The 288,358-nt window shown below is 44.8% G+C and overlaps 2 protein-coding genes and 1 non-coding gene across 4 annotated transcripts; 2 read left to right on the top strand and 1 right to left on the bottom strand.

The window, feature by feature from the left end:
- The first annotated feature begins 5,907 nt into the window (after positions 1 to 5,907).
- LOC119927550 lies at positions 5,908 to 6,045 on the top strand. The gene has a single exon (XR_005450543.1). It is a non-coding gene; the product is annotated as a small nucleolar RNA SNORA7 (small nucleolar RNA).
- A 23,828-nt stretch (positions 6,046 to 29,873) lies between these two features.
- PKN2 (protein kinase N2) lies at positions 29,874 to 193,498 on the top strand. Of its 2 annotated transcripts, none has more exons than XM_038744722.1 (22): positions 29,874 to 29,948; positions 116,404 to 116,704; positions 140,898 to 141,052; positions 150,072 to 150,189; positions 152,056 to 152,201; positions 152,287 to 152,500; positions 158,354 to 158,539; positions 159,680 to 159,789; positions 163,215 to 163,358; positions 163,501 to 163,576; positions 163,893 to 164,067; positions 164,846 to 164,975; positions 165,898 to 166,031; positions 166,133 to 166,208; positions 166,289 to 166,380; positions 176,581 to 176,757; positions 179,761 to 179,823; positions 180,811 to 180,887; positions 182,334 to 182,476; positions 186,027 to 186,134; positions 186,862 to 186,942; positions 190,784 to 193,498. In XM_038744722.1, exons 1-22 carry the CDS (start codon positions 29,901 to 29,903, stop codon positions 190,985 to 190,987), a joined length of 2,958 nt encoding a protein of 985 aa, XP_038600650.1. In that variant the 5' UTR covers positions 29,874 to 29,900; the 3' UTR covers positions 190,988 to 193,498. The 2 variants fall into 2 exon arrangements, with proteins under 2 accessions (XP_038600650.1, XP_038600651.1); XM_038744723.1 differs by having other exon boundaries at positions 165,988 to 166,031.
- A 24,944-nt stretch (positions 193,499 to 218,442) lies between these two features.
- GTF2B (general transcription factor IIB) lies at positions 218,443 to 281,539 on the bottom strand. The gene is made up of 7 exons (XM_038745196.1): positions 281,470 to 281,539; positions 258,532 to 258,638; positions 232,739 to 232,872; positions 229,661 to 229,807; positions 229,385 to 229,514; positions 224,259 to 224,540; positions 218,443 to 218,908 (listed from the first exon to the last, which is right to left on the bottom strand). Exons 1-7 carry the CDS (start codon positions 281,520 to 281,522, stop codon positions 218,775 to 218,777), a joined length of 987 nt encoding a protein of 328 aa, XP_038601124.1. The 5' UTR covers positions 281,523 to 281,539; the 3' UTR covers positions 218,443 to 218,774.
- Between the last annotated feature and the right edge of the window lie 6,819 nt (positions 281,540 to 288,358).

Genomic DNA, 288,358 nt, shown 5'->3' on the forward strand with positions numbered 1-288,358 from the left:
CAGGACTGTGTCAAATCTGATTATCTTGTATCGACCCCCGTACTTGGCGCAGGGTAAGCACTTCAGACCATTAAATTTTAACAAAAATATCATTTTAAGGATAAAACGGTCATGGTGGTTTTGTAGCTCTTTGGGGAAGTCGATGGGATTCTTCATCACACAGAAATATCACATTGCCTTTAAGACTCTGGTTCGGACTTGTCTTGTCAATCAATCAGTCAATCAATCATATTTATTGAGCGCTTACTGTGTGCAGAGCACTGTACTAAGCGCTTGGGAAGTACAAGTTGGCAACATATAGAGACAGTCCCTACCCAACAGTGGGCTCACAGTCTAAAAGGGCCGTCAAGGCCCTACTGAGAGCTCACCTCCTCCAGGAGGCCTTCCCAGACTGAGCCCCCTCCTTCCTCTCCCCCTCGCCCCCCTCTCCATCCCCCGTACCTCCTTCCCTTCCCCACAGCACCTGTATATATGTATATATGTTTGCACATATTTATTACTCTATTTATTTATTCATTTATTTATTTTACTTGTACATATCTATTCTATTTATTTTATTTTGTTAATATGTTTGGTTTTGTTCTCTGTCTCCCCCTTCTAGACTGTGAGCCCACTGTTGGCTAGGGACCGTCTCTATTTGTTGCCAACTTGTACTTCCCAAGCACTTAGTACAGTGCTCTGCACACAGTAAGCGCTCAATAAATATGATTGCTTGATTGATTGATTGATCTCAGACCCATGGCGACGCCATGGCCACATCTCTCCCAGAACGCCCCACCTCCATCTGCAACCCTTCTGGTAGTGGATTCACAGAGCGCAAAATCAGCGTTTGCCTGAAAAATTTTCACAATGAACCTGTTTCTCAGCAGTTCCAATGTTTTCTGCCTAATTTTCTACCCAAAGAAAGGAGTATTTACATCTAGCGATTTTTGTTGTCGTTTATGTTGCTTTACTGAAAAACATCAGGAGGCAGTCACACAAGTGGGTTTTATTTTCCTTGAAAGTGCTTCTATTTGTATGCTCCTGATGGGCAGCCCTTGCCTGCTGGTGAGGTGCTCCATCTTATCTAGTCAAGATTTATGAAGAATTGTTCTCTGAATTTGTTGTCTGACTGCCCAGCTCACCCTTGTGAGACCAAAGAAGAAAAGCCCTATTTGCTTACTTTAGGGAAAAAGCTATTTTCTTTGCTTAAGGCAAAAGACCCCCAACTGGAGAGGGATTGTGAGCTCATTGTGGGCAGGGGTCTTGTCTACTAACTCTGTTATATTGTAGTCTCCCATCCACTTAGTACATTGCTCTGCATACCATAAGCACCCAATAAATCTGGCTGATTGACTTGGGCCGGGCCAGGGTTGGGGAGCGGTGGGGGGGTGTGAAAAAATATCTGTCACTGTCCTTCCCTTTCCCTGCCTGCAAATTTAGATGCTATTGCCTTTTTTAATAATAAAAATAATAATAATGGCATTTATTAAGCACTCACTATGTGCAAAGCACTGTTCTAAGCACTGGGGAGGTTACAAGGTGATCAGGTTGTCCCACGGGGGGCTCACAGTCTTAATCCCCATTTTACAGGTGAGGGAACTGAGGCACAGAGAAGTTAACTGACTTGCCCAAAGTCACCCAGCTGACAATTGGCAGAGCCGGGGTTTGAACCCATGACCTCTGACTCCAAAGCCTGTGCTCTTTCCACTGAACCACGCTGCTTCTTTTTTATTTTCAGTGGCATTTGTTAAGTGCTTACTTTGTGCCAGACACTGTACAAAGTGATGAGATAGATACGAGATAATCAGGCACGGCCTTTCAAAAACATTGGTTTTAGACTGTGAGCCCACTGGTGGGTAGGGACTGTCTCTATATGTTGCCAATTTGTACTTCCCAAGCGCTTAGTACAGTGCTCTGCACATAGTAAGCGCTCAATAAATACGATTGATGATGATGATTGGTTTTCTCTACTCAGGGTCTTACCCGTTACTGCTGGTGTTGAGTCTATCACTCCACTTGCCCCATAAGGATTCCGCTTCCTTTTCCACTAAGAATTATGTTATAAAAAAGTGTTTTCCTTGTGCAGACTCAGCCCCTGAGTTGTGCACCTGGACAAGGTTCCTGGCTTTTTCCACTTCCAAAATAGGAAAAAAATACTTTGAGGAAGACAGTGTTAGCTGCCGTCAACTTCCCTCGAGGCAGAAAAAGAGGAAATGGGTTCAAAAATGTGATATGAAGGTTTCAATTAATTAATAATGATAATAGTAATAGAGGCATTTGTCAAGCGCTTACTTTCTGCCAGGCACTGTACTAAGCGCTGAGGTAGATACAAGCAAATAGGGTCGGACACCATCCCAGTCCCACGTGGGGCTCACAGTCTTAATCCCATTTTAAAGATGAGGGAACTGGGGTCAGAGAAGTGAAATGACTTACCCAAGGTCACACAGCAGACAAGTGGCAAAGCAGGTCCTTCGACTCCCAGGCCTGTGCTCTATCTATCTGCTTAGTACAGTGCCTGGCACATAATGTTTAACAAATACCATAATTATAATCATTATTATTATATAAGAACTTTTGGACTTAAAGGTTGTTGGTTACTGAGATAGGTAATTCACAGTAAATCTCTAATATTAATGATGACATTTGTGCAGCGCTTACTATGTACAAAGCACTGTTCTAAGCACTGGGGAGGATACAAGATGATCAGGTTGTCCCACGTGGGGCTTACAGTCTTCATCCCCATTTTACAGATGAGGTAACTGAGGCACAGAGAAGTGAAGCGACTTGCCCAAAGCCATACAGCTGACAAGCGGCAGAGCTGGGATTCGAACCCATGACCTCTGACTCCCAAGCCCGGGCTCTTCCCACCGAGCCACGCTGCTTCTCCAATATGTTTCCCTAATATTAGGAAAGATACAGTCATATGTCTGGAATGGGATAAGTGGAATACTATCTGATAGCATTCTGGAGAAGCAGCATGGCTCAGTGGAATGAGCACGGGCTTTGGAGTCAGAGGTCATGGGTTCAAATCCTGGCTCCACCAACTGTCAGTTGTGTGACTTTGGGCAACTCACTTAACTTCTCTGTTCCTCTGTTACCTCATCTGTAAAATGGGGATGAAAACTGTGAGCCCCCCGTGGGACAACCTGATCACCTTGTAACCTCCCCAGCGCTTAGAACAGTGCTTTGCACATAGTAAGCGCTTAACAAATACCATCATCATTATTATTATAGTAGCAGAACAGACTAAATTACTCCCTGAAGCTCCATAATAGACATTAATTCTATGATTCTCATTGTGGCCACATTAAACTACTTCTATCTGCAACTTCCTCAACCAAATTTTTTAAGATTAGAATTCAAAATGAATCTGTCAGATGAATTTACAGACTTGGAGCCGCTAAAATGTGTAAAACTGGAGAGAAAAGGAGACCTGCAATGAACTGTGTCTGGAGCTGTTGGATGCCACCTTTACTCTAAATGCTTTACTTCACTTGCCCGCCTCAGGTAATTTCTAACACAAGGGGTGATGTAAGAGAGGAGGAAATCATCGAGCGCCTAATATCACATTTTGCTACTTAACGGAATCTCAAACGCTTGATCCATAAACCACTTCCATCAGCGAGAATACATCGACCGCACAGCATGTGTAGTGAGGAGTGAATGCATGAAAAATCCTGACTGGTACATTTCAAGTGCCCTCCAGAAATACTTTTAGATTTTTTTTATCAATACTTCCTTCTGACTAGGACTGTATGCATCATATAGGTACAGAAAACATGGCAAATAATCATTCTTTTGCTTTGTTTTTTCTTAAAACTTTGTTAGTTTCACTCTCCAAAAAATGAGCTAAATGAGTGAAATACAAATTCCTTACAGTCAGAAAATTAAGCTGCTTTACGTGTAAATCATATGAGAAGACCAAAACTCAGATAATAATAATAATAATGGTGGCATTTGTTAAGTGCTTACTATGTGTGAAGCACTGTTCTAAGCACTGGGGGGATACAAGGTGATTAGGCTATCCCACGTAGGGCTCACAGTCTTCATCCCCATTTTACAGATGAGGGAACTCAGGCACATGGAAGTTAAGTGACTTGTCCAAAGTCACGCAGCAGACAAGTGACTTTCTAGACTGTGAGCCCACTTCTAGACTGTGAGCCCACTGTTGGGTAGGGACCGTCTCTATAAGTTGCCAACTTGTACTTCCCAAGCGTTTAGTACAGTGCTCTGCACACAGTAAGCACTCAATAAATGCGATTGAATGAATGAAAGTGGAAGAGACAGGATTAGAACCTATGACCTCTGACTCCCAAGCCTGGGCTCTTGACACTGAGCCATGCTGCTTCTCACATATATCATTATCAATCAATCAATCAATCATATTTATTGAGTGCTTACTGTGTGCAGAGCACTGTAATAAGCACTTGGGAAGTACAATTTGGCAACATATAGAGACGGTCCCTACCCAACAGTGGGCTCACAGTCTAGAAGGGGGAGACAGACAACAAAACAAAACATATTAACAAAATAAAATAAATAGAATAGATATGTACAAGTAAAATAAATAAATAAATAGAGTAATAAATATGTACAAACATATATACATATATACAGGTGCTGTGGGGAAGGGAAGGAGGTAAGGCGGGGGGATGGAGGGGGGAGGAGGGGGAGCGGAAGGAGGGGGCTCAGTCTGGGAAGGCCTTCTGGAGGAGGTGAGCTCTCAGTAGGGCCTTGAAGGGAGGAAGAGAGCTAGCTTGGCGGATGGGCAGAGGGAGGGCATTCCAGGCCAGGGGGAGGACATGGGCTCGGGGTTGATGGCGGGACAGGTGAGAACGAGGCACGGTGATTGGTAGCCACTGGAGATTTTTGAGGAGCGGAGTAACATGCCCAGAGCGTTTCTGGACAAAGACAATCTGGGCAGCCGCGTGAAGTATGGATTGAAGTGGGGAGAGACACGAGGATGGGATATCGGCGAGGAGGCTGATACAGTAGTCCAGATGGGATAGGATGAGAGCTTGAACGAGCAGGGTAGCAGTTTGGATGGAGAGGAAAGGGCGGATCTTGGTAATGTTGTGGAGCTGAGACCAGCAGGTTTTAGTGACGGCTTGGATGTGAGGGGTGAACGAGAGAGCGGAGTCGAAGACGACACCAAGGTTGTGGGTCTGTGAGACGGGAAGGATGGTAGTGCCGTCAACAGTGATGGGAAAGTCAGGGAGAGGGCAGGGTTTGGGAGGGAAGACAAGGAGTTCAGTCTTGGACATGTTGAGTTTTAGGAGGCGGGCAGACATCCAGATGGAGGTGTCCTGAAGGCAGGAGGAGATGCGAGCCTGGAGGGAGGGGGAGAGAGCAGGGGCAGAGATGTAGATCTGGGTGTCATCAGTGTAGAGATGATAGTTGAAGCCGTGGGAGCGAATGAGATCACCAAGGGAGTGAGTGTAGATCGAGAACAGAAAGGGACCAAGAACTGAACCTTGAGGAACCCCCACAGTAAGGGGGTGGGAGGGGGAGGAGGAGCCTGCAAAAGAGACTGAGAATGAATGACCAGAGAACCAGGAGAGGACGGAGTCTGTGAAGCCAAGGTTGGATATTACAGATCACATATATCATACTCTAGCATCTAGGGCAAAAGATGGGTAACAGTTGACAAATGTGCCATCAAAAAATGGCTGTAACTGAAGATCCTTGGCCACATCAAAAGCTGAGAACAGAATAAAAGTTTTGAAAGTTGATAGTTACAGAGAGGTAGCTCAAAGGAGCAAGTCGCATGAAAGGACCTGAAATAATTCTATCCAACATTCTTCTCCAGGAGTGTTCAATCAACATGCCTTGCCTAACACATTGTTGTTTATTCATCTAAGCAATCCTTTTAATTTTTTTTTAATTTGAGAAATTGTTAAGATTTTTATAACCCTCATATCTTATGTCCTCTCAGGGTCACAACTGGAGAGTTTCCAGTCCTCTACCAGTCTCGACAGTGGGAGGGAGAGTCAAGCAGAGGCCTTCCCATTCCATTCCTAGCTTGGCCAGTGACCAGCGAGTGGAAGGTAATCGGCTACAAGTCAAAACTCACCCGTGCTGGGCAGCAGCGGCATGGAAGAGAATCGAGGGCAGAGACTCGTTTACTGTGCAGAAGGAGACAATGGTAAACCGCTTCCATATTTTTTCCAAGAAAACTCTATGGTTCAACTACCAGAACGACTGCAGGTGGAAGTGGGGCGTTCTGGGAGAGATGTGTCTATGGCGTCGCTATGGGTTGGAAACGACTTGACAGCATAAGACAACAACAACACATCTTATGCCTCCCAGCTTTTATTTTACTAATTTATTGTTGGGTATATATAGAAGCAGCGTGGCTCAGTGGAAAGAGCACTGGTTTTGGAGTCAGAGGTCATGGGTTCAAATTCCGACTCCGCTAATTGTCAGCTGTGTGACTTTGGGCAAGTCACTTCACTTCTCTGGGTCTCAGTTCCCTCATCTGTAAAATGGGGATTATGACTGTGAGCCCCACGTGGGACAACCTGATCACCTTGTAACCTCCCCAGCACTTAGAACAGTGCTTTGCACATAGTAAGCGCTTCTAGACTGTGAGCCCGCTGTTGGGTAGGGACCGTCTCTATATGTTGCCAACTTGTACTTCCCAAGTGCTTAGTACAGTGCTCTGCACACAGTAAGCGCTCAATAAATACAATTGAATGAATAAATGCCATTATTATTATTATTATTATTATTATTGTTATTATTATTATTATTATTATTGTTATTACAGATTGGGAACTCACTGTTTTAATCGCAGGCTTTACCTTTATATCAATTTTGATACAGCATTGCAGCATTGTAATACATTTGATTAACGCAGTAATAATAATAATTGTGGTATTTGTTAAGTGCTTACTATATGCCAAGCACTGTTCTAGGCACTGGGGTAGATACCAGGTAATCAGGTTAAATACAGTCTGTGTCCCTCATGGGACTCACAATCTTGATCCCCATTTTACAGACGAGGTAACTGAGGCCAGAGAAGTTAAGTGACTTGCTCAGTATGTTTCATTAGTTGACCTAATGCACAGAATTCTTTTTGACAAGTGACAATCAGGAAAGATGATTTATTTGTTAAGAGAATCGTTAATAGTCTAATTTGGGTAGCCCGTCAGAATGGAAAAGTGGGGATTATTATTATGACGCTTGTTAAACACTATGTGTCAAGCACTGTTCGAAGCACTGGGGTAGATACAAGCAAAGTCAGACACAGTGTTTCTCCCAACAGTGGCTCACAGTTTCATTTAGGTGGGAGCACAGGCGGCGAAGCCCCATTTTACAGAGGAGGAAACTGAGGCAAAGAGCAGTGAAGTGATTTACCCAAGGTCACACAGCAGGCATGTGGCACAGCCAGGAATAGAACCCCAGGTCTCTGACACCCTGGACCATGCTCTATCCACTAGGCCACACTTCTCAGCTCCACACTGTTCACTGATCAACAACAATCAGGTTGTTCCACATGGGGCTCACAGTATGAGGTAACTGAGGCCCAGAGAAGTGAAGTGACTTGCCCAAAGTCACACAGCTGACAAGTGGTGGAGCCTGGACTAGAAACCATGACATCGACTCCCAAGCCCGTGCTCTTTCCACTGAGCCATGCTGCTTCTGAATAGAATAAAAACAATAATTATTATTACAATTATTGTTTGGGAGAAATGGAAGTAATGGATATTTTTATGGAGTGAAGGGGTGTATGCTGAGCAATGCTTCAAGACGATGATCCAGATAGCAGCATGAAGTATAGATTGGAAAGGAGAGAGCCCAGAAGTAGGGAGATACAAATCAATCAATCACTCAATCAACCAATGGTATTTATTGAGTGCTTACTATGTGCAGAGCCCTGTACTAAGCACATGGGAGAGGACAATAGGATTAGCAGACACATTCCCAGCCCAAATCAAGCTTGTCCAAGACTGTCCAAGACTGAACTCCTTATCTTCCCTCCCAAACCCTGCCCTCTCCCTGACTTTCCCATCACTGTAGATGGCACTACCATCCTACCCGTCTCACAAGTCCGCAACCTTGGTGTCATCCTCGACTCTGCTCTCTCGTTCACCCCTCACATCCAAGCCGTCACCAAAACCTGCCGGTCTCACCTCCGCAACATCGCCAAGATCCGCCCTTTCCTCTCCATCCAAACCGCTACCCAGCTGGTTCAATCTCTCATCCTATCACAGCTGGATTACTGCATCAGCTTCCTCTCTGATCTCCCATCCTCCTGTCTCTCCCCACTTCAATCCATATTTCACGCTGCTGCCTGGATCATCTTTGTGCAGAAATGCTCTGGGCATGTTACTCCCCTCCTGAAAAATCTCCAGGGGCTACCAATCAACCTACACATCAGGCAAAAACTCCTCACTCTTGGCTTCAAGGCTGTCCATCACCTCGCCCCTCCCACCTCACCTCCCTTCTTTCCTTCTCCAGCCCAGTCCGCACCCTCCACTCCTCTGCTGCTAACCTCCTCACTGTGCCTCGTTCTCGCCTGTCCCACCATCGACCCCCAACCCACGTCCTCCCCCTGGCCTGGAATGCCCTCCCTCTGCACATCCACCAAGCTAGCTCTCTTCCGCTCTTCAAAGTCCTACTGAGAGCTCACCTCCTCCAGGAGGCCTTCCCATACTGAGCCCCCTCCTTCCTCTTCCCCTCCTCCCCCTCCCCATCCCCCCGCCTTACCTCCTTCCCCTCCCCACAGCACCTGTATATGTATATATATGTTTGTACATATTTATTACTCTATTTATTTATTTATTTTACTTGTACATGTTTATTCTATTTATTTTATTTTGTTAATATGTTTTGTTTTGTTGTCTGTCTCCCCCCTTCTAGACTGTGAGCCCACTGTTGGGTAGGGACCGTAGTATAGACCATAGCAGTAAGCGCTCAATAAATACTATTGAATGACTGAATGATTGAAAGCTTAGTCTAGAGGTGAGTTCTAGAAGTCTAGCTACAATATTATGAGAGCTTGCACCAGGATGGCTGAAGTTTGGTGGCTCACAAACCACATATGACATCTTCAGTCTTACTATCAACAAGGCTCAACAGCAAGACAGGCAGAGAAAAGAGAGAGCCACAGAGGAAGCTAAAAAGAGTTCCTACTCCTTAATTTCACTCATTCATTCATTCATTCAATCATATTTATTGAGCGCTTACTGTGTGGAGAGCACCATACCAAGTGTTTGGGAACAATAATGATAATGATGATGGCATTTATTAAGTGCTTACTATGTGCAAAGCACTGTTCTAAGCACCGGGGAGGTTACAAGGTGATCAGGTTGTCCCATGGGGGGCTCACTATCTTAATCCCCATTTTACAGATGAAGTAACTGGGGCACAGAGAAGTTAAGTGACTTGCCCAAAGTCACACAGCTGACAATTGGCGGAGCCGGGATTCGAACCCATGGACTCTGATTCCAAAGCCCGGGCTCTTTTCACTGAGCCACGCTTCTTCCCCCAAAGTACAAGTCGGCAACATATAGAGATGGTCCCTACCCAACAACGAGCTCACAGTCTAGAAGGAGGAGACAGACAACAAAATAAAACAAAACATGTAATTTAAAAGATAGTGAGTCAGTATTTATTGAGTGCTTACTGTGTGCAGTGCACTGTACTAAGCGCTTGGGAAAGTACATATAACAATAAACAGACACATTCCCTGCCCACAGTGAGCTTACAGTCTAGCAGGGAAGATAGACATTAACATTCATTCTCAGTCTCTTTTGCAGGCTCCTCCTCCCCCTCCCATCCCCTTACTGTGGGGGTTCATCAAGGTTCAGTTCTTGGTCCCCTTCTGTTCTCAATCTACACTCACTCCCTTGGTGACCTCATTCGCTCCCACGGCTTCAACTATCATCTCTACGCTGATGACACCCAGATCTACATCTCTGCCCCTGCTCTCTCCCCCTCTCTCCAGGCTCACATCTCCTCCTGCCTTCAGGACATCTCCATCTGGATGTCTTCCCGCCACCTAAAACTCAACATGTCCAAGACTGAACTCCTTGTCTTCCCTCTCAAACCCTGCCCTCTCCCTGACTTTCCCATCTCTGTTGATGGCACTACCATCCTTCCCGTCTCACAAGCCCGCAACCTTGGTGTCATCCTCGACTCCGCTCTCTCATTAACCCCTCACGTCAAAGCCGTCACCAAAACCTGCCCATCTTAGCTCTGCAACATTGCCAAGATCAGCCCTTTCCTCTCCATCCAAACCGCTACCCTGCTCGTTCAAGCTTTCATCCTATCCCGTCTGGACTACTGCATCAGCCTTCTCTCTGATCTCCCATCCTCGTGTCTCTCCCCACTTCAATCCATACTTCATGCTGCTGCCCGGATTGTCTTTGTCCAGAAATGCTCTGGGCATGTTACTCCCCTCCTCAAAAATCTCCAGTGGCTACCAATCAATCTGCACATCAGGCAGAAACTCCTCACCCTGGGCTTCCAGGCTGTCCATCCCCTCGCCCCCTCCTACCTCCCCTCCCTTCTCTCCTTCTCCAGCCCAGCCCACACCCTCCGCTCCTCCACCGCTAATCTCCTCACCGTACCTCGTTCTCGCCTGTCCCGCCATCGACCCCCGGCCCACGTCATCCCCCAGGCCTGGAATGCCCTCCCTCTGCCCATCCGCCAAGCTAGCTCTCTTCCTCCCTTCAAGGCCCTGCTGAGAGCTCACCTCCTCCAGGAGGCCTTCCCAAACTGAGCCCCTTCCTTCCTCTCCCCCTCGTCGCCCTCTCCATCACCCCCATCTTACCTCCTTCCCTTCCCCACAGCACCTGTATATATGTATATATGTTTGTACATATTTATTACTCTATTTACTTATTTATTTATTGTACTTGTACATATCTATTCTATTTATTTTATTTTATTAGTATGTTTGGTTTTGTTCTCTGTCTCCCCCTTTTAGACTGTGAGCCCACTGTTGGGTAGGGATTGTCTCTATATGTTGCCAACTTGTACTTCCCAAGCGCTTAGTACAGTGCTCTGCACACAGTAAGCGCTCAATAAATACAATTGAGGATGATGATGATGATGAACATTAACGAAAGGCTCCTCTGAGCTTAGCCAGCTCTCATTCCGGGAGACGTGGAGAAATGTAGTCCTTTGCCTTCTGGGAAATGTAATTCTCAGGACAATTTCCTACTTCCCCTTCAGTTCCCTGACCTCGGCCTCCAATAGAAGCCTGAATATTGTCAGAACTGGGCTCTGCCAATGGGAATGATCTAGTGCTTCCTGCGAGAAGAATGTCCAGATGAGGATACAGGCAAGGCACCCATTATTAGCTCCCTACTGAAAGCTCACCTCCTCCAGGAGGCCTTCCCAGACTAAGTCCCCCTTTTCCTCTGCTCCTCCTCCCTTTCCCATCACCCCAACTCCCTCCCTCTGCTCTACCCGCCTCCCCACCCCACAGCACTTGTGTATATATGCACATATTTATTATTCCATTTATTTTATTAATGATGTGTATATACCTATAATTCTATTTATTTATAATGATGCTATTGATGCCTGCCTAATTTTTTTGTTTTGTTTTGTTGTCTGTCTCCCAGCTTCTAGAGTGTGAGCCTGTCGTTGGGTAGGGTTTGTCTCTCTCTGTGGCTGAATTGTACTTTTCCAAGCGCTTAGTGCAGTGCTCTGCACACAGCAAGTGCTAAGTAAATACGATTGAATGAATGAATGAATTAGATCAGACGCAGAAGCTTCCCCACCAGAGCTAGGGAGGCAGGGGAAGTGGTGGATCTCATCGCCATTATTAGTTTGCAAATGAGGAAACAGAGGTACAAAAAGGTCAAATGACTTGCCCAGATTCCAGCCAGCCGGTGGTTTAGCTTCCAATTTCTTGCTCTTTCCACTAAGACATGCTTGCCTCAGTCCCATGAAATGATCTCTGACTTCAAAGTCCCCAAGTGTCAATCGATCAATCAATTGTATTTACGGAGCGCATACTATGTGCAGAGCACTGTACTAAGCACTTGGAAGAGCACAATAACAACAGAATCAGCAGACTCAGTCCCTGTCTACAGTGAGCTTCCAGTCTTGCGTACTTATTTTAATTTAAATGGATCCTACATAAAGTTGTTCAACTGCGTGGATCTCAGCAAATCCTTGTAGATAGTTTTTGTTGATGTCTGTGGGTATTGGAGTTCTGAAATGTCTATTGTTAATACTGGAAGTAAGGAAATGTCTTTCTCTGCAGCAAGTGAATCTGTTTGAAAATTTTTGAATACCTTCTCCCCTGAGTCTCAATTTCATGTCAATAGATTGTGTTCACATTGTTTGCAACTGAATGACAACTGTCCAAATTGCTTCAGAAATGTTTAGCGGGCCTCTTTATAACAGGATAACACAGTTTGAATCATAGTTTTTTGAATACATCTTGCTGAGAGAGTCTCTCATTCAAAGGCATATGAAAGATCATACATGAAGGATTGGCCTTTTTTTCTAATAAAGGATTTTCAAGAAGCTCTGTTTGTGATAGACCAAACAATAAAGCAATTGAAGTGAGGATTTTTTGTTTCTTTGGAACGTTCAATCTTCTTGTCTGGTGGAAAGATGCTTAAGGTAATATTGTATTTGTTGAACATTCAATCCTTAACCATAAGAAAAATGTACGTGAAGCATTGAAACTGCCCCTTTCCAAAATAGAAATTTTAGAAACACTTTTAAGGGTCCCTTAAAAAAGTGAGAACTTTAAATTGCCGCCTATGAGATTTTTAAAAGACAAATTTTACAATCCATTTTGGGCGATATTTAATTTTATATTGTCAGACACCAAGGGAGATTTGAATTTGAAATATCAGAAAAATTAGAGCAGGGTGCTTTAAAATTCTTTCAAAATAAGTCTGGCAGGAGGACTGTGGGAAATGTAGCCAATGTCAAAGCTACAGTGCCCATTTGGAGTGGGTTTTGCATACACTTCTCAGTGCAGCTGGGTGAAAAAAGCCCAATCTTAAAAATCAGAAAGACCTGAGTTCCAATCCTGGCTCTGCCACTTTCCTATTACCTTGGGCAAGTCATTTAACTTCTAGTGTCTCCATTTCTTGAGCTATTGGGTGGGGATTAAATTCGTGTTCTCCCTTCCCCTTAGACAATGAGCTCCATGTGGGATAGGGACGATGTCTGCCCTGATTACCTTATATCTACCCCAGGGCTTAGTACAGTGTCTAGTCCGTAGTAAATTCTTAACATATTATTACTATTATTATTATTACTATTATTATTATTATTACTATTATTATATGTTCTCTTCCAATAGTAGTAAACGTCACTCTCCTCCCATCCCAGGAGTGGGGCTGAGTCCCTGAAAAGAGAGCACAAAGAGGTATTCAGTCCATTTTGAATTTCCCATGGTGTGGGAGTCTAAGATATATTATTTTAAAGGTGGAGCAAATCATTCGGGCAAAATTCAAAACCCAATGGGCAAGTCAAGTAGAATCTGAATGTCCAATTTAAGAAAGTATGTCAAAATCTGTCTTGCTTCCAAGTATCTGAGGGTGATGTTTTGGAATAATTGGATAGATAAAGCATTTGTGATTGGTATCACGGCAACTCAGCAGCCTCAAAATGAGTACCCATTTATTTCATATAAAATTGAAATGCAGTCGTCTTGTTAAAAGTATAGGATGGCCCAGTTTTCCGTCAGGAAGGATGGATGAGCCTCCTAAGTCCTAAGACTTTAGGGAGGAGAACCTGCACAGAGGGATTGATTATAGGGATTGAGAAGCAGCGTGGCTCAGTGGAAAAGAGCACGGGCTTTGGAGTCAGAGGCCCCAGCTCTGCCAATTGGCAGCTGCGTGACTTTGGGCAAGTCACTTAACTTCTCTGGGCCTCAGTTACCTCATCTGTAAAATGGGGATTAAGACTGTGAGCCCTCCGTGGGACAACCCGATCACCTTGTAACCTCCCCAGCGCTTAGAACAGTGCTTTGCACATAGTAAGCGCTTAATAAATGCCATCATCATCATCATCATCATCATAGTGCTAATGGCTTGCACGGGGCTGCCAGTCATGTCCCCGCTGGGTCACAGGGTGCGGACAGTGAGTAGGCGGGTAAGGCGCAGCACGCTGCGAAGTGCATGTTCTGTCTTTGCCTACGTTAGCCAGCTATCAGCTGAAGCGTGCTAAGAAGCAGCGTGGCTCAGTGGAAAGAGCCCGGGCTTTGGAGTCAGAGGTCATGGGTTCAAATCCCGGCTCCGCCAATTGTCAGCTGTGTGACTTTGGGCAAGTCACGCCACGGTAGACGTGTTCTCCGGCAAGGGCTGTACAAATGGAACTGGGCTGAGAAGCTCATAAAAGGCCTGCGATTACTCTGCAAAGCTTTGTGTCCAACTTGACCGTAGTCCATCTGAACGACTCCCCACCACCATCGGAGCAAAGCAGCATTGTGTGATAGGTCTGGTTCTGTGCAGACCATGTTGGAGGATCTCATAATAAATAATAATAATAATGACACTTGTTAAGCACTCACTATGCACCAAGCATTGTTCTAAGCACTAGGGTACTTCACTTCACTTCTCTGGACTTCAGTTCCCTCACTTGTAAAATGGGGATTGAGACTGTGAGCCCCACGTGGGACAGGGACTTTGTCCATCCCAATTTGTTTGTATCCACCCCAGCATTTAGAACAGTCTGTCCCATAGTAAGCACTTAACAAATACCACAATAATCATTATTATTATTATAACAGAACCACAAGGCTTTTTCCCAGACCACAAGTAGCTAACATCATAATGGAGCAGTCACAGTCAGTAGAATTATCAAGAGTCCTAGACAGTCTTTTGTTTTTGTTTTTTATGATATTTGTTAGGTGCTTAGTACGTAAGCACTTAACGAGCTTTCCACTGTACAGCATGGCTCAGTGGAAAGAGCATGGACTTGGGAGTCCAAGGTCATGGGTTCAAATCCCTGTTCTGCCAACTGTCAGCTGTGTGCCTTTGGGCCAGTCACTTAACTTCTCTGTGCCTCAGTTACCTCATCTTTATAATGGGGATTAAGACTGTGAGCCCCACGTGGGACAACCTGATCACCTTGTATCCTTTCCAGCACTTAGACCATCATCATCATCATCATCAATCGTATTTATTGAGCGCTTACTATGTGCAGAGCACTGTACTAAGCGCTTGGGAAGTACAAATTGGCAACATATAGAGACAGTCCCTACCCAACAGTGGGCTCACAGTCTAAAAGGGGGAGACAGAGAACAAAACTAAACATACTAACAAAATAAAATAAATAGAACAGATATTTACAAGTAAAATAAATAAATAAATAAATAGAGTAATAAATATGTACAAACATATATACATATATACAGGACCTGTGGGGAAGGGAAGGAGGTAAGATGGGGGTGATGGAGAGGGCGACGAGGGGGAGAGGAAAGAAGGGGCTCAGTCTGGGAAGGCCTCCTGGAGGAGGTGAGCTCTCAGTAGGACCTTGAAGGGAGGAAGAGAGCTAGCTTGGCGGATGGGCAGAGGGAGGGCGTTCCAGGCCCGGGGGAGGACGTGGGCCGGGGGTCAATGGCGGGACAGGCGAGAACGAGGTACGGTGAGGAGATTAGCGGCGGAGGAGCGGAGGGTGTGGGCTGGGCAGTACAAAGAGAGGAGGGAGGTGAGGTAGGAGGGGGCGAGGGGATGGACAGCCTTGAAGCCCAGGGTGAGGAGTTTCTGCCTGATGCGCAGATTGATTGGTAGCCACTGGAGATTTTTGAGGAGGGGAGTAACATGCCCAGAGCGTTTCTGGACAAAGATAATCCGGGCAGCAGCATGAAGTATGGATTGAAGTGGAGAGAGACACAAGGATGGGAGATCAGAGAGAAGGCTGATGCAGTAGTCCAGACGGGATAGGATGAGAGCTTGAATGAGCAGGGTAGTGGTTGGGATGGAGAGGAAAGGGCAGATCTTGGCAATATTGCAGAGCTGAGACTGGCAGGTTTTGGTGATGGCTTGGATGTGAGGGGTGAATGAGAGAGCAGAGTCGAGGATGACACCAAGGTTGCGGGCTTGTGAGATGGGAAGGATGGTAGTGCCGTCAACGGAGATGGGAAAGTCAGGGAGAGGGCAAGGTTTGGGAGGGAAGACAAGGAGTTCAGTCTTCGACATGTTGAGCTTTAGGTGGCGGGCAGACATCCAGATGGAGATGTCCTGAAGGCAGGAGGAGATGCGAGCCTGGAGAGAGGGGGAGAGAGCAGGGGCAGGGATGGAGATCTGGGTGTCATCAGCGTAGAGATGATAGTTGAAGCCGTGGGAGCAAATGAGGTCACCAAGGGAGTGCGTGTAGATCGAGAACAGAAGGGGACCAAGCACTGAACCTTGGGGAACCCCCACAGTAAGGGGATGGGACGGGGAGGAGGAGCCTGCAAAAGAGACTGAGAATGAACGACCGGAGAGGTAAGAGGAGAACCAGGAGAGGACGGAGTCTGTGAAGCCAAGGTCAGATAGCGTGTTGAGGAGAAGGGGGTGGGCCACAGTGTCAAAGGCAGCTGAGAGGTCGAGGAGGATTAGGACAGAGTATGAGCCGTTGGGATTGGCAAGCAGGAGGTCATTGGTGACCTTTGATAAGGCAGTTTCCGTGGAATGTAGGGGACGGAAGCCAGACTGGAGGGGGTCGAGGAGAGAGTTGTTGTTGAGGAATTCTAGGCAGCGCGTGTAGACAACTCGTTCAAGGAGTTTGGAAAGGAATGGTAGGAGGGATATGGGACGATAACTAGAAGGTGACGTGGGGTCAAGAGAGGGTTTTTTTAGGATGGGAGAGACATGGGCATGTTTGAAAGCAGAGGGGAAGGAACCAGTGGAGAGTGAGTGGTTGAAGATGGAAGTTAAGGAGGGGAGAAGGGATGGAGCGAGAGATTTCAGGAGATGAGAGGGAATGGGGTCAGAAGCACAGGTGGCCGGAGTAGCACTTGAGAGGATGGAGGAGAGCTCCTCTGAGGATACTGCTGGGAAGGATGGGAGAGTAGCAGAGAGTGTTGAGAGCCGGGGGGTTGGAGAAGGGGGGGGAGGTCGGACCGGATGGATTTAATTTTGTTAATGAAGTAGGAGGCCAGATCGTTGGGGGTGAGGGAAGGAGGAGGGGGAGGAACCGGGGGCCTGAGAAGGGAGTTGAATGTACGGAAGAGCTGGTGGGGGTGATGGGCATGGGTGTCAATAAGGGAGGGGAAATAGTTTTGTCTGGCAGAAGAGAGGGCTGAGTGCTTTGCACATAGTAAAGCATAGTAAAGTAAAGTTATGTGCTTTGCACATAGAGGTCATGGGTTCAGATCCCAGCTCCACCAATTGTCAGCTGTGTGACTTTGGGCAAGTCACTTCACTTCTCTGGGCCTCAGTTACCTCATCTGTAAAATGGGGATGAAGACTGTGAGCCCCCTGTGGGACAACCTGATCTCCTTGTATACCCCCAGCGCTTAGAACAGTGCCTTGCACATAGTAAGCGCTTAATAAATGCCATTATTATTATTATTATTATTATTATTATAGTAAGCGCTTAACAAATGCCATTATTGTTATTATTATGTACCAAGCACTGTTCTAATCACCGGAGTAGATTCAAGTTAATCGGGTCAGATACAGAACCTGTCCTACTTGTAATTCAGAGTCTAAAAGTGAGAGGGAAGACAGGTATTGTATCCCTATTTTTTACAGTTGAGGAAACTGAGACACAGAGAAGTTAATTGACTTGCCTAAAGTCACAAAGCAGGCAAATGACAGAGCCAGGATTAGAACCCAGATCATCTGATCCCCACCCTGCTGTGAGTACTGTGAATACTGTTTCACAGTATTAGTCCTCATTTAACAGATGAGGTAACTGAGGCACAGAGATGTGAAGTGACTGGCCCAAGGTCACACAACAGACAAGTGGCAGGAGTCCTCTGAGAGTCAGGACTATGTTTGAAAGCAGTGGAGAAGGAGCCATTGGAAAGTGAATGGTTGAAGATAAAAGTCAGGGAGGGAAGGAGGGAGCAAGTGTCTTGATCATCATCAATCATCATCAATCGTATTTATTGAGTGCTTACTGTGTGCAGAGCACTGTACTAGGCGCTTGGGAAGTACAATTTGGCAACATATAGAGACCCAAAGGGATGGGGTCGGAGGCACAGGTTGAGGGGATGGATATTGAGAAGAGGCAGGAGACTGCCTCTTGAGATACTGCTAGGAAGGATGGGAAAGTCTCAGAGTGGGCAGAAGGAGGGGAGAGGAGAGGAGCAGGTGAGATTTTTAGGGAGATTACACCTGATGGGTTTCATTTTATCACTAAATAATAATAATAATAATAATAATAATGGCATTTGTTAAGCGCTTCCTATGTGCAAAGCACTGTTCTAAGCGCTGGGGAGGATACAAGGTGATCAGGTTGTCCCACACGGGGCTCCCAGTCTTCATCCCCATTTTACAGATGAGGTCACTGAGGCCCAGAGAAGTGAGGTGACCTGCCCAAAGTCTCACCCAGCTGACAAGTGGCGGAGCCAGGATTAGAACCCATGACCTCTGGCTCCCAAGCCCGGGCTCTAGCCACTGAGCCACGCTGCTTCTCTACTTAATCCACCGCTCTGCGTCTGGGGAGCGCTCAGTAAATCCGAGCGACTGAACGGACAGAGGAAAAGGAAGCTTACTAAAGTAGGTCACCGGGTCAATCAATCAATCAATCAATCGTATTTACTGAGCGCTTACTGTGTGCAGAGCACTGGACTAAGCGCTTGGGAAGTACAAGTTGGCAACATATAGAGACAGTCCCTACCCAACAGTGGGCTCACAGTCTAGAAGGGGGAGACAAAGAACAAAACCAAACATACTAACAAAATAAAATAAATAGAATAGATATGTATAAGTAAAATAAATAAATAAATAGAGTAATAAATATGTACGAGCATTTATACATATATACAGGTGCTGTAGGGAAGGGAAGGAGGCAAGACGGGGGGATGGAGGGGCGGACGAGGGGGAGAGGAAGGAGGGGGCTCAGTCTGGGAAGGCCTCCTGGAGGAGGTGAGCTCTCAGTAGAGCCTTGATCATCTTGTATCCCCCCAGCGCTTAGAACAGTGCTCTGCACATAGTAAACACTTAACAAATGCCCTCATTATTATTATTATTATTATTATTATTATTACCCTGGTGTTTGGATTTCTGCCATCAAAGGTCTGCAGTTCGGGCACAAGAGTGGAAGAAACGTACTGAGGAGGTGATCCACGGTTGTGAGATAAATAATAATAATAATAATAATAATAATAATGATGCCATTTATTACATACTTACTATGTGCAAAGCACTGTTCTAAGCGCTGGGGGGATACAAGGTCATGAGGTTGTCCCATGTGGGGCTCACAAAATAAAAGTAGAAGGTTGGCAGATGGACGGGAGAGCAAGGGAGTTGAATTCAGTGGAGAGAACAACGTTGAAAGCATGGATTTATTTACCAAGAGAAGGTAGGTTGGGTGTGGAGACCAAATGACTTCAGAAAATTGGATGGGCTCAAAGGTTTGGAGGTCTCTGTGGAGGAACAGGGCAGGTATGGGAGAGAAAGCGGGTGAGGAGGTTGTGGTTGGATAGGAATTTCAGAGCTGATGAGGATAGAGATTGTACAGTGCCTAGAGATGTGAAGATAATAATAATAATAATGGCATTTATTAAACAAAGTGAAGAGCTTGTCCTCTAGACTGAAAGCTCGTCCTCTAGACTGTAAGCAGCGTGGCTCAGTGGAAAGAGCCCGGGCTTGGAAGTCAGGGGTCGTGGGTTCTAATCCCAGCTCTGCCACTTGCCAGCTGTGTGACTTTGGGCAACTCAACTTCTCTGTGCCTCAGTTTCCTCATCTGTAAGAGGGGGATTAAGCCTGTGAGCCCCACGTGGGACAACCTGATTACCTGGCATCTACCCCAGCGCTTAGAACAGTGCTTGTTCATGGGTCTGAATCCCGGCTCCACCACTTGTCTGCTGTGTAACTTTGGGCAAGTCACTTCACTTCTCTGGGCCTCAGTTCCTTCATCTAGAAAATGGGGATGAAGACTGGGAGCTCCACGTGGGACAACCTCATTACCCTGTATCCCCCCCCAGCGCTTAGAACAGTGCTTCACACATAGTAAGTGCTTAACAAATGCTATTATTATTATTATTATTATAGTAACAAATACCATCATCATTATTATTATTATGTGAGAAAGGAATCGAAATGGCTCATTCATTAATTCATTCATTCAATCGTATTTATTGAGCGCTTACTGTGTGCAGAGCACTGTACTAAGTGTTTGGGAAGTACAAGATGGCAACATATAGAGACGGTCCCTACCCAACAGTGGGCTCACAGAAAGTTGTAGGAGGAATCTGGAGTCTTTATTCACATTAATGTCTGTCTTCCCCTCTAGACTGCAAGCACGTTGTGGGCAGGGAAAGTATCTGCTAATTCTGTTGTATCATGCTCCTTCATATGCTCAGTACAGTGCTGTACACATAGTAAGCGCTCATTAAATACCCGTGATTGATTTGGGAGCGAGTGGTAAATGATTGAGCCCGTCTTCTAGACTGTGAGCCCGTTGTCGGGTAGGGACCGTCTCTATATGTTGCCGACTTGTACTTCCCAAGCGCTTAGTATAGTGCTCTGCACACAGTAAGTACTCAATAAATACGATTGGATGAATGAATGAATGACTGTGCCTAGTAACTAGAAACAGCGTGGCCCAGTGGAAGAGCACAGGCTCTGGAGTCAGAAGGATCTGACTTCTAATCCCCGCCCTTCAATTGTCTGCTGTGTGACTTTAATGATAATAATAATAATAATAATAATAGCATTTGTTAAGCACTTACTATGTACAAAGCACTGTTCTAAGTGCTGGGGTAGATACAAGGTGATCAGGTTGTCCCACGTGGGGCTCATAGTCTTAATCTCCATTTTACAGATGAGGTAACTGAGGCACAGAAAAGTTAAGTGACTTGCCCAAGGTCACACAGCTGACAATTGGCAGAGCCGGGATTTGAACCCGTGACCGCTGACTCCCAAGCCCGTGCTCTTTCCATTGAGCCGCGCTGCTTCTCTGTGCCTTAACTACCTCATCTGTAAATTGGGGATTAAGACTGTGAGTCCCACGTGGGACATGGACTGTGTCCAACCTCAGCACTTAGTTCAGAGCCTGACACATAGTAAGCACAAATATCCTAAAAACAAAAAACACAACGCAACAAAAAAGCTGGAGTGATAGGTAGAGGTTAATGATTTGGGCTTCCCCCTTCTAGACTGTGAGCCCGTTGTTGGGTAGGGACCGTCTCTAGATGTTGCCGGCTTGTACTTCCCAAGCGCTTAGTACAGTGCTCTGCACACAGTAAGCGCTCAATAAATACGATTGAATGAATGAATCAATGAAAGAGAGTGATGAGGGAGGTGGCTGCAGCTACCACTTAGAGAAGCAGCGTGGCTCAGTGGAAAAAGCACGGGTTTGGAAGTCGGAGGTCATGGGTTCGAATTCTAGCTCCCCACATGTCTGCTGTGTGACCTTGGGCAGGTCACTTCACTTCTCTGTGCCTCAGTTCCCCCATCTGTAAAATGGGGCTTCAGACTGTGAGCCCCCCGTGGGACAACATGATCACCTTGTATCCCCCCCCAGCATTTAGAACATACATATACAGCATTTAGAACATACATGTACAGCATTTAGAACATACATATCTATTCTATTTATTTAATTTTGTTAGTATGTTTGGTTTTGTTCTCTGTCTCCCCCTTTTAGACTGTGAGCCCACTGTTGGGTAGGGGCTGTCTCTATATGTTGCCAACTTGTACTTCCCAAGCGCTTAGTACAGTGCTCTGCACACAGTAAGCGCTCAATAAATACGATTGATTGATTGATTGATTAGAAGAGTGCTTTGCACATAGTAAGCACTTAATAAATGCCATCATCATTATTATTATTATAGTAAGCGCTTAACAAATGCCATCATTATTATTATTATTACAGGGATTATGCTCCAATTTACCAATCTAGCCCCAAACACTCTTTCTCTGCAGTTTTCATCTCCTACTGCCTCTTGGACATCTCTAAATGGGATCTAAGCCCAGCTCTGCCTCCTGTCCGCTGTGTGACCTTAGGCAAGTCACTTCACTTCTCTGGGCCTCAGTTCCCTCATCTGCAAAAAGGGGATTGAGACCGTGAGGCCCTCGTGAGACAGGGACTCAATTGGCTTGTATCTACCCAGTGCTTAGTACAGTGCCTCGTATAGTAAGCACTTAACAAATCCCATAATTATTATTTATTATTGTGTCCTACCTTGAGTACATCTCTACATGAATGTCCTACGAGCACTTCATTCATTCAGTCATTCATTCAATCGTATTTATTGAGTGCTTACTGTGTGCAGAGGGCTGTACTAAGCGCTTGGGAAGTACAAAGCACTTAGAGAAGCAGCGTGGATCAGTGGAAAAGAGCCCGGGCTTTGGAGTCAGAGGTCATGGGTTCAAATCCCGGCTCCGCCGATTGTCAACTGTGTGACTTTGGGCAAGTCACTTCACTTCACTCAGCGCTTAGAACAGTGCTTGGCACATAGTAAGCGCTTAATAAATGCCATCATTATTATTATTATTATTCTCTGGGCCTCAGTTCCCTCACCTGTAAAATGGGGATGAAGACTGCGAGCCCCCCCCATGGGACAACCTGGTGAACCTTGTAACCTCCTCAGTGTTTAGAACAGTGCTGTGCACATGGTAGGCGCTTAATAAATGCAATTATCATTATTATTACACATCGGCAACATATAGAGACAATTCCTACCCAACAACGGGCTCACAGTCTAGAACTTCATATCAAACATGTCCAACACTGAACTCCTATTCTCTCCCAAATTTATTCATTCATTCAATCGTATTTCCTGAGAGCTTACTGTGCGCAGAGCACTGTACTAAGCACTTCAGAAGTACAGGGCTTGGACCAGTGCTTGGCAAATAATAAGTGCTTAACAAATACCATGTAATTATTTCATTCATTCAATCATGTTTATTGAGGGCTTGCTGTGTGCAGAGCATTGTACTAAGCGCTTGGGAAGTACAAGTCGAAAATGCACTTCACCATCCAATTTTCCCGTCGCAGTTGCCACCACCACCATATTCCCTGTCTCTTAAGCCCAGGGCCTTGGAATTATCCTTGACTCTCTCTCTCTCTCAACCCCCAGATTCAGTTGCTCCCAAAATCCAGTCACTTCTTCCTCTATAACATCTCCCCAGACTGAGCAACCTTTTTTAATAATAATAATAATAATAATGATGGCATTTGTTAAGCGCTTACTATGTGCAAAGCACTGTTCTAAGCACTGCGGGGGGGGATACAAGGTGATCAGGTTGTCCCACATGGGGCTCACAGTCTTCATCCCCATTTTACAGATGAGGGAACTGAGGCTCTGAGAAGCGAAGTGACTTGCCCAAGGTCACACAGCAGACATGTGGTGGAGCTGGGATTCGAACCCGTGACCTCTGACTCCAAAGCCTGGGATCTTTCCACTAGGCCATGCTACTCCAAGATTTTTTCTCTCCTCCTCCCCATCCCCCCTGCCCTACCTCCTTCCCCTCCCCACAGCCCCTGTATATATGTTTGTACAGATTTATTACTCTATTTATTTTACTTGTACGTCTTTACTATTCTATTTATTTTGTTAATAATGTGCATCTAGCTTTATTTTTATTTATTCTGATCACCTGACACCTGTCCGCATGTTTTGTTGTGTTGTCTGTCTCCCCCTTCTAGACTGTGAGCCCGTTGTTGGGTAGGGACTTGTACAGATTTATTACGCTATTGATTTTGCTTGTACATATTTACTATTCTATTTATTTGGTTAATAATGTGCATCTAGCTTCATTTTTATTTATTCTGATGGCCTGACACCTGTCCACATGTTTTGTTGCGTTGTCTGTCTCCCCCTTCTAGACTATGAGCCCGTTGTTGGGCAGGGACCGGCTCTAGATGTTGCCGACTTGTACTTCCCAAACGCTTAGTACAGTGCTCTGCACACAGTAAGCGCTCAATAAATACGATTGAATGAATGAATGAATCTTTCAAATCTACCCCTTTCTCTCCATCCAAACTGCTACCCCATCATAAAAGTCAGCACCCACCTTCTCGCCGACCTCCCTACCTCCAGTGTCTCCCCTCCCCAGTCCACATTTCCCTCTGCTACTCAGATCATGTCTATCAATCAATCAATCGTATTTATTGAGCGCTTACTATGTGCAGAGCACTGTACTAAGCGCTTGGGAAGTACAAATTGGCAACATATAGAGACAGTCCCTACCCAACAGTGGGCTCACAGTCTAAAAGGGGGAGACAGAGAACAAAACCAAACATACTAACAAAATAAAATAAATAGAATAGATATGTACAAGTAAAATAAATAAATAAATAGAGTAATAAATATGTACAAATATATATACATATATACAGACTGTCTAGACTGTGAGCCCGTAGTTGAGTAGAGACCATCTCTATCTGTTGCCGATTTGTACTTCCCAAGCGCGTAGTACAGTGCTCAGCACACGGTAAGCGCTCAATAAATACGATAGACTGAATGAATCTATAATTCTATTATTCTGATGGCATTTACACCTGTTTACTTGTTTTGTTTTGCTGTCTGTATCCCCCCTTCTAGAATAATAATAACAATAATGATGGCATTTATTAAGCGCTTACTATGTGCAAAGCACTGTTCTAAGCGCTGGGGGGTGGTTATAAGGTGATCGGGTTGTCCCACATGGGGCTCACAGTCTTCATCCCCATTTTGCAGATGAGGTAACTGAGGCCCAGAGAAGTGAAGTGAGTTGCCCAAAGTCACACAGCTGACAAGTGGCGGAGCCGGGATTTGAACCCGTGACCTCTGACCCAAAGTATGTGCTCTTTCCACTGAGCCACGCTGCTTCTCTAACGTGAGCCCGTTAGTTGGGTAGGGACTGTCTGTTGCCCAATTGTACTTCATCATCATCATCATCCTCAATCGTATTTATTGAGCGCTTACTGTGTGCAGAGCACTGTACTAAGCGCTTGGGAAGTCCAAGTTGGCAACATATACAGACAGTCCCTACCCAACAGTGGGCTCGCAGTCTAAAAGGGGGAGACAGAGAACAAAACCAAACATACTAACAAAATAAAAGAAATAGAATAGATATGTACAAGTAAAATAGAGTAACAAATATGTACAAACATATATACATATAGCGCTTAGTCCAGTGCTCTGCACAAAGTGCCCAATAAATATGAAAGAATGTGCTCAATAAATATGAATGAATTAATGTGCTCAATAAACGATGATGGAATTTGCTAAGCGCTTACTATGTGCCAAGCACTGTTCTAAGCACGGGGGGGATACAGGGTAATCAGGTTGTCCTACGTGGGGCTCACAGTCTTCACCCCCATTTTACAGACGAGGTAACTGAGGCACAGAGAAGTTAAGTGACTTGCCCAAAGTCACACAGCTGATAAATGGCAGAGCCGGGATTTGAAACCATGACCTCTGACTCTCAAGCCGGAGCTCTTTCCGCTAAGCCATGTTGCTTCTCTATGAATGAATGAATGAATGCACTCAATAAAAATGAGTGAAGGAATGAATGCGCTCAATAAATATGAATAATAATAATGGCATTTATTAAGCACTTACTATGTGCAAAGCACTGTTCTAAGTGCTGGGGAGGTTACAAGGTGATCAGGTTGTCCCACGGGGGGGGCTCACAGTCTTAATCCCCATTTTCCAGATGAGAGAACTGAGGCCCAGAGAAGTGAAGTGACTTGTCCAAAGTCACACAGCTGACAATTGGCGGAGCCGGGATTTGAACCCCTGGCCTCTGACTACCAAGCCCGGGCTCTTTCCACTGAGCCATGCTGCTTCTCTAATAAATAATAATAATAATAATAATGGCATTTATTAAGTGCTTACTACGTGCAAAGCACTGTACTAAGCTCTGGGGTGATTACAAGCTGTTCAGGTTGTCCCACGGGGGGCTCACAGTCTTCATCCCCATTTTACAGATAAGGGAACTGAGGCCCAGAAAAGTGAAGTGACTTGCCCAAAGTCACACAGCTGACAAGTGGCGGAGCTGGGATTTGAACCCATGACCTCTGACTCCAAACCCCGGGCTCTTTTCCACTGAGCGAATGAATGTACTCAAAAAACTAGGAATGAATGAGTGCGCTTAATAGACGTGAATGAATGAATGAATGTGATTAATAGACGTGAGTGAATGAATGAATGTGCTCAGTAAATATGCATGAATGCACTCAAAAAATATGAATGAATGCGCTGAATGAATGAATGAGTGAGTGAATGAATGTGCTGAATGAATGAATGCGCTGAATGAATGAATGTGTTGAATGAGTGCATTCGGTGAATGAATGAATGCGCTGAATGTGCTCAATAAATATGATGAATGAATGCACTCAAACACATGAATGAATGAGTGCTCTGAATGAAAGTGCTGAATGAATGAATGAATGCGTTGAATGAATTCATACGCTGAGTTAATGCGCTCAATACTTATGATGAATGAGTGTGCTCCAAAATATGAATGAATGAATGCCCTGAATGAATTAATGCTCTCCATAAATATGACGAACGAATGCCCTCAAACACATGAATGAATGAGTGCTCTGAATAAATGCGCTGAATGAATGAATGCGTTGAATGAATTCATACGCTGAGTGAATGCACTCAATAAATACGACGAATGAGTGCGCTCAAAAATATGAATGAATGAATGCGCTCAATAAATATGATGAACGAATGCCCTAAAAAACACATGAATGAATGAGTGCTCTGAATGAATGCGCTGAATGAATGAATGAATGCGTTGAATGAAAGCGTTGAACGAATTCATACCGCTGAACGAATGTGCTCAATAAATATGATGAATGAGTGCGCTCCAAAATATGAATGAATGAATGAATGCATTGAATGAATGCGCTGAATGAATGAATGAATGCGCTCAATAAATACGATGAACGAATGCCCTCAAACACATGAATGAATGAGTGCTCTGAATGAACAAATGAATGAATGCGTTGAATGAATTCATACGCTGAACGAATGCGCTCAATAAATACGATGAATGAGTGCGCTCCAAAATATGAATGAATGAATAAATGAGTTGAATGAATGAATGCGTTGAATGAATGAATGAATGTGCTGCAAAATATGAATGAATGAGTGCTCTGAATGAATGCGTTGAATGAATGAGTGAATGCGTTCAATGAATGCGCTGACTGAATTCATACTGCTGAATGAATGCGCTCAATAAATATGATGAATGAGTGCGCTCCCAAATATGGATGAATGAATGAATGTGTTGAATGAATGAATGCGCTGAATGAATGTGCTCCAAAATATGAATGAATGCGCTGACTGAATGAATGCGCTGAATAAATATGAATGCATTGAATGAATGAATGCGCTGAATGAATGAATGAATGCACTCAAAAATATGAATGAATGAGCTCAATAAATATGATGAATATGAATGAATGCACTGACTGAATGAATGAATGCGTTGAATGAATGCGTTGAATGAATTCATACGCTGAACGAATGCACTCAATAAATATGATGAATGAGTGCGCTCCAAAATATGAATGAATGAATGAATGAGTTGAATGAATGAATGCACTTAATACGATGAACGAATGCCCTCAAACACATGAATGAATGAGTGCTCTGAATGAATGCGCTGAATGAATGAATGAATGCGTTGAATGAATGCGTTGAACGAATTCATGCCGCTGAACGAATGTGCTCAATAAATATGATGAATGAGCGTGCTCCAAAATATGAATGAATGAATGCGTTGAATGAATGAATGCGTTGAATGAATTCATACGCTGAACGAATGCGTTGAATGAATGTGTTGAATGAATTCATATGCTGAACGAATGCATTCAATAAATATGATGAATGGGTGCGCTCCAAAATATGAATGAATGAATGAATGCGTTGAATGAATGAATGAATGCGCTGACTGAATGAAAGTGCTGAATAAATATGAATGTGTTGAATGAATGAATGCGCTGAATGAATGAATGAATGCGCTCAAAACAATGAATGAATGCGCTCAATAAATCTGATGAATATGAATGAATGCGCTGACCGAATGAATGCGCTGAATAAATATGAATGCGTTGAATGAATGAATGAATGAATGAATGAATGCTCTCAAAATATGAATGAATGCGCTGAATAAATCTGATGAATAGGAATGAATGTGCTGAATAAATATGAATGCGTTGAATGAATGAATGCGCTGAATGAATGAATGAATGAATGCTCTCAAAAATATGAATGAATGCGCTCAATAAATCTGATGAATATGAATGAATGCGCTGACTGAATGAATGCGCTGAATAAATATGAATGCGTTGAATGAATGAATGCGCTGAATGAATGAATGAATGAATGCTCTCAAAAATATGAATGAATGCGCTGAATAAATCTGATGAATAGGAATGAATGCGCTGACTGAATGAAAGCGCTGAATAAATATGGATGTGTTGAATGAATGAATGCGCTGAATGAATGAATGAATGAATGCTCTCAAAAATATGAATGAATGCGCTGAATAAATCTGATGAACATGAATGAACGCGCTGACGAATGAATGCGCTGAATAAATATGAATGCGTTGAATGAATGAATGAATATGCTCAAAACTATGAATGAATGCGCTCAATAAATCTGATGAATATGAATGGATGCGCTGAATAAATATGAATGCATTGAATGAATGAATGCTCTCAAAAATATGAATGAATGCGCTGAATAAATCTAATGAACATGAATGAACGCGCTGACCGAATGAAAGCGCTGAATAAATATGAATGCATTGAATGAATGAATGCGCTGAATGAATGAATGAATGCTCTCAAAAATATGAATGAATGCGCTGAATAAATCTAATGAACATGAATGAATGTGCTGACCGAATGAATGCGCTGAATAAATATGAATGCGTTGAATGAATGAATGCGCTGAATGAATGAATGAATACGCTCAAAACTATGAATGAATGCGCTGAATAAATCTGATGAATATGAATGAATGCGCTGACTGAATGAATGTGCTGAATAAATATGAATGCGTTGAATGAATGAATGAATACGCTCAAAACTATGAATGAATGCGCTCAATAAATCTGATGAATGAATGCTCTCAAAAATATGAATGAATGAGCTGAATAAATCTGATGAACATGAATGAATGTGCTGAATAAATATGAATGCGTTGAATGAATGAATGCGCTGAATGAATGAATGAATGCTCTCAAAAATATGAATGAATGCGCTGAATAAATCTGATGAACATGAATGAATGTGCTGAATAAATATGAATGCGTTGAATGAATGAATGCGCTGAATGAATGAATGAACGCTCTCAAAAATATGAATGAATGCGCTGAATAAATGTGATGAATACGCTGACTGAATGAATGCGCTGAATAAATCTGACGAACACGAGTGACTGAATGAGCGAGCCGGCCGCCCTCCTTGTCCCGCCCCGACGAGAAAGGGAAGGGGGAGGTCACGTGGCGCCGGGAGGGTCACGTGCGGCGGGCGGCGGCGGCGGCGGTCACGTGCGGCGGGGCGGGGCGGTCACGTGTCCGCGTGCGGCTGCGCGTCCCCTCCCCCCCCGCCCCCCCCGCGTCCGATGGTGGGTCAGGCCGAGCGGGCGGCGCGGCCGCCTCAGCGCCTCGTCAGCGCAGCGTGGGGCGCAGCGTGTGGCGCGGCGCCCATGAGGCGCGGGGCCCCGCCGCTCGCACCCCGGGCCGGACCCCCCGCTCCCGGCAGGCCCTAGCCGCACCCGCCCCCTGAGGCGGCCAGTCCGGTCCGGTCCGGTCCAGTCCGGCCCGGCCCGGCCCGGCCCGGCCCGGGAGGCGTCCAGTGCAGTCCAGGCCCGCGCCATGGCGTCCAACGCGGAGCTGGGCGACGGGCTCCTCACCGAGCTGCAGGTAACGCCCGCCCTGCTCAGAGCTCACCTCCTCCAGGAGGCCTTCCCGGACTGAGCCCCCTCCTTCCTCTCCCCCTCAATCAATCAATCAATCAATCAACCGTATTTATTGAGCGCTTACTATGTGCAGAGCACTGTACTAAGCGCTTGGGAAGTACAAATTGGCAACACATAGAGACAGTCCCTACCCAACAGTGGGCTCACAGTCTAAAAGGGGGAGACGGAGAACAGAACCAAACATACCAACGAAATAAAATAAGTAGGATAGAAATGTACAAGTAAAATAAATAAATAAATAAACAGAGTAATAAACATGTACATGTTCCCTCTCCCCCTCGTCCCCCTCTCCATCCCCCCCATCTTACCTCCTTCCCTTCCCCACAGCACCTGCATAGATGTTTGTACATATTTATTACTCTATTTATTTTACTTGTACCTATCTATTCTATTTATTTTATTTTGTCAGTAGGTTTGGTTTGGTTCTCTGTCTCCCCCTTTTAGACTGTGAGCCCACTGGTGGGTAGGGACCGTCTCTAGATGTTGCCAACTCGGACTTCCCAAGCGCTTGGTACAGTGCTCTGCACACAGTAAGTGCTCAGTAAATACGATTGATTGATTGATTGAATTTCACGAGCATTACTTTGCACATATTTATTACTCTATTCATTTTACTTGTCCATATCTAGTCTATTTATTTTATTTTGTTAGTATATTTGGTTCTGTTCTCTGTCTCCCCCTTTTAGACTGTGAGCCCACTGTTGGGTAGGGACTGTCTCTATGTGTTGCCAACTTGGACTTCCCAAGCGCTTAGTACAGTGCTCTGCACACAGTAAGCGCTCAATAAATACGATTGATTGAATTTCACGAGCATTACTTAGTACATATTTATTACTCTATTCATTTTACTTGTCCATATCTAGTCTATTTATTTTATTTTGTTAGTACGCTTGGTTCTGTTCTCTGTCTCCCCCTTTTAGACTGTGAGCCCACTGGTGGGTAGGGACCGTCTCTAGATGTTGCCAACTTGGACTTCCCAAGCGCTTGGTACAGTGCTCTGCACATAGTAAGTGCTCAATAAATACGATTGATTGATTGATTGATTGAATTTCACGAGCATTACTTTGTACATATTTATTACTCTATTCATTTTACTTGTACATATCTATTCTATTTATTTTATTTTGTTAGTATGTTTGGTTTTGTTCTCTGTCTCCCCCTTTTAGACTGTGAGCCCACTGTTGGGTAGGGACTGTCTCTATACGTTGCCAACTTGTACTTCCCAAGCGCTTGGTACAGTGCTCTGCACACAGTAAGTGCTCAATAAATACGATTGATTGATTGATTGATTGAATTTCACGAGCATTACTTTGTACATATTTATTACTCTATTTATTTATTCATTTTACTTGTACATATCTATTCTATTTATTTTATTTTGTTAGTAGGTTTGGTTTTGTTCTCTGTCTCCCCCTTCTAGCCTGTGAGCCCACTGTTGGGTAGGGACCGTCTCTATACGTTGCCAACTTGTACTTCCCAAGCGCTTGGTACAGTGCTCTGCACACAGTAAGTGCTCAATAAATACAATTGATTGATTGATTGATTGAATTTCACGAGCATTACTTTGTACATATTTATTACTCTATTTATTTATTCATTTTACTTGTCCATATCTATTCTATTTATTTTATTTTGTTAGTATGTTTGGTTTTGTTCTCTGTCTCCCCCTTTTAGACTGTGAGCCCTCTGTTGGGTAGGGACCGTCTCTATATGTTGCCAACTTGGACTTCCCAAGCGCTTGGTACAGTGCTCTGCACACAGTAAGTGCTCAATAAATACGATTGATTGATTGAATTTCACGAGCATTACTTTGTACATATTTATTGCTCTATTCATTTTACTTGTACATATCTATTCTATTTATTTTATTTTGTTAGTATGTTTGGTTCTGTTCTCTGTCTCCCCCTTTTAGACTGTGAGCCCACTGTTGGGTAGGGACTGTCTCTATACGTTGCCAACTTGTACTTCCCAAGCGCTTGGTACAGTGCTCTGCACACAGTAAGTGCTCAATAAATACGATTGATTGATTGATTGATTGAATTTCACGAGCATTACTTTGTACATATTTATTACTCTATTTATTCATTTTACTTGTACATATCTATTCTATTTATTTTATTTTGTCAGTATGTTTGGTTTTGTTCTCTGTCTCCCCCTTTTAGACTGTGAGCCCACTGTTGGGTAGGGACCGTCTCTAGATGTTGCCAACTTGGACTTCCCAAGCGCTTGGTACAGTGCTCTGCACACAGTAAGTGCTCAATAAATACGATTGATTGAATTTCACGAGCATTACTTTGTACATATTTATTACTCTATTTATTCATTCATTTTACTTGTCCATATCTATTCTATTTATTTTATTTTGTTAGTATGTTTGGTTTTGTTCTCCGTCTCCCCCTTTTAGACTGTGAGCCCACTGTTGGGTAGGGACCGTCTCTATACGTTGCCAACTTGTACTTCCCAAGCGCTTGGTACAGTGCTCTGCACACAGTAAGTGCTCAATAAATACGATTGATTGAATTTCACGAGCATTACTTTGTACATATTTATTACTCTATTCATTTTACTTGTCCATATCTAGTCTATTTATTTTATTTTGTTAGTACGCTTGGTTCTGTTCTCTGTCTCCCCCTTTTAGACTGTGAGCCCACTGGTGGGTAGGGACCGTCTCTAGATGTTGCCAACTTGGACTTCCCAAGCGCTTGGTACAGTGCTCTGCACATAGTAAGTGCTCAATAAATACGATTGATTGATTGATTGATTGAATTTCACGAGCATTACTTTGTACATATTTATTACTCTATTCATTTTACTTGTACATATCTATTCTATTTATTTTATTTTGTTAGTATGTTTGGTTTTGTTCTCTGTCTCCCCCTTTTAGACTGTGAGCCCACTGTTGGGTAGGGACCGTCTCTAGATGTTGCCAACTTGGACTTCCCAAGCGCTTGGTACAGTGCTCTGCACACAGTAAGTGCTCAATAAATACGATGGATTGAATTTCACGAGCATTACTTTGTACATATTTATTACTCTATTTATTTATTCATTTTACTTGTCCATATCTATTCTATTTATTTTATTTTGTCAGTATGTTTGGTTTTGTTCTCTGTCTCCCCCTTTTAGACTGTGAGCCCGCTGTTGGGTAGGGACCGTCTCTAGATGTTGCCAACTTGTACTTCCCAAGCGCTTGGTACAGTGCTCTGCACACAGTAAGTGCTCAATAAATACGATTGATTGATTGATTGAATTTCACGAGCATTACTTTGTACATATTTATTACTCTATTCATTTTACTTGTACATATCTATTCTATTTATTTTATTTTGTTAGTATGTTTGGTTCTGTTCTCTGTCTCCCCCTTTTAGACTGTGAGCCCACTGTTGGGTAGGGACCATCTCTAGATGTTGCCAACTTGGACTTCCCAAGCGCTTGGTACAGTGCTCTGCACACAGTAAGTGCTCAATAAATACAATTGATTGATTGAATTTCACGAGCATTACTTTGTACATATTTATTACTCTATTGATTTATTCATTTTATTTGTACATATCTATTCTATTTATTTTATTTTGTTAGTATGTTTGGTTTTGTTCTCCGTCTCCCCCTTTTAGACTGTGAGCCCACTGTTGGGTAGGGACCGTCTCTAGATGTTGCCAACTTGGACTTCCCAAGCGCTTGGTACAGTGCTCTGCACACAGTAAGTGCTCAATAAATACGATTGATTGAATTTCACGAGCATTACTTTGTACATATTTATTACTCTATTTATTTATTCATTTTACTTGTACATATCTATTCTATTTATTTTATTTTGTTAGTATGCTTGGTTCTGTTCTCTGTCTCCACCTTTTAGACTGTGAGCCCGCTGTTGGGTAGGGACCGTCTCTATATGTTGCCAACTTGGACTTCCCAAGCGCTTGGTACAGTGCTCTGCACACAGTAAGTGCTCAATAAATACGATTGATTGATTGATTGAATTTCACGAGCATTACTTTGTACATATTTATTATTCTATTCATTTTACTTGTACATATCTATTCTATTTATTTTGTTAGTAGGTTTGGTTTTGTTCTCTGTCTCCCCCTTCTAGCCTGTGAGCCCACTGTTGGGTAGGGACCGTCTCTAGATGTTGCCAACTTGTACTTCCCAAGCGCTTAGTACAGTGCTCTGCACACAGTAAGCGCTCAATAAATACGATTGATGATGATGATGACTGTCTCTGTATGTTGCCAGCTTGTACTTCACAAGCGCTTAGTACAGTGCTCTGCACATAGTAAGCGCTCAATAAATACAATTGATGATGATGATTTATTAAGCGCCTACTACGTGCCGACCACTGTACTAAGCGCCGGGGAGGTTACGAGGTGATCGGGTTGGCCCACGGGGGGCTCACGGTCTTCACCCCCATTTTACAGATGAGGTCACTGAGGCCCAGAGAGTAATCATCATCGTCAATCGTATTTATCGAGCGCTTACTAGGTGCAGAGCACTGGACTAAGCGCTTGGGAAGTGCAAATTGGCAACATATAGAGACAGTCCCTGCCCAACATTGGGCTCACAGTCTAAAAGAATAATAATAATAATAATAATAATAATAACGATGGCGTTTAATAAGCACTTACTATGTGCCAAGCACCGTTCTAAGCACTGGGGAGGCTACCAGGTGATCGGGTTGGCCCACGAGGGGCTCACAGTCTTCACCCCCATTTTACAGATGAGGGAACTGAGGCCCGGAGAATAATAATAATAACGATGGCATTTATTAAGCGCTTGCTATGTGCCAAGCACCGTTCTAAGCGCTGGGGAGGCTACCAGGTGATCGGGTTGGCCCACGAGGGGCTCACAGTCTTCACCCCCATTTTACAGATGAGGTCACTGAGGCCCGGAGAATAATAATAACAATAATGGTATCTGTTAAGCGCTTACTATGTGCAAAGCACCGTTCTAAGCGCTGGGGAGGCTGCCAGGTGATCGGGTTGGCCCATGAGGGGCTCACAGTCTTCACCCCCATTTTACAGATGAGGGAACTGAGGCCCGGAGAATAACAATAATGACGGCATCTATTAAGCGCTTACCATGTGCAAAACACTGTTCTAAGCGCCGGGGAGGTTACAAATTGATGGGGTTGGCCCACGGGGGGCTCACAGTCTCCATGCCCATTTTACAGATGAGGGAACTGAAGCCCGGAGAATAATAATAATGACGGCACTTATTAAGCGCTTACTATGTGCAAAGCAATGTTCTAAGCGCCGAGGAGGTCACAGATTGATGGGGTTGTCCCACGGGGGGCTCACAGCCTTCACCCCCATTTTACAGATGAGGGAACTGAGGCCCAGAGAATAATAATAATGACGGCAATCTGTTAAGCGCTTACTATGTGCAAAACAATGTTCTAAGTGCCGAGGAGGTCACAGATTGATGGGGTTGTCCCACGGGGGGCTCACAGTCTTCATCCCCATTTTACAGATGAGGTCACCGAAGCCCAGAGAATAATAATAATGATGGTATTTATTAAGTGCTTACTATGTGCAAAACACTGTTCTAAGCGTGGGGGAAGTTACAAGGTGATCGGGTTGTCCCACGGGGCGGCTCACAGTCTTCATCCCCATTTTACAGATGAGGGAACTGAGGACTAGAGAATAATAATAATAATAATGATGGCATTTATTAAGTGCCTACTATGTACAAAACACTGTTCTAAGCGCGGGGGAAGTTACAAGGTGATCGGGTTGACCCACAGGGGGGCTCACAGTCTTCATCCCCATTTTACAGACGAGGGAACTGAGGACTAGAGAATAATAATAATAATAATGATGATGGCATTTATTAAGCGCTTACTATGTGCAAAGCACTGTTCTAAGGGCTGGGGAGATAACAAGATGATCAGGTTGTCCCACGGGGGTTTCACAGTCTTCATCCCCATTTTACAGATGAGGTCACTGAGGCACAAAGAATAATAATAATAATAATAATGAACTATGTGCAAAGCACTGTTCTAAGCTCTGGGGAGGTTACAAATTGATCAGGTTGTCCCACGGGGGGCTCACAGTCTTCATCCCCATTTTACAGATGGGGGAACTGAGGCACAGAGAATAATAATAATAATAATGAACTATGTGCAAAGCACTGTTCCAAGTGCTGGGGAGGTTACAAGGTGATCGGGTTGTCCCACGGGGGGCTCACAGTCTTCATCCCCCTTTTACAGATGAGGGAACTGAGGCCCAGAGAATAATAATAATAATAATTATTATTATTATTATATAATAATTATTGCCATGAATAATGATAATAATAATGATGATGATGGCAATTGTTAAGTTCTCACTATGGGCCAAGCACTGTTCTAAGCGCTGGGGAGGTTACAAGGTGATCAGGTTGTCCCACCGGGGGGCTCACAGTCTTCATCCCCATTTTACAGATGAGGGAACTGAGGCCCAGAGAATAATAATAATAATTATTATTATTATTATATAATAATTATTGCCATGAATAATGATAATGATAATGATGATGATGGCAATTGTTAAGTTCTCACTATGGGCCAAGCATTGTTCTAAGCGCTGGGGAGGTTACAAGGTGATCGGGTTGTCCCACGGGGGGCTCACAGTCTTGATCCTCATTTTACAGATGAGGGAACTGAGGCCCAGAGAATAATAATAATTATTATTATAATTATAATTATTATATAATAATTATTGCCATGAATAATGATAATAATAATGATGATGATGGCAATTGTTAAGTTCTCACTATGGGCCAAGCACTGTTCTAAGCGCTGGGGAGGTTACAAGGTGATCAGGTTGTCCCACCGGGGGGGCTCACAGTCTTCATCCCCATTTTACAGATGAGGTCACTGAGAAGTGAAGTGATTTGCCCAAAGTCACACAGCAGACAAGCGGCGGAGCTGGGATTCGAACCCATGAGCTCTGACTCCCAAGCCTGGGCTCTGCCCACCGAGCCACGCTGCTTCTCTGCCTGATGGGTGTGGAGCACTGCGCTAAGCGCTTGGGAAGGACCCTTCGGCAACAGAGACGGGCCCGTTGGGGCTCACAATCAATCAATCAATCAATCAATCGTATTTATTGAGCGCTTACTATGTGCAGAGCACTGTACTAAGCGCTTGGGAAGTACAAATTGGCATCACATAGAGACAGTCCCTACCCAACAGTGGGCTCACAGTCTAAAAGTCATTCCGTCCTATTTACTGAGCGCTTACTGGGTGCAGAGCATTCACTCATTCATTCAGTCATATTCAATCAATCGTATTTATTGAGCGCTTACTGGGTGCAGAGCATTCACTCATTCATTCAACCGTATTTAATGAGCGCTTACTGTGTGCAGAGCACTGTACTAAGCGCTTGGGAAGTACAAGACGGAGATGGTCCCTACCCAACAACGGGCTCACGGTCTAGAAGGGGGAGGCAGACAACAAAACGAAACAAGTGGACAGGTGTCCAAAACGTCAGAATAAATAGAATTATAGCTAGATGCACATCATTAACAAAATAAATAGAATAGTAAATATGACGAGTAAAATAAATAGAGTAATAAAGCGGTACAAATAGATACAAGTGCTTTGGGGAGGGGAAGAAGGTAGGGAGGGGGGAAGGGGAGGAGAGGAAAAAGGGACACTGTGCTAAGCGCTTGGAAACATTAATTCGGTAGCAGGTAGAGACAATCCCTGCCCACAATGGGCTCACAGTCGTTCCGTCCTATTTATTCATTCAGTCAATCATATTTATTGAGCGCTTACTGGGTGCAGAATTTATTGAACACTTCCTGTGTGCAGAGCACTGTGCTAAGTGCTTGGAAAGGACCATTCAGCAACAGAGACCATCCCTAAACCCACAACGGGCTCACATCCTATTTAAAAACAAAATAATAATGACGGCATTTATTAAGCGCTTACTACGCGCAAAGCATTGTCCTAAGCGCTGGGGTAGGCACAGTGTTATCAGGTTGTCCCACGTGGGGCTCACAAGTTGTGGAATCGGGATTTGAACCCATGACCTCTGACTTCCAACCCCGGGCTCTCTCCACTGAGCCGCGCTGCTTCTCATTCTCATTCTTTATTCATTAATTCAGTCGTATTTGTTGAGCACTCCTATTTATTCATTCATTCCGTTGTATTTATTGAGCGCTTACCGTGTTCAGAGCTTATTGAGCGCTTACTGGGTGCAGAGCACTCTGCTAAGTGCTTGGGAAGGACAGTTTGGCAACAAAGATAGGCCTGTTGGGGCTTGCATTCCTTCCTTCCTATTTATTCATTCATTCCATCCTATTTATTGAGCGCTTACTGGGTGCGGAGCACTGTGCTAAGCGCTTGGGAAGGACAGTTCGGCAACAGAGAGAGACGGTCCCTACCCAACAACAGGCTCATATTCATTCTGTCCTATCTATGGAGCGCTCACTGGGTGCACAGCGCTGGACTGAGCACTTGGGAAAGTACAGTTCGGCAATAAACAGCGCTCAGAACAGTGCATGGCACATTCATTCATTCCATCATATTTATTGAGCGCTTACTGTATGCAGAGCACTGTGCTAAGTGCTTGAAAAGTACAATTCAGTAATAGAGACAGTCCCTGCCATCAAGAGGCTCACAGTCAGTCGATTTTATTGAGCGCTTACTGTGTGCCCAGCGCTGGTCTGAGCGCTTGGGGAAGTACAGTTCAGCAGTAAACAGCGCTTAGAACAGTGCATGGCACATTCATTCATCCACTCCATCGTATTTATTGAGCGCTTACTATGGGCAGAACACTGGGCTGAGCGCTTCAAAAGTACAATTCAGTAATAAAGAGAGATAGTCCCTGCACACAACGGGCTCTCAGTCGTTTCTTTTGAGCGCTTACTGTTTGCACGGCACTGGACTGAGCGCTTACTCTGTGCGCCGCGCTGGGCTGAGCGCTTGGGAAGGTACAATTCAGCAATAAACAGCGCTTAGAACAGTGCTTGGCACATAGTAAGCGCTTAATAAATGCCATCATTATTAGTACAGTGCATGGCACATTCATTCATTCCATCGTATTTATTGAGCGCTTATTGTGCGGAGCACTGTGCTAAGCACTTGGCAAGGACAATTCAGCAATAAAGAGCGACAATCCCCACCACCAACGGGCTCACAGTCATTCTGTCGTATTTACTGAGCGCTTACCGTGTGCACAGCGCTTGAGAAAGTACAGTTCAGCAATAAACAGCGCTTAGAGCAGTGCCTGACACATAGTAAGCGCTTGACAAATACCATCATTATCATTATTATTAGAACTGTGCATGGCACAGTCATTCATTCCATTGTATTTAATGAGCACTTACTGTGTGCGGAGCACTGTGCTAAGCACTTGGGAAGGACACTTCGGTAACAGAGACAGTTCCTGCCCACAACTCAACTCAACTCAATAGTATTTATTGAGTGTTTACTGTATGCAGAGCACTGTACTAAGCGCTTGGGAAGCAAAACTTGGCAACATGTAGAGACGGTCCCTACCCAACAGCGGGCTCACAGTCTAGAAAGGGGAGACAGAGAACAAAACAACACATGCCCACAACAATCAATCAATCATATTTACTGAGCGCTTACTGTGTGCAGAGCGCTGGACGTATTTACTGAGCGCTTACTGTGTGCAGAGCGCTGGACTGAGTGCTTGGAAAATACAATTAAAGCAGCGTGGCTCAGTGGAAAGAGCCCGGGCTTTGGAGTCAGAGATCATAGGTTTGAATCCCGGCACCGCCACATGTCTGCTGTGTGACCTTGGGTAAGTCACTTAACTTCTCTGAGCCTCAGTTACCTCGTCTGCAAAATGGGGATTAAGACTGTGAGCCCCACATGGGACAACCTCATTACCTTGTTTCCCCTCCCCAGCGCTTAGAACAGTGCTTTGCACATAGTAAGCGCTTAACAAATGCCATCATTATTATTATTATTATTATTATTATTTTTACAATTCAGCAGTAAAGAGAGGCAGTCCCTGCCCACAGCGGGCTCACGGTTTGGTGGGGGGAGACAGATATCAAGACAAGTAAACAGGCATCGAAATCCATAAATAGAATTATAGTTATAGTCATTCAGTCGTATTTACTGAACGCTTACTTTGTACAGAGCACTGTACTGTGCTTGGAAAGTACAGCACAGCAATGAACAGAGACAGTTCCTGCCCACACCGGGCTCACAGTCTAGGCCGGGGGGCGACAGACATCAAGACAAGTAAACAGGCATCGATATTCATTCAGTCAGTCGTATTTATTGAGCGCTTACTGTGTGCAGGGCACTGTACTAAGCACTTGGGAAGTACAAGTTGGCAACATATGGAGATGGTCCCTACCCAACGACAACGGGCTCACAGTCTAGAATCAATGGGCTCACAGTCTAGATATCAATAAATTGAATTATAGCTAAAATCACGCATTCACTCAGTCGTATTTATTGAGCGCTTACTGTGTGCAGAGCGCTGGACTGAGTGCTTGGAAAGTACAATTCAGCAATAAAGAGAGGCAGTCCCTGCCCATAGCAGGCTCACAGTCTGGCGGGGGGCGACAGACATCAAGACAATAAACAGGCGTCAGAATCCATAAATAAAATTATAGTTATATTCGTTCATTCAATCGTATTTACTGAGCGCTTACGGCGTGCAGAGCACTGTACTGTGCTTGGAAAGTACAGCACAACAATGAGCAGAGACAATCCCTGCCCACACTGGGCTCCCAGTCTGGGGCCGGGGGGCAGAAGACAGACATCAAGACAAGTAAACAGGCATCGATATCAATAAATAGAATTATAGCTATAGTCATGCATTCACTCAGTCGTATTTGTTGAGTGCTTACTGTGTACAGAACGCTGGACTGAGCACTTGGAAAGTACAATTCAGTAATAAAGAGGGACAGTCGCTGCCCTCAACTTGCTCCCAGTCTAGTTGGAACATTAGAGAAGCAGCGTGGCTCAGTGGAAAGAGCATGGGCTTTGGAGTCAGAGGTCATGGGTTCAAATCCCAGCTCCGCCACATGTCTGCTATGTGACCTTGGGCAAGTCCTTTAACTTCTCTGAGCCTCAGTTACCTTATCTGTAACATGGGGATTAAGACTGTGAGCCCCATGTGGGACAACCTGATCACCTTGTATCCCCCCCCAGCGCTTAGAACAGTGCTTTGCACATAGTAAGTGCTTAACAAATGCCATTATTATTATTATCAGAACAGACATCAGTACAAATAAATAAAATGACACATCTGTACATAAGTGCTGTGGGGCTGGGACAGGAAAGAGCAAAGGGAGCAAGTCGGGGCGATGCAGAAGGGAGGGGGAGAGGAGGAAAAGTGGGGCTTAGCCTGGGAAGGCCTCTTTCATTCATTCAATCGTATTGAGTGCTTACTGTGTGTGGAGCACTGTACTAAGCGCTTGGGAAGAACAAGTTGGCAAGATGGTCCCCGCTGCCCTCCCATCAGAAGCCCGCACCCTTCACTTCTCTCACGCCAACCTACTCACTGTACGTGGATCTCATCTATCTCGCCACCCACCTCTCTCCCACGTAATAATAATAATGATGGCATTTATTAAGCGCATACTATGTGCAAAGCACTCTTCTAAGCGCTGGGGAGGTTACAAGGTGATCAGGTTGTCCCACGGGAGGCTCACAGTCTTAATCCCCATTTTACAGATGAGGGAACTGAGGCCCACAGAAGTGAAGTGACTTGTCCAAAGTCACACAGCTGACAATCGGCGGAGTCGGGATTTGAACCCATGACCTCTGACTCCAAAGCCCGGGCTCTTTCCACTGAGCCACACTGTTTCTGGCGTTGGAACACCCTCCCTCCTCATATCCGATAATGACCCTCCCCACCTTCAAAGCCTTACTGAACACACATCTCCTCCGAGAGGCCTTCCCTCATTAAGCCCTCCTTTCCTCTTCTCCCTCTCCCTCCTGCATCACCCTGATTTGCTCCGTTATTTTATTTTGTCTACCAACTGTTACTCTGCACACAGTAAGTGCTCAATAAATACCACGTCTCCAGAGACGTGCCTTCAGTAAGGCTTTGAATGATAATAATAACGATGGCATTTGTTAAGGGGGGAGAGTCATTGTCTGTCGGATTTGAGGAGGGAGGGCGTTCCAGGCCAGAGGCCGGATGGGAGCCAGGGGTCAGCGGTGGTGAGACAGGTGACATCCAGGCATGGTGAGAAGGGTAGCACCGGCAGAGCGAAATGTGCCCCTCCTCCTCCTTTTCCTCCTTCTCCCCCTTCTCCTCCTCTCTCCTCCTCCTCCCTTCCTCCTCATCTCCTCCTCTTCCTCCTCCTCCTTTTCCTCCTTCTCCTTCTTCCCCTCTCCTTCTCCTCCTCCTCCTTCTCCTCCTCCTCCTTCTCCTCCTTCTCCTCCTCCTCTTCCTCCTCCTCCTCCTCTTCCTTTTCCTCCTCCTCTTCCTTTTCCCCCTCCTCTTCCTTTTCCTCCTCCCCTTCCTCCTCCTCTTCCTTTTCCTCCTCCTCTTCCTCCCTCCAGTATCGTCTCTGCTGAGAGAAGTCACCCTAATTGATCAATCATATTTACCCCATTCGGTCACATTTATTGAGCACCTACTGTGTACAGAGCACTGTACTAAGCGCTTGGGAGAGTACAATTCAACTATAAAATGAGCTGAGCGCTTACCGCGTGCAGAGCACTGTATAATAATGATGGCATTTATTAAGTGCTTACTATGTGCAAAGCACTGTTCTAAGCGCTGGGGAGGTTACAAAGAGATCAGGTTGTCCCACGGAGGGGGGGCTCACAGTCTTAATCCCCATTTTACAGATGAGGTAACTGAGGCCCAGAGAAGTGAAGTGACTTGTCGAAAGTCACACAGCTGACAAGTGGTGGAGTCAGGATTCGAATCCATGACCTCTGACTCCAAAGCCTGTGCTCTTTCCAGTGAACCACTGTACTGAGTACCAGAGAGAGTACAGGCTAACAGAGTTGGTGGACACTTTCCCTGTGCACAGCCAGCTTACGGTCTGGGCGGCGGGTGGGGAGGAGGGTGGGGAATGGATGGACCTGAATATAAAGAAATGAATTTCGTATTCTTTCATTGTCATATTTATTGAGCACTTACTGTGAGCAGAGCACTGGGAGAGTACAATATAACAATAAGTAGACAGATTCTCTGCCCACAGCCAGCTTAGAGTCTAAAGGGGGAGACAGACCATATACGTGTGACCTTGGGGAAGTCACTTCACTTCTCTGTGCCTCAGTTACCTCATCTGTAAAATGGGGATTAAGACTGTGAGCGCCACGTGGGACAACCTGGTCACCTTGTCTCCCCCCTCCAGCGCTTAGAACAGTGCTTTGCACATAGTAAGCGCTTAACAAATTCCACTATTATTAATATTTGGGCATGAAGTGCTGTGGGGCTGAGGGAAGGGTGGATTAAAGTGGGGCAAATGGAAGGGCGACCCAGCTCTTTGATCCCCAAGATGCCCCCCTTCATTCCTTCCCTTGCCCTCTCCTTCAGTAGACAAAGAACGCCCCCCCCAAACTTGCCAGCCGCCCCCCTCCCCGAAGAGTTTTTTGAATAGCTCCGAATATTGAATATTTACTTCTCCCCCACCCCCTCCTTATCCCTCCTCAGGTTCCTGGAAGTTTCTTTTTCTCATGCTAAAGAAGAAACTCTTTTTGCAAGTCCTGGTAATGGCTCTTTCCCCTGCTCACATGGCGCTCAGACTTTGCTCCCACACTCAGCCCAGTAGGGAGAAAAGCGGGCAAAAGATGAACGAGCCGTTGACCCAAGAATATGAGGCATCACAACCCTGAAAAAGAGGAGAATAAAATAGGTCCTTCAAGTTAAGGTCCAGCTTAGTGACAATTCTCATCTTTCTCACTTCTCTCATTCATTCAGTCGTATTTATGGAGCGCCTACTGTGTGCAGAGTACTGTACTAAGCGCTTGGGAAGTACAAATAGAGACGGTCCCTACCGTCAGTTTTACGTGGTCCGTAGGGTTACAGATGTTTCGTTGTTAAACTTCTCTAAGGCTGTTTTTTTTTTTTAACTTATGCCTAAAAGACTCAAGCCAAGTGGCAAGGCTGAGTTTTCACTCTTCCTTGAAAAAAGTTGCATCAGAACCCAAGTTTTCCCTGATTGTGTCTACTTCGGGTGAAATGTCCAAAGACAATTTTAGTCTACTTGTGAGTTAATTAGATTGTGAGGTTTTCAGATATTTTCAGTTTTAGAAAACCTGTCCCCAAGGAGGGGAAAAACCATCCACATGTTTTGGAGTCATAAAGTTCTTGAAGGTGTGCTCCATTTCTTCCCATCCTCACGCTAGCACATGCATGCTTTGTACACATGTGAAGGTGGTTCAACATATTTAGGTGCCCCTGGGCAAATCATTTGGAAACCCCCTTGGCCACAGGGCTGCTTGCCTGCTCAGTTCAGGTGGCATTTAAAGAGAGACACTACTTGCTAACATACATGTTCTTTTTCTGCAAACTATCCCATGCTCACCATCCCCGATCCCCTCTGTCCTTGGATCTCTTGGCTCGTCAGTGCTTTCCCCAAAACTTAAAATTGACAGCCCTGGGCAGCCACACAGTTGACCTGCTCGGTAAACTCACTCGGACTGTATCTGGGGCTGGTGGAGGTGTAATTATAAATTCAACAGAGGCACCGGTTTGGTAACATGGAAATTTTTTTTTAAAAAAACTAAGATTCTGTGAAATAAGATTATGCAATGTGATGATGATGATGGTATTTGTTAAATGCTTACTGTGTGTCAAGCACTGTACTAAGCATTGGGGTAGGAACAAATTAATCAGGTTGAACATAGGCCCAGTCCCACGTGGGGCTCACAGTCTTAATCCCCATTTTACAGATGAGGGAATTGAGGCACAGAAAGGCAGAGTGACTCGCCTAAGGTCACACAGCAGACAAATGGCAGAGCTGGGACTTGAACCCAGATCCTTCTGATTATCCACTAAGCCACGCTGCTGGTATTAGAAATGTGGAAATACAGAAAACTTCAGAGATTCAATTTCATATCATTGCGCTATGATTTGTAAGCTCCTTGAGGACTGGAATTGTGTCTACCAACTCTTATATAACCTCCGGCGTTAGTTCAGTGCTCTGCACATTGAAAGTGCCCCATAAATAACATTGATGGTACTTGGGTTGTGAAGTTTGTAGTTGTTTCCCGAGGAGTATTTGCTATCCAGTTTAGTGTTTATTAAAGCCTGATTTTAATGTGGAATTTGCTTTGAAAACCACAGTATTTTAAATATTAAGCAGCATTGCATTAGATTCCGAAGTTTGAGCAGTCAGTCAGTAAATCTAAGCATACGGATCTGAATGTTTCAAAATGTTGAAAAAGTGTATTCTGTGTTTGAGTGTAGCCGAAAATGTAATTCACAAGAAGTTCTTGCTCAAAAAGTGGTTAAGATTTCTTTTGCATAAGTTAGTTACAGAATTGATGTGAAGAAAACCCAAAGATCTATGCATCCTCAGGATTCGTGCTTTTCTCCTTGACAAAGAACAAAACTGCTTTCAAAATATTGTTGTCTGAAATGGAGCCATAATTGGGGTGGGGCTGTGAGGCAGCCCACAATGGGGCACAGACCTCCAGGTGTGTGATATGCAACTGTGTGAACCTAATCCTCTAAGGCTAGAAAAACTGCATTTTAAATGGAGCGTACAGGTATTTCTCTCTAAGCTGCTACACCTGCCAAAAACCCTTCCAGAAAGTTCGAGTCTGGGGCGGGGGCGGATTTTAAAATTCATGTCAGTTTAGATGAGGGCGTCTCATTTACCTGGAAAGAACTTGTTGGGGAGGGAGGCTGTAAAACAATGTTCAGAAAAATCCCTCTCTTTGTCCCCTTCCGCTCCTTGCCAAGAATTTCAGTGGGGGAGAGGGAGGGACCCTGAAATTCTAATGTGCAAAACCTGCCCTGTCTGCAGGAGTACTAGGTTCCCTCGGTTAGATGATGTTGCCTCTTTATTTAAAAAGCACCAGCTGTGTGTGTAAAATTGTTGGTTTTTTTTTTTAAGTGTTCTCAACTGTTTACAAAGCAAGAAAGATCAAGTATAAAATTGTGAATGGAAAAACTTTTAAAACTTGAATGGAACTTAAGAGATGGGAAAAACCCATCCTAAATTGTGTTAAATAGACCTTAAAATAAGGTCTGTTTTTTTTATAGTGACAAACTTGTGGATACCCTTGAATGGCTCTCATTAATCTCACCTTCCAAGTTGTTTCGTTATGTTTTAGGTTTATGTTTTCATTAATATTTGACTCTAAGCATCTAATCAGAGTGGCTATGTATCAGCTTCCCAAACTTAGTATAATACTGGGAATATTATTGGGGATTTCAAGGCTACGTAATAATGTGGTAAACAGCTGCCTTAGCTAATTTTTTTTTAGTCTTAGGAGGTTCATGTTTTCATCATTAGTCTTTAACAGAAGTTTTACATTATTTCACGTTGTAACTGCTGTTGCTATTTGCTTTGGATTTTGGCATTTTTCAAATATAATTATGAGAGGGTTTTTTTTGCCGTTGTCTTACTAGGCAGTAGATGAGTGTTTAAATCAGCAGATGTTATAAAAACCTGGGTTTATTTACTTTGTAAAATTCCTATTGATATGAAGTGTAACTTTACTTAAATTAACTCTGACCCTTAAATCATAACTAAAAGGATTTTCTGATATTCATTCCTTTCTCGATTAAATTTTAATAGTGTTTGAATTCAGGAACAAAGATCCTTACTATTCGAGGTAGACAGTTTATTGTTTGAAAATATGCGGTGGCTTGGTTGAGGAAAGAGAGGATTGAGAAAACCCAGTGATGGCTGTATTTCCTGCATTACCCATTACAATAATATACTGTGTGGAGCAATGATTCTAATTTTTACCATTTAACACAGGAAGCCTCCAAAATAACAAGAAAGCTATAATAAAGTAAATAACAGCTTTAGTGTTTCAGAGAGCAAGGGAGATTCTTTTTTTTTCCAGAAAGAAATGTTATATTGGAAAAATTAGTGGGTTTTTAATGATTTCAATTGTATCTTATTGTTCTCTAATTCACCACATTCTCTAATGTTCATTTAAAGTGTAGGTGGTGAGACTTAGTTAAGGAACTCTGTGAGGGGCTAAAACAACGTTTTTGCCAAAGCAATGAAGCTACATTTCTTCTTTTTTTTTTTTTTTTTTTGGAAAGCTGAACTTGTGAAAACTTGAAATAAATCACTTAAAATTGTAAGTAGTAGCTTAAACGGCACCTTTATATGAAGGGAAGTAAAATGTAAAACGGCATGACAATGAGGTTTTCTCAAAGATTCTTGATTAACTATAGCAACCCATTTTGCTTAACCTTTTCTGATCTAACAGCAGTTGGTCTCAGAGTTGAGACCTTAACTCTATTCCGAAACAGTTTTTTTTCTCCTCTGGAACCAGGTTAGCTTTGCATTTTGCTGCGACTGTAATAAGGAAAATCATGTTCTTGTTTGAATTAACAGAACCGTTGCCTCAACTCTACTTGAAACTGCGAGTGGAAATCTGGTCTCATGTGACTGAAGACAAAACTCTTAACCATATTCAGTTCTAAAATAAGAGAAATAAACATTGCCTCCGTAGTTCAATCAGGGAAAATTAACAAGGACTCAGAATTCTTGGATTTCTAGAAAGAAGGGCTGGAAATTTTGTCTTGGTATGAAGGGCCAGTTAGCAACTGGGTTGGGTCTTCTTGTTTTAAAGTCACATATCTTTTTAAAAGAAAGGCAGGATCTGTATAAGTGGCATCCCAAATTTGTCAGTTGAACTCTTACTTCAAATTAAAGACTCTGTAGGATTTAGTCTATTCTTAGAGCCACTGTATATGTGTTTATTTTATTTGTACATATCTATTCTATTTATTTTATTTTGTTAGTATGTTTGGTTTTGTTCTCTGTCTCCCCCTTTTAGACTGTGAGCCCACTGTTGGGTAGGGACTGTCTCTATATGTTGCAAATTTGTACTTCCCAAGCGCTTAGTACAGTGCTCTGCACATAGTAAGCGCTCAATAAATGCGATTGATGATGATGATGATGATGATGTTTTTAATCATCTGCCCTTCCCCAGGAGGCATGAAAGATAGAATAAACAAAATCAGTATTTCAAAAACATTTTGCCAATTCCACGTCCCTTCTACCCAGCAGTAAATTCATAGGTGGCAGAATAATTTGCCATGTTTTTCTCTTGGTCACTGTAACCTCATCAGATTTCCGTGTCAGTCTGGACGAGTGATAGTTCCAGGACCAGAGAGGCTATTTTTAAGTGTCCTGATTCCTGGTGGCTCCCAGTATTAGTTCCATTAACTTCCATCTTGACTTAGAGTAGGTGGAGAATTTTTGATTTTAGTGGAATCCTTCATTCTCTGACAAGAATACTGAGCCTTAAATTAGAATTCTGGAAATGACCGTGAAGTAGCATGGCCTAGTGGACAAGAGCACAGGCTTGAGAAGTCAAAAGGGCCTCCATTCTCATTCTGCCTCTCACTTGTCTGCTGCGTGACCTTGGGCCAGTCACTTCTCTTCTCTGTCCCTGTTACCTCATCTATAAAATGGGAATTAAGACTGTGAGCCCCAAGTGGGTTATGGACTGTGTCCAACCTGATTAGTTTGTATCTATCCCTGTGCCCGGTACACTGCTTGGCACTTAGGAAGTACTTAAGAAAGACCATAAAACAAAAGAAAGAAATTATATGATGCCTACAGCATCCTCCAGACTGTAAGCACCTTGTGGGCAGGCAACACATCCCTCACTATATTGCGTTGTACTCTCCCAAATGCTTAGTACAGTCCTGTGGACTCTAGCTCATTTTGGTCAGGGAGCGTGTCTCTCAACTTCGTTCCATTACATCCTCCCTGGTGCTCAGTACTGTCCTCTGCACACAGTAAGCTCTCAGTAAATACCATTGATGATGCTCTGCATACAGTAAGAGTTCAATAAATACCTTGAATGATCTGACTCCTGTCCTTTTGATGGAATAGAGTCAATGAATGGAGTTAGTAGGGATCCAGGAGTTTAGAAGGTAACAGAAAAGGAGCTGTGTAAGTGGACAGTGAATAGTGAAAGCTCTACCCTTCCTACAAAGTCAAATGGATTTAGGGACAAGGATGATTTGACCAGGGGCTGAAGGTTCAGCGTTTTGAATAAACCTTTGACTTGTCAGCTCCTTGAGGGTATATTAGGCCTTGTTTTTCTTCTTCTGGCGTACTTTCCCAAGGACTCAGTACAGTGCTCCGTACAAAGTAGGTACTCAACAGGTACCATTGACTGAAGTGTAACTGTTGTTTTGCTGTGTTTTGGAGGGGGTTTAAAAAGCTACCATTAACTGAGATAGAAGCCAAAATGAGGATGCGGGATTTAAAATTGTACATCGTCATGATGGAATTATGGTGATGAGAAACCAGTCTTCTGACAAACTTACGGCTTCGATTTGCGGGCTTGTCATCAGTAACATCAGTGCAAGGCACAGTCAAAGAGGGATTTGGGGGTAATTGTTGCCGTCATTTAGAGGTTTGTTTCGAAACCAGTTAGGTAGGCCATTGTCACGAGGTACAGGAATAGAAAGATCTGGTAACTTGCCCATGCGGTCATAGTACTGACCAGGCAACGATGACTCTTAAGTTCCTGGAGCTCACCCGGCCTTGGGCCATCCCGAGCGGCATAACTTGGCAATTGTTCCACTCCTCCTGCTTGCTGTTCAAAGTGGGTACCTATTTGCCCTGCTGGATTCAGTCTGGAATTTGGTGTGGTAGAAGGGGTGGGGGTGGTTGGAGAAGAGAAACCATCATGTATTGGCAGTGCTGTTCTGCTATGTTTCTAAAACTCTCTCATGCTACTCCACAAGCCAGTTGAGAAATACAGCTTTAGCAGTTCTAGACACAAACTCACTCACCTTCCCACAAGCCGTGTCAAAGAGAAGGCATTTCAATTGTTGTTGCAGTTGAGCTAGCTCTCTTAAATTGGACCACTCTAGAAACACCCACATCTGTGGAAATGCAAATTTTCTGTTATATAACCCAGTACAGATCGTTAACTCTGCGGACCTTTTTTTTTATTTAAAATGTCAATAATGAAAAATAATTTAAGTAAATGCTGCGTATTCAAATGAAGTGTTTCACTTTCAAAAGTATTCATCATCATCATCATCAATCGTATTTATTGAGCGCTTACTATGTGCAGAGCACTGTACTAAGCGCTTGGGAAGTACAAATTGGCAACACATAGAGACAGTCCCTACCCAACAGTGGGCTCACAGTCTAAAAGGGGGAGACAGAGAACAAAACCAAACATACCAACAAAATAAAATAGATAGGATAGATATGTACAAGTAAAATAAATAGAGTAATAAATATGTACAACCATATATACATATATACAGGTGCTGTGGGGAAGGGAAGGAGGTAAGATGGGGGGATGGAGAGGGGGACGAGGGGGAGAGGAAGGAAGGGGCTCAGTCTGGGAAGGCCTCCTGGAGGAGGTGAGCTCTCAGCAGGGCCTTGAAGGGAGTATTCTGCTTTATGTGATTCATCTTCAAGCACCTATGAAAGATTTAAGATAAAATTGAAGAACAACTTTAAGGATCTGTAGCATATTATTACTACCCTTCTGGCTTTTGGATTTCAACCCGTGGTATTCTTCAGAACCATTTATTTTTGTCATTTTTAAAGTTGAGCAAGTTAAATATGCCAATTGAGTAATTTTACTGGAAAGCGGTAACATTCTAATGACTTAAATATGCTGGCACTTGAGTTTTCAATCCAGACTATTGCCCCTGCAAGGAATACTTGGTCTGAATAATTGTAAAGACAGACTAAGATTAATGTAAAAGTCAGCATCATCTATTAGGGGCTACATGTCTTGCTTCAGGGGCCGGCACAGAGCTCTGACTCTGGGATCTACCCTCCTTAGTGAGTGTGAAGAGGGGAGGTTTTAAGTTCGCACAAAGATGGACAAGGTGAACAAGAGTGGGAACGTGTCTACTGCTGTACTCTCCCAACCCCTTAATATAGTGCTCTGCACACAGTAAGAACTCAATCAATACAACTGATTGATTGGGTGAGCGGGCAATAAATGTATCTCAACCCCTTCGCCTACACTGTAGTACTGTGGTAGGTGTATATGGCATTTATAAGGATAGCTAATGCTGCCTTGCCTCCTAGTAAGCAGTTATCAAATGTCACGTCTTTTATATGCTAAAGCATCACTTCTCCAATTACTGAACAACAGAACCAAAAGGCATTTAATAGGATTAACTTGGGTTTCAATCATTCGCTCTCCAATGGACTTCCACTTCTTTCAGATGTGCTCGTGTCTCCCCTCCCGTGGCCCCACGGCTCCCTCCAGTTATCGCCCCATCTCCCTCCTACCATTCTTCTCCAAACTCCTTGAGCCAGTTGTCTACATCCACCATCTCCGCTTCCACTTTTCCGAGTATCTCCTTGATCCCCTCCAGTCTGGCTTCTGCCCCCTTCACTCCACAGAAACTGCCTTCTCAAAAGTCACCGGTGAACTCCTTGCACACTCTACAGGCGTCTACCCCTTCTCCTGGAAACGTTATTCAACCTCGGCTTCACTGACATTGTCCTCTCTTGGTTCTCCTCCTATCTCTCTGGCCGCTCATTCTCAGTCTCTTTCGCGGGGTCATTCATTCATTCATTCAGTCCTATTTATTGAGCGCTTACTGTGTGCAGAGCACTGTACTAAGCGCTTGGGAAGTACAAGTTGGCAACATATAGAGACGGTCCCTATCCAACAATGGCCTCACAGTCTAGAAGGGGAGACAGACACCAAAACAAAACATGTGGACAGGTGTCAAGTCATCAGAACAAATAGAAATAAGCTAAATGCACATCATTGACAAAATAAATAGAATAGTAAATATGTACAAGTAAAATAGAGTAATAAATCTGTACAAACATATATACTGGTGCTGTTGGTGGGGGGCGGGGATGGGGAGGAGGAGAGGATAAAAGGGGGCTCAGTCTGGGAAGGCCTCTGCGTCCTCCTCTGCCTCCCATCCCCTACCTGTGGGTGTCCTCCAAGGTTCAGTTTGGGGTCCCCTTCTAGTCTCCGCCTACACCGTCTCCCTTGGAAAACTCATTCGCTCTCCTGGGTTCCTCCACCATCTGTCTCTATGTAAATGATTCCTAAATCTACATCTCCAGCCCCGACCTCTCTTCTTCTCTGCCAAATTGTATTTCCTCCTGCCTTCAGGACATCTCTACATGGATGTCCCACCAGCCTCTCAAATTTAACATGTTCAAAGCCGAACACCACATCTTTTCACCCAAACCCTGACCTTCCCGTTACTGTAGACAGCACCACCATCCTCCTTGTCTCATAAGCCCGTAACCTTGCCATTGTCCCTGGCACATTTCTTTCATTCAACCCACATATTCCATCTGTCACCAAGTCGTGTTGGTTCTACCTTCACAACATTGACCCTTTTCTCTCCATCCAAACTGCTATATTGCTGATCTGAGCATTTGTCCCATCCTCCCTTGACTATAGCTTCATCCTGCCTCTTGTATCTTCCCACTCCAGTCCGTGCTTCACTCTACTGCCCAAATCATTTTTCTAAAATGATCAGTCCATGTTACCCCACTCCTCAAGGACCTCCTGTGGTTGTCCATCCACCTCCGCATCAAACAGAAACATCTTCGAAGCACTTTATCACTTTTTCCCCCTCTTACGTTACCTCCCTGATTTCCTGCTACAACCCAGCATGCTCACTCTGTTCCTTCAATGCCAACTTACTCATTGTTCCTTGATTCCAACCTACTCACTCTACCTTGATTTGGTCTCTCTTTTTTATGGTATTTGTTAAGCGCTTACTATGTGCTAGCCACTGTTTGAATCACTGGGGTAGATGTAAGGTATTCAGGTTGGACGCAGTCCTTGTCCCACATGGCGCTCACAGTGTTAATTCCCATTTTACAGATGAAGTGACTGAGGCCCAGAGATATTAAGTGACTTGCCCAAGGTCCCACAGGGGACAAGTAGCAGACAAGTCTCTCACTGCTAACCCCTCACCCATATCCTACCTCTGGCCTTGAGCTCCTCTCTTCATATCTGACAGATCGCTATTCTTCCCACCTTCAAAGTCATATTCAAATCACATCTCAGAAAGGCTTTTCTCAACTAAGCCCTCATTTCCCCTGTTCCCTCTCCCTTCTGCATCACCCTCACACTTGGAGCACTCATGTACGTATCTGTAATTTATACTAATGTTTGTGTCACCCTGTAGCCTTGTAAGTCTCTTGTGGGCAGGGAACATGTTTACCAACTCTGTACTCTCCCAAACACTTACTACAGTGCCCTGCACACAGTGAGCGCTCAATAAATACGATGGATTTCACAAGGACCAAAATCTCAATAAATATCTTAGGTGCTATTGCATTAGAAACCTCATATTTAGCATTGAAAACTTCTCTTCTTTTGTCAGTTCCTTCCTCCCCCTTGCTTAAAAGTCCCTCCAAGTAGAAAGTATGTTGTTTGATGGGAGCCAAAAATTTAGAGAGCAAAAATCCAAAGTGCAACTGGAAGTAGGCTTGTTCTCACTCAAATGAAAAAGGAATTTGCAGCTTGGCTTTGTTTTCACAATTTCTGTGGATGCCTGAAAACCATTTGCAGATGAGGGTTTTTCTTGTGTGGTTGCATCCTCAGTTGTGGTTCCTGATTGTTCAAGTGTCTGTCAACACTTCACACCAGTCTTCCAACACTGCCCCACCATCTTTCTGTAAAAAAGGAAATACACGTTGCAAAATTCAAATCAATTTGTTGTTCTACATTCAGAACAACAGAATTTGTTGTGCTGCGTTGACCCACTATCCACAAATCAACTGGAAAAGGACAGTTAAAAGTATCCGGTGTCATCAGCACTATGCGTGAACCGGGTGCAGGATCCCTTAGGATTTGAGAAGTGGTCTAGTCTCTGAGGGTCTTCTCAAACACTTCTAGTGATCCTTGGAAGTAGGTTGCCAGTTTTCCTGGCAGTTGGAGCTGTGAATAAGATTGCTTTGCTGCCCTGGTATTGGCCTCACTTGCATAGGATAAAGTGGATGCTCATTTAGAGAGGGAAAAGAAAAAAAAGAAATCCCAGATTTATGCCTAGAATGGTGATGTTGGAAATAGCCTGATTTTTTTCAGTCCAACACTTAGGAGAGGACACCACTTGGACACTATGTCCACTCAGTCAGAGACTGTGCCCTAGTAAATTGAGGTATCTTATCAATTGGGGGACGGCTGGAAACGTTTGCGAGGTAGTGTGTCCATTAGGCAAAGATGGTGACTTGAGCATTTCTAGGATGGATTGTAATATGGAAGTCGTCGGATTATTAATACTAAATGACTCCCCAGGTGATCCCAGGACCAGCACAACATTTTCCTTGTAAATATTAAACATGTCAAGGGAAAAAAACAGCACTGTAGGTTTTCTTCCACCCAACTGCGTAGATAGTCTTGAAACGTGAATTGCCACACATCGATCAACCCGTCAGTCACATTTGTTGAGCACTTACTTGGGAGAGTACAATATAAAAGAGCGTGTAGATATGCTCCTTGAAGGAGCAAGGAACTCCTTAGCATTGGCTTCAAGGCCATCCATCCACTCTCTCCAGTCTTCCATATCAACTCACTTCACCCGCTGTTCCCAACTGTTCCTCCTCGTTTCTCCCAAATTCACCTCCTGTCTGCCTTGTCTCAACTCCTGCCTCTGACCCCTTAATCATTCTTTTACCCTAGCCCAGAATTTTCTCCCCGCCCCTTCCCCCCAACAAATCAGTGGTATTGATAGAGCACTTACTGTGGGATGTTTTTAAGTGCGTAGGATGTGCACAGAAACTGGGAGATTTCAATACAGGAATTAGACATGATTCATGCCCACAAGGAAATTACAATATAATAAGGGAGACAGACAATGCAAGGATATGTACGGAAGTACTGTGGGGCTAGGGATGGGTGTAACAGTGTTTATTGTGTGCAGACCCAAGTGCATGGGTGATACAAGGAAGGGAGGTGAGAGGTTAGTCAGGGAAGGCTTCCTGGGGGAGTTGGGCTTTGAAGATGAACCTGGTGGTATGTCACGTATGAAAAAGGAAGTAATTCCAGGCAGGAGGGAGGGTATGTGCAAAGGGGTCATTGGAGAGAGAGATGAGATCGTAAGCTCCTGGAGGGTAAGGATTTTTTCTTCCAATTCTATGGTATTGTGCACTCTCAAATGCTCAGCACACTCTGAGCATTTGGTAAATGCCTTGATTGAGAAAGGCACAGCAAGTAGGTTGTCATTAGAGACGACTTCCCAAGCGCTTAGTACAGTGCTCTGCACACAGTAAGCGCTCAATAAATACGCATGATGATGATTAGAGGAGTGAAGGGTGGGAACTGAGTTGTAGTGGGAGAGGAGCAAGGGTGGTAGTGAGGGTCGCAGGGAGCTGATTGAATACTTTAAAGCCAATGTTGAGCAGTTTCTGCTTGATGTGGCGATAGGTGGGCAACTATTGGGGATTTATGAGTGGTGAGATGTGTGCAGATATATATATATATATGTGTGTGTGTGTATATATATATTTGAAAAATGATTCAGGGGTCAGAGTGAAACATGGACTGGAGAATGGAAAGGCTAGAGTCAGGCACGGCGGCTGAGTCAGTAGGTGAGGTGGGATATAACAAGAGCTTGGATCAATGTTGTGATAATTTTTGTGGAGAGGAAGGGAGATTCTAGTTTCTAGAGATTTTTTAAAGGTAGAATCAACGGGATTGGTGACTGAGTATGCGGGTTGAAAGAAAGATGAGTTGAGGAAAATGCAGTGGTTGTGGGTTTGAGACAGGGAGGATAGTGGTGATGTGAGCCCACTGTTGGGTAGGGACCATCTCTATATGTTGCTAACTTGTACTTTCCAAGCGCTTAGTACAGTGCTCTGCACACAGTAAATGCTCAATAAATAAGATTTAATGCATGATGTCAACTGTGATGGGAAAGTGGAGAGAGGAGAGGATTTGAGTAGGAAGATGAGTTCTGTTTTGGACATGGTGAGTTGGAGGTGTGGGTAGGGCATCCAAGTAGAGATATCTTGAAGGCAGGAGGAATTGTGAGTTTGCAGAAAAGGAGAGCAATCAGGGCTGGAATACAGCTCTCCCCATCTTCAAAGCCTTCCCCAAAATTTAACCTCATCTGGGATGCCGTCCCCGACTTCTAAGTAGTAATAGCAGCGTGGCTCAGTGGAAAGAGCTCGGGCTTTGGAGTCAGAGGTCATGGGTTCAAATCCCGGCTCCACCAACTGTCAGCTGTGTGACTTTGGGCAAGTCACTTAACTTCTCTGTGCCTCAGTTACCTCATCTATAAAGAATGGGGATTAAGACTGTGAGCCCCCCGTGGGACAACCTGATCACCTTGTAACCTCCCCAGCGCTTAGAACAATGCTTTGCACATAGTAAGGGGTTAATCAATGCCATTGTTATTATTAGTAGTAGTAGTTGTAGTAGTAGTAATATTTATTAAGCATTTCCCATGTGCAGGAGCACTGTACTAAGAAGCGCCGAGAAAGAACACACAGGTGGGAATTAGATGTAGAACCTGTCCCTGGTGGGGCGGTCACAGTCTAATAATAGTGTAAGTGGGAGAAGGGACTAGAGACAGTTACGTCAGGAATGATGAAACAGTAAAACACAATAAAATAAGCAAAATAGAAACGAGCAGTAGGGTGCAGTGGCTAGGGGAGCAGAATTTCAGGGCCCTCGGGGCTCAGAGTTCAGGGCACACCCAGAGCCACAGCAACCACTACAAAGGCCACTAGTCATGCCAGGATTTGGTGGAGGCCTTTGTGGGTGATGAGGTGGAATCTCCTCATGGCCATGAAGGAGAGCCAGTGTGGGTTCCTCGGGAGGCAGCGTCGCTGAATGTCTGGGATGTTAATAGAGTTCATTTATTTTATTTGTACTAGTTCCTGCTGTATCACTATTCTTCCTTCTGCTCCACTTTTTGTTCATTTGTGTCTGCCTCCACTAGATGATAATATATAGTTTTTCTAAAGAACCGTTCTGTGTGTGTCTTCCTACTCCTCAAAACTCTTCTGTGATTGTCCATTCAGCTCCCCATCGAACAGGATTCAGCCTTAAGGTACTCAGTCAGCTCTGGTACTTATCCTCACCCCTCTCCTACTATAACTATATATACACTATACTATACCTACTATAACCCCCCCCATCCCCCCATCTTACCTCCTTCCCTTCCCCACAGCACCTGTATATATGTATATATGTCTGTACGTATTTATTACCCTATTTATTTATTTATTTTACTTGTACATATCTATTCTATTTATTTTATTTTGTTAGTATGTTTGGTTTTGTTCTCTGTCTCCCCCTTTTAGACTGTGAGCCCACTGTTGGGTAGGGACTGTCTCTGTATGTTGCCAACTTGTACTTCCCAAGCGCTTAATACAGTGCTCTGCACAAAGTAAGTGCTCAATAAATACGATTGATTGATTGATAACCAAGCCTGCACACTTGACTCTGATAACACCAACCTACTTATTGTTCCACGATCCACTTTCCCTCGCCATCATTAACATCTGTCTCCCCCTCTAGATCATTTACTCCTAGAAGGCAGGAATTGTGTCTGCCAACTCTATTGCATTGTAGTCTCCTGTGTGCTTTGTACATTGCTCAGCACACAGTAAACACTCAGCGTGGCTCAGTGGAAGGAGCACAAGCTTTGGAGTCAGAGGTCATGGGTTCAAATCCTGGCTCCGCCACATGTCTGCTGTGTGACCTTGAGCAAGTCACTTAACTTCTCTGAGCCTCAGTTCCCTCATCTGTAAAATGGGGATTAAAACTGTGAGCCCCACGTGGGACATCCTGATCACCTTGTATCCCCCCAGCGCTTAGAACAGTGCTTTGCACGTAGTAAGCGCTTAACAAATGCCATTATTATTATTATTATTAGTAAACACTCATCATCATCATCTTCAGTGGTATTAAGTGCGTACTAGTGCTGTACGAAATACTTGAGGGAATTCAGTACAACAGAGCGGTCAGACACAATCCATACCCTAAGTGAGCAAACACTCAATAAATAATGCCATCCTCAGTGTAGTGTTTAAGCGCTTAACAAATACCACACTTACTGTTATTGTCTTTGACGTGTAAGCTCAAGGACAGAAGTCACATCTTGTTTCTGTTTCCTCCCAAGAGCTTAGTAAAGTGCCTAGAACTCAGTAGGTCCTCAATAAATACTATTGATTGATTTGAAATGTTTTACTAACGGCTTATGTTTTTTACTCGTACATATCTATTCTATTTATTTTATTTTGTTAATATGTTTAGTTTTGTTGTCTGTCTCCCCCTTCTAGACTGTGAGCCCACTGTTGGGTAGAGACCGTCTCTATATGTTGCCAACTTGTACTTCCCAAGCGCTTAGTACAGTGCTCTGCACACAGTAAGCACTCACTAAATACAATTGATTGATTGATTATGTTTTGGACACAGACTCTTGAAATCTCTTTTTAGAAAAATCTGTGCAGTAGAATGAAGTGCTTCGTACAGTGCTAAAGTGCTTCGTACAGTGCTAAGCACTTAGTACAGTGCTCTGCACAAAGTAAGCATTCAGTAAATACGATTGAAAGTAAGGGCTGGAGAGAGTGGGGAGAGACAGGAGGCAGGGAGATCAGCAAGGAGGCTAACGCAGTAGTCAAGGCGGAATATGATTGATAAGTGGATCAAAACTGTAGCAGTTTGGATGGAGAAGAAAGGGCAGAGAAGTTTGCCAGTGAACTAGTTTTTGCCACCTAATTGCTAATATCCCCTCCCATACTCGTAGGGAGAAAAGAGGGGAAAGAAGATCCCCATGAACCAGTAGATGGATTTTCTTTTTCTTTTTCAATAGACTGGTGGGCTAGAGGGAAACATTCCTCCTTTATCTCTGCAGACTGTGCTGCAGGCTCGTGTGGGGGAAGGGGAAGAGTGCCTCAGCTCTCCAGCGTGAGTTCCCGTGTAACCCACAGCTTTCTGTCCCATCCTTGACCTGTCCACTGGGGCTCCGGTTCACTTGGCCGTAGCGGGTCATTTTTCCATGAGTAACAACTAAGAATGATAAGATGTTGAGAGTCCCTACCTAACATTGATGAAAATTTGCATCTCTGGCTATTTATACTTATTATTATCAAATGCCATCGAGTCGTTTCGGATTCATAGCGACTCTATGGATGTATTTTCTCGAGACTGTCCTATCTTCCGCCGTAATCCGTAACCTTGCTAATGGTTCTTCTATTACCGTTATCACTGTTACGGTTTCTATCCATATAGCTACTGGTCTGCCTCTTCCACGTTTTCTCCGTGGCTTTTCCTAGCATTAGTGTCTTCCCTATAGAATTAGACCTCCTGATCATCTGTCCAGAATATGATAATCGGTCAAGTCATTTGGCCTTTCAAAGAGCACATTGGCTTAATTTGCTCCAAAACCCATTTGTTTGTTTTTCGGGCAGTCCATGGTATTCACAAAAGACTTCTTCAACACCACATTTCAAAAGAATCTATGTTACCACCAGGTAAAAATAGTTGGTACTCAAAAATTGCTCAGAAATATGCACTGTAACCCTAGCTTTCACTTTAGACGACATGCTTAATAGCATTCATGATCATCTTATTTTAGTCTTCAGCTCAGAAGTTCACAGAGCACAATAGTAAAAGTACAGGTTGTTAACATTTTTCATAAAGCATTCCTGCCCAGAGGCTTTTGGGTAAAACTAAAACCATGATTGGAGAGCACAAAAAGGGCTCAATAAATTATAGTACTGGGGAAATGAATTAATGGTGACCTGCTTCCAAGGATTAATCAATAAGATTTGCCCATAACTGAGTCAGTCTTGACTTATGATGTTCCAATTACATTTTAAATGTCAAATAGTATGATGTTCAGTAATGTAGAATTCCACGTTTTGTTGGTCTAGGAATCATTTACTGCTTTGTGCTGGTGAGTATCTTTGTGTGTGTGTGTGTGTATGTGTGTGTGTATGTGTGTGTCAAGATTTTGTGAAAGCCTCACTCCTGGTTGGTTCATTCATTCAGTCATATTTATTGAGTGCTTACTGTGTGCAGAGCACTCTACTAAGCTCTTGGGAGAGTACAGTACAACAGTAAACAGTCACAAATTCATTGTGGGCAGGTAATTCATAAATACGATTGAATGAATTCCCTGCCCACAAGGAGTTTACAGTCTAGAGGGGAGAGACCGACAACAATACAAATAGATAAAATTACAGGTATGTATATAAGTGCTCTGGGGCTGGGAGGGGAGAAGAGCAAAAAAAGCAAGTCAAGGCAAAGCAGAAGAGAGTGGGAGGTGAGGAAAAACGGGGATTTGTCTGGGAAGGCCTCTTGGAGGGGATATGCTCTCAGTAAGCGTTCTGTCTGCCCAACATATTGGTTTGTAATTTTGCCGCCCTGACAACGTACTATGAAATATACTGACGGAATACTAGAAAACTTTGGCCACAGAACTAGTCTAACATTTGGGGACTATTAGATGAGCACAATTCATATTTATTGAAATGTTGGTGTCTGGGGAGCACTGTATATTCCAGTTCAACCTTAATGCGTCTCTTCGCTCTGCATTTTGGCTAAAACACTGTGAGGGAAATCAGAGAATATTCTTATGTTGAGTCTTGAATAGAGAACTGGAGAAGGAAGGGAACGTGATTTCACAAACAATGAAACAATGAAGAAATCCTAGGCGTAATAGCGTATGCAATCATTCGGGTGACAAGCTGTCAATCAGTGGTATTTATTGAGCACTTACTCTGTGCAGAGCACTAGGGAGAAGACATTATGACAGAGTTAATAGACACGTTCCTGGCCCACAACGAGCTTACATAGTGAAACCCATGTCGGAATTGCTAAGTGAGATTTTATTTGGCCAGATCAGCAAATGAGGAGGAATATAAAGTTAGTTAAGGGCACTTGGAGGCTCCTGCAGTCTATGACCAGGAGTCATAGGAATTTCTTGAAGAAATTGGGAACTGCTGCCACATTCAGAGCAATGGTTGAAGATCATCCCATGTGCTATAGGATCAGTTAGTTTAGTAGGGAAGACAACTTGAAGTAGGGAGACGAACAAGGAGGTGATTGTGTAAACTAGACTGGGACTAGAGCTTCTTTGTGGGATTAAAGACAGGTCCCTTTCTATTCTATATTTACACTCACACCCTTGGTGAACTCATTTGCTCCCTCAGCTTTAACTACCACCACCACTTTGAGGATGACTGCCCGAACTACCTCGCCTTCTCTGAAATCTTGCATTTTTTTAGGGATGCTTATTAAATGCTGACTATGTGTCATGCACCCTACTAAGCGCTGATGTTGAGTACTCTGATACCATTGAATGGCTGAAAGGCACCATCTAGCTTTGAGCTACAGCAGATTCAGGATAATCAGATTGGACCCAGTTCCTTGTCCCCTATGGGGCTCACAGTCTAAGTCATAGGGAGGAGGATTTAATCCCCATTTTGCAGATGAGGTAACCGAAGCACAAAGAAGTGAAGTGAGTTGCCTAAGGTCACACAGCGGACAAGTGGTGGAACTGAGTCCAGCTCCTCTGACTCTCAGGCTTTTGCTCTTTCCACTGGGTCACGTTGCTTCCCCCGACTTCAGGACGGCTCTACTAGGAAGTCTGGCGACACTTCAAATATAACATGTTCAAATCAGAACTCCTCGTCTTTCCACTCAGACCTTTTCCCCCCCTCTACCTTTCCCATAATAATAATGATGGCATTTATTAAGTGCTTACTATATGCAAAACGCTGTTCTAAGCACTGGGGAGGTTACAAGGAGTTCAGGTTGTCCCATGGGGGGCTCACAGTCTTAATCCCCATTTCCCAGATGAGGGAACTGAGGCCCAGAGAAGTTAAGTGACTTGCCCAAAGTCACACAGCTGACAATTGGCAGAGCTGGGATTCGAACCCATGACCCCTGACTCCAAAGCCCGGGCTCTTGCCACTGAGCTACGCTGAATATTCTCTATTCCCATCACTATTGACAACACCTCCATCCTCTGTCTCACAAGCATGCAACCTGGGGTTTATCTTTGACTTTATCTCTTTCAACCCACCAAATCCTGCCGATCTTGCCCTCCCAATGTTACAAGAATCTGCCCTTTCCTCTCCATCCAAAGTGCTACCCAGATGGTTTAAGCATTTGTCCTATCCTGCCTTGACTATTGCAGTAGCCTCCTCTGTGGCCTACCTTTCATTCATTCATTCATTCATTCATTCATTTGTATTGAGCGCTTACTGTGTGCAGAGCACTGTACTAAGTGCTTGGGAAGTACAAGTTGGCAAAATATAGAGACGGTCCCTACCCAACAGCGGGCTCACAGTCTAGAAGGGGGAGACAGACAACAAAACAAAACATGTAGACATGTACATGTACAGAACTTGTGTCTTCTATTACGCTCTCCCAAGCGCTAAGAAATATAAGTGAATTTTGGAATTTTGTGACTAGTAGTTATTTGAATCATGGATTGAAGTTATGTCTTGTTTCAGACCACAGAGTTTTGAGCGTATAATGCAGGTTCTAAATGTTACGCATGTAATGCATATATACAGATGTAAGGGGGTGGGGGTGTTATACATAAGCTAAATGTCAGAAGGATATAGGACCAACGCTGTGTAGTAAAATCCTTTTAGGAGATGCTTGTTAATATAAACATTCTGGAAGTTTGTGTCAGGCAAGAACAGCTGGGGGCTTTGTGTAATCCTGTCATTGCTGTAGATCCTTTAAGAAACCAAATGCTCCCTTGCCTTCAAATTGAAGTACTCCCCCATCCACTCTCTTATCTGCCTGGCTGTTTCTCACGAGGCTATCTCCCATCTAATTTTGAAATTTCCCCCTTCCACCTACATGCATTTCAGACCCAATCCCTTTTCACCTTATAAAAACTCTCTCATGCCTCTTCTCCCTTTTCCAACCGCTCATTCTTTGGTGGCTCCATCTCCTGCTTTCAAACACACGCACTTACTGCCTGCTGAAAAATAACCCTCTCTCGACCTATGACACCATCCAGCTATCTCCCACGTCCCCCCTTCCCTCCTTCCCCAATCTCCCTCTTACCATTCCTGCCCACATTCCCTGAACTGGTTGTTTACACCCACTGCCTGGCTTTCCCCTTTCATCTGCCCACTCCTGAAACTGCTGTCTCCAAGGTCACCAGCAAAGTCCTCTTCACCAAATCTGATGGTCTCCATCTTGTTCTTTCCCTCCTCCGACCTCTTGGCAGCCTCTGACAGTATGGACCACCCCCTTCTCCTGGAAACACCGTCACACTTCAGAGAGATCCCGTCCTCTCCTGGCCCTCCTCCTGGCTGCTCTTTTTCACGCTCCGTCGCCTGCCCTTCCTCTGCCTCCCACTCCTTAACGGCGGGAGCGTCCCAAGCCTCAGTTCTGGGTCTCCTCTTCTTCTCGGTCTACACCTGCTCCCCTGGGGAGCTAGTCTATGTTCACGGCTTTAGTTACCACCTCTATGCAGTTGGCTTCTGAGTCTACCTCACTGACCGCAGCCTTTCTCCTTCTCTGCAATCACACCTCTCATCCTGGCCCCAGAACATCTCTACGTGGATGGCCCCTCGGCACCTAAACCTCAGTATGTCCAAAACTGAACTCCCTCATCTTCCCTCCCAAATCCTTCTCCTCCTCCTTGTCACAGTCGACAACGTCACTGTCTTCTCCATCTGTTGAGCCCACATCCTTGGTATGATCCTTGACTCAGTACAGTGCTCTGCACACAGTAAGCGCTCAGTAAATACGATTGAATGAATGAATGAGTGACTCCTCCCTCTCTCTTTCCGTTCAAATCATCAAATTCTCTTGCTTATTTCTTTGCAACATCTCCAGAATCTGCTTCTCCTCACCATATGAAATGCCATTAGGCTGGCCCAAACACACTTACTGGGCTCAGCTACAGCAGCCTCTAGCCTTTCCAAATCAATTGGTGGTATTAATTTACTACCTACTGTGTATGGAGAGCAGTATACCAACAGCTAGGGAAAGTCCAGTGTGATAGAGTTGGTAGATGTGATTCCCTTCCCACAAGAGACTTGCAGTCTACAGTCCGAACATCACTGTCTGTTGTCCTGATGGTTTGTCTAAACCGTCTTTTACACATAGTAATAATAATTATTAGTATGTGCCAGGCACTGTACTAAGCACTGGCATAGATACAAGCAAATAATAGTAATAATAATAATGGCATTTATTGAGCGCTTACCATGTGCCAAGCACTGTTCTAAGCGCTGGGGAGGTTACAAGGTGATCAGGTTGTCCCCCGGGGGGGCTCACAGTCTTAATCCCCATTTTACAGATGAGGTAACTGAGGCACAGAGAAGTTGAGTGACTTGCCCAAAGTCACACAGCTGAGAGTTGGTGGAGCCGGGATTTGAACCCATGACCTGTACATATTTATTGTACATATTTATTACTCTATTTATTTATTTTACTTGTACATATCTATTTATTTTATTTTGTTACTATGTTTTGTTTTGTTGTCTGTCTCCCCCTTCTAGACTGTGAGCCCACTGTTGGGTAGGGTCTGTCTCTATATGTTGCCAACTTGTACTTCCCAAGTGCTTAGTACAGTGCTCTGCACACAGTAAGCGCTCAATAATTACGATTGATTGACCTCTGGCTCCAAAGCCCATGCCCTTTCCACTGAGCCATGCTGCTTCTCCAACAAATCAGGTTGGACACAGTCCCTGTCCCACATGGAGCTCACAGTCTCAATCCCTATTTTACAGGTGAGGTACCTGAGGCCCAGAGAAATGAACTCACTTGCCCAAGGTCACACAGCAGACAAGTGGCAGAGCTGGGATTAGAACCCATGACCTGATTCCCACGCCCATGTTCTGTCCACTGCACCATGCACATCCTCTAGATTGTAATCACCTTGTGGGCAGGGAACATGTCTGCCAACTCTGTTATATTGTACTCTCCCTGGTGTTTAGTACAGTGCTGTTCACACAGTAAGCGCTCAGTAAGTACAATTCATTTAAACCCTGTTGCTTTCCAATACTTCTATTTTAGTGTCTGTCTCCTCAGCTAAATTATTAGCTCCTTGAACAGGGATTGTGTCTATTAACTTTGTTGTACTTTCCCAAGGGCTTAGCACAGAGTATATGCTCAAATAGTTATAATGAAGACATTTAATTTTGTCTGATGTATGGTTGTTTGAAAATAAGGCTAAAAACTCTTGCAATACATGGTTGTCTTTTAAAAGTATTGCACTGTGATCTGTGCAATAAACTTCACCGGGCCTCTAATGTATCTATTTTTTCCAAACCCTTTTTTGTATGTTGACCATGTTATGGAATATTAGAGAAAGACATACTTAGTTTCACATTTATGAAGGAAAAGGCATTTTCTAGTCCTTGTATCTACAAGAGTTCTATCCTCCCCCTTTTTATGTGCGCAAATTAGTTGTTTGTTTTATGGTGGTGTCCTTGGATCCATCCTCCCGATTTTTCTTTCATTGCCAGATTCTAACAGCCCAAGTGCTACACTTTAATTCATTCTCTTTCAGTAGATTGAACAGTTGACCTTGTTGTTTTCCTTTCTCTAACTAAATTGAAGAAACTGAAGGCATTAGCTTTTTTTTTTTTTGAATTGCCTAATATGTAATTTAGACAAAGCCAGCTTTTTATGAGCTAGCTACTGTTCCATTCAGTTTTGGCCACTCTTGCTCAGTCTTGGAGCTGTAAGAATGCTGCAGTAAAGTAGGTGCTGTTTTTTCCAACTGGTCGAGTGAGCTTTCAATATTAGGACTTCTAGCACTAAATTTAGCACTAAATGCTTAATTCACACTTATTGGTTCCTTCTCAAGATTATGAGAAACAATATGTGGCCTAGTGGAAAGAGCCTGGTCTTGGACGTCAGAAGGACCTGAGTCCTAACCCTCGCTCTGCCACTTATCTGCTCTGTGACATTAGGCAAGTCACTTAACGTTTCTGGGCCTCAGTTATCTATAAAATGGAGATTTTACACAATCCTCATTGTAGGATGGGGATTGTGAACTCTTTGTGTGATGTGGATTCTGTCCAACGTGATGAGCTGGCATCTACCCCAGTGCTTAGTACAGTGCCTGGCACATGGTAAGTGCTTAACAAATACCATAAAATAATGAAACAAAACCTATTATCCTGAGAAGCAGCTTGGCTCACTGGCCAGAGCCCGGGCTTGGGAGTCAGAGATCATGGGTTCTAATCCCGACTCTGCCACTTGTCAGCTGTGTGTCTTTGGGAAAGTCACTTAGCTTCTCTATGCCTGTTACCTCATCTGTAAAATGGGGATTAAGACTGTGAGCCCCACATGGGACAACCTGATCACCTTGTATTCCCCCAGCACTTAGAACAGTACTTTGCACATAGTAAGCGCTTAACAAATACCATCATTATTCAGTGCTTAGAACAGTGCTTGGCACATAGTAAGCGCTTAACAAATGCTATTATTATTATTATTATTACTATTATTATTGTTGTCATCCTCTCAGATTTACTCTGTTTTTGGATGTGGAGTTTTGATATCTATTTACATTTGTTTTTTCCATTGAGTGACTAAATCATTATCATGCTGTCTTTAATGGTATTTGTTTAGTGCCTACTATGTGCCAGGCACTGTACTAAGAGCTGGGATAGATACAGGATAATCAGGTTGGACACAGCCCATGTCCCACCTGAGGCTCAAGCCCGTTGTTGGGTAGGGACCGTCTCTAAATGTACTTCCAAAACGCTTAGTACAGTGCTCTGCACACAGTAAGCACTCAATAAATTTGATTGAATGAATGAATTTCCATTTTACAGATGAGGTAAATGAGGCCCAGAGGAGATTCTTGTAGCCCTCACCTACCACCCCCCCGGCCTCACCTCCAAATTCTTTCACGATTTTGACCCCTTTCTCACCTTCCTTTTCTCTTTTTCCATGCCCACTCTGATCCTCGGAGACTTCAACATCCACTTGGATATCCCTGGTGACTCCTGCCGCCCGCCTTCTATCTCTGCTTGACACTGCCAACCTCCTGTGCCACCCCACCTCGCCCACTCACCAACTTGGTCACACCCTCGACCTCATCACCTCCTACCGCTGCACCGTCTCCACCCTCACCAACTTTGAAATCCCTCTCTCTGATCATAACCTTCTCACCTGCCTCCTCACTCACACTCCTCTCCCCTGTAAATCTATATTACTACCTCACAGAGACCTCCATCCACTCTCTCGACCCCACATTTTTCTCAGCGCATCACACCCCACCTTGCCTCCCTTTCGTCTCTACCCAATCTTGACCAGATTACTGCTCTCAATTCTACCCTCTCTACTCAACTCGCTCGCTCCCCTTTCCCTTCGCCGCTCTCGTACCACTAACCCACAGCCTTGGATCACTGCCACTGTCCGCCTCCTTCGATCTTATGCTCGAGCTGCTGAACGCTGCTGGCGAAAGTCTAAACACCAAGCCAACGTTGTTCACTTCAAGTTTATCCTTTCCTGCCTTAACCCTGCCCTTGCCTCTGCCAGGCAAAACTATTTCTCCTCCCTTATTGACACCCATGTCCATCATCCCCGTCAGCTCTTCCATACTTTTAACTCCTTTCTCAGGCCCCCTGTTCCTCCCCCTCCTCCATCCCTCACCCCCAACGATCTGGCCTCCTGCTTCTTTAGTAAAATTAACTCCATCAGGTCTGAGCTCCTGAAAGTCACTCCTCCCCATTCCCCAACCCCCCCCACTCTCAACCCTCTCCGCTACTCTGTCATCCTTCCCAGCAGTATCCTCAGAGGAGCTCTCCTCCCTCATCTCAAGTGCTACTCCATCCACCTGTGCTTCAGACCCCATTCCCTCTCATCTTATGAAATCTCTCGTCCCTTCCCTCCTCCCCTCCTTAACCTCCATCTTCAACCGCTCACTCTCCACTTGTTCCTTCCCCACTGCCTTCAAACACGCCCATATCTCCTCCACCCTAAAAAAAATCCTCTCTTGACCCCACCTCCCCTTCTACTTATCACCCATCTCCCTCCTACCCTTCCTTTCCAAACTCCTAGAACGAGTCGTCTACACCCGCTACCTCAAATTCCTCAACGCCAACTCTCTCCTTGACCCCCTCCAATCTGACTTCTGTCCCCTACACTCCACTGAAACTGCCCACTCAAAGGTCACTAATGACCTCTTTCTTGCCAAATCCAATGGCTCCTACTCTATCCTAATCCTCCTCGACCTCTCAGCTGCCTTCAACACTGTGGGCTATCCAGCCTTGGCTTCATAGACTCTGTCCTCTCCTGGTTTTCCTCTTATCTCTCCCTCCATTCATTCTCACTCTCCTTTTCAGGCTCCTCCTCCCCCTCCCATCCCCTTACTGTAGGGATTCCTTAAGGGTCAGTTCTTGGTCCCCTTCTGTTCTCTATCTACACTCACTCCCTTGGTGAACTCACTCGCTCCCACAGCTTCAACTGTCACCTCTACGCTGATGACACCCAAATCTACATCTCTGCCCCTGCTCTCTCTCCCTCCCTCCCTCCGGGCTCGTGTCTCCCCCTGCCTTCAGGACATCTCCATCTGGATGTCTGCCCGCCATCTGAAACTCAATATCTCCAAGACTGAACTCCTTATCTTCCCTCCCAAACCCTGCCCTCTACCGACTTTCCCATCACTGTGGACGGCACTACCATCCTTCCCGTCTCACAAGCCCACAATCTTGGTGTCATCTTCGACTCTGCTCTCTCGTTCACCCCACACATCCAGTCCATCACCAAAACCTGCCAGTCTCACCTCCACAACATCACCGAGATCTGCCCTTTCCTCTCCATCCAAACCGCTACCTTGCTGGTTCAATCTCTCATCCTATCCCAACTGGATTACTGCATCAGCCTTCTCTCTGATCTCCCATCCTCCTGTCTCTCCCCACTTCAGTCTATACTTAACGCTGCTGCCCGGATCATCTATGTGCAGAAATGCTCTGGGCATGTTACTCCCCTCCTCAAAAATCTCCAGTGGCTACCAGTCACCTTATGCATCAGTCAAAATCTCCTCACTCTTGGCTTCAAGACTGTCCATCCCCTCGCCTCCTCCTACCTCACCTCCCTTCGCTCCTTCTCCAGCCCAGCCTGCACCCTCCGCTCCTCTGCCGCTAACCTCCTCACCGTGCCTCGTTCTCGCCCGTCCCGCCGTCGACCCCCGGCCCACGTCCTCCTCCTGGCCTGGAATGCCCTCCCTCCGCACATCTGCCAAACTAGCTCTCTTCCTACCTTCAAAGCCCTACTGAGAGCTCACCTCCTTCAGGAGGCCTTCCCAGACTGAGCCCCCTTTTTCCTCTCCTCCCCATCCCCCCCGCCCTGCCTCCTTCCCCTCCCAACATTGCTTGTATATATATATTTGTACAGATTTATTATTCTATTTTACTTGTACATATTTACTATTCTATTTATTTTGTTAATGATGTGCACATAGCTTTAATTCTGTTTTGACGATTTTGACACCTGTCTACAGGTTTTGTTGTCTGTCTCCCCTTTCTAGACTGTGAGCCCGTTATTGGGTAGGGACCATCTCTTTATGTTGCCGACTTGTACTTCCCAAGTGCTTAGTACAGTGCTCTGCACACAGTAAGTGCTCAATAAATACAATTGAATGAATTTTTCCTAAGGTCACAAAACAAACAAGTGGCAGAGCGGGAATTAGAACCAGAGTCCTGATTCCTGTGCCCACGTGCTATCTAGTAGGCCACACTGCTTCTTCTTTCTTGTGATTTCTAATTAGCATTCTTTAGGAAGAATAAGAGTGTATTGATAGATCATGTGAACTGGAGTACAAATCTTTCTGTTACTTGAGGGATGTTGTTGGCTGAAGTACAAGAATCTTTCTGTTAGATATGTAGAAAGAATTGTAATTGCATTAGGTTGGGCAAAGTCCTCTTAGACTCTGATTGTAAATCAATTACACAGTAGTAATAGGTAGATGATTTAAAGGAGGTTTTTGGCACTGAGCCCAGAGGATGTTTCCAACTCTCACAGGAAAGTACTCAGACACCTGTTTAGAAAATTTTCCAGAGGTTGCCATTCAGGGGAATAACGACAGTCAAGAGCTTTGTGTTGATTTATCACAAGAAAAGTCTACGGCATATTAGCTCTGGTTCAGATCTGTGAATCCTTCCTTGTCCTAGAAAATTAAATAAATACTTCAGTCTTCGTGATTTCTTTTGTTCTGAGTTGTAATATTTAATTAAATAGCTTAATTCTGGGCGGTAAACCTTAAATGACCCGAGATGTAGGCGGGAAGTAGAGAACTCCAGGCTGCTGTGCGACCTTTACGCAGCTAGGTGAGATGCCTATAGGCGATAATTGAAAAGAAAATTATTTGAGAAATCTCATTCCTGGTCAGTATTTTGTGTCTGGCAGCGGTTGCAGAATGCCCACCTCAATGCTGTCAAGCTGGAAGGGAAAGTCAGTTTTAGAAAAGTAAACACCATTTGTTGAAAGCATCCTAAGTAGGAAAAAGTTTCCTTTTGTTTATTTTGAACCTGCCCCCTTCAAGTTTTAATTGCTGCCCCGTTGTCTGATGGTGTAGGATTGGAAACTCCTTGAGGGCAGGGATTGGGTCTACCAACTCTAGTTTACTTTCCCAACCACTTTAGTGCCCTGTACTCAGTAAGTGCTCAATAAATACCATTGATGGATGACTTATGGTTTTATATTCACTATTTATGATTTATGAACTCTTAATCATGTCACTGCTCTGTGTTTCAAGACTGAAGACTCGTAACTCCTTTTCTGACCATAAAACGTATTCTGATCATCTTACTAGTAGTTATTAAGGTATATGTATTAAGCACTTTCTATATGGTAAGCATTATAGGGGAGATACAAGATAAGCTGCTTGTAGGCTCGGCTCTTTCCAATACCCATCTCTGTCAAATCAGCCAACTGTGATTTATTGAGATTAATTTGGTGCGTGTTGTTGGTTATATTGGACTCTCCCAAGTGCTTAGTACAGTGCTTGGCACACAGTAAGCACTCAATAAATACGATTGAATGAATGAATGAATTATGCACTTTGAAGAGCATTGCTACAAACAAAAGGCACAATACCTGCCCTCAGGAGCTTTACAATCCAATAGGGGAGACAGACAAATAGAGACTGTGGTAGAATGAGGATTTAACCAATACTAGCACAGGTGAGAAGCAGCGTGACCTACTGGAAAAAGCACAGTCTGGGAGTCAGGAGACCTGGGTTCTAATCCTTGCTCCACCACTTGTCTTCTGGGTAATGCTGGAGAAGTCAGATAGACAGTTTGACAGATGATGACTCTCTCCACCTTCAAAGCCTTATTGAAGGTAAATCTCCAAGAGGCCTTCCCTGACTAAGCCCTCCTTTCCTCTTCTCCCACTCCCTTCTGCACCTCCTTGACTTGCTCCCTTTATTTTATTCATCCTCCCCTTCCAGCCCCACAGCACTTATGTACATAGTTGACTTTCCCATCACTGTAGACGGCACCACCATCCTTCCTATTTCATGAGCCCTTAACCTTGGCCTAATCCTCAACTCCTCTCTCAATCCACCACTAAATCCTAGTGGTCCCACCTTCACAACATTGCTAAAATCCACTCTTTCCTCTCCATCCAAACTGCTAATACAGTTAATGCAGTCACTCATCATGTCCCACTTGGATTACTGCATCAGCCTCCTTGCTGACCTCCCAGCTTCTTGTTTCTCCCCACTCCAGTCCATATTTCCAGACTTCACTCCGTTGCCCAGGTCGTTTTTCTACAAAAATGTTCAGGTGGTGTTACTCCACTCCTCAGAAAACTCCAGTGGTTGCCCACCCACCTCCGCATCAAACAAAAACCCCTCACCAATTACCTTACCTCCTCCTACCTCACCTCGTTACTGTCCTATTCCAACTCAGCCCGCGCACTTCACTCCTCTAATGCTAATCTTCTCACTGTGCCTCAATCTCCGTCTCGCCGACGACCCCTCGCTCACACCCTGCTCCTGGCCTGGAATGCCCTCCTTCCTCAAATCCGACAATGACTCTCCCTGCTTTCAAAGCCTTATTGAAGGCACATCTCCTCCAAGAGGCCTTCCCTGACTAAGCCCTCCTCTTTCCTCTTCTCCCACTCCCTTCTGCGCCACCCTCACTTATTCCCTTTGTTCTTCCCCCTTCCCAGCCCCACAGCACTTATGTATATATCTGTAATTCATTCATTTATATTAATGTGTGTCTTCCCCCTCTAGACTGTAAGCATGTTGTGGGCAGCGAAGGTCTGTTTCTTGTTGTATTGTACTCTCCCAAGCATTTAGTTCAGTGCTGGGCACACAGTGCTCAATAAATATGATTGAATGAATCTGTAATTTTATTTATATCAGTGCCTGTCTCCTGTAGACTGTAAGCTCACTGTGGGCAGGGAGTGTGTCTGTTATATTGTTATTGTACTCTCCCAAGCATTTCATACAGTGCTGTGCACACCTTGCTCAATAAATGAATGAATGAATCTGTAAATTTATTTATATCAATGTCTGTCTTCTCCTGTAGACTAAGCTCATTGTGGGCAGGGAATGTGTCTGTTGTATTGTGTTATTGTACTCTCCCAAGCGCTTAGTACTGGGCTCTGCACTCAGTAAGTGCTCCGTCAATACAATGGACTGACGGACAAATCGCTTCACTTCTTTGTGCCTCTGTTTCCTCATCTTTCCTTCCTACTTAGACTGTGAGCCTCATGTGGAACAGAGACTGTGTCCAAACTGATTTTCGTCTGTCTACCCCAGCACTTAGTACAGCGCCTGGCACAAGATGAGTGTTTAACAAGTACCACGTAAGAGAAGTGTATCAGGATGAAGTAACTGAGTATGTACAGTCAGGTTTTCCATAACGTGTGATTTGATTTTATGTTTTGGATAGCTTGCAACAGAAGAATTAGGAAACCTTCTTGCAAACACGCATTTGTCAGGGTAGACCGTTGTGTAGTGTTAGACGATATGGCCGTTCGCATGCTTTCAGGAGCAGTCAGAGTTTAAGTTCAAAAGTTCTAGTTTTCCTTAATGCGGGATTCATCGGGAATGTAACCCCTGCATTTTAGAGCAGATTGCATTTGAGGATGCAATGGAATGTTCATAAGTTTTCAGGGCAGGAATAATATACAAGTCTTAAAGCTAGGCTGCTGTGTTGATATAACTTCGGTTGGGAATCAATCAGATAAGCTTCTTGGAGAAGGTAAGATTTTAGAAGGACAGGGAGAACAGCGATTTGGTGGATTTGAAGGGTCACTAATGATAATAATAATGATGGCATTTATTAAGCACTTACTATGTGCAAAGCACTGTTCTAAGCGCTGGGAGGTTACAAGGTGATCAGGTTGTCCCACGGGGTGCTTGCAGTCTTAATCCCCATTTTACAGATGAGGTAACTGAGGCACAGAGACGTGAAGTGTACTTGCCCAAAGTCACACATCCTTGCCAAATCCAACGGCCTCTCCTCCATCGTAATCCCCCTTGACCTCACAGCTGCCTTTGACACTGACAACCACACCCTTCTCCTGGAAATATCATCCAACCTCGGCTTCCCTCGACACTGTCCTCTCCCGGTTCCCCTACTATCTCTCTGGCTGCTCATTCTCAATTCTTTTTCACATGCTCCTCCTCTGATTCCCACCCCCTAACTGTGGGAGTCCCTCAAGGCCCAGTTCTTGGTCCCCTTTTGTTCTCCATCTACACCCACTCCCTTGGAGAACTCATTCTCTCCCAAGCTTCTACTACCACCTTTATGAGGAAGATTCCCAAATGTACATCTCCAGCCCTGATTCCTGCCCCTCCGTGCAGTGTCACATTTCCTACTGCCTTCAAGGCATCTATCTCTACTTGGATGTCCTGCTGACGCCTGAAACTTAACATGTCCCGAACAGAACTCCTTATCTTTGGAAACCCAAACACTGTCTTCCCACTGACTTTCCCATCACTGTAAACAGCTTCACCATCCTTCCTGGTGTTATCCTTGATTCATCTCTCATTCAGTTTATCACTAAATCCTGTCAGTTCAACCCTTCACAGCATCGCTGAAATCCACTCTTTCGTCTCCATCCAAACTGCTACCCTATTAATCCAAGCTCTTATCCTATCCTACCTTGATTACTGTATCAACCTTCTTGCTGACCTTCCTGCCTCCCGTCCCTCCCCTCTCTGCTGCCCAGATCATTTTTCTACTAAAACGTCAGTCCATATTTCCCCACTCAAGCCCATCCACCTCCTCATCAAATAGGAACTCCTCACTATCAGCTTTAAAGGACTCACTTCCCCACTCCTACCTCACCTCACTACTCTCTTACATCAACCCAGCTCACACACTTCATTCCTCTAATTCCACCCTACTCAACGTACCATGATCTCGTCTGTCTCACCACCCATCTCTTGCCCACATTCTGCCTCTGGCCTGGAATGCCCTCCCTCCCCATATCTGTCAGGCGATGACTCTCCCCTCCTTCAAAGCCTTTTTGAAGGCCCATCTCCTCCAAGAGGCCTTAAGTGACCAAGCTTTCATTTCCTCTTTTCCCACTCCCTTCTGCATCACCCTGACTTGCTCCCTTTATTCACCGCCCCACAGCACTCATGTACATAACTGCACTTTATTTATATTGATGTCAATCTCCCCCTCTAGACTGTAAACTCCTTGTACGCAGGGAATGTGATTGTGTTGCTGTTTGTACTCCCCCAAGCTCTTAATACAGTGCCCTGCACAAAATAAGCACTCAATAAATGCGATTGAAGGAGGAGCAGTGTAAACCAAAGCTAAAGATGAGAGACCTGAAAACCAGGTATGAGTTACAAGAGCAAAGAATATTGGCTTGAATGCAGGGTGGAGAAAACAAGTGGAAAGCAGTGTGGCCGAGTGGAAAGAGCACAGGCTTGGGCGTCACAAGGACTTGGGTTCTAATCCTGGCTCTGCCACTTGTCTGCTATGTGACACAGGGTAAGTCGCTTAACTTCTCTGCCTGTTACCCCATCTGAAAATGGGGATTAAGACTGTGGGCCCCATGTGAGACCTGATCAGTGTTCAACTTGATTAATTTATGTTTACCCCAGTGCTTAATACAATGCCCAGCACAAAGTAAGCACTTAACAAATACCATTAAGAGAGAGAGAGAGAGAGAGAGAGAGAGAGAGAGAGAGCCTTGAAGCCACCCATAAAGCTCATGCAAAGGGAAACAAATGGGTATTAGAGTTTTTGGAAGAGGGGAGAGAGGTGTGCCGAGTTGATGTTTCAGGAAGATGATCTGGTCAGCACTGGGCAGTAATCATCATCTACAGAAGCAGCACAGTTCAGTGGAAAGAGCCCGGGCTTTGGAGTCAGAGGTCATGGGTTCAAATCCCAGCTCCGCCAACTGTCAGCTGTGTGACTTTGGGCAAGTCGCTTAACTTCTCTGTGCCTGTTACCTCATCTGTAAAATGGGGATTAAAATTGTGAGCCCCCCCGTGGGACAATCTGATCACCTTGTAACCTCCCCGGTGCTTAGAACAGTGCTTTGCACATAGTAAGCGCTTAACAAATACCAACATTATTGTTATTATATCATCGTCATGATGGCATTTGTTAAGTGCTTACTATGTGCCGAGCACCGTTCTAAGCACCGGGGCAGATACGAGGTAATCATGTTGTCCCACCGGGGGCTCACAGTCCTAATCCCCATTTTACAGATGAGGTAAATGAGGCAGAGAGAAGTCAAGTGATTTGCCCAAAGGCCAACAGCTGACAAGTGGCGGAGCTGGGATGAGAACCCACACCCTCTGACTCCCAAGCCTGGGATCTTTCCAGTATGCGAAGATGCTGGAGGCTGGGATTCCAGTGAGGAGGGTGATGCGGCATTCAAATTGGGATTTGACCGGAGCTTCATCAGGTGGTGATGGTTTGGTTGGAGATGAAGGGATGGATCCAGGCAATGTGGAGGAAGAAATACTAGCAGGAGTTAACGACTGATTGAACGCGTGATCTGAAAGATGAAGAAGAGTCGTGGACGACGTGATGGGTGGATTTTTTGGTCAGGGAGAGCGGTGGGGATATTGGCTGAGATGGAAAAGGAAGGAAAGGAAAGAGAAGCAGCATGGCCCAGTGGAAATAATAATAATGGCATTTATTAAATGCTTATTATGTGCAAAGCACTGTTCTAAGCGTCGGGCGCTTCTCTAAGCGCTGGAAAGAGCCAGGGCTTTGGAGTCAGAGGTCATGGGTTCAAATCCCAGCTCCGCCACTTGTCAGCTTTGTGACTTCGGGCAAGTGACTTCACTTCTCTGTGCCTGTTACCTCATCTGTAAAATGGGGATTAAGACTTTGAGCCCCCCGTAGGACGACCTAATCACCTTGTAACCTTCCCAGCGCTTAGAACAGTGCTTTGCACATAGTAAGCACTTAATAAATGCTATTATTATTATTATTATTATTAATAAGGAGGAGGCCCGGGCTTTTATGTGAAATTAACTGTTCATTCTTAGGCATATTCAGTTGGGGATGCCAGCGGGCTGTCCTCAGTGGAGGAAGACCTGCTCAGGTATTCAGTATAATGTTCGTGGCACCTGTGTGCGGTCCCTTTCTATGAGGACAGTTTCATCGCTACTCTTCACGGGTACAGGAGGAGGCCTGTATCAATCAGTCAATCAATCACTGGTATTTTTGAGTGCTTTCTGTGTGCAGAGTATTATAGTAGACGCTTGGGAGGGTACAGTACAAGAGAGTTGGTCACACACGTTTCTTAGCCTGCTCTTTGTCCCATGTCAAGCTTTATAAGGCCTCCATTCTGTAGTGCGCCTATGGAGTTATAAAATGGTAATAATGCATTTCTTGCTTTGGTGCAGTTCGTTTTTAAACCCATCTTAATGTTGTCTCTGATAGCTGCCTGCTAGACAGTGTCTCTGAGAAAAACTCATTTGTTGTTGTAGTTGATTACAGTTCCAGGTCTTGGTTTCAATAGGGTGGCTTTGTTGTGCTCCCGCTGTTCTCCCGGCTCAGAACTCCACTCTTGCTGTCCTTCCCCAAATCTGCCAGACCCCAAATCTCCCTACCTTCAAAGCGCTCCTAAAATCCCAACACTTGAGTGATGCCATCCTCAAGACAGGAGGCCTGGAGCAGAAGAGAGTGTACTTGACACCTGTCCTTTATCAGCCCTTCTGGTTGCAGTCAGTGCTGGGATGCAGGCCTCCTCTCCGCTCAGTCCTTTAGCAAGAAGTTCCATTCTTGGGGGATGACTAGTGGAGAATAGTTGGAGACTGAGAAGGAATGGAATTTAGGGCTCGTTTTTAAGGAAGTGTTCGCGGATTCTTCATAATAATAATAATGGCATTTGTTAAGCACTTACTATATACTAATGATGGCATTTATTAAGTGCTTACTATGTGCAAAGCACTGTTCTAAGCCCTGGGGTGGTTACAAGGTGATCAGGTTATCCCACGGGGGACTCACAGTCTTAATCCCCATTTTACAGATGAGGTAACTGAGGCCCAGAGAAGTTAAGTGACTTTCCCAAAGTCACACAGCTGACAGTTGAAGGAGCCGGGGTTTGAACCTGTAACCTCTGACTCCAAAGCCCGTGCTCTTTCCTGAGCCACGCTGCTTCTCGTGACTCACTATATGTCAAGCATTGTTTTGAGCACTGGGGTTGATACAAGATAATCAGGTTGGACACAGTCCCTGCCCACATGGGGCTCACAATTTTAATCCCTACAGATGAGGTCACTGAGGCACAGAGAAGTGAAGCGGCCTGCCCAAGGTCACACAGCAGACAAGTGGCGGAGCTGGGATTGGGACCCAGGTCCTTCTAACTTCCAGACCCGTGGTCTATCCACTAGGCCAGGCTGCTTCCTACATGCTACTCGGTAGGCACCGACCTCCGAATTTGTTTTGTTTTGTTGCCCTTTTCCTTTCCGCATCTCCTGTTGCCAACCAAAACTTCTGAAGCCCCATTTTGTCCTTCGGTGACCACATCCCTTTGAAAGGCTACAAGCAGCTCTTCAGTCAGACCCCAGTGACTTGAATGGCAGATTTGTTCGACTCACAATGGCAGGGAAAATGTAACAGCAGTAGCATGGTCTCGCAGCAACCTTCAGCCTAATCCTAAAATGTCTCTGAGAGCTTTTCTTCAACATATGGAACCCAGAGGAAATGCTACCAGACTTGCTAGATGCCGCCCCAATGACCATCTACTGGGAAAACGACCAGGAAACTTCACCGCTTCCATTTGCTGGCAAGAGTCTAGGCAGAACTCTTCCAGACAGACTACTAAAGATGTTAGTCCACTGCCCTCACAAACAACAACGCACCTTCATCTGTCCAGGGCTCTAGAAAGTTCTAAAAAATATTGGCTGACCTCAGAAATTCAGCAAGATTCTTAGGCTATTCATTTCACTCTGAGTATCAGCCATGCCGGGTTTCAGTTTGTTGACTGATTTTAATTATTTATTCTTTTGTGGTACATGTTTTACCCGGGCCTCTAGTGCTGTCTTCAATTGCACCCAGACTTCTAATACACTGTAGAAAGAACACTGACCCGGGAATCGGGGAGCCCGGGTTTTAATCCTGGCCCCTCCACTTGCTAGTTGGGTGACCTTGTGTAAGTCACTTTAAGTTCTCTGTGCCCCAGTTTCCTCATCTGTAAAATGAGGATTAAATAACTCCTCTCCCTCTTGATGTGAGCCCCATGTGGGATGGAGATGGTGCCCAACCTATCTCATATCTACCCTAGCTTTTGATACAGTGCTGGGCACACAATAAGCACTTAACAAATACCATTATTATTATCATCATCATTGTGTATTAAGCTGCCTATCCCTTTCAGCTTGCTTTTAGATATTGCCTCATGCCTCCCTGTCATCATTGTAATTAGGTTCAGCCAAGGCCTTCCTGTGAACAACTCCCAAATATCATCCACTAGGCCAGAAGTGGTTGCTTCTGGTAGAGAATTCTCACTTTGGGAGCTCCTTGTCTATTCATTCAGTCGTATTTATTCATTCATTCATTCAATAGAATTTATTGAGCGCTTACTGTGTGCAGAGCACTGTACTAAGCGCTTGGAAAGTACAATTCAGCAACAAAGAGAGACAATCCCTGCGCACATCAGGCTTACAGTCTAGAAGAGGGGAGACAGACATCAAAACAAGTAAACCGGTATCAATATGAACAAACAGAATTAAAGAGATGTACACATCAAAAGAAGTAAACAAGCATCAATATAAATGAAAAGAATCATAGATGTACATATATACATATATAGATAAATCCTGTGGGTCAGCGAGGGGGGAAGGGAAAAGGGAGCAATTCAAGGTAATGTGGAAGGGAGGGGGACTGTATAGAGACTGTAGACTGTCTCTATATGTTGCCAACTTGTACTTCCCAAGCGCTTAGTCCAGTGCTCTGCACACAGGAAGCGCTCAATAAATCCGACTGAATGACTGTCTAGCCAGTCTTACAAAGTCCCGATTTGCCGATTCTGTGGACAAAGTGAAAGGCTCGTCTTTTTAAATTGGTTTATCCGAGGAGATGTTAAAATCTTTGAAAAATGAGAACTCTTGGGAAAATCAATCAATCAATCAATCATATTTATTGAGCGCTTACTATGTGCAGAGCACTGTACTAAGCGCTTGGGAAGTACAAATTGGCAACACATAGAGACAGTCCCTACCCAACAGTGGTCTCACAGTCTAAAAGGGGGAGACAGAGAACAGAACCAAACATACCAACAAAATAAAATAAATAGGATAGAAATGTACAAGTAAAATAAATGAATAAATAAATATAGAGTAATAAATATGTACAACCATATATACATATATACAGGTGCTGTGGGGAAGGGAAGGAGGTAAGATGGGGGGATGGAGAGGGGGACGAGGGGGAGAGGAAGGAAGGGGCTCAGTCTGGGAAGGCCTCCTGGAGGAAGTGAGCTCTCAGCAGGGCCTTGAAGGGAGGAAGAGAGCTAGCTTGGCGGATGGGCAGAGGGAGGGCATTCCAGGCCCGGGGGATGACGTGGGCCGGGGGTCGATGGCGGGACAGGCGAGAACGAGGTACGGTGAGGAGATTAGCGGTGGAGGAGCGGAGGGGGCGGGCCGGGCTGGAGAAGGAGAGAAGGGAGGTGAGGTAGGAGGGGGCGAGGTGATGGACAGCCTTGAAGCCCAGGGTGAGGAGTTTCTGCCTGATGCGCAGATTGATTGGTAGCCACTGGAGATTTTTGAGGAGGGGAGTGATATGCCCAGAGCGTTTCTGGACAAAGATAATCCGGGCAGCAGCATGAAGTATGGATTGAAGTGGAGAGAGACACGAGGATGGGAGATCAGAGAGAAGGCTAGTGCAGTAGTCCAGACGGGATAGGATGAGAGCTTGAATGAGCAGGGTAGCGGTTTGGATGGAGAGGAAAGGGCGGATCTTGGCAATGTTGCGGAGCTGAGACCGGCAGGTTTTGGTGACAGTTTGGATGTGAGGGGTGAACGAGAGAGCGGAGTCGATGACACCAAGGTTGCGGGCTCGTGAGACGGGAAGGATGGTAGTGCCATCAACAGAGACGGGAAAGTCAGGGAGAGGACAAGGTTTGGGAGGGAAGACAAGGAGTTCAGTCTTGGACATGTTGAGCTTTAGGTGGGGGGCAGACATCCAAATGGAGATGTCCTGAAGGCAGGAGGAGATGCGAGCCTGGAGAGAGGGGGAGAGAGCAGGGGCAGGGATGGAGATCTGGGTGTCATCAGCGTAGAGATGATAGTTGAAGCCGTGGGAGCGAATGAGGTCACCAAGGGAGTGAGTGTAGATTGAGAACAGAAGGGGACCAAGCACTGAACCTTGGGGAACCCCCACAGTAAGAGGATGGGAGGGGGAGGAGGAGCCTGCAAAAGAGACTGAGAAAGAACGACCGGAGAGATAAGAGGAGAACCAGGAGAGGACGGAGTCTGTGAAGCCAAGGTCGGATAGCGTGTTGAGGAGAAGGGGGTGGTCCACAGTGTCAAAGGCAGCTGAGAGGTCGAGGAGGATTAGGACAGAATATGAGCCGTTGGATTTGGCAAGCAGGAGGTCATTGGTGACCTTTGAGAGGGCAGTTTCCGTGGAATGTAGGGGACGGAAGCCAGACTGGAGGGGGTCGAGGAGAGAGTTGTTGTTGAGGAATTCTAGGCACTGTCACTTTGTAGTGACAGTAGTATTTTTTGTAGTTGTATGTAGCTTGGTTTTTGCATTTGTGCTTGTAGACTGTTACTTGGTGGGTGATTTTTATAAATCAACATCATGGAGTTCTGAGTATTCTTTGAGCTCTCGTCTGTGTGAAAGATGGTAAGAGGTGATGTGATTCAAATACTTAGGTGCTACTTTGACCAACAGGTAAGACTCTAGAATGTTTGCAGACCTCAGGTGTAATTGATTTTTGTTTTTATAATTGGTCCAGAATTGTTACTCTGTTCAGCACAAAGCAATATAAAATGTATTACTGGCATTTAAGAAATTCTTAGATGAAATTGAAGACACTGGTATTCACCCCCGTATCTCAAGTGCTTATATGGCTTAGAACCTATTAGATAAATTAAGATGAGTCCTGTTCTTACTAACATGGGTTAAGTTCATATTGGGGCTCACTCTTCATGCTTTGGGCATGTGCTCCATGCCTTGAGCATGTTCATGCCTTGGGCATGTAGGAGGTCCTAGAATAATAATAATAATAGCATTTATTAAGCACTTACTATGTGCAAAACACTGTTCTAAGCGCTGGTGAGGTTATAAGGTGATCAGGTTTCATTTATTCAATATATTGAGCACTTACTGTGTGCAGAGCAGTGTACTAAGCGCTTGGGAGAGTACAGTATAGCAATAAACAGACACATGTCCACCCACAGCGAGCTTAGATTGTATTCACATCATCCACATTCTCAAGTCTCCCTCCCTGCCTCCCCCATCTGACTCTGTCATCCTTCTAGGGAATGATGAGTTATGTCAGTTCCCTCATCTGTAAAATGGGGATTAAGACTTGGAGCCCTCTGTGGGACAGGGACTGTGTCCATCTCGATTAGCTTGCATCTGTCCCAGCGCTTCGTACATAGTACGAACATGGAACATAGTAAGCACTTGACAAATACCAAAAAATGTACAAATGCAGCAATAAAATCATTTTTCTCTAACCTAAGCTAACTGCATGGCTTTTTGGAGATGTTTGGACTTTTAAATTTCAATTTTTAAAAAAATGGTATTTAAGTGCTTACTGTGTGCCAGGCTGTAAGCACTGGGGTAGATACAAGCAAATCAGGTTAGAGACCGTTATGTCCCACATGGGGCTCACAGTCTTAATCCCCGTTTTATAGACGAGGTAACCGAGGCACTCACAGTCTTAATCCCCGTTTTATAGACGAGGTAACCGAGGTACAGGTAAGTTAAATGACTTGCCCAAGGTCACATAGCAGACAAGTGGCAGAGCCGGGTTTAGAACCCAGGTCCTCTGGCTCCCAGGCCTGTGCTCTATTCGCCAGCCCACAATAGTCTGCTAGTTATTAAAAAATAATACCTTATATTCAGAACTTTTCATATGCATAAAGGAGAGAAGCACTCAACAAATACCTTTTTTTTAAAAAAAAAAGAGAGAACAAGCGAAGAGTTCTTACTGAGGTATTTATGTTAAAGGCCATGGCATAGTTGGAAACTATAGAACACTTGAGAACTGGATAATACTGTTACTTATACTTTTTGTGGTAGTAACCTGTTAAGTAAAAATCACTAATTATATCCAATAGTAAAATCCTGTTCTCTAAAACAAAACAGAAATGCATACCTTTTATTTTCCATAACTTGCAGGACTCCTTCAGAGAGATGTCAAGTTTCAATTACTTTGTCATCTTTTTGGCAGAAACGATTTGCTTGGTGTGTGTCTTTATTTTTACCTTGTAAATCAACTTGTTTTGACATTTTCCAGTTGTAAACATAAGTGATATTAGCAGTTTAGGAAATAAGGTTTAACTTTAGCTACCCCTTTGTCTGTTTATAGTAAAGCTAAATAGCAGAAAGTGAGTAATAGTGATCACTTTTCTCTTTTACTAACACAGGTTTGGCAGGAAATTTGAATTTCAATTAAAAGTTTCAGCAACCTTAACAGTCACTTTCTTCTGATTTCATTCTTCACTCTTTTTTAAAAAGTGGCATTTAGAAGCTGAGTATGCGTTAAGCCCTGTTTTAAAAGCTGAAGTAGATACAGGTTAATCCGGGCAGATGTTGTCCCTATCCCAAGTGGGGTTCCCAGGCTAAGTAGGCGGGAGAACAGGTATTGAATCCCCATATTGCAGCTGAAGAAACTGAGGCACATAGAAGTGAAATGAGTTGTCCAAGGTCATACAGCAGGCAAGTGGAGGAGCCAGGATTAGAACCCAAGTCCTGTGACTCCCAGGCGCGTGGCTCAGTGGAAAGAGCATGGGCTTTGGAGTCAGAAGTCATGGGTTCAAATCCAGGCTCCGCCACTTGTCAGCTGTGTGACTTTGGGCAAGTCACTTCACTTCTCTGTGCCTCAGTTACCTCATCTGTAAAATGGGGATGAAGACTGTGAGCCCCACGTGGGACAGCCTGATCACCTTGTAACCTCCCCAGTGCTTAGAATAGTGCTTTGCACATAGTAAGCACTTAATAAATGCCAACATTATTATTGTTATTATTATTATTATCCTTAGACCACGTTGCTTCTCACCTCAGTTCACTCCTTCCCATTCTAGGTTACCGGAGAAGTGATGATGATTTTTCCCCTTTCTGTGAATTGTTTTTGTTCGAACAGCTTGGAGGCTAATCTAATTAGCCAAGGAGTTGCGCAGGAAAGGAAATCATAAGCGCAACTTGAGTCTTTCCTGGAGAGATCCTTTTTTAAAAGCTTGCTAAACTCAGTTAAAATCATTTGACTTTTCTCCACAAGCTTACGAGTCCTGGGCTAATTTGAAGTCCACTTTATTGCTTTGTTTTTTGCAAACTTGTGTCAAAGAGTTCTCTGTCCAGTTGACTTTAAAGGTCTGTACAGAGCCACCATCAGAAATGTTGAGGCTCAGTAATGAATTTTTGGTTCTGTATTCCCAGCGCAGACACACTCAGCCAAAGAGCGTGAAGCAGTGGAGCTCAGTGGAAAGAGCACGGGTTTTGGTTAAGCACTTAGTACAGTGCTCTGCACACAGTAAGCGCTCAATAAATATGATTGAATGAATGAATGAAAGGTCATGGGTTCAAATCCTGACTCTGCCAATTGTCAGCTGTGTGACTTTGGGCAAGTCACTTCACTTCTCTAGGCCTCAGTTACCTCATCTGTAAAATGAGGATTAAGACTGTGAGCCCCACGTGGGACAACCTGATCACCGTGTAACCTCGACAGTGCTTTGCACATAGTAAGCGCTTAATAAATGCCATTATTATTAAAGGAAAAAGGAGAAGCAGCATGGCCTCGTGGATAGAGCATGGGCTTAGGAGTCAGAAGGGCCTGGGTTCAAAGCCTGGCCCCACCACAAGTCTGCCGTGTGACCTTGAGCAAATCACTTCACGTCTCTGTGCTCAGTTACCTCATCTGTGAAGTGGGGATTATTGCTTTTTGTCCTAGCTCGGCATGCTAAATCGCCCTTGTGGCAGAAGCCCCTTCACTGAGCTCCCTGAGTTCAAATCTCCCTTATGTCGGCGCCTTGGTATGGCGTGATACATCTGTTATTTTCCCCACTCCTCCAGACTGTGCACTTGTGAGCAGGAATCATGCCTACCAACTCTCTTATGCACTCCTTAGCCCTTAGAACAGTGCTCTGCACACAGTAAGCGCTTGATAAAAACCATCGATTAGGCCTGTGGATCGTGGACTGTGTCCAGCCCAGTGCTTAGTGTGGTGCCTGGCCCAAAGTAAGCTCTTGAAAAACACCATTAAAAAAAAAAAGGAGGAAGCTGATTTGATTTCGCCTCCCTCTCCTCCCAACTGTTTGCTTTCAAGCACACGACTTCCCAGCTGGAAGGCAGGGTTTGGTACGGAGGAGTAGGAGTCGTGATGCCAGGAATGATTACCCACACTCCCTGTCCCTGGCTCTGAGGGACCATGCTTAACAGCTTAACAAGTACCATAAAAAAGGTAAGCGCTCAATTGGTGCCATTAATGGGGTACACAGAGGGCCAGGGATACGGACACACATGCCCACGGACACACGTGTGTGACTAAGAGATAGGCATTCTCCTGTTAATACACATACACATGGGTTTAGGGAGGTGGATTCTCACGTGCATCCACACCTTTGTAAAATGGGGATTAAGATTGTGAGCCCCATGTGGGACAACCTGATCACCTTGTACCCCCCCCCAGCGCTTAGAATAGTGCTTTGCACATTAGTAAGCACTTAACAAATACCATTATTATTATTATTATGGTTAGCAGTCCCTCGCCGTCCTCCCACTCAGCGTCAGGCTCGGTCATTTATTTGGGCTGAACTCTCCGGTGGGTGGCCTTGGCTTATGACGAGATTGTGATTTTTCCTTTGCTGAGAATTCGTTTCAAATAGGACTGGCTTTGATAGTTTTATAGATGCTGAGTCTCAAGTGAAAATCAGGGCACTCTAAGCAAATTTGGTGTGTGAAGAAAAGAATTCTATTCTTTCTGACCATTTTTTTCCTCTGTGTTGAGCGTGGGTGTCTCTCTGTGCGTGCATGTGTTTCCTTTTGGTTTGTTTTTAATTGAAGGCACGGTAATTGGTAAAGTGATTCAGATATTTATCCTGGGGCATGCTTGGTGGGGGAGGCAGCATTCATTAAGTTACTTAAGGCTATTAAAGGTCTAGATAAAGAGCAGATAAAAGTTATGGAAAATGTTCCCTAACGGGTGAGGAAACCTGGTTTGAAAAAACAAAGTTTTTGTCTTGTGGTCTAACATTTTCTTATTGTCAACAACTAGAATTAATCAAGGTTTTACGTGTTCTAAAGTTGGGGGGTCCATGCTAAAAAAGTAAAGCAACGGCAAATCATTAATGCCTGACTATTGCGGGAACATTCTTGAACATTTGCCCACTTAGTACTCTGTTTGTAATCTCCTTTAATGGAGATAGAAGCAATTTTCAAGTTACTGTTTGCTTATAAAGAAGCTAATGTGGTAAATCTGGTGTTTCTTGTTCATAACGTTTTGTTAGCCGACAACGTAAAGGCTTTACTAACGTGAATTTAGCTCCACCACCACAACAACAACAAAAAGCCCTCTGCATTCTCTTTCTTCCCGAAATAAATTTGGAAGCTTCTAGGTTCCAAATGAAAGCTCCACCAGCAAAAATGAGAAGAGGTGGAGCTTTCATTTCTCTAAGTGGGCATTTTGCAATTAGTTTAGAATTCTTACTTAAAATTCAAGAAAAGGAGAGACATTTTGACCTCTGGAATATAGCTGAAGTTCCCTCCTGACCTGACAGTTGTAGAAAATGGTATTGAACCAAGAAACGGATGTGAAGGATCAGAATTCTGGACTGGTAAATTGTGTGCTCAGCCTCTTCGAGTCCAACGACAGGAACACCACTGATAGGAATAGTATTCATTGGAAGACAGCCTTGGTTGTTTAGAGAAATGTTTGCTATAATGGGGTGTTTGGTAACATTGCCCAGGGGGATCTAGTGGGAAGAAATCACGTCTCACACTTGGGGGCGGGGGAAACGTACTTAGTCAAAACATCTGGACATCTTTCAGGTCCCCCTAAATTCAATAAAGAAAACCACAGGTAACGTTCTCTCGACATGGGCTAGCGCAGCCAGGAATTCTGTTCCAGATATCGGCTGTATCGATTTCTTTTTCGTTTTTGTTTATTGGTTTGAATCCATTAATGACATTCATCTGGTGCCTACCCTAGGCAGAGCGCGGCCCTAGCAAAAGTGCAATAAAATTTGAAGGCATGTTTCTTGCCCTCAGAGTAGTTATAAAGAAATGACTACAATTTCGGTGTCGAAAGAATTTGTCAGTTATCAGATAAGTACTAAGTTATAAGCAACGAGATACTTCTTTGTGACACCATCGTATTTAGGAAATCAGTTGTGATCATCTATGATAGAAGTGGTTTTTATTAACCGCCAAACACTTCTTTGAGGACTTGAGAGTACAGTAAAACCATTCATAGATTTACAGATCTCTCAAGGCAGATTGGAGTTGGTAGGATTTGAAGTCAGCTTTTTTGGCCATCCTAGCAGGAATCCTGGAAAGGGTTCTAGTCAGTCTCCTTGCTCATCTCCCTGCCTCCAGCCTCTCCCTTCTCCAGTCCGTACTCTGCTCACTCTGTTGTCTGGATCATTTTTCTGAACATTTGTCTGGCACACAACTCCCCACGCCTCAAAAATGCTAACCGTTGCCTATCCACTTCTTCATCCAACAGAAACATCTACCGTCCGCTTTGAGGCACCCGGTCAGCTCTCCCCCCTAGACCGTGAGCCCGTTGTTGGGTAGGGACCGTCTCTATATGTTGCCAGCTTGTACTTCCCAAGCGCTTAGTACAGTGCTGTGCACACAGTAAGTGCTCAATAAATACGATTGAATGAATAAATGAATGCCCATCCTCACTCCTTGCCCACTGCCACCCAGACAGCTCATTTCACTGTTCTAACATCAGCCTGCTTCCTGTATCCCAGTCAGTCGGTATAAGCACTCAACAGGGTGCAGAGCACTGTACTAAGTGCTAAGAAGACTAGACCGCAGTCGAGTTGGTAGACATGATCCCTGCCCTCTAGGAGTTTAATAATAATCATAATGATTATGGTATTTATTAAGCACTTAAAATGTGTTTAGTACTGTTCTAAGCGCTGGGTAGTCTCCTCTCTCACCATTGACCCCTCCCCTTTCATATCTGACAGACCACCACTCTTCTCGTCTACAAAACCCTATTAACATCACATCTCCTCCAGGAAGCCTTCCCTGACGAACCGCTCTCCCCCACCAGATTCCCCCTCCTTTCTGCTTTGCCTGTCCATTCGGGTCCCTACTCCCTAAGCCTTCGGATATTCTCCCCAAGCCTACTGCTCTCATGTCTTCTAGTGCTTAGCTCATATCTTTTATCTTACAGCGCTCCGCACACAGTAAGTGCGCGATAAACACGATTGAATGAATGAAGCTTATATTTGCGGCTGCCCTATTTGTAATGCCTTTTAATGGGTTTCTCCCCCCCCAGCTAGATTGTAAGTTCCTAGAAGACAGATTGGGATCGGATTGTGTCTTCCTTCTCTGTTGTACTCTCCCAAGTGCTTATTACAGTGTTCTGTAAACAGTAAACACTCAGTAATTTCACTTATTGATTTTTATTATTTCTATGGTGTTCGTTAAGCACTTATTATGTGCCAGGCACTGTGCTAAGCACTGGGGTAGATTCAAGCTAATTGGGTGGGATACAGTTCAGGGCTCACAGTTTTAATCTCCATTTTACAGATGAGGGAGCTGAGGCCTAGAGAAGTGACTTGCCCAAGGTCATACAGTAGACAGTTGGGGGAGGCGGGATTAGAACCCAGGTCTTTCTGACTCTCACGCCTGTGCTCTATCCACTAGGTCACGCTACTTCTATCGTTTGGGTTGGTCATCTCGACCCACTGCCTTCACTTCCTCTCCGCCAACTATCTTCTCGACTCACTACCCCATTCACTACACACTTTGTCCTAATTTGGACAAGTCACTTCTCTGTGCCTCAGTTACCTCATCTCTAAAATGGGGATTAATACTGTGAGCCCCATGTGGGACATGGACTGTGTCCAACCTGACTAGCTTTTTTATCTACACCAGCACTTAGATAAGTGCCTCGCACATAGTAAGCATTTAACCAATACCATAAAAAAAACCTTTCAGCAGCCTTTCCTATTGCTGACCTCTTCTCTTCAACCTCCCTCCCCCCTCACCCACACCTTCTACACTCATTAATTCATTCAGTTGTATTTATTCATTCATTCAATCAATCATATTTATTGAGCACTTACTGTGTGCAGAGCACTGTACTGAGCACTTGGGAAGTACAAGTTGGCAACATATAGAGACGGTCCCTACCCAACAGTGGACTCAGTCTAGAAGTGGGGGACAGAGAACAAAACATATTAACAAAATAAAATAATTGCTGTGTGCAGAGCACTTACTAAGTGCTTGGGAAGGTCTTCTAGACTGTGAGCCCACTGTTGGGTAGGGACTGTTCCTATATGTTGCCAACTTGTACTTCCCAAGCACTTAGTACAGTGCTCTGCACACAGTAAGCGTTCAATTAATACGATTGATTGATTGATTGACAAGTTAGCAACATATAGAGACGGTCCCTACCCAAGAACAAGCTCACAGTTTTTGCCCATATGGCCCTTTCCTGGTTCTCCTCCTCTGCCTCCGATTGCTCTTTCTCTGTTATTTTTGCTGACTCCTCTTCAAACAGTGTGGCTCAGTTGAAAGAGCCCGGGCTTGGGAGTCAGAGGTCATGGGTTCTAACCCCAGCTCTGCCACATGTCTGCTGTGTGACCTTGGGCAAGTCACTTACCTTCCCTGAGCCTCAATTACCTCATCTGTCAAATGGGGATGACGACTGTGAGCCCCACATGGGACAGCCTGATCACCTTGTATCGCCCCCCCCCCCCCCCAGTGCTTAGAACAGTGCTTTGCACATAGTGCTTAACAAATGCCATCATCATTATTATTATAATCAATCAATTGGGGATTGAGATTGTGAGCCCCACATGGGGCAGAGACTATGCCCAACTCAATTTGCTTGTATCCCCCCCCACCAACCGCCAGCACTCAGTATAGTGTCCAGCACATAAGGAAAGGAGAGAGCGTTGAAGAGTAAGCGCTTAACAAATACAATCATTATTACTACTATTATCATTGTCATCCCGAACAAAAGTGTAGGTGCCCAATTGAAAGGCTTGTTTCCTGGCTCATCTCATTCATTTATTCATTCATTCAGTCATTTATTAAGCACTTACTGTGTGCAGAGCACTGTACTACGCACTTGGGAAACTACAGTACAACAATAAAGAGTGATAAACAACAAGCTCACAATGTAGAGCGGGGGAGACAGACATTCTTCCGTCACCACTTCGAGGCACATATGTGGTCTCATGGCTTCAGCGGCCATCTCTCTTGACTCGAATCTTACCTCTCTGACCCAATCCTCGTCCCCACCATCCAGTCCCACATCACGTCTTAGCTATCCCACCGGCACATCAGGCGGTGAAAATCCCAAACTCTCCTCCTTCTCAACTCCCCCAACGCCCTTGATGACATCACCATCTTCTCTCATCCCCCCTGAAGCCCACAGCTCAGCTCCTCACTCATTCAGCTTTCATGTCAGATCAGCTATTAAATCCGGCCAGTTCTTTCTCCTAAACGTTTCTTCCTCCTTCCTCTCCCTCTAAACAGCCACCATCCCGAAATGAGCTCTGTCAGCCTCTTCACTTGTCTCCCTGTCTCTCAATTCTTTCCCCTTGGGGGGAAAAGACTCACTGCGCCCTACATTCTCTTCCCGAATCGTCATTCAGCACACATCTCCCCATACGTGGCTCAGTGGAAAGAGCACGGACTTGGGAGCCAGAGGTCATGGTTTCTAATCCCAGCTCTGCCACTTGTCAGCTTTGTGACTCTGGGCAAGTCACTTAGGTTCTCTGGGCCTCAGTTACCTCATCTGTAAAATGGGGATTAAGACTGTGAGCCCCATGTGGGACAACCTGATCATCTTGCTTTAGAGAAGTAGCGTGGCTCAGTGGAAAGAGCCCAGGCTTGAGAATCAGAGGTTCTAATCCCAGCTCCCCCACACGTCTGCTATGTAATCTTGGGCAAGTCACTCAACTTCTCTGAGCCTCAGTTCCCTCATCTGTAAAATGGGGATGAAGACTGTAAGCCCCACGTGGGACAACGTGATCACCTTGTATCCCTCCCCCAGCGCTTAGAACAGTGCTTTGCACATAGTAGGTGCTTAACAAATGCCATCATTATTGTACCCCCCAGTGCTTAGAACAGTGCTTCGCACATAGTAAGTGCTTAACAAATGCCATTATTATTATTATTATTATTATTATTCCTCCAAAAGGGATGTACCATTACTTTCAAGGCCCTCGCCCTTGTATTCTTCCCCGGACCTGGAACTCTCTCCTTTCCTTATTCACCTGCCCCCCAATTCTTCCAAACTTCAGCCCTGTCCACCTTCAAAGTCCTCCTAAAAATCTACATCTCCTCGCCCCCCACAAGCCTTCCCCATTAATTCCCACCATCTGAGTGATATTGACCCAACAGCCACCTCTGGCATATATGTGTTTGTTTATACCTGTCCTTGGTACTTGAGCTTACTCGACTGTACATTGATTCTGATTCTACTGTTGTAAATATTTTTATGCCTGTCTTCCCCCATTAGAGTATAAGCACCTTTTGGGCAGGGAATGTTTCTCGTGCTTCATTGGCGCTTTCTCAAGCCATTAGTACAGTGCATTACCCTCAGTAAATACCATTAATATTATGACTTGGACTTCCGTGCTATACAGTTCTTCTGTAATTCTCTTCAGCCTTTTCCTCAGGGTCTTCTGTCATCTTTCTCCCCCATTCCTCCTCAACTCCCAACCTTCCCACCCTTCCTCGCACAAACTCCATCATTCTTCCTGTCTCAGAGTTCCCTTCCCGTCACCTTCTTTTCTTTTTCCATTCCCCTCATCCTGGGTTGTTCAACCACGTGCTTATTCAGCTAGGCTTCCTGCGCAGGAATTAAAATGCTTATAATAATAATAATGGCATTTATTAAGCACTTACTAGGTGCAAAGCACTGTTCTAAGCGCTGATGCAGACACACAGTCAGTGCTGTTGGCTCAGCTGATATCCCAGCAGGGGTTCTTAGGAGTCAGTGCAGCCGGCTGCAAGGGGTTGCCCGTCACTGACAGCTGTTCCACCAAAATGACGGGCTGCAGTTCCTGTGACTGCTTCTACTTTATATAGAGGGATATAACTCCCCAGTGCGACTCCTTCAAAATCCATTCTGGATTGTCAGCTCAGCCAGTCGTTAGCCCGTAAGAGAAGCAGCGTTGTCCCGGTGGACGGAGCACGGGCCTGGAGAACCTGGGCTCTAATCCCGGCTCCGCCACTTGTCTGCTGGGTGGCCTTGGGCAAGTCACTTTACGTCTCTGTGCCTCAGTTCCCTCTGATGTAAAACGGGAATTGAGACTGTGAGCCTGTATCCCCGGTTTGCCTGTATCCATCCCAGTGCTTAGTACAGTGCCTGGCACATAAGTAGCATTTAAATACTACTATTATTTAGTAGTGCCTCGTTCTCGCCTGTCCCGCCATCGACCCCCGGCCCACGTCCTCCCCCGGGCTTGGAATGCCCTCCCTCTGCCCATCCGCCAAGCTAGCTCTCTTCCTCCCTTCAAGGCCCTACTGAGAGCTCACCTCCTCCAGGAGGCCTTCCCAGACTGAGCACCTTCCTTCCTGTCCCCCTCGTCCCCCTCTCCAACCCCCACATCTTACCTCCTTCCCTTCCCCACAGCACCTGTATATATGTATATATGTTTGTACATATTTATTACTCTATTTATTTATTTATTTATTTATTCTACTTGTACATATCTATTCTATTTATTTTATTTTGTTAGTATGTTTGGTTTTGTTCTCTGTCTCCCCCTTTTAGACTGTGAGCCCACTGTTGGGTAGGGACTGTCTCTGTATGTTGCCAGTTTGTACTTCCCAAGCGCTTAGTACAGTGCTCTGCACATAGTAAGTGCTCAATAAATACGATTGATGATGATGATGTGTTGCCGACTTGTACTTCCCAAGCGCTTAGTACAGTGCTCTGCACATAGTAAGCACTCAATAAATACGATTGATTGATTGATTGATTATTATTATTATCATGGTTACCGCTACTTCTGGTGCCCAGCTCCCCTTCCTACCCTGTCGCAAGCAGAGAGCAGAATTTCTACCGAGAGGGAAGAAATTGAGGGAACTGTCGAAGTGGTTCTGGGAGCTGATGGGAGCAGAAGGGCTGGGTTTTTCTGGCTCTAACCCCAGTAACCTTCTGCTTTCCATGATTCCTCCAAGCTTTGTAATTGGTTGGAATGGAGACAATCCTCTGAGGCCACATTTTGCTATTTCCCTTTGCTCTTACCTTTTTGGAAGATCTCTGTGAGGAAGAATTCTTGTGTGGCAATAGACAGCTACTTTGTCCTGGTCTAGCAGTGAAAAAAGGTGGATGTAACATGGTATGGGTATCAGAAAAGGAAAGCGTGTGTGTGACTATGTGGGTGTCATTGATAAGCATTGGCAGGGAAAATATATTCGGGCTTTGGCCCAGTTTCTCCCCCCGCTCCCTCCGGCCTATATCTGCAAGGCTCTTATGGAAGAACTGTCAAATAATTGGGAACTGTTACCCTTGTCCCTTTGTGTCTGTGTTAAATTTCATTTGCAGTGTTTTGTCATTATCCCCATACCATGTGGATTGACCATTATCCTAATGTGTGACCAACATGGCAGAGTTTAATTATTATTAATAAGTGTACTAATAATATCAGCATTATTATTAGTAATACTCTTTTTCCTGGCAGCCATTGAGGCAGCGACGGGCTATTTATAGCCGTAGGAGTGAGTTTACACACCACCTACAAGGTGGCAAAGCTGTCTACAGTTCTGGAAAGCTGTATGGCAGAGTGGGTCCCATGGTTGGACTTCTGCAGTAAATGAAAGTGGGCCTCACCACAACTGGAAAGATAGTATCTCTGACTCTGGAAAGAAAGCAAGCACCCCGAGCATATTTTGATCACGTATTTTAACAGCTCCTTCCAATGGCCTGGCCTAGGAAAAAGAGCATGGGGCTGGGAGAAGGAGGAAGAGGAGTAATAATAGTATTTATTTGGCGCTTACTGTGTGCAGAGCACAGTACCAAGCACTGGAAGAGAATACACAGAGGGAAATTAGACATGGAGTCAGAGGACCAGGGTTCTAATCCCAGCCCTGTCACGTACCTGCTGTATGGCCTTGAATAAGTCACTTCTCAGCGCATCAAGTTCTTCTTCTGTAAAATGGGAATTAAATCCATGTCCTCCCTTCCCCTTATATTCATGTGGGATGGGGACTGTGTCCAACCTGATTATCTTCCATCTACCCCAGGGCTCAGTAATAATAATAATAACAATAATAATAATAATGATGATGATGGCATTTATAAAGCACTTACTATGTGCAAAGCACTGTTCTAAGCGCTGGCATATTGGGCATATAGTAAGTGTTTAACAAAAGCCATTATTATGATTATTATTATTCCACCTTCTTGATGCCATAGACATATTTCAGGTTACCGGCACCGCATCATAAATACACGACCTGGAGGTTTGGGAACAGATTCCAAACATATAAGGCTGTTAGAAAAATGTACCCCATGATACCACCACAGGGTCAAGGAATACAGTCTCCTGTATTGTGAGGGATTTCCCTTGACCTTCCCTTGGAAGCAGTTTAAATGGCATTTATTCATTCAGTTGTTTTTATTGAGCGCTCACTGTGTGCAGAGCACTGTACTAAGCACTTGGGAAGTACAAAAGGTATTATATTGGCCAGAAGTTGACCATGTAGGGGGAATCTTCAGATTCTGTCCTCGCAATTTTATTTTTGGAAATGCAATAATTTTCTGCATGAAAATCTTCGCAGTTTTTCCAAAATATCAGTAAAGAACGTCGCAACTGAGGTGTGGCCATTTTCCTGAATATGTTACACTGGTTAGTAATTACGAGATTGAGTCTCCTCGAAGGTGCTAATTTTTCCGTAGCCTTTCAAAATTGGGAGATCATTGTACATTTTTTAAGGAAGCCACTTTGTAAAAGGGAAAATCCAAAGTATAAAATTGAGAGACCTTTTGACACTTTTTTTTATAGCATGTTAAGTGCTTACTATGTGCCAGTCACTCTGCTAAGCACTGGAGTAGGAACAAGCCAATCAGGTTGGACACAGTCATTAGAGTTCAAAAGCTTTAGCAGTAGGTTTTATGGGTTTATTTACATTATTACCTTTACGTTATTAGAGAAGCAGCATGGCCTAGTGCATAGACCATGGGCCTTGGAGTCAGAAGGTCATGAGTTTTAATCCTGGGTCTGCCACTTGTCTGCTGGGTGACCTTGGGCAAGTCACTTAAGTTCTCTGTGCCTCAGTTACCTCGTCAGTAAAATGGGGATTGAGATTGTGAGCCCCACGTGGGACGAGGGACTGTGTCCAACCCGATTTTCTTGTATCCATCCCACTGCTTAGTACAGTGCCTGGCACATAGTAAGCACTTAACAAATACCATAATTATTGTCATTATTATTATTATGACTATTGTAAGTGCTCTAAATGTCTTTGACATTTGCCTATTTTCACTATCAGAAGTGAACTTTGGAGTGGGGGCCTGCCACAAAGCTCTGTTCAGTATTGTGGACTCCTTCAAGTTTAAAGTTGGGTAAAATCAGAAATATGAATATATTTTAACATCTTCCCTCTCTCCCCTTTCTTTAACTCTTATGGGTATCATCCTGCCTCTCTTTAGCTGCAGTAGAAAAGCACTGTGACCTAGTGGAAAGAATACGGGCCTCGGTGGCAGAGGGCTTGGGTTCTAATCCCCGTTCCGTCACTTACCTGCTGTGTGACCTTGGGCAAGTCATTTCACATCTCTGTGCCTCAGTTCTCTCATCTGCCAAGTGGGAATTCAATCCCTGTTCTCCCTCCTACTTAGACTGTGAGTCCCCTGTGGGACCTGATTGTCTGGTATCCATCTCAGCGCTTAGTACAAGCGCTTCTTAGTAGAGAAGCAGCGTGGCTCAGTGGAAAGAGCACGGGCTTTGGAGTCAGCGGTCATGGGTTCAAACCCGGCTCTGCCAATTGTCAGCTGTGTGACTTTGGGCAAGTCACATAACTTCTCTGTGCCTCAGTTACCTCATCTGTAAAACGGGGATTAAGACTGTGAGCCCCCCGTGGGACAACCTGATCACCTTGTAATAATAATGATGGCATTTTTTAAGCGCTTACTGTGTGCCATCATTATTATTACTATTACAATGTGCTTGGCACATAGTAAGTGCTTAACAAATTCAGTCATATTTATTGAGTGTTTACTATAAATGCCATAGTTACTGTCTTTATTACAGCAGGGGAAGAGACATGTGGGTTTTTAAAGAATTCTGGAATTATTCCGAATGATGTCAAAGTTGTAATACTTGTGAAAATGCTAAAATATAATTACTAAATTCCAATCCCCGATTCCCATCCTATTGTTCCCATTAGGCTGATTTGTTTCTTTGGCAAAGTCACATTGTATATCTTTGTTATGTGTCCCCGAATTCCCGGTTTAGGAATGAGCGGAGCTCTTAGTGGGAATTGCTGTGATGTGCAGGGAAGCATTTATGGTAAAGACAGTTAAGTTGGAGCAAAGCTGTTTTAGGTTAAACGAAACCACATTTATCTTGCTTTAAAAGATTTCATATTGTATTCATACATTCAGTCGTATTTACTGAGCGCTTGCTGTGTGCAGAGCACTATACTAAGCGCTTGGAAAGGTGACTACAATTGGTAAATAACGCACTTTGCCAGAAAAACCCAGGCTCTGTAGTGACCGTCTTGCTAGAGGCAGGAGGCGAATGGGGGAATCCTGGTGGGACCATAATTCTGGCACAGCATGTCCCGCTATTGGGTAGGGACCGTCTCTATATGTTGCCAACTTGTACTTCCCAAGCGCTTAGTACAGTGCTCTGCACACAGTAAGCGCTCAGTAAATACGATTGAATGAATCATCATCATCATCAATCGTATTTATTGAGCGCTTACTCTGTGCAGAGCACTGTACTAAGCGCTTGGGAAGTACAAATTGGCAACATATAGAGACAGTCCCTACCCAACAGTGGGCTCACAGTCTAAAAGGGGGAGACAGAGAACAAAACCAAACATACTAACAAAATAAAATAAATAGAATAGATATGTACAAATAAAATAAATAAATAGAGTAAAAAATTTGTACAAACATATATACATCTATACAGGTGCTGTGGGGAAGGGAAGGAGGTAAGATGGGGGGGATGGAGAGGGGGACGAGGGGGAGAGGAAGGAAGGGGCTCATTCTGGGAAGGCCTCCTGGAGGAGGTGAAATGAATGAATGAATGGATAGAGAACGGGACTGAGAGTCAGAAGGTCACAGGCTCTAATGCTTAGTACAGTGCTCTGCACACAGTAAGCGCTCAATAAATATGATTGATTAATTGATCCGGGACCCCGACCCAAGAAGCCCCCTCCGGGAAGCGACCCTCTCTCTGGGCTCCGTTCTCGCCGAGACCCACCTCCCGCATTGCCCGGCTCCCTGGTCCTACATATCTATTCTATTTATTTTATTTTGTTAGTATGTTTGGTTTTGTTCCCTGTCTCCCCCTTTTAGACTGTGAGCCCACTGTTGGGTAGGGACTTTCTCTATATGTTGCCAACTTGTACTTCCCAAGCGCTCAGTACAGTGCTCTACACACAGTAAGCGCTCACTAAATATGATTGATTGATTGACTCTGCCACCTGTCTGCTGTGAGACCGTGGGCAAGTCACTTCACTTCCTTGGGCCTCAGTTCCCTCACCTCTAAAACGGGGATTGAGACCGTGAGCCCCACGTGGGACAGGGACTGTGTCCAACCCGATTTGCTCGTATCCACCCCAGCGCTTAGTACAGTGCCTGGCACCTAGAAAGCGCTTAGCAAGTACCATATTTAGTATTCAGTTATTATATAGCAAGCTTTCCAAGGCCTTTGAGAGCGGGACCCGCCGACCATCTGTCCGTAGCCGTCACGGTGAAGGGATGGGGAGGCGGAATGTAAGATGCATCCACGGGGTTTCTAACCAACCCGACTCCACTGCCTTGGGTGGGTGGAAGATGTCCTAGACTCCACCCGAAGCACGGGCTCAGAGTCAGATTAGGTCCCGCCGCAGGTGGAAATTCAGCCATTTTCACAGTCACCTCCTTTCCATTATTATTATTATTATCACCTTGTACCCTCCCAAGTGCTTAGAACAGTGCTGTGCACATGGTGAGCGCTTAAGAAATGCCATTATTATTATTATCACCTTGTAACCTCCCCAGAGCTTAGGGCAGTGCTTTGCCCATAGTAAGTGCTTAATAAATGCCATTATTATTATTACTATCACCTTGTAAGCCCCCCCAGTGCTTAGAACAGTGCTTTGCACATAGTAAGCGCTTAATAAATGTCATTATTATTATTATTTTTCCACTCCCTAGCAGCTCATGGCAGAATTGCACCAACATCCTTCATCCACCTCCTTCCCTAAAATCCTCCCCATCCCTACCGCCCGGAGAGCTCAGTCGGTAGAGCATCAGACTTTGAATCTGAGAGTCCCGGGTTTGTGTCCCTGTTAGGGTGGAAATTTGTTTTAGAGAAGCAGCATAGCCTAGTGGATAGAGCACGGGCCGGGGAATCAGAAGGACTTGGGTTCTAATCCCAGCTCTGCCACTTGTCTGCTGTATAATAATAAAAATAATAATAATGATGGTGATGGTATTTGTTAAGCGCTTACTATGTGCCAAGCACTATTCTAAGCACTGGGGTAGACACAAGGTAATCAGGATGTCCCACATGGGGCTCACTGTCTTAATCCCCATTTTCCAGATGAGGGAAATGAGGCCCAGAGAAGTTAAGTGACTTGCCCAAAGTCACACAGCTGACAAGTGGCGGAGCCGGGATTCGAACCCAGGACCTCTGACTCCGAAGCCCGGGCTCTTCCCACTAAGCCACGCTGCAGATGACCTTGGGCCAGTCACTTCCTTCTCTCAGCCTTAGTTACCTCATCTGTAAAATGGGGTTTGAGACGGCGAGCCCCACGTGGGCCAGGGACCGTGTCCAACCTGGTGTGCCTGTGTACACCGCAGCACTCAGTGCGGTGCCTGGCATTTAGGAAACACTTAACAAATGCCACTATTGTTATGATTAGTGTTTTTATTAGCAGAGAAGTCCAGAGCAACAGAAGGAGAAGGCTTTCTGTTCTGGCCAACGCTGTTGATGAGACGGAAATCTCAGCAGTAATCTTGTAGGAGTCGGTGCAGAAATTCCTCCAGCCATTTGGGCAGGGTCAAGAGGGGCATCTGCCGTTGCAGGTACTTGGGGTTCTCCTCCTCCTCCTCCTCCCAGGCGTGCCCCACAGCTGCCAGGTTGATTTTCATCATCATCACCATCATCAATCGTATTTATTGAGCGCTTACTGTGTGCAGAGCACTGTACTAAGCGCTTGGGAAGTACAAATTGGCAACATATAGAGACAGTCCCTACCCAACAGTGGGCTCACAGTCTAAAAGGGGGAGACAAAACCAAACATACTAACAAAATAAAATAAATAGAATAGATATGTACAAGTAAAATAAATGTGGCGGAGCCAGAATTCAAACCCGTGACCTCTGACTCCAAAGCCTGTGCTCTTTCCACTGAGCCACGCTGAGTGTTTACTGTGTGCTGAGCAATGTACAAAGCACACAGGAGACTACAATGCAGTAGAGTTGGCAGACACAATTCCTGCCTTCTAGGAGTAAACGATCTAGTGGGGGAGACAGATGTTAATGACGGCGAGGGAAAGTGGATCGTGGAACAATAAGTAGGTTGGTGTTATCAGAGTCAAGTGAGCAGGCTTGGTTATCAATCAGTCAATCAATCGTATTTATTGAGCGCTTACTTTGTGCAGAGCACTGTATTAAGCGCTTGGGAAGTACAAGTTGGCAACATATAGAGACAGTCCCTACCCAACAGTGGGCTCACAGTCTAAAAGGGGGAGACAAAACCAAACATACTAACAAAATAAAATAAATAGAATAGATATGTACAAGTAAAATAAATAAATAAATTTTCCACACCGGTTCCTTAGCTTCTGCCCAGGATCCCCTCCGAGCTTCCAGCCTAAACAGCAGCGTCGACCTGTGGGGCAGGAAACACTGTTACCCAGCCTGGGCTGCCGCCCTGCCGTCGTGGCTGGCGCGGGGAAGCTGGGGGAGAGGATCCTATCGTTTTACGAACAATCAGCCTCGATGCCAACTTCTCTTACTGGCCTGCTTATCACCTTTCTGTCGTGGGATGGGCTGATGTTAGTGGTAAGCTCCTTGTGGGCAAGGAACGTGAGTACCAACTCTTGGACTCTCCCAAGCGCTTGGTACAGTGCTCTGCACACAGCACTTGATAAACGTCGTTGCTTGATTGATTGTTGATCTGTGCAAGGGGAGAGGGGGACGGGAAGGGAGGAGGAAAGAAAGATAGTTTCAGGGTATTCATATTAGGGGTGGGAAGAGAGGAGAGGATTCAGGAGGAGTACCAAAGGAAGGAAGGAAGATGGGGACCCTAGGAGGGGAGATATTTGTGGCAGGAGGAAAAGAAAGAAATGGGAGATGACACAGACCAGGGAGAGAAGAAGAGAAGAAAGTATGATGGTGAGATTTATGTTACCTGGGGGGAGACACTAGATAATAATAATAATAATAATAATAATAATAATAATAATAATAATAGCATTTGTTAAATGCTTACTATGTGCAAAGCGCTGGGGAGATGGGGTAACCGAGGCACAGAGCAGCTAAGTGACTTGCCCAAAGTCGCCCAGCTGACAGGCGGCGAGGCTGGGATTAGAACCCATGACCTCTGACTCCCAAGCCCGGGCTCTTTCCTTAGATCTTTTTTCTGGCATAGGTATAAATAACCAGTTACAGAAATTGGATTCAAATTTGTCGTTACAGTAGCACCTCTCTAATCTTAGCCTGACCTCCACTGCGACGGGTAGCAATCTGTCAAGGTGAACATCATCATCATCAATCGTATTTATTGAGCGCTTACTGTGTGCAGAGCACTGGACTAAGCGCTTGGGAAGTACAAGTTGGCAACAGATAGAGACGGTTCCTACCCAACAGCGGGCTCACAGTCTAAAAGGGGGAGACAGAGAACCAAACCAAACATACCAACAAATAAAATAAATAGAATAGATATGTACAAGTAAAATAAATAAATAAATAAACAAATGCATCACATCTGCCTTTGAACTATTGTCTCAGTCCAAACATAAGCCGAAGTGTAAATCTAAAACTTTAGAAAATCTTGATTTGCAGGTGAGATTTCCGTACGCATTATTATTATTAATAGTAATAATAATAATAATGGTATCTGTTAAGCACTTAGTAAGTGCCAGGCAGGGTAATCAGGTTGCCCCAGTTGGGGCTCACAGTCTTAATCACCATTTTATAGATGAGGTAACGGCAGCACATCATCATCAATCGTATTTATTTACACAGAGAAGCACAGAGAAGTTAAGTGGCTTACCCAAGGTCACACAGCAGACGAGTGGCGAAGCCGGGATTAGAGCCCACGTCCTCTGACTCCCAAGCACTTGCTCTTTCCATTTTTTTAAAAATGGCATTTATGAAGTGTTTACTATTTGCAAAGCATTAAGCCACGCTGCTTCTCTGGCAGCCAGGGTTAATATTATACTGTCCTTTAAGAGAAGCTGTGGACAGAGCACAGGCCTTGGGAGTCAGAGGGCCTGGGTTCTAATCCCGGCTTTGCCACTTGTCCGCTGGGCGATCTCGGTTAAGTCACTTCACTCCTCGGTGCCGCTGTTACGTCATCTAGAAAATGAGGATTAAGGCTTTGAGCCTTGCGTAAGACACAGACTATGTCCGAGCTGATCAGCTTGAATCCACCCCAGCAGTTAGTTCAGTGCCTGCAATTAGTGTTTAACAAATACCGTGAAAAAAAAATCTGCCAGCGTGACTTGGACAGTCAGAGTGGTTCCTTCTGTTGGTCAGTACGGCTTAACATGGCAGAAAGAATGCCATGCAAATGCACGGCAGAAAGAATGCAAAAGAATGAAATCTTTGGCAACATTTTTGGGTAATTGTGCATCCGTGTGACTAAAAATAACTCATTTCAAGTCACTGAGACTGCTAGAGCAGTTCCACGTGTAGCCCACATTTAGATGATAAAGTTCTCTCCAAAGGTTTTCCATTGTTCGATCACTTAATCGGTGATTTTTGAGCACTTACTCTGTGCAGGGAACTGTATTAAGCACTTGGGAGTGTACAGAGTCCAACGGAGTCGGTTATATGGTACACTGCCCCTAACAAGCTTGCAGTCTAGAGCGGATAGAGACATTAATACAAATTAATTATGGATGTATAGATAATGTAGGGATGAGGGAAGGGTGGATAATGGATGCAAATCCAAGTGCGATTCAAATTTGCCGTGCAATCCGAATTCATTTACCTAATGGCTTGGTTAGCCTAGAGGAAGAAGAGGTAGGCCTGGCTGATTTTTTTTAATTTGTATTTTTTTATCAATCAATCAATCAATCGTATTTATTGAGCGCTTACTATGTGCAGAGCACTGTACTAAGCGCTTGGGAAGTACAAATTGGCAACACATAGAGACAGTCCCTACCCAACAGTGGGCTCACAGTCTAAAAGGGGGAGACAGAGAACAGAACCAAACATACCAACAAAATAAAATAAATAGGATAGAAATGTACAAGTAAAATAAATAAATAAATAAATAGAGTAATAAATATGTACAACCATATATACATATATACATTGACCACCAGTGATACTATTACAGTGTCCTTTCTGTTGTGTTCCCACAATCCGAATGACCTGAGTGACAGTGGACAAATCAGCAGCCCAAGCCCAACTGTTTTCGTGCAATTCTGGCAGTCAGACCAGAAGAACCTGTATTTCCCGTGCTATGTGTATAGAACCGAGGAAACTAGTTATGGCTATTTGTGGTTTTTCTATACCCTAGCCCCACCCTTGTCGGAGCAATGACATTTTATACATACATTTGGAATATTCTCGTACATTCTCTAAGGCACACTTTTTCCTTCTCGTAGGTTGGTTTTCATTAGGGTACGTCGATGGACTATTTTCTGCGCGGGGACACTGGCCTTTTGTTCTTTCAAATGGATTAGTTATGCTTCTTAAATTCCAAACTGGAAACTGTTAAAAATTCTTTCAGCCACCGAGTATGCTCTTTTAGGAGTTGGATTTTTCTATTTTACCGATTAATATCGCCTCGAAAGTGTTTAGTTAATCGGTGATGGTGTTTTTTGAGCGCTGATCGTGCGCAGAGCACTGTACAAAGCACTTGGGAGAGTACAGTACAACAGAGTTGAAAGGCATACTGTGCACCCACATGAGCAAGGGTTTAATTTCAATAATTTCAATAAAGTATGTGATTTGGTTTGTATTATCCCATCATCACTGCAACATTTTAATAATAATAGTATTTAATAATAATAATAATGATAGCATTTATTAAGTGCTTACTATGTGCAAAGCACTGTTCTAAGCACTGGGGAGGTTACAGGGTGATCAGGTTGTCCCACGGGGGGCTCACAGTCTTAATCCCCATTTTACAGATGAGGTAACTGAGACATTTTACAGATGAGGTAGCAGAGGCACAGAGAATATAATAATAATAATAATAATGGCATTTATTAAGTGCTTACTATGTGCAAAGCACTGTTCTAAGCACTGGGGAGGTTACAAAGTGGTCAGGTTGTCCCACGGGGGGCTCACAGTCTTAATCCCCATTTTACAGATGAGGTAACTGAGACATTTTACAGATGAGGTAGCAGAGGCACAGAGAATATAATAATAATAATAATAATGGCATTTATTAAGTGCTTACTATGTGCAAAGCACTGTTCTAAGCACTGGGGAGGTTACAAAGTGGTCAGGTTGTCCCACGGCGGGGCTCACAGTCTTAATCCCCATTTTACAGATGAGGTAACAAGCACAGAGAATATAATAATAACACAGAGAATATAATAGCACAGAGAATTTGTTAAGCGCTTACTACATGCCAAGCACTGGTCTAAGCACTGGGATAGATAGATACAGGGTAATCAGGTTGTCCCATATGGGGCTCACAGTCTTAATCCCCATTTTACAGATAAGTCACTGAGGCCTGAGAAGTGAAGCGACTTACCCAGAGTCACACATCTGACAAGTGGCGTATCTGGGGTTAGAACCATGACCTCTGATTCCCAAGCCCGGGCTCTTTCCACTAAGCCTAAGCACCTACTATATAAGCGCTTAATAAATACGATCGAATGAATGAATCAACATTGACCTGGGTGCAAGAAAAGGCCCAGGTCCGTGCCTTTGGGCTGATATTTCTTCACAGTATTCAGCATTTGGTTAAATTTTGAGCTTAGTAGGGTTTTTTTTTCCCAGGCCGGAGACACTAACACAAGCCTTAGACCAGTTGATAAAGGAGCTGTATAAGCTTGCTTCCCTTTCAGAGCCCATTGCACGGGATTTCCATCAGCCAGAGGAACGGGAGGGAGCACCGAACTACGGTTCTTGAGGGGCTTTAGCAGAAGCAAGCCACATGTTCGCTGCCCTCGGAAGCCGGGCGTCATACTGTATTATACCGTACTCTCCCAAGCGTTCAGTACAGTGCCGCGCTTGCAGTAAGAGCTCAGTAAAAACCGTGGACTGACTGACGGACGCTCCGTCAACCACTCGACCCTGGAGGTTCCTCTTCCAAAACATTGCCCGGATCCTCCCCCTTCCCTCTCTTCCCAAACAGCTGACACCCTGGATCGAGCTTTTCAACACCTCCTGGGAGGTGACAGTAGCAGCCTCTCTCTCTTTTTCGGGCCACCCCGATCAACCGATCAGTCAATCGGTGGTATTTATGGAGAGCTTCGGCTTGGGGATGGGATACGGGGTCCAGTCTAGTTTGTAGGCGTGATCCCCGCCCTCCAGAAGCTTACATTTCAGTAGGAAGGACAGACATTAAAATCAACTCGAGATTGCTAAATTAGAGATAGTTATTTATACGAGGGTCGGTCTCCCCCTCGAGACTGTAAGCTCCTTGCGCGCAGGTAAGGTGTCTACCAACTCTGTTGTATCGTACTCTGCCAAGCGCTTAGTTCAGGGCTCTGCACGCGCCATTTGATCACTGATGCCTTGTCTCCGAGTCCATTGTACATTTAGCTTTAATTCTATTTGTTCTGAGGACTTGACACCTGTCCACATGTTTTGTTGTCTGTCTCCCCCCTTCTAGACTGTGAGCCTGCTGTTGGGTAGGGACCGTCTCTATATGTTGCCAACCTGTACTTCCCAAGCGCTTAGTACAGTGCTCTGCACACAGTAAGCACTCAGTAAATACAATTGAATGAATGAATTGAATGAATAGCATCGATTGATAGGGGAGGCAGCAGGGTGTAAGGATACATATAAAAGTGCTGTCGGGTTGGACCATCAGAAATGTTTGTGGGATGCACGTCTAAGTGCATATGTGACCCGGAGGGGAGGGAGGGGAGGTCAGTCAGGGAAGGCTTCCTGGAGGAGCTGTGATTTTAGTAAGACTTTAAAGATGAATCACCTTCCTCAAACGTCACTCAGCACGCACATTTTCTTCCATCATCAGTGGTGTTCATTGAGGCCTTCCCAGACTGAGCCCCCTTTTTCCTCTCCTCCTCCCTTCCCCGCGACCCCCTCCCCACCTCCTTCCCCTCCGTACAGCACTTGTATATATTTGTACAGATTTATTATTCTATTTATTTTACTTATGCATATTTACTACTCTATTTTATTAATGATGTGTTTAAAGCTATAATTCTATTTATTTTTGACACCTGTCTACATGTTTTGTTGTCTGTCTCCCCCATCTAGACTGTGAGCCCGTTGTTGGGTAGGAACTGTCTCTATATAATAATGATGGCATTTATTAAGCGCTTACTATGTGCAAAGCACTGTTCTAAGCGCTGGATGTTGCCCACTTGTATCAATCAACCAATCGTATTTATTGAGCGCTTACTGTGTGCAGAGCACTGTACTAAGCGCTTGGGAAGTCCAAGTTGGCAACATCTAGAGATGGTCCCTACCCAACAGTGGGCTCACAGTCTAGAAGGGGGAGACAGAGAACAAAACCAAACATATTAACAAAATAAAATAAATAGAATAGATATGTACAAGTAAACTAAATAGAGTAATAAATCCGTACAAACATATATACATATATACAGGTGCTGTGGGGAAGGGAAGGAGGTAAGGCGGGGGAGGAGGGGGAGAGGAAGGAGGGGGCTCAATCTGGAAAGGCCTCCTAAGCGCTTGTACTTCCCAAGCGCTTAGTAAAGTGCTCTGCACACAGTAAGCGCTCAATAAATACGAATGAATGAATGAATATACTATGCAGAGCACTGTACTGAGCACCTGGGAGAGTACAATCCGACAGAGCTGGTAAGCCAAGCGCTTAGTAAAGTGCTCTGCACACAGTAAGCGCTCAGTAAATACGAATGAATGAATGAATATACTATGCAGAGCACTGTACTGAGCACTTGGGAGAGTACAATCCGACAGCTGGTAAGCCAAGCGCTTAGTAAAGTGCTCTGCACACAGTAAGCACTCAGTAAATACGACTGGATGAATGAATGAATGAGCATCCTTTGCAGAGCACTGTACTGAGCACTTGGGAGAGTACAATCCGACAGAGCTGGTACCATCTTAAGCTCCGCTGCCGTGAACTTGCTGGCGACGGAGTCTCCCGCCAGGAACGACGGAGAAGCCGGGGTTTTGGGGGCCGAGCCTCCGCGGGGAGGAATCGGTTCCAGTGGTAGTGGCTGCCCAGTGCCATTCACGCTCTTTGTTCCTTGCCAGTCTTCTTCCTTCTGGGGCACAGAAAGCAACGGGCAGGGAGCAGCACAGTGCCGAGGGCACATGATGGTTCTCTAAGGACGCATTTCGTGATCAAAGTGACCAAAACATCGTGCCAATGCCAGGCCTGGGGGGCCAGGACCCGGCAAGCTCGATAAGCCTTTGCACACAAGATAACAAGAATGATTTCTGTCACCCCTTGCAACGAAGCTCTAATTTTGAATCAATCAACGGTATTTAATGAGCACTTCCTATTGCCGAGCAGTGTACTAAGTGCTTGGGAGAGTATCGAATCACCTCGAATTCACAATTTACAATTCGCGACCTCAAGCGGCACTCAATAAATACGACTGAATGAACCACTGAGGCCTGGAGCGGTTTTTTAGACTGTGAGCCCACTGTTGGGTAGGGACTGTCTCTATATGTTGCCAATTTGTACTTCCCAAGCGCTTAGTACAGTGCTCTGCACATAGTAAGCGCTCAGTAAATACGATTGATGGAGCCTGTATTTCTATAGCTATAATTCTATCTATTCTGACGGTTCTGACACCTGTCTACGTGTTTTGTTTTGTTGTCTGTCTCCCCCTTTTAAATGTGAATAAAAAAACCCAATCCTCTGTTGTCTGTCTCCCCTTCCTAGACTGTGAGCCCGTTATTGGGTAGGGACCGTCTCTATATGTTGATGATTTGTACTTCTCAAGCGCTTAGTACAGTGCTCCGCACACAGTAAGCACTCAGTAAATGCGATTGATTGAATGAATGAATGAGAGTATGATACCACAGAATTAAGACACATTCCCTGCCCATAATGAGAAGGAAAGGAAATCTTGGAAACCCCTCACCCACCAAATCCAGGTAATAATAATAATGATATTGGTATATTGAGTATATTGAGAAGCAGCGTGGCTCAGTGGAAAGAGCCCGGGCTTGAGAGTCAGAGGTCATGGGTTCAAATGACGACTCCACCACTTGTCAGCTGTGTGACTTTGGGCCAGTCACTTCACTTCTCTGTGTCTGCTACCTCATCTGTAAAATGGGGATGAAGACTGTGAGCCCCACGTGGGACAACCTGATCCCCTTGTAGCCTCCCCAGCGCTTAGAACAGTGCTTTGCACATAGTAAGCGCTTAATAAATGCCATTATTATTATTATTTGTTACGAGCTTATTGTTTTAAGCACTGGGGTAGATACAAGGTAATTAGATTGTCCCATGGGGGGCTCACAGTCTTCATCCCCATTTTACAGATGAGGGAACTGAGGCACAGAGAGGTTAAGTGACTTGCCTAAGGTCACACAGCTGACAAGTGGCGGAGCTGGGATTAGCACCCCTGACCTCTGACTTCCAAACCCATGCTCTATCCACTAAGCCACGCTGCTTCTCTAAGTTAAGTGACTTGCCCAAAGTTGCACAGCTGATGTGGCGGAGCCGGGATTGGAACCCATGACCTTCTGATTTCCTGTCCTGTGCTAGATACTGATTATGGTGGTATTGGTTAAGCGCTTACTGTGTTCCAAGCCCTGTTCTAAGTGCTGGGGTAGGTACAAGGTAATCAGGTTGTCCCACGTGAGGCTCAGAGACTTAATCCCCATCTTACAGATGAGGTAACTGAGGCACAGAGAAGTGAAGTGACTTGCCCAAAGTCACACAGCTGACAAGGGGCAGAGGCGGGATTAGAACCCACAGTCTCTGCCTCTCAAGCCCGGGCTCTTGCCACTGAGCCACGCTGCTGTGTAGTAATAATAATAATAATAATAATAATAATAACGGCATTTATTAAGCGCTTACTATGTGCAAAGCACTGTTCTAAGCGCTGAATAGTATACAGTAGAATAGTGAGTAATTGATTCAGCGTATGCCGGATGATTCTAGACTGTGAGCCCGCTGTTGGGTAGGGACCGTCTCTAGATGTTGCCAACTTGGACTTCCCAAGCGCTTAGTACAGTGCTCTGCACACAGTAAGCGCTCAGTAAATACATTGAATTTGAAATACACATGGTTTTCAGTATTCTTACTGATAGAAAACTTGTGCAGACCTTCCCCAGTTTAAGTCCTCTTCCCCCCCACCAACTTTCTCTCCCTTTTACGTCATCTGTAGACTTCTGTCTGTACCTTTTGGGCATTTGTTGTTCATCCATTGATATTAATGCCTGCCTCCCTTTCTAGGCTGTAAGCTCTTTTTTTTTTCCTGGTGTTTGTTATAATAATAATAATAATAATAATAATAATGGCATTTGTTAAGCACTTACTATGTGCAAAGCACCGTTCTAAGCACTGGGGGAGGTTACAAGGTAATTAGGTTGTCCCACGGGGGGCTCACAGTCTTAATCCCCATTTTCCAGATGAGGTAACTGAGGCCCAGAGAAGTGAAGTGACTTGCCCAAAGTCACACAGCTGACAACTGGCAAAGTTGTGCCAGAGAAGCGGCGTGGCTTAGTGGAAAGAGCATGGGCTTGGGAGCCAGAGGTCGTGGGTTCGAATTCCAGCTCCACCCCTTGTCAGCTGTGTGACTTTGGGCAAGTCACTTCACTTCTCTGTATATATGTATATATGTTTGTACATATTTATTACTCTATTTTACCTGTACATATCTATTCTATTTATTTTATTTTGTTAGTATGTTTGGTTTTGTTCTCCGTCTCCCCCTTTTAGACTGTGAGCCCACTGTTGGGTAGGAACCGTCTCTATATGTTGCCAACTTGTACTTCCCAAGCGCTTAGTACAGTGCTCTGCACACAGTGAGCGCTCAATAAATATGATTGATTGCTTCTCTGTGCCTCAGTTCCCTCATCTGTAAAATGGGGGTCAAAACTGGGAGCCCCACGTGGGACAACCTGATAACCTTGTATCTATCCTAGCACTTAGAACAGTTCTTGGCACATAGTAAGCGCTTAACAAATGTCATAAGTATTATTATTATTAGACATTGTACGTATTTATTCTATTTATTTTATTTTGTTAATATGTTTTGTATTTTCCAAGCGCTTAGTACAGAGCTCTGCATTAGTAAGCGCTCAATAAATGCGACTGACTGAATGAATGAATCCCTATATGGGACATTTATTTATTTTACTTGTACATGTTTACTATTCTATTTATTTTATTAATATGTTTTGTTTTGTTCCCTGTCTCCCCCTTCTAGACTGTGAGCCCACTGTTGGGTAGGGACTGTCTCCAGATATTGCCAACTTGGATTTCCCAAGCGCTTAGTACAGTGCTCCGCACACAGTAAGTGCTCAATAAATGCGATTGAATGAATGACTGAGCACTGGGGTAGATAGATTGGACACAGTCCACGTGTCACATGGGGCCCCCGGGCTTCATCCCCATTTTACAGATGAGGTAGCGAGGCTCGGAGAATTGAAGTGACTTGCCCGGCGGATGAGGGGAAGAGCTGGGATTAGAATAGAGGATTCCCAGGCCCGGGCTCTTCCCTGTTGGTGAGTGTGAGTACAATAGTACCCCCAAATGAGTTTCCCAAATATTTCCCAAATGAGCATCTGGGATGAGCCATCCTGAGACGGAGCACTGCATCGTGGATACATCGAAGTGTGTTTGTGAGCGTATAGGAATAATCCCAGGGCAAGAAGGGAAGGGCCGTGGGGAAAAAAACAAAGCAAAACAACAAGGAAGGAAAAAAGCAGACCTAATGACATGGCTCAGGCAAGAATTTTTGTTCAGCATTTCACAAAATGGAAGTGGTTTTAGCCCATACGTGTCTACACATTTTTATTTTCAAAATAACTGGCCGCCCCGCACCGTCGTCTCATTAAAGTAGACCGCGTATTCCCGTCTCTTCCCGGAGAACTGTTTGACTAGAAATCGTTTCGCTAAACAGCAAAAATACTGTGGAGCGTGCGTGCCAGTTTGGAGTTTTTACATTTGCCAGGATTGAAATGAAATCGAGTTCTAATGTACTTTTAATAATCACACGCATCGTCCTCTCCTCGAGTTTAGTGTTTTACAAAGGCTAATCTTAATTTTAATTTCACTGCGTAGGAAAATCCTGCCATGCCCTGCCAGTTTTTATCAGATTTGCAGTAGCTATTTAGATGTTTGCTTGGATTTGGCATGACATTTGGGTAAGCTCATCGGAAATCTAGCTTTTATTATACTCTGAACTTCAGTTTTTTAATTAGCTTGATGAAGCATTATGGCGCAAATCAGATTATCGTAAATCTATGCATAAAAACTTTGAGTCTTTCTAACCTTGCTTCTGGAACACTAAATGATGGTTGTCCGCATCTTTGGTGAGTTCTTAAAACGAAACAAAGTTGCATGGCTAGTAATAATCAGTAGTATTTATTGAGCGCTTACTATGTGCAGAAAACTGTACTAAGCGCTTCAAAGAGTAATAATAATTGTGGGATTTGTTAAGCGCTGACTGCGTGCAGCGTGGCTTAGTGGAAAGAGCATGGGCTTTGGAGTCAGAGGTCATGGGTTCAAATTCCGACTCCGCCACATGTCTGCTGTGTGACCTTGGGCAAGTCACCTAATTTCTCTGAGCCTCAGTTCCCTCATCTGTAAAATGGGGATTAAGGCTGTGAGCCCCACGTGGGACAACTTGATCACCTTGTATCCCCTCCCCCAGCGCTTAGAACAGTGCTCTGCACATTGTAAGCACTTAACAAATGCCATTATTATTATTATTATTATTATTATTATCATTATTATGGGCAGGCACTTATATCTTCAATTTTATTTGTACTTGTATTGCTCTCCTAGACGGTGCGCTCATTGTGGGCAAGGAATGTTGCTGTTTGTTGTTGTATTGTACTTTTCCAAGCGCTTAGTACAGTGGTCTGCACACAGTAAGCACTTCATAAATGTGGTTGAATGAATGAGAGTTGAGAGAGTAATATAATAATAATAACAACTGTGGTATTTAAGTGCTCACTGTGTGTCAGGCACTGTACTATAATAATTGTGGTATTTAAGTGCTTACTGTGTGTCAGGCACTGTACTAAGCGCTGGAGTGGATACAAGCAAAATTGGACTGGACACAGTCCCTGTTCCACATGGGGCCCCTAGTCTCGATCCCCATTTTGCAGATGAGGTAACTGAGCCCAGGGAAGTGAAGTGATTCGCTCAAGGTCACACAGCAGACAAGTGGCAGATCCAGGATTAGAACCCGTGACCTTCTGACTCCCAGGCTTGTGCTGTATTCACTACGATCTAATAGCAACGGCATTTATTAAGTGCTCGCCGGTCAGAACACTGTACTAAGCACTGGAGGGTTTGCATTAGGGGAAATTCCACATAAGCGCTTAACAAATACCAACATTATTGAGAAGCAGCGTGGCTCGGTGGAAAGAGCCTGGGCTTTGGAATTGGAGGTCATGGGTTCGAATCCCGGCTCCGCCACATGTCTGCTGTGTGACCTTGGGCAAGTCACTTAACTTCTCTGAGCCTCAGTAACCTCATCTGTAAAATGGGGATTAGGACTGTGAACCCCACATGGGACAACCTGCTCACTTTGTATCCCCCCCAGCACTTAGGACAGTGCTTTGCACATAGCGCTTAACAAATGCCAACATTATTATTATTATTATTATTATTATTATTATTATTGGTCTTGCTCCTCTGGGGGCTCACAGTCTCTCTGCCTCCCTCCTTGCCTCCTCTCCCCCTCCCCAACTTTTCTTTAGTGCTCCTCCCTGTTAGACAAATTGCCCCACCTTTTTGGCTGTTCCGTTATCTTAAAAACTGAGGAAAGGATTGAAAATCAAATCAGCCACCTCTGTAACCGTCGCGCCTTTGCAAAATCGACCCATCAGCGGTATTTGAGGGCTTTCCACGTGCGGAGCACTATACTGAGTGCTTTGGAGAGTACCAGAGTTGGTAGACATGAGGTAGATGCGAGCTAATCAGTTTGGACTCAATCTATGTCATTCATTCATTCAGTCGTATTTATTGAGCACTTACTGGGTGCAGAGCACTGTACTAAGCGCTTGGGAAGTACAAGTCGGCAACATATTGAGCCGGTCCCTACCCAGCAGCGGGCTCACAATCTAGAAGGGGGAGACAGACAACAAAACATATTAATAAAATAAAATAAATAGAATAGTAAATATGTACAAGTAAAATAAATAAATGTCCCATATAGGGATTCATTCATTCATTCAGTCGTATTTATTGAGCGCTTACTAATGCAGAGCTCTGTACTGAGCGCTTGGAAAGTACAATTTGGCAACAGGTAGCGACAATCCCTACCCAACAATGGGCTCACAGTCTAGAAAGGGGAGACAGACAACAAAACAAAACAAGTTGACAGGGATTACAGTCTTAATGCCCATTTTGCAGATAATACAGAGAATTTAGGTGACTTTCCTGAGGTCGTGCGGAGTCAGGATTAGAACCCAGGCCCACGCTCTGTCCACTAGGCCACGTTGCTTCTCGAGTTGTTTTGAGGCAGCATGCTTCCTCTTTCCATGTGTATAAAGTAGAGCAGAGCGATAGGGAAGGCACTGGATTATTGTGCCTTTCTCGATGAAGACACTTGAAGATTTTAAAGCTCTCCCTTCCCCGCAAATGCCAGTTAGCTCAAAACAAGGCAAAAAGAGGTAAATATGGAAAAACTTAGTGAATCAGCTCTACCCTTTCCCCTTGCAGAAAGCAGGGGTGGCAAGTAGTAACTTCCCTGGACTGATGAGGTGGTGGATTGAGGTCGAGAAATATTCCCAGTGCGCTTTTCCTGTTTTCCAATGGTAATGGCCCATCTTCCTCCTGATCGGGAGTAGCGATCATTTTGAGGTTAGCCGCTGAGTAAAAGTAGAATACTGGCTAATAGTGTGGCCTAGTGGGAAAGAGACGGCATGTAGGAGTCAAAGGACCTGGGTTCTAATCCAGGCTCCACCACTTAAACCTGGAAAGAGCACGGGCTTTGGAGTCAGAAGTCGTGGGTTCGAATGCCGACTCCGCCACATGACTGCTGTGTGACCTTGGGCAAATCACTTAACTTCTCTGAGCCCCAGTTACCTCATCTGTAAAATGGGGATTACGATTGTGAACCCCACATAGGGCAACTTGATCACCTCGTATCCCCCCCCCAGCGCTTAGAACAGTGCTCTGCACATAGTAAGCACTTAACAAATGCCATCATCATCATCATCATTAAACCTGCCGTGTGACGTTGGGCTAGTCAGTCGTATTGATTGAGCGCTTACCGTGTGCAGAGCACTGTACTGAGCGCTTGGGAGAGTACAGTGTAACAATATAACAGACACATTCCCTGCCCACAACAAGCTTCACTTTAGTGCTCTGTACCAGTTTCCTCACCTTTAAAATGGGGATTCAATACCTGTTCTCCCTCCCATTTATTATTATTATTATTATAATGGCATTTATTAAGCGCTTACTATGTGCAAAGCACGGTTATTTAGACTGTGTGCCTTATGTGGGACAGATGTGATTAATTTGTATCTCGTGCTTGGCTTGAGATCTGTGCTTAGCGAATGCCGTAATTAGTAGTAGAGCAGAGCAATAGTGCCGGCGAAGTAGGGAAGGCGCTGGATTAGGACAACGATTAGGTTCACTGAGGTTAGGATCGAAGCAGTAGCCCTATTTATTGAGTGCTTCCTGAATGCAAGTCTATACATAACGTGCTTACGGAGTACAACAGGAGCAGGACACATTCCCTGCCCACAGGAAACTTACACTCGTATGATTCAAGCACTTAATTCAGTGCCTTGCACACAGTAAGCGCTCAGTAAATATGATTGCATGAATGAATGATGAGGATGAGTTTATGAGGCCAGCATTCATTCATTCAGTCGTATCTATTGAGCGCTTACTGTGTGCAGAACACTGTACTAAGCACTTGGGAAGTACAGGTTGGCAACATATAGAGACGGTCCCTACCCAGCATAAGATGGCACCCTTCTCCAGGCCCATGTATAAATGTATAACCGTGGTGTATTCTAGTATTTATTTTGACCATTTGTATGATAAATCTTTTTATGTTTGTATCCTCTGTTAGAGCGTAAGCGCCATAGTGGGGAGGGAATGTGGCACTTGATTCTGTACTTCCGAAGCACCTATTACAGGGTGCCCTCCACAAACCCTAATATTATTGTTCTCTAGTCAGCTACAACTAATAATATTATAATATTATTGTTCTCTAGTCAGCTACAACTAATAATATTATAATATTATTGCTATTATTGCTTTTTATTTTACTGGTGCCGTGCTGAAACTAAGAGAATGCAGAGGTTTTAAAAAAAACTGTGAAGTTTTTCCTTAAATTGATTCATTCATTCAGTCAGTCGTATTTATTGAGCGCTTACTGGGTGCAGAGCACTGTACTAAGCGCTTGGGAAGTACAGGTCGGCAACATATAGGGACGGTCCCTACCCAACAACGGGCTCACAGTCTAGAAGACAGGCTCACAGTCTAGAGGATGATGAACTCATATTGTCTCCGTTAGTAGTTACTTTTTTTATGGTATTTAAGCATATTACTTTTTTTATGGTATTTAAGCATACGGTTCCAGGCACCGTACTAAGTCCTGGGATGAATGCAGGCAATTGGGTTGGACACGGTCCCTGTCTCATGTGGGGCTCACAGCCTCCATCCCCATTTTACAGGTGAGGCACTTCTGAGGCCCAGAGAAGTGAAGAGAGTTGCCCAAGGTCACACAGCAGACAAGCGGGGGAGCCAGGATTAGAACCCATGACCTTCTAAATCCCAGGCCTGCGCTCTATCCACCAGGCAATGCCGCTTTAGCCTGTGAAAGCTTGGGGTTTGGGAAGAGAGGGGAGTCGAAGGCACTTTCAGGCATCCAAGCCCTCAGCAGAGGGACGCAACACCTAAGGAAAGGATTTTTCCAGGAGCCTTGGCAGAGTTGGGATTAGAACCCAAGTCCTCTGATTCCCAGGCCATTGCTCTTTCCACTGTGACCTGATTTTTCTCACCGATCCCAAGTTCAAGTCCAGTGGGGTATCTTAGGTTTTCCAATTGAAACCCCAGCAGAATATGCTATTAATTTGTGTCCTTGGGTAGTTTCTTCAGTGATTTATCTTCGAGTATCATAAATTCTCAGTAGTTGTTAAAACAAGATTGTTTTGTGTCTTTTTAAAATTTCATAAATATATAACGGATAGAGCACAGTCCTGGGAGTCAGAAGGGCATGGGTTCTAATTCCGGCTTTGCCACTTGTTTGCCATGTGACCTTGGGCGAGTCATTTCACTTCTCAGTTACCTCATCTGTAAAATGGGGGTTAAGATTGTGGACGCCATGTGGAACATGGACTGTGTCCAACCTGGTTATCTTATATCTACCCCAGTGTTTAGTAAGTTGCTTAATAAATATTATTTTTAAAAACCAGCATCGTGGTCATGTGATCCTGTTTGGTTTCCAAAATGGTACTAGCATAGTTTTCTTCCAAACCATTCGATGCGTGTTAATGGACTAAAATACAGATGGCTGAAAATGATCAGTAAAGGATCACACAGTCTTTGTTGAATTTCAGTGGAGTTTTGCGTGGCTCAGACGTCGGGAAATTGTAAATTATAACTATGAGGCTTACAAATGCAAGGTGGGTGGCGAAGTAAAGCATAAGATATTTAAAATAGTAATGGCGTTCCTTCAGTATTAAAACAGTTCTGTTGAAAATCCAGTTCTTTGGTCAATATTTAATGTTTTGTGAGCCTATGAGCCAACTTAGGTAAATGATTGTTAAATGCAAACTAAAGGCAAATTTGGATTTATTACACAATCAGATGGGACAAAAATCCCAGATTTGCATTTTTCCCTGACGTTTTTCTAAACTTCTGTTTTGTGCATTTTGTTTACTGCAGGGGGACACCCGAAGTCTCCTGCTGTCCGATCATGTCAGCGCTGGCCAAAAACTGGACTTTTCGGACACGATGGTCCAACAGAAATTGGATGATATAAAGGATCGGATCAAACGGGAAATAAGAAAGGAACTGAAAATCAAAGAAGGAGCAGAAAACCTCAGGAAGGTCACAACGGATAAAAAAAATTTGGCTTACGTGGACAACATTTTGAAAAAATCCAATAAAAAATTGGAAGAATTGCATCATAGACTACAGGAATTAAATGCTCATATAGTTGTAACAGATCCAGAAGATGTTACAGGTACAGTATATTTGGCATATTCTTGAAAAGCTGGGTTGGGAGAGTGTTCTAGAGAGAGATTCTGGAAAGGCAGGTTTTTTTTTTTCAAGAGCAAATTTGATGTAAAAAATCTGGCAGGAAAATTGTTGGTTTTGTTTTTTTTTTTCAATTGGAGACGTCCCATTCATAGGGGCAGGGAGATGAATGATATGAAATATTCTAAATAACTCTCCGATGCCGAATTCCATTTTAAAATCCTGAAACTTGATTCCTCAAGTATTTCTAGCACAAAGTGATTTCGTGGGAATGAGTGCCATGAGCACTCAAAGCCCGCAGAATATTGCCATGGCCAGACGTTGTATATAAACATTGTAGTGCACGGTGAATGTTTCTTAAATGAGGTTGGCTTTGGAAGAGCCGAGGCAAGAAAATGACAGGTGACCAGTGGCTTGGACCTAGCGACGAAAGTTGAATTAATCTCTTAGGGCATGTGGAGTCTAAAAGTATTGAAATTCCTGTAATAGTTAATGTCCTTTGTTTAAGTGCGTTCTCTCTCCCTCACGTTCAACTTCTGTGAGTTACATTGCTTTTCCAGCTGTTTAGTATCTGCTGTACATTGAGTCACTAACTGTGGTATAAAAAGAAATTATGTAATAAGAATGCTTATTTTTAGGACTGTCGTAAATAGTACATCTCCCGTCTACTGGAGGGCAACTGAACTCTGCATTTTTTTCCTATGACAACTATTCAGAGGACACTCTAGTAAGATGACTTGAATGTTGTAATCTGTTCTTTTAGGATAAGCCTCTTGTTCCCCTGGGATGTGGAGTAAAGTACAGTGGGTTTCATTAAATTGATATTATTAAAATCAAAGGATTATACATATTTGGATAGTCAGTGCTCGATTACTTAATTGTCTATTATCTGGTCCCCCTCCTCTCCTGTGTACCCGTGTGTCAGCCGATTCAGTTCCCATTAATGCTTGCACCAGCGAGTGAAGTGATGGAATTGATATTCAAGATACATCTGCCATCTGTTAATACTGGTTATATTTTGAATGTTGCATCAATTGGAGAGTCACAGAGGCGGGCGGCACCTCAAGAGAAGCAGCATGGCGTAGTGGAAAGAGCCACAGGCCTCAGAATCCGAGGACCTGGGTTCTAATTCCGGCTCTGCCGGTAGCTTGCTGTGTGATCTCGGGCAAGTCACTTAACTTCTCTGTGCCTTAGTTCTCCCGTGCTCCCTCCTACTGAGACTGGGAGCCCCAGGCGAGACAGGGATGGTATCCAACGTAATTAATTTGAATCTACCCCAGCGCGTAGTGTTTGGCACACAGTGAGTGCTCAACATACCGGTAAAAAAAAAAAATCTGATGTAGCCTCCTGGATCCAAAACAGTTGACTTTTTAGTCCTAAAGATGTACAGAGGTTGGAGGCTGTGACGTCTATTCCCAAATTTTGACCAGAATTTTTTCTTTAATCTCCCTGTTGTCTGCTTTAATTTCCTTAAAGCAGTTTCCTTCTTGTTCAGCTGCCTTCACAAATGTACTATTAATAATAATAATAATTTTGGTATTTGTTAAGCGCTTACTATGTGCCAAGCACTATTCTAAGCACTGGGGGAGATACAAGGTCATCAGGTTGTCCCCCGGGGGGGCTCACAGTCTTAATCCGCATGTTACAGGTGAGGTAACTGAGTCACAGAGAAGTGAAGTGACTTGCCCAAAGTCACACAGCTGATAAATGGCGGAGGCGGGATTAGAACCCACGGCCTCTGACTCTCAAGCCCGCGCTCTTCCCACTGAGCCATGCTGCTTCTCTAATTACCGTCCTCCCCATGAAAGCCCTTCACATGCATGAAGGTGGCTGTGGGCAGGGAATATGTCTGTTGTTGCTTTGTAATAATAATAATAATAATAATAATAATGGCATTTGTTAAGTGCTTAGTATGTGCAAAGCACTGTTCTAAGCACTTCGGAGGATACAAGGTGATGTATCTTCTATCTTGTACTCTCCCAAGCGCATAGTACAGTGCTCTGCGCACAATAAGCTCTCAATAAAATACAATTGAATGAATGGATTGTAAGTCAGCTTGTAACTTTCTGTTCTGGAAGCTAAACGACTGAAATTCCTTTTATTTCTTAAGACCCTTTTCATCCCTTTAGTAACCGTGGCCCCTTCATAAGTGCGTCCCCTCCACCCCAGTTTCTCATGGTCTTTTTTTGAAGTGCGGCGACCTAAACAAAACGATATATTCGGATAAGTCCGAGCAGTGCAGAGTAGAGCAGGAGAGACACTTTCTGACATCTGCTTGTCAAATTCCTGCCTGTGCATGTTAATCTCTTGCAAAAAGAGTGTCTTGATAAGCCTTGGGACTGTGACTGTCTTTTCTTTTGTATTTTCTCAAGTCCTTAGTACTGTGTTCTCTGCACACACGCACATGGTACTGATTAAGTCCTAACTGTGTAGTTAGCCACTTGTAATTATTGAGCACTTACCTTGTGCAGAGCACTGGACTAAGTGCTTGGGAGAGTACAGTGGAGCAGACACATTCCCTGCCCACGACGAGTGTACAGTCTAGAGGTACTGCGTACCAAGTACTGTGCCAAGCACTGGGGTCAATATAAAATTGTCCAGTCAAACGTGTCCCTTGACCTTTCAGGGCTCATATCCTCGGTCCCCAGCCTAGGCAGTGATGCTGATTGTTCAGATTCAGATTTCAGCTCTGTGTCTGCCTGTTTGTGGCGGGGTTGTTTCTGTTTTGTTTTGTTTTTTTCAGTTCTTAAGGTGTACTACCTTAAATTTGTTCAGGTCTGTGTTTGACCAATGCTTTACCAACTTGCTTTGAATTTGAATCTTGTCTTCTAAAGTATTAACCGTCCCCAGTTTGGTATCATTTAAATAGCTTAGTCCATTCTCAAAGCCAAAGCCTCATCAGGCTCTCGATAAAGATAGTAGAGTTAGCTCCCAGCCCAGCACCACTTCAGATTCATCTTCACCGATGAGTGCTAACTAGCGTTTGGGTGCAACCCCAACCTTGCTGTGCGCATCCAGGAAAATGGATAAAATGAGGCTGAGCTGTCAGGAAGGAGTGGTATCAAAATGTTACTAAGTACTATTTTGTTCCTTTTTAATGGTACCTGTTAAGCGCTTGTGTGCCAGACACTGTACTAAGCACTGGGTTAGATTAAGCACTTAAATGGCATACTAAAATGCATCAGATTGGACACCGTTATCTACCCCACCTGGGGCTCACAGCTTGAATTCCCGTTTTATAGATGAGGTAAGTGAGGCCCGGAGAAGTGAAATGACTTGCCCAAGGTCACACGGCAGACGAGGGGCGGATCCGGCATTAGAACCCAGGTCCTCCGATCCCAGGCCCGTGCTCTTTCCACTAGGCCACGTGGCTTTTCTAAAGACTTGATAAATTGCAACTGGAACCTTTTCCCCTCTTTAGGGTTAGTTTCGGAAGTCTATTAAATTATTTGGCACAGTTTGCTCTTCACATAAAATCACGTTGGAAGAACCCCTGGGCCAACACGGGAGAAGAAGGCAGTAGGAGGGCTCGGATAGAAGGAGGAAACCATCAGGGGCTCAGACTTCTTTGACAGAGCTGATGGGGTACCGCATTGGATAGAGGAAGAAATTGTCAGCCTACAGTTCCAATCATACCTCCCTGCTTTGAAATTCAGAGTTTAATTGGAGACAGCTTGGGTTTGAGATATATATGTCTCAAACATATATATTTTAGGCAGCCGCCTGGTCGGAGCACAAGATATCTATTTATTCTGATGGTATTAACACCTGTCAACTTGTTTTGTCTTATTGTCTGTCTCCCCTTTCTGGACTGTGAGCCCGTTGTTGGGTAGGGATCATCTCTATATGTTGCCGAATTGTACTTCCCAAGTGCTTAGTACAGTGCTCTGCACACAGTAAGCGCTCAATAAATATAATTGAGTGAATGAATGAATATCTGGTCACCTGGAAGAGAGCAGGAGAGTCATCCCTTCTGCTTGGCACATAGCGCTTCTAGATAGATAGATGTATATATATCTATATATCTATATATCTATCTATATATATGTATATATAGATAGATATATATGTATATATATGTATATAGATATATATGTATATATGTGTATATAGATATATATGTATATAGATATATATGTATATATGTATGTAGATATATATGTATATATATGTATATAGATATATATGTATATATGTATATAGATATATATGTGCATATGTATATAGATATATATGTGCATATATGTGTATATAGATATATATGTGCATATATGTGTATATAGATATATATGTGCATATATATGTATATAGATATATACTTATAGATATATAGAGATAGGAGTGTATATACTTATATAGATATATATAGGTACATAGATATGTATATAGATATATATAGGTATATCTAGATATATTGGGTTGGATGAAATGGACAAATATATATCTATGTAGATATAACTAGATATATCAGTATAGATAGATCTCTATATAGATAGCTATGTCTAGATATAGCTATCTGTATAGACATCTATCTATCTAGACATATATTTGTCTCCATTTCATCCGTTCCGACCCAACATGTGCCTTCACTTGTCCAGTCTGTCACTGAGCCCAAATTAAAACTGCAGATGTGGTTCGGTGAGGAGCACGAACGAGAGAGTTGGACAGCATTAGACACAGACTCCTGCCGCTGTCTCTCGGGATATGACCGCTGATCACGGTGGCTATCGTTTCCCTTACGAGTCTGGCGGGCAGAATGAGGAGCCAAAATGCTGACAAGCTCCAGAAACAACTCCAATTCCGCCGCGTGGTTGATCTGCCAAGGTTTCTCGGTAGGTGTGACCTCTAGCTCAAGTCGTCACACAGCCCTTCAGACGGCATCGCCCGTGTCACACTTAATCCTCAATAGCAAAACAGGCGTCCCCAAAGAGGCCGCAAATGACAGTCAGCCTGCCAGTAAGAAGACACGCGTATGCTGCTGCTTGGCCCACTGGACCGAGCCATCGTCGGAGCACGGATGACGGGAACTCTGTAGTGAACTATAGCAGAAGAACTTAAAGGCTGGGTGGGCAGAAGAAACGCTTTTAAAGACGTAAGTCCACAGCGTTAAGTCTTTCTGGAAATCGGCTGCAAATACTCCAGCTGACGTGAAGGATCAGAAAAGGGAGATTAAGGCCCCAGGCCGAGCAGGGTACCTTAAAAAGGAGGATTATAAAGACGGGAGCCAGGATCACAAACCCTAGAGTGCCTAGGGGCTTTTTTGCCTACCCTTTCCAGAAGGCACTGCGATCTGGTGGGCAGAGATTGGCTCCTCTGCCAATCGTGGGTACAAGCCCCATCCCTCCCAGGGAGAATTGGAGAGTCAGTCTGGAGCTTCCCATAGTGGCTGAGCCTGCCTGCCTGCCTGCCTGGAAATTCCTTATGGCAGAATAGTCTGTGGCCATCCAGCAATTGCGGGTAGATAAGGTGGAAGAAGCGAATAGGGGAATACAGCGGGAATAGCAAACCAAAAAGGGGGCCAAGGTGACCCAAAGCAGAGGCAGACAATAGACAAGGAAAGAGTTAACCCAGTGGTCAATAGCAAAACAGATCATCCCATTCATTCATTCATTCAAGCATATTTATTGAGCGCTTACTGTGTGCAGAGCACTGTACTAAGCTCTTGGGAAGTACAAGTTGGCAGCATATAGAGACGGACCCTACCCAACAGCAGGCTCACAGTCTAGAAGGGGGAGACAGGGAACAAAACAGAACATATTAACAAAATAAAATTAATAGAATAAATATGTACAAGTAAAATAAATAAATAGAGTAATAAATACGTACAAACATATATACATATATACAGGTGCTGTGGGGAGGGGAAGGAGGTAAGGCGAGGGGGATGAGGAGGAGGGGGAGAGCTAAAATACACCCAATGGACAATAAGAAAAACCAACCAGAATCTAAAGGGGGAAACAAAGACAGGGTGTACGTGAACTAGAATACAATGAGAGAAAGGCTGGGGAGATCTAGCAAGTAGAGGGTTCAGGAGGACCAGTCCAAAGAAACAGAAAGATTTGATTCTCCCATTTTCTAGTTGGTGCCCTCCTTCATTTCTTCCTTATCTAAGTGGCACTGTTGGGGCAGAGAGAAATGAAACTGATCCTTCTCTGCAATCCTCTTGCCCAGAAAATATTTCTTCACACTTGTGCTGTCCCTGGGGTGAAAGTGAAGCTAGGGAGAGTTAATAATGTGGGGTTGGGGGGCGGGGGTGGATATTTTAGGCAGCCGCCTGGTCGGAGCACAAGATATCTATTTATTCTGACGGTATTGACACCTGTCTACTTGTTTTGTCTTGTTGTCTGTCTCCTCTTTCTAGACTGTGAGCCCGTTGTTGGGTAGGGATCATCTCTATATGTTGCCGAATTGTACTTCCCAAGTGCTTAGTACAGTGTTCTGCACACAGTAAGCGCTCAATAAATATGATTGAGTGAATGAATGAATATCTGGTCACCTGGAAGAGAGCCGAAGAGTCATCCCTTCTGCTTGGCACATAGCGCTTAACAATGCCATTATTATGATTATTATTATTATTATTATTATTATTATTATTATTATTATTATTATCATCGTCATAGCTCAGCAGGGGGTTAGGGAGAAGCTGACTGAGCCCAGCTCCCTATTCCAATCAATCAATCGATGGCATTTATTGAGCGCTTAACTCGGCAGAGCGCCAGGAACGTTTCTGCCAGCTCTGATATACTGTACTCTCCCAAGTGTTTGTACAGTGCTTTGTACAGAGGAAACGCTCCATAAATATGATTGATTTGGACCAAGCACCTCGGAGAATACAGTGCGACAGAGTTAGCGGGCACGTTCCCTGCCCACAGGGAGCTGACAGTCTAGAGATTATATCAAGCATCTACTCCAGCAGTTCACGTAATGACTGGCACACGGTAAGCCCATACCAAGTGCCGTAATTACATGAAAATCTCATCTCTCTTCCCATTTGTACCACAGCTTCCAGTGCTTTTACCACAACGCTTCCATCACCTACTGCTGCTGCTGCTAATGGCATTTATTAAGCGCTTACTATGTGCTAAGCACTGTTCTAAGCGCTGGGGAGGTTACAGGGTGATTAGGTTGCCCCACGTGGGGCTCACAGTCTTCATCCCCATTTTACAGATGAGGTCACTGAGGCCCAGAGAAGTGAAGTGACTTGCCCAAAGTCACCCAGCTGATAAGTGGTGGAGCTGGGATTTGAACCCATGACCTCACAGCTGCCATTTGTTCTTTCTGACAGGACCTCTAGACAACTTTTTTTTTGGTGTTCGTCAGAGTATTTACTACGTTCCGGATGCTGTACTAAGCCCTGGGGTAGATACAAGTTTACCAAGTTGGATGCAGCCCCTGTTCCACCAGGGGCTCACAGTCTTTAGTCCCCATTTTACAGATGAGGTAACTGTGGCCAAGAGAAGTTAAATGACTTGCCCAAGGTACATAGCAATCAAGTGAAGCAGCGTGGCTCAGTGGAAAGAGCACGGGCTTTGGAGTCAGAGGTCATAGGTTCAAGTCCCCGCTCTGCCAATTGTCAGCTATGTGACTTTGGGCAAGTCACTTTTCTGGGCCTCAGTTACCTCATCTGTAAAATGGGAATTGAGATTGTGAGCCCCCCCGTGGGACAACCTGATCACCTTGTAACCTCCTCAGCGCTTAGAGCAGTGCTTTGCACATAGGAAGCGCTTAATAAATGCCATTATTATTATTATGTGGCGAGGTCAGGATTAGAACTCAGATCCTCTGGACCCCAGGTCTGTGCCCTGTACACTAAGCCGTGCTTCTTGGGCATAAAGTGGCAAAGATTTACTGCAGTATTATGCAAGGAGACAGAGGTTCTCCTCTAATCAATCAATCAATCGTATTTATTGAGCACTTACTGTGTGCAGATCACTGTACTAAGCGCTTGGGAAGTACAAGGTGGCAACATATAGAGACAGTCCCTACCCAACAGCGGGCTCACAGTCTAGAAGGGGGAGACAGAGAACAAAACCAAGCATACTAACAAAATAAAATCAATAGAATAGATATGTACAAGTAAAATAAATAAATAAATAGAGTAATAAATATGTACAACCATATATACATATATACAGGTGCTGTGGGGAAGGGAAGGAGGTAGGATGGGGGGATGGAGAGGGGAACGAGAGGGAGAGGAAGGAAGGGGCTCAGTCTGGGAAGGCCTCCTGGAGGAGGTATCATCCTTTTACCATCCATTTACCATCTTTGGAAGTCATGATTAAGAGATGAGCCCAGATTCACTGCCCTGAATCCGCACGTAGCCCACATGTGAGCCGTAATGTCCAGGCTGACCCTCCGGGGCTGGATGCTGCCCCAGCCCAAGGGGAACTCTGTGTGGAAAGTAACATGGGCACTGCTTGGCACCATCTGCTGTGTGACCTTGAGCAAGTCACTTAACTTCTCTGGGCCTCGGTTACTTCATCTTGTAAAATAGGAGCTGAGACTGAGCCCTGTTTGGGAAAGGGACTGTGTCCAACCTAATTACCTCGTATGCAGCGTGGCTCAGTGGAAAGAGCCCGGGCTTTGGAGTCAGAGGTCATGGGTTCAAATCCCGGCTCCGCCAACTGTCAGCCGTGTGACTTTGGGCAAGTCACTTCACTTCTCTGGGCCTCAGTTACCTCATCTGGAAAATGGGGATGAAGACTGTGAGCCCCCCGTGGGACAACCTGATGACCTTGTAACCACCCCAGCGCTTAGAACAGTGCTTTGCACATAGTAAGCCCTTCATAAATGCCATCATTATTACCCCGGCGCTTAGTACAGAGCCTGGTACATAGTAAGCACTTAACAAATACTGTAAAAAAAAAAAAAAAAGGTCTTTTTAAACCTTCGAGAGCTTATGAGTTGTGTAGAGGGGGTGCATCCGGAAGAGAACCCATCAAAGATCACCTGACCCTCGGACGTTTGGGTAGCACTTATGGAGGGACAATTATTCATTCATTCAATCGTATTTGTTGATGATGATGATGATGATGGCATTTATTAAGCGCTTACTATGTGCAAAGCACTGTTCTAAGCGCTGGGGAGGTTACAAGGTGATCAGGTTGTCCCAGGGGGGCTCACAGTCTTAATCCCCATTTTACAGATGAGGGAACTGAGGCCCAGAGAAGTGAAGGGACTTGCCCAAAGTCACACAGCTGACAATTGGCAGAGCCGGGATTTGAACCCCTGACTTCTGACTCCGAAGCTTACTTGAGTGCTTGCTGAGTGCAGAGCACTGTACTAAGCGCTTGGGAAGTACAAGTCGGTAACGTATAGGAAGATCACACCTGAGAGTTTCAATTTTGTGAAGTCTGTGACCAGATCATTAGGGGCAAGTGATAGTCGGGGAGAGGGACAGGAGGGTTGAGGCGCTAAAGACATTAAAAAACACAGGCGTGGGAGGCCACAGATCTGGGTCCTCATCCCTGTTCAGCCACTTGCCCGCTGCGTGAGCTTGGATAAGTCACATAACTTCGGTGTCTCCATTTCCTAACCTGTGAAGTAAGTTTTAAATGCCTGTTGTTCCTCTCCCTTCAGCTGTGATCCTCTCGTGAGAGGCAGGAATTGTGTCCAATCTGACCATCAGCAGTTTGCACAGGGCTTGGCGCACAGTGCTTAACAAATGCCACAACTATCATTTATTATTCCTGTGGACCCCAGAACAGTGAGGGGAACACCATCACCCCGTAGCATCGAAGACTTAAGCAGCGTGGCTCAGTGGAAAGAGCCCGGGCTTTGGAGTCAGAGGTCATGGGTTCAAATCCCGGCTCCGCCACTTGTCAGCTGTGTGACTTTGGGCATGGCACTTAATCAATCAATCAATCAATCGTATTTATTGAGCGCTTACTATGTGCACAGCACTGTACGAAGCGCTTGGGAAGTACAAATTGGCAACATATAGAGACAGTCCCTACCCAACAGTGGGCTCACAGTCTAAAAGGGGGGAGACAGAGAACAAAACCAAACATACTAACAAAATAAAATAAATAGAATAGACATGTACAAATAAAATAAATAGAGTAAAAAATATGTACAAACATATATACATATATACAGGTGCTGTGGGGAAGGGAAGGAGGTAAGATAGGGGGGATGGAGAGGGGGACGAGGGGCACTTCTCTGTGCCTCAGTTCCCTTATCTGGAAAATGGGGATGAAGACTGTGAGCCCAAAGTGGGACAACCTGATCACCTTGTAACCTCCCCAGCGGTTAGAACAGTGCTTTGCACATAGTAAGCGCTTAATAAATGCCATTATTATTGTTATTATTATATAGAGATGGTCCCTACCCAACAGTGGGCTCACAGTCTATTAGTGCGAGGCAGTGAAAATTTTAACAGACCTTTGGAGAAGAAAGTGAGGCTTTGGAGCCAGCCCTGTCAGTGTGGTCGTATGGGGGGCTCGACGAGAATGGGGTCAGTGTAAGTCCGTGCTTTGACTCCTCAACTCAGGGAACACTATTTAGAAAAACACGCCTTGGGGTCAGTGAAGGTGACCCTCACTGACTCCCCACACTAAATGGGACCGTTCCCAAGGAGATAACCTAAGGAGCTTGGCTTGGTGGATGAATATACTATTTATTAGCCACCCGACTCCACCAACAATAAATGTTACGGGGTAACGGAGGCAGGAGAGGTGGCTAAAGAGAGCCAGTTTAGTGAGCCTGGGGAAGGAGAGACAAGTGGGCTCTGGACAGACCCAACTGTGGTCGTCTGAATTTTCTGCGGCAATCGGTCAGTGGTTATTCATTCATTCATTCATTCAATCGTATTTATTGAGCACTTACTGTGCACAGAGCACAGTAGACTGTGAGCCCACTGTTGGGTAGGGACTGTCTCTATATGTTGGCAACTTGTACTTCCCAAGCGCTTAGTACAGTGCTCTGCACACAGTAAGCGCTCAATAAATGCGATTGATGATGATGACGGAGCACTGTACTAAGCGCTTGGGAAGTACAGGAAGCAGCATGGCTTTGTGGCAAGAGCACGGACTTGAGAGTCCGGAGGACGTGGGTTCTAATCCCCGGTCTGCCACCTGACTGCTGTGGGACCTTGGGGAAGCCACTTAACTTCCCTGGGCCTCAGTTGCCTCATTGTAAAATGGGGATTAAGACGGTGCGCCCCATGAGGGACAACCTGATTACCTTTTATCTACCCCAGTGCATAGAGCAGTGCTTGGCACAGAGTAAACGCTTAACAAATGCCATCGTTATTATTATAATTTTAAGTGCTTAACAAATAATGATATTTATTATTATATATTATCATAATATAATAATGATATTTATTATAATGATATAATAATGATTATTATTATTATTATTGAGTGCTTACTGTGTGCAGAGCACTGTGCTCTGCACTGGAGTAGTAGTAATAGCCTGGCGTAGTGGATAGAGCACAGGCTGGGAATCAGAAGGTCTGGGATTCTCATCTCAGCTTTGCTCTTTTCTGCTGTGTGACCTTGGGCAAGTCACTTAGCTCCTCTGTGCCTTAGTTACCTCATCCGTAAAACTGAGACTGTGGGCCCCATGTGGGACAGGGACTGTGTCCAACCCGATTTGCTTGTATCCGCCCCAGCTGCTAGTACAGTGCCTGGCACATAGTAAGTGCTTAACAAGTACCATTATTATCATTATTTATTGAAATAAATTACCGGTAGAGGAAATAATTAAAAGGATATAGACTTAAGTGCAGTGAGGTCGGGGTGAATATCAAAGTGCTTGGGGGGTACTCGGCCAAGTGTGTAGACAAGACAGCTGCGAGGGCAGGTAAGTGAAATGAGGGAAAATCTTTTGGAGGAGATGTGATTGTCGCAGGGTTTGAATGTGGGGAGAGCGGTGGACTGTCCACCATGAAGTGGAAGGGAGTTCCAGGCCCCAGTCCTCCCCAGCACTTAGAACAGTGCTTTGCACATAGTAAGCGCTTAACAAATACCAAAATAATAATAATAATAATAATTATTATTATTATTATTATTATTTGGACATGGGATCGGTGGTGGGATAGACCAGATCCAGGTACAGAGAGTAGGGCGGTGCTAGAGGAGTGAAGTCTGCTCCATCAGCCAGGTAAAGTAGAAGGGAAGTAACTGATCAAACGCCTTAAAGCCGCTGATCAGGAGTTTCTGTTCGATTTAAGGGTGGAGGGACACACGTTGGAGGGCTTTGTTGTGAATAAATACTTGCGGTTTCTGTTAAGTGTTTACTATGGGCTGAACACTGTATCAAGCACTGAGGTAAAAAATGCAATAATCACCTGGGACGCAGACCCTGTCCCCTATGGCTCTCACAGTCTTAAAGAGGAAGGACACCAGGTATTGAGTCTCCATTCTGCAGGTCACATAGCAGGCAAGTGGCAGAGCTAGGATTAGAACCCAGGTCCCCTGTCTCCCAGGCCCAGGAGTCATTGAAACATGGACTGAACAGTTTTTTCCCCAAAAAAATGATCCGGGCAGCAGAGTGAAGTATGGACTGGAGTGGGGAAAGACAGGAGGAGGGAGAGCAGCGAGGAGGCTGATGCTGTAGTCCGCGTGTTAGCAGCGTCTCTGTGGAGGAAAGGGTGGATTCTAAAGATTTTGGGGAAGGTAGAACCGACTGGATTTGATGATGGTTAGAATGCGCGGGTTGATGAGAAAGATGAGAAACCTGTATATATGTTTGTACATATTTATTACTCTATTTTACTTGTACATATCTATTCTATTTTATTTTGATAGTATGTTTGGTTTTGTTCTCTGTCTCCCGCTTTTAGACTGTGAGTCCACTGTTGGGTAGGGACCGTCTCTATATGTTGCCAGCTTGTACTTCCCAAGCGCTTAGTACAGTGCTCTGCACACAGTAAGCGCTCAATAAATATGATTGAATTGAGGATAATGCCGTGGTTACGGGCTGTGAGATGGGAGTTTGTGGCGTTGTCTACAGGGGAGAGCCCAAAGAAGACAGTGTCGGTGAAGCCAAGATTAGATGATAATAATAATAATAATAATAATGACATTTATTAAGCACTTACTATGTGCAAAGCACTGTTCTAAGCACTGGGGAGGTTACAAGGTGATCAGGTTGTCCCACAGGGGGCTCACAGTCTTAATCCCCATTTTACAGATGAGGTCACTGAGGCCCAGAGAAGTTAAGCGACTTGCCCAAAGTCACACAGTTGGCAGAGCCGGGATTCGAACCCATGACCTCCGACTCCAAAGCCCGGGCTCTTTCCACTGAGCCACGCTGCTTCTCTAAGCTTGTTATCAGGAGAAGGGGGTGGGTGGTTCAATGTGTCAAAGGCAGGGGGGTCGAGGAGGAGGATGGTGGATGTGGCAAGAAGGAGGTCATTGGTGATTTTATAGGGGTGGGGCTCGTGAAATGGGGGACCAATAAATTTTAAAGACCCGGTGGAGCATTTCTGGATTTGATAGGGGAAGGGAGATGGTCCTCTGCAACCCTTGCCAGGACAAAGGAGCTAAGGAATTTTTATAGTATTAAAAGAAAGTAGGTACCAAAGTCTTCTTGATGATAACTCCGTAGCTAAGCAGCACCTCTCAGTCCACGTGGGGCCTCAAATCGAAAGCAGACCCGGGTTCCCAGATTGCATCGATTGACCAGTGGAATTTAGTGAGCGCTTACTGTGTGCAGAGCACCCTACTAAGTGCTCGAGAATATTGCTGATTTGTACTTCCCAAGTGCTTAATACAGTGCTGTGCATACAGTAAGCAGTAAGCACACAGAGAAGCAGCATGGCTTAGTGGAAAGAGCAAAGGCTTGGGAGTCAAAGGTCATCATCATCATCAATCGTATTTATTGAACGCTTACTGTGTGCAGAGCACTGTACTAAGCGCTGGGTTCTAATCCCGGCTCCGCCACTGGTCAGCTGTGTGACTTTGGGCAAGTCACCTCACTTCTCCGTGCCTCACTGACTTCATTTGTAAAATGGGGATTGAGACTGTGAGCCCCACGTGGGACAACCTGATTACCTTGAATCTCCCCCAGTGCTTAGAACAGTGCTTGGCACATAGTAAGCGCTTAACAAATACCATCATCATCGTTAGTAGTAGTAGTAGTAATAGTAAGTGCTCAATAAATACGATTGAATGAATGAATAACAGGGTTGTGAAACATGTTCCCTGCCCACCATAAGCTTAACATGATGAGTTTCTTGAAAAAAAGTAGCACACTGCATCCCCTTCCTTTCTCTCCCCCTCATCCCCCTCTCCATCCCCCCATCTTACCTCCTTCCCTTCCCCACAGCACCTGTATATATGTATATATGTTTGTACATATTTATTACTCTATTTATTTTAATAGTACATATCTATTCTATTTATTTTATTTTGTTAGTATGTTTGGTTTTGTTCTCTATCTCCCCCTTTTAGACTGTGAGCCCACTGTTGGGTAGGAACTGTCTCTATATGTTGCCAACTTGTACTTCCCAAGCGCTTAGTACAGTGCTCTGCACACAGTAAGCGCTCAATAAATACGATTGATTGACTGATTGATCCCTAGAAGTTTTTCAGAAGAAACAAAGTTTCTCCTGAGCTAACTTCTGTTCTCTGAATTGGTGTTCAAAGCAACAGTAATTAGACATATAAGTGAACCACCAGTGAATGGTGGTCAGGTCAAACACATTGAAGAGGATGTCTAAGAAAAAGAAAATTCACAGCAAAATGGCCAAAAAAGTCAGTGCTTTTAATCGCAATTCTGTCTTTCAGATAAATGAATACCGGTCATCTGTGTGGGGTTAAATTTCTGTTATTTTTGGTTTTTTGCCATTTTTCTTCATTGACCATTTTGGGGGCTGTGTTTCACAAAGTGTCTTCAAAACGGAATATTAGCGGTTTAGACAGTGCCTGCACATTTCTTTACCTAATTCTTTTTGCTTGCACATTTCAGTCCCCAAAATAACCCTGGCTTTTTCGTTCTGAGGCTCCATTGAGTAGACTGTACACCCAATTCTGCCGTAATGTGTGTTTTCAGCTCACAACTTGGCCAGAGGGTTGTTAAGGAGGGTTGTTAAGGGTTGTTAAGTTGTTAAGTAGGAGAACATTTGCCCAACAACATGGGCCTGTTTCGGTCCAGGCCGCCGTGGCAACAGATGAAGCTGCCTGCCGGACACGGCGTCAGTCTGAGAGAAACGGCAGCACACATTTTCCCTGATGCGGGGTTCGGCGAGAACGGAAACCCTCTGTTTGAGGAGGAGCTGGTTGCCTTCCGTTTGATGAAATACGTAAATCTATTCTCTTTCGACTTTAGTATATCATCACATACTTCAGTATCGTCAATAAAAGACTTTGAAAAAAAATAGAGGATGAGTTGAAAGCATCATTAGGCTCAGCCGTGGGGAAAAAGAACATCTATGGGCCATGAAAATATACATCTCTTTCTGTGTGCACTTGCCTTTCTTTGAAGTGCCTGTTTTGTTTTTAAAAGAGCTAGGAGGGGGAGAAAAAAGGGCACAGATATTGGTATCTGTTAGCATTTACTGTGTGCCAGGCACTGTGCTAAGTGCTGAGGTGGTTACAAGCAAATCGGGTTGGACACAGTTACGGTCCCACTTGGGACTCTCAGTCTTAATTCCCATTTTGCAGGTGAGGTAACTGAGGCCCAGAGAAGTTAAATGACTTGCCCAGGGTCACACAGCGGCCAAGTGGCGGATCCGGGATTAAAACTCACGACCTGACTCTCGGGTCTGTTCTGTCTCCAAAAGCCACACTGCTTCAATAGAGAAGCAGCGTGGCTCAGTGGAAAGAGCCCGGGCTTTGGAGTCAGAGGTCATGGGTTCAAATCCCGGCTCCGCCACTTGTCAGCTGTGTGACTTTGGGCAAGTCACTTCACTTCTCTGGGCCTCAGTTACCTCATTTGTAAAATGGGGATGAAGAGTGTGAGCCCCCCGTAGGACAACCTGATCACCTTGTAACCTCCCCGGCGCTTAGAACAGTGCTTTGCACATAGTAAGCGCTTAATAAATGCTATTATTATTATTATTATTTGTCAAGCGATTACTATGCCAGGCACTGTACTAAGCGTTGGGGTGGATACAGCCAAATCAGACACAGTCCATGTCCCACTTGGGGCTCACGGTTTCAATCCCCATTTTACAGGGGAGGGAACTGAGGCCCTGAGAAGTAAAGTGACTTGCCCAGGGACACTCAGCAGCAAGTGGCCGAGCCAGGATTAGAACTCATGACCTGCTTCCCAGGCCTGTACTCTAACCACTGCACCATGCTGCTTCTCTTTTGGCACCAGTGGCTCCTTGTTGGCCAAGAGGGGACCCCTAAAATTGTTTGCAGTGAGCTTTGGGCAGCTCCCCATTTTGCCCAGTGATTGAAGGGGTTCTGTGAATCATCAGTCAATCCCATTATGGTACTGTGCTCATTGTGAGCAGGAATTGTTTCTCTTTATTATTGTACTGTACTCTCCTAAGCGCTTAGTACAGTGCTCTGCACACAGTAAGCGCTCAATAAATACGACTGAATGAGTGAATTGATTGAATAAGGTAAAATTCTAGACTGTGAGCCCGTTGTTGGGTAGGGACCATCTCTATATGTTGCCAACTTGTACTTCCCAAGTGCTTAGTACAGTGCTCTGCGCACAGTAAGTGCTCAATAAATACGATTGAATGAATGAATAAACGAAAATCTGGCAATCATTGGTATTTATTGAGTGTGTACTGTGGGCACTATACTAAGCCCTGGGAAAAGTACAATATAATAGAATTGGAATACAAAGTCTCTGCTCACAAAGAGGACTTGGGTTCTAACCCCAGCTCCGCCACTTGTCTGCTGTGTGACCTTGGGCCAGTCACTTCACTTCTCTGGGCCGCAGTTACTTCCTCTGGAAAACAGGGGTGAAAACTTTGAGCCCCATGTGGGATGTGAACTGTGTCCAACCTATCTTGTATTTACCCCAGCGCTTAGCACAGTGCCTGGCACGTAGCAAGCGCTTGACAAACACCATTTAAAAAAAACTTGTCTACGGCATTTGATGTAATACCTGAATTTCAGTGGCCAGATCCCAGGCGTGGGAGTCAGAAGGTTGTGAGTTTTAATTCCGGCCATGCCAGTTGTCTGCTGTGTGAACTTGGGCAAGGCAATTCACTTCTCTGTGCCTCGGGTACCTCTTCTGTAAAATGGGGATTGAGACTGTGAGCCCCACGTGGGACAGGGACTGTGTCCAATCCAATTTGCTGCCATCTGCCCCAGCACTTAGTACAGTGCCTTATATATAGTAAGTGCTTAACAAATGCCATTATTTTTATTCAAAGCAAAAGCCGAATTCCACACTCCCGCATTCATTTCCATATCTTCCATATTCCCGACTCGCAAGCCCGCAACCTTGGTGTCATCCTCGACTCCGCTGTCTCATTCACTCCACACATCCAATCTGTCACCAAAACCTGCTGATCTCACTTCCGCAACATCACCAAGATCCACCCTTTCCTCTCCATCCAAACCGCTACCTTACTGGTTCCATCTCTCATCCTATCCCGACTGGATTACTGCATCAGCCTCCTCTCCGATCTCCCATCCTCCGGTCTCTCCCCGCTTCAGTCGATACTTCACTCTGCTGCCCGGATCATCTTTGTGCAGAAATGCTCTGGGCATGTTACTCCCCTCCTCAAAAATCTCCAGTGGCTACCAATCAATCTGCGCATCAGGCAGAAACTCCTCACCCTGGGCTTCAAGGCTGTCCATCCCCTCGCCCCCTCCTACCTCCCCTCCCTTCTCTCCTTCTCCGGTCCAGCCCGCACCCTCCGCTCCTCTGCCGCTAACCTCCTCCCCATGCCTCGTTCTCGCCTGTCCCACCGTCGACCCCCGGCCCACGTCCTCCCCCTGGCCTGGAATGCCCTCCCTCTGCCCATCCGCCAAGCTAGCTCTCTTCCTCCCTTCAAAGCCCTACTTTGAGCTCACCTCCTCCAGGAGGCCTTCCCAGACTGAGCCCCCCCTTTTTCCTCTCCTCCTCTTCCTCCCCTCGCCCCCCCGCCCTTCCCCCTTCCCCTCCCCACAGCACTTGTGTATATTTGTACATATTTATTCCTCCATTTTATAAATGATGTGTATATAGCTATAATTCTATTTATTCTGATGGTATTGACACCTGTCCACTTGTTTTGGTTTTTTTGTTGTCTGTCTCCCCCTTCTAGACTGTGAGCCCGTTGTTGGGTAGGGACCGTCTCTATATGTGGCCGATTTGTACTTCCCAAGCACTTAGGACAGTGCTCTGCGCTCAGTAAGCGCTCAATAAATACAGCTGAATGAATGAATATTTACATTCTCCCCCTGCCCCTCGCTATTTTGGTAAAGAACAGAGTGGAATAGAAAGTTCTCTTTAGCCCAACCTGCACACATGAGTAGAAACACTATATAGCAACTGATGTGAAATATTCCTAAAATTTCATCCTCTGAAGTGAATTTTTTTTCCTCAAATGATCCCCCCAATTTTTTCAAAGTAAACAAAGGATTTTCTACCCAAAGTGAGATAGCTATTCAAAAAATCATTAAGCATTGCACAGTAAAGGGGAGGAATCGATTAATCATATTTAATCAGTCAAGGGGAGGGTTATGTATTAAAATAGTAGATATGTTTTGAATCAATTAATCATATTTAATCAATCAAGGGGAGGGTTGTGTATTAAAATAGTAGATATGTTTTGGTGATTTTCGTGAAAGCATGGCTAGTACTTTGATCAGTTTATAATAGTGAAGGACGATTGGACATTTCAACTAGGTTCAGAGCATTAATTAGATTATCGTATGAGGTAAGTAGACCAAGTAGCTACTTTGGGTGAAGTCAGGGCTCTGTACTAAGTGCTTGGGAAGAGAGTACAGTTTAACAGTCAGTAGACCAGGTTTCTCCTCAAAACAGAGAGGCCTGTATCATCAATCATATTTATTGAGCGCTTACTATGTGCAGAGCACTGTACTAAGTGCTTGGGAAGTACAGATTGGCAACATATAGAGACAGTCCCTACCCAACAGTGGGCTCACAGTCTAAAAACAGACATTTCATTTTTTATCTGTTCCTTGTAGTTTCGGAGAAAGGATGCAACTTTGTAAACTTCCTAAACCCAATTTTCATATACAGCATATCTTGAGCTCTTCCCAGAATACATTTTTATCTCAGAGGGATCCCATCGTGAGAGAATTCCAGATATTAAATCATCTGTAGTGAGATTAGCTGTAAATTCCAGTGAAAGAACCTTCGCATTGAGTCAGCAAGAAAGACAAGTTCCCCTACAGTGATGCGGCTGGAGATATTTTTTGAGAAAACGTTGGGCTCAGCGGCGGAGAGCCTCAGAGGAAGTAAAAAATTAACTACAAACTTCATGAATCCAGGGAAAGTGTTGATCTAGTTTAAAAAGATCATTAATGCGCATTATCTTTGTAACTTTTAAGAATGCCTATCCATTTTAGTGAATTAACAGTCATCCAGAGATTTAACCTAGAAAACGTCCCTTCATTTCTATGGGAAATGGCTGTTCATTAATGTCTATAGAAGCAATTTTTAAATTCATTCAGTCGTGTTTCTTGAGCTCTTACTGTGTGTAGAGCACTGTACTAAGCGCTTGGAAGAGAACAGTGCTTTGCACATAGTAAGTGCTTAATAAATGCCATTATTATTATTATTATTACAATATAAAAATAGAAGTGAATTTTCAGGGTTACGTATTACAGTAGTAGGTATGTTTTGGTAATTTTCATGAAAGCATGGTTAGTACTTTGATCAGTTTGTAATAGTGAAGGAAGATTGGACATTTCAACTAGGTTCAGAGCGTGAATTAGATTATCGTACGAGGTTAAGTAGATCAAGTAGCTACTTTGGCTGATAGGTATGTTGATGTATTGTGGGATTTGTGACAGGCGGGAAGAAAACGGAATTTATTGAGGAATTATGAAATATAGTCATTCATAATTGACAGACACCTCCCTAATTATACTATAATTACTATGATTGATGGTGAATATGAGTATACACGTAGCTGAAAAAGTCAGCGAGAGAATTTGAGTCCTAGGCACATTGTACGCACAAAAGTCTGTCTCTTGTGTCGGTATGTTGATTGTTTGCGGTGTGACTCGGTTTCCTGTGCCTCCTTTCATTCATTCATTCAATTCATTCAATTGTATTTATTGAGCACTTACTGTGTTCAGAGCACTGTACTAGCACTTGGGAAGTCCAAGTCGGCAACATGTAGAGACTGTAGGTTGTTGTGGGCAGAGAATGTGTCTATTATATTGTTGTACTTTCCCAAGTGCTTAGTACAGTGTTCTGCACACAGAAAGCACTCAATAAATATGACTGATTGAGCACTTACTGTGTGCACTCCACTGTACTAAGCAACCAATCGATCAGTTACATTTATCGAGCGCTTGCGGTGAGCAGAAAACTGTACTAAGCGCTTGGGCGAGTACTATGCAACAGAGTTGGTAGTCACATTCCCTGCCTAAAATGCCCTGGCCCTTGCCCCCTGATTTCAAGGCTGGCCTTTGGAGGTAGAAAATCAAATGGAGAGTAATAATAATAATAATAATAATAGCATTTATTAAGTGCTTACTATGTGTAAAGCACTGTTCTAAGCACTGGGAAGGTTACAAGGTGATCAGGTTGTCCCACAGGGGGGCTCACAATCATAATCCTCATTTTACAGATGAGGTAACTGAGGCACAGAGAAGTTAAGTGACTTGCCCAAAGTCACACAGCTGACAATTGGCAGAGCTGAGATTTGAACCCATGACCTCTGACTCCAAAGCCCGTGCTCTTTCCACTGAGCCACGCTGCTTCTCATTATAGCTATCGTATAAAGGGCACGTAACCTACTGCCCTGGTAAAATCAGGTCACCAGCTTAACAGCAGCTCTTCCCCATCTAGACTGTAAGCTCATTATGGGCAGGGAACTTGTCCATGTAATTCTGTTGTAATAAAAATAATAATTATGGTACTTTTTAAGTGCTTACTCTGACAGTCACCGTTCTAAGAGCTGGAGTAGATACAGGTTAATCGTATTGGACACAGTCTTTGTCCCACATGGGGCTCACACTGTGAAATAAAGGGCATTTGTAGGAACGATGAGTTCGTTGGCCCATCTGAACTCTCTGAACCCTCCCTGTTTCTCATCCCTTAGGCTTTTTGAAAAGAGCACTCCTTCAATCAGTCAATCAATCAATCAATCGTATTTATTGAGCACTTACTGTGTGCAGAGCACTGTACTAAGCGCTTGGGACAAGTTTGGCAACATATAGAGACAGTCCCTACCCAACAGTGGGCTCACAGTCTAAAATGGGGAGACAGAAAACAAAACCAAACATACTAACAAAATAAAATAAATAGAATAGATATGTACAAGCAAAATAAATAAATAAATAAATAGAGTAATAAATATGTACAAACATATATACATATATACAGGTATATACATATATGTACATATATACATATATATCCTTCCTTCATAGCACCATGCTGCAGGTCCGCCATCTGCATCTGACTCCCCGTTTTCAGCTGGGACACAGGGTTGTCTGAGGTTTTGTTTTACCGTGACCTTAAAATGTGAAAGGAATTATTAGGTCAAATTTTTCAACTTAGACTAAAAATGATCCCAAGCCTGACTACTAATACCATACCACGCTCCTGTGGCGAATTGTCTGTGTGGACACTTGACTGTGGAAGAATTTTTGTAATTAGACCTATTAATTTCAAATATATAAAGCTTAATGGTTTTAGGTACTTTTATATATTTATCATTTTATGGCTTTATATTTAGAGTTTTATGTGTGTATATCGACAAAGACTTTCGGTTGGCTCTGTGGTTCACAAATTTAAATGAAAAGTTATGAAAGCAGTGATGAAAAGACACTAGTCATCGCTGATGAACTCCAAAATGAAAAAAAAAAACCAAATAATTGCTCAATAGTAAAATGTAGCCATTTAGAACTAGTGAAAATGAATGTTTCTAGGCTTATTGGGGCCAAGCAACTAATTAGGTGGTCCCAGCGGCTTTCTCCTCTTACCCTCCCTCCTTCGAATCTGGAAAAATAAGGAATGAACTGAAAGCAGGGGAGGTGCAAAGCCAGAAACAATGGGATCAAAGGGAATGAAGTTTAATAACAGAAAAAGAGTCTAGGTCAGCACTGCCAGTTGAGTGCCTCCATGTGTAGACCACACTCCAAAGTAATTGTGGGGAGTGAAGATTCTTCCCCTCAGAGAGTTTGCAATTTAATAGAAGAGAAAACAGAAACATTGAAATCCACTGAAAACCCATCAACAGAAGTGGGTATCCAACCCAGCGCTTAGCACAGTATCCAGCACAGAGTAAACAATGCATTATCTATAGAATATAGAACATGTTTTATATATATCATATACGTGTGTGTATGCACATGTATATACATACATGCACATTAGATATAATGTCATTGGGATTTGAACTTGATACAATTATATATATATATATATATATATATATATATACACACATATGTGACTGGTAAGATTAAAATGTAACCAATAATCTCATTGGAGTCATGTACATGATTGCCCTTTGTTGTATTATTCGGTCATTGCTGTTGAGCGCTTACTGTTTGCAAAGCACTGTAGTAAGCACTTGGAAAGTACAATTAAGGAATAAAGAGAGACAATCCCTGCCCTGCTGAGCTTACACTCTGGATGGGGGGGCAGGTAGAAACAGATATCAAAAGAAGTAAACAGGCATCAATATAAATAAACAGAATTATAGATATCTACATAAGTGCTATGGGGTGGGGGGAAAGAGAAGAACAAAGGGAGTGAGTCGAGGTGATGTGGAAGGGAGAGGGAGCTGAGGAAAGGGGGGCTTAGTCTGGGAAGGCCTCTTGGAGGAGGTGTGCCTTCAGTAGGGCTTTGAAAGGGGGGGAAGAGTGATTATTTTGGTGGATTTGAGGAAGGAGGGCATTCCAGGCCAGAGATAGGACATGAGTCAGGGGTTGGCGGTGGGACAGGCGAGATCGAGGCACAGTGAGAAGGTTAGCACCAGAGGAGCGGAATGAGTGAGCTGGGATGTAGATGGAGACTACACTTCTAGACTGTGAGCCCATTGTTGGGTAGGGACCGTCTCTATATGTTGCCAACTTGTACTTCCCAAGCGCTTAGTACAGTGGTCTGCACACAGTAAGTGCTCAATAAATACGATTGAATGAATGAATGAGGGAAGGGAGGTGAGGCGGTAAGAAGGGGCAAGGTGATGGAGAGCTTTGAAGCCAATAGCGAGGAGATTTTGTCTGATACAGAGTTGGATAGGCAACCACTGGAGATTTGGGGGGAAAGGGGTGACATTCCCAGAACGTTTCTGTAGAAAGATAATCCGGGCAGCAGAGCGAAGTATAGACTGAAGTGGGGAAAGGCAGGAGGTTAGGAGATCAGAAAGGAGGCTGTTGCAGTAATCCAGTTGGGATAGGATGAGTGATTGTACTAATGTGGTAGCGGTTTGAACGGAGAGGAAAGGGCGGATCTTGGAGATGTTGTGATGGTGAGATCGGCAGGATTTGGTGACGGATTGGATGTGTGGGGTGAAAGAGCGGAGTCAAGGATGACAACAAGGTTGGGAGCTTGTGAGACGGGAAGGATGGTAGTGCCGTCCACTGTGACGAGAGAGTTCGGGAGAGGACAGGATTTGGGAGGGAAGATAAGGAGGTCTGTCTTGGGCATGTTGAGTTTTAGGTAGTGGGAGGACATCCAAGTAGAGATGTCCTGAAGGCAGAGATTGTGAGCCTGGAGGGAGGGCGAGAGAACAAGGGAGGAGATATAGATTTACAACACTGTTCCTGCAATTTGGATAAATGCATTTTCTATTATGTCACCCTGGTCCCATTTATTTTGGGTAGTAATATACCCCCTGAGGAAAGAATGAGCAGAAGTGGGGTTTAAACTGTAAATGATTGGATTTTAGAAGAGCTGCAAGAAGAAACTGCGGAAGAGTGTTAACCGAAAGAATTGGGAATCATCCGAGGAGGTCTTTAAAATTAGGAGAGTGTTTTGTGGAAGATGATTTACTTAATATGTCCCTAGGTTGTTTCCAGCCCATAATTCCAGGTTTGAACTTTGAAAGTATTTTCCAGTTGCCATTTTGAAGATAATACTTTTTAGACTGTTGTGTAACCGCTAATGTGTTATTGCACTTCCAGATTGTCCCAGGACCCCAGATACTCCAAATAGTGACCCCCGTTGTTCTACTAACAATAATAGATTGATGGCGTTAAAAAAACAATTGGATATAGAACTAAAAGTGAAACAAGGGGCAGAGAACATGATTCAGATGTACTCAAATGGATCTTCAAAAGTAAGTATATTAAACAGTGCTTGGAATGGAATTAATAAAAAATTGTGTCATTTTAAAGTTTGGTAATTTGATGGGGAAGCATTCTGTTTATTGCCCCCCAAAGTTCGATGAAAGAGTAGAGTTTAGATGATTGATTGAGTGATTGATTGAAAGTCAATTTGTACGCTGAATCGTTTTCTCCAGTATTACCAACTCAGAAATTCAAACTTCCATCCCAAGAAGACCGAACCAGCATGAAAAATTCACCGTACTCAATCTCAAACATGAAGTGGGGAAAGTGATCTATGATCATCTGCCATTCAGTCTCTCATTTCCACTTGCCTTCCATACACCTCCACTCGGATGCCCCACCAACACTTCAAACACAACCTAAAACGGAACGTCTCGTCTTTCCCCCTAAAATATTCCCTCCTCTTAACATGCCCGTGTCTGTCAGTAACCACCAGAAACCCTCAACTTCGGGGTCATTCTCAATTCCTCTGTCTTTCAACTCTCCCATTCAGTCAGCTGCTAAATTCATTCATTCATCCATTCAATCTTATTTGCTGATTCTTCCTCAAAAACATTTCGCACATCTGCCCCTTGCTCTCCACCTAATCAGCCAAGACCCCGGTTGAAGGTCTTGCTGTTTCTCGGCTAAATTACTTAATCAGCCTCCCCACTGGTCTCCCAGCTTCCATGTACTCCCGTCTTTGGCTCATACTCTGCCGTCCTGCGTGGATCATCTTCCTTAAACATCGCTTAGCGCACATCTCTCCCCTCCTCAACAACCTTGAATGGCTACCAGCAAATAAAAGATCCTTAGCATTGGTTTCAAGGCTCTCCTCCCTGTTTTTCTAGGCTTCCTTGCCTAGTGGATACAGTACAGGCCCTGGGTTCTTATCTTATTTGTCTGCTGTGTGACCTTGGGGAAACCACTTAACTTTTCGGGGCCTCAGTTACCTCATCTGTAAAATGGGAATTGAGACTGGGAGCCCTGTGTGGGACAGGGATTAAAACTCACGACCTGACTCTCAGGTCTGTGCTGTATCCCAAAGCCATGCTGCTTCTCTACGGTATTTGTCAAGCGATTACTGTGCCAGGCACTGTACTAAGCGTTGGGGTGGATACAGCCAAATCAGACACAGTCCCTGTCCCACTTGGGGCTCACGGTTTCAATCCCCATTTTACAGGGGAGGGAACTGAGGCCCAGAGAAGTAAAGTGACTTGCCCAGGGACACTCAGCAGCAAGTGGCCGAGCCAGGATTAGAACTCATGACCTGCTTCCCAGGCCTGTACTCTAACCACTGTGCCATGCTGCTTCTCTTTTGGCACCAGTGGCTCCTTGTTGGCCAAGAACGGACCCCTAAAAGTGTTTGCAGTGAGCTTTGGGCAGCTCCCCATTTTGCCCAGTGATTGAAGGGGTTCTGTGAATCATCAGTCAATACCATTATGGTACTGTGCTCGTCGTGAGCAGGAATTGTTTCTCTTTATTATTGTACTGTACTCTCCTAAGCGCTTAGTACAGTGCTCTGCACACAGTAAGCGCTCAGTAAATACGACTGAATGAGTGAATTGATTGAATAAGGTAAACTTCTAGACTGTGAGCCCATTGCTGGGTAGGGACCGTCTCTATATGTTGCCAACTTGTACATCCCAAGCGCTTAGTACAGTGCTCTGCGCACAGTAAGCACTCAATAAATATGATTGAATGAATCAATCAATCAATTTAAGGAAAAAGTTCACAGTTTTATTTAAATCTCTGCATTCTCTTAATTTCAGCACGGCACCAGTAAAATAAAAAGCAATAATAGCAATAATATTATAGATTTGAACCAATGACCTCTGACTCCAAAGCCCGTGGTCTTTCCACTGAGCCATGGAGTGCTTTGCACACAGTAAGCGCTCAAACACGATTAAATGAATGAATATGGAGGCATGGTTTTCGAGTTCAGGCTCGAGTGATGGCTAAAGAGGGCAGAGAGTCAAGAAGAGTGGCCAGGAGTATGTGCTTGATGCCAGAAGAGAACGGGGAGCTGTTGGACTTTCCCGTCACTGTAGACGGCACCGTCATCCTTCCTGTCTCACAAACCTGTAACCTTGGTGTTGTCCTTGACTCCTCTCTCTCATTCAATCCACATAATCAATCCGTCAGTAAATCCTGTCGGTCCTACCTTCACAACACTGCTAGAATCTTCCCTTTCCTCTCCATCCAGACTGCTACCACGTTACTACTCCGATCCCGCCTGGATTGCTGCTTCAGCCTCCTTGCTGACCTCCCAGCCTCCTGTCTCTTCCACTCCAGTCCATACTTCACTCTGCCGCCCGGATCGTTTTTCTACAAAAACGTTCGGGACACGTCACCCCGCTCCTCAGAAAAGTCCAGCGGTTGCCCATCCACCCCTGCACCGAACAAAATCTCTTCGCCCCTGGCTTTAAAGCGCTGCACCATCTTGCCCCCTCGTACCTCACCTCAGTCTTCCTGTGGAGCTTCAGAAATACAGACTGCCTCTCTCATGTGCTTGCCTTCACCACTCTGTGTAGGTAGAGAAGCAGCACGGCTCAGTGGAAAGAGCACGGGCTTTGGAGTCAGAGGTCATGGGTTTGAATCCCGACTTGACTAATTGTCAGCTGTGTGACTTTGGGCAAGTCATTTAACTTCTCTGGGCCTCAGTTCTCATCTGTAAAATGGGGATTAAGACTGTGAGCCCCCACTGGGACAACCTGATCACCTTGTAATCTCCCAAGTGCTTAGAACAGTGCTTTGCACATAGTAAGCACTTAATAAATGACATCATCATTATTATTATCATCACTCAGCTCCCCTGCTTGGCCCTCCCCCCCATCCCCCCAGCCTTACCTCCTTCCCCTCCCCACCGCACCTGTATATATGTATATATGTTTGTATATGTTTATTACTCTATTTATTTTACTTGTACATACTTGTACATGTTTTGTTTTGTTGTCTCTCTAGACAGACAGACAACAAAACCCCTTCTAGACTGTGAGCCCGCTGTTGGGTAGACATTGTCTCTATATGTTGCCAACTTGTACTTCCCAAGCGCTTAGTACAGTGCTCTGCACACAGTAAGCGCTCAATAAATATGATTGAATGAATGAATGGCCAAAAGATGCAGTCACCAATAATAATCCATTTTCTTAGATCCATGTTTCAAAAGTGTTTCTAAATATGAGATAACTTACTAGCAGAAAACTTGCCTTTTATACCCCTGATTAGATTTTTCTTTTAAAATTCTTCTTTTTATCTAAGTCTTCATCTTCAGCCCTGCTTCTCTTGCCTCCTGTGCAGTTTCACATTTCCTCCTGCCTTTGGGGCATCTCGATTTGGATGTCCAGCCTACACCTCAAGCTGAACATGTCCAAAACAGAACTCCTCATCTTCCCACCCAAGCCCTGACTTTCCCCTGACTTTCCCATCAGTGTAGACAACACCACCATCCTCCCCGTCTCACAAGTCTGTAAACCTGGCATTATCCTCTACTCATCCCTCCTGTTCAACCCACATATTCAGTCTGTCACCAAATCCTGTCGAGTCCAAGTGTCCTGCACTTGGATTTGCTCCATTCATTTAGCCCTCTGTCAGCCCCACAGCAATTATGTACATACCTTTAATTTCTTTATCTGTATTAATATCTGTCTCCCCTCTAGACTATAAGCTCAGTGTGGGCAGGGAAAGTATCTACCAAGTCTGTTATATCGTGCTCTCCCAAGGCTTAATACATGCTCTGGACATAGTAGGCACTTAATAAATATGATTGATTGATTGACTGATCGATTCTATCTTCCCAGCATTGCTAAAATCAACTCTTTCCCCTCCTTCCAAACTGCTCTTCTCCTGATCCTCCATTTATTTATTTATTTATTTATTTATTTATTTATTTATTTTGCTTGTACATATCTATTCTATTTATTTTATTTTGTTAATATGTTTTGTTTTGTTCTCCGTCTCCCCCTTCTAGACTGTGAGCCCACTGTTGGGTCGGGATCGTCTCTATGTGTTGCCAACTTGGACTTCCCAAGCGCTTAGTACAGTGCTGTGCATACAGTAAGCGCTTAATAAATGCGATTGATTGATTGATTGATCATTCAGTGGTATTTATTGAGCGCTTACTGTGTGCAGAGCGCTATCCCACCTTGACTACGGCATCAGCCTCCTTGCTGACCTCCCTGCCTCCTGTCTCTCCCGACTCAGGGACTTCACTGAAGTGTGGACTTCAGCCTACCGCCCTGATCATTTTTCTAAAAAAAAAAATTTGGTCACCATCTTCCCCCCTCCTCCAGCACCTCCAGCGGTTGCCCATCCACGTCAGCGTCGAACAGATACTCCTTACCATCGACTTTATGAAATTCCATCAGCTTGCCCCCTCCTATTTTCCTTGCTAATTGTGTTCTTCACTACACCTCGGCCTCATCCATCTTAGCACTGACCCCTTGGTCCTCCCTGGGGCCAAGAACTCCATCCCCTTCATATCCGACAGACCATCACTCTCCTCACCTTCAAAGCCTTATTAAAATCACAGCTCCTCAAAGAGGCCTTTCCGATTAAACCCTCGTTTCCTCTTCTCCCTCTCACGGATACCTGGAGCTGTACCCTTTAAGCACTTGATAGCTCATCCTCAGTCCCACGGCACATAACGGTAATTTATTTTAATGTCTGTCTCCTCCTGTGGGCCCTATGCTTCATGTGGTAGGGAACGATTCTACCAACTCTACTATGTTGTATTCCCCCAAGCGCTTAATAGTAATAATAATGGTATTTATTAAGTGCTTACTATATCACTATATAGACTGTGAGCCCACTGTTGGGTAGGGACCTTCTCTATGTGTTGCCAACTTGTACTTCCCAAGCACTTAGTACAGTGCTCTGCACACAGTAAGCGCTCAATAAATACGATTGATTGATTACTATATGCAAAGCACTGTTCTAAGCACCTGGGGGATACAAACTAATCACCCGCTGTTGGGTAGGGACCGTCTCTATATGTTGCCAATTTGTACTTACCAAGCTCTTAGTACAGTGCTCTGCACACAATAAGCGCTCAATAAATATGATTGAATGAATGAGTGAATGGGGCTCACAGTCTTAATCCCCATTTTACAGATGAGGGAACTGAGGCCTAGAGAAGTTAAATGGTTTGCCCAAGGTCACACAGCTGCCACTTGGCGGAGTCGGGATTCAAACCCATGACCTCTGACTCCAAAGCCTGTGCTCTTTCCACTGAGCCTTCCTTTCCCTTCCCCACAGCACCTGTATATATGTATATATGTTTGTACATATTTATTACTCTATTTATTTATTTTACTTGTACATATCTATCCTATTTTATTTTGTTAGTATGTTTGGTTTTGTTCTCTGTCTCCCTCTTTTAGACTGTGAGCCCACTGTTGGGTAGGGACTGTCTCTATATGTTGCCAATTTGTACTTCCCAAGCGCTTAGTACAGTGCTTTGCACATTGTAAGCGCTCAATAAATACGATTGATGATGATGATGATGATGAGCCACGCTGCTTCTCTGGACTGTAGTACTGTCCTCGGCTCCCAGTAAGCGCTCAGTACATGCCACTGATTAACTTTTTCACAATTTATATTCATCATTTTCTATTCTTTAAAAAGGTATAGCTTTATCAGACCTTAATTCCCTTCTGGCATCCTTAGCAGAAAGTTTGAGTTGAAAATACATTTAAATGAAGATTCCTAGCTCTGTTGAGTAATTAGGAAACAAGAAAAAAAAAACCAGATTGTAAATGCTGGGGAAGTAGAGGAGGTTGACGAGGAAAACATGTGTTTTGGGTAAAGTCTGGAAGGTTACTAATATGCATGTTCTGCCAGATTTCAAAAAGATGTTTTTCTGTATTTTGATTTTAAGAAGAGGGGTGGAGTAATTCCTCCAGATCTTCACTTACGAAAGACTTATGCAGTGAAAATGTTAAACACATTTCTTAGGGTATTTGTTCAGCGCTTACTATATGTTAAGCTCTGTTCTAAGTGCTGGGTTAGCTACAAGATAATCAGGTTGGACACAATCTTATGAAAGACTTCTTAATGTAGTGGTAATATTAAGCACACTTACACAGTGTCCAACCAAGTAACAGAGAGTTGTGTTCAGTATTTTCACCTTGTGCTTAAATCGTACTTAAACTATCCTCTCCTTTGGTAGAAACTACCTGATGAGAGGAAAGCTGATCAATAAGGGTCCCCGTGTTCATGACCCTGGAATCTTGTCCAAAAAAAGCTAAACTAATCCAGACCTTGCTCATTAATGACTCACACTCTTCAAGTAAATAAAAGTAACACAGGAAGGCATTTTTGAGAAATGCAGACTAAAGGAAACAAATATGAAAAATAGAATCTCACTGTTTAAAAAAAAAAAATTGAGACCTGCTGCTAATTCACTGTTATCCCTGGTGTAAACTGTGGAAGGGTGGGTGTTTGAAACTGTCTTCCCGAACTGTTTATTTCTTCTTTCTTAAAAATCAGGCAAATTTTGGTCTAGATGCTCCCACCGTCTGTGGTTCCCGTTGAATGTAAAGAAGCAGGAAGGTCTGATAGCGAGGGTCTGAAGTCCCACCCATCAGGCTGTACTGCTCATTTCATTTTATTTCTGGAAATAACAGTTGGCTGGATGCCGTTAGCATTGCACTTATGGACAGATCTGTAATTTATTTGTTTATACTGATGTCTCTCTCCCCCCGCCTCTAGACTGTAAGCTCATTGTGGGCTGGAAATGTGTCTGTTTATTGTTGTGCTCTCCCAAGTGCTTAGTACGGTGCTCTGCACACAGTAAGCGCTCAATAAATACAGCTGAATGAAAGCATGAATGAATGAGCTACCCCAAGAGAGAACAGTGAGCTGTAATCAATCAATCGTATTTATTGAGCGCTTACTGTGTGCAGAGCACTGTACTAAGCACTTGGGAAGGACAAGTTGGCAACATATAGAGACAGTCCCTACCCAACAGTGGGCTCACAGTCTAGAAATCATGTCCTCTTATGGAAGACACCAAGTCCCCAAGTTTACTGCTGGTTTTCTCCTGCAAGTTCTTCCTTTTCTTTGTTCAAGAATCAACTGGGGATGGCCTGACAAGTCTAGAAGTTCTACCATAGCGGAACCCCTAACTCTTAGAGGCTCCAGTCCAAAGGAATGCCCCCTTATTATTATTATCAGTATTATTTTATTATTAGTATTATTGTTATTGTTATAGTATTTGTTAAGCACTTATTAGTTGTGAAGCACTGTTAAGTGCCAGGGTAGATACCAGGTAATCAGGTTGGACACAGTCCCTGTCATCATCATCATCAATCGTATTTATTGAGCGCTTACTATGTGCAGAGCACTGTACTAAGCGCTTGGGAAGTACAAGTTGGCAACATATAGAGACAGTCCCTACCCAACAGTGGGCTCCCAGTCTAAAAGGGGGAGACAGAGAACAAAACCAAACATACTAACAAAATAAAATAAATAGGATAGATATGTACAAGTAAAATAAATAAATAAATAAATAGAGTAATAAATATGTACAACCATATATACATATATACAGGTGCTGTGGGGAAGGGAAGGAGGTAAGACGGGGGGGATGGAGAGGGAGACAAGGGGGAGAGGAAGGAAGGAAGGGGCTCATTCTGGGAAGGCCTCCTGTCCCACATGGGGCTCAAAGTTTCAATCCCCATTTTATAGATGAGGTAATTGAGGCCCAGAGAAGTGAAGTGAGTTGCTCAAGGTCACACAGCAGACAAGTGGCAGAGTCAGGATTAGAACCCACGGCTTCCGACTCCCAAGCCTGTGCTCTTGACACTAGGCCGTGCCGCTTCTCCTGGAACCGTATGGGTTCCACTTTTCCTTTAGGGTGGCACGGCATTCATGGTGGCGATGACTGCAGCACCAACCTTGGACAACCCCGGGGGCTACCCCTGAACCTCTTTTCACTTCACCTCCCCACCCCCTGCACTCAGTCAGATTTCTTTGGGGGGGCAGGGGGCCATGTGGAGCAGTGAAATAGGAAAGTGACAGCCTCGTCCCAGCAAAATTAAGGCCTAATAACCAAAAATTCCCAGCCCCACACCCCAGCAAAATTAAGGCCTAATAGCCAAAGACTCCCATCCCCACAGCACTTATGTACATATCTGTAAATTATTTATATTAGTGTCTGTCTTCCCCTCTAGACTGTAAGCTCGTTGTGGGCAGGGATTGTGTCTGTTTATTGTTGCATTATACTCTTCCAAGCACTTAGTACAGTGCTCTGCGCACAGTAAGCGCTCAGTAAATACGATTGAATGATTGAATGAAAGCTAGTAGCAGATGTTTGCTGTGAGCAGGGCACTTAGTACAGTGCTCTACATGTAGTTGGCATGCAGCAAGGATGTAACGGCCGCATGGGATCAGTCGAGCTGATAATAATAATAATAATGATAATAATGATGGCATTTATTAAGTGCTTACTATGTGCAAAGCACTGTTCCAAGCGCTGGGGAGGTTACAAGGTGATCAGGTTGTCCCACGGGGGGCTCACAGTCTTAATCCCCATTTTACAGATGAGGTAACTGAGGCACAGAGAAGTTAAGTGACTGGCCCAAAGTCACACAGCTGACAAGTGGCGGAGCCGGGTTTTGAACCCATGACCTCCGACTTAAGCATTGTTCTAAGCACTGGGGAGGATACAAGGTGATCAGGTTGTCCCACGGGGGGCTCACAGTCTTAATCCCCATTTTACAGATGAGGTAACTGAGGCACAGAGAAGTTAAGTGACTGGCCCAAAGTCACACAGCTGACAAGTGGCGGAGCCGGGTTTTGAACCCATGACCTCCGACTCCAAAGCCTGTGCTTTTTCCACTGAGCCACGCTGCTTCTCTATAAGGTAGCCCACTGTCCATCTGGCATTCTTATGTCCCACTTATAATTCAAATATTTATGACTTGGTTCTTTTCACTCTTGCGTTTCAGCTGCTCTCATTCGAACTGATTCTGAAAGCTTCCGGGGGTCCGTTTTTGTTTCCTGACATTCTGAAACTCTTTTAAACAGGATCGAAAACTCCTCGCCACGGCTCAGCAACTGCTCCAGGACAGCAAGACAAAAATAGAAGTCATAAGGATGCAGATTCTTCAGGCCATCCAGACCAATGAACTGGCTTTTGATAACGGTGAGGAAGCAGAGAAGAGCTATCAGTTTGTTCACTGACATCAGAGCCTAAAGAGGGATACGTTCAAGTGGGCCTATAAAGAAAATAATAATCGTGGGCTCTGTTCAGCACTTATTGTGTGACAAGCACCTGGTCTAAGTCCTGGGGAAGACGCGAGATTATCCGGCCAGACACAGCCCCTGCCCATCCCAGGGCTCACAGATCAAAGCAGGAGGGAGAACAGGTGTTGCGTTCCCATTTTACAGATGAGGAAACACAGAGGCCCAGAGAAGTTAAGTGACTTGCCTAAAAGCTACGCAGCAGGCACGTGGCGGAGCAGGATTAGAAACCAGACCCTCCGACTCCCGAGCCCTTGCTCTTTCCACTAGGCCACACCACTCCTCGTGATAAAATATTGCGATAAAATAATCTTGTGGCGGAGAGGAAAGTTTGCTTTCGGAAAGGAAATGTGTTTTCCGTGAAATTTAGCTACACCAAATATATGATGTGTGTGAACTACTACTAACATCAAAATGATATCCCCTTCCTCTCCCCCTCCCCTTCCTTCCTCTCCCCCTCGTCCCCCTCTCCATCCCTCCCATCTTACCTCCTTCCCTTCCCCACAGCACCTGTATATATGTATATATGTTTGTACATATTTATTACTCTATTTACTTATTTATTTTACTTGTACATATCTATCCTATTTATTTTATTTTGTTAGTATGTTTGGTTTTGTTCTCTGTCTCCCCCTTTTAGACTGTGAGCCCACTGTTGGGTAGGGACTGTCTCTATATGTTGCCAATTTGTACTTCCCAAGCGCTTAGTACAGTGCTCTGCACATAGTAAGCGCTCAATAAATACGATTGTTAATGATGATGATGATGATGATGAAGAAAAAGAAGGAGAAGAATAGTGGTATTTGTTAAGTCTTTACTATGGGCCAAGCACTGTAGTAAGCACAGTGGAAAGAGCCCGGGCTTTGGAGTCGGAGGTCATGGGTTCAAATGCCGGCTCTGCCAATTGTCAGCTGTGTGACTTTAGGCAAGTCACTTAACTTCTCTGTGCCTCAGTTCCCTCATCTGTAAAATGGGGATTAAGACTGTGAGCCCCCCGTGGGACAACCTGATCCCCTTGTAACCTCCCCAGCGCTTAGAACAGTGCTTTGCGCATAGTAAGCGCTTAATAAATGCCTTCATTATTATTATTATTACAAGACAATCAGGTTCGACGTGGGACTCAGGGTCCAAGTAGGACCCTGATAAATTTATTGATTTATCAATCAATAAATACGATTGATGATGATGAGGGAGAACAAGTTTCAGAATCCGCGTTTTGCAGGTGAGGGAACTGAGGCACAGAGAAGTGCCTTGCCCAGTGTCACACAGCCGGTAAGTGGTGGAGCCAGGATTAAAACCCGGGCGCTTTGCGGAGTTTGAGTTCTATCATCTTTCTTTCTAGTTTTAAGTTTGGGGTATGATCTTATTTTTACCTGCTGTTGTACTTATATTAATTCTCCCCCAAAAGATATCTTTTTTTGCAGAGATTCCCCAAGGGGAGTTTGTTTTGGTTTTTTTTTGAAGTTAAGAGCTAAAAGCTGGCCCGGAGCTATTGCAACAAAATGTGTAACGGCATATAGGAATATTGCCACTTCTGTAATTGTAAATTTTTTATTCAGTTGTGTAGCCTGAACCGGATGCATGAAACAGCTCATTGTAAATGCCTTGAATTTATCTCCGTATTTTTTAGTGTGACCCTGATTTTTATTGGCTTGAGGTGATTCACTTCTCATATAATCTCAGGTTTGAATTATCAGTAAAGATTTGTGCTTAATCTGTACATACCGCAATGTCTAAATAGTTAAATGTACTTTTTCCCATCTTTCAGCAAAACCTGTGATAAGCCCCCTTGAGCTTCGAATGGAAGAATTACGGCATCATTTTAGGATAGAATTTGCCGTGGCAGAAGGTGCCAAAAATGTGATGAAATTACTCGGATCTGGAAAAGTTACAGACAGAAAAGCACTTTCAGAAGTAATTTTTCAATTATCTTTTCAACTTAAACTTTATGGCGCGTGTTCCTTGAATTATTTACTTTTTCCCCCCCTCTCTCTTTAAGGCTCAAGCAAGATTTAATGAATCAAGCCAGAAGTTGGACCTCTTAAAGTATTCATTGGAACAGAGATTGAATGAACTTCCTAAAAATCATCCCAAAAGCAGTATTATTATAGAGGAGCTTTCGCTAGTCTCCTCACCAACACTAAGTCCTCGTCAGAGTATGATCTCTACACAAAACCAATATAGTACACTCTCCAAACCAGCCGCATTAACAGGTATTATGTGTGTTCTGTGGGGTTTTTTTTTTTTAAAAAAATCATTCGATCCAGTTTAATAAGTTAAAAATGCAAGAAAAGAATGCTTCCACAGTCAATGTGATATTGACTCCCTGGTTTTCTGGGTTGTTGGGTCTTTTTCAGGATCTTCGATCTGGAGTTCGAAAGCATTTGCTAGTTACCCAAAGAATGAATTTTCTTAGTAAAGATAATTAATTAGGACTTGGTAGGACTGTCTGTAACTAGTCTTAATGCTTATTACGTTGGTGTGACTGGCCTCTGTAATTTAAAGAGCAAAGAAAAACCACATCATGTTGTAGGGGGAGGAATTTATAGCAATTGCATTTATAGTTCACCCGCCCTACAGCAAGCGGACCTGATTTGACCGTTAATGCTAGGGCCAGATTCAGTTTGCCGAGATTCGGTACAGCCGAGGAATGGAGGGAGGGAGGTAAACTCAGTAATCAGGTCAACATTGATCTTGAATCGGAATGAATAAGGAGGAACAAGGGGGAACATGGGTTAGATAGTGGATGAAGTACTTAGAACAGTGCTTTGCACATAGTAAGCGCTTAATAAATGCCATTATTATCATTATTATTAAGTATTACCAGAATTAACCAGATTTTACATGTGGGTCTGAAGCAGCCTAGTTCCCATTTGGGGATTAGCGTACCCATTGGGAACCAGACGGTCCTAATCCCAGCTCCCCCAAATGTCTGCTGTGTGACCTTGGGCAAGTCAGTTAACTTCTCTGAGCCTCAGTTACCTCATCTGTAAAATGGGGATTAAGACTGTGAGCCCCACGTGGAACAACGTGATCCCCTTTATATACCCCCCCAGTGCTTAGAACAGTGCTTTGTACATAGTAAGCGCTTGACAAGTGCCATCATCATCATTATTATTATTGTATATACAGAACGCTCTACCATGGGGAAGGTATCATTTCTCAGATGTAGGGGAAGCCACTGTTTCCACAGGTGGCTGTCCTCAGGATATCAATCAATCAATCATATTTATTGAGCACTTACTGTGTGCAGAGCACTGTACTAAGCGCTTAGGAAGTACAAGTTGGCAACATATAGAGATGGTCCCTACCCAACAGTGGGCTCACAGTCTAGATAGTGATGTCCAGTAGTAATGAGGGCATTGGGAAAATCTTGACACTTACTCCTTCCCACTGTTTCTTTGTTCCTTTCTCGGAGTGCTTTCCCCTGCTTGGCCAACACACTTTGCCGGTCCCATACCCTTCCTTCTTGAGATATTAGTGACTCTAGCAGTGAAACTGAACCTGTTCTTTAGACAGGGCAGGTTTTAATTGCAAGTGATAAATTCCGTGCTAATTTGCGGTACCACTTAATGAGTTCCAGGACTCCTTTTCCATTAACACCGATCATCCAAAGGTTGGCTGTTTGGGCATTTTATTGAAGTGAGTGGTGGTTGCAAATGATCCCGACTTTTAAATGTAATGAAAAAACTGCAAATTTTCAGATACCTACTAAAGTAGATCTCTCTAAGACAGTGAAAATTGTTACACAGAATCAAGGCCAAGTATTAAACTAAAGAGAAGGACCTTAAATGAAAGTGCACAATATGCTGTCAAGAACAACAGTACGACCATAAACTCGCGGCAGTTGCCTTTCTGATTTATTCCTGTGAATGATAGTATTTACTCTGTGGGTTCCAAAATTGTAAACTTTAATATTGTGGATTTTTTAAAGTCGAGAATTGTAAATTGAGGTCATTTCTGGTGGGCAGGGAATGTGTCTGTTAACTCTGTTGTATTATACTCTCCCAAGAGCTCTGCACCCTGTAAGCGCTCGATAAATATGATAGATTCAGGAAAGGTTTGCTTAATGTTGTATGCTTAATGAAAGTCTTTGATTCCACCAGTTTTTTTAGTCTCCAAATGAAAGCAGGTGTAGAATATTATCATGTTCTGATACTTTGAAATGACTAAAATATTCAATAAGCTACCAGAGTTTGAGGTAGTATCCAGATGTTTCTTGTTTCCCCAGGATGATTCTTTCATAATCAGCTGAGCATTTGCAGGGAAATGAGTTAAGTTTGCCAGTTGCAAAAAGAAAACAACACAAGATGTTCATTTTCTTTTAATCTAAAGCAATTTAAGATTTCAGCCAACATGCTTAGATGAATTTTACTGAGTATCTTCTAGTAAATTGAAAAATCAGATGAATGGAAAAAATGTGTTTTGCGTTGCTTGTTTAAATCATGAAAACATTTTAACTGGGTCGTGAGCTAAATGTGACCTAAATGTAAAGATGCAACTAATTTTTTAATTACTGGATTCAGCCATGTTTTAAGAACACGTAAATTCTGGTGCACGAGTGTTGTGTGCACGAGAAGCAGCGTGGCTCAGTGGAAAGAGCCCGGGCTTTGGAGTCAGAGGTCATGGGTTCAAATCCCGGCTCCACCAACTGTCAGCTGTGTGACTTTGGGCAAGTCACTTAACTTCTCTGTGCCTCAGTTGCCTCATCTGTAAAATGGGGATTAAAACTGTGAGCCCCTCGTGGGACAACATGATCACCTTGTAACCTTCCCAGCACTTAGAACAGTGCTTTGCACATAGTAAGCGCTTAAAAAATACCATCATCATTATTATTATTGTGTAAACTCATGCAAGTTACCTCCACATTCTCTTCTACCCGAGCTACCACACCACCACCACCAAAAAAAATTTGAGTCTGAATTTTCATACCCTTGAAATTTTCATTAAATGTTTTAAATTTTTGCTGCAATCGTGACATTAGGATTTTAGGGTATTTAGCAAGGTATATTACTAAATCAGTTACTTAGTATAAGAAAACAGTGTTGTCTCCTAATTCTCTTTTCATCAGTGAGTATCAAGGTGTTCTAAAATAAAGTGGGGCTTTATTTCTCTTTTATATTTTTATGGTATTAAGCACTTACTGTGTATCAGACACTGTACTAAGCACTGGGGTAGATACAAGCTAATCAAGCTGGACACAGTCCATGTCTCACTTGGGGCTCACAGTCTTAACCCCCATTTTATAAATGACGTAACTGAAGCACAGAGAAGTTAAGTGACTTGCCCAAGGCCACACAGTAGACAAGTGGCAGAGTCAGGATTAGAACCCAAGTCCTTCTGATTCCCAGGCCTGTGCTGTATTCACTAAGGCATGCTGCTGCTCATTTCTCTGAATAGGCAGTCCTTGCCTTAAAATGAATGATTCAATCGCTGGTAAGTTTTTAGCACTTACTGAGTGCAGACCTCTCTACTAAAATGGCTCAATTCCACCCATTCCTCTCCAGCTGCTATGCTCATCGAACCATTTGTCATATTCCATTTTGACTACAGCATCAGCCTCCTCACTGACCTCCCTGCCTCCTGTCTCTCCCCACTCCAGTCCACACTTCACTGTGCTGCCCAGATCATTTTTCTAAAAAGCCATGAAGTTCACGTTTCCCCACTCTTCAAAAACCTCCAGTGGTTTTGCATCCACCTCCACATCAACCTGAAACGCTTTTCCGGCTGCTTTAAAGCATTCAATCACCTTGCCCCCTCGGGTCTTTCTTACGTCACCGATTTCTTACTACAACTCACTTGGCTCCTCTAATTCCAATGTACTCACTGTACCTCGATTTTTGTCTATCTCGCCACACCACCACCACCAAAAAAAAATTTGAGTCTGAATTTTCATCATACCCTTGAAATTTTCGTTAAATGTTTTAAATTTGTGCTCCTTCGCCCACATCCTCTCTCTGACCTGGAACTCCCTCCCACTTCATACCCAACGGCCAGAGCCTTATCAAAATCACGTCCTCCAAGACATATTCCCTGACTAAACCCTTATTTCCCCTATTCCCTTCCCCTTCTGCGTTGCCTTGGCGCTTGAATTTATACTCTTTAAGCCCTTGATAGTCATCCCACTCTCAACCCCTCAACACTTATTTACATATATATAACTCATTTTAATATCTATGTCCCCTCCAAACTCTAAACTCCTTGTGGGTAGGCAACACGTCCATCAACTCTGTTGTGTTGATTTTTGTTTATTGTTATATTTGTTGTTTTACTCTCCAAAGTGATTTGTACATGCATTCAGTACATATCTTTGATCGATTGTTCTAAGCACTTGGGAGAGTGTAATGCAATACAGTTAGCAGGCGTGAACCCTGCCCACAAGGAGCACACAGTCTATAGGGGAAAACAGACATCGAAATAAATTACAAATAGGGAGAATGGCAGCGTAAAGGTATATTCATTCATTCATTCAATAGTATTTATTGAGCGCTTACTGTGTGCAAAGCACTGTATTAAGCGCTTGGGAAGTACAAGTTGGCAACCTATAGAGACGGTCCCTCTCTGTTTCCCCCTTCTTCTCTGTCTCCCCCTTCTAAACTGTGAGCCCACTGTTGGGTAGGGACCGTGCATATGTTGCCAACTTGTACTTCCCAAGCGCTTGGTACAGTGCTCTGCACACAGTAAGCGCTCAATAAATACGATTGAATGAATGAATAAACAACGGGCTCACAGTCTAGAATGGGGAGACAGACAACAAAACAAAACATGTGGACACGTGTCAAGTCCTCAGAATAAACAGAAATAAAGCTAGTTGCACATCATTAACAAAATAAATAGAATAGTAAATATGTACAAGTGAAATAGAGTGATAAATCTGTACAGACATATATACAGGTGCTGTAGGGAGGGGAAGGAGGTGGGGAGGAGGAGAGGAAAAAGGGAGCTCAGTGTCCCCATCCCACCTGCCATCACAGTGCTCTAAGCACTTATCCGCTCTCACCTTGATTACTGCATCAGCCTCCTTGCTGACCTGCCCCAGCCTAACTTTTCCTCCGCTCCCTGGATTTCCTAAAACGTTCTGCACACATCTCCCCGCTCCTCAAAAACTACCATTGACAAATATATTCATTCATTCTATCATATTTATTGAGCGCTTACTGTGTGCACAGCACTGTACTAAGTGCTTGGGAAGTACAAATCGGCAATATATAGAGACGGTCCCTACCCAACAACGGGCCCACAATCTAGAAGAGGGAGACAGACAACAAAACAGTACAAGTTAACAGGCGCCGATACCATCGGAATAAACAGAATTATAACTATATGCGCATCATTAATCAAGGCCAGGCTCCTGTGGCCTGAATCAAGTATCTGTATGTAAGGGCTGAGGGGTTGAGAGTGGTATGACTTGAGATGCTTATAAAGTACCGATGCAAGGGTGTAGGTGACACTTTGGGGAAAGGGAGTAGGGGAAATGAGGTCTTAGCCAGGGAAGGCCTCCCGGAGGAGGTGTGATTTTAAGAGGGCTTTGAAGATGGGGAGAATAGTGGACTCTCGTATACGGAAGGGAAGGGATTTCCAGGCCAGAGGGAGAACATGGGTAGAAGTCAGTGGCAAGAAAGGTGAGATCAAGGTACATTGAATTAGGTGGGGGCATTAGGGGAGCGAAGTACGTGGGCTGGGCTGTAGTTGGAAATCACAATTTAATATGGGATTTTATTTTATTTTTTTATTCAAGGACTCGTGGCACACACATTGGAAATAGTAAACTTTCTTTTTTGTGATACATTGTACACTGTGAGGTCTTTAATTGTCCCATCTTAGTGTTCATATGGTTTCCAACCCTGCTTCTTATTGTGGAAAAAAAGAAGCTTTTAAGAAACCATGTAAAACCAAACATGATGGGATGGGAATAGTCCATCGGATTTTTTGAATCTACAAATACGTTTATAACAACTGTCACTGATTTTCATATCGCTTCGCACATAGTAAGCGCTTAACAAATGCCATTGTTATTATTATTGTATGTTGCAAATTAAGATTCTTATTTTCGTTCACCCCAACAGGTACTCTGGAAGTCCGGCTTATGGGCTGCCAAGACATCCTGGAAAACGTCCCCGGGCGGTCAAAGGCCACATCAGTTTCCCTCCCTGGTTGGAGCCCAAGCGAAGCTAGATCGTCCTTCATGAGCAGAACAAGCAAAAATAAAAGCGGAAGCAGTCGAAACCTCCTAAAAACCGATGACTTATCCAGTTTAGTAACCCGTTTGTTTTCTTCTGTTGTTTTCATAAAGACTAAAACTGTTGGCGTACTCATAATCCGGTTACAAAAACGTCAAGAATGGTAAAACGTAGTCACTGTGTAGCAGTTAGAGTCCCAAATATTCATTTCTATCATGGCCTGTTTACTATTTTATATTACTGGATAAGCAGTTCACAGCGAAGTTTAAATCTGGGGATTTGTGGGTCGTTGTGGGGGGAGCGGGGGACTCGTTGGAGATAGGGAGCAGCGGGTGGCCTAGATTAAAGAGCACAGGCGTGCAAGTCAGAAGCCCCAGGTTCTGGGTTCTAATCCTGGCTCTGCCACTTGCCAGCTGTGTGACCTTGGGCAAGCCATTTCATTTCTCTGTACCTCAGTAGCCTCATCTGTTAAATGGGGAGTAAGACATGTCATGTGGGACATGGACCGCGTCCAACCCGATTAGCTTGTATCTTAGTACAAGCTTAGTAACGTGCCCGGCACATAGTATGCACTTAACAGATACCATTAAAAAGAAAGCAGTTCACGGTAAAGTTTATACCTGGAGATTGATGATTTTAGGTTGCAACGAGCCTACTGGAAAGAGGGGGTTTAATCTTTCAGTTCTGCCACTTGCCTGCTGTGTGACCTTGGGCAAGTCACTTAGCTTCAGTGTCCTCCTCTGTAAAATAGGGATTAAATCCTACTCCCTCCTACTTAGATTATGTCCAACCTGATTATCCTGTATCGACCTCATTGGTTAGTACAGTGCTTGGCACATAGTAAGCGCTTGATAAATACCCTAATTAGGTATATGAAATAATAGCTGTTGGAAAGAGGGAAAGGGATTAAAGAAGCAATCGATGCTGTTGCCGGACTCCCGGCTGGGTCGCACCCACACGCCAGGATCTTTTGGAGAAAACGTCGGACTTTTAAATGTTATTTTATTTCGCATACGTATTGTGTCGTGGGCAGTTTAAGGAAATGAGGTAGGTTTTCAACTCAGATTTTCAAAATTGATCAGTCGCTTCTGAAAACCTCTTTAGTCAGTTCTCACGGATTATTTGGTATTAAACCTTACACTAGAAGTGTTTCTTTTGTTTTTAGAAAATCCTCTTAGGCTTTGGACCTGAATTTGTGTAATTTCCTTACAGATGAAGTGTGTGCTGTTTTGAAGCTGGACAATACTGTGGTTGGTCAAACTAGCTGGAAGCCCATTTCTAATCAGTCCTGGGACCAAAAGTTTACACTGGAACTCGATAGGGTAAGGCAGTACACTTTTCACTTTGACAATCTGTCATTTCCAAGGTAAATTGTTTTTGAATACAGTTGTTTCCTAGTTTTCCTATTTGGTTTGTTTGAGAATTTTCAGTATTTTCACTAGCAGAAAATTGTGGGGGCGAAGCTATTTCTTATGTAGATGCCCCCAAAATTGAATGTGAAAATATTAAATTACAAAATGATGCAATTTGGTACATATCGGATGATGCCTAGTCTTTGCTTAAATAAAACCCACTAGTGGAATTGAAAGACACATTGTCCTAGAGCACTTCATATTTTTCAAGCACTGATGGATCGTCATTTCAAATGTGAGACAGTTTATACCAGAATTACTCTTTTGGTAATCTTAAATAGCAAGAATGATAATAGAATCAGGAAAATTTAATAGAAGAAAAACAACCTAAAAAAACCTGTCTTAACTTTCTGAGATGCGATAGTCTCAGAAAATCTTAGTCTGCAAGATGAAAAATGCACTGGGTATTTCCAGTTCATTAAATAAAGCCAATTCTGTCACTGAGCAAACACACTTTCTCCCAGAAAAATGGCAGTCTACACCCTACTCTTCCTATTCTTGAGTCAGTCCCAACCATCCAGGATTATCCAGTTTGTTTTAAATGCCTTTGATATCGAATATTGTCCACTGTTTGAAAATCTGAACATTTTATACCTATAAATTTCCCCTCAGTCCACATGTGTGTGACCCCTTCCGAGAACACCAGGAGGGCAGTTAGACATGACTTCCCCTTTCATTGTTTTTTCCCCAGCGGCTTTTTCATTAAGTTCTGCTCCGTAAATTTGATGATTGGATTTTTATTAAGTTGACTAGTATAAAAGGGTCACTCTCTTCGTCTCAGGATTCTTTTTTGTCTGCCAGGTCACCCTTCGGTGGAGTTGATGGGTATTGCTGATCAATCAATCAATCAATCGTATTTATTGAGCGCTTACTGTGTGCAGAGCACTGTACTAAGCGCTTGGGAAGTACAAGTTGGCAACATATAGAGGCAGTCCCTACCCAACAGCGGGCTCACAGTCTAAAAGGGGGAGATAGAAAACAAAACCAAACATACTAACAAAATAAAATAAATAGAATAGATATGTACAAGTAAAATAAATAGAGTAATAAATATGTACAAACATATATACAGGTATATATGATGAAAAGGTTAATTTTCTGTATATCCTTATTCAGCTACGTCAAGCCCCCGGTATACCTACTAACCGCCGGGCACTCGGGGACATTCCTGCCGGCCACGCACGTTTCCGTTGTGCGCTTCCCTTTCATAAGAAAAATCGACTGTTACCTTTCAGTTGTCGCATTATCCCCGGACAAGAAACTTTTGTTTTTTAATTCTATTGACCATTGTCTGCCTTCTAGTAGGGGTTCGATGAGTCCCTCCCTCCCCACAGCAAGGTTTGGTTTGTGAGGGTGTTGGAAGAAGAGAGCTTCCTCGGCCGACCCCTCCTTTCTACACTTTGCCGTTATTGGGGGTCGGGGCCGGGAGCGGGGGGGATTAGAGGGTTGTTAGAGGGCAGCATGGCTCTGTGGAAAGAGCCCGGGCTTTGGAGTCGGGTCATGGGTTCAAATCCCAGCTCCGCCAATTGTCAGCTGTGTGACTTTGGGCAAGTCACTTCACTTCTCTGGTCCTCAGTTTCCTCATCTGTAAAGTGGGGGTTAATACTGTGAGCCCCATGTGGGACAACCTGATCACCTTGTATCCTCCCCAGCAATTAGAAGCGTGCTTTGCACGTAGTAAGTGCTTAATAAATGCCATTATTATTATTATTATTATCTGGGGCACTGAGGTTACTGTGAGCACTGCTGAGCACTTGAGAGAGTACAAGTACATCACTGAAAGAACCGATTCACTACAACATGTTCATGGATTGGGCCCTTGCTCAAATAAAAACAAGTCTCCAGACCCAGCCCTCTCCTTCTTGCACTACGCCTTCAACGGAAGAAATCCGTCAATAAAGCAAACGATTGTTTTTTAAAAAACAACTCAAAGTCAATGTACTTGAGAAAATTTGCTGCTGTGATTATCACTTAGACCAGCGTCCTCCATTGTCATTGAACAGTTCAGGGAAACAGATGGTATTGTGGAGACGCTTCTTTTGAGAGAGAAGTGTGAAGTGAATTATTTCTGTAGTAGGAGAGTTATATAATTAAAATTGAACCAGTAATTGCAATGGAAATTGCTTCTTTTTAGGTTAGGTATAATTTTTAATGTAATGCTTGGCACTAAAGAGTCATATTGAGTTCATCGTTCTGAAGAATGTAAAGAGGTTTTCATTGGAGGTTTTTTTTCCATTTTGAAAGTATTTTGGAACTAAGAGCAGAAAGGTAAAAATAGTTCTTCAATTTGCTCCACTAAAGCTGTACCTGAAAGGATCTTTGAAAAAGAGGAAATGTCCCATAATAGGGTTTAAAAAGAAATCTCACGTTCCCCACTATTTTACAGGCTTCCCGTTATACTGAAATAGATTGCCAGTTGTCCACGTTTGCTTACCAAGTTCTCTGTTAGTTTGCTCCGGGACTTTTAGCTTCTCCCAAGCGCCCAGTACAGTGCTCTGCACACTGTAAGCACTAAATAAATACCATTTATGGATCGACCTCAGCCTCTCCTCTCACTGCTCTCTGCATAGTGTCTGTCCCTTCTGTCCTTGACGTTTGCATGTCAAAGTGCTAATTCCATCCATTTTGCACTGACAGCACCACTCTTACACCAACACACTATCAGTGAGCACTGTACTGAGCGCTTGGGAGTGTACAGCTACCTCAGTGCTCACCGAAAGAACCGATTCACTACACCGTTCTTGTGAATTGGGTCCCTAAGGCTTGCCGTTGGGGAGATGCCAGGACCACCACCACCACCACCACCACCAGTGCTGGTGGAGTTGTTCTTTTCTTAAAAACTGGTACACTTTGCTCTTTAACCAGTTCCGTTATGAAGACTAAGAGATTTTTATGTAGCATTCATAGTGTGATATATTGATTGTAAATGGGGTGGGGAGAAAATCAAATTAAAGCTGGGGGCTTATATAGCAAGATTCATTGGTTCATAAACTGCAAATTGTTATATAAAGCAGTAATTTATTACTTGGAAGAGCCTAAAGGGCAAATCGTTTATCTATTTTTGTAGATGCTTTGCAAAGCCTTGTAAACCAACCAATAAAACATTCCAGTACTTTAATTGAGATGTGCATATGGTATAGTGGATGCAGTGGGTGGGAAGTATTTCTTCTGAATAAAAATAAGTAGTAAAATGACTAGGTTTGCACTATTCAAATCGCGAGCCTTGTATTATGAACTTTGACTTTTTGTTTTTGCTGATATTTTGGAAATTCAAAGTGTTGGCAAACTGTATCAGATGTGAGTTTTATGGTTTCTTTGTTTTTCCCCTGTCTCAGTCACGCGAATTAGAAATTTCAGTGTATTGGCGTGATTGGAGATCACTCTGTGCAGTGAAGTTTCTACGGTTGGAAGATTTTCTAGACAACCAGCGACATGGCATGTGTCTCTATTTGGAACCTCAGGGTACTTTATTTGCAGAGGTAAGGAAGTTGGTTTTGTTTTTTGTTTTTTTTAAAACCATATAAACACAGTTGAATCGGAATGTATTTGTAAGAACTATAACTTTATAGACTGAATCCTGTGCCAGCATTTAAAAAAAGCTGTTGTATTTCTGCACCGCAGGTTACTTTTTTTAATCCAGTTATTGAAAGAAGACCCAAACTCCAAAGACAAAAGAAAATTTTTTCAAAACAACAAGGTAAAAAGTTTCAGTGTGGCAAACGTTTGTCCCTTTGAATATGTGGATGCTCTGCAACACAGAAAAATCTGAATCCTTGTTAAAAAGTGATAGTCGCGTCTTTAGCATTAGTTTTTAAACTGTTTAAAATTGGTATTTTCCACTTTGGTATTTTCCGTTTAGTAATGAATAGTTAAAAACCGCCAAAGAACGTGATGCATTTAATTTGTTTTTCATGAATTATAAGCTGATGAATATGAATTTTTTTAATTATGGCTTTTGGTAATATGTAAAGAAATTACTTGCGCTCTCCTTTCTTTATTCACAATATCCACAGGCAAAACATTTCTCAGAGCTCCTCAAATGAATATTAATATTGCCACTTGGGGAAGGCTGGTGAGAAGAGCTATTCCTACAGTAAATCATTCTGGCACCTTCAGCCCTCAAGCCCCCGTGTCTCCTCCTGTGCCGGTGGTTGATGTACGCATTCCCGAATTAGCAGCGCCAGCAAGGTGTGTGTCTTGGGGGGGGGTCTAACGTGGGCTTGACAGAAAGCGGAAATGGGGAAATTTGGAACCATTGGGCAAACTGAGATTGTTGAAAGACATTTCAGTGTCAAGACCCCAGGCTTGGGAGTCAGAGGTCGTGGGTTCTAATCCCGGCCCCACCACTTGTCAGCCGTGGGACTTTGGGCAAGTGACTTCACTTCTCTGGGCCCCAGTGACCTCATCTGTAAAAAGGGGGTTAAGGCTGTGAGCCCCACGTGGGACAACCTGATTACCTTGTATGTACCCCAGCTCTTAGCACAATGCTAGCAAATAGTAAGTGCTTACCAAATACCATTATTATTATTATTATTGTTCAGCCCATTATAAACTCATCGGATCTGTCAGTCAATGGTATTTACAGGGCGCTTACTGTGTGAAGGACACAGTACTAAGGGCCTGGGAGAGAACAGTTCGATGGAGTCCTTAGACACTTTCCCTGCCCACAACGAGCATCCACAGTCTAGGGGAGGAGACAGACATTAAAATAAATTACAGACTCTTGAAATCAGTGCGACTGCCCTCTATTCTGTGAAGTCGTTATGGGCAGAGAACATGTCTGCTAATTCTGTTGTATTGCCCTCTCGCGAGTGCTTATTACAGTCCTCTGCACATAGTAAGCGCTCAATAAATACCATTGAGCGATTGAGTGATCGACTGCCAGCCATAATTCTTTTAAACCAAAAGCAAAATCTAATCCCTTCAGATACGTGCTTTTTGTAAGTGATCTTTATTTTGTCTCAAGTGATTCTACAGTAACTAAATTGGACTTTGAACTCGAATCTGACCCTCCAGCTGCTCCCCCACGTGCATCTTCTCTTGGGGAAATTCATGACTCTTCCTCTGAATCAAAAGCTTTGGATACACCAGTTAAGGTAAGACATCTTAAGCATTGCCCCAGCAATTCCTCGCCAACTGAAGGGATAACGTCGTACCGCTCGAAACCTTTCCGGCTCGGCAGCGTACGGGTAGTTAATAGGCATCACAGATTGGACGTAGTTGACAACTAATTCAGTTGAAATTTTTCGAATCGGAATGACATGTGCCCGCATTGGGTAAAGCTTGTCAGCGTTAGCAGAAATGGTTGATTAATCCAGGCAGGCTCATGGGCTACTAGCTGAGCGTCCCAAAAGCTGAATTATCAACAGGCCCAGTTAGCAGTAGGTGGGGGTGGCAGCGGAGAGGAAGGTGGTGATAGTGATGAGGTGGGATTGGGGAAATGTCATTCGATTCCAGGCCGAGGAAAACTGGTGTCTCTACCAGCTATCGCCCCACTACGGCATCCGGCCAGTAGAGATATTTCCACTCGTTTTCGTAGAGGGTGGCGTGGAAAATTGCAAGGGACTTATGACATTTCTGAGGAGCAGCGTGGCTCAGTGGAGAAGAGCATCGGCTTTGGAGTCAGAGGTCATGGGTTCAAATCCCGGCTCCGCCAATGGTCAGCTGGGTGACTTTGGGCAAGTCACTTAACTTCTCCGTGCCTCAGTTACCTCATCTGTAAAATGGGGGTGAAGACTGTGAGCCCCCTGTGGGACAACCTGCTCACCTTGTAACCTCCCCAGCGCTTAGAACAGTGCTTTGCACATAGTAAGTGCTTAATAAATGCCATCAGTATTATTATTATTATTGTAACCTCCCCAGCACTTAGAACAGTGCTTTGCACACAGTAAGTGCTTAATAAATGCCATCATTATTATTATTTGCTGTACATATTGAACTATTGCTCTGATCCCATTCTTCCCTCCATAAAGTGCGAAAAGCTTCATGAAACTTCATGTATCTCAATGTGTTTCACAGGATTCAGAAACTGTTTTTGATATTGATAATGGCAGAAAGATTGTTCCAAAATCCCAACCTGAAATAATATATGAACCTGATATTCCTCAGTCAGGTCTGGAGTTTAATCCTGTTCGAGAACCCGAGGATAGAAGGTAACATAAATTAATAAATACATACAGAACTACCGGATTGGGTGTTCATTCAAATTTGGGGCTTGCTCAGATATTTTTAAACGCTACTAACTGTCTTTCAGATCTCAGCAGAGGTTTCAGTTTAGCCTCCAAGACTTCCGATGTTGCGCGGTGTTGGGGAGAGGACATTTTGGAAAGGTATGTTTTTGAAAATCCCGGGAATAACCGCAAAATGAACAAATGTGGGTGTGGAATAAAGCATATTCCTCTTATTTCAGGTGCTCTTGGCTGAATACAAAAACACAAATGAGATGTTTGCTATCAAAGCCTTAAAGAAAGGAGACATTGTTGCTCGAGATGAAGCGGACAGGTTAGTGTTAAAGAAAACTGTTACCATCATTATTATTATTATTGTATTTGTTAAGCGCTTGCTATGTGTCAAGCAGTATTCTTAACGCTAGGGTAGATGTGAGATAATCAGATCCTAATTTATGCTTTTAAGTGCTCATTAATCCAGTTTGTTGTGGGCTGTTCTCTCCCAACGCTTAGTTCAGTGTTCTGAATATAATAAGCACTCAGTCGGTACCATTGTTTCGTTGATAATTTTGGGCAATCAATCAATCGTATTGATTGAGCGCTTACTGTGTGCAGAGCACTGTACTAAGCGCTTGGGAAGTACAAGTTGGCAACATATAGAGACAGTCCTTACCCAACAGTGGGCTCACAGTCTAAAAGGGGGAGACAGAGAACAAAACCAAACGTACTAACAAAATAAAATAAATAGAATAGATATGTACAAGTAAAATAAATAAATATGGAAATGTAATGAAATTTCCTGGAGGAATGCAGGAGAGCAGGCATCTTTTGGAGGGATGCCGTTGGGAAGGCGACTAAATGGCTGAAGAAATGGTTCTTCAGCGTCTGTGTAGCTGCCTGTTCTGTTTCCTGGGCCCCTCCTTCCGTGGCTCGCGTGTCGTCATCCCCCTCCATCAGCGGAGGCCCATGAAGACAGGGGAGAATAATGCCAGCATCTCGAGTTGAAAATCCTCTTCCCTCTTACATGTTCTCTTTGCACTCGTTTTTATTCAATAATCATCACGGAATACAAACCTTTCTATATGTGAAGCCTGGGCGGGTAAAAGGGACACCACCCGGATCCCAAATGGGAAGACAGTCTAAGAAGTTACTTCCATTGTACAGATGAGCACACTGAGGCCGAAAGAGGTAAAGTGAGTGGGCCGAGATGGTAGGGCAGGCCAGTGGCTTAGCTGGGCCTGGACTCGGCCCCAGGCTCTTTCCCCTACATCTCACTGCATCTGCATTTGCTTCCCTTCTCTGTTCTTTATTCTCTCGCCTTCACTGTTGGTCATCACACTCATCAAAGTAAATGGCTTCCTGGGTTCTGAAGATGTATTATAATAATAATAATAACAATAATAATAATAATAATAATAATAATAATAATAATTAGACTGTGAGCCCACTGTTGGGTAGGGACTGTCTCTATATGTTGCCAATTTGTACTTCCCAAGCGCTTAGTACAGTGCTCTGCACATAGTAAGCGCTCAGTAAATACGATTGATGATGGTAGTAAGCGCTCAATAAATACGATTGATGATGATAATAATGGCATTTATTAAGCGCTTACTGTGTGCAAAGCACTGTTCTAAGCGCTGGGGAGGTTACAAGGTGATCAGGTTGTCCCACGGGGGGCTCACAGTCTTAATCCCCATTTTACAGATGAGGGAAGTGAGGCACAGAGAAGTGAAGTGACTTGCCTAAAGTCACACAGCTGACGAGTGGCGGAGCCAGGATTTGAACCCCTGACCTCGGACTCCAAAGCCCCTGCTCTTTCCACTGAGCCACGCTGCTTCCCGACTGTATGGTGTACGGTGTATGTATGGTGACTGAAAGCTCACTCAGTCAGTTGAGTCAATCAGCCGTATTTATTGAGCGCTTAGTGTATGCAGAGCACTGTACTAAGCACTTGAGAGAGTACAGTACAACAATAAACGGACACATTCCCTGCCCACAGTGAGTTTCAGTCTAGAGAAGCCTTTCATGCCAGCTTGCCACACTAGATGCCTGAAAATGGTGCTCTAAATAAAATGAACAGTCCAGTTTTTTCGTTTGTTTATGGTATTTAAGCGCCTACTATGTGCCAGCCACTGTTCTGAGCGCTGGAGTAGCTTCATTCATTCATTCAGTTGTATTTATTGAGCGCTTACTGTGTGCAGAACACTGTACCAAGCGCTTGGGAGTAGATATATAGTAACCGGGTTGGGCAAAGTCCCTGTCCCACATGGAGCTCACAGTCTGACAATCCCCATTTTACGGAGGAGGTAACTGAGGCATAGAGAAGTTAAGTGACTTGCCCAAGGTCACGGGGCGGACAGGCAGCGGAGCCGGGCCCAGAACCCATGTCCTTGTGGCTCCCAGTCCTGGAGTCTCTCCTCTAGGCCATACTGCTTCTTCCGTTTCTGCTCCAACTTTAAGCCCTTTTTCACAGAACAGATCTGTTGGAGGAAATTATGTTATAATCAAAGCATTTCCATTAAAGTTTCCCATTAATTCAGAAGAAGAGAGTGGCAGGCTTATTATGCACGTCGTCCAGGAAAACTGGCTAAAAGCTTTACCTTCATCTCCACTGAGTTCGGCACCTTTTAGCTACAGCCGGCTTTGGTCACTGTCCCATCTGAATCATCATCATCATCAATCGTATTTATTGAGCGCTCACTATGTGCAGAGCACTGTACTAAGCGCTTGGGAAGTACAAATTGGCAACATATAGAGACAGTCCCTACCCAACAGTGGGCTCACATGGCAACGCTTTTTCATAGACGAGGAATAGCGTTAGTACTTCGAGTGCTGCGAGCACCTGTCAAGCGCACGGTGAGGTTGATGGAACCGTTTACCCTGACTGACTCCCCCTCAGGTGTCATCCACCGTGGGTTTCTCATTACAGTGAAGACTCGTTCTGACGGTCCTCAAACTTTTTCACATTTAGAAAATGTGGAGCATTCATTCGATATTAATAAAATGATGCTTCCCGGGATCATTATTAAAGTTCACGGGCGTGTTTTGAGCGATGGGGGGGATGAGACCCGTTGCGCGAAAAGGGAGGGTATCCATAATCTGGAAGTCTGCGAGGAGCTAAGAGTGAAGCTGCTGTTCCCCCTACTGGATAGATGCACAGTATCTAACTTGAACTTTCTCAGTGGAAAAGCATATTCAGCTGCTTTTGGTTCACTGCGGTTCCCGTACAGAACGAGGGAATGTCCTTTTTTGCACATTAGCAGCTGGAATCACAAAAGCTGTGACCCAGGCATAGATCTAACAGGGAGCAGCCGAACAAGGATAACCAACCACCCCGTCATAACGGCTTGCAGATCTTCCCATTCGACTCGTTCGGCCGTGTTGCAACAGCTCAGTGGCTAAACCAGGCAGCCAAACCTAGGCGCGTTTTTATTATCAAGTGCCGCCGAGTCGTTTCCGGTCCATAGCGACTCCGTGGATGTACTTTCTCCAGAAAGTCCTGTTCTCTGCCATAATCTGGTTCTTCCGTTATTATCATTACGGTCTCTGTCCGTCTAGCTGCTGGTCTGCCTCTTCCATGCTTTCCCTGGATTTTTCCTAGCATTAGTGTCTTACTAGAATCTTAAGCGGGCCCGGGATTAGAAAATGGAGTTAGAATCCCATGAGGATCATTCCCGCTGTGACACGTGATTTTCCTAGAATCCCATTTATTTATTTTGCTTGTACATATCTATTCTATTTATTTTATTTTGGTAGTATGTTTGGTTTTGTTCTCTGTCTCCCCCTTTTAGACTGTGAGCCCACTGTTGGGTAGGGACTGTCTCTATATGTTGCGAACTTGGACTTCCCAAGCGCTTAGTACAGTGCTCTGCACACAGTAAGCGCTCAATAAATACGATTGATTGATTGATTGATGAGTAAGGGCCCGTTGCTGTTGAGGCAGGTATGGGTTGTGGGCACCCGGTTTGAAGGGCCCTGACTTCAGACAGCAGATATGTTCTCCTCAGGCAAGAGTAGCTGAACAGAAGGAGCTGAAAATCAGAGTGCAAAGTTTATTGAAACTTTCCGGAGCACTTTAGAGCAGTCCCTTTGCTGCAATAGCAGCACTTCATTGTCGTATTTATTGAGCGCTTACTGTGTGCAGATCCAGGCAGCGGAGCGAAATATGGAAGCATTTCTCCACACCCTGGGTGGTAAACGTATGGACTTTGTTAGCATGGTAATTGAGAAGGCCGGTGATCTCAATAGGTTCAAGAGGGTTTGGTAAAGTTCAATGATGGAAGAACCCAGATAGATCATTAGAGGGGAGGGGTTGAGGGTATTTGTACATTTATTCGAATCCAGGAAGCGGTGTGCCTAGCGGATAGAGCACAGACCTGGAAATCAAGAGGACCCTGGGTTCTAATTCTGGCTCTGCCACTTGTCAGCTGTGCGACCCTGGGTGGGTCACTTCACCTCTCTGGGCCTCAGTTACCTGATCTGCAAAGTGGGGATAAAGACTGCGAGTCCGCGGACTGGGTCCAACCTGATAAACTTGTATCTGCCCCAGCTCTTAGTACAGTGTCGGGCACATAGTGAGCACTTTCATTTTTTAAAAATTATAACTATGAGGAGTGGTGCTTTCTCTGAGCCCCCTTTGGCGACCCAGTGGGACAGAATGTCCAAGGACACGGTACAGAGCAGATGATGCTATTAATTTGTCTGTGAATGGCGTGGTTTTCGTTCCCGCTGTGACACGTGATTTTCCTAGACTTTGGATTGATAGACCCAGCTCCCCTGGCCTCTTTATTGGCTGGGCAGCCCACCCACCATGCTCCAAAGGAGGGAGGACCCCATGCCCATCAGCCCCAGTGATTCTGTAATTATTCCCCCTGCCACCCAGTGTTCAGCATTCCCGAATTAGTTGGGGGCTCCAAAGTTAATTTGGAATCCCGCCAAAGTCTTGGGACAAATGGCCAGGAGAGGCGACCTCCTTCCCCTCCCCGCAGCACCTGTATATATGTATATATGTTTGTACGTATTTTTTACTCTATTTGTACGTATTTATTCTATTTATTTTATTTTGTTAATGTGTTTGATTTTGTTCTCTGTCTCCCCCTTCTAGACTGTGAGCCCGCTGTTGGGTAGGGACCGTCTCTATCTGTTGCCAACTTGGACTTCCCAAGCGCTTAGTACAGTGCTGTGCACACAGTAAGCGCTCAATAAATACGATTGAATGAATCAGAAGCAGCGTGGCCTAGGGGATAGGAACACAGGCCTGAGGGTCAGAGGCTGTGGGTCCACCACTTGTCTGCTGGGTGACCTTAGGCAAGTCACTTCACTTCTCTGTGCCTCAGTTACCTCATCTGTAAAATGGAGATTAATGCTGTGAGCCTTATGTGGGACAGGGACTGTTTCCAACCTAATTTGTATCTAGCCCAGTGCTTAGTACAGTGCCTGGCACCGTAGTAAGCACTTAGCAAATTCCACAGTCATCATGATGATCATCATCTTTGAGCAGAGCAATGTACTAAGCACTTGGGACAGGGGTTTGAATCCCGGCTTCGCCACACGTCTGCTGTGTGACCTTGGGCAAGTCACTTCACTTCTCTGAGCCTCAGTTACCTCATCTGGAAAATGGGGATTAAGACTTTGAGCCCCGCGTGGGACAACTTGATCACCTTGTATCCCCCCCCCAGTGCTTAGAACAGTGCTTTGCACATGGTAAGCGCGTAACGAATGCCATTATTATTATTATTGGGAGAGTACAACACAATTCATTCAGTCATATTTATTAAGCACTTACTGTGTGCAGAGCACTGTACTAAGCGTTTGGGAAAGTACAATTCAACAATCAACAGACACATTCCCTGCCCACAATGTAGCAGACACCATCTTCCCTGGTTGGGATGTGGAGATTTGGAGCCCGGGCCCTCCAGAGTTCAAACCCAGTGAGCCCGGTGGAGAAACAGCCTCGTAGGCTGGGCTGGAGAAGGTTGGAGACGGGCTGCAGCCGTGAACAGAGGAGACTGGACAAGGCCTTCAGAGAGAGACCATTCATTCATTCAGTCGTATTTATTGAGCGCTTACTGTGGGCAGAGCACTGTACTAGGCGCTTGGGAAGTACAAATCGGCAACATATAGAGACGGTCCTTACCCAACAACAGGCTCACAGTCTAGAAGGGGAAGACAGACCCCCCCCCCAAAAAAAGTAGTAGACAGGTGTCAATACCATCAGAATTAATAGAATTATAGCTATATACACATCATTAATAAAATAAAGACTAATGAATATGTACAAGTATACACAAGTGCTGTGGGGAAGGGAAGGGGGACGAGCAGAGGGAGGGCGGGGGGGCTATGGGGAGGGGAGGCGGAGAGGAAAAAGGGGGCTCAGTGTGGGAAGGCCTCCTGGAGGAGGTGAGCTCTCAGTAGGGCTTTGAAGGGAGGAAGAGAGCTAGCTTGGCGGATGGGCAGAAGGAGGGCATTCCGGGCCAGGGGGAGGACGTGGGCCGGGGGTCGACGGCGGGACAGGCAAGAACGAGGCCCAGTGAGGAGGTTAGACTTTGGACGAGGAGGAGGAAGAGGAGAAGAAACTGCTGCTAAGGGACAGTATGGGAGGGTAGAGGGGATGGGTAAAACCCAAACTGCTCAACGGATAGAGCACGGGCCTGAGAGTCTAATCCCAGCTCCGCCACTTGTCTGCTGTGTGTTCTTGGGCGTGTCACTTCACGTCTCTGGACCTCAGTTACCTCATTATTCTATTTATTTTATTTTGTTAATATCTTTTGTTTTGTTGTCTGTCTCCCCCTTCTAGACTGTGAGCCCGCTGTCGGGTAGGGACCGTCTCTAGATGTTGCCAACTTGTACTTCCCAAGCGCTTAGTACAGTGCTCTGCACACAGTAAGCGCTCAATAAATACGATTGAATGAATCTGAAAAGTGGTGCTTATGAACGTGAGCCCCAGGTGGGACAGGGACGGCGTCCAACCTCATAATATCTACCCCAGGGCTTAGAACAGTGCCTAAGGTATAATAATTTTGGTATTTGTTAAGCGGTAACTGTGTGCCAGGCACTGTATTAATCGCTGGGGTGGATACAAGGAAGTCGTGTTGGGCACAATCCCTGTCCCCCGTGGGGCTCACAGTCTCAATCCCCATTTTATAGATGAGGGAACTGAGGCATAGAGAACTGAAGTGGCCTGCCCAAGTTCGCACAGCAGACAAGTGGCGGAGCTGGAATTAGAACCTATCGCCTTCTCACTCCCAGGCCCATTCTCTATTCACTACACCATCTCGCTTCTCACGCCATAATTACCATTATTATGTACCATAATTAACTGACCCGCCAGTTTGAGATTCTGTGTGTATTGCACAGGTCTCTGCTAATAGACTGTAAAAGTGAAAAATTCACACTTAAAGCCTAAATTTACCCCATTTTACTTTGGCAGTGTTCACATTCATGTGGGAGTCTTAACTATTATTTTTCCTGTCACTTTGATCCGGGGCTGAATCTCATTTTAATATATTTCCCCCTTAATTTTTTGAGTTTTGCAGCATTTTTCTGCCAAAATTAAAAAATGAACTCCCACGCAAGCCTAAAGCTTTAAAAACAATTAAAATGTGACTTTCTGCTTTGGAGCGTGTACATAATTAAAAACAGATTGTAAACTCTGAGGAGGGAGAAGAGAAGTTCATCTAAAATGTGAGGATATTAACTGAAATTTAGACACTATATCATAATAGCTGCATTTACTGACAGTATTTAAAACTGAACAGGTGTCTTAGTACATAATCCGGTTGACAACTGTATTAATATCCTATAAAAATAGCATGCTGTTTCTGCACAGCAGGTAGATCTTAAAATGTTGATATAATATTTAATTTTTTTTTAAAGGCACCAGCCCTGACATCTAAGTGCCTGAATAAGTGCCTTAATCTTTGAAATTGAACTGTGCTTAAAATTAAAGGTGATTTGTGCAGAAGCAAAAAGGACTCTGGGCTTCTGGGTTTCAGCTTATTTTAAATCTAACCCAAAACCCATTTTTGCTACAATAAGATAATGTACACCTAATTCTACTTTTAATAGCAAATCTTTTGCCTCCTCTGTGCTATTGCAGCTAAGTACACAACACCCACCCTCCCCATCATCCCATATTTTTCACCTACCAGTAGCAATTAAATCGTTAGAGGGAAAGATAAAACCAAATGAGTGTCTTTAATCAGTCTGTAATATTATTTTTAAAAACCCATCATCTTAATCCAAGGGCTTCCTTCTGGAACTCTGTATTTTCCTACTAAGCATGTGAAATTTTCAGGAACTGCAACATTAAACCTCTCTCCCTTGAGCCAGTTGGAGCCACGGGATCACAGCGAAGATGTCTAGTTGGCCGGGAAACAAAATTCAATCATCAGATTTTTTTTTTAATGGTAATTAAGTGATTACTATGTGCCAGACACTGCACTAAGCGCTGGGGTGGTTACAAGCAAATTAGATTGGACACAGTCCCTGTCCATGTGGGGCTCACAGTGTTACCCCCATTTTCCAGATGAGGTAAGTGAGGCACAGAGAAGTCAAGTGACTTAGCCGTGGTCACACAGCAGACAAGTGGCAGAGCCGGGAGTAGAACCCAGGTCCTCTGTTTCCCAGGCCCGTGCTCTATCCACTAAGCCCCACTGCCCCTTTTTTATATGAGCAGCCCACCCTCTGCGTCCCCTTTCGAATTCTGAAGGGATCGGCGAAATCAGCTCCGGCCTACCCAGTTTTCAGGGGGGTTAACGGCAACAATACAGGTTGCCAACTTGTACTTCCCAAGCGCTTAGTACAGTGCTCTGCACACAGTAAGCGCTCAGTAAATACGATTGATTGAATGAATGAATGAATGACCCAGGAACTGCCCTGCCTCTTGGGGTTCCACCCTTGGCTGGGCAGAACCAGGGTAATCTTCGATAAACCAGTAACATGTATTGAACACTTAGTCTCTCTGTGCATATCGCTGTGCTAACAGCTAAAGAGAGTATAAGGGGTTTACAGAGTAGTGGGGAAGACAGACACTAAAATGCATTCCAAGTAGGGGGAAGCAGAAAAGTTTAAAGGTTTGTACGGAAATGCTGTTGCGAGGAAGCGGTGTGGGTGGTAATAATGTGGTATTTGATAAGCGCTTACTGTGTGCCAGGCTCTGTGCTGAGCGCTGGGGTAGATACAAGGTAATTGGGTTGGACACGGTCCCTGGGGTGTGGGTAGTACCTAAGTGCTAAAGTGCCTGAGTGGCCCAGTGAGGAGGGAAGAATAAGGAGGGGAGATGAAGGATGAGTCAGGGAGATAATGATTTTAGAGAGTTGGGGCGTGCTGGATGTGACAAGAGAGGGAGAGTCAGGTTGGAGAGACGGCGTGAAGAAGAGGTCGAAATTGACGGGAGTGTGGCCACTGAGCAGGTGGGCAGTAGCAGAGCAAAGTGTGGGGCCCCAGGTGGTAGTGAGAGGGTGATTAGGGGATTGTACTCTCCCAAGTGCTTAGTCCAGTGCTCTGCACACAGTAAGCGGTCAGTAAATATGAATGAATGAATGGGAAAGAGAGCCGACTGCCTACCTTAGAAGTGATGGTCAGGACCTTCTGCTTGATGCGAAGCAAGGTGAGCAGCCACTGGAGGTATTTTAGGAGTGGAGAGGGATGTGCAGAATGAATTTTAAAGAAAAACGATCACGGTAGCCGAAGGAGGTGTGGACCCGAGAGGGGCTGGAGGCGAGGAGGTCAGTGAGGAATCGGGTACAGTATTAGAGACGGGATTCGGCAAGTGCCTGGACCGGCCTGGTAGCACTTGGATGGAGAAGGAGGGGAGGATTTTGAAGATAGAACAGTAACTGACCGAAGACGCAGTTCAGGAGGATACCTGAGCCCAGGGACCGGGAAAGCTCCAGAGTCACCTCTAGGGTGGATCAGTGGAGCTTTTGGAAAAGCACAGGGCCAGCTAACCCCTCCCGTGGCACTGCGCGGGACATCTGGGGACAAGCAACCTCCCCAGGCTGCCCAATTTCAGTCGCAAGCCTGAACACACAATGAGTTCTGTGAGGCCCGCTTCCATTACGGGCTTTGGAGATGACACCTTAGAAGAACAATACACACCTGTGTGGATCCACTACTCTGTCAAAAAAGAAAGAGAGAGAGTCTCTGGCTGGCTGGCTTAGACAAGAGCATACCTTTTTGCGAACCCCAGGGTCTGGAGCACAACCCCCACATAGTAGAAAAACTGCTTTAGAACGCAAGATTCTGTAGCGGGGTAATTCAGCTCTTGAGTTTCTAAATCATCGATCTAATTTTGACGTTTGATATTCTAATACCGACAATACTGGTGAAAGAAGAAATTTGAAATCCAACCAAGGTTCGAAGCTATGAACCAAATTTTAACCCAGCCGCTCCCTCTCGACTCAGTGGGACAGGAAACAGCCCTATATGGGAACAAACTACAATCTGTCCGTAAATTATAATTTTTTTTTAACTCCGTTGAATTTAAATGCATTCCGTATTAAATTGCCATTAATATGTTTTCTATTTACAGCCTTATGTGTGAAAAGCGAATATTTGAAACTGTGAATAGTGTAAGGCATCCCTTTTTGGTGAACCTTTTTGCTTGTTTCCAAACCAAAGATCACGTTTGCTTTGTAATGGAATACGCTGCCGGTGGGGACCTAATGATGCACATTCATACCGATGTCTTTTCCGAACCAAGAGCTGTGTAAGTGTGTTTTGGGTATTTGCTTCATATTTTACAGTTTAAAATGGCATTCATGACTGTCTTCTTCTTCCAAAAGGAGAGAATGGGAACAGTGTACTGAATGTTACCGGTCATCGTAACATCGTAGAGAAGCAGCGTGGCTCAGTGGAAAGAGCACAGGCTTTGGAGTCAGAGGTCATGGGTTCATATCCCAGCTCCGCCAATTGTCCCCTGTGTGACTTTGGGCAAGTCACTTAACTTCTCTGGGCCTCAGTTACCTCATCTGTAAAATGGGGATGAAGACTGTGAGCCCCATGTGGGACAACTTGATTGCCTTGTAACCTCCCCAGCGCTTAGAACAGTGCTTTGCACATAGTAAGCACTTAATAAATGCCATCATTATCATTATTATTATCATTATGTGAAGCAGCGTGGTTCAGTGGAAAGAGCCCGGGCTTTGGAGTCAGAGGTCATGGGTTCGAATCCCGGCTCCGCCACATGCCTGCTGTGTGACCTTGGGCAAGTCACTTCGCTTCTCTGAGCCTCAGTTCCCTCATCTGTAAAATGGGGATTAAGACTGTGAGCCCTGCGTGGGACAACCTGATCACCTTGTATACCCCCCAGCGCTTAGAACAGTGCTTTGCACATAGTAAGCGCTTAACAAATGCCATAATAATAATAATTATTATCGTTTGCCCCTGGGCTTCATCTGCAGTATTAATGCATTAACTCCTCAGAGCAGATGTGACTCACTGCAAATTGTTCGTGATGATTAACCTGCCCCATCACAAATAATCTGCAAAAATGGATTATAATGATGACAGTGTTGATAATCATAGTGATAAAAAGTGCTCACTTAAGGCCAAACACTATACAGAGCACTGCAGTAGAGCCCAAAATAATCAGGTCGGACACAGTCCCTGGCCCTCATGGGACTCATAGTCTAAGAAGGCAGGGGAACAGGTTTTGAACCCCCATTTTACAGGTAAGGAAAATGAGGCCCAGAGAAGTGAAGTGACTTGCTCAATATCCCGCAGCAGACAGGTGACAGAGCAATGATTAGATGCCAGGCCCTCCGATTCTCAGGGTCCTACAGTTTCTACTAGTCTGTGCTGCTCCTGGTACTTTTTAAGTGTTTACTGTACTAAGCAGCGGGGTAGATACAAGACTAGTTGGACAAGTCCCTGTCTCAATTTTTGGCATTTGTTAAATATATATATGTTGCCAACTTGTACTTCCCAAGCGCTTAGTACAGTGCTCTGCACACAGTAAGCGCTCAATAAATACGATTGATGATGATGATGATGATATATATTTTAAGCTACTAGTTCAATTGGACTCACCTTAGTAACTGATTTTTCAAAACACCCTGGTACCATGAAGAACACTGAGGGAGAATTGTCGCTTAGTACTATGAATCCCAAGAACAGGTTCCAGTCAGTTCAGCATGGTGGTGTGACTAGAGACGTCTCTAGAATCCACTGAAATCGGTGAAAAGGAGTATGTCTTCTCATTTCCCCAGTGACAGATATAAGAATTGTTATCCCTGGGTTAAAATAAAATGAAAGAGCTTGGTGCGGGGTGGGGGGAATCCCTGGAAGTGAGTTAGGCATTGGGGAGAGGTCGTAAGTGTGTTTTGGGTATTTGCTTCACATTTGACAGTTTAAAATGTCATTCATGACTGGCAAAAGGAGAGTATGGGAACAGTGTACTGAACGTTACAGGTCGTCGTAACATCGTAGAGAAGCAGCATGGCTCAGTGGAAAGAGCACTGGGTTCTAAAGAACATTAAGGGAATGCACAATACATTGTTGTATTCACTACTGCAGTGCAGCTGCAGTACACTGAAAGGCATTTTACTGGTGTGAAGAGTTAACGCTCCTTCACAAGTGCCCTACTTACTTGCAGGGAGTAACTTCAGGCCCTGGAAGGCTTGGGTTGAATACAGAGCGGAGAAATGCACATACCTGTATTTTTTCCCTGTAAATCAGATAACATAGCAACAAAATGCAGATTGGTTTTTCCTCTTTACCCTTAATAAATACAGTACAAATGTACTTTTTAAATTATAAATAAAGCACTCCCATTATGCGTGAGTCATTGGCATTTGTTTCAACTTCCCCTTAAAAGGCAAAATTATCTATCATTTTGTTTTTGTGCCACATCACCTCTGTAATCTTTTCGTGTGCTAGTAGTTTCACCTCCCTCCATTTGGGGTTAATCTGTGTTCAAATTGATTTCATTCAGAGAGAAACCAAAGATAGCTTCTTGCACCTGGCCATCCTGCCGTGATCCTCACGACCCCCATCTCTTGTCGATTTCCCGTTCTGTCATTTGATTTTACAATCTGTGCAGAAAGGAGCAACAAACTAGTATTAGAATTTTTCATAATCCATGCTCCCCTATAACCCGTCATCCTAAGCAATAAGTTTGTTTTGTTGATTTGGTAAATCTGCTCTTCACCACAGGTGGAAATGTAGCTTCTCGGAAAAAGCCGGGCTAGTGGGATAAACGGGGGAACTGCATAATCCACAGACTGAATTATTGGATTGCACTATTCCTTAGAAACAAACTGCGTATGTGTTCATTGCTATAGAAATTGATACTGTGGAAATGGCTTATTTTAATTCGTCATAGAAAAGAAAATATTGCCACTAGTGACATATTCAAATAGGAATGGGACTGAATGATATAAAAACATTTTTAAAAATGCAAGTGGTAAGTATGTGAACGATTAAAATGGTAGGTTAATGAAAGGGTGAGGTAAAGCTACGAGTCATATAAAAGAATAATAACTGACCTCTGGGACTCCTTTATTGCCTCTGACTTGTGCCAAACATATTAAAACTTTTCCAAATACTTACATAAAACCTAGCCAGAGGGAAAAGGACATTTCTGAAAATTCCTCTGAAAAGTGTCCAGAGCGTCGTGTCTCACGCGTTTCAGAACAGAACTGCGCGACTTGGTAAAATCGGACTAAAACAGATCGAGTTCATCAGTCTTTCACTTCATTTCTTTAAACAGCTTTTACGCGGCATGCGTCGTTCTTGGATTACAGTATTTACACGAACACAAGATTGTTTATAGGTAAGTCATTTTACAGATGCCAAGGATTGATCGAGAAGGGGGTGATACAGAAGCTGCCCACCTTAAGCATTGTGATTTTCTGATCCCCGCATAAATTCAGTCCCTCAGTTGAGAAAGATACACGGCTGGTTCATTATTTCAGAAATGACGAGAGCAAGTTTCCCTGGCAGGTGCTTATTGATCCCTTTTCCTCGAACCTCCGCCTCATTAATAGGCCCGTGCTGTAAAATGCACCCCACTAATGGAAGCTGACATGTCTATCATCTCAATTTTTTTTTTTTTTTTTGCACAGATAGCGTATTATTAGAAAGTGTAAAAAAAAGTCTTTCTGAAGTCAGGGAGCAGCTGTTCATTTTGAGCATGAAGGTAGAAGTCTGAGCAGCGGGTGGTTTCTGAGGCAGCCATTTAAGGGTTCCAAGAAGCCCCCGTCCGACCCCGGAGCCCAGGCGGGAAGAGAAAAGCCGCTCAGCTGGCCCCAGAACCCGGAGGATACAGGCAGGGGCAGAACGGGTAGCCCAGGGGAGCGCAGGGTCCCATGGTGGGCAAGAGGAGCCTAATTTACTCCCCCTCTCTGCTTCCGTCCCCCCACTTCTCCCCACCCCCCATCCCCTACTCACAGGGCCGAGCTGAGGAGGAGAGGAGCCCCACAATATCAATTCCAAAATGGCTTGGGGCCCCCTCGTCTTCCATGATGCCGGCACCCCTGCCTTGAATGCACTCCTCTCCTCCTGCAGCAGGAAAAGGTGCATTTTCATTTTCCACACGTGTAAGCAAAGCCATTAATATTGCCAGAGGAAGGGATCCGAGTGAAATCTGGGGTTAAAACTGAAAAGGGAAAAGTTACAACTTGGAGAGAGGGTTGGAAGAGCAGTTGTGTCCAGGAATTTCATGTTAAAACCAGTTGGAAATTTGTTTCGATACAACAATGTTGACCATTTATTTTTCCCGATTCTTCTCTTTTTTTTTTTTTTTTTACACCCCAAATAGAGACTTGAAATTGGATAATTTGTTGCTGGATACAGAAGGCTTTGTGAAAATTGCTGATTTTGGTCTTTGCAAAGAAGGTAATCGGTTTTATCTTTCAAATTGCTGTTTATGGGAGATCAGTTGTTCCTTTGTATTTTGTGGCTCACGGTTTTGCTTCTGGAAAGTAAGAGGCATTTTAATGGGCTTTCACTTTTCCCCACTAAGAATCCCATGGATGTGGTTTGGCGATAGTAGAGAATTTGTGGTTTGGGTAGTTCCATCTCTCCTGTTGCCTTATTGCCATCTCCCACCTTTTCCTTTCAGATGACTCCTTCCCCTTGCCCCCAAGACTCGTGTCCCCCTGTTATTACAAAATTCCCGTCTCTGGATCCCACAGCCCCTTCCAGCTACTGCCCCATCTCCCTGCTACAGCCCAATCCCAACTCCTTGAATGTGTTATATAATACATGTTCAGAGCTTAGAACAGTGTTTTGCACATAGTAAGCACTTAATAAATGCCATTATTATTATTATTGCACCCACTGCATTTACTTCCTCTCCACCAACTCCCCTCTTGACTCACCACAATCAGGTTTTGATAGTAATAACAATGATGATGGTATTTGTTAAGCGCAGTGTGGCTTAGCACATAGTAAGCGCTTAATAAATGCCATTATTATTATTATTATTGCACCCACTGCATTTACTTCCTCTCCACCAACTCCCCTCTTGACTCACCACAATCAGGTTTTGATAGTAATAATAATGATGATGGTATTTGTTAAGCGCAGCGTGGCTTAGCATCAAAGAGCCCAGGCTTGGGAGTCAGAGGTCATGGGTTCTAATGTTGGCTCTGCCACATGGCTGCTGTGTGACCTTGGGCAAGTTACTTAACTTCTCTGAGCCTCAGTTACCTCATCTGTAAAATGGGGATTAAGACTGTGAGCCCCACGTGGGACAACCTGATTACCTTGTAGCCCCCCCCAGCGCTTAGAACAGTGCTTCGTACATAGTAAGCGCTTAACAAATGCCATTATTATTATTATTATATACCAGGCACTGTATTAAGCACTGGAAGAAAATCGAGTTGGCCACCGTCCCTGTCCCACGTAGGGCTCACAGTCTCAATCCCCGTTTTACAGATGAGGTAACCGAAGCACAGAGGAAGTGAAGTGTCTTGCCCAAGGTCACACAGCATAGTGGCAGAGTCAGGATTAGAACCCATGACCTCCTGACTCCCAGCTCTCTCCATTCCATAGAGCTCTAGAACCTCCAGGGAAAGTCACCATCTCCACCGACCCGAACAGATCCCGGAAAGCTGCAGTTTCCACCCTGCCGTCTCCCTCTTTTCCACATTTCTGCGGGTCTGCTGTGGGAGAGCGGTGACTTGTTGCGGGCGTACCTGAATGTGCGGTCGCCCCTTGCCAAGCTGCTTCATTCATCATGACATCTTCGGGAGGGCTCTATCTTAATAGTTTCGGATCGTAAGAAATCAGCATTGAGAACTTCGGTATGTGATGGCTAAAGATTCCTGTCTGTTTCAGGAATGGGGTTTGGAGACAGAACGAGCACGTTCTGCGGCACTCCGGAATTCCTTGCCCCAGAAGTGCTGACTGAAACATCCTACACAAGAGCCGTGGATTGGTGGGGCCTCGGCGTCCTTATCTATGAGATGCTCGTTGGGGAGGTAAGGGGCCGTGCCTAGTTTGAACTTCCTAGGAGAACGGTGGATTGAGAGAAAACTTTAAGTGCCCTCCTCAGAACCATCCAGCGAGTCACGGGCAGAACCGAAAATAGAGCTGAAGTTGTTGGCTTTTGAATTAATTTCAAGTAAACCAATTCCATTGGAAGTCAGGCCCCTGAGGGCCTTTCATTGAATGACCTTGAGAGTGTCCAAGAAACTGTCATCAAGAGTGTAGGCGTGAAGGATACGCTGAAAGCATTGGTTACATCCCAATATTAGCTGTATGTTAGAGCAATCTTAGAACGTGTATTTAATGCAGCATCAAATCAAGCTCATTTAGTGAAGAGCAGGCAGCAAAACAGCTAGAAAGGTATCCATTCTGTAATATAAAATCTATCTATTCACGTACGTATAGGTGAAGGAAGGCTAATCAGTCAGAAAGTGATCACTGGCTATGCCAAAACGATAGGGAGTTTAAAACTGAGAAAAAGATGAGGTTCTTTATTTTTCCTTAATTGATGAAAAACTAGGGCGTTCTCACGTGCTGTCTGATTTAAGATGAAAGAAACTAAATATTGTCACGCAAAACAGTAGAACCAAGTGACACGTTCGGGCAGTATCATGAAGTGTAGAGAAAGTCATCAGGGAGCATGAGGAGAGAGAGGATATATATATATCTCTATATATATCGATATATATATAGAGATATATATATATCAATATATATCTAGATATATCTAGATATATATCTATATATATAGATCTCTATATTTAGATATATATATATATCTAGATATGTAGAGCTATATATCTAGATATATATATATCTAGATATATAGATATGTATAGATATATATAGGTGAGGGCAGGAGAGTCTGAGCCAGATGTCAGGCCCCACATAGACCAGGGACATCAGGGCCTGTTGGTCAGGGCACATGCCTGTAAATCAATCAATCGTATTTATTGAGCGCTTACTGTGTGCAGAGCACTGTACTAAGCACTTGGGAAGTACAAGTTGGCAACATATAGAGACAGTCCCTACCCAACAGTGGGCTCACAGTCTAGAAGGGGGAGACAGAGAACAAAACCAAACATACTAACAAAATAAAATAAATAGAATAGATATCAATCAATCCATCAAAACCTGGCATTGGTAAGAATCGTGGACAGATGGGCACCCGGCATCCCTGCAGCACCTACCAAGAGCTAGAAAATCAATCGATCCAACAATCAGTCGTATTTCTTGAGCACTTATTTTGTGCAGAGCACTAAGCTGACGATTTCCTGCAGGCCTCAGTAAAATTAATCTAAATTGTCCTCATCTTAAAAGTCAGTCGGTCAGTCAGTTGTATTTATTGAGCGCTTCCTGCGTGCAGAGCACTGTACTAAGCGCTTGGGAGAGCACAGTGCCACAGTGCAACAATAAAAAGACACATTTCCTGCCTACAATGAACTTAAGGTCTAGAGGGGCTAAGTTTACAGAAGCCAGTGGGATGTTCTCGACTGCTGTCTCGGGTACCTTCGTTGCCAGACATTGAGCGCTTTAGGGTGCTCAAGCCAGAAGAAGGGCACTCCTGCTCGTCCCGGGCCTTGGTTTGGTGAAGGAGAAGCTGCTTGGAGTCCGGACTTCACTCCTCTGTGACCACTTCACTCCACCAACCTCAGAAATGGGGGAGCTTATTGAGGGAAGGCATCTGCACCCCAAGAGAGCGTCAGAAAATCATTGCTGAGTCTTGGGGATCATTCCTTAATGGAACATTTTTAGTGCTTCCTTTTCCTCCCACTACCTACGTTTTCAGCAGCTTGACTGCTCATTTGTAGTGTATGGATTTTTTGAAGTTAAAAATCTCTTAATCGGAAGGTGATTATTGTGGCTTTTTTTAATTAAAAAAAAAATTGCCCTTAAAGATTTCAAAAATTTCAAATTCATGCCAGCTTTCCATTTTTGAGTCAGGTACATCTGCCTGGCCAAGATTTCTACAGACCTAGTTTTCATTTTCAGCATTTGCAAAGGATTCATTCATTCATTCCGCTGTATTTATTGAGCGCTTACTGTGTGCTGAGCACCGGACTAAGCGCTTGGGAAGTACAAGTCGGCAGCATCTAGAGACGGTCCCTACCCAACAACAACTCTAGAAGGGGGAGATAGACAACAAAACAAAACATGTAGACAGGTGTTAAAATCATCAGAACAAATAGAAGTAAAGCTATATGCTTTAATCAGTAAAACAAAATCAATAATAAATATGTACAAGTAAAATAGAATAATAAATCTATACAAATATATATACAGGGGCTGTGGGGAGGGAAAGGAGGTAGGGTGGGGGGATAGGGAAGAGGAAAGGAAAAAGGGGGCTCAGTCTGGGAAGGCTTCCTGGAGGAGGTGAGCTCTGTAGCCATTGATTGATTTATTAATAGTATTAAGCACTTACTGCATGCACAGCACTGTATTAAGCGCTTGGGAAAGTACAATGCAACAATCAAAAGTGGCATTTCCTGTCCACAACGAGCTTACAGTCTAGAGGGGGATGTCCGTCCAGCAGTGTCTAAAACGGGCGTCCAACAAAATGTGGCCGTGTTAAGGAACATGCTTCACTCTATACAGTACTGGGTTTCATCCTCAGTCCAAGACTTAAAAATGCCTAAATCTTGGTGTTGTGGGGTGAGCACTGTATTGGAGCAAGAAGCGTAATGGCACTCACACAAGAGGTGAAGGAATCTCCTGTATAAATGACGGATGAGTCTGTCGTCCTGAGACTTCAGAATGGAGAACCTACCTGAAGAAATGTACCTTAGTGCCGGTGATTTGTTCAGTGAATGAGCAAGTGGAGCGTATTGCAAACTATACATGGAGGTCTTATAAGAGCCAAACCTTTGTTATAACATGTTCCCAAATGTGGCTTGGTAATTAGAGTGTTAAGAAAAAAAAGTTTATTTTTACTTGAATGTTTCCCGGGATTGCTCAGGTTAGTACCAGTTTTTTCTGTGGGTTTTTTTTTTTTTAATTGTTCACAGGTTAGAGATCAGGTTAAATTGGATCAAACCCTAAACATTTATTGTCATTGGACACTGGTACTCCCCAGGGTGGGTTGGGGAAAGAAAGTGAAGTTGGGACTCAAGTGATTTTGTTACTTGGCAGCATTAGGAAGAGTTTGCTGAGGGAACAAGTTGGACCAATCGCCTAAAATGATTTAGGAATTATTTGTAGGTTTTTTAAAGAAAGCGCTGATGTCTTCACACAAAAAAAACAAAAACATGAAGTGGCTGAATTTTGCTATTTCTATCGAAGACTATTTAGTCTGTCACTGAGATCAGCAGGATTTTGGTGATAAACAACAAAAAAAAAATCCACCTTTCTCCATGCCAACCAAGGGTGAAGATTACTGTTCTAACGTTTTGCTCTGGCAGTTGAGGCTAGATGCCCTGGATGAGGGGATTTTTTTTTTACATTTGAACAGTTGTCTTCCTTTTTGGTTTGGGCTGAAAGTTGTGGAGATGATTGCACTTCATGTATTTTGAAGATCATGCGCTCAAAAAAATGTCTGTCTTGCAGTCGCCGTTTCCCGGTGATGACGAAGAGGAGGTTTTTGACAGTATTGTAAACGATGAAGTAAGGTATCCACGGTTCTTGTCCACAGAAGCCATCTCCATAATGAGAAGGGTAAGAGGGAAAATTTCATGCGATAATATTTCAGTTTTCTTTTAAGTGATCTTAGCAAAGGGCCCTTGGCCTTCAATTAGCTTTGTCTGGTATGGTATGGTATACAGCGTGAGTGATCCAGCCACTCATATATCAATCAGTGGTATTTATTGAGGGCTTATTGTTGTGCTGAGCACTGTACTAAGTACTTGGAAGAGTATAATACAGTAGAGTTGGTAGACATGTTCCCTATCCACAATGAGTTTATAATCTAGAGCTCTGTGTATGCATATATCATCTTCATTATCAGTGGTATTTATGGGGCGCTTACTGTGTGCCAAGCACTGAACTAAGCGCTTGAAGAGTACAGTACAACAAAGTTGGCAGACACATTCCCTGCCCACAATGAGCTGTACCTTTAATTTAAAGGTAAAGGATTCTAGGAGTTGAAAGGGGGATTGTCACAATTTATCTTGGTCAGTTGCCAGTTCAGGAAAAACATAAGGAATTAACCCCTAGATAGGCAAACTCTGAAACTGTTTTTTTTACCTTGGAGATATGCCTAGCCATAACTCCAAGAAGGAATTTTAACAGGCTTGTTTTCTGGGAGATTTTTGCTGTGCAAAAAAAGGGCCTTTGGCATTAGAGGCCTTTAAAAAGGAAGAGGAGAGGGAAAAAGTCGCTCTGAGAATATCCCCAGCGAGGTGGAATTGCCTGCATATAATTATTACGACTTTGTTGTCTTTAGTTATTGCGGCGAAATCCAGAGCGGCGCCTGGGAGCTGCTGAGAAAGATGCCGAGGATGTGAAGAAGCATCCGTTTTTCCGAGTGAGTATGAAGCGGAATAATAACACCATTTGTTAAGTGTACATACTCTGTGCCAAGCACCATATGAGGTGCTGGGATAGAGAGGTGGTAACCAGACGTGCTTACATTATCAATCAATCAATCAATCAGTTGTATTTATTGAGCGCTTACTGTGTGCAGAGCACTGTACTAAGCGCTTGGGAAGTACAAGTTGGCAACACATAGAGACAGTCCCTACCCAACAGTGGGCTCACAGTCTAAAAGGGGGAGACAGAGAACGAAACCAAACATACTAACAAAATAAAATAATAATTTTATTATTATTATTTATTATTATTATTTAAAATAAAATAAAAATTCCCCATTTTACAGAGGAGGAAACTGAGGCAAGCAACTTGCCCAAGGTCTTACAGCAGGGAAGTGGTGGAGCTGGGATTAAAACCCAGGCCCCCTGACTCCCAGTCACATTAATCAGTGGTTTTTGAGCACTTACTGTGGGCAGAGCACTGAACTAAGCGCTTGGGAGAATACAACAGACTTAGTAGACACATCGTGGCTCAATGGAAAGAGCCCGGGCTTGGGAGTCAGAGGTCATGGGTTCAAATCCCGGCTCCGCCAGTTGTCAGCTGTGTGACCTTGGGCAAGTCACTTCACTTCTCTGGGCCTCAGTTCCCTCGTCTGTAAAATGGGTATGAAGACTGTGAGCCCCCCGTGGGACAAACTGATCACCTTGTATCCTCCCCAGCGCTTAGAACAGTGCTTTGCACATAGTAAGCGCTTAACAAATGCCATCAGTATTATTATTCCCTGCCCAAAATAAGCTTACAGTCAAGAGGGAGGGACCAACCTTAAAATAGATTACAGATAAATACCATAAGTGCTTTGGGATTGAAGGTGAGATGACTCTAAGTGCCTAAAAGGGTTACAGATCCAAGTGCTCCGGTGAAACAGGAGAGAGAGGGACGAGGGGAAATGAGTGAGAGAAATGAGTCAAGGAAGACCTCATTCATTCATCATTCAATCGTATTTATTGAGCGCTTACTGTGTGCAGAGCACTGTACTAAGCGCTTGGGAAGTACAAGTTGGCAACATCTAGAGACGGTCCCTACCCAACAGCGGGCTCACAGTCTAGAAGGGGGAGACAGAGAACAAAACAAAACATATTAACAAAATAAAATAAATAGAATAAATAGGTACAAATAAAATAGAGTAATAAATACGTACAAACATATACATATATACAGGTGCTGTGGGGAGGGGAAGGAGATGTTAAGAGGGTCATTCATTCATTCAATTGTATTGAGTGCTTACTGTGTGCAGAGCACTGTACTAAGTGCTTGGGAAGTACAAGTTGGCAACATATAGAGCAGGTCCCTACCCGACAGCAGGCTCACAGTCTAGAAGGGGGAGACAGAGAACAAAACAAAACGTATTAACAAAATAAAATAAATAGAATAAATATGTACAAATAAAATAGAGTAATAAATATGTACAAACATATATACATATATACAGGTGCTGTGGGGAGGGGATAAGAGATGTTAAGAGGGTCATTCATTCATTCAATCGTATTTATTGAGCACTTACTGTGTGCAGAGCACTGGACTAAGCGCTTGGGAAGTACAAGTTGGCAACATATAGAGACGGTCCCTACCCAACAGTGGGCTCAAAGTCTAGAAGGGGGAGACAGAGAACAAAACCAAACATATTAACAAAATAAAATAAATAGAATAAATATGTACAAATAAAATAGAGTAATAAATACATACAAACATATATACATATATACAGTTGCTGTGCGGAGGGGAAGGAGATGTTAAGAGGGTCATTCATTCATTCGATTGTATTTATTGAGCGCTTACTGTGTGCAGAGCAGTGTACTAAGCGCTTGGGAAGTACAAGTTGGCAACATATAGAGACGGTCCCTACCCGACAGCGGGCTCACTGTCTAGAGGGGGGAGACAGACAACAAAACATGTGGACAGGTGTCAAGTCATCAGAATAAATAGAAGTAAAGCAAGATACACAAGAGGTTGGCAGCGAGAGGCAAGATCAGGGTGCAGGGAGTAGGTTGGTGTTAAGAGGAGCGAACCGAGGGAGCTGGGTTGGTTGTAGAAAATCAGCGAGGAAACGTAAGAGGGAGGCAGCTGACTGAAATACTTAAAAGCCACAGGTTAGGAGTTTTTATTCGATGCCAGGTGGAGGGGCAACCACTGGAGGTTCTTGAATGGGGAGACGTGGACCGAATGTTTTTTTAGAAAAACGATCCCGGCCGCGGAATAAAATCCGGATCAGTGTGGGGAGAGACAAGAGGCAGGGAGGTCCATGAGAAGGCTGATGCAGTAGTCAAGATAGGAAAGAATGATTGCTTGGAGTAATAATAATAATAATGATAGCATTTATTAAGCGCTTACTATGTGCAAAGCACTGTTCCAAGCGCTGGAGAGGTTACAAGGTGATGAGGTTGTCCCCCCGGGGGCTCACAGTCTTCATCCCCATTTTACAGATGAGGGAACTGAGGCCCATTCATTCATTCATTCAATCGTATTTATTGAGCACTTACTGTGTGCAGAGCACTGTACTAAGCGCTTGGGAAGTACAAGTTGGCAACATATAGAGACGGCCCCTACCCAACAGTGGGCTCACAGTCTAGGGAGCTCACCTCCTCCAGGAGGCCTTCCCAGACTGAGCCCCTTCCTTCCTCTCCCCCTCGTCCCCCTCTCCATCCCCCCCATCTTACCTCCTTCCCTTCCCCACAGCACCTGTATATATGTGTATGTGTTTGTACATATTTATTACTCTATTTATTTTACTTGTACATATCCTATTCATTTTATTTTGTTAGTATGTTTGGTTTTGTTCTCTGTCTCCCCCTTGTAGACTGTGAGCCCACTGTTGGGTAGGGACTGTCTCTGTATGTTCCCAACTTGTACTTCCCAAGCGCTTAGTACAGTGCTCTGCACTCAGTAAGCGCTCAATCAATACGATTGATTGATTGAAGGCCCAGAGAAGTGAAGTGACTTGCCCAAAGTCACACAGCTGACAAGTGGCGGAGCTGGGATTTGAACCCATGACCTCTGACTCCAAAGCCCGGGCTCCTTCCCCTGAGCCATGCCGTAGTTTGGATGGAAGAGGAAAGGGCAGATTTTAGTGAGGTGGTGAAGGTTGTGAGAACTGGAGGATTTGGTGACAGATAAAATATGCCCCTCTCCATCCCCCCATCTTACCTCCCTCCCTTCCCCACAGCACCTGTATATATGTATATATGTTTGTACATATTTTTTTTACTCTATTTGTTTATTTAATTTATTTGTACATATCTATTCTATTTATTTTATTTTGTTAGTATCTTTGGTTTTGTTCTCTGTCTCCCCCTTTTAGACTGTGAGCCCACTGTTGGGTAGGGACTGTCCTTATATGTTGCCAATTTGTACTTCCCAAGCGCTTAGTACAGTGCTCTGCACATAGTAAGCGCTCAATAAATACGACCGATGATGAAATACGTGGGCGGATAGATCAGTGGGGATCACGCCAAGGTTACAACCTGTGCTTTTTTCCACTGGGTCAGGCTGCTTCTCAGACTGTAGTGTGAAACCGTTACCAAGTAGCCATTGGAAACTAATTCATTCATTCATTCAATCGTACTTATTGAGCGCTTACTGTGTGCAGAGCACTGTACTAAGCGCTTGGGAAGTACAAGTTGGCAACATACAGAGACGGTCCCTACCCGACAGTGGGCTCACAGTCTAGAAGGGGGAAGACAGAGAACAAAACATGTGGACGGGTGTCTATCCGTCAGCGTGGCTTTTATTAAGCACTAGCCGGGTGTCAGGCGCTGATCGCTTTTCATTGTGTAACGCAGTTAATCGATTGGAGCGCTCTGATGGCCAAGAAACTGAAGCCGCCGTTTGTCCCCACCATCAGAGGACGAGAAGACGTCAGTAATTTTGACGACGAATTTACCTCAGAAGCGCCTATTCTGACTCCGCCCCGGGAACCAAGGATACTTTCAGAAGAGGAGCAAGAAATGTTCACGGATTTTGACTACATTGCTGACTGGTGTTGAAGAAGACACTGTGAAAACACAGCAGCTTGACTTAGAGAAAAAAAACAAACAAACACCTCCTTGAAAAGAGTAGCAACCCTTCGATTGCTCTCTGTGCCACCGGTAGCTTCCGATTTCATTATTAACCGCGTGAAGATTTGACTCTCTTCGAAGAGTGGCATCTTGGCTATCTGTCCACTTTTAATCTGAGCACTGGAAACAGTTTTACGGCGTTTGACCTGAGTTTTTAAACAGAGGCCGTTTGAAGCTCTTTTTCACACACACGGACACGTCTGGATCGATACTGCCTTGCTTTTCATTCTTCTGCAGCGGATAAACTGTGGCAGATTCGGAAGCGGAAGAAAGGCCAGATTTCAGCTTCAAAGAACAAAAAACAGTTAACTTCACACAGCCGTGGCTTGGGATGCTATTGAAATTCATCACATGATTTTATCTGAATCAGGCAAAATGCTGTCATTTGGGGGAAAAAAAAATTATTGTAATGTCCCAGAAAGGGTAGTTTTGCTGTTTATGCACATCTGGGTCTTGAGTTCTAAAGTAACTGAATGAATCAATGCCTTCTTTTGTAAAATTTTCTACGATATTTATTAGGAGGAAATATTTTTCAATGCCTTAACTTCAGTAACCACGTAAGTGCTTCCACAAGAATGTAGACAGGTTCTGAAAGCATACCAAGCTACTTGCCAAACAGTGTTTGCGGAGCCCCGAAGCAAACAAAATGGGAAAAAAACAAACCAACCAGCATTTATTTAAAAAGGAGAGGATGACTGCTTAAGAGTTGGCCTGAACCAAGATACTGTGTGTTGATTGTTGTATGCATTCCCAAAGCCTCTTCTACTCTCGTATGTTTTTCAAACTCGTGCTTTTTTTCCAAAAATCCAGAGACCCGGTCACCGTTTTGCAAAAAAAGAAGAAAAGAAAAAAAAGGAAGAAAGGAAAAAGAAGAGAAAACACCAAAAAAAGTGCTAATAACCTGTTTCATCCTGAATCTGCTGTAAAAGATAACCGTATCATCCTTAAATCATCGGGATCGTTGGGGTACACATGCTGTGAACGTGTATACACGTTGTATTCTAAGTTCCAGGCTTGTTATATTTAATTTTACCACTTCATCACCCTTGCACGGTGGCCAAGCAGACACCTCAGCGTCGAAGTGAGAAGAGCCCGTGTAGACATCTCAGGCCGCTGGATCCAGGATTTATATTGGCAGATACCGAGGGTAAAAAAAAAAAAAAAAAAAAAAAAAAAAAAAAAAAAAAAAAGCAATATGTCAGGATAGAATGTAAAAATATTTTTGATAAAACATTGTATATTTTATAAACCTCTATTATAACACTAAAAATCTGTACCTCAAAAGTCTCCAAAAATGGTTTGATCATATAGTTTTACAACTCCTTAAGGAGCCGTTCCCGGCCCTTGTAACGCTACTACAGGAAAGTCCCTTGTTGCCAACTAACACTTTCCTCTTGCCTACAGTTTGTTTTTTTTTTTCCTCTCAGTCCATGACTTCACTGTTTTTCCTTAGTTCAGTAAAAACATCCGCCATCCTGTGCTTAGCCCGGTAAGGTCACCGTACCTCCTTGAATAGGAAGTTGTTGGCTTAAGCATCTTAAATTAATCACACAGTCGGAGCGAGAAAGCTCCTCTCCTTTATTCCACTCTTGTTCGGCAAAATGGAAAAAAAAAATGAAAGCTCACTGATTATTATCCAAGAGGTAGAAGCCGCATTCCACTTTCTAAATTCCTCCTCTTCCCCCGTCAACGACTAGTTCAGTTGGGAGACGTCGGGCAGGGGAAATCCACCTTAACCTCCAAACCGTTCTCGGTGTCGTGACGGCCACCCAAATCCTTGGGAAAGCAGGGTGTTGTTTAGTTTATCGCCTAATTTAAAACCACGTCTGGTTAAATGGGCCTTTTTTATAAATGAATTTGAAGGTGCAGATTGGCTTCCTTAGCAGGGAACCTAGCTTCGTACCGTGGCTTTACGTATGGACCTTAGAACACCTGGAATTGAAACGGTGTTACGCGTTAAAAAAACACTACTTTTGTGTCCGCGCCCCCACCGAGTCTCCCCAAAATCACATAGAAAGCAGTGTCTGAAGAGGAGCTTTTTTAGCATTAAAAACTGACTTAGCCTTTTTGTAACTACATTTGTACAGAGATTTTTTTTTTTTTAAATTGAAGTAAATCACTAAAAAAAAAAAATTAGAGGGCAGGGTATGTTCACACAATTAAGCTGAAGAAAGCACTAATTTTCTCTGTAGTTTCTCAAAATATATTTTTAGTCAAATCGGAAACTAGATTGTAAATATATTTTGCTATACTGTATCTGTAAGTGGCTGCTCAAGCACTTTGTAAGGAAATTTAGAAGATTTTTTTAGAATGGTACCCTATGCATTAAAATGAAATGTGCCTTTAACAATGTCATTCTTGAAAAAAAAAACGAAGACCCGAATGTGTTGCAGTCATTCATATCACAAGTGCACAAATTAAAGTTTAAATAGATGGTAATTTTTAACTCTCGTTCTAATTTTGATTTCCTTTTAGAGATGTCCCGTGGTGATTTGAAATGTCAAGACCGGGATTTCGCGCCTTCCGCCCATTCTATGTTGCCAGCTTGTACTTCCCAAGCGCTTAGTACAGTGCTCTGCACACAGTAAGCGCTCAGTAAGTACGACTGAATGAATTCCCTCAGATGGTCTTTTAAGAGCGGTGCTTTGTCTTTTGTAAATGGAAAAAGAGCCTGGAGGCCCTTGAGTTAGATGTGATTATTTCTTACGCTTCTTCAAGGTGAGAGGCGACTTCTCCCCACCCCTTCAGTGCCTACTCCGTCTGGAAGCCCGATTCACTCATTCAATCGTATTTATTGAGCGCTTACTGTGTGCAGAGCACTGTACTAAGCGCTTGGGAAGTCCAAGTCGGCAACATCTAGAGATGGTCCCTAACCGACAGCGGGCTCACAGTCTAGAAGGGGGAGATGGACAACAAAACGCTGGACAGGTGTCAAGTCATCAGAATAAATAGAAATAAAGCTAGATGCGCATCATTAACAGAATAAACGGAATAGTAAATACGTCCAGTGCTCTTCGGATTCCCAGGCCTGGGCTCTATCCACGAGGCCACGCTCCTTGGGCTCTAACAGGGCAGTCTCGCCTCTTAATAATCTCACCTCTCTCCTTGTACAATCAATCAATCGTATTTATTGAGCGCTTACTGTGTGCAGAGCACTGGACTAAGCGCTTGGGAAGTCCAAGTTGGCAACATCTAGAGACGGTCCCTACCCAACAGTGGGCTCACAGTCTGAAAGGGGGAGACAGAGAACAATACCAAGCATACTAACAAAATAAAATAAATAGAATAGATATGGACAAGTAAAATAGAGTAATAAATATGTACAAACATATATACAGGTGCTGTGGGGAAGGGAAGGAGGTAAGATGGGATGGAGAGGGGGACGGGGAGGGGGCTAAGCGCTTGGGAAGTACAAGTCGGTAACATACAGAGAGGTATGTAGAGAGGTATCTCTCAGCACTTTAGTACAGCGCCTGAACTAATACCCTTACCAAAAATTACTCTTTGGACTCTCCAAAAGCATCAGAGCTTCGTTTGGAGGGGAACTCGTCTTCGGGTTTCCGTAGACTCAATAGCCCCTTCTTTCATCCATGTCAGTGAGCTCTAGGAATCCTAACAATGAGTAGCCCTGCTCTCACTGTTTATTCATTCCATTGTATTTATTGAGTGCTTACTGTGTGCAGAGCACTGTACTAAACGCTTGGGAAGTACAAGTTGGTAACATATAGAGCCCGCTGTTGGGTAGGGACCATCTCTGTATGTTGCCAACTTGTACTTCCCAAGCGCTTAGTCCAGTGCTCTGCACACAGTAAGCGCTCAAGAAATATGATTGAATGAATGAATATAGAGACGGTCCCTACCCAATAGCGGGCTCACAGTCTAGAAGACTGTTTATAATAGGGAGAGGACTGGGGAGAGCACTCTTCCTCCCTTCAAGGCCCTACTGAGAGCTCACCTCCTCCAGGAGGCCTTCCCAGACTGAGCCCCTTCCTTCCTCTCCCCCTCGCCCCCCTCTCCATCCCCCATCTTACCTCCTTCCCTTCCCCACAGCACCTGTATATATGTATCTATGTTTGTACATATTTATTACCCTATTTATTTTACTTGTACATATCTATTCTATTTATTTTATTTTGTTAGTATGTTTGGTTTTGTTCTCTGTCTCCCCCTTTTAGGCTGTGAGCCCACTGTTGGGTAGGGACCGTCTCTATATGTTGCCAACTTGTACTTCCCAAGCGCTTAGTACAGTGCTGTGCACACAGTAAGCGCTCAATAAATACGATTGGTGATGATGATGTTTGTTCCGCTTTGCCGGAAGAAAGTTAGAGAAAGTTAAAAGACCTCTCTTCCATTGAGAGAGGTTCCAGAAGAAGTGGGGCAGCCTCCTCTTGGGGGGAGAAAAGAAATCCGTTTTCTCTCCAGAAGCAGTCTCGTCCCCGATTGTCTGCCCCCGGCCCTCCTAACAGGACAGGGCCAGCAGAAGGACTCTGTGATGCCAGAGTTGACTAATAATAACAATAATGATGGTATTTGTTAAGCGCTTACTATGTGCAAAGCGCTGGGGGGGATACAAGGTGATCAGATTGTCCCACGTGGGGCTCACAGTCTTCATCCCCATTTTACAGATTAGGTCACTGAGGCACAGAGAAGTGAAGTGATTTGCCCAAAATCACACAGCTCATAAGTGGCAGAGGCGGGATTAGAACCCACGACCTCTGACTCCCAAGCTCGGGCTCTTTGCACTAAGCCACACTGCTTCTCTCTCCACCTCCAGTACTGCCCAAACTCCTCCAGCATTCTGCTCCTTCCTTGCTAGTTCCTCTCCCTAGTAGTAGTTGCAGTGGTGGTATTTAAGCTACTACTATAATAATAATAATAATGATGATGGCATTTATTAAGCACTTACTATGTTCAGAGCACTGTCCTAAGCGCTGGGGAGGATACAAGGTGATCAGGTTGTCCCACGGGGGGCTCACAGTCTTCATCCCCATTTTCCAGATGAGGTCACTGAGGCCCAGAGAAGTGAAGTGACTTGCCCAGCGTCACACAGCTGACAATTGGCGGAGCCGGGATTTGAACCCATGACCTCTGACTCCAAAGCCCGGGCTCTTTCCGCTGAGCCACGCTGCTTCTCTGTGCTAAGCACTCTACTAAGTGCTGGAGTAGATACAAGCAAAGTAGATGGGACACAGTGCCCGTCTCACACGGGGATCATAGGGTAAGGAGGAAGGAGGACAGGAATTGTAATAATAACGGCATTTATTAAGCACTTACTATGTGCAAGCACTGTTCTAAGCACTGGGTGATAATAATAATGGCATTAAGTGCTTGCTATGTGCAACGCACTGTTCTAAGTGCTGGGGGGGGGGGGGGATACAAGGTGATCAGGTTGTCCCACGTCTTAATCCCCCATTTTACAGATGAGGGAACTGAGGCCCAGAGAAGTGAAGTGACTTGCCCAAAGTCACACAGCTGACAATTGGCGGAGCTGGGATTTGAACCCATGACCTCTGACTCCAAAGCCCGGGCTCTTTCCACTGAGCCACGCCGCTTCTCTGTGCTAAGCACTCTACTAAGTGCTGGAGTAGATACAAGCAAAGTAGATTGGACACAGTGCCCGTCTCACACGGGGCTCATAGGGTATGGAGGAGGGAGGACAGGAATTGTAATAATAATGATGGCATTTATTAAGTGCTTACTATGTGCAAAGCACTGTTCTAAGCGCTGAGTGATAATAATAATAATGACATTTATTAAGTGCTTACTATGTGCAACACACTGTTCTAAGTGCTGGGGGGATACAAGTCTTTTAGACTGTGAGCCCACTGTTGGGTAGGGACTGTCTCTATGTATTGCCAACTTGTACATCCCAAGCGCTTAGTACAGTGCTCTGCACACAGTAAGCGCTCAATAAATACGATTGATGATGAAGGTGATGGGGTTGTCCCACAGGGGGCTCACAGTCTTCATCCCCATTTTTCAGATGAGGTCACTGAGGCCCAGAGAAGTGAAGTGACTTGCCCAGAGTCACACAGCTGACCAGTGGCAGAGCCAGAATTCGAACCCATGACCTCTGACTCCAAAGTCTGTGCTCTTTCCACTGAGCCACGCCGCTTCTCTGTGCTAAGCACTCTACTAAGTGCTGGAGTAGGTACAAGCAAAGTAGATCGGACACAGTGCCTGTCTCACACGGGGCTCACAGGGCAAGGAGGAGGGAGACTTTTAGACCGTGAGCCCACTGTTGGGTAGGGACTGTCTCTATATGTTGCCAATTTGTACTACCCAAGCGCTTAGTACAGTGCTCTGCACATAGTAAGCGCTCAATAAATACGATTGATGATGATGATGATGTAGGAGGACAGGAATTGTAATAATATTAATAATGGCATTTATCAAGCACTTACTATGTGCAAAGCACTGTTCTAAGCGCTGGGTGATAATAATGGCACTTATTAAGCGCTTACTACGTGCAACGCACTGTTCTAAGCACTGGGGGGGATAGAAGGTGATCGGGTTGTCCCCCAGGGGGCTCCCAGTCTTCATCCCCATTTTCCAGATGAGGTCACTGAGACCCAAAGAAGTTGAGTGACTTGCCCAACGTCACCCAGCTGACAAGCGGCAGAGCCGGGATTTGAACCCATGACCTCTTACTCCAAAGTCTGTGCTCTTTCCACTGAGCCACGCTGCTTCTCTGTGCTAAGCACTCTACTAAGTGCTGGAGTAGAAAAAAGCAAAGTAGATGGGACACAGTGCCCGGCTCACACGGGGATCATAGGGTATGGAGGAGGGAGGACAGGAATTGTAATAATAATAATGGCACTTATTAAGCGCTTACTATGTGCAAAGCACTGTTCTAAGTGCTGGGTAATAATAATAATGATGGCATTTATTAAGCGCTCACTATGTGCAACGCACTGTTCTAAGCGCTGGGGGGGATAGAAGGTGATCAGGTTGTCCCCCGGGGGGCTCCCAGTCTTCATCCCCATTTTCCAGATGGGGTCACTGAGACCCAAAGAAGTTGAGCGACTTGCCCAACGTCACCCAGCTAAGTGGCAGAGGTAGGATTCGAACCCATGACCTCTGCCTCCAAAGTCTGTGCTCTTTCCACTGAACCAGGCTGCTCCTGGGTACGTTGCACGTGCTTGGGAAAAGACCCGGAGAAGGTTAAAATCAGCCGCAGTTTCAAGGTTGGGGGGATGGAAATTCGAGGGCGATAGCAGCAGGCAACTGGGCGACCGTTTCATAATCCTGTTAAATGCCGGACGAGTCCTGCTTCCCCCCTGAAGCGAAGCCTGAGTGCAAGGAATTAATAACAAGATGCAAAAGAGAGCTCACCGGGGAAACTGAGGCCTACCTCATGGCCCAAGAGTCAGCTCCTCCGGAGGGGTGTCCAACCGGAGAATCGCTAGCCTGCGGGAAGCAGCGCGGCTCGGCGGAAAGAGCCCGGGCTTTGGAGTCAGAGGTCATGGGTTCGAGTCCTGGCTCCGCCACTTCTCAGCTGGGTGACTTGGGGCAAGTCGCTTCCCTTCTCTGGGCCTCAGTTCCCTCATCTGGAAAATGGGGATGAAGACTGTGAGCCCCACGTGGGACAACCTGATCATCTTGTAAACTGCCCAGCGCTTAGAACGGTGATTTGCACATAGTAAGCGTTTAATAAATGCCATCATAGAGAAGCAGCGTGGCTCAGTGCTAAGAGCCTGGGCTTGGGAGTCAGAGGTCATGGGTTCTAATCCCGCCTCCGCCACTGGACAGCTGGGTGACTTTGGGCAAGTCACTTCACTTCTCTGGGCCTCAGTTCCCTCATCTGGAAAATGGGGATGAAGACTGGGAGCCCCCCGTGGGACAACCTGATCATCTTGTAAACTCCCCAGCGCTTAGAACAGTGCCTTGCACATAGTAAGCGCTTAATAAATGCCATTATTATTATTATTGTAAACTCCCCAGCGCTTAGAACAGTGATTTGCACATAGTAAGCGTTTAATAAATGCTATCATAGAGAAACAGCGTGGCTCAGTGTTAAGAGCCTGGGCTCGGGAGTCAGAGGTCGTGGGTTCTAATCCCGCCTCCGCCACTGGACAGCTGCGTGACTTTGGGCAAGTCACTTCACTTCTCCGGGCCTCAGTTATCACATCTGTAAACTGGGGATTGACTGTGACCTGATCCCCTTGTATTCATTCATTCATTCATTCAATCGTATTTATTGAGCGCTTACTGTGTGCAGAGCACTGTACTAAGCGCTGGGGAAGTACAAGTTGGCAACAGGTAGAGACGGTCCCTACCCAACAACTGGCTCACAGTCTAGAAGGGGGAAAAAGACAACAAAACAAAACATCTGGACAGGTGTCAAGTCGTCAGAACATATAGAATTAAAGCTCGATGCACATCATTAACAAAATAAATAGAATAGTAAATATGCACAAGTAAAACCAAATCTCACCCTATTTACTCAAAGGCAATTGTTATAAACTTAAAAAAAAAAATTAAGACCGTATACTCCCATCACCGTTATTTGGACTCTCCAAATAACTCTCTTGTATCCTCCCCAGCGCTTAGAACAGTGCTTTGCACATAGTAAGCGCTTAACAGAAGCAGCGTGGCTCAGTGGAAAGAGCCCGGGCTTTGGAGTCAGGGGTCAGGGGTTCAAATCCCAGCTCCGCCACTTGTCAACTGTGTGACTTTGGGCAAGTCGCTTCGCTTCTCTGTGCCTCAGTACCTCATCTGTAAAATGGGGATGAAGACCGGGAGCCCCCCGTGGGACAACCTGATCACCTTGTAACCTTCCCAGCGCTTAGAACAGTGCTTTGCACATAGTAAGCGCTTAACAAATGCCATCATTATTATTATTATATCAGTATTATTATTATTATCTGATGCCAAGGCCTGCCATTTGTCGTTTAAGGCCAAAAGGAGCCTCCGCTTTGCTTCCGGATCCGTACCCATCGTCAGTTGCCAACTTGTACTTCCCAAGCGCTTAGTACAGTGCTCTGCACACAGTAAGCGCTCAATAAATACAATTGATGATAGGCTAAGCGCAGACAGGGACGGAAGGACACAGTGACCGCTGTCACCCGGTGAGCCCAGGGACGGGGAGGAGGAGGAGAATTACAGCTACGATGAAAGCGTCGGGTCCCACAACAAACCACCCCTACCTACTTCATCAATCGTATTTATTGAGCGCTTACTATGTGCAGAGCACTGGACTAAGCGCTTGGGAAGTACAAATTGGCAACATATAGAGACAGTCCCTACCCAAAAGTGGGCCTACTTTTTAAAGACAAGCGGAGACGGTGGCGATCCTGCAGTTCCGGGGGGGAAGCCGTGTAGAAAAATCCCGGCACGCCCCTTCCCGTAACCTCGTCTCGGAAAGCTGGCCATCTTCCGTGGATACTCAACCGTGCCAGAATTCCTGCCCTCGATGGAGCTGGCAAGGGAACTGAGCTTTGGACCAGGATAGTGGTAGCCTGTAAATAACAGTGCCGTAAGGTAATAATAATAATAATAATAATTGGAATTTGTTAAGCGCTTACTATGTGCAAAGCACTGTTCTAAGCGCTGGGAAGGATACAGGGTGATCAGGTTGTCCCACGTGGGGCTCACAGTCTTCATCCCCATTTTACAGGTGAGGTCACTGAGGCCCAGAGAAGTGAAGTGACTTGCCCAGGATCACCCAGCAGACATGTGGCGGAGTCGGGATTCGAACCCATGACCTCTGACTCCGAAGCCCGAGCTCTTTCCACTGAGCCGTGCTGCTTCTCTAATATGGCTAGTATATGACTACTGTCCTTTTTTTAAATGGTATTAACTGTTTACTATTCATTCAATCGTATTTATTGAGTACTTACTGTGTGCAGAGCACGTTCACTACGCATCAGGCATCGTACTAAACGCTGGGTAGATACAAGCTAATCATTCATTATAATAATAATAACGGCATTTATTAAGCGCTTACTATGTGCAGAGCACGTTCACTACGCGGCAGGCATCGTACTAAGCACTGGGTTAGATACAAGCTAATCGTTCATTATAATAATAATAATGGCATTTATTAAGCGCTTACTATGTGCAAAGCACTGTTCTAAGCGCTGGGGAGGTTACAAGGTGATGAGGTTGTCCCACGGGGGGCTCACAGTCTTCATCTCCATTTTACAGGTGAGGGAACTAAGGCCCAGAGAAGTGAAGTGACTTGCCCAAAGTCACCCAGCTGACAAGTGGCGGAGCCGGAATTTGAACCCATGACCTCTGACTCCAAAGCCCGGGCTCTTGTCCACGGAGCCACACGGCTTCTCTGGCAAACTCATTCTTTCAATCATATTTACTGAGTGCAGAGCTCTGTACTAAGCGATTGGGAAACAAGTTGGCAACATATAGAGTGCTTAGTACAGTGCTCTGCACACAATAAGTGCTCAATAAATACGACTGAATGAATGAATACAAGCTAATCATTCATTCATTCGATCGTATTTATTGAGCGCTTACTGTGTGCAGAGCACTGTACTAAGCGCTTGGGAAGTCCAAGTTGGCAACATACAGAGACGGTCCCTACCCAACAAGGGGCTCACAGTCTAGAAGGGGGAGACAGGCAACAAAACAAAACGTGGACAGGTGTCAATAATAATAATAATAATAATAATAATAATAAGAATAATAATTGGCATTTGTTAAGCGCTTACTATGTGCAAAGCACTGTTCTAGGCGCTGGGGAGGATACAGGGTGATCAGGTTGTCCCATGTGGGGCTCACAGTCTTCGTCCCCATTTTACAGATGAGGGAACTGAGGCCCAGAGAATAATAATAATAATAATAATGATGGCTTCTATTTTGCGGATGAGGGAACAGGCACAGAGAAGGTAAGTGGCTTTCCCAAGGTCACACAGCTGATGCGGTGGAGCCGGGATTCGAACCCATGACCTCTGACTCCCAAGCCCACGCTCTTTCCACTGAGCCATGCTGCTTCTCTGGGCCTCACTTCCCTCATCTGTAAAATGGGGATGAAGACTGTGAGCCTCCCGTGGGACAACCTGATTACCCTGTATCCCCCCAGCGCTTAGAACAGTGCTTGGCACATAGTAGGCACTTAACAAATGCCATCATTATTATCATTATTATTATTACTTCACTTCTCTGGGCCTCAGTGAACTCATCTGGAAAATGGGGATTAAGAGTGTGAGCCCCCAGGTGCGATTAGGGATCGTCCTCAACTTCTTTAACTTGTATCTACCCCACAGCTTAGACTGTGAGCCCGTCTCTAGATGTTGCCGACTTGTACTTCCCAAGCGCTTAGTGCAGTGCTCTGCACACAGTAAGCGCTCAGTAAATACGACAATGAATGAATGAACTATATATAGTTGAGAAGCAGTGTGGTTCAGTGGAAAGAGCCCGGGCTTTGGAGTCAGAGGTCATGGGTTCGAATCCCGGCTCCGCCACGCGTCAGCTGGGTGACTTTGGGCAAGTCACTTCACTTCTCTGGGCCTCAGTTCCCTCATCTGTAAAATGGGGGTGAAGACTGTGAGCCCCCCGTGGGACAACTTGATCACCTTGTATGAGGATACAGGGCTTAGAACAGTGCTTTGCATATAGTAAGCGCTTAACAAATGCCATCATTATTATTATTATTATTATTATTATCATTATTATTATTATTATTAATCAGCTTGTATTCATTCATTCATTCAATCATATTTATTGAGCGCTTACTGTGTGCAGAGCACTGTACTAAGCGCTTGGGATGTACAAGTCGGCAACATATAGAGTGCTTTGCACATAGTAAGTGCTTAATAAATGCCATTATCATTATTATTATTATACAGAGACGGTCCCTACCCAATAACGGGCTCACAGTCTACAAGTCTTGTATCCACCCCATGTCTTAGCATAGTGCCTGGCACATAGGAAGCACTTAGCAAATACTATTTAAAAATAAAAAATGAAAAAAGAATGGGGCCTTTTGGAGAGAGCGAGAGCGAGAGAGAGAGAGAGAGAGAGAGAGAGAGAGAGAGAGAGAGGAAGAGGAAGTAAGCACTCAAATACGATTTGAATGAAGAGGGAGAGGGGATGAGGAAGAGGGGAAGAGGAAGAGGGAGACTCTTCCTCCAACTTTCCTCACACAGTCCTACCTTTTAAGATTCGTCATCCGTTTTGAGGAGCTGAAACGGCCTTGGTGAGTCTTTCCTTAGGCTTCTCACGAGGCGCGTGGAGAGGCAGATTCAGTCGCCATGGTGAGACAAGACCAGACGCAGAAGGGCCAAAGGAGTTGCCTGAGCGCCGGGCCCAGCCCGGGCCGGGCAGAGGGACAACGAGGAAGATGTGGGTGAGACTGGCTCGATTGTCCCCACACCCTCGGCACGGGCGGCTCCTCCGGTCTCTCCGTCTGCGGAACAACTCCTTAGGGAGGGAACCAAAGTTTCAGGAGTCGTGGGTCTTGCCAGACTGGCACGACTAAAGCCTCACTCCCCTCAAACTGGAGGTTGCACGACTGATTTCATCAGCCCTTCGAAGGCAGAACCATCCCGTCTGCGGGGTCCTGCCCAGATACAAGAAAAGACGGCCCAACAGGGAGACCATAGCTCTTGCCTCGTTCACTGGTTGCTTTCGGGCTTGGTTCTCCCGATAACAAGGCTGGGGGACTTTGGGGGCCGGGACTGTTTTACAGGGTGGCCCGGTTCCTGGCAGATCCTTCCAGGAGAAGTTTGCGGTGCAGTCAGCGCTCTCTGCCCGGGCCCGAGCCGACTCCGAGCTACTGGGGCCGACGGAGCTGGGCTTGGGGGAGACGGGGACGAGGAAACTCTCCCAGGAAGGGGCTCGACTCGAGCCCTGCCCAAGATGGGGGCTCAGGGACCAAGCGAGCCATCTACAGCGATGGGAAAGTCAAGGGGAGGACAGGGTGGGAAGGGAAGGAGTTCTGTTCTGGACGTATTAAGTTGGAGATGACAAGTGGACATCCAAGTAAAGGCAGGAGGAGATGCGAGAAAGCAGAGAGGCAAAGAGATCAGGGCTGGAAATGTAGATTTGGGAATCGTCCACGTAGAGGTGGTTGTTGAAACCAGGGGAGCGAATGAGTTCTCCAAAGGAGTGAGTGTAGATGGGAGAATAGGAGGAGATCCAGAACTGAACCTTGAGGGACACCCAGGGTTAGGGGTTGGGAGGAAGATGGGGAGTCCACGAAGGAGACTGGGAATGAGAGGCCAGAGAGATAGGAGGAGAAGCGGAAGACAGTATCAGTGAAGCCAAGGTTGGATGATGTTTCCAGAAGTGGGCGGTCCACAGCTGAGAGGTTGAGGGGGGGGTTAGGATGGAGTAGAGGCCATTGGATCTGGCAAGAAGGAGGTCATTGGTGACCTTGGAGAGGGCGGTTTCTGTGGAGTGAAGGGGACGGAAGCCAGATGGGAGGAGAGAATTGGAGAGGAACCGGAGACGGCGGGTTTAGCCAACTCTCAAGTTTGGAGAGGAACGGTCGGAGACGGGGCGATAACTGGAGGAAGCTGTGGGGTCAAGGGAGGGGGAGACGTGGGCATGTTTGAAAGCAGTGGGGGAAAGATGGAGAGGACAGTTGAAGATGGCCGTTAGGGAGGGAAGAAGGCGGGGCGCAAGTGTTTGGATGAGGTGAGAAGGAATAGGGACAGATGCTCAGGTGAAAAAAGGCAGGAGATCTCCTCTAGAGATACTGCTGGGAAAGATAGGAGAGTTGAAGAAGAGGCAGGAGGCGGGAGGGACTGAGAAGGGGCAGGGGAGATTTTAGGGAGATCATGCCTCAGTGTCCATTTTCTCAATGAAGTCGGTGGCCAGGTCACTGGGGGCGAGGGATGGAGGAGACGGGGGGCACGGGGGTTTGAGGAAAGAGCTTAACCTCTGGAACAACTGGCGAGGGCAGTGGGCCTAAACAACACCATTCGAACACCCGAAGCAGGCACTGCGGAAACCTCAGCCCCGTCTTGTTGACTACAACAGTGCTTGGCACATAGTAAGCGCTTAACTACTATCGTTATCATTATTAAGGAGGTGGGTTGGGTTTCCAGGAGGCTCTGCCCCTGGCCGGGCTGCTCCCCCTTGGCCAGAGAAAATGTGGTTCCAACCCCAAGACCCTAACAGAACTGGCTGCGCTCCATTTGCCTTTTTCTACACTGATTCTTGCAACAACTACTGCGGCCTCCCTTCTTTTAAAAGGCACCTGAGCCTCCTGGATAGAGTGTGGGTTTGCGTATCGGAGCACCTAATAATAATAATTGTGGTATTTGTTAAGCACCTACTATGTGCCAGGCTCTGTACTAAGCACTGGGGTGGAGACAAGCAAATTGGGTTGGACACGGTCCCTGTCCCACATTAGTACAGAGCTCTGCACACAGAAAGCGCTCCGTAAATACGATTGAATGAATGGGGCTCACAGTTTCAATCCCCATTTTACAGATGAGGGAACTGAGGCTGAGAGGAGCGAAGTGACTTGCCCAAGGCCACTCAGTGGACAAATGGCGGAACCGGGATTAGAACCCAGGTCCTTTTGACTCCCGGGCCCGTGCTCTATCCACTAGGCCGTGCTACTAAGTGCTGGGGTAGACACAAGATAATCGGGTTGGACACGATTCCTGTCCCATATAGGGCTACCAGTGTTAATCCCCATTTTACAGATGAGGTAACTGAGGCACGGAAAAGTGAAGTGACTTGCCCAAGGTCACACTGCAGACTTGTGGGGGAGGCAGCTTTAGAACTCACCTGTCCACATGTTTTGTTTTGTTGTCTGTCTCCCCCTTCTAGACTGTGAGCCCGTTGTTGGGTAAGGACCGTCTCTATATGTTACCAACTTGTACTTCCCAAGCGCTTAGTACAGTGCTCTGCACACAGTAAGCGCTCAATAAATACGATTGAATGAAAGAATGAATGATACAATGATTATGAGAAGCAGCGTGGCTCAGTGGAAAGAGCCTGGGCTTGGAAGTTCAGAGGTCACAGGTTCAAATCCTGTCAGCTGTGTGACTTCGGGTAAGTCACTTCACTTGCCTGGGCCTCAGTTCCCTCATCTGTAAAATGGGGATGAAGACTGTGAGCCCCCCGTGGGACAACCTGATCACCTTGAAGCCCCCCCAGCACTTAGAACAGTGCTTCGCACATAGTAAGCGCTTAACAAATGCCATCATCATCATCATCATCATCATCACTAGGCCCTGCTGCTTCCCGGGTTCTAATCCCAGCTCGGACACTGCCATCATCATCATCTGATGATGATGATTTTGACGGGTATTTACTACATGCCAGGCACTGTACTAAGTGCGGGGGTAGATAGGCTAGGATAATTAGATAGCTGTATATATGTATATATGCTTGTACATATTTATTACTCTATTTTACTTGTACATATTTATTCTATTTATTTTATTTGGTGTATATGTTTTGTTTTGTTGTCTGTCTCCCCCTTCTAGACTGTGAGCCCGCTGTTGGGTAGGGACCGTCTCCATATGTTGCTAACTTGTCCTTCCCAAGCGCTTAGTCCAGTGCTCTGCACACAGTATGTTTGTACATATTTGTTACTCTATTTATTTTACTTGTACATATCTATTCTATTTTATTTTGTTAGTATATTTGGTTTTGTTGTCTGTCTGCCCCTTCTAGACTGTGAGCCCGCTGTTGGGTAGGGACCGTCTCCATATGTTGCTAACTTGTCCTTCCCAAGCGCTTAGTCCAGTGCTCTGCACACAGTATGTTTGTACATATTTGTTACTCTATTTATTTTACTTGTACATATCTATTCTTTTATTTTGTTAGTATGTTTGGTTTTGTTCTCTGTCTCCCCCTTTTAGACTGTGAGCCCACTGTTGGGTAGGGACTGTCTCTATAAGTTGCCAACTTGTCCCAAGCGCTTAGTCCAGTGCTCTGCACACAGTACGTTTGTACATATTTGTTACTCTAACTTGTACATATCTATTCTATTTATTTTATTTTGTTAGTATGTTTGGTTTTGTGGTCTGTCTCCCCCTTCTAGACTGTGAGCCCGCTGTTGGGTAGGGACTGTCTCTATATGTTGCCAACTTGTCCCAAGCGCTTAGTCCAGTGCTCTGCACACAGTATGTTTGTACATATTTGTTACTTTATTTATTTTACTTGTACATATCTATTTTATTTTGTTACTATGTTTGGTTTTGTTCTTTGTCTCCCCCTTCTAGACTGTGAGCCCACTGTTGGGTAGGGACTGTCTCTATATGTTGCCAACTTGTCCCAAGTGCTTAGTCCAGTGCTCTGCACCCAGTAAGCGCTCAATAAATACGATTGATGATGATGAGTGCTCTGCACACAGTAAGCGCTCGATCAATACGATTGAATGAATGAATGAATGGTCTGCTACCTCGGACAAGTCAGGTCTCCGTGCTGCCATTTCCTCGTCCAGTAAAATGGGGATGAAGACTGAGCTCCATGTGGGACATGGACGGTGTCCAACCTGATGCCCAATAAATACGCTCAATAAATACGATTGATGATGATGCCCCAGCGCTTAGAACAGTGCTGGACACATAGTAAGTGCTGAACAAATACCACAACTATCCCAATGAGCAGTGAGAACTGTCAAGTGGAAGAATGGGTGGGGGGGGACCGTCTCTTTTTTTCCTGGGGCCAAATGAGGTGAGGAGGTGGTTTTTTTCTAGTCCCCTCCCCTTGCTCGGGGTGGGAAAGGGCTTCCCCGCGCGCTCCAAACTTACCGTGTCCGACTTGATCGTCTAGCCAAGCGTCCGGTCAGCCGACGGTCAGGCCGCAGCCACCGTGGGGGGGAAAGGAAGAGCCGGTATTTGCTTCTTAGACAAACTCACCCCCGCACCGTGAGGAGCCGGATGGAAAAGCATCATGGCTCAATGGAAAGAACCCATGGTCTGGAGTCAGATCACGGGTTCAAATCCCGACTCCACCAACTGTCAGCTGTGTGACTTTGGGCAAGTCACTTCTCTGGGCCTCAGTGACCTCATCTGTCACATGGCGATGAAAACTGTGAACCCCCCGTGGGACAATGTGATCACGTTGTAACCTCCCCAGGTCCTACTGAGAGCTCACCTCCTCCAGGAGGCCTTCCCAGTCTGAGCCTCTTCCTTCCTCTCCCCCTCGTCCCCCTCTCCATCCCCCCGCCTTACCTCCTTCCCTTCCCCACAGCACCTGTATATCATCATCATCATCATCAATCGTATTGAGCGCTTACTATGTGCAGAGCACTGTACTAAGCGCTTGGGAAGTACAAATTGGCAACATATAGAGACAGTCCCTACCCAACAGTGGGCTCACAGTCTAAAAGGGGGAGACAGAGTACAAAACCAAACATACTAACAAAATAAAATAAATAGAATAGATATGTACAAATAAATTAAATGAATAGAGTAAAAAAAATATGTACAAACATATATACATATATACAGGTGCTGTGGGGAAGGGAGGGAGGTAAGATGGGGGGATGGAGACGGGGACGAGGGGGATATATGTATATATCCCCCCATCTTACCTCCCATGTATATATATATGTATATATACATATATATATGTATATATGTATATAAGTTTGTACATATTTATTACTCTATTTATTTATTTATTTTACTTGTACCTATCTATTTATTTTATTTTGTTAGTATGTTTGGTTTTGTTCTCTGTCTCCCCCTTCTAGACTGTGAGCCCACTGTTGGGTAGGGACCGTCCCTATATGTTGCCAACTTGTACTTCCCAAGCGCTTAGTACAATGCTCTGCACACAGTAAGTGCTCAATAAATTCGATTGATTGATTGATTGACTTAGAACAGTACTTTGCACGTAGTAAGCGCTTAATAAATGCCATTCAAAAAAATCTGTTCATTTCCGTTCCCCTCTAACTTCCTCCATCAATCACCGATGGCATCTATTGAGTGCTTACTGTGTGCAGAGCAGTCATTCATTCATTCAGTCGTATTTATTGAGCGCTTACTGTGTGCAGAGCACTGTACTAAGCGCTCGGGAAGTATAAGTCGGCAACATCTAGAGACGGTCCCTACCCAACAGCGGGATCACAGTCTAGAAGGGGGAGACAGACAACAAAACAACACATATTAACACAATAAAATAGAATAAATATGCACAGAGAGTAATAAATAGGTACATATATACATATATACAGGTGCCGTGGGGAGAGGAAGGAGGTAAGGCTGGGGGGAATGGGGCACTGTACTAAGTGCTTGGGAGAGGACAATCGAGTTGGTAGACACAATCCCCGCCTGCAAAAAGTTTACAGTTTAGTGAAGGAAATCTCGCTCTCCCTGCTGATCACCTTGTATCTCCCCCAGTGCTTAGAACAGTGCTTGGCACATAGTAAGTGCTTACCAAATACCATCATCATTATTATAATAATTATCATCATTACAAAGAGGCCAGGACGGGGTAAGAGAAGCAGCGTGGCTCAGTGGAAAGAGCCCGGGCTTGGGAGTCCGTGGGTTCAAATCCCAGCTCCACCAACTGTCAGCTGGGTGACTTGGGACAAGTCACTTCACTTCTCTTAGAGAAGCAGCGGGGCTCAGTGGAAAGAGCTCGGGCTTGGGAGTCAGAGGCCGTGGGTTCGAATCCCGGCTCTGCCACATGTCTGCTGTGTGATCTTGGGCAAGTCACTTCTCTGAGCCTCAGTGACCTCATCTGTAAAATGGGGATTAAGATTGCGAGCCCCACGTGGGGCAACCTGATCACCTTGTATCCCCCCCCCCAGCGCTTAGAACAGTGCTTTGCACATAGTAAGCGCTTAACAAATGCCACTATTATTATTATTCTCTGGGCCTCGGTTACCTCATCTGGAAAATGGGGATGAAGACTGTGAGCCCTCCGTGGGACAACCTGATCACCTTGTATCTCCCCCAGCGCTTAGAACAGTGCTTGGCACAGAGTAAGCGCTTAACAAATGCCATTATTATTATTATTATTATTATTCACACGACGCGGCCCGAGAAAGGTCGTCACCCGACCCGGCCCGGTGAGGGATTTCAGGTCGGGTGGACGAGGCGGAGATCCGGGTTGCCGCCGTCTCCCAGGCGTCCGGACGGGGCGACGCTCCGTCCGCTCCGGCAGTCAGAGGGGCCGAGGCTGCTGGCGACCGGGAATGCGGCATTGGGGATGGACGCCTCCTGGCTGGATTAGGACCATCATCATCAATCGTATTGATTGAGCGCTTACTATGTGCAGAGCACTGTACTAAGCGCTTGGGAAGTACAAATTGGCAACATCTAGAGACGGTCCCTACCCAACAGTGGGCTCACAGTCTAAAAGGGGGAGACAGAGAACAAAACCATACTAACAAAATAAAATAAATAGAATAGATACGTACAAGTAAAATAAATTAAATAAATAGAGTAATAAATATGTACAAACATATCTACATAGGCCTTCCCAGACTGAGCCCCTTCCTTCCTCTCCCCCTCGTCCCTCTCTCCATCCCCCCCATCTTACCTCCTTCCCTTCTCCACAGGACCTGTATATATGTTTGTACATATTTATTACTCCATTTATTTTATTTGTACATATCTATTCTATTTATTTTATTTTGTTGGTATGTTTGGTTTTGTTCTCTGTCTCCCCCTTTTAGACTGTGAGCCCACTGTTGGGTAGGGACTGTCTCTATATGTTGCCAATTTGTACTTCCCAAGCGCTTAGTCCAGTGCTCTGCACATAGTAAGCGCTCAATAAATACGATTGATGATGATGATATACAGGCGCTGTGGGGAAGGGAAGGAGGTAAGATGGGGGGATGGAGAGGGGGACGAGGGGGAGAGGAAGGAAGGGGCTCAGTGTGGGGTTGGACCAGATGGGTGGGAGGCCGGACCCCGCCGCTTCAGCTGTTCCCGCCGATAATTCAAGTCGATCTCGCACCCGTGAGGCCAAATGAGCTCGGAAACCAGAGAAGCCCAGGCCGGGGTGCACTTGGGGGTTTGAAGACGGACGGAGGACCAGCTGGACAACCCAGTCAGCCGGGCACCACCGCTGGCCTTAACTCCTCATCGCCCCGAACCTGGCTGGAAACCAAAAAGTGGATTTCCAACAGCCCGGCCCGAGGGAAACGGCTTAAACAGCGGGAGCCCAACTGACCATTAGCCAGCTAATAACACTAACTGTGCGGGAAGGAGCAGCGTAGTTCGGTGGTTAGAGCACAGACCTGGGGGCCAGAAGGAAACGGGTTCTATTCCCCGTTCCGCCGACTTCGGACAAGTCACTCCACCTCTCTGGGCCTCCGTCCCCGCATCTGTAAAATCATGATGGTATTTGTTACTATGCGCAAAGCACTTGATGGGGATTGAGAAGCAGCGTGGCTCAGTGGAAAGAGCCCAGGCTTTGGAGTCAGAGGTCATGGGTTCAAATCTCAGCTCTGCCACTTGTCAGCTGTGTGACTTTGGGCAAGTCACTTCTCTGGGCCTCAGTTCCCTCATCTGTAAAATGGGGATGAAGACTGTGAGCCCCCCGTGGGACAACCTGATCTCCTTGTAACCTCCCCAGCGCTTGAAACGGTGTTTTGCACATAGTAAGCACTTAATTTTATTTTGTTAATATGTTTTGTTTAGCTGTCTGTCTCCCCCTTCTAGACTGTGAGCCTGCTGTTGGGTAGGGACCGTCTCTAGATGTTGCCAACTTGTTCTTCCCAAGCGCTCAGTCCAGTGCTCTGCACACAGTAAGCACTCAATAAATACGATTGAATGAATGATTATCTACTCCCCAGCGCTTAGAACAGTGTTTTGCACATAGTAAGCGCTTAATTTTATTTTGTTAATATGTTTTGTTTTGTTGTCTGTCTCCCCCTTCTAGACTGTGAGCCCGCTGTTGGCTAGGGACCATCTCTCTATGTTGCCAACTTGTACTTCCCAAGCACTTAGTACAGTGCTCTGCACACAGTAAGCGCTCAATAAATACGATTGAATGATTATCTACTCCCCAGTGCTTAGAACAGTGCTTTGCACATAGTAAGCACTTAATTTAATTTTTTTAATATGTTTTGTTGTCTGTCTCTCATTCTAGACTGTGAGCCTGCTGTTGGGTAGGGACCGTCTCTAGATGTTGCCAACTTGTTCTTCCCAAGCACTCAGTCCAGTGCTCTGCACACAGTAAGTACTCAATAAATACGATTGAATGAATGAATGATTATTATCTACTCCCCAGCGCTTAGAACGGTGCTTTGCACATAGTAAGTGCTTAATTTTATTTTGTTAATATGTTTTGTTTTGTTGTCTGTCTCCTCATTCTAGACTGTGAGCCTGCTGTTGGGTAGGGACCATCTCTAGATGTTGCCAACTTGTTCTTCCCAAGTGCTCAGTCCAGTGCTCTGCACACAGTAAGTGCTCAATACGATTGAATGAATGAATGATTATTATCTACTCCCCAGCGCTTAGAACAGTGCTTTGCACATAGTAAGTGCTTAATTTTATTTTGTTAATATGTTTTGTTTTGTTGTCTGTCTCCTCATTCTAGACTGTGAGCCCGCTGTTGGGTAGGGACCGTCTCTAGATGTTGCCAACTTGTTCTTCCCAAGTGCTTAGTACAGTGCTCTGCACACAGTAAGCGCTCAATAAATACGATTGATGATGATGATGATGCTTTGCACATAATAAGTGCTTAATTTTATTTTGTTAATATGTTTGGTTTTGTTCCCTGTCTCCCGCTTCTAGACTGTGAGCCTGCTGTTGGGTAGGGACCATCTCTATATGTTGCCAACTTGTTCTTCCCAAGCGCTTAGTACAGTGCTCTGCACACAGTAAGCACTTAATTTTATTTTGTTAATATGTTTTGTTTTGTTGTCTGTCTCCTCATTCTAAACTGTGAGCCCACTGTTGGGTAGGGACCGTCTCTAGATGTTGCCAACTTGTTCTTCCCAAGCACGTAGTCCAGTGTTCTGCACACAGTAAGCGCTCAATAAATACGATTGATTGATTGACCATCTCTGTATGCTGCCAACTTGTTCTTCCCAAGCGCTCAGTCCAGTGCTCTACATACAGTAAGCCCTCAATAAATACGATTGATTGATTGACCATCTCTGTATGTTGCCAACTTGTTCTTCCCAAGCACTCAGTCCAGTGCTCTGCACACAGTAAGCCCTCAATAAATACGACTGAATGAATGAATGAATGATTATTATTCTCTACCCCACAGCTTAGAAGAGTGCCTGGCACAGAGTAAGCACTTAAAAAAAATAGTATTTAAAAAGAAATAATTAGAAGGAAGGCACCCACACGGAAATTGACTCCGTGCGGCTGAGATGTGGGTGGCTGTTCGAACTCCCTCCCGTGCCTAGACCGCGGCTCTGTCCGTGCCCATCTCCGTGCCCGCGCCCCAGCCTGAGACGGTGCCCGGGCCCACGACCAAGCCCGCGCCCATGGCTCACCTGCGGCCCCGTGGTTTCGCTCAGCGTGTGCTGTTGATCCGGAACAGGGAGAGCCGGTCCCGAGCAGCTGTGGAAAGCAACAGTGATGGGAACCGCCAACCCTAAACCCTCCCTCTAGTTGCCCTTTCAGTTGTTCCACGCCGTGGAAGCAGCGTGGCTCGGTGGAAAGAGCCCGGGCTTTGGAGTCGGAGGTCAGGGGTTCAAATCCCGGCTCCGCCACTCGTCAGCTGGGTGACTTTGGGCAAGTCACTTCACTTCTCTGGGCCTCAGTTCCCTCATCTGGAAAATGGGGATGAAGACTGTGAGCCCCCCGTGGGACAACCTGATCACCTTGTAAACTCCCCAGCGCTTAGAACAGTGCTTTGCACATAGTAAGCGCTTAATAAGTGCCATCACTATTATTGTGCCCACCCGCCACAGCACCCACCCTCCTGCCTGCCGCTGGCCACCCTGCCCAGCCCCTCCCCATTCTCACCACCATCATCATCATCACCGCCGCCAACCTCTTTGGCACCGGTGGCTGCTCTGAGGCACCTCAGTCTCTGCCCAGGGAACCACTGAGGCAGCGTGGCCTACTGGTCTAGACTGCGAGCCCACTGTTGGGTAGGGACCGTCTCTAGATGTTGCCAACTTGGACTTCCCAAGCGCTTAGTACAGTGCTCTGCACACAGTAAGCGCTCAATAAATACAATTGAATGAATGAATGAATAGTAGATAGAGCTAAGGAGTCAGAATAATAATAATAATGGTATTTATTAAGCACTATGTGCAAAGCACCGTTCTAAGCGCTGGAGAGGTTACAAGGTGATCAGGTTGTCCCACGGGGGGCTCACAGTCTTCATCCTCATTTTACAGATGAGGGAACTGAGGCCCAGTGAAGTGACTTGCCCAAAGTCACACAGCTGACAATTGGTGGAGCCAGGATTTGAACCCATGACCTCTGACTCCAAAGCTAGAGGACTTTCCATTTTCCACTGAGACACACTGTTTCTCCGAACAGCTTCTCTTTGTGCCTCAGTTGCCTCATCTGTAAAGTGGATATTGGGACTGTGAGCCCCACGTGGGACAACCTGATCACCTTGTAACCTCCCAAGCGCTTAGAACAGTGCTCGGCACATAGTAACCGCTTAATACATGCCATTCTTATTCTTATTATTATAAATACCATTGATTAATTGATTGATTTTGGGCAACTACTGTTCTGAAAAAAGGAAAGTCCCCATGTTTAGATACCTAGCATATGCATATCCAGAAAACTGGGTTACCAAATTTTTGGTTGTGATACACGTTTAGAGGGGTGTGCTATCTATATTCAAGTCACTATGTATGTTTGTACATATTACTCTATTTTACTTGTATATATTTATTCTATTTTATTAATATGTTTTGTTTGGTTGTCCTTCTCCCCCTTCTAAACTCTGAGCCCGCTGTTGGGTAGGGACCGTCTCTATATGTTGCCGACTTGTACTTCCCAAGCGCTTAGTACAGTGCTCTGCACACAGTAAGCGCTCAATAAATACGATTGAATGAATGAATGAACAGCAGGCTCAGAAGGACCCGTGTTCCAATTCCGGCTCTGCCCCTTGGCTGCTGTGTGACCTTCATTCATTCATTAATCGTATTTATTGAGCGCTTACTGTGTGCAGAGCACTGTACTAAGCGCTTGGGAAGTACAAGTTGGCAACACACAGAGGCGGTCCCTACCCAACAACAGGCTCACAGTTTAGAAGGGGGAGACAGGCAACAAAACATATTAACAAAATAAATAGAATAACTATGTACAAGTAAAATAAAAAATAGAGTAATAAATACGTACGAACATATATACATATATACAGGTGCTGTGGGGAGGGGAAGGAGGTAAGGCAGAGGGGGAGGAGGGGGAGAGGAAGGAGGGAGCTCATTCATTCATTCATTCAAACGTATTTACTGAGCGCTGTGTGCAGAGCACTGTACTAAGCACTTGGGAAGTACAAGTTGGCAACACACAGAGATGGTCCCTACCCACCTTGAGCAAGTCACTTCACTCCTCTGGTTCCCTCATCTGTAAAATGGGGATTACGACCGCGAGCCTCACGTGAGACATGGACTGTGTCCAACCCACTTCTCTTGGATCTAATCCCCAGGTTTAGTACAGTGTCTGGCCCCTAGGCAGGGCTTAACAAATACCTTTAGAAAATAAAAAAAGCCAATAATCAGTTCTGAGTCTACCAGAGAAGAAAAGTGTAGCCGTTTGGAGGTTTTAGAGGGGGAACTCGAGCTGTGAACTATATTTTAAAGAGCAGACACAGAGGCTAAAGAGGGGGAGAAGCTGGAGGGTGGGGAGACCAATCAATCAATCCTATTTACTGAGCGCTTACTGTGTGCAGAGCACTGGACTAAGCGCTTGGGAAGTACAAATTGGCAACAACTTGGAGGGGATGCGGGTGGTGGAAAGAGATGGGACTAGTGCCGTATTTCAGAGAAAGAACAGGCAGGATTTGGAAAACAATTTGGGAGCCAAGAGAGGTGCATTACAAACTCCTTAGGCGGGTTCGGAAAGGAAGTTTATTTCAATCAATCGCTAGTATTTGAGTGCTTATTATATGCAGACCACTATACTCGGCACTAGGGAGACAGAGTTGGCAGGCGCCTTCCCTGTCCACAGCGAGCTTAAAGTCTAGAAGGGGAAAATACATTAATATAACTCAGTAAATGGAAGGGAAATAGGGCAACAGCTGGAAGGGTGCGATAGGGTTGTGGGCAAGGAATAAGGCTTCTTGGGACTTTGGGAATACTTTCCAACCACACCGTACAGTGACTGCACCCACTGGGTGTTCAATCAGTGGTATTTATTGAACGATGACTATGTACAGACCACTATTAAGCGCTTGGAAGCATCCAACAATGTAGCAGACAGTCCCTGCCCACAAGCTTTCATTGTAAAGGACGGAAGTGACGCTGCGACTACTTTGGATCGTTTAAAGTCGGGGGAAAGACGACAAAGGAGAAGTGGGACGATGAAGAAACCGATATGGAGAGGAGGATTATGAATTCGTAATTCTTCAGAGGGGAAAAGCGGCGAGGTCCAAAGCGCAGAAAGAGCCGTGAGACCTTCCTGGAAGATGCTGGGAAGAAGAAGAACGTTGTTGTGAGGACAAGGGAACATTGAGGAGACAGGGGAACTGATAGGAAAAGTTGGGATCGTCTGGCCTGCTTCTTATTACAGATAGACGGGATTTAAGCAGGTATTGCGCATCAAGCACTTTGCTGAGCCGTGCAGCTGATATAACACACTCAGATCAGGGATATTCCACTCGGGCTCACGGTAGAAGAGGGAGGGAGAACAGGTATTAAATCCCCATTTTACAGCTGAGGCCCAGCTAAGATCAATGATTTGCCCAAAGTCATTCAGCAGGCAAGCTCGTCTTGTCCGTGAAAGAATTGGCAAAGTCACCGGGGACGGTTTGACGGGGACAGGAGAGAAGACCTCCAGACTTTAGAAATAATAATAATAATAATGGCATTTATTAAGCGCTTACTATATGCAAAGCACTGTTCGAAGCTGGCTGGGGAGGTCTCAAGGTGATCAGGTTGTCCCACGGGGGGCTCACAGTCTTAGTCCCCATTTTACAGATGAGGTCACTGAGGCCCAGAGAAGTGAAGTGACTTGCCCAGTCACACAGCTGACAACTGGCAGAGCCGGGGTTTGAACCCATGACCTCTGACTCCGAAGCCCGGGCTCTTTCCACTGAGCCACGCTGCTTCCCTAGAAAGGAGCCGAAGGTCTGGAACGGTCAGAGGGGAGTACTAGGGAGCATTCATTCATTCATTCAATCGTATTTATTGAGCGCTTACTGTGTGCAGAGCACTGTACTAAGCGCTTGGGAAGTACAACTTGGCAACATATAGAGACGGTCCCTACCCAACAGTGGGCTCACAGTCTAGAAGTAATAGAGAAGCAGCGTGGCCCAGTGGAAAGACCACAGGCCTCGGAGTTGGAGGTTATGGGTTCTAAACCCCGCTCTGCTGCTTGTCTGCTGTGTGACTTTGGGCAAGTCACTTAACTTCTCTGGGCCTCAATGACCTCATCTGTAAAATGGGGATTAAGACTGTGAGCCCCACATGGGACAACCTGATCGCCTTGTATCCCCCCAGTGCTTAGAACAGTGCTTTGCACATAGCGCTTAACAAATGCCATCATCATCATTTGTATAATTCTATTTATTTATATTGATGCCTGTACACTTGTTTTGATAATAATAATAATAATACTGATGGCATTTGTTAAGCGCTTACTGTGTGCAAAGCACTGTTCTAAGCACTGGGGAGTATACAAGGTGATCAGGTTGTCCCACGGGGGGCTCACAGTCTTCATCCCCATTTTCCAGATGAGGTCACTGAGGCCCAGAGAATAATAATAATGCATTTATTAAGCACTTACGATGTGCAAAGCACTGTTCTAAGCGCTGGGGAGGATACAAGGTGATCAGGTTGTCCCATGGGGGGCTCACAGTCTTCATCCCCATTTTACAGATGAGGTCACTGAGGCCCAGAGAATAGTAATAATAATAATAATAATAATGATGGCATTTATTAAGTGTTTTTGATGTGCAAAGCGTCCGTCATTCTCCAAGGGAGACTCCGTCGTCAATCGGCACGGGTGGCAGGGGTTGTCACGGATTTTGGATTTCCGTGAGGGTCGCTCGGCGGCTAAAGCAGAGGGAGGGCGAGGGAGGAGGTAACCGAGGCATGGCCAGGACAGGAATGGTGCTCAGGGAGGCGGGGGGAAAAAGAGATCTCAAAAAGGTAAGAGAGTAAAGAGAGGCATGAAACATTGGTCGTGTACCTTTGGCTGTGCTTGCTAGCACATTTAAAAGGAATTCTTTCCAACCCATTTCTTCCTCGTGTCTTATTGACTGGCTTTCAGGAAAGTCTCCAGCCTCCATCTTCGCAACTGTCTGCCTCTCGTAAAGAGCTCACTTATGTATCACGAGCTTAAAGCCAAACCGCCAACGTCTACCCGACTGCCTGCCGGAAGCGAAGTGTAACTTAAACCCAGAAGTTATTTTCGGAAAGCGATTTATTCAGGAATTACATCATTTCAAATATCTTCCAAAATACAATTTGCAGAGATGGCTACAAAAGAAATCGAGTCAGAGAAATGAGCCTTGTTAATTACCATTTAAATATTTTACTTTCACTATATATACACACATACAAAACGCCACACGATTTTTTGTTTACCCTTGGAATGTGCACCGTTTAGAGCCTCGCACCTTCGTGTTTTTTTCCAAATCCACGCCACGAGGGTTCCGGATCGGCACAGGAGACGGCCTCGCCCGCCGGTCAGGGCGCGATGGAGCCTGCGGGTCTTTCCGCGGAGGCTGCGGCCGTTTAGAGCTGCGGGAGCTTGTCCACGGGGGTGTCAAATTTAAAGTCTGCCGGAAACAGATCTGGGGCCCGGGGATAGATGAGCCTGTACGACTGCCGGATGGTAACGTCAGCAACTCCGGCGATATCTCCAATTTCTAAAAGGGAACAGAAGAGGCACGTTGGGTGCGCGTATCTTCCTCCCTCTGATTTTTACAGGAAACGTCCACCTCCCCAGTCCCCCGCCGTCTCCCGCTAAATATTTCAAGCGGGCGCAACTCCAAAATGAAGGGGTCCTCGGGTGGTCTGGGACCCCCTCCCCTCGCACTCTCCGTCCGCCAGTCGCTTCCCTTTCACCGCAGCCCCGTGGAGCAGAGCCGAAGCAGCGTGGCTTAGCGGCTTGGGAGTCAGAGGCTGTGGGTTCTAATCCCGGCTCCGCCGCTTGTCTGCTGAGTGAGCCTGGGCAAGTCACTTCATCATCAATCGTACTTACTGAGCGCTTACTATGTGCAGAGCACTGTACCAAGCGCTTGGGAAGTACAAATTGGCAACACATAGAAGCAGTCCCTACCCAACAGTGGGCTCACCGTCTAAAAGGGGGAGACAGAGAACAAAACCAAACACACCAACAAAATAAAATAGGATAGATATGTACAAGTAAAAGAAATAGAGTAATAAATATGTACAACCATATATACACATATACAGGTGCTGTGGGGAAGGGAAGGAGGTAAGATGGGGGGATGGAGAGGGGGACGAGGGGGAGAGGAAGGAAGGGGCTCAGTCTGGGAAGGCCTCCTGGAGGAGGTGAGCTCTCAGCAGGGCCTTGAAGGGAGGAAGAGAGCTAGCTTGGAGGATGGGCAGAGGGAGGGCATCTCACTTCTTTGGGCCTCAGTCCCCTCATCCGTAAAATGGGGATTAAGACCGTGAGCCCCACGTGGGACAGGGACTGTGCCCAACCTGATTCCCTTGTATGTACCCCAGCTTTTAGAACAGTGCTTGGCACATGGTGCTTAGCAAATACCACGAGAATAATAATAATAATAATAATAATAATAATAATAATAATAATAATAACAGGGCCCACAGCCCTAGACTGTTCTCCCCGTCTAGATTGTAAACTCGTTGTGAGCAGGGAATGTGTCTGTTCACTGCTTTTTTTTTTTACTCTCCTAAGCATTTAGTATAGTGTCTGCACACAATAAGCACTCAGTAGAGACAACTGACTGAGTAACCCAACTTCAGCCGCCAGAACAAGCCAGCTCTTCCCGCGACAGGGAGCCGGGCTGGGCCTCGGCAATCCCGGGTTTCTTCTAGGGGCTGGTGCCATTCCAGAGGGATTTTAGGCAAAACGACGGTGTGAGCCCCACGACTAGACGCCCTTAGTACAGTGCGCATAATAAGCGCTCAATAAATAAGATCGAATGAATCAGGACATTTTACGGAGCTCGGCAGCAGCAAAGACTCTTGTTGGACGCTAGCCTTTGTCGTGGGGTGGTGCGACAACTTCCAGAACAACGTCCATCTTGCCCCCTTGTACCTCACCTCGGTCTTCCTATAGAGCTGCAGAAATACGGACTGCCTCTCTCATGTGCTTGCCTTCACCACTCTGTGTAGGTAGAGAAGCAGCGTGGCTCAGTGGAAAGAGCCCGGGCTTTGGAGTCAGAGGTCATGGGTTCGAATTCCGACTCGACTAATTGTCAGCTGTGTGACTTTGGGCAAGTCATTTAACTTCTCTGGGCCTCAGTTATCTCATCTGTAAAATGGGGATTAAGACTGTGAGCCCCTGCTGGGACAACCTGATCACCTTGTAATCTCCCAAGTGCTTAGAACAGTGCTTTGCACATAGTAAGCACTTAATAAATGACATTATTATTATTATTATTATTATTATTATTATTATTATTATTATTATTATTATCACTCAGCTCCACTGCTTGGCCCTCCCCATCCCTCCCACCTTACCTCCTTACCCTCCCCACCGCACCTGTATATTTGTATATATGTTTGTATATATTTATTACTCTATTTATTGATTTATTTTACTTGTACATATTTATTCTATTTATTTTATTTTGTTAATATGTTTTGTTTTGTTCTCTGTCTCCCCCTTCTAGACTGTGAGCCCACTGTTGGGTAGGGACTGTCTCTATATGTTGCCAACTTGTACTTCCCAAGCGCTTAGTACAGTGTTCTGCACACAGTAAGCGCTCAATAAATACGATTGAATGAATGAATGACGGGAGTTTTCTGGGTTCCATTAAGATGGGTCGTGACACCCCCCCCCCCCCCCCCCCGCCACCCTGGGTGAGGCCAATTGGGCAACCTGCCCTCGCCCCCTCGGAGGGCCTTTGGGAAGGAGGCTGGGACCGAGCTGAGAAGCAGTTCCTCTACCCACGACGACACTCGTGGTGCTTCCTCTCATCCCGTAACCACCACAGTCATCATCATGAGAAGCAGCGTGGCTCAGTGGAAAGAGCCCGGGCTTTGGAGTCCGAGGTCATGGGTTCAAATCCCGGCTCCGCCACTTGTCAGCTGTGGGACTTTGGGCGAGTCACTTCACTTCTCTGGGCCTCAGTTCCCTCATCTGGAAAATGGGGATGAAGACTGCGAGCCCCCCGTGGGACAACCTGATCACCTTGTGACCTCCCCGGTGCTTAGAACAGTGCTTTGCATACAGTAAGCGCGCTTAATTCATTCATTCATTCGTATTTATTGAGCGCTTACTGTGTGCAGAGCACTGTACTAATCAATCAATCGTATTTAATGAGCACTTACTGTGTGCAGAGCACTGTACTAAGCGCTTGGGAAGTACAAGTTGGCAACATATAGAGACAGTCCCGACCCAACAGTGGGCTCACAGTCTAAACTTCTGATTTTGTACTAAGCGCTTGGGAAGTACAAGTTGGCACATATAGAGATGGTCCCTACCCAACAACGGGCTCACAGTTCAGAAGGGGGAGACAGACAACAAAACAAAACATATTAACAAAATAAAATAGATAGAATAAATATGTACAAGTAAAATAGAGTAATAAATACGTACAAGCATATATACATACATACAGGTGCTGTGGGGAGGGGAAGGAGGTAAGGGGGGGAGGGGAGGAGGGGGAGAGGAAGGAGGGGGCTCAGTCTGGGAAGGCCTAATAAATAATATAATGGCTTCATAAATGCCATTATTATTATTATCATCGTTTTTATGGTATTTGTTAAGCACTTACCACGCTTCAAACACTGTTCTAAGCGCTGAAGTAGGTAGGTACAAATAAATTAGGTTGGACACAGTCCCTGTCCAACAAGTGGCTCACAGTCTAAGGAGGGACAACAGGAGAACTGAGGCACAGGGAAGTTAAGGGCCTTACCCAAGGTCACACAGCACACAAGTAGCGGAGCTGGGATCAGAACCTAGGTCCCCTGATTCCCAAGCCCACGCTCTTTCCGCTGGGCTTCGCTGCATCTCAGCATCATTATGCCATTGTTATTTTTCGGATTTATGCCATCACCACCCCCCTACACACTTTTATTCTTACACTGTGAGCAGAGGGGGAGGTGAGTGAGGGGAGTGTGCTATTCTACTTCTCACCAAAGTATTTTTTTCCTCAGCCCTGAGTTCAGCGCTCTGCACACAGCAGGCATGCAGTAAATAACGACTGAACGAAAAGTATGTGAACAGCCTTTAAGTAATAATAATAATAATGGCATTTATTAAGTGCTTACTATGTGCAAAACACTGTTCCAAGTGCTGACACCGTTCTAAGAGCTGACCAGTACCCAATCTGCTTCCAACTACAACTCAGGTTTTTCTCCAACTTGTTAAAATCTTTAATCGTTCTTAAACTTCTGATTTGGAACACATGCCTGCTTACACACGAAGCCTTCAATTCTTCATCATCATCATCATCATCATCAATCGTATTTATTGAGCGCTTACTATGTGCAGAGCACTGTACTAAGCGCTTGGGAAGTACAAATTGGCAACATACAGAGACAGTCCCTACCCAACAGTGGGCTCACAGTCTAAAAAATTCTTCGGCTTACGGACACACGCTCGAGTTTCCCCCTAAATGCAATGACGTGGGGCAGCCGGGTTTAGACTGGGGAGTGCGGGAACGCTCTTCTTAAATCGCTCAATCGTTCTTTAGTCCTACTCGGAGATCTGCAGTGAACCTAGTAACTGATATCAGCTTTAATCAATCGTATTTATTGAGCGCTTACTATGTGCAGAGCACTGTACTAAGCGCTTGGGAAGTACAAATTGGCATCACATAGAGACAGTCCCTGCCCAACAGTGGGCTCACAGTGTAAAAGATTTAATGATGGTTTCGGTACTTCTGTCCCCTTCTGAGAACTGTGTTAATTCCAGACTCTTACCTCCAAAAGGCAGGTTGAAACTATGTTCCAAAATGGAAGATCAAAGGGCCTCAGCTACTACACTACTCGCAGATGGTGGATTTTAGATCCTACGGGCCAAGAAGCCACAACCTCTCGTGGTAAATTTTATATATCGCTAGGACACAAAAGGAAGAATAGGAAAACATGATTCCCATAACACCGATGTGAGCTGGGTATGGACTTCCTGCTACCGGGAATGCTACTTCTGACAGGATTTGAACATGGAGCTAGGAGTCAGAAGGACCTGGGTTCTGATCCCGGCTCCACCACTCGTCTACTGTGTAGCCTTGGGCAAGTCCCTTCGCTAGGCCTCTGTTACCTCATCTGTAAAACGGGGATGAAGGCTGTCAGCCCCATGTGAGACAGGGACGGTGTCCAACCTGATTTGTTTGTATCTACCCCAGCGCTTAGAGTAGTGCCTGGCACATAGTAAGCGCTTAAATACCATTACAAATATATATAAAGCAATCTTGACTAATACCTGTATTAACATTAGAAAGATCAGGTAAGAGGACTCCTATCATGGGCTCTTATTATATATATATATATATTATATATATATAGTGGTGGTCACATGGCAGCCCTTCAGGGGGCACCCACATATATGGAAGGGGAGAAGAAGGGGAACCTCCGTCGTGAAACCAGCTATTTAACAATTTCTCAGCTTTCCTAAAAAGACATTCAATACCCACCCTAATTTCATGCACAATTTATAAACCTTAAGGATAGCATCCTAGGACTATTTTCCATGAAACTGACACACACACCCCCCCCCCCCCCCAAAAAAGAGACTGAAATATTCATGTCCAGTCATTTCAGCACATTTCCATAAAGCAATCTTGACTAATACCTGTATTAACATTAGAAAGATCAGGTAAGAGGGCTCCTATCATGGGCTCTTTTTGAAATTTGTTTTTTTAATGCCCTGCAACGTCTGAATATATTTTAGTGCCTAACATATGCAGATGTGAATCACGCAAGCTATAATGAAGGAATTCAAACTCAGGCTAAGCCATGAATCTTTCACCTGATCTCACACAAGTTTGGGGGTCTAGCTTAGAGAACAAAATTAAGCACACCACCTCAGGATCCAAACTGTGTCACGTGAATTACCTTTCTGGGTCCTTTTCTCCGTGGACGCCTGTGACGCCATATAGATGGCTGCCGCCGCCACAGAAATGGGGCTCCTGCCGGGCACCAAGTCTATCTCCACGGCTTTCCGCGCGATGTGCGTCGCGGCCATCTGGACCTGCTTGGGAAGGCCAAGGTTGGAGCAGAACCGTGACATGAAATCCCCAGTTGTGATCAGATCCACGCTCGTTTCCAGGGCCTTCAGAATAAGCTTGAAGCATCGGCCTATTTCTTTCTTGGAAATCCGCGACACGGCACATATTTCTAAAAAGGGGGGGAGAAAGAGGAGGAAGAAAAAAATCAATAGTAGTTATCGAGCACCTACTTCGAGTGGAGGGCTGTAGTAAACGCTGGGGAGAAGACAATACAGCAGAGTAGGTAGGAAAGTGCCCTGCCCACAAGGCGCTTATAGTCTAGGGGGAGAAAAAGAACTAAATCAAGTCAGTTTCACAAACTAACTTAGTTCTGGAAAAATTCAGTACCTCTCGGAGAGAGGTGTCAAAGAGATTTCTGTGGAAGTAAAAGGGTCAAGGGGCTGCTTTTCCCCCCACTTCTCTCTGAGCCATTTCAGCTCTAGGACTGCTTGATCACCTCTGGGTGCTCTTGGTGGCCGAGGAAAGCACTTCCCACCACACTCTTTCACATTTACTGAGCGCCTACTGTGTGCAGAGCGCTGAACTAGGCGCTTTGTTCTCTAGTCTTCTGAAGCAAGTAGCTGAAACCAAGCTTCCTCCCTTGTCTGCCTGACTTTGGGCAAGTCAAGTCGCTTCTTTTTGCCTCATTTACCTCATCTGTAAAATGGAGATTCTATTTATTTATTTTATTTTGTTATTTTCTATTTATTTTATTAGTATGTTTGGTTATGTTCTCTGTCTCCCCCTTTTAGACTGTGAGCCCACTGCTGGGTAGGGACTGTCTCTATATGTTGCCAACTTGTACTTCCCAAGCGCTTAGTACAGTGCTCTGCACACAGTAAGCGCTCAATAAAAACGATTGATGATGATGATGGAGATTAAGACTGTAAGATTTTCTCTGACATCTCCTCCTACAAGTGATAACATTTCCATAGTAATAATAATAATAATAATAATAATAATAATAATTAATAATAATAATAATAATAGTTGTTAAGAGCCTACAGGGGGCCAAGCACTGCTCTAAAAACTGGGGTAGATACAAATTAATCAGGTTGAGCACAGTCTCTGTCCCCCAAGGGGCTCACACTCTTAATCCCCATTTTACAGATGAGGTAACTGAGGGCCAGAGAACTGAAGTGACTTGCCCAAGGTCACGCAGCAGACACGAGGTGGGACAATGTGGGACAATGACTGTGTCCAACCTAATGAGTTTGGACCTACCCCGGTGCTTAGAACAGTGCTTGGCACAAAGTAAGTTCATAATATATTAAAAAGAAAAGAAGAAGAAGAGTGCCACACACTTAAGTAGTAGATTTAAGTAGATTAAGTAGTAGATAGTAGATCTATCCTATTTATTTTATTTTGTTGGTATGTTTGGTTTTGTTCTCTGTCTCCCCCTTTTAGACTGTGAGCCCACTGTTGGGTAGGGACTGTCTCTATGTGTTGCCAATTTGTACCTCCCAAGCGCTTAGTACAGTGCTCTGCACATAGTGAGTGCTCAATAAATACGATTGATGATGATGATGATAGATTTGAAACCGCCTTGGAAAACAGGATGGGCTTCCTCAACAAAATTACTGAGGGCGAATGGCCACCATGAACAAGGGCCCTGAGGTTGTTCGTTCATTCATTCAATCGTATTTATTGAGCGCTTACTGTGTGCAGAGCACTGTACTAAGCGCTTGGGAAGTACAAGTTGGCAACATCTAGAGATGGTCCCTACCCAACAGCGGGCTCACAGTCTAGAAGGGGGAAACAGAGAACAAAGCATATTAACACAAAATAAATAGAATAAATATGTACAAATAAAATAGAGTAATACGTACAAATATATATACATATATACAGGTGACCCCGAGTTGCACAGATTGGGACCCCGAGTTGCGCAGATTGGCCCCCGAGTTGGGCACGCCCGTGGCTCAGTGGAAAGAGCCCAGGCTTTGGGGTCAGAGGTCATGGGTTCAAATCCCGGCTCCGCCACTTGTCAGCTGGGTGACTTTGGGCCAAGTCACTTCTCTGGGCCTCAGTGATCTCATCTGGAAAATGGGGATTATGGCTGTGAGCCCCACGAGGGATGCTGAAGCAGCATGGCATAATGGATGAGAAGCAGTGTGGCTTAGTGGAAACAGAACAGGCTTGGGAGTCAGAGGTTGTGGGTTCTAATCCCGCCTGTGCCACCTGTTATCTGGGTGACTTTGGGCAAAAGTTAACTTCTCTGTGCCTCAGTTTCCTCATCTGTAAAATGGGGATGAAGACTGTGAGTCCAATGCGGGACAACCTGATTACCTTGTTATCTACCCCAGTGCTTAGAACAGTGCTTGGTACACAGTAAGCGCTTAATAAATACCATCATTATTATAATGGATAGAGCTTGGGCCCAGGAGTCATGAGGTCAAGGGTTCTAATCCTGACTACTCCCCTTGCCTGCTGGGTGACCTTGGGCAAATCATTTCACTTCTCCGGGCCTAAGTTACTTCATCTGGAAACCGGAGATTGAGACTGTGAGCCCCGGGTGGAACGGGGACTGGGCAGAACCCGATTTGCTTGTATAATACTAATTATGGTATTTGTTAAGCGCTTACTACGTGCCAAGCACTGTTCTAAGCGCTGAAGTACATATAAATTAATCGGGTTGGACACAGTCCCTTGTCCCAAACTGGGCTCATGCTCTTAATCCCCATTTATTTCAGATAAGGTAACTGAGGCCCAGAGAAGTGAAGTGACCGCCCAAGGTCACACAGCAGACAAACGGTGGAGCTGGGATTAGAACCCAGAACCTTCTGATTACCAGACCCATGCTCTATCCGCTACATGATGCCGCTGCTTGTATCCATCCCAGTGCTTAGTACAGTCCCTGGCACATAGTAGGCACTTAACAAATGCCATAATTATTTATCAGTAGTAGTTGTTGGGAAATAAAGGTAGAGAGGGATGGTCACGGGAGCGGAAAGGATCAGTGACGATTGCCAAGAGGTGAGGCTACTGGAATGAACAAATTTTGTTGGCCTTGTGGCCCTGGGGTCAGGGGGATGTTACTGCTCCTGGCCTAGCGTGGCTTGGTGGAAAGACCCTGGGTTTGGGAGTCAGAGGTCATGGGTTCTAATCCTGTCCCTGCCACTTGTCAGCTGTGTGCCTTTGGGCAAGTCGCTTCACTTCTCTGGGCCTCAGTTCCCTCATCTGTAAAATGTCAGCTGTGTGCCTTTGGGCAAGTCGCTTCACTTCTCCGGGCCTCAGTTCCCTCATCTGTAAAATGGGGATGAAGACTGTGAGCCCCACGTGGGACAACCCTGATTACCTTGTATCCCCCCCAGCGCTTAGAACAAGTACTTTGCACATAGTAAGCGCTTAATAAATGCCATTATTATTATTATTATTATGGGTTCAAATCCCGGCTCCGCCACTTGTCAGCTGTGTGACTTTGGGCAAGTTGCTTCACTTCTCCGGGCCTCAGTTCCCTCATCTGTAAAATGGGGATTAAGACTGAGCGTCCCACATGGGACAACCCTGATTACCTTGTATCCCCCCCAGCGCTTAGAACAAGTGCTTTGCACATAGTAAGCGCTTAATAAATGCCATTATTATTATTATTATTATGGGTTCAAATCCCGGCTCCGCCACTTGTCAGGTGTGTGACTTTGGGCAAGTCGCTTCACTTCTCCGGGCCTCAGTTCTCTCATCTGTAAAATGGGGATTAAGACCGTGAGCCCCACGTGGGACAACCCTGATTACCTTGTATCCCCCCCAGCGCTTAGAACAAGTGCTTTGCACATAGTAAGCGCTTAATAAATGCCATCATTATTATTATTATTATGGGTTCAAATCCCGGCTCCGCCACTTGTCAGCTGTGTGACTTTGGGCAAGTCGCTTCACTTCTCTGGGCCTCAGTTCTCTCATCTGTAAAATGGGGATTAAGACCGTGAGCCCCACGTGGGACAACCCTGATTACCTTGTATCGCCCCCAGCGCTTAGAACAAGTGCTTTGCACATAGTAAGCGCTTAATAAATGCCATCATTATTATTATTATGGGTTCAAATCCCGGCTCCGCCACTTGTCAGCTGTGTGACTTTGGGCAAGTCGCTGCACTTCTCTGGGCCTCAGTTCCCTCATCTGTAAAATGGGGATTAAGACTGTGAGCCCCACGTGGGACAACCCTGATTACCCTGTATCCCCCCCAGCGCTTAGAACAGTGCTTGGCACATAGTAAGCGCTTAACAAATACCGACATTATTATTACTAGTTCTGAAGCTCAGTAGAGTCCTAAGAAGCAGCATGGCTCAGTGGCTAGGGTTCTTATCCCAGCCCTGCCATCCACCTGCTGTGTGACCTTGGGCAAGTCGCTTCTGCGTGCCTTGGTTCCCTCATCTGTAAAATGGGGATGAAGACTGTGAGCCCCACGTGGAACAACCTTGATTACCTTGTATCCCCCCCAGCGCTCAGAACAGTGCTTGGCACATAGTAGGCGCTTAACAAACACCGACATTATTATTATTAGCTCTGAAGCTCAGTAGGGTCCTCAGAAGCAGCATGGCTCAGTGGCTAGGGTTCTAATCCCAGCTCTGCCATCCACCTGCCGTGTGACCTTGGGCAAGTCACTTCTGCGTGCCTCGGTTCCCTCATCTGTAAAATGGGGATTAAGGGTATGAGCTCCTTGTGGGATCCAACCGGATTAACTTGAATCTCCCTGCAGGGCTTTACAACAGTGCTTGGCGCACAGTAAGCTCTTAAATACCGTCACGATTATTATAATTATCGTTATTATTATCCTCCTCTTGCTCAGGCTGACGAGCGGTCACTAGTCTTGAGCAGGGCTAGAGTCGGGGGGCCCCCAGGAGGGATTCGCACTGGGGGTCACCTCCCCGAGGGAGTTTAAGGGGAAGGACGCTGCCTCACAACGGTCTTTCTCGACTGCCCACCCAGTAACCCGCTCTTTTTCAGATGAGGAGATTTCACCCGGGAAACGGGCAGCTTACCTTTAAAGGTCCGGGGCACCCCTTCCTGCCGACAGGCAATGTAGAGGCAAGCAGAAGCTATGGCGTCGTTACACCTCCCCTTCAGGCTCTTCTGCTCGTATACTTGCTTGAATAAAGTATTCGTCCGGTCCTTCGGGGCAGAGAGACTAAGCTTAATTACCTCTCGGCCATTCCGTTGGCCGGGAACGGCGAGAGAGCGGGGGCTCCTTAGCTCATGCGAACGGAGAGGTCGGTGCCGCAACTACGGAAGGGAGGGGGACGAGGCCAAAGACTTACGACTATATTTCGCGGAAGGTTGATTCTGTCGGCCATGTTGGTGATCTCTTTGAAAGCGTTCATGATCGCCCGGTCGGAGCTGCTCATCGTCCGGCGGTTCTGGTACTTGGAGTTTCCAAATTCATCGAAACTTGCGGCGCCCGTGCCCTGCGACACAACCGGACAGCGCTCTTTTAACGGCAGTCGCCGCTTCAGCACGGCAGACTGCGAGCTCGTTAGAGGCGGGGAACGCGCCCGCTCATTCTGCTGTCTTGTCCTCTGCCAAGCGCTTAGTAAAGTGCTCTGCACACAGTAAGTGCTCGATATATATGTACGTTGATTCGGGAGCTAGGCTCTTCAAGCGTTCATCTTCCCAGCTTAGAAGCATCCAGAAGAATTCAAACGGAAGCACAACATTAAAAAACAAAACAAAACAAACAAAACAAACACCAGGGAGAGGAAGCAGGGTAGTTTCCAGAAACGGAGAAGGGGGAAGGAGGACGGAACGGCCTCCAGGAGGTGAAGGGCTAGTCGCTCCCGCTCCCCACCACGGAGTTGGCCAGAGATCCAGTCTCCACAAGCCCAGCTGCCCATCTACTCCAATGGCTCCTCAGTCATTACGCCTAAAGTCCATCCCAAATCCCTGCTTCATCTGCTGCCCGCTTTCCTTTCAAGGACCAGATTTTTCCCCTCCTTTAACCCTCCTGGCACTCCCTAAAGTCTCCCCAGTTTCTCCACGTCCTTTTCAAAATGCGGTGTCTAAAACCGGTCCAGACCAAAATAACTCTCCCAACTCGCGCACATCCTGCTCTCGCTAATACCGCATCCAAAGATACGACTCACATTTTTTGCTTTTTAAATCCTAGGCCGTATGCAAAGGGGGATTTATCTGCAAATAAACTACCTGCTCTGGATGGCTAGTTCCTAACCCATTCCCCTCCTTTCTATGGTATTTTAAAAACGGAAATGAATCTTCTTCCGGCAAGAGAGAAGTCCCAAATTGCCCATTGCCATAAATGCCCATAGAGAAAAAGGGTGAGAAGTTGGTGCTTTTTTTCTTCCTCCCGGGCCCAGGCCCCAAGGATGTTTGTTTCAAGCTGTGGCGTCACCGTGTTTTCTGCTTCCCTCCTCCGTCCCCCAACTCAAATATTCCCCCACCCCCACTGGTGTTGACCATAAAAACAAAAACACCGAACGACAAAACACAAAAAGCCACCCGAGGACAGCACCAGCCCCCCACCACTTCTATTTCGGCAGGGCACGAAATAGGGGACAACTGCATCGTTACCATGAAAACGTACGAGTGATGCTTAAATTTAACCATTGGGAAACACCACAGCAAAAGCTGAAGGACGCAAGGAGTGCTGAACGCTTTCAAGTTATCAAATTAGAGTCACGACGAGTTCCTCGACACAAGTTTTTGGGGGCAGAAACTTGCGCCGCGTTGGTTCTGCCCTGCACCTAGGGAGCTGTGGATTCTCAAGGATTAGACGCTAGATTCAGGAACAAAAGAGGAGTCTGTCTTTTGTGAGCAAGGTCCCGATAACTGGAGAAGCAACACATTTATGGCTTTCCCTATGACTTCAACGGCGATTCACAAAAACCAGGGGCTACTCGAGAGGTTCAACAATCACCTAGCCCCGCTGGGATCAGACAGCCACCGTCGCGAAGGCGACCGGGCCGGACGACCCACTGACCCTAGAGGAGGGTGGAAACCTGTGAACTGTATTTATTGAGTGCCTGCTGTGTGCAGAGCGCTGTGCTAAGTGCCTGGCTGAGTACAAGAGAATTAGCAGATCGGATGCCCGGCCTCAAGACGCTTACAATCAAGCGGAGGAGATGGATGGAAATAAATTACGGATAGGAAGGAGGACAAAGGGGAAAGGTTCACGGGTCGGTGCTCTTTAACGGGGTACACGAGAAGCCGTCCGGCCTAAGTGGAAACAGCCGGGACTTAAGAGTCAGAGGACGTGGGGTCTAAACCCAGCTCTGCCAAATGCCTGCTGAGGAACCTTATGCAAGTAGCTTAACTCCTCTGTGCCTCAGTTGTTCTTTTCTGCCTCCCTCCCTGACAGTGAGCCCCACGTGGGACACGGACTGTGTCCCAACCTAATTCGCTTGTATCTATCCCAGCGCTTGGAACGGTGTTTGGCACATTGCAATGCTTAACAAACGCCAAAAAATTAAAAAAAGAACCTACGGGCTTAGGGTGGAAGGGCAGCAGCCGGGGAAGATATATGTCGGGGAAACGAGAAATTAATTGCTGACAGCCTCCCGCGGGGAGGAAGAAAGATGACTGGACCTGGGAAGTACAGTGCTCTGCACATAGTAAGCGCTCAATAAATACGATTGATGATGATGACGATGATAGATCCAGCGCTTAGAACAGTGCTTTGCACATAGTAAGTGCTTCATAAATGCCATCATTATCATCAAATCTAAAAGCTCTTTACGGGCAGGGAACATCTCCACTAAGTCTGTTATGTTCTCCCAAGCACTTACTACACCGCTCTGCACGTAGTAAGCACTCAGATGTCACTGATTGATTCAGCACCAGTTTGGGTCAAAACCTGCTTGACTTTGGGCAAGTCACTTAACTTCTCTGGGCCTCAGTTACCTCATCTGGAAAATGGGGATTAAAACTGAGCCCCCGCGTGGGACAACCTGATCACCTTGTAACCTCCCCAGCGCTTAGGACAGTGCTTTGCACAGAGTAATTGCTTAACAAATACCATTATTATTAGTAGTAGTACTTCCACTCAATCAATGGTTTTTACTGTGTGCAGAGCACTGTACTAAGTGCTAGGGAGAGTACGATACAACAGAGTTGGGGGGCAGGTACCCTGCCCACGAGGAGCTTACAGTCTAAGGGGAAGAAGACGGCCATCAATTTAAATGAACGGTGGATGTCTACGGAAGTGCCGGGGGAATGAGGGAAGGGTGAGAAAAGGGCACAAATCCAAATGCAAGTGTGTCGCAGTAGCATCAACAGCTACTTGAGCACAACACTCTACTAAGCACTTGGGAAAGTGGAAGCTTTTCTCCCAAAGACAGACAGGACACAATTCACCGGGCTTCGACGGACGGACGTATCGCTACCTTGCCAATCATCGTAGTCAAATCTCCATCGCTCAAGAGAGGATTCTGAGTGTCTCCAACTCGAGAAGGATCTTTGGTCGCTTTGTCATTGCTGAACGTTCTCCACTCGGACCCCACGTCTATGACCCGGTCACCTGGGAAACAGAGCAAAAACTCAATTTGGGTCTTGGACTGCCGATTTATAACCTCCCGCTCCACCGATCGGCTTACCCTGTAACTTGGCCTCTATTAAAGTTCACGGCACCATTCCGGTTTGAATGGCGAGCCCATTTTCACCTACTCCAAAAGTGCCAGACCCCTTCCATTCCCCCCAACTCCATTTTTCCTTTTAGCAGCTCTCTCTGGTGTCACAAAAGTCTCCTCGACTTATTCACGCGGCGGAATTCTTCACGATATTGAAAAATTAAGACTAAAAACGCTGTAAGGCGTCACGACGACAAGTCACTGGTCTTGACTATCAATAAACAGTCTTGATAATTTTGATAGAAGTTCAAAGACAATTATATAATAGACTGTGAGCCCGTTGTTGGGAAGGGACCATCTCTATATGTTGCCGATTTGTACTTCCCAAGCGCTTAGAGCAGTGCTCTGCACACAGTAAGCGCCCAATAAATACGATTAAATTAATGAAATGAATAATAGTCCAGTGACTTGTTACTGCATCTAAAACGGTGATGAAAAACATCGGATGGTCTAGCGCCCAGGCTAGAAGCAACAAAAGAGGCCTTGATTCTCTTTTTTTTATCATATTAAGCTTTCACGGGAATTTGCAGGTGAATTGGTGAAGTTTATTCATTCATTCGTATGAAAAACATCGGATGGTCTAGCACCCAGGCTAGAAGCAACAAAAGAGGCCTTGATTCTCTTTTTTTATCATATTAAGCTTTCACGGGAATTTGCAGGTGAATTGGTGAAGTTTATCCATTCACTCATTCAATCGTATTTATTAAGCGCTTACTGTGTGCACAGCACTATACTAAGCGTTTGGGAAGGACAAGTTGGTAACATCTAGAGACGGTCCCTACCCAACAGCGGGCTAACAGGCTAGAAGGGGGAGACAGACAACAAAACATATTAACAAAATAAAATAAATAGAATATTTACAAGCAAAACAATTAAAGAAATAGAGTAATAAATATGTACAAACATATATACATATATACAGGATACGTATATTATCATATTAAGCTTTCACAGGAATTTGTAGGTGAATTGGTGAAGTTTATTCATTCATTCATTCACTCATTCAATCGTATTTGTTGAGCGCTTACTGTGTGCAGAGCACTGTACTAAGCTTTTGGGAAGGGCAAGTTGGTAGCATATAGAGACGGTCCCTACCCAACAGCGGGCTCACAGGCTAGAAGGGGGAGACAGACAACAAAACATAACATATTAACAAAATAAAATAAATAAATATGTACAAGCAAAATAAAGAAACAGAGTAATAAATATGTACGAATATATATACAGGATATGTATATTATCATATTAAGCTTCCACAGGAATTTGCAGGTGAATTGGTGAAGTTTATTCATTCATTCATATGAAAAACAGCGGATGGTCTAGCACCCAGGCTAGAAGCAACAAAAGAGGCCTTGATTCTCTTTTTTATTGTATTAAGCTTTCACGGGAATTTTGCAGGTGAATTGGTGAAGTTTATTCATTCACTCATTCAATTGTATTTATTGAGCACCTGCTGTGTGCAGAGCACTGTACTAAGCATTTGGGAAGGGCAAGTTGGCAACATAGAGACGGTCCCTACCTAACAGCAGGCTCTCAGGCTAGAAGGGGGAAGACAGACAACAAAACATATTAACAAAATAAAATAGAATAAATATGTACAAGCAAAATAAAGAAATAAAGTAATAAATATGTACAAACATATATACATACATACAGGATACGTATATTATCATATTAAGCTTTCACAGGAATTTACAGGTGAATTGGTGAAGTTTACTCATTCATTCGTATGAAAAACATCGGATGGTCTAGCACCCAGGCTAGAAGCAACAAAAGAGGCCTTGATTCTCTTTTTTTTTTATCACATTAAGCTTTCACGGGAATTTGCAGGTGAATTGGTGAAGTTTATTCATTCATTCATTCAATCGTATTTATTGAGCGCCTGCTGTGTGCAGAGCACTGTACTAAGCGTTTGGGAAGGGCAAGTTGGTAACATATAGAGACAGTCCCTACCCAACAGCGGGCTCACAGGCTAGAAGGGGGAGACAGACAACAAAACATATTAACAAAATAAAATAAATAGAATATTTACAAGCAAAATAAAGAAATAGAGTAATAAATATGTACGAACATATATACATATATACAGGATATGTATATTATATTAAGCTTTAACGGGAATTTGCAGGTGAATTGGTGAAGTTTATTCACTCATTCGTATGAAAAACATCGGATGGTCTAGCACCCAGGCTAGAAGCAACAAAAGAGGCCTTGATTCTCTTTTTTTATCGTATTAAACTTTCACGGGAATTTGCAGGTGAATTGGTGAAGTTTATTCATTCATTCACGCACTCATTCAATCGTATTTATTGAGCGCTTACTGTGTGCAGAGCACTGTATTAAGCGTTCGGGAAGGGCAAGTTGGTAGCATATAGAGACGGTCCCTACCCAACAGCGGGCTCACAGGCTAGAAGGGGGAGACAGACAACAAAACACATTAACAAAATAAAATAAATAGAATAAATATGTACAAGCAAAATAAACAGAGTAATAAATATGGAAATACATATATACAGGATATGTATATACTTGGATACATATGTACAAGTTTATGATCACTCTCAATCACGCTGAGTAGGGCAGAGCAGGACAAGGAGGAAGTTACTCAGTGAGGGAATATTTCACAACCAGGAGGTCAATAACCGCAAACTGAAGACTGTGCAGAAATTTCCTACAAAAGCAGCACGGTCCAGCGGATAGAGCACGGGGCTGGGAGTCCACAAGGACCTGGGTTCCGATCCTGACTCTGCCCCTTGTCTGCTGCGTGGCCTTGGGCAAGTCATTTCACTTAGAGAAGCAGCGTGGCTCAGTGGGAAGAGCCCGGGCTTTGGAGTCAGAGGTCATGGGTTCGAATCCCGGCTCCGCCAATTGTCAGCTGGGTCACTTTGGGCAAGTCGCTTCACTACTCTGGGCCTCAGTTACCTCATCTGTAAAATGGGGATGAAGACTGTGAGCCCCACGTGGGACAACCTGATCACCTTGTATCCCCCCCAGTAATTAGAACGGTGCTTTGCATGTAGTAAACGCTTAATAATTGCCATTATTATTATTATTATTATTATTATTCTCTATGCCTCAGTTACCTCACCAGAAAAGGGGGATTAAGACTGTGAGCCCCGGGAGAAGCGGCGTGGCTCAGTGGAAAGAGCCCGGGCTTGGGAGCCAGAGGTCATGGGTTCAAACGCTGGCTCCGCCACTTGTCAGCTGTGTGATTTTAGGCAAGTCACTTCACTTCTCTGTGTCTGTTACCTCATCTGTAAAATGGGGATTAAGACTGGGAGCCCCATGTGGGACAACTTAATCACGTTGTCTCCCCTCAGCACTTAGAACAGTGCTTCGCACATAGTAAGTGCTTAACAAATGCCATCATTATTATTATTATTATTACGTGGGTCAGGGACTGTGTCCAACCTGATTTGCCTGTTTCCATCCCAGCACTTAGTACAGTGCAATACAGTGAAAAATCACTTACAGTAGGTATTTACTCCTCGTGACCCCCCCGGGGAGGTAGGGTTCAGGTATAATTATCCCCAATTTACAGCGGGGAAACTGAGACATGGGGAGGTTACTCGGCTTGCCCAAGGCCACTCGAGGGAACAGGTGGCCGAGCCAGAACTTGAACCCGGGACCTCCGGCTTTCAGGACAGCGGTTCTCCCACGGCACCATGCTGCCTCCCAACTGTTAGCTTTCACATGGGACAGGGACTGGGTCTAAACTGGTAATCTTCTATCTACCTTAGAATTTAGCACAGTGCTTGGCACGTACGATGCACTTCACTAGTAACCCATCGTATGTATAAAAGAGAAACACGGGGAACTGCTTCCACTCACCCGTCTGGGTGCTTTTTTGCCCCCCCTTGAGAGCTTTCAGGGGGAAACTGATCTGCTGCAGCCGGGCCCCCCAAACGGCAATAATAATAATAAAAAACAACAACAGTGGATTTGTTAAGCGCTTACATTTTTTTTTAATGGCATTTATTAAGCGCTTACTATGTGCAAAGTACTATTCTAAGCGCTGTGGAGGATACAAGGTGATCAGGTTGTCCCACGTGGGGCTCACAGTCTTAATCCCCATTTTCCAGAAGAGGGAACTGAGGCACAGAGAAGTGAAGTGACTTGCCCAAAGTCACACGGCTGACAAGTGGCGGAGCCGGGATTTGAACCCTTGACCTCTGACTCCAAAGCCCGGGCTCTTTCCACTGAGCCACGCTGCTTCTCTGTCCCAAACGCTGTACTAGATACAAGTTAATCAGGCTGGATACAGTCCCTGTCCCACATGGGGCTCACCGTCATAATCCCCATTTCCCAGATGCGGTAACCGAGGCAGGGAAAAGTGACATGACTTGCCCAAGTGGTGGAAACGGGATTAGAACCCAGGTCATCATCATCAATCGTATTTATTGAGCACTTACTGTGTGCACAGCACTGTACTAAGCGCTTGGGAAGTACAAGTTGGCAACATCTAGAGACAGTCCCTACCCAACAGTGGGCTCACAGTTTAAAAGGGGGAGACAGAGAACAAAACCAAACATACTAACAAAATAAAATAGAATAGATATGTACAAGTAAAATAGAGTAACAAATACGTACAAACATATATACATATAAACAGGTGCTGTGGGGAAGGACATCTCGCTACGAAAATCAGATCTCACTTTTTTGGCCCAAACTTCCCCTCGGAAGACACCAAACCAGAAGCACCCCGCCCCCTGTAACTGTAACTCAGCCCCAGAACAATGCCCGTTATTGTCGATTCTCATCGCAAAACCCCCCAAAAAAGTCAAAGGAACTTTTTAAAGAAGTCTGGCTCGGGATGAACGGAACACCGGGCGGTGATGTCATTTTTCCACACGCACGGGAATGACCTAAATGACTCCCGCAGAGACCTGAATTATGAGCCGTTCCCTCGCTAATGAAATGTCTTTTGATGCAACGGCCCAAGACGTTACATTCGCGAGGACTTGAAACGCGTCGGGCACAAATCACGGAGGAGGGCATCGCCAGGAGGAAACGAACCAACACCGAAATCTGGAGGAAATGGGGTCCGCCGGGCAAGAGCTTGGGATAGGAGAAACGGCTTCAAGTTGTATTTTACGTTTTTTCTGCTTTGGAAGCCGGGTCGCCGGGTCGAATGAAGGTCCCACCTAAGGGGTGTGGGCACTGGCTGTTCAAAGGGGAGCGTCTGACGGTAACATACATGACGGACGCTCAAGCCTTTCGCAACACAGGCTAACCGCCAACCTGCTCGGCCACAGCCCCGTTTTCAGAGAAGCGGCGTGGCTCAGTGGAAAGAGCACCGGCTCGGGAGTCAGAGGTCACGGGTTCAAATCCCAACTCCGCCAATTAGCTGTGTGACCTTGGGCAAGTCACTTAACCTCTCTGGGCCTCAGATCCCTCATCTGTAAAAATGGGGATTAAGACTGTGAGACCCCGTGGGACCATCTAATCACCTTGCATCCTCCCCAATCAATCAATCAATCGCATTTATTGAGCGCTTACTATGTGCAGAGCACTGTACTAAGCGCTTGGGAAGTACAAATTGGCATCACATAGAGACAGTCCCTACCCAACAGTGGGCTCACAGTCTAAAAGGGGGAGACAGAGAACAGAACCAAACATACCAACAAAATAAAATAAGTAGGATAGAAATGTACAAGTAAAATAAATAAATAAGCGTTTAGAACAGTGTAAATTAGCACATAGTAAGCGCTTAACAAATGCCATCATCATCATTTAGGCAATTAGCTTCAGACTGGAGGTGAGAACATTTCTCTCTCTGAGCAAGTTCCTGCCACAATATCGGTATGTAGCTAATAATAATTTTGAGATCCATTTAAAAGGGAAGGGGTGGGGGGGCAAAATGTAGGATTTTTAAACTGACACTGCTACGCGCTTACTCTGTGCCAGGCGCTGTTCGAAGCACCTGGGGTAGATAGGAGGTAACCGGGCTGGACGCAGTCCATGACCTCCATGGGACCCGCAGTCTGAATGAATCTCCATTTTACTGACGAGATGAATTATGAATAATGAAATGAGATTCATTCCATAATGAAGTGAGCACAGAAAAATGAAGTGTTCTGCCCAAAGTCACAAAGCAGGCAGGTGGTGAAGTAGGGATTAGAACCCTTCCCCCCCTTCTACTGTGAGCCCACTGTTGGGTAGGAACCGTCTCTATATGTTGCCAACTTGTACTTCCCAAGCGCTTAGCACAGTGCTCTGCACACAGTAAGTGCTCAATAAATACGACTGAATGAATGAATGAATTAGAACACAGGTCTTTCGGACTTCCAGGACTATGTTCTAATCCTGCCTCCGCCACTTTAATAATAATAATAATAATAATAATAATAATAATGACGGCATTTATTAAGCACTTACTATGCGCAAAGCACTGTTCTAAGCGCCGGGGAGGTTACAAGGTGATCAAGTTGCCCCACGGGGCAATCCCCATTTTACAGATGAGGTAACTGGGGACCAGAGAAGTGAAGTGACTTACCCAAAGTCACACAGCTGATAACTGGCAGAGCCGGGATTTGAACCCATGACTTCTGACTCCGAAGCCCGGGCTCTTTCCACTGAGCCACGCTGCTTCTCTATCTACTTGTCTCACTTGTCTACTGTGACACCTTGGGCAAGTCACTTCATTTCTCCGGGCCTCAGTTTCCTCATCTGTAAAATGGAGATTGAGACTGTGAGCCCCACGTGGGACGGGAACTGTGTCCTACCTGATTTGCTTGTATCCACCCCAGCGCTTACTGCAGTGCCTGGCACGTAGTAAGCGCTTAACAAATGCTGTAATTATTATTAGTGTTATTAATAATGTTGAGATCCAGGGGATAAGGTACTGGACTGTCTCTATATGTTGCCAATTTGTCCTTCCCAAGCGCTTAGTATGGTGCTCTGCACAAAGTAAGCGCTCAATAAATACGATTGATTGATTGATTGATTGATTGTGAGGGAAGGAACTGCAGTGAGGTAGGTACTAGAGAGCAGAGGAAGTGAACCAGAGGCCTGCCCCGACTCAGCCTCGATTTCCCTGATTCGCTCTCCCATCTGCATCGCCCTGGGCCTGGGATTTGTACACTTTATTCGCCCCACTCTCAGCCTCGCAGCACTTAAGTACAAATCTGCAATTTATTTTAGTGTCCGTCTCCCCTTCTAGACTGTGAGCCCACTGTTGGGTCGGGACCGCCTCTATATGTTGCCAACTTGTACTTCCCAAGCGCTTAGTACAGTGCTCTGCGCACAGTAAGCGCTCAATAAATATGATTGATTGATTGATTGCAAGCTCCTTGTGACGAGGGAATGTGTCTACCACCTGTTCTGCTCCACTCTCCTAAGTGCTCAGCAGAGTGCTCTGCGCAGAGAAAGGGCTCCATGAACATGAACGACTGAAGGGATCAAACTGTCGATGGAATTCTATTCCATCTTTGAAAGATGCTCATTTAATTTTAAATATCATTTGCAAGCAACATTTCCCTTCAGTTATTCTGGTGGAGCGAAGTGTTTTACATCCCGGTGTTAAAATTTCATTATCAGGGAGCTGGTTTTATAAAAACATCTTTCTAAAGCTGAAGGTAAACTATTCAACATTCTGGATTAAAAAGGTAGTCTATAAGAACCTAAACTATCAGGCTATAAATCTGTACAGAACCAGTGTTGGAACAGATAAACTCCCAGTCTCCTGACAATGTATATGTCAGCAATCAGTGGTATTTATTAAGTTTACTTGTTTTGATGTATGTATATGTGCGTGTGTGTGTATACACACACACACACACACACACACATATATGCATATATACATATGCATACACCCCTATATATGTGTATATATATACGTATGTGTGTATACACGTATATACACACACACATATACGTATATATACACCTATATATGTGTATATATACCTATGTGTATACACGTATATATATACACACACATATACGTATCTACACATATGTATACACACCTTTATATGTGTATATATATATATATATATATATATATATATACACACACACACACAGACATCTGAATATATATATGCATATACTTGTGTGTATATGTATGTATATATAATTCTATTTATATTAACGCCTGTTTACTTGTTTTGATGTCTGTCTCCCTCTTCTAGACTGTAAGCTTGGTAAGGGCAGGGATTGTCTCTACTGCAGAACTGTACTTTCCAAGCGCTTTGTACAGTGCTCAGCACACAATAAGCGCTCAACAAATGTGATTAAATGAATGAATTAAATGCTTACTCTGTGCAAAGCACTGCACTACTGCTTAGGAGAGTACAACAGAGTTGGTAGACACATTCCCTGCCCACAATGAGCTCACAGTCTAGGGGGGGGGAAAGAAGACATTGATATAAATAAATAGATTATGGATATAATAATAATGATGGTATTTGGTAAGCACTTACTATGTGTGCAGCACTGTTCTAAGCGCTGGGGGGGCTCACAGTCTTAATCCCCATTTTACAGATGAGCGAGAGGAGTGAAGTGTGTGGGCTGGAACAGGAGATGGGTGAGATAAATTAGGAGTGGGGGAGCTGGCTGACTGCTTTAAAGCCGCTGGCGAGGAATTTCTGGTGGATGGGCAACCACTGAAGATGTGAGCCCACTGTTGGGTAGGGACCATCTCCGTATGTTGCCAATTTACATATATATATATATATATATATATATATATATATATATACACACACACACACACACACACACACACACACATACATATATATATACATACATATATACATGCATATACACACATATATACATACATATACACATATATATACATACATATACACACATATATACATACACATACACACATATATATACATACACATACACATACATGCATATACACATACATATATATACATATATGCATACATATACACATACATGCACATATACATACAAATATATGTATACATACACATACATATACATACATATGCATACATACATATACATGCATATATCATACATATATATAAACATACATGTACACGTGCATATATATACACATATATACACATATATACATGCATACATATACACATATATACATACATATATATACATGTATACATACACATATATATGCATATATATACATACATATATATGCATACATATATACATATATATACATACATATATATATATATATAATTCTATTTATATTAACGCCTGTTTACTTGATTTGATGTCTGTCTCCCTCTTCTAGGCTGTAAGCTTGGTATAGGCAGGGATTGTCTCTACTGCAGAACTGTACTTCCCAAGCGCTTAGCACAGTGCTCTGCACACAGTGAGCGCTCAATAAATACGACTGACTGAATGAATGACTACGGACTGAACTTCCTTTTAGAAAAAATGATCTAGGCAGCAGGGCGGGGAGAGGCCGGAGGCAGGGAGGCCAGTGAGGAGGCTACGGCAGGAGTCGAGAGGCTTACGCCAAGTGCTTGGATCAGCATAACGGCACTTGGGATGGAGAGAAAAAGGTGGATTTTAGCGTTGTCTGGAAGATAGAAAAGACAGGACTGCCACTCCGTCCCCTTCCATCCCACCTCCCCCACGTCTGCTGTGTGACCTTGGGCAAGTCACTTCACTTCTCTGTGCCTCAGTTCCCTCATCTGTAAAATGGGGATTAAGACTGTGGGCCTCCTCTCCTTGTGTTCCCCCCAGCGCTTAGAACAGTGCTTTGCACATAGTAAGTGCTTAATACCAACATCATTATTATTATTATTATTATTCTCTACTCTGGGAGCTCGTCGCGTGCAGGGAATACACTGTTTGGTGTTATATTGTTCTCTTCCAAGCGCTCAGTAAAGCGCTTTGCGCACAGTAAAATGGGGAGGAAGTCTGTGAGCCCCAGGTGGGACACCCTGATTACCTTGTATTGACCCCAGCATTTAGAACAGTGCTCTGCACATCGTAAGCGTTTAACACCATTATTATAATTAGTAAGCGCTCAATAAATACGACTGAATGACTAAAAGACGCCTTTCCTGATTAAAGGCCTCTTTTCCTTGGCTCGCCCTCCCTTCTGCATCATCTGTGCACTTTTATCTGTGACCCCCGGATAACTGATCTTCGCCTCACCCCCAACCTCACGGCACTAATGTACATATCTTTAAATCACGTATATATTCATACGAAGGTCTGCGACCCCCTCTAGACTGTAATTCATTATGGGCAGGGGATGTGTCTGCTAACTGTTGTACTGTACTCACCCAAGTACTTAGTACAGTGCTCTGCACATGGCGTGAGTGCTCAATAAATATGATTAGTTCCACATATGCGACTCTCCCCACCTTCACAGGTCACTTAGGACAGTGCTCTGCACTCAAGAAGTACAACCGAATGAACATCTCCTCCAAAGGGCCTTCACCAAGACCACCCCCCAACCCCCTCTCTCTTCTGACTCTAAGAGCTTGGATGTGCATCCTTAGGGAACTTGGTATCAATCGATCGTATTTATTGAGCGCTTACTGTGTGCAGAGCACTGTACTAAGCGCTTGGGAAGTACAAGATGGCAACATATAGAGACAGTCCCTACCCAACAGTGGGCTCACAGTCTAAAAGACTCGCAGCCCCAAAGCCACCACAATTTATCGAGTGCTTACCCAGCAACCAGATCGGTTTATTTATTTATTGAGCGCTTCCTGTGTGCAGAGCACTGTACTGAGTGCTCGGGAGAGGACAACAGAGTAAGAAGCCGCACGGCCTAGTGAAAAGGAGCACGGGTGGGCCTGAGAATCAGAGGACCTGGGTTCTAAACTGGCTCCCACCACTTGTCTGCTGTGTGACCTTGAGCAAGTCACTTCTGTGCCAAAGTTGGCTCATCTGTAAAATGGGGGGTTAAGATTGTAAACCCTAAGGAGGACAAGCTAGCTCTCTTCCTCCCTTCAAGGCCCTGCTGAGAGCTCACCTCCTCCAGGAGGCCTTCCCAGAGTGAGCCCCTTCCTTCCTCTCCCCCTCGTCCCCCTCTCCATCCCCCCCATCTTACCTCCTTCCCTTCCCCACAGCACCTGTATATATGTTTGTACATATTTATTACTCTATTTATTTTACTTGTACATATCTATTCTATTTTATTTTGTTAGTATGTTTGGTTTTGTTCTCTGTCTCGCCCTTTTAGACTGTGAGCCCACTGCTGGGTAGGGACTGTCTCTATATGTTGCCAATTTGTACTTCCCAAGCGCTTAGTACAGTGCTCTGCACATAGTAAGCACTCAATAAATACGATTGATGATGATGATGATGACAAGGACTGTGTCCACCCCAATTATCTTGGATCAACCCTAGTACTTCAATACCAGAAGAAAACTACATTACAGTTGCTAGACGCAATCCTTGCCCACAGCACTTAGGTACATATCCCTACATTCTGCCATTTCCCCTAATTTATTTTCATTTCTGCCCCCTTCTGCAGGCTGCAAGCTCTTTGTATATTGCCAACTTTGTTTTGCACTGTCCCAAGTACTTAGTACAGTGCTCTGTACACAGTAAGCATTCGATACCAACGACCGAGCTTACAGTCTAGCGGGATAAAAAGAACTTCTGCGAGCGTTGGAGGGCGAGCCAGTGAAGTATACCAAAAGTGTACAACATGGGCACTGCCATCAAGAAGTTTCCCACTGAATGGGGGAAGACAAGAAAACAACAACAAAAAATAGCTATTATTATTATTATTCTCTACTCTGGGAGCTCGTCGTGCGCAGGGAATACATTGGTGTTATATTGTTCTCTTCCAAGCGCTTAGTAAAGTGCTTTGCACACAGTAAAACGGGGAGGAAGTCTGTGAGCCCCAGATGGGACACCCTGATTACCTTGTATTGACCCCAGCATTTAGAACAGTGCTCTGCACATCGTAAGCCCTTAACGCCATCATTATTATAATTAGTAAGCGCTCAATAAATACGACTGAATGACTAAAAGGCGCCTTTCCTGATTAAAGACTCTCCCCCCTTGTCCCCCTCTCCATCCCCCCCATCTTACCTCCTTCCCTTCCCCACAGCACCTGTATATATGTATATATGGTTGTACATATTTATTACTCTATTTATTTATTTTACTTGTACATTTCTTTCCTATTTATTTTATTTTGTTGGTATGTTTGGTTCTGTTCTCTGTCTCCCCCTTTTAGACTGTGAGCCCACTGTTGGGTAGGGACTGTCTCTATGTGTTGCCAATTTGTACTTCCCAAGCGCTTAGTACAGTGCTCTGCACATAGTAAGCGCTCAATAAATACGATTGATTGATTGACTGATTAAAGACCTCTTTTCCTTGGCTCACCCTCCCTTCTGCATCATCTGTGCACTTTTATCTGTGACTATGGGCTAGTGCAAGACCATTCATTCATTCAATCGTATTTATTGAGTGCTTACTGTGTGCACAGCACTGTACTAAGCGCTTAACCAGTGGGCACACAGCAGAAAGATGGGTTTCTTTCATACCACCGTTGTCGGCAGTTCTCGACGTGCCTTGGGCTTTGCTTTTCCAAACCTACGTCGCCAAGACTTCCAGCTTTTGTTCGACTGAAATGGTTCTCTGCTAGGTGTACAGAGCACGGGCCTGGGGCGTAGAGGCTCACGGGCTCCGCCACTTCTGCGCTGTGTGACCTTGGGCTAGTCACTTCACTTCTCTGTACCTCAGTTCCCTCCTCCGTAAAATGAGGACTGAGACAGAGCTCAGCACGGGCCAGGGACCACGTCCACCCCGCTGTGCCTGTATCCACCCCAGTGCTTAGAACGGTGCCTGGCACATAGTAGGAGTTTAAAACCCTGTAATTATTAACAAGTCTTTCCTCATTCTGTATTTAGGTTGCTTTATGTAGCTAGGTGCATTATCTTGTACTTGTCCCTACTGCACTTCATCCATTTGATGAGATTGATGTCAATTCCTTTATCTGGGTCAATAGTTAATAGAATTGGTTCCGAGGGGACACACCACTTGAAACCACTTCACGCCTGCCGTACACTCATTTAGTGGATGGTTAAAAACATATTTTCCGAGCTCTTCAATAAGATGTCACACAGGATCAAACTGAAATCCCCCAAGAAGCCCATACAAATGACATCTATTGCTTCCCTTTTGCCTTCTCGATCTCAAAGACTGAAGGACGCTAATTTTTTTTTTTTTGGTCCGATTTGCTCTTTCCAAGTCCATGGTGGTTGAAAATTGTTCAATAATTTTTTTTTTCCTGCTTTCCCCCCTGCCATGAATCGGTATTAAGGAGCCTGGCCTCTAATTGCTAGGCATCCCTTTTAAAGTTGGATAGGCTAGATTGTGGATTTCTTGCCAATCCTCAGGGGCTTGTGACCTCTGTGAATCCTCCAGAACAAGCGGCACTGTAATCATCAATCGTATTTATTGAGTGCTATGTGCAGAGCACTGTACTAAGCTGTACACTGTACTAAGCGCTTGTAATCACATCTGTCAACTGCTGAAAACCCCTAGGGTGCACCTCGTCTTTACCCGCTGATTTAATGCAGCTGGGTTTTAAAAAAGGTTAACTTTCCTTCCTTCCAAATCTGGAATAGCTACCCAATCTTTCTGGAAGTGGGGCTCGTCCCGGTCAAACGCTCCTTTTTTGAGCTTTTGGAAAAAAAAACCGACATGAAAGACCTGAAAATCTCCTGCCTTTTTCATTGTCCTCTATTATCCCTCCAACCCTCCTGTCTATCAGAGGGCAGGGGGTTGCCTGTACCCTACTCTTCCCACTTTGCCTAAGAATATATTGACGGCTCTGCCACCTTATATCTTGCGCCGGTAATAGTTCCTTTTCAGCAATCACTGTCTAATATTAACCCACACAGAACAGGGCTTTTCCTTTGTAGTCTTTCCACTTCTTTGTGGCCTTCCCATTTGCCCTTCAGGTCATTCAAAAAGAAAAAAGAAAATATTCTGGATTTGAGCCAGCTTGTCATCTGGGAGTATTACCCGTTTTTTTCATTCCTCTGCACGGGTATAGTTTATTCGTGGGCCTGAAAAGATAGAGAAGCAGCGTGGCTCAGTGGAAAGAGCCCGGGCTTTGGAGTCAGAGGTCATGGGTTCAAATCCCGGCTCTGCCAATTAATAATAGTAATGGCATTTATTAAGCGCTTACTATGTGCAAAAATAATAATAATAATGATGGCATTTGTTAAGCGCTTACTATGTGCAAAGCACTGTTCTAAGCGCTGGGGGGGATACAAGGTGATCAGGTTGTCCCACTTGGGGCTCACAGCCGTAATCCACATTTTACAGATGAGGTAACAGGCTCAGAGAAGTTAAGTGACTTGCCCAAGGTCACACAGCAGAGATGTGGTGGAGCCGGGATTCGAACCCATGACCTCTGACTCCAAAGCCCGTGCTCTTTCCACTGAGCCACGCTGCAAAGCACTGTTCTAAGCATTGGGGAGGTTACAAGGTGATCAGGTTGTCCCACGGGGGGCTCACAGTCGTCATCCCCATTATACAGACGAGGTAACTGAGGCCCAGAGAAGTTAAGTGACTTGCCCAAAGTCACACAGCTGGCAATTGGCAGAGCCGGGATTTGAACCCACGACCTCTGACTCCAAAGCCCGGGCTCTTTTCCACTGAGCCACGCTGCTTCTTTTAAGCCAGCTTCTTAAGCTGCTCCAATTGCCAGCTGTGTGACTTTGGGCAAGTCACTTCACTTCTCTGGGCCTCAGTTACCTCATCTGGAAAATGGGGATTAAGACTGTGAGCCCCCCGTGGGACAACCTGATCACCTTCTAACCTCCCCAGCGCTTAGAACACTGCTTTACACATAGTAAGCGCTTCATAAATGCTATCATTGTTATTTTTACAGTGAGCCCACTGTTGGGTAGGGACTGTCTCTATATGTTGCCAACTCGTACTTCCCAAGCGCTTAGTACAGTGCTCTGCACACAGTAAGCGCTCAATAAATACGACTGATTGATTATTATCTCTCTCGAGCCCAGTCAAATGTCCTTGCCTCTCAGGTCCGGCTTCTTTCCTATCTCAAATCAATCACATTTACTGAGTGCTTACTGTGTGCAGAGCACTGTACTCCCTCTGCCCATCCGCCAAGCTCGCTCTCTTCCTCCCTTCAAGGCCCTGCTGAGAGCTCACCTCCTCCAGGAGGCCTTCCCAGACTGAGCCCCTTCCTTCCTCTCCCCCTCGTCGCCCTCTCCATCCCCCCGCATCTTACCTCCTTCCCTTCCCCACAGCACATGTATATATGTTTGTACATATTTATTACCCTATTTATTTATTTATTTTACTTGTACATATCTATTCTATTCTATTTTATTTTGTTAGTACGTTTGGTTTTGTTCTCTGTCTCCCCCTTTTAGACTGTGAGCCCATGTTGGGTAGGGACTGTCTCCAGATGTTGCCAACTTGTACTTCCTGAGTGCTTAGTACAGTGCTCTGCACATAGTAAGCGCTCAATAAATACAATTGATGACTGTACTAAACGCTTGGGGGAGAGCACAACACAACAGAATCGTGGCCCCTTCCCACAATGAGCTTACAGTCTATCGGTATAACCTGAACTTCGTTGGGTGTTGCTTCTTTTTTTAAAGTGAGAACTTTAAGAAAGGAAGATTTAACTCGTTTCATATCTTCGAAACAATTACTTTTTATGGCTCCCGCTGAGACATCCTTCTCCTATAGGATCATTAACTTTTCCTCTACTAATAGGGATCAAATCAAGCCATTGATCCCAGTTGAGCCCACTGTTGGGTAGGGACTGTCTCTATGTGTTGCCAATTTGTACTTCCCAAGCGTTTAGTACAGTGCTCTGCACATAGTAAGCGCTCAATAAATACGATTGATGATGATGATGATGATTCCACCCTCTGCCAGGCATACCCATGGCCTTTCAGTCCTAATCCCTCTATTGAGGTGCTCGGAGTGAGTTTTACATTCTGGGGGTGGGTTACCACAATGGACAGCTCCAGTACGGCTCGCTACCTCCTGTTTCCCGAGACTGTGAGCCCACTGTTGGGTAGGGACCGTCTCTCTATGTTGCCAACTTGGACTTCCCAAGCGCTTAGTACAGTGCTCTGCACAAGGTAAGCACTCAATAAATACGATTGATTGATTGATTAAAGCTCGTCTCCCCCTCTAGACCGTCAGATCGTTGTGAGCAGGGAACGTGTCGCTTATATTGTACTGTCCTAAGTGCTTAGTACAGTGCTCTGCACTCAGTAAGCGCTCCATAAATACAACTGATCGACTTGTGCTTGGGTCCAGGGAAAGAGACGAGGCTAAAGCATTCTAGACCGTGAGCCCGTGGTCGGGTAGAGACTGTCTCTATATTGGGCCGATTTGTACTTCCCCAGGGCTCTGCACACACTGAGCGCTCAATAAATACGACTGAATGAATGAATGAATCCTCGGAGGCTCCACCCTTTCATTAAGGCCTGCCCCTTCCCATCCAAGCACTTAGTACAGTGCTCTGCACACAGTAAGCGCTCAACAAATACGCTTGAATGAATGAATCACCAGCTCCTTAAGATACATGTTCTCTAGGAGTCCCTGAGAAGCAGCAAGGCCTAATCAATCAATCGTGTTTATTGAGCGCTTACTGTGTGCAGAGCACTGAACTAAGCGCTTGGGAAGTACAAGTTGGCAACAGATAGAGACGGTCCCTACCCAACAGTGGGCTCACAGTCTAAAAGATGGATGGATCTAATGGAAAGTCTAACGGATGCGGCACTGGCCTGTCGTCACAGGGTCATGGGTTCTAATCCCGGCCCTTCCACCTGCCTGCCGGGTGACCTTGGGTAAGTCACTTCTAGCCCGTAAGCCCAGTGTGGGCAGGGATAATAATAACAATAATAATGATGGCATTTATTAAGCGCTTACTATGTGCAAAGCACCGTTCTAAGGGTTGGGGAGGCTACAAGGTGATCTGGTTGTCCCACGGGGGGCTCACAATCTTAATCCCTATTTTACAGATGAGGTAACTGAGGCACAGAGAAGTTAAGTGACTTGCCCAAAGTCTCACGGCTGACAACTGGAGGAGCTGGGATTTGAACCCATGACCTCTTGACTCCAAAGCCCGTGTTCTTTCCACTGAGCCATGCTGCTTCTGAATTGTGCTTAGTACAGTGCTCTGCACACAGTAAGCGCTCAATGAATACGACTGAATGGATGAACGAATGCACTTTATTTCTCTGGGCCTCAGGCCCCTTATCTGTAAAATGAGGATAGAGACTGTGAGCCCCGTGTGGGATAGGGGTAGTGCTTAGTACAGTGCTCTGCACACAGTAGCGCTCAATAAATACGACTGAATGGATGAACAAATGCACTTTATTTCTCGGGGCCTCAGGTCTCTTATCTGTAAAATGAGGATTGAGACTGTGAGCCCCGTGTGGGATGGGGTAGTGCTTAGTACAGTGCTCTGCACACAGTAAGCGCTCAATAAATACGACTGAATGGAGGAACGAATGCACTTTATTTCTCTAGGCCTCAGGTCTCTTATCTGTAAAATGAGGATAGAGACTGTGAGCCCCGTGTGGGATAGGGGTAGTGCTTAGTACAGTGCTCGGCACACAGTAAGCGCTCAATAAATACAATTGAATGGATGAACGAATGCACTTTATTTCTCGGGGCCTCAGGTCCCTTATCTGTAAAATGAGGATTGAGAGCGTGAGCCCCGTGTGAGACAGGGGTGGTGTCCAAACCAAACTGCTTTCTCTCCACCCCAGCGCTTAATACAGTGCCTAACAGATAGTAAGTGCTTCACAAATACCACATTTATTATTAATGATGTCAAAGCTATGATGTTTCTGAATCTGCACCATTTCGAGCTGATCACAGATTCCACCTTATGTCAGCGAGCTCTTGGGGCAACAATGAGCCTACAATATAGATAGAGTCACCTGTTCTATTCTACCCAGCGCATAGAACAGTGCTTAATACCATAATTATTATTACCCTGCCAGGTGTTTAGTACAGTGCTCTGAACACAGTAAAACTCAAAAAACACAATGGAGTACATAATTGAGCGATTGCCCTAAATATACAGCTGGGTTTGAGAACTAATCCTCCACTTCGAAGATTGTTCCTCTGAGAAAATAGGTTCTGACTTGCATTAGGATTTAAGATGCATTTTTCAGAAACCAACTGCATCCCAATTCTCGGACTGTTCGTACTGTACACTGAGAAATTCTGATTTACACGATAAATCCAATATGTGGCATCAATATATTCACTGAGAAAACTGAAGCTCAAAAGAATTTCTAACGAAGATGACAGATTCTGACAGAGGCCTTAGTCGAACTGCAGTAATATTTTAAGAGGAATAAATATAAAGTTTCTAATAGTCTAGGAAATGAGATGAGTTTTTTCTTTAATACTGAAATCGGGTTTTTCTCCTCTTCGTTTGGCCAAATGATTTTAATCTACTATTGCCAAGGAGACAGAAAGGCTAAGAAGCAATAGTAGTAAAGAAAAGCAGCAATCCACGAGAAATATGAATCCCACTTTCATTTATTGCACCCTGAAATACAACTCGGTATTTTTCAGGGCACAGAGTGGACTAGTCAGAAAGGGCAACCACCCCATCAATTTGAATATTTCCCATTTACCAGGCACAAATTCAGCAGACAACACCTGCATCTGCAGGCCTCGAAAAGTGACAAAGTGTGTATATACATCCGACTTGTCGGGCGGGCTTATTATCGTTCAGATACATTTCAGGCATGCTTCACTTTGATTTTCCAGAAGATTAAGCAGAAAGTTGCCCCAGTTTTCCTAATAAAACATCTCAGGCTAGAAGAGCTAACTGTTTCCTCTTAATTTATGTTTCATCTTTTTGTTTTTATCGTCCCCCGCCACACCCCCCCCCACCCTTCCCAATCACAATTCTAACACGATCCAGGAGGCAGTAAGGGGGAAAAAGTAGAAAAAATGCTAATACTGAAATCAGTTTACCTTAAGTTCTTCAAGTACATTTGTTTCGATATTCAGAGAAGTACTGCTGATGAACGTTATTCAAGAGGGCGAGTGTAGCTGGAGAGACCAGTGATAAAACAGACCCTTTCTCACTTTCGGTTCACAAAAACTGCCCTGTGTTATCTTCAACCTGTGCTGGCACTATTTAATTACCTCAAAGTGCATGCTAAAAGGACAGCACTGCCTCCCCGCCTGATGATTCAGATCTAGAACAATATATTAGAGCGTAGAAGCACACTTACATTTTAGCGTCACACGCTTAAAGGCTCCAGTTCTGGACTAAGACACAACAGGCGTTAACTATTTTTGATTTTACGTTGCCGACACCTTTGAAAATCCGCATTCGGTAACTTAATGGCCAAGAACACAAAACCAGTTTTGCTGCTACATTTAATATGGACTTGCTGCCACCTAATGAACAACGACTGAAGCAGCGGAGACATTCATTCAATCGGATTTATTGAGCGCTTACTGTGTGCAGAGCACTGTACTAAGCGCTTGCGCCCGCAACTCGCAACCAAGCGCCAGAGCCCGGGCTTGGGACTCAGAGGTCGTGGGTTCGAATCCCAGCTCCGCCGCCTGTCAGCTGGGTGACTTTGGGCAAGTCGCTTCACTTTTCTGGGCCTCAGTTCCCTCATCTGGAAAACGGGAATAATAATAATAATAATAATAATAATAATGATGGTATTTATTAAGTGCTTACTATGTGCAAAGCACTGTTCTAAGTGCTGGGGAGGTTACAAGGTAATCAGTTTGTCCCATAGGGGGGTCACAATCTTAATCTCCATTTTCCAGATGAGGTAACTGAGGCACAGAGAAGTGAAATGACTTGCCCAAAGTCTCGCAGCTGACAATTGGCGAAGCCGGGATTTGAACCCATGACCTCTGACTCCAAAGCCTGGGTTCTTTCACTGAGCCACGCTGCTTCTCTGATGCAGAATGAAGACTGTGAGCCCCACCTGGGACAACCTGATTACCTTGTATCTCCCCCAGCTTAGAATTGTGCTTGGCACATAGTAAGCGCTTAACCAAATACCATCATTATATTAATTTTCCCACAATGACTCGAGTGCCCTGACCCTAAAGGGAAGAGATCTACCTATAAACACTGACCTGCGAAGGTGTAAAAACAGCAGAATCTAAAATGAGATATTTAGAATTCATTAAAGATGCACGTATTTCATTGTTTATGCTTAATATTTTACTCAAGCCAAAGTATGCCTCTACATGGGACAACCTGATCACCTTGTAACCTCCCCAGCGCTTCGTACAGCGCTTTGCACATAGTAAGCGCTTAATAAATGCCATCGTATTATTATTATTACATGGTTAATGAGCTACATGATGGTGGAATGCCTTTTACAATATGAGCCACCCAAGCCTTACTAGCAGTATTCTAATATTCATTTCCCAAAATAATAATGATAACATAATTATTATTATGGTTTTTGTTAAGCGCTTCCTATGCGCCATGCACAGTTCTAAGCACTGGGGTAGATAAAAGGTCATCAGGTTGTCCCACGGGGGCTCACAGTTTTAATCCCCATTTTCCAGATGAGGAAACAGAGGTGTAGGGAAGAAAAGTGACTTGCCCGTGGTCACTCGGTGAGCCCGCTGTTGGGTAGGGACCGTCTCTATACGTTGCCAAATTGGACTTCCCAAGCGCTTAGGACAGTGCTCTGCACACAGTAAGCGCTCAATAAATACGACTGAATGAATGAATGAAGTGGCAGAACCAGAATTAGAACCCATGCCCTCCCAGGGCTGTGTTCTTTCCACTAGGCCACGCTGCTGTTGCCCTATTCAGTAAGCAACGGCAACCGATTTAGCTTTGAATTTTAAACCCCAGTTAGTATCGCAAATCAAGATTTCTGGCCCTACCTCCCCTTGAAATGGAAAGGACTTGAAAAGTCACACTTGGAAAGGCGCACTGAATGCAACGACTCTGGGTGGTTCATCAGGTTATCCCCTTTTCTAAACTCTTCTTGTGATTCAGTCCTTCAGGAATGAGCGGATAAGGAAACAGGTCAGAATGTTCTAGGTCAAAGTTGGCCCAAAACTTAATTACTATCTGCCAATCTCAAGAAGAAACTGAACCCATTACCAGAGGAACAAAATGATCTGCTAACGCGAAGCATGGGCCCCACATTTTTAAAGGCAGAAAATAAGTGGCTGTAATATTATTATTAATAATTGTATTTATTAATGAGGCAAGCTATAAGCTGTCTAGCTCAGAGTCTGGTTTTCCTTTAAAAAGAGGAAGAATAAAAGAATGCAAGGTGCTGATTATAATACCTGGATTCAAATTTTTATACCATGTAGGTGGTAAAGAAATTGCAAACGTTACTCCCTCAGTGGTTCAGGGTTGGGAGGCGGGAAGGGGGGGATGTCTTTGCCCAACTTAAGCACTTAATAAAGTGGTCTGCACACAGTAAGCGCTCAAATATGGTCAAATGAACTCGCTTTTTTGACTAGTTCTTTCAGTGTAATGGGCAAAAACTGTAGCTCAGAGTCTGGTTTTCCTTTAAAAAGAGGAATAATAAAAGAATGCAAGGTGCTGATTATAATACCTGGATTCAAATTTTTATACCACGTAGGAGGTAAAGATACTGCAAACGTTACTCCCTCAGTGGTTCAGGGTTGGGAGGCGGGAAGCGGGGGGGATGTCCTTGCTCAACTTAAGCACTTAATAAAATGCTCTGCACACAGTAAGCGCTCAAATATGGTCGAATGAACGCGCTTTTTTGACTAGTTCTTTCAGTGTAATGGGCAAAAACTGAATTGTGCTGAACACAAGAGTCAGAAAGGTGGCCCATTAAAAAAACAGCAAAGTGAAATTCAACTGGATTTTGTGCCTTCGGAATTTGTGGCCACTGAAACGGACCCTCCCCACACGCCTTTTATTAAGCCGGAGAGGCTACTGGTGCGACCTTGTCATGACATGACTTTTAGACTGTGAGCCCACTGTTGGGTAGGGACTGTCTCTGTATGTTGCCAATTTGTACTTCCCAAGCGCTTAGTACAGTGCCCTGCACACAGTAAGCGCTCAATAAATACGATTGATTGATGATGATGATGATGACATGACATTCTTCTTTGTTTAGTGGCCAACAGAAGAGGCTGAGCTTGAGACCCGACAAGCGAGCTGGCTCTAAGTGCCGGTGGTTTGCACAGTGCCGCATTCGCTCTCTCATTCCTGCCAACAGACAGGTGCCCACCGTGGCCCGGGGCACAATGAGGAATGTATATATGTTTGTATGTATTTATTATTCTATTTATTTGTACATATTTATTCTATTTCTTTTATTTTGTTACTATATTTCGTTTCGTTGTCTGTCTCCCCCTTCTAGACTGGGAGCCCGCTGTTGGGTAGGGACCGTCTCTATATGTTGCCAACTTGGACTTCCCAAGCGCTTAGTACAGTGCTCTGCACACAGTAAGCGCTCAATAAATACAACTGAATGAATGAATGAATGATGGTGCCCGTCGCCTAGTTCCGCTGTAGCGTCGCAACCCAGCAGGAAGCTGCCTTCAATCAATCAATCAATCAATCAATCGTATTTATTGAGCGCTTACTGTGTGCAGAGCACTGGACTAAGCGCTTGGGAAGTACAAGTTGGCAATATATAGAGACGGTCCCTACCCAACAATGGGCTCACAGTCTAAAAGGGGGAGACAGAGAACAAAACCAAACATGCTAACAAAATAAAATAAATAGAATAGATATGTACAAGTAAAATAGAGTAATAATAATAAGTAATAAATAAAATGCTGAGAAGCAGTGTGGCTCAGTGGAAAGGGCACGGGCTTTGGAGTCAGAGGTCATGGGTTCTAATCCCAGCTCCGCCACATGTCTGCTGTGTGACCTTGGGCAGGTCACTTAACTTCTCTGAGCCTCAGTTCCCTCATGTGTCAAATGGGGATTAAGACTGAGCCCCACGTGGGACAACCTGATCCCTCTGTATCCTCCCCAGCGCTGAGAACAGTGCTTTGCACATGGTAAGCGCTTAAGAAATGCCATCATTATTATTCCTCCATCCGGCTGCACCCTCCCCGAGCACCTCTCCTGAGACCCTCCATCTTCCAGCGCTTTTCGGGAAAGAGGCAACCACTGCGACCATCTCTTTTGGAAGATCCCTGCTTGGTCCGTAATAATAATAATAATAATAATAATGATAATAATTTTGGCATTTGCTAAGCACTTACTATGTGCCGAGCACTAAGCGCTGGGGGAGATGCAAGGTAATCAGGTTGTTCCACCTGGGGCTCCCAGTCTATCCTCCGGGCCACCTGCTTTAGACGGTGGTTCTCTGCTTCGGCGTTTTCCGCTTTGATGGCGTGGCCTCGGCCGACATTCCTCTGCTTGCAGAGCCGCGACCAGAACCTAACTCCTCGAGCCATGCTCTTTCCACTCGTCCGCCACTGGGGATTCAATTCATTCCACTGTATTTATTGAGCGCTTACTGGGAAGTACAAGTTGGCAACACAGAGACGGTCCTTACCAACAACGGGATCATAGTCTAGAAGGGGGAGACAGGCAACGAAACAAAACAAGGAGGCAGGTGTCCGACTTCCTCCTGCTTACACTGTGAGCCCCATGGGGGACGGGGACCGTGTCCAACATGCTAAGCTTCTATCGACCCCAGCGCTTAGGACAGTGCTTGACACATAGTAAGTGCTTAACAAATGCCATTAAAAAAAAGCAACAAAAAAACCCCACAAAACCTCATTCAACAATGTGCCTAATCATCACCATCAATCGTATTTATTGAGCGCTTACTGTGTGCAGAGCACCGTACTAAGCGCTTGGGAAGTACAAGTTGGCAACATATAGAGACAGTCCCTACCCAACAGTGGGCTCACAGTCTAAAAGGGGGAGACAGAGAACAAAACCAAACATACTAACAAAATAAAATAGATAGATATGTACAAGTAAAATAGAGTAATAAATATGTACAAACATATATACATATATATGAATGAACTCTCACGTAGAGATCTCAAAGGGATGGAAAACTTCACCAGTGTTGACCAGCCTTACACATCACACTATCACTGACTATTATTATTATTATTATTATTGTCATTTATTAAGCACTTACTAAGTGCAAAGCACTGTTCTAAGCACTGGGGAGGTTACAAGGTGATCAGATTGTCCCACGGCGGGCTCCCAGTCTCAAGCCCCATTTTACAGATGAGGTAATTGAGACGCAGAGAAGTTAAGTGACTTGCCCAAAGTCACACAGCTGACAAGTGGCAGAGCCGGGATTTGAACCCATGACCTCCGACTCCAAAGCCCGTGTTTTTTCCACTGGGCCACGCTGCTTCTCTATGGAGTTATACTATTATGTATTTGCTAATCGCTTACTGTACGCCAAGCACTAAGCACTGGGGTTGTTACAGATAATCACATTAGACACATTCCCAGCCCTATATCGGGTTCCCATTCTACAGGAGAAGAGGAAAAGGAATTTCATCTCCTCATTGGTGAAATGGAAACAAACATACAGAAATTAAGTGACTTGTTTGTTTATTGTTACTTATGGCATTTGTTAAATGCTTATTACATGCCAGGCACTTTTCTAAGCACTGGGCTAATACAAGCTGCTCAGGTTGCATAATAATAATAATGATAGCATTTATTAAGCGCTTACTATGTGCAAAGCACTGTTCTAAGTGCTGGAGAGCTTACAAGGTGATCAGGTTGTCCCACGCGGGGCTCACAGTCTTAATCCCCATTTTACAGATGAGGTCACTGAGGTACAGAGAAGTTAAGTGACTTGCCCAAAGTCATACAGCTGACAATTGGCGGAGCCTGGATTTGAACCCATACATATGGGTTCAAATATATATATAGTATAATATAATATATATTATATATATTATATAATATAATAATAATATTATAATAATAATAATACAATATAATATAATATACAGTATATATAGTATAAATATATATATAGTTTTATATATATGTGTGTGTGTGTATATATATATATATATATATATATATATATATATATATATATATATATATAAATAAAACTATAGCTGTTTTACTGTATTTTCCCAAGCACTTAGTACAGTGTGAAGCAGTTCAGCCTAGTGGGAGGCAGGACCTGAGTTCTAATCCCAGATCTGCCACTTGTTTGCCGTGTGACCTTGGGAAAGTCACTTCACAGTGCCTCAGTTACCTTAACTGTAAAATGGGGATTAAGACAAACCTCACGTGGGACAGGCAGGGACTGTGTCCAACCTGATGAACGTGTATCTACTCCAGCGCTTAGTACAGTGGCTGGCAAAGAGCAGGCACATAAATACCATTTTAAAACAAAGCTACTCTGCACATAGTAAGGGCTCGATAAATACAACGTCAACTTGTACTTCCAAGCGCTTAGTACAGTGCTCTGCACACAGTAAGTGCTCAATAAATACGATTGAATGAATGAATGAAAAATATTAGGATAAATACAAAATGGCACCAAGATTTTCTCTCAAGTACTTAAAATCCACATTTATAACAAATCACCTCCCCTGATGAAACAAGTTATAAAAAGTGAAGGTTGTGATGGGTAACCACTTACCTACTACCAATCCACACTCAGGGCAGATCATGTCTCCAGCTCTGTAGTCCTCCACTAAAATAGCATCCGGATGGTTTGGACAAGTCACTCTGGGGAGGACATCCAAACTAAGTGAGAAAAAAAAATGTACACATTTTATCTTCCACCGGCCAACAATCATGCTAATTTTCCGGTGAAATTTCCGATTAAAAGGAAATGCCTGTTCCTTATCTTCACGTTGTTCCAGGACGGTACCGACCCCCTGCTTCCATGAACAAACTAGGAAATGGTGGATGGTCCCGACCAGCCCACTTTAGGTACATTCCAAATTGGGATAATAATAATAATGATAATAATAATAATAATTATTATTATTATTATAATAATAATAATAATGGCATTTGTCAAGCGCTTACTATATGCAAAGCACTGTTCTAAGCACTGGGGGGATACAAGGTGATCAGGCTGTCCCACGTGGGGCTCACAGTCTTAATCCCCATTTTACAGATGAGGGAACTGAGGCTCAGAGAAGTTAAGTGACTTGCCCAAGGTCACACAGCAGACATGTGATGGAGCCGGGATTCGAACCCGTGACCTCTGACTCCAAAGCCCGTGCTCCGTCCACTGAGCCACACTGCTTCTCTAACGATGATACTTGCGTAATGATTCTACGTGGATTGTCTCGTCAAACAGCGCTTAGTACAGTGCCTGGCACAGAGTAGGCACCTAATACCATTATTATTATTTCCAAATTCCTTTCTTCTATCCCTTTGCCAGTCTGAACTTCCCCTCCCCATTTCCCCAACCCTCTCCCTCCCCCACAGCACTTGGGTATATATGTACATATTTCTAGTTTTATAATTCTATTTATTATTAACATGTGCATATCTATAATTCTATTCATTTATAATGATGCTACTAATGCCTGTTTACTTGTTTTGATGTCTGTCTCCCCCGTTCTAGACTGTGAGCCCGTTGTGGGCAGGGGTTGTCTCTATTTGTTGCTGAATTGTACCTCCCAAGCGCTTAGTACAGTGCTCGGCACACTGTAATAATAATGGCATTTGTTAAGCGCTTACTATGTGCACAGCACTGTTAGTAAGTGCTCAATCAATCAATTGTATTTATTGAGCACTTACTGTGTGCAGAGCACTGTACTAAGCGCTTGGGAAGTACAAGTTGGCAACGCATAGAGACAGTCCCTACCCAGCCGTGGGCTCACAGTCTAATTATAAATACGACTGATTGAATGAATCATCAACAATCGTATTTATTGAGTGCTTAATGTGTGCAGAGCACTGTACTAAGCGCTTGGGAAGTACAAGTTGGCAACACACAGAGACGGTCCCTACCCAACAGTGGGCTCACAGTCTAATTATAAATACGACTGATTGAATGAACGAACATTAGTAATTGGCTGAGGCCCGAAAAAAGTTTTCATTTTTCTAAGCGTTCAAGTTTCGTCTCAAATTACCAATAGTTCACTCTACCCTAACAAGAATCTCACGGAATTGGTTGGAAAACCACTTCAGCTATTCCGGAGGGATTAGAGGCAGCGTGGCTCAGTGGAAAACAGCCCGGGCTTTGGAGTCAGAGGTCATGGGTTCAAATCCCGGCTCCGCCGACTGTCAGCTGTGTGACTTTGGGCAAGTCACTTCACTTCTCTGGGCCTCAGTGACCTCATCTGTAAAACGGGGATTAAGACTGTGAGCCCCCCCGCAGGACAACCTGATCACCTTGTAACCTCCCCAGCGCTTAGAACAGTGCTTTGCACATAGCAAGCGCTTAATAAATGCCATCATCATCATCATTACGACATTTCCTTTGCTTTTTCTCAACCCCGTTCCTGCTCATTTCTTAGGCCCCTGAGCAAGCAGTGCGGAGGGAAGTGAAATTCAAAGCTGCCAGTTTCGCTTCGGAGGGAAAAGAAAGAAGCTGGAATTATTGTTCCACTCAGCGAGGCGGAGTGCTTATTATGGGCAGGGAGCCTGTCTGCTAATGCTGTTGCGTCGTACTCTCCCAAGTGCTTACTACAGTTCTCTGTGCCTCAGTTACCTCATCTGTAAAATGGGGATTGACTGCGAGCCCTCTGTGGGACAACCTGATCGCCTTGTAACCTCCCCAGCGCTTAGAACAGTGCTTTGCACATAGTAAGCACTTAATAAATCCCATTATTATTATTATTAGTCTCTGCAAACAGTGAGTGCTCAATAAATACCACTGCTTGAGCAGCCTATGCTACTCCTTGGAAATCATTCTGAGATTAATTCCACGTCCACTTGAAACCACTCGCCTAGGGCACAGATAAAGACCCAGTCGACTGGCACAAAACGTAACGGGCGGACTCCTGCTATCGCTAAATAAATCAACTGCAGCGCCCTTGGAAGCAGGGAATGTTTGTCTTAGTTGTATTTTCCCAAGTGGTTCGTTTGGTGAACGGTACTCAAGTGGGCGTTCAATAAATATCATGGATCGATCGAAGGCCAAATACTTGAATGGCTGTAGTACGGTTCACTGAGATAGTTTAACACACTCCCATCTGGCCACCCCCGTTAAAAAACAAGTATACCATACAAGTTATTTTTTAATAGTATCTGTTAGACACTTACTACGTGCCGGGCAAGTATACCATACAAGTTCTTTTTTAATAGTATCTGCTAGACACTTACTACGTGCCGGGCACTGTACCAAGCACTGGGATGGTTACAAGCTAATCAGGTTGGATACAGTCCCTGTCCCACATGGGGCTCACAGTCTTAATCTCTATTTTAGAGAAGAGGCAGCTGAGGAACAGAGAAATCAATCAATCAATCGTATTTATTGAGCGCTTACTGTGTGCAGAGCACTGTACTAAGCGCTTGGGAAGTACAAGTTGGCAACACATAGAGACAGTCCCTACCCAACAGTGGGCTCACAGTCTAGAAGGGGGAGGCAGAACAAAACCAAACATATTAACAAAATAAAATAAATAGAATAGATATGGACAAGTAAAATAAATAAATAGAGTAGAAGACTATAAGGGTGGGATGCAGGTGTTCTTCGTTCAAATGTCACCACGGTGACTCTATTTCAGTTCTTTTCTGGGCCTGAAACGATGGGAAAAAAAGCGCGAAGCCCCAGGGCCGCCCATGGGGGGGAATTTTAGAAATGACTTGCCCAAGGTCACACAGCAGACAGGTGGCAGAGCCAGGATTAGAACCCAGGTCCTTCTGACTTCCAAGCCCAAGCTCTATCCAGTAGTTGCCCGGTTTTGTTACCTGCGTTTCCCCTGGTTCCGGTTCTACTGGATATGAACCTCCCAACCCCACAGTACTTATAATAATGATAGTATTTGTTAAGCGCTTACTATGTACCAAGCACTGTTCTAAGCACTGACATATACAAACCTGTTATTTATTTATACTACTGTCTGTCTCCCCCCACCCCTCTAAACTGTAAACTCGTTGTGGGCAGGGAATGTGTCTGTTGTTGCATTATTATTATTGTGGCTCAATGTATTGTGTTTATCAAGCACTTAAAGCCAGCCCTGAAAAGATAGAAATAGTGTCATAAAAGCTGACGGTTGCCATCACTCCTAGCAGACTGTGAGCCTGTTGTTGGGTAGGGATCGTCTCTATATGTTGCCAACTTGTACTTCCCAAGCGCTTGGTACAGTGCTCTGCACACAGTAAGCGCTCAATAAATACGACTGAATGAATGAATGTGTCTGTTATAGTGTTACACTGTCTTCTCCCAAGCCCTTTGTCCAGCCCTCTTCAAGACAGTGAGCCCATTGCTCATTTAGGGATTGTCTCTGCTGCTGAATTGTACTTTCCAAGCACTTAGTACAGTGCTTTGCACACAGTAAGCGCTCAATAAATACGATTGAATGAATGAATGAGTTAGTACAATGCTCTGCACACAGTAAGCGCTCAATAAATACGACTGAATGAATAAAACGAATGCAAGAGGACGGATCCATCTCCAAAGCCTCATTACACATTACACATATTTATTACTCTATTTATTTATTTATTTATTTATTTTGCTTGTACATTTCTATCCTATTTAATTTTGTTGGTATGTTTGGTTCTGTTCTCTGTCTCCCCCTTTTAGACTGTGAGCCCACTGTTGGGTAGGGACTGTCTCTATGTGTTGCCAACCTGGACTTCCCAAGCGCTTCGTACAGTGCTCTGCACATAGTAAGCGCTCAATAAATACAATTGATTGATTGATTGATTACACGTTTAATCACCTAAAACCATCCAGTTACTAGCTGAGGTTAAGGCCGGCATGTTTACAGGGCGATATTTCACATCGGAGTGATTCTCACAGAGAAAACTGGCACCTAAAACCATCCGGTTACTAGCTGAAGTTAAGGCCGGCATGTTTACAGGGTGATATTTCACCTCGGAGTGATTCTCAAAGAGAAATCTGGCCCCATATATCCAAGTCATTCTCAGGTTTCCTGTTCAACTTGAATTTTTTTTTTCTTTTTTGAGAGGACATAGTATGAAGAGGAGGAGAGGCTCGGGTCTTGAAAAGGAACCAGCACTAGGGCTCTTCATCTTTACCCCATTTAACTGTCCCAAACGAAAACAGCTTCCTAAGTAGAAAAAGCACCAACGTTGGCCTTTCTAATAATAATAATAATGATGGCATTTGTTAAGCGCTCACTATGTGCAGAGCACTGCTCTAAGCGCTGGGGGGAATACAAGGTGACCAAGTTGTCCCTCGTGGGGCTCACAGTCTTAATCCTCATTTTACAGAGGAGGTAACTGAGGCTCAGAGAAGTGACTTGCCCAAGGTCACACAGCAGACGTGGCGTAGCCGGGATTCGAACCCATGACCTCTGACTCCAAAGCCCGTGCTCTTTCCACTGAGCCACGCTGCTTCTAAATATTACTTTTAAGTACAGGTCTCGGCGAAGTTTAGCACTGGGGTTGGTTAAGGAGTGGAGAAGCAGCGTGGCTCAGTGGAAAGAGCCCGGGCTCTGGAGTCAGAGGTCGTGGGTTCAAATCCCGGCTGCACCAATTGTCAGGTGGGTGACTTTGGGCAAGTCACTTCACTTCTCTGTGCCCCAGTTCCCTCATCTGGAAAATGGGGGTGAAGACTGTGAGCCCCCCGTGGGACAACCTGATCACCTTGTAACCTCCCCAGCGCTTAGAATGGTGCTTTGCACATAGTAAGCGTTTAATAAATGCCATCATTATTATTATTCTCTGTGCCTCAGTTCCCTCATCTGGAAAATGGGGATGAAGACTGTGAGCCCCCTGTGGGACAACCTGATCACCTTGTAATTTCCCCTGCGCTTAGAACAGCGCTTTGCACATAGTAAGCATTTAATAAATGCCATTATTATTATTATTATTATTATTACTATTTGCTTCCTGAGACCGGGGACCGGCGTGAATTGAAGCTTCACTGCTGATGTGTATCCCACCTGACCTGGTAGCGCCACACCCAGAAAGATGACTGATTATGGAGTCACCCCCTTACCAACCTCCGAACGGCACAAACAACATCAATGGCTTCTCTGGGCCTCAGTTACCTCATCTGTAAAATGGGGATGAAGACTGTGAGCTCCCTGTGGGGCAACCTGATCACCTTGTAACCTCCCCAGCGCTTAGAACAGTGCTTTGCACACAGTAAGCGCTTAATAAATGCCATTATTATTATTATTATCTATTATTATCTAGCTCTCTTCCTCCCTTCAAGGCCCTGCTGAGAGCTCACCTCCTCCAGGAGGCCTTCCCAGACTGAGCCCCTTCCTTCCTCTCCCCCTCATCCCCCCTCCATCCCCCCCATCTTATCTCCTTCCCTTCCCCACAGCACCTGTATATATGTAGATATATTTGTACATATTTATTACTCTATTTATTTTACTTGTACATATCTATCCTATTTATTTCATTTTGTTAGTATGTTTGGTTTTGTTCTCTGTCTCCCCCTTTTAGACTGTGAGCCCACTGTTGGGTAGGGACTGTCTCTATAATGTTGCCAATTTGTACTTCCCAAGCGCTTAGTACAGTGCTCTGCACATAGTAAGTGCTCAATAAATACGATTGATGATGATGATGATGACTATTATTCGAGGCAGACTTTGTACAAACATATACAGGTGCTGTGGGGTGGGGAAGGAGGTAGGGCAGAGGGGGGGATGGGGAGGAGGAAAGGAAAAGGGGGGCTCAGTCTGTGTGCTTGGCACACAGAAGGCACCTAACAAATACCACAATTGTGATGTCTCTCATGGGGCTCACAGTCTTAATCCCCATTTTATAGTTGAACAGGCACAGAGAGGTGCAGCGGTTTGCCCAGGGTCACACAGCAGACAAGTGGCACACAGGGATTAGAGCCCAGATCCTTCTGACTCGTAGGCTTGTGCTCTGTCCATTCGGCCACACCGCTTCCCCCAGAATCTATCTTTTTTTTTTTTTTAGTGGTGGTTAAGCGCTTACTATGCGGCAGGCACTGAACTGAGCGCTGGGGTAGGTCCAAATTAATCAGATTGGATGCTTCTTCACGCCGGTCTTCCAAAGTGCAGGCAGCACACACCACAGCCTCTCCCATTATATCCTTCCCCAAGCCAACGGTGCTTCCCTGGTTAATTCCGCCTCCGTTTAATCAGATCGGTGGTGCCTGTTGAGCGCTTACGGTACGCAGAGCACTGGACTAAGCGCTTGGGAGAGGACAGAGCGCGTTCCCTGGCCGCCCACCATCCTGGAGCCCAGATCCACCAGAATGGGAGATCCGCTCCGGGCGATGTTCTGACACCGAGCTTTCTCTGCGGTTTGCAGCTCCGAGGGAAAACCTTTCAGGTTCAGAGTTGTTCGGAGGGGGTGGACGATCAAACGATTTCTGGCATTATTGTTATTGCCCCCGCCCCCCCAGCGCTTACAAAGTACTGTACGCTATCATCCGACTCAAATATAATGCCTAAATGGTTTAGATACTGAACTTTGCACTTGGGCAGTCTCTCATTTTATGATCACCAAAATGTCAATTAAAGCCGGCATCATCCTCTGTGAGGTAGGCATTAGGGTTTTGTTTTGTTGTTTTTTAACATAAGGATAAACTGAGTCACTCAGGGTGTGGACTCCCCTCCCTGGGAGAAGCGACTCCCGGCTTTCTTGTCTAATTGCAACTGTGGTAGCTAGGTAATGACGAGGCCGACAACAAATGGGCAATGACTAGACGACTCACCTTGACAACATCTGCGGGAGGGAGCACCAGGGTATAATTTTTCTCCTCTCAAGGGCTCTAGTCATTCATTCATTCATTCAATCCTATTTACTGAGCGCTTACTGTGTGCGGAGCACCGTACTCAGCGCTTGGGAAGTACAAGCCGGCAACATCTAGAGACGGTCCCTACCCAACAGCGGGCTCACAGTCTAGAAGGGGGAGACAGAGAACAAAACAAAACATAGTAACAAAATAAAATAAATAGAATAGGTACAAATAAAATAAATAAATAGAGTAGAGTGTCCTTTTTCTCTTCCTCCTCCTCCTCCAGAGAAGCAGCATGGCTTAGTGGAAAGAGTACCGGCTTGCAAATCGGAGGACGTGGGTTCTCATCCCGGCTCCGCCACAAGTCTGCTGTGTGACCTTGGGCGAGTCACTTCATATCTCTATTATTACTCTATTTTACTTGTACGTATCTATTCTATTTATTTTATTTTGTTAATATGTTTTGTTTTGTTCTCTGTCTCCCCCTTCTAGACTGTACATGTTTATTACTCTATTTATTTATTTTACTTGTACATATCTATTCTATTTATTTTATTTTGTTAATATGTTTGGTTTTGTTCTCTGTCTCCCCCTTCTAGACTGTACATATGTATTACTCTATTTATTTATTTATTTTACTTGTACATATCTATTTATTTTATTAATATGTTTGGTTTTGTTCTCTGTCTCCCCCTTCTAGACTGTGAGCCCCCTGTTGGGTAGGGACCGTCTCTATATGTTGCCAACTTGTACTTCCCAAGCGCTTAGTCCAGTGCTCTGCACACAGTAAGCGCTCAATAAATACGACTGATTGATTGATCTCCGTGCCCCAGTTCCCTCATCTGTCAAAGGGGGATTAAAAGTGGGAGCTCCACATGGGGCAGAAGCCTGATTAACCGGTATTCATTCATTCATTCAATCATATTGATTGAGCGCTTACTGTGTGCAGAGCAGTGTACTAAGCGCTTGGGAGTCCAAGTTGGCAACATCTAGAGACGGTCCCTACCCAACAGCGGGCTCACAGTCTTCCCCAGCACCTAGAACGGTGCTTGGCACGTAGTAAGTGCTTCACAAATACCATTATTATTGTCCGTGATATTTATTGTCCATCTATATACGTATATATGTTTGTACATATTTATTACTCTGGTTATTTATTTTATTTGTACATATTTATTCTATTTATTTTATTTTGTTAATATGTTCTGTTGTCTGTCTCCCCCTTCTAGAGTGTGAGCCCGCTGTTGGGTAGGGACCGTCTATGTTGTCGACTTGTACTTCCCAAGCCCTTAGTCCAGTGCTCTGCACACAGTAAGCGCTCAATAAATACGACTGAATGAATGCATATTGAGCCTTTATTATGTGCACTACACTTGGTAGCGTACAGTAGGACAGAATTACCAGACAACTTTCCTGTTCCCCTCCCTGGGGGGGGGAGATGGCGTGTCACCAGCCATTTCGTTCTGTACTGTACTGCCGACACCTCCAAACGAAACACGTCCAAAAAGGAACCCTTCACCTTCCCACCCAAACTCTGTCCCCCTCATCACTTTAGGCAATGCCGTTACCCTTCCCTAGCTCACAACCCCAGAACCTTGGTATTATTCTTGACTCGCCTCTCATTCAACCCACATAATCTGTTACCGAGCCCTGTCGATTCTACCTTCACGACACGAATCGCATCCGGCCTTTCCCCTCCATCCGCCCTGCTAGCTACGCTGATATTTATTACTCTAGTTATTTATTTGACTTGTGCATATTTATTCTATTTCTTTTATTTTGTTAATAATAAACTGAGACTGACTGACCCAGACTGAGCCCCTTCCTTCCCAGACTGAGTCCCTTCCTTCCTCTCCCCCTCGTCCCCCTCTCCATCGCCCCATCTTACCTCCTTCCCTTCCCCACAGCACCTGTATATATGGTTGTACATATTTATTACTCTATTTACTTATTTATTTTGCTTGTACATTTCTATCCTATTTATTTTATTTTGTTGGTATGTTTGGTTTTGTTCTCTGTCTCCCTTTTAGACTGTGAGCCCACTGTTGGGTAGGGACTGTCTCTATGTGTTGCCAATTTGTACTTCCCAAGCGCTTAGTACAGTGCTGTGCACATGGTAAGCGCTCAATAAATACGATTGATTGATTGATTGATTAATATGTTTTGTTTTGTTGTCTGTCTCCCCCTTCTAGACCGTGAGCCCGTTGTGGGGTGGGGACCGTCTCTAGATGTTGCCGACTTGTACTTCCCAAGCGCTTAGTACAGTGTCCTGCACACAGTAAGCGCTCAATAAATACGATTGAATGAATTGCAGGGCCAGCTCTGCGGGGAAGGACAGAAGCCCCGTTTGCAATGCAGCCCACCCCCCTTCCATGCCCCCCACACCCCCCACAACCTCCCCTTGGGACGGGCGGTGCCAGCGTTTCCAGTAAAGTTTAAACCAGCCTAAAACTGGGACAGACCGAGGTTCAGACCGGCTTAGTTCGGAGTAGGGTTCTCTGTCGGAACTATTCTATTTATTTTGTTAATGATGTGCATTTAGATTTGTTTTACTTGTACATATTTACTCTTCTATTTATTTTGCGCATATAGCTTTAATTCTATCTGCTCTGATGATTTTGACACCCATCTACATGTTTGGTTTTGTGGTCCGTCTCCCCCTTCTAGACTGTGAGCCCGTTGTCGGGTAGGGACCGTCTCTGTAGGTTGCCAACTTGTACTTCCCAAGCGCTTAGTACAGTGCTCTGCACGCAGTAAGCGCTCAATAAATACGACAATGAATGAACTTGTACTTCCCAAGCACTTAGTACAGTGCTCTGCACGCAGTAAGCGCTGAAATATGATTGAATGAATGAATGAAGCAGTGTACTAAGCACCGGGGCAGATAGGAGACAATCAATCTGTCTAAGCAGGAGGGAAAACAGGTATTGAATTCCCCACCCCCCTGGACTTTAAGTTCATTGTGGGCAGGGAACCTGTCAGCCTATCTGTAATTATCTGTAATTTATCTATTTGTATTAATGTCTGCCTCCCCCTCTAGACTGTGAGCTCATTGTGGGCGGAAACGTCTGTTATATTGCACTCTCCCAAGCACTTAGTGCGACGCTTAGCACCCAGTGAGCGCTCAATAAATCCGATCAAAGGAATGAATCCACTGTTCTCTCCCAGGCGCTCGGCTCTGTGATCTGCACACAGTAAGTGCTCAATAAATCCTATCATTCATTCATTCATATTGATTGAGCGCTCGCTGTGTGCAGAGCAGTGTCATTCATTCATTCGTATTTACTGAGTGCTTCCTGTGTGCAAAGCACTGTACTAAGCGCTTGGGAAGTACAAGCTGGCAACATCTAGAGATGGTCCCTACCCAACAACAGTGACTGAGCCCCCTCCCTCCTCTCCCCCGCCTTACCTCCTTCCCCTCCCCACAGCACCTGTATATATGTATATATGTTCGTATGTCTTTATTACTCTATTTTATTTGTATATATTTATTCTATTTATTTTATTTTGTTAATATGTTTTGTTGTCTGTCTCAATCAAATCAATCAATCGTATTTATTGAGCGCTTACTGTGTGCAGAGCACTGTACTAAGCGCTTGGGAAGTCCAAGTTGGCAACATATAGAGACAGTCCCTACCCAACAGTGGGCTCAGTCTAAAAGGGGGAGACAATCAATCAATCAATCAATCAATCGTATTTATTGAGCGCTTACTATGTGCAGAGCACTGTACTAAGCGCTTGGGAAGTACAAATTGGCAACACATAGAGACAGTCCCTACCCAACAGTGGGCTCACAGTCTAAAAGGGGGAGACAGAGAACAGAACCAAACATACCAACAAAATAAAATAAATAGGATAGAAATGTACAAGTAAAATAAATAAATAAATAAATAAATAAATAGAGTAATAAATATGTACAACCATATATACATATATACAGGTGCTGTGGGGAAGGGAAGGAGGCAAGACGGGGGGATGGAGAGGGGGACGAGGGGGAGAGGAAAGAAGGGGCTCAGTCTGGGAAGGCCTCCTGGAGGAGACAGAGAACAAAACCAAACATACCAACAAAATAAACAGAATAGATATGTACAAGTAAAATAGAGTAATAAATACATACAAACTAGACAGTGAGCCTGCTGTTGGGTAGGGAGCGTCTCTAGATGTTGCCAACTTGGACTTCCCAAGCGCTCAGTCCAGTGCTCTGCACACAGTAAGCGCTCAATAAATATGAATGAATGAACAGTCTCACAGTCTAGAAGGGGGGAGACGGACAACAGAACAATGCAAGCCTTGGCCTGACACCTAGTAGCACCCTAACAGATGGCACGAAAACCCCCAAAAGGCAAACAAGGAAAGGAGGAACGGAGGAGGTTCCCCTCTGGCCGGGGGAGGCACAGATGATGATGATGATGATGACGACAGGGAAGGAAGGGAGGAAGGAAGGGAGGGAGGGAAGGACACCCTCAAAGGGAGAAACGAAACTTGCCCGGGCCAAGTGCGGGGAGGGAATCAATCAACCGTATTTATTGAGCATTTACTGTGTGCAGAGCACTGTACTAAGCGCTTGGGATGTCCAAGTTGGCAACATATAGAGACGGTCCCTACCCAACAGCGGGCTCACAGTCTAGAAGGGGGAGACAGAGAACAAAACTAAACATACTAACAAAATAAAATAAATAGAATAGATATGTACAAGTAAAATAGAGTAATAAATATGTACAAACATATAAACATATATACAGGTGCTGTGGGGAAGGGAAGGAGGTAAGAGGCGGGGATGGAGCGGGGACAAGGGGGAGAGGAAGGAGGGGGCTCAGTCTGGGAAGGCCTCCTGGAGGAGGTGAGCTCTCAGTAGGGCCTTGAAGGGAGGAAGAGAGCTAGCTTGGCGGATGGGGAGAGGGAGGGCATTCCAGGCCAGGGGGAGGACGTCTCATTATTATCATTATTATTATTAATGGACTGGCTCCCTTTCTGCCCCCGTCCCACAGCCCCCCCCATCCACCTGCAGCATTTCTCCCTTGATTTCTGGGAAGGCCTGCATCTCTGCCCGCCCCCATCAGCGCTGCTCTTCTTCTTCTTCTTCTTCTTCTTCTCATTATTATTATTATTAATGGACTGGCTCCCTTTAATAATAATAATTTTGGTATTTCTTAAGTGCTTACTATGTGCAAAGCACTGTTCTAAGCGCTGGGGAGGATACAAGGTGATCAGAGTGTCCCAGGTGGGGCTCACAATCAATCCCCACTTTCCAGATGAGGTAACTGAGGCCCAGAGAAGTTAAATGACTTGCCCAAAGTCACCCAGCTGACAAGCGTCAGAGCCGGAATTTGAACCCATGACCTCTGACTCCCAAGCCCGGGCTCTTTCCACTGAGCTACGCTGCTTCTCTGCCTTTCTGCCCCCGTCCCCCAGCGGCATTTCTCCCTTGATTTCTGGGAAGGCCTGCCTCCCTGCCCGCCCATCAGCTCCGCTCTTCTTCTTATTATTACTATTATATCTTATCATTATTATTATTATCATCATTAATGGGCTGGATCCCTTTCTGCCCCCATCCCCCAGCCACATTTCTCCCTTGATTTCTGGGAACGCCGACCTCCCTGTCCCCCTTCTGTCAGCTCCGCACTTGGAGTTAGTATTATTATTATTATTAATATTATTAATTATCTACTGGCTCCCCTTCTGCCCCCGTCCCTCAACCCAACTCTGAAATTTCTCCCTTTATTTCTCAGAATGCCTGCCTCTCTGCCCACCTCTGTCAGCTCCGCACTTGGACCTATTATTACTATTATCTTACTATTATCATTATTATTATTATTATTAAAGGGCTTGCTCCCTTTCTGCCCCCGCCCTCCAGCCTCCATGTCCACCTGCGGCATTTCTCCCTTGATTTCTGGGAATGCCAGCCTCCCTGCCCCCCAATCCCTTCGGTCAGCTCTGCACTTGGAGTTATCATTATAATAATAATAATAATAATTATTATTATTATTATTAATCAACTGGCTCCATTTCTGCCCCCGTCCTTCAGTCTACCTCTAAAATTTCTCTCAATTTCTGGGAACGCCAGCCTCACTGCCCCCCCATCCCTTCGGTCAACTCTGCACTTGGAGTTATCATTATCATTATTATAATTATTATGATTAAGCAATTGGCTCCCTTTCTGCCCCCGTCCTTCAGTCTACCTCCGAAATTTCTCCCTTGCCCGCTCCGTTCTTCTTCTTCTTCTTCTTCTTCTTATTATTATTATTACTGTCTTATCATTATTATGATATCATTACTATATCATTATTATTATCAACATTAATGGACTGGCTCCCTTTCTGCCCCCATCCACCTGCGGCATTTCTCCCTTAATTTCTGGGAACGCTGGCCTCCCTGCCCCCCTTCGGTCAGCTCTGTGCTTGTGGTTAGTATTATTATTATTATTAATAATAGTATTGTTATTAGTAGTAACAATAACAATAATGATAATAATCTACCAGCTCCCCTTGTGCCCTCGCCCCTCAGCCCACCTCCGAAATTTCTCCCTTAATTTCTGGGAACGCCAACCTCCCTGCCCTACTTCGGTCAGCTCCGCGCTTGGAGTCAGTATTATTATTATTAATAATAATAGCTAGTATTGTTATTAATAGTAATAATCACAATAATAACAATCTACCGGCTCCCCTTGTGCCCTCGCCCCTCAGCCCACCTCTGAAATTTCTCTCAATTTCTGGGAACGCCGGCCTCCCTGTCCCCGCTTCGGTCAGCTCCGCGCTTGGAGTATTATTAATAATAATAATAACAGTAACAGTTAGTATTTTACTAATAGCAATAATAATAATAATAATAATAATAATAATCTACTGGCTCCCCTTCCGCCCTCGCCCCTCAGCCCACCTCCGAAATTTCTCCCTTAATTTCTGGGAACGCCGGCCTCCCTTTCTCCCCCTTCGGTCAGCTCCACGCTCGGAGTTAGTATTATTATTACTATTACTACTACTACCACTAATGATAGTTAGTATTGCTATTAATAGTAATAATAACAATAATAATAATAATCTACCGGCTTCCCTTCTGCCCTCGCCCCTCAGCCCACCTTGGAAACTTCTCCCTTAATTCCTGGGAACGCCGGCCTCCCTGTCCCTCCTTCGGTCAGTTCCGCGCTTGGAGTTAGTATCATTATTATTAATAATAATGACCGAGAAGCACTCAATCAATACAATTGAATGAATGAATGAATGGCCGTCTCTCGATGTTCCCAACCTGTCCTTCCCCAGCGCTTAGTCCAGCGCTCCGCACACAGGAAGCGCTCAATAAGTACAGTTGAGTGAATGAATGAATGATCGTGAAGCACTCAATAAATACAATTGACTGAATGAATGACCGTCTCTAGATGTTCCCAACTTGTCCTTCCCCAGAGCTTAGTCCAGCGCTCCGCACACAGGAAGCGCTCAATAAGTACGGTTGAGTGAATGAATGAATGACCGTGAAACGCTCAATAAATACAACTGAATGAACGAATGAATGAATGACCATCTCTAGATGTTCCCAACTTGTCCTTCCGAAGCGCTTAGTCCAGCGCTCCGCACACAGGAAGCGCTCAATAAGCACGGTTGAGTGAATGAATGAATGACCGTGAAGCACTCAATAAATACAATTGACTGAATGAATGACCGTCTCTCGATGTTCCCAACTTGTGCTTCCCCAGCGCTCCGCACACAGGAGGCGCTCAATAAGTACGACTGAGTGAATGAATGATCGTGAAGCGCTCAATACAATTGAATGAACGAATGAATGAATGACCGTCTCTCGATGTTCCCAACTTGTGCTTCCCCAGCGCTGCGCACACAGGAAGCGCTCAATAAGTACGATTGGGTGAATGGATGAATGACCATGAAGCGCTCAATAAATATAATGGAATGAATGAATGACCGTCTCTCGATGTTTCCAACTCGTCCTTCCGAGGCGCTTAGTCCAGCGCTCAATAAGTACGACTGAATGAATGAATGACCGTGAAGCACTCAATCAATACAACTGAATGAACGAATGAATGAATGACCGTCTCTAGATGTCCCCACCTTGTCCTTCCCCGGCGCTTAGTCCAGCGCTCCGCACACAGGAAGCGCTCAATAAGTACGATTGAGTGAATGAATGAATGACCGTGAAGCGCTCAATAAATACGATTGAATGAATGACCGTCTCTCAATGTTCCCAACTTGTCCTTCCCCAGCGCTTAGTCCAGCGCTCTGCACACAGGAAGTGCTCAGTAAGTACGATTGAGTGAATGAATGAATAACCGTGAAGCACTCAATAAATACGATCGAATGAATGAATGACCGTGAAGCGCTCAATCAATACGATTGACTGAATGAATGAATGACCGTCTCTAGACGTTCCCAACTTGTCCTTCCCCGGCGCTTAGTCCAGCGCTCCGCACACAGGAAGCGCTCAGTAAGTACGATTGAATGAATGAATGACCGTGAAGCGCTCAATCAATATGAATGAATGACCGCCTGTAGATGTTCCCAACTTGTCCTTCCCCAGCGCTTAGTCCAGCGCTCCGCACACAGGAAGCGCTCAATAAGTACGATTGAGTGAATGAATGAATGACCATGAAGCGCTCAATAAATACGATTGAATGAATGAATGAATGTCTCTAGATGTTGCCAGATTGTCCTTCCCGCACACTTAGTCCAGCGCTCCCCACACAGGAAGCGCTCAATAAGCACGGTGGAGTGAATGAATGAATGAATGATCGTGAAGCGCTCAATAAATAGAATTGAATGAGTGAATGACCGTCTCTAGATGTTCCCAACTGGTCCTTCCCCAGCGCTCCGCACACAGGAAGCGCTCAATAAGTACGATTGAGTGAATGAATGACCGTGAAGCGCTCAATAAATACGATTGAATGAATGAATGAATGACCGTCTGTAGATGTTCCCAACTTGTCCTTCCCCAGCGCTTAGTCCAGCGCTCCGCACACAGGAAGCGCTCAATAAGTACGATTGAATGAATAAATGAATGACCGTGAAGCGCTCAATAAATACGATTGACAATGAATGAATGAATGACCGTCTCTAGATGTTCCCAACTTGTCCTACCCCAGCGCTTAGTCCAGCGCTCCGCACACAGGAAGCGCTCAATAAGTACGACTGAGTGAATGAATGAATGACCGTGAAGTGCTCGATAAATACGATTGAATGAATGAATGAATGTCTCTAGATGTTGCCAGATTGTCCTTCCCCAGCGCTTAGTCCAGCGCTCCGCACACAGGAAGCGCTCAATAAGTACGGTTGAGTGAATGAATGAATGACAGTGAAGTGCTCAATAAATACAATTGACTGAATGAATGACCGTCTCTCGATGTTCCCAACTTGTGCTTCCCCAGTGCTCCGCACACAGGAAGCGCTCAATAAGTACGATTGAGTGAATGAATGAATGACCGTGAAGCGCTCAATAAATACAACTGAATGACTGAATGAATGACCGTCTGTAGATGTTCCCAACTTGTCCTTCCCCAGCGCTTAGTCCAGCGCTCCGCACACAGGAAGCGCTCAATAAGTACGACTGGGTGAATGAATGAATGACCGTGAAGCGCTCCATAAATACAATTGAATGAATGAATGAATGAATGACCGCCTCTAGATGTTCCCAACCTGTCCTTCCCCAGTGCTTAGTCCAGCACTCCGCACACAGGAAGCGCTCAATAAGTACGATTGAGTGAATGAATGAATGACCATGAAGCGCTCAATAAATACAATTAAATGAATGAATGATTGACCATCTGTAGATGTTCCCAACTTGTCCTTCTGAAGCGCTTAGTCCAGCGCTCCGCACACAGGAAGCGCTCAATAAGCACGATTGAGTGAATGAATGAATGACCGTGAAGCGCTCAATAAATACGCTTGAATGAATGAATGAATGTCTCGATGTTCCCAACTTGTCCTTCTGAAGCGCTTAGTCCAGCACTCTGCACACAGGAAGCGCTCAATAAGTACAGTTGAGTGAATGAATGATCGTGAAGCACTCAATAAATACAACTGACTGAATGAATGACAGTCTCTCGATGTTCCCAACTTGTGCTTCCCCAGCGCTCCGCACACAGGAGGCGCTCAATAAGTACGACTGAGTGAATGAATGAATGACCGTGAACCGCTCAATACGATTGACTGAATGAATGACCGTCTCTCGATGTTCCCAGCTTGTGCTTCCCCAGCGCTCCGCACACGGGAGGCGCTCAATAAGTACGACTGAGTGAATGAATGATCGTGAAGCGCTCACTAAATACAACTGAATGAATGAATGAATGACCGTCTCTAGGTGTTCCCAACTTGTGCTTCCCCAGCGCTGCGCACACAGGAAGCGCTCAATAAGTACGATTGAGTGAATGAATGAATGAATGACCGTGAAGCGCTCAATCAATACAATGGAATGAATGAATGACCGTCTCTCGATGTTTCCCACTCGTCCTTCCGAGGCGCTTAGTCCAGCGCTCAATAAGTACGATTGAATGAATGAATGTCCGTGAAGCGCTCAATAAATACAACTGAATGAACGAATGAATGAGCGTCTCTCGATGTTCCCAACTTGTGCTTCCCCAGCGCTCCGCACACAGGAAGCGCTCAGTAAGTACGATTGAGTGAATGAATGAATGACCGTGAAGCGCTCAATCAATACGATTGAATGAATGAATGAATGACCACCTCTCGATGTTTCCAACTTGTCCTTCCCCGGCGCTTAGTCCAGCACTCCGCACACAGGAAGCGCTCAATAAGTACGGTTGACTGACTGAATGAATGACCGTGAAGCGCTCAATAAATACGATCGAATGAATGAATGACCGTGAAGCGCTCAATAAGTACGATTGACTGAATGAATGAATGAATGAATGAATGCCTCCAGATGTCCCCACCTTGTCCTTCCCTGGAGCTTAGTCCAGCGCTCCGCCCACAGAAAGCGCTCAGTAAGTACGATTGAGTGAATGAATGAATGACCGTGAAGCGCTCAATAAATACAATTGAATGAATGAATGACCGTCTCTAGACGTTCCCAACTTGTCCTTCCCCAGCGCTTAGTCCAGCGCTGCGCACAGGAAGCGCTCAATAAGCACGACTGCGTGAATGAATGAATGATCGTGAAGCGCTCAATACAATTGAATGAATGAATGAATGAATGACCGTCTCTAGGTGTTCCCAACTTGTGCTTCCCCAGTGCTCCGCACACAGGAAGCCCTCAATAAATACGATTGACTGAATGAATGACCGTCTCTAGATGTTTCCAACTCGTCCTTCCGAGGCGCTTAGTCCAGCGCTCAATAAGTACGACTGAATGAATGAATGACCGCGAAGCGCTCAATAAGTACGGTTGAGTGAATGAGTGAATGACTGTCTCTAGATGTTCCCAACTTGTGCTTCCCCAGCGCTCCGCACAAAGGAAGCGCTCAATAAGTACGATTGAGTGAATGAATGAATGACCGTGAAGCGCTCAATCAATACAATTGAATGAATGAATGAATGACCGTCTCTAGATGTTTCCAACTCGTCCTTCCCCGGCGCTTAGTCCAGCGCTGCGCAACAGGAAGCGCTCAGTAAGCACGACTGCGTGAATGAATGAATGATCGTGAAGCGCTCAATACAATTGAATGAATGAATGAATGACCGTCTCTCGATGTTCCCAACTTGTGCTTCCCCAGCGCTCCGCACACAGGAGGCACTCAATAAGTACGACTGAGTGAATGAATGAATGACCGTGAAGCGCTCAATAAATACGATTGAGTGAATGAATGAATGACCGTCTGTAGATGTTCCCAACTCGTCCTTCCCCAGCACTTAGTCCAGCGCTCAATAAGTACGACTGAATGAATGAATGACCGTGAAGCGCTCAATCAATACGATTGACTGAATGAATGAATGAATGTCTCTAGATGCCCCCACCTTGTCCTTCCCCGGCGCTTAGTCCAGCGCTCCGCCCACAGGAAGCGCTCAATAAGTACGATTGAGTGAATGAATGAATGATCGTGAAGCACTCAATACAATTGAATGAATGAATGACCGTCTCTAGATGTTCCCAACTTGTGCTTCCCCAGCGCTCCGCACACAGGAGGCGCTCAATAAGTACGATTGGGTGAGTGAATGAATGACCGTGAAGCGCTCAATAAATACGATTGAGTGAATGAATGAATGACCGTCTCTAGATGTCTCCAACTCGTCCTTCCGAGGCGCTTAGTCCAGCGCTCAATAAGTACGACGGAATGAATGGATAACCGGGAAGCGCTCAATAAGTACGATTGAATGAATGACCGTCTCTCGATGTTCCCAACCTGTCCTTCCCCGGCGCCTAGTCCAGCGCTCCGCCCACAGGAAGCGCTCAATAAGTACGATTGAGTGAATGAATGAATGATCGTGAATCGCTCAATACAATTGAATGAATGAATGAATGACCGTCTCTCGATGTTCCCAACTTGTGCTTCCCCAGCGCTGCGCACACAGGAAGCGCTCAATAAGTACGATTGGGTGAATGAATGAATGACCGTGAAGCGCTCAATAAATATAATGGAATGAATGAATGACCGTCTCTCGATGTTTCCAACTCGTCCTTCCGAGGCGCTTAGTCCAGTGCTCAATAAGTACGACTGAATGAATGATACGATTGACTGAATGAATGAATGAATGTCTCTAGATGCCCCCACCTTGCCCTTCCCCAGCGCTTAGTCCAGCGCTCCGCACACAGGAAGCGCTCAATAAGTACGATTGAGCGAATGAATGAATGACCGCGAAGCGCTCAATCAATATGAATGAATGACCGCCTGTAGATGTTCCCAACTTGTCCTTCCCCAGCGCTTAGTCCAGCGCTCCGCACACAGGAAGCGCTCACTAAGTACGATTGAGTGAATGAATGAATGACCGTGAAGCGCTCAATAAATACAATTGAATGAATGAATGAATGAATGACCGTCTCTAGATGTTCCCAACTGGTCCTTCCCCAGCGCTTAGACTAGTGCTCCGCACACAGGAAGCGCTCACTAAGTACGATTGAATGAATGAATGAATGACCGTGAAGTGCTCAATAAATACGATTGAATGAATGAATGAATGACCGCCTCCAGATGTTCCCAACTTGTGCTTCCCCAGCGCTCCGCACACAGGAGGCGCTCAATAAGTACGATTGAGTGAATGAATGAATGAATGACCGTGAAGCGCTCAATAAATACAATTGAATGAATGAATGAATGAATGACCGTCTCTAGATGTTCCCAACTGGTCCTTCCCCAGCGCTTAGACTAGTGCTCCGCACACAGGAAGCGCTCACTAAGTACGATTGAATGAATGAATGACTGACCGTGAAGTGCTCAATAAATACGATTGAATGAATGAATGAATGACCGCCTCTAGATGTTCCCAACTTGTGCTTCCCCAGCGCTCCGCACACAGGAGGCGCTCAATAAGTACGACTGAGTGAGTGAATGAATGACCGTGAAGCGCTCAATAAATACAATTGAATGAATGAATGAATGAATGACCGTCTCTAGATGTTCCCAACTGGTCCTTCCCCAGCGCTTAGACTAGTGCTCCGCACACAGGAAGCGCTCACTAAGTACGATTGAATGAATGAATGAATGACCGTGAAGTGCTCAATAAATACGACTGAATGAATGAATGAATGACCGCCTCTCGATGTTCCCAACTTGTGCTTCCCCAGCGCTCCGCACACAGGAGGCGCTCAATAAGTACGATTGAGTGAGTGAATGAATGAATGACCGTGAAGCGCTCAATAAATACAATTGAATGAATGAATGAATGAATGACCGTCTCTAGATGTTCCCAACTGGTCCTTCCCCAGCGCTTAGACTAGTGCTCCGCACACAGGAAGCGCTCACTAAGTACGATTGAATGAATGAATGAATGACCGTGAAGTGCTCAATAAATACGATTGAATGAATGAATGAATGACCGCCTCTAGATGTTCCCAACCGGTCCTTCCCCAGCGCTCCGCACACAGGAGGCGCTCAATAAGTACGATTGAGTGAATGAATGAATGAACGACCGTGAAGCGCTCAATAAATACAATTGAATGAATGAATGAATGAATGACCGTCTCTAGATGTTCCCAATAGCGCTTAGACTAGTGCTCCGCACACAGGAAGCGCTCACTAAGTACGATTGAATGAATGAATGAATGACCGTGAAGTGCTCAATAAATACGATTGAATGAATGAATGAATGACCGCCTCTAGATGTTCCCAACTTGTGCTTCCCCAGCGCTCCGCACACAGGAGGCGCTCAATAAGTACGATTGAGTGAATGAATGAATGAATGACCGTGAAGCGCTCAATAAATACAATTGAATGAATGAATGAATGAATGACCGTCTCTAGATGTTCCCAATAGCGCTTAGACTAGTGCTCCGCACACAGGAAGCGCTCACTAAGTACGATTGAATGAATGAATGAATGTCCGTGAAGTGCTCAATAAATACGATTGAATGAATGAATGAATGACCGCCTCTAGATGTTCCCAACTTGTGCTTCCCCAGCACTCCGCACACAGGAGGCGCTCAATAAGTACGACTGAGTGAGTGAATGAATGACCGTGAAGCGCTCAATAAATACAACTGAATGAATGAATGAATGACCGTCTCTCGGTGCTCCCAACTGGTCCTTCCGAAGCGCTTAGTCCAGCGCTGCGCACACAGGAAGCGCTCAATAAGTACGATTGAGTGAGTGAATGAATGACCGTGAAGCGCTCAATAAATACGATTGAGTGAATGAATGAATGACCGTCTCTAGATGTCTCCAACTCGTCCTTCCGAGGCGCTTAGTCCAGCGCTCAATAAGTACGACTGAATGAATGAATGACCGTGAAGCGCTCAATCAATACGATTGAATGAATGAATGAATGTCTCTAGATGCCCCCAACTTGTCCTTCCCCAGCGCTTAGTCCAGCGCTCCGCACACAGGAAGCGCTCAATAAGTAAGACTGAGTGAATGAATGAATGATCGTGAAGCGCTCAATACAATTGAATGAATGAATGAATGAATGACCGTCTCTCGATGTTCCCAACTGGTCCTTCCCCAGCGCTCCGCACACAGGAGGCGCTCAGTAAGTACGATTGAGTGAGTGAATGAATGACCGTGAAGCGCTCAATAAATACGATTGAATGAATGAATGAATGACCGTCTCTAGATGTTCCCAACTCGTCCTTCCCCAGCACTTAGTCCAGCGCTCAATAAGTACGATTGAATGAATGAATGACCGTGAAGCGCTCAATCAATACGACTGACTGAATGAATGAATGAATGTCTCTAGATGCCCCCACCTTGTCCTTCCCCAGCGCTTAGTCCAGCGCTCCGCACACAGGAAGCGCTCAATAAGTACGATTGAGTGAATGAATGAATGACCGTGAAGCGCTCAATAAATACGATTGACTGAATGAATGAATGTCTCTAGATGCCCCCACCTTGTCCTTCCCCAGCGCTTAGTGAATGAATGAACGACTGAATGAATGAATGACTGAATGAATGCCCGCCTCACAGGAAGCTGCGCTCAATCAAACTCGCGCTTCCCAAGCGCTTAGTACAGTGCTCTGCACGTAGTGAGCGCCCAAAATACGACTGACTGAATGAATTGAATAACTGAATGCCGCTGCTGCCGACTAACCGCCCCCCAAGCCGATTCCCCACAGACGGCGACCCCTCCCCCCCACCCCGGGTTGTCCCCCAACGCTTCGCAGAGGGCGGCGCACGGAGGCCTCCCGCCCCTCCCCCGCTCTCCTCACCGGCTGGTGGACGCCATCTTGACGGCGGCGACGGAGCGAGGCGCAGCGCGCATGCGCGGCACACCCCTCCAGGAAGGGCGGGGAAAGCCGCCCAAACGCCCGGCCAAGCCCCTTTTATAGGCTCACCCGCCGCGCAGGCGCGCTGCCTCCGGCGCGCGTGCGTACTGCCGCGGGCGCGCGCGCGCGTGCTGCCGCCGACGCGCAGGCGTGCTGCCGCCGACGCGCAGGCGCGCTGCCGCCGACGCGCAAGCGCGCTGCCGCCGACGCGCGTGCGTACTGCCGCCCCGCGCGCCCTACGGGCGGGGCGGAGGGCCAAGCTTCGCACCCTGGGCCGCTCCGACTTTTTTTCTATTCATTCACTCATTCATTCAACCCTATTGAATAATAATAATAATAAAGATGGCATTTATTAAGCGCTTACTATGTGCAAAGCGCTGTTCTAAGCGCTGGGGGAGATACAAGGTGATCAGGTTGTCCCACGGGGGGCTCACAGTCTTCATCCCCATTTTCCAGATGAGGGAACTGAGGCCCAGAGAAGGGAAGCGACTTGCCCAGAGTCACACAGCTGACAATTGGCAGATCAGGGATTTGAACCCATAATAATAATAATGATGATAACAATAATAATAATAATAATGGCATTTATTAAGCAATTCCTATGTCCAAGCACTTAGTACAGTGCTCTGCACACAGTAAGCGCTCAATAAATACGATTGAATGAATATGCCCAAAGCACTGTTCTAAGCGCTGGGGGATATACAAGGTGATCAGGTTGTCCCACGGGGGGCTCACAGTCTTCATCCCCATTTTACAGATGAGGGAACTGAGGCCCAGAGAAGAGAAGCGACTTGCCCAGAGTCACACAGCTGACAAGTGGCAGAGCTGGGATTTGAACCCATACTACTAATAATAATAATGATGGCATTTATTAAGCAATTACTATGTCCAAGCGCTTAGTACAGTGCTCTGCACAGTAAGCGCTCAATAAATACTATTGATTGATTGAATGAATATGTGCAAAGCACTGTTCTAAGCACTAGGGGATATACAAGGTAATCAAGTTTTCCCACAGGGGGCTTCCAGTCTTCATCCCCATTTTACAGATGAGGGAACTGAGGCCCAGAGAAGTGAAGCGACTTGCCCAGGGTCACACAGCTGACAAGTGGCAGAGCTGGGATTTGAACCCATAATAATAATAATGATGGCATTTATTAAGCAATTACTATGTCCAAGCGCTCAGTACAGTGCTCAAGCGCTTAGTACAGTGCTCTGCACAGTAAGCGCTCAATAAATACTATTGATTGATTGATTGAATGAATATGTGCAAAGCACTGTTCTAAGCGCTAGGGGATATACAAGGTAATCAAGTTTTCCCACAGGGGGCTTCCAGTCTTCATCCCCATTTTACAGATGAGGGAACTGAGGCCCAGAGAAGAGAAGCGACTTGCCCAGAGTCACACAGCCGACAAGTGGCAGAGCTGGGATTTGAACCCATACTACTACTAATAATAATAATGATGGCATTTATTAAGCAATTACTATGTCCAAGCGCTTAGTACAGTGCTCAAGGGCTTAGTATAGTGCTCTGCACAGTAAGCGCTCAATAAATACTATTGATTGATTGATTGATTGATTGAATGAATATGTGCAAAGCACTGTTCTAAGCACTAGGGGATATACAAGGTAATCAAGTTTTCCCACAGGGGGCTTCCAGTCTTCATCCCCATTTTACAGATGAGGGAACTGAGGCCCAGAGAAGTGAAGCAACTTGCCCAGAGTCACACAGCTGACAAGTGGCAGAGCTGGGATTTGAACCCATACTACTACTACTAATAATGATGGCATTTATTAAGCAATTACTACGTCCAAGCGCTTAGTACGGTGCTCAAGCGCTTAGTACAGTGCTCTGCACAGTAAGTGCTCAATAAATACTATTGATTGATTGATTGAATGAACATGTGCAAAGCACTGTTCTAAGCACTAGGGGATATACAAGGTAATCAAGTTTTCCCACAGGGGGCTTCCAGTCTTCATCCCCATTTTACAGATGAGGGAACTGAGGCATAGAGAAGTGAAGCCAGTTGCCCAGAGTCACACCAATGACAAGTGGCAGAGCCGGGATTTGAACCCATAATAATAATAATAATATTATAATAATAATCATAATAATAATCACAATAATAATGATGGCATTTATTAAGCACTTACTATGTGCAAAGCACTGTTCTAAGCGCTGGGGGATATACAAGGTAATCAGGTTGTCCCACAGGAGGCTCACAGTCTTCATCCCCATTTTACAGATGAGGGAACTGAGGCCCAGAGAAATGAAGCGACTTGCCCAGAGTCACACAGCTGACAAGTGGCAGAGCTGGGATTTGAACCCATACTACTACTAATAATAATAATGATGGCATTTATTAAGCAATTACTATGTCCAAGCGCTTAGTACGGTGCTCAAGTGCTTAGTATCATGCTCTGCACAGTAAGCACTCAATAAATACTATTGATTGATTGATTGAATGAATATGTGCAAGGCACTGTTCTAAGCACTAGGGGATATACAAGGTAATCAGGTTTTCCCACAGGGGGCTTCCAGTCTTCATCCCCATTTTACAGATGAGGGAACTGAGGCCCAGAGAAGAGAAGCGACTTGCCCAGAGTCACACAGCTGACAAGCGGCAGAGCCGGGATTTGAACCCATAATAATAATAATAATAATAATAATAATAATAATAATAATAATAATAATAATAATATAATTATAATAATTATTATAATAGTCATAATAATAATGATGGCATTTATTAAGCGCTTACTCTGTGCAAAGCACTGTTCTAAGCGCTGGGGGCTATACAAGGTAATCAGGTTGTCCCACAGGGGGCTCACAGTCTTCATCCCCATTTTACAGATGAGGGAACTGAGGCCCAGAGAAGTGAAGCGACTTGCCCAGAGTCACCCAGCTGACAAGTGGCGGAAGCGGAATTTGAACCCATGACGTCTGACTCCAAAGCCCGGGCTCTTTTCCACGGATCCACAATGCTTCTCCAAGCGCTGGAGGGGGATACAAGGTGATCACGTTGTCTCACGGAGGGCTCACAGTCTTTTTTTATTATTATTCATTCATTCAATCAATTTCTTGACCACTTACTGTGTGCAGAGCACTGTACTAAGCGCTTGGGAAGTACAATTCAGAAACATCGAGATAATAATAATAATAATGGCATTTATTAAGTGCTTACTATGTGCAAAGCACCGTTCTAAGCGCTGGGGAGGTTACAAGGTGATCAGGTTGTCCCACGGGGGGGCTCACAGTCTTAATCCCCATTTTACAGATGAGGGAACTGAGGCCCAGAGAAGTTAAGTGACTTGCCCAAAGTCACACAGCTGGAGAGACGGTCCCTACCCAACAACGGGCTCACAGTCTAGAAGGGGGGAGACAGAACATGTAGACAGGTGTCAAAATCATATCAGAACATTATTTTTAATAATGAAGTGATGATGGTATTTGTTAAGCGCTTACTATGTGCAAGGCACTGTTCTAAGCGCTGGAGGGGGATACAAGGTGATCAGGTTGTCTCACGGAGGGCTCACAGTCTTTTTTTCAAATTCATTTATTCATTCAATCTTATTTATAGAGCGCTTACTGCGTGCAGAGCACTGTACTAAGCGCTTGGGAAGTACAAGTTGGCAACATCTACAGACGGTCCCTACCCAACAGCGGGCTCACAGGCTAGAAGGGGGAGACAAAACATATAGGTAGGTGTCAAAATCATGTCAGAACATTATTTTTAATAATGAAGTGATGACGGTATTCGTTAAGCGCTTGCTATGTGCAAAGCACTGTTCTAAAGCGCTGGAGGGGGATACAAGGTGATCAGGTTGTCAGTCTTTTTTTATTCATTTATTCATTCAATCGTATTTATTGAGCGCTTACTGTGTGCAGAGCACTGGACTAAGCGCTTTGTAAGTACAAGTTGGCAACATCTAGAGGCGGTCCCTACCCAACAACGGGCTCACAGTCTAGAAGGGGGAGACAGACAACAAAACCAATCGTATTAACAAAATAAAATAGAATAAAAATGTACAAGTAAAATAAATGGAGTAGTAAATCTGTACAAACATATATCCAGGTGCTGTGGGGAGGGGAAGGAGATAAGGCGGGGTTGAGGAAAAAGGGGGCTCAGTCTGGGAGCCGTGGGGGGCCCTGGGGCTTTGCGGGTTTTTTCCGTCGATTCAGGTCCAGAAAATCAATATCAATCAATCGTATTTATTGAGCGCTTACTGTGTGCAGAGCACTGTACTAAGCACTAGGGAAGTACAAGTTGGCAACACATAGAGACAATCCCTACCCAACAGTGGGCTCACAGTCTAAAAGAAGTGAAAAGCACTGAAATGGCATCACCATAATGCCAATTAAACGAGGAACACCTGCGTACCTCCGTTGTCCACTAGCGGACTTGACATGACTGACTCCATTTTGTGTATGCTGACAGTAACCCTCCATCTGTGCAGGCTGAGAGAACAAGTCAATCAATCAATCAATCGTATTTATTCATCATCATCAATCATATTTATTGAGCACGTACTGTGTGCAGAGCACTGTACTAAGCGATTGGGAAGTACAAGTTGGCAACATAGAGACAGTCCCTACCCAACAATCAATCAATCAATCGTATTTATTGAGCGCATACTGTGTGCAGAGCACTGTACTAAGCGCTTGGGAAGTACAAGTTGGCAACATATAGAGACAGTCCCTACCCAACAGTGGGCTCACAGTCTAAAAGGGGGAGACAGAGAACAAAACCAAACATACTAACAAAATAAAATAGAATAGATATGTACAAGTAAAATAAATAAATAGAGTAATAAAGTCTGCAACAGAGGCCTTCAAGGCCATCAAGGAACACCCATCCGAAGATAACAGCGTGGCTCTGTGGGAAGAGCCCAGGCTTTGGAGTCAGAGGTCATGGGTTCAAATCCCAGCTCTGCCACATGTCTGCTGTGTGACCTTGGGCAAGCCACTTCACTTCTCTGTGCCTCAGTTACCTCATCTGTAAAATGGGGATGAAGACTGTGAGCCCTACGTGGGACAACCTGATCACCTTGTATCCCCCCAGCGCTTAGAACAGTGCTTTGCACATAGTAAGCGCTTAACAAATGCCATCATTATAATGAGAATTTACCTCCCTATTAACGATAATTTGCATCCATATTAACGAGAATTTACCTCCCTATCTACGCAAGGCCATAGGTCAAATAACATCATCTTGCACAAGGCCATAGGAACGGAGAACAAAGAGAATTGGCAACACCCTGCCGGTCCCAGTTGGGATTCCTGAAATTCCCAAATGCCCCACTCCCATGTTGCTGTAACTCAATAAAAGACACAGCGAGCATGGGATCGGGGCTGCTTGTCACTCGTCCCTCTCCCGGGAGGTGAACGGGCAGGTGGCCACTTTCCTTCTTTACTGCTCTACCTGAACTCATGTCTCCGAGTCAATCAATCAATCATCAATCATCAATCGTATTTATTGAGCGCTTACTGTGTGCAGAGCACTGTACTAAGCGCTTGGGAAGGACAAGTCGGCAACATCTAGAGGCGGTCCTATCTGCGTCACCACCCTGGGTACAAGAACAAGCTTCCCCCTTTTAGACTGTGAGCCCACTGTTGGGTAGGAACCGTCTCTATATGTTGCCAATTTGTACTTCCCAAGCGCTTAGTACAGTGCTCTGCACATAGTAAGCGCTCAATAAATACGATTGATGATGATGATGAAGAACCCTGCGGCCGATTTACACCGAGTTAACCTATTTTGTACCCTACTTGTCGATAACACCTCCCTTATATATGTGTGTGCGTATATATATACACACACATATATATAAGGGAGGTGCTATATATTTAAATATATATTTATATAATATATAAATGTATATTTAAATATATATTTATATAATATATAAATGCATATATTATAAATATGTATATTTATATAGATAACACCTCCCTTATATATGTATATATAAGGGAGGTGTTATCAATATAAATATATTTATATTTAAATTACATTTCAATATTTATTTATATTTATATTGATTCATTTATTTATATTTAAATGTTATATAAATATATGTTTAAATATATAGCACCTCCCTTATATATGTATATATATACATATATATAAGGGAGGTGTTACCAACAAGTAGGGTGCAAAATAGGTTAACTCGGTGTATGTATATATATATGTATATATATATATATGGGAGGTGTTATCTATATAAATATATTTATATAACATGTAAATATAATATGATGTTATTTATATATGTTATGTAATATATAACATATATAATATATGTTATATAATTATATACATATTTTTTTCTCTCTCCTCTCCCCGGGCGCCCTCCAATGAGGCCGCTTTTCTATAGGAGCCGTATGCGCATGCGTACCTCGGCGGCCGTACTACGGGCGGGCAAAAGGGCCAAAACTCCCCCCCCCCCGCCACCGTGAGCGGCTTTTCTAGATGAACAAGGTGCGCATGCGTACCTCGGCGGCCGCACTACAGGCGGGCAAAAGGGCCAAAATTCCCCCCCGTGAACTGCTTTTCTAGATGAACAAGGTGCGCATGCGTACCTCGGCGGCCGCACTACGGGCGCGCCAAAGGGCCAAAATTCCCCAGGGTGGGCGGCCCTGGGGCTTCGCGCTTGGTTTTTTTTTTTTTCCTTTTTCAACCGTTTCTTTCAGGCCCAGAAACGAATTTGGGATGGAGTCACCGGGTTGACAGTTCAACAGAAACCCAGCTGCGGGCCTCCCTTGGCTTTTCCCTCTCTCCCCTTTCCCCAGGAGCTTTTTGGACAATGTGAACACTTTGACAACATCCCCCCT

This window comes from Tachyglossus aculeatus, chromosome 4 (genome assembly GCF_015852505.1).
Source record: "Tachyglossus aculeatus isolate mTacAcu1 chromosome 4, mTacAcu1.pri, whole genome shotgun sequence".
Lineage (NCBI taxonomy): Eukaryota > Metazoa > Chordata > Mammalia > Monotremata > Tachyglossidae > Tachyglossus > Tachyglossus aculeatus.

Bases quoted from the DNA above. Each gene is read 5' to 3' on its own strand.
- PKN2 (XM_038744722.1), top strand. From the start codon at position 29,901: ATGGCGTCCAACGCGGAGCTGGGCGACGGGCTCCTCACCGAGCTGCAG. The intron at 179,824-180,810 runs GTAAGTCATTTT...CACCCCAAATAG, and splicing joins GAACACAAGATTGTTTATAG to AGACTTGAAATTGGATAATT. The intron at 186,943-190,783 runs GTGAGTATGAAG...TGTGTAACGCAG, and splicing joins AGAAGCATCCGTTTTTCCGA to TTAATCGATTGGAGCGCTCT.
- GTF2B (XM_038745196.1), bottom strand. From the start codon at position 281,522: ATGCGCGCTGCGCCTCGCTCCGTCGCCGCCGTCAAGATGGCGTCCACC. The intron at 258,639-281,469 runs GTGAGGAGAGCG...TTTCTCACTTAG, and splicing joins AAGATGGCGTCCACCAGCCG to TTTGGATGTCCTCCCCAGAG. The intron at 218,909-224,258 runs GTAATTCACGTG...GTTCCCTTTTAG, and splicing joins GGAGAAAAGGACCCAGAAAG to AAATTGGAGATATCGCCGGA.